The following is a 270,740-nucleotide window of genomic DNA, read 5'->3' on the forward strand; positions in this document are numbered from 1 at the left end:
AAAAAGTGCAAATATTTATTAATAACAAAATATTAGATAAAAACATGTGTGGAACAATAAAAGGAACATTGGCTGTAGGAGACAGAAGATCATATAGACCCGGCACTATGGAATACAGAGAGTAAATACTGCAAAGTCAGAGGCATATAGAAAAACATACTAAATAGAAAGCATTATAGCAATGACTATGCCTAGCAGGTTTAGCAGTAATAGAGTGTGTTTGGCATATACATCATCAAATAACTAAGCTAGTCGTTGGTACTTAGCAACTAGCATAGCTAGAAAATGCCTAAATCTGTATCCATAATTACCTGGGTATTTATGGATACCCTGGTATGGGTACCAGGGTATTTCCAGCGACCAGGTAATTATGGATACAGATTTAGGCATTTTCTAGCTATGCTAGTTGCTAAGTACCAACGACTAGCTTAGTTATTTGATGATGTATATGCCAAACACACTCTATTACTGCTAAACCTGCTAGGCATAGTCATTGCTATAATGCTTTCTATTTAGTATGTTTTTCTATATGCCTCTGACTTTGCAGTATTTACTCTCTGTATTCCATAGTGCCGGGTCTATATGATCTTCTGTCTCCTACAGCCAATGTTCCTTTTATTGTTCCACACATGTTTTTATCTAATATTTTGTTATTAATAAATATTTGCACTTTTTTCATGATTTCACTGTATCTGAGTCCTTATTCATTTCCCCTCTCCTTCTCTTGTTTTCTGATTTATAGTTATATTCTTGTACAGAGGGGCAGTATTATAGTAGTTCTATTCTTGTACATAGGGGAAATATTATGGTAGTTATATTCCAGTACATAGGGGGGAGTATTATAGTAGTTCTATTCATGTACATAGGGGGGATTTTTATTTGTAAAAAAAACCAAAAATACATAATACATTCTGATCAAAAGAAACAATTATTTAACAGAATTCATACATCAAAAATAAATTTATAACATGCAACATAAATATCCATTATTGGTTAAAGGAAAAAAGGAATAAATAAACATAATTACATGATCCATTAGTCCAGACATATGTTCCTCCACATTTTTTTATACTCTTCTTTTTTCCAACCTCTATGTATCTGACTATGTGCTGGAAGGACTCGCTGTGGGTGGAGACTCCATTTTAACGGCCACGTATGTGGTGTTAAACAGTATGGCGACCCCGGCATATGTCTTCACAGCCAGTGACCAGTGAGAAAGACCAGACCCCTACTCACGCTCAGCTTCACGGAAATGCCCTAAGGTGGTCAGACGTATCTCCTGCAGGAAGATGACATCCAGATATGTCAGGTGGTCATACGCAGCGTGTCTAGTCCTTCTTACCTTAACGCTGTTAACATTGCTAGAAGCAATTTTTAGAGAGAACCCAGCCATTACAACGAGAAAAAGCAGAGCAGCGACCCCCATCATTATCAGCCATCATCCTCCCCCTGTCTACCACCTGTCTCCATGTCTGATTCCACAGAGGCCTCTACAGAAGGGGGCTTCTTTTTAGTTGGGGTGGTCCCCTGTGTCTGCCTCATACTCATTTTCAATGCACTGTAACTCACACTCACTACTTTGTATGACTGACTCCTGTCAGACTGCTCTGATCTGGTGTACTTGTGCACTGTACTGGTCTGACTGACTCTTGTCAGACTGACTCCCTGAGAGACCAACTGATCTGACTCCTGTCAGACTGGTCTCTCTGACTGGATTGCCTCCAGTCTTCTTCTGATCTCTAGAACTTTCCTGACAGGGGTTTTATTACTCCCACTGGTCAGGTGGTGGTTACTCCTCCAATTACATCCCAGCTTACAAGACAATAAGATAACAGATGTGATTGGCTGATGGAATGACATCACATTAACCAATTAACTCCTGCCTTACCAGACAAGAGCTACCGCTGCAGTGTTTCCCGTGTTGTGTAGTGACCTGCAGTGGGGTTGATCAGACTCCACACAGCTTGCAAGCTACATATTGGGATGTATTCACAACAACCCCTCTGCCTTGTATCGGCAGGGGTGTTGCATAATTATACTGCCTAAGTTTCACCAACACCTTCCACCCCGCAGTTCAGATGCCATCAGCGTCTCTGTTCTTGGTGAGGTCAGACACCAGATCACAATGGCGCCAGAGCAACACCAGAATATTCTGAGGAGGTACTGATTAGTTCCAGAATATCACATTGACCAACATGGTATGTGGCTTGGATATGGGAACAAACATGTCTGGCCCTGTCTGTCTGGTAGGTTGATAACTGCCAGGATGTCATCTGGTGAGAACCCCATCTGGCGACACAGGAGATCCTTCACCACAAACCTCCTATCTGAGAGATCTTCCTTGGTTTTTAAAGCACACCACATTCTTCCACTTAAACGCCTGCTCCGGGTGTTTTGAGGAGGTTCCTGATGATGCTCACTCTTGTTATTGGGGGAGGGTCTGATCTAGAGGAGGAAGCAAAAAAGGGGGTAAGGATCGGCACTCCAGGCTTTCTAAAACATAGTTCTTCTTTATTCAAAATACATTAAAATCCATAAAGAGATCATAGTGCATAGTCCATAGACCTACGCGTTTCGAACATTAACATTAGTTCTTACTCATGGTCTGAAAAACATTAGCAAGGACCTGCATTTAAAAAAGGGATACAACAGGTGGAACTAACTACATTGATTGGCACATGCGCATGGTAGAATAGCTAAGCATGTTGTTATGTAAACATGGAAACAAAATGTTAACTGTTAGTAAATATGTTGCAATACGTTCGAAAACATATACAAGTTATAGTGCATATAGTTGTTGTCTATGTGTTTTGTTGCCTATTGTTTAAATTTGTCGGGTGAAGCAGTTTTGCACCTCACTTCGCACTTTAAATGCTGGTTGCTTTTTTCAAGTTGATGATTTTTTGAATAATAAGTTTTTTAGTGCGAATAGAACCTTGTGTATATGAGCCTTTCATATATTACATGCACAAACCATAGTGCAACCTTTTACATATGGAATCAGTACTATAACAGGATACTTATCCATACATCTGGAAACATCGTAAAACAATTGTTTTTTGTGAGTCTTGGCCTCCCTAAAAAAATTTTTTGGGCACATATATATATTCTACCATTTTTTCTTTGCAACAACATCATATTTGCGTAGGTGTTTTTAAATAAGATACAACAGGAACTATGGATACTAACAACATTGCTTTTGAGAATGTGGATAATAGCACGAGAAGAAATCGAGCAGCAGAGATTTTTTCAAAACAAGGAACAGAAAATTCAAGTGTACGTTTTTTGATGCAGGAATTGGAGATATAGATGTCGGACCAAGTGAAAATTTGGTGGGACTATACAACACTACAGTCCTATTTAGAAAGAGCAATGATACCGAGGGGTCTTAGGATCAAGAAACTTCCGACTGTAATATACAATGATGACTTTTCTAAACAATGGAACCAAATATTGTCGGAGTGTTCCTTAAACCTAATGAAACTCATTATCTCTATGGAAAAAGACAAGTTATCATCCATAGAAGAGGACATTGCCAAAATACGTGAATCCTTGAAACCGCATGTAGAAAAATCTGAATTTAAGGACTTAGATGCGAAACTTAAGGACAATATTGCAGATATGGAAAATGCCATAACACAAATTAAACAGAATAAATTTAATAGAGATTTACGAGATTATGAGAAAGATTGTGTTTATACGTGGCACGCTTATAGGAGACACAGCCGTGCCACATCATCTATCTTAAGAAGCACAAATAGACGCAAATACTCTCACAGTGCGAGCAAAGTGGGCTTTACTTCATCTGAACAAGAGTCAACAGATGTGGTCACAGATGACTCTGATAGTGAAGGTGCAACTGCAACCAATCAAACCCGACAAACACATAAGTCAGATCAGACAAAAAACAACAAAACACAACAACATCAAAAAAACTCCAAAAACCAAAATCAAAAAAACGCACAAGACGTGCAGGAAAAAGACATAGGCGCACAATACAACACCAGGGCGACGAACCCCAACAGCAACAGGAAGCGGAAGAACTAACGGTACTCAATCTATCTGCCTGTGTTCTCACTACGGAACAAAAACAGGTTCTTGCCAAAGGTCTCAACTTTGTACCTACCACTAATTTTGACTTATAACATACACTGCTGGACGTAAATAAATTTGTACGGTTACTGACCCTTAAGAGACATTTTTTCAATCAAGATTCTATGGATCCAAATCAAATAGTCAATGTTCCGGAGATACCTCACCTGGATACATACAATGAATTTAAAGATCATACTTTTCGGGACCAATGTGTAATTTATAACTTACAGCAACTGTCAGACGAAAACAGAATCAATAAGGATAAGGTGCCTCCAATCTCTATCAAAAATACCAAATTTTACCCTATAGGGTCCAGAACAAATGAAATGGACATGTTTCAAACAAGGGTCGAGAGGGATCTACAAGATCTTAACAAGAAACATCAACATTTACAACGCAATATGTCCAAGGCACAAGAGAGGGCATTGAAGGAGCTCCAGAATAATGGGAACATAACTGTTCGTATGGCAGATAAAGGCGGCTCTATTGTTGTTATGGACAGTGGCCTCTACGAAAAATGTATAATGTTAATGCTAAGTGATAATATGGTATATAAAACATTAACCAGTGACCCCACCAATGACATCAAACAAAGGGTAATATCCAACACACAGTGGGGATTATCCCTGGGTCTGCATACAGAAAAAGAGGCATCTTTTTTGGTCCCAGATTTCCCCTTATGTCCTATTTTTCATGCGTTTCCCAAAACACACAAAAATATTTTTCCCCCACCTTTACGCCCCATTATTTCTGGAGTTAACTCTCTTTTGGAATGAGTTAGTGGGTGGCTAGACTCCTATCTGCAGCCCATGGTGAAAGCATTACCGGGTTACATACAAGATACCAAACAAGTATTGCAAATTATGGAAAAATTGGAATGGAGAGACAGTTTCCTGTGGATTACATGTGACATAGTCTCATTATACACTAATATACCGCATGACAAAGCATTAACAGCTCTGGAACAACACATGAGTCTTTTTACTGACTATTCTTATGAGTTACAACAATACATTCTTGCAGTAACCCACATATTACTCACCAACAATTTTTTCTCGTTGAACAACACCTTTTATATGCAGATCCAGGGGTGCTCGATGGGGTCCTGTTTTTCGCCATCATTGGCTAACATTTATGTAGCCTGGTGGGAACGCAACTACTTGTATAACATTACTAACTCTTTCGTCAACAATATACACTGGTATGGAAGATATATAGATGACGCCCTGCTCATATGGGACGGATGTGAGCAGGACGTCATCGAGTTTATACGGTATATCAATGATAACGACTGTAACCTATCATTCACTTATGAGATCAATCGACACAAAATTCCATATTTAGATATCATGTTGATAGGTAATTTAAGAACACAATCTATACAGACAGAATTATACCGTAAAAGTACCAGTGGAAATTTGGTGTTACAAGCTTCTAGCTGTCATCCCCGTCATGTGGTAAGAAATTTGCCAGTAGGCGAATTCATTCGTGCTCGCAGGAGTTGCAGCACAGAGGAGTCCTTTTCTCGTGAATGTGATGTTATAGCCACGAGACTGATTGAAAGAGGATACCACAAACCTGTCATACAAAGAGCTATAAACATAGCTAAAACCAAAACTAGACGATCCCTATTATCTGACAGCCGACATAAACCTAATGCCCATGCTGAGGTGGTTTTTTCTACCACATATAGTAATGAATTTGAACAAATAGTGGCTATAATTAAGAAATACCTACCTATGTTAACAGCAGATAGAAAATTGAAACAAATCTTGAATAATGGATGTCAGTTTATATCACGTAGGGCTCGCACAATCGGCAACGTAGTTTCCCCCTCAACATACGTTTCACAGCATAACAGAGATCATGGCACATGGCTTTCTGTTAAAGGCTCTTACAGATGTGGGGGTAATAGATGCAGTTGCTGTAGTCATATGCGCAATACAACTACATTTTGTAATATTACTGCTAGCAGAGAATGGAGCATAAAATCATTCATTAACTGCAATACAAAATATGTAGTGTACTTAGCGGAATGTACACAATGCAATCTCTACTACGTGGGCAGTACAATCCGCCCTTTAACCCCTTCCCGACATTTGACGTAATAGTACTGCATCGCGGGAGGTGCGTTCCCGCAAAATGCAGTACTATTACGTCATGCTTCTGGCACCAGCCGACACCTGCCTCTAACACCCGCGATCGGAGATTTCTCCGATCGCGGGTGTTAACCCCTGACACGCCGCGGTCGCGCTGACCGCGGCGTGCAAGGGGCATTTCAGAGGAATCGGACCCCCCCGCGGCGCTTACCGGGGGGGGGTCCGCTGCTCCGATCGCAGCCCCGGGACTGCCGGTGCCCGGGGCTGCGCGATCCTCCTGCCGGGAGCCGGTCCTGCCTTCTGACAGGACCCGGCTGTAACACACTGAGCATGCGCAGCATGCTCAGTGTGTTACATTACACAGTGTAATACATCTGTATTACACTGTGTAATGTGAAGAAGAGCTTGAACAAGTGATCAGTGGATCACTTGTTCAAGCTAACCTGTAAAAGTTAATAAAAATGTTAAAAACACTACATAAAAACACTACATAATAAAAATAATTAATTAAATAAAGTTAGAGTCCCCTAAACACAAATATTACCTATACACATGCAATAAAGTGAAAAAAACACAAAATCGCCAAAAAACCCCACATATTTGGTATCGCCGCATCCGTAACAATCCGTACAATAACTCAGAAACATTATTGGACCCGCTCGGTGAACGCCGTAAAAACAAAACCCGAAAAACACGCCAAAAATGTACATTTTTCATAAAATCTCTACACAAAAATGTTCTAAAAAGTGATCAAAAAAAGTTATGTGCGCAAAAATGGTACCACTGAAAAGAACAACTCAACACGTAAAAAATAAGCCCTAAACTAGCTCTGTCAACCAAAAAATATTAAAGTTATGTCTCCGAAAAGATGGCGATGCAAAAACAAATGAGATTTCCTCTATATTAGTTTTTATCCAGTAAAATTGTAAAAATAAATGAAAAACTATATAAATGAGGTATCACCGTAATCGTAGTGACCTATAGAATGAAGATAATATAATATTTTTAGTGTACGGTGTACGACCCCCAAAAAATATGAAAAGAAAGTAAACCAAAATTGACAATTTTCTTTTCACCCATACATTAAAGAGTTAATAAAATCTCATCAAAAAGCTACAGACCCACTAAAATGAAGTATTTGTAAAGTGCATCTCATGTCACAGAAAATAAGCCCTTATATGTCCAAATTGCCAAAAAAATAAAGATTGTATAGCCAATAAAAATTGACAATGCATAATCTGCTCTGAATGGCGCAGCTTCCCTTCGACGCCCTGGCGTGTGCCCATAAAGCAGGTTACCACCACATATGGGGTATTATTATATACGGAAGAGATTGGGTATCAAATTTTGTGGAGCGTTTTGGTATTTTATCCACTGAGAATTTGTACATTTTTTGAAAAACATATTAATTTAGCCAAAAAAATTTTACTTTCAAAATTGCATCCGATTTTGTTTTAACCCCTGTAAAACAATTAAAGGGTTAACAAACTTCATAAAAGTTGTTTCACGTACGTTGAGGGGCGTAGTTTCTATAATGGGGTAATTTATGGGGTTTACTTTTATTTAGGTCTCTCAAAGTGATTTGAAACCTGAGCAGGTCCCTCAATAGCAGGATTTTGCATTTTTTATGAAAATGTGAAAAATCGCACCTAATGTTCAGAGCCCCATAACATCCTACAAAAATAAGAGTATGCATAAAAAACCATGTCCCCATAAATTAGACATTTAGTGAATGTTAGTTATTACGTTTTTTTGCGGTTATGACTATGTATGGAAAAAGTAGAACATTTTGAAGTTCAAAAATCAAAAATTTTTCCAAATTTTCACCAAATATCTGATTTTCTCATAAATAAATGCAAAACATACCACCAAAATTTTTCAAATAACCTGAAGTACGATGTGTCACGAGAAAACAATTTTAAAATCACTTGGATATGTTAAAGCGTTCCGAAGTTATAACCACTTATAGTGACACAGGGCAGATTTGAAAAAATGGGCCGTGTCAGGAAGGTGAAAAGTGGCTTCAGCGTTAAGGGGTTAAAGAAAAGGATTGCAGAACATATGACAGATGGCTCCAAAATACGTTTGACTGACAAAAATATATCTAGTCTATCCAAACATTTTTTGGAGAGACATGACGGGGACCTCTCGAACCTATTAGTTACCGGCATAGAAAGAGTTACCGCCCCTAGTAGAGGCGGAGACCGTACTCACAAACTCCGCAATCGAGAAATGTTGTGGATCCTCCAGTTAGACACACGTATGCCTAGTGGTCTTAATAACAAAACGGACACAATGTATCTCTATTAATGTATTGAATGACATCTCCAACTATATGCACTATAACTTGTATATGTTTTCGAACGTATTGCAACATATTTACTAACAGTTAACATTTTGTTTCCATGTTTACATAACAACATGCTTAGCTATTCTACCATGCGCATGTGCCAATCAATGTAGTTAGTTCCACCTGTTGTATCCCTTTTTTAAATGCAGGTCCTTGCTAATGTTTTTCAGACCATGAGTAAGAACTAATGTTAATGTTCGAAACGCGTAGGTCTATGGACTATGCACTATGATCTCTTTATGGATTTTAATGTATTTTGAATAAAGAAGAACTATGTTTTAGAAATCCTGGAGTGCCGATCCTTACCCCCTTTTTTGCTTCCTCTATTACGTTGGGACGCTCCGACAAGCCCATTGTGGATTCGTGCACCGGACTACACAAGTGTTTCCCGCGGCTCTTCAAGGTTCACGTGAGTGAGCAACACGCTCTATGTGTTTTCTGATCTAGAGGGCCCGGACTCATCTGGGGGGCTTAATGTTATAGGGGGGGAGTCGCATACGTTATTCTGCACAAGCCTCTGCCCCCCATCCTCCTCTATGTTATTCTCAGGTGGCTGCACATCCCATACAGATTGAGGGTCCTCTCCATACCCCGACCCCTCAGGAACATTATGACTCCAGTCTCTATTCCAGCAGTAGAGTGGTCCTGGGTCACCACATCAACCTGACGTATAGGTACATGTCCACTGTCCTGCTGTAGTGTAGTGCCTTCTGCAACTTGTGGTGCCTGTGCATGCTCCTGCTGAGGGACGGCTGCAGACTTTTGCAGCTCCTGTTTTCCCTTATTGCCCTCTTGAAACACAAAACTTGGAGCTTGTAGTATGGGGCTTGTTCCTCTCTCATAAAGGGATGTACTGGACACTGACACAGTGTCAGAGGGTTTGGACATAAATGAAACATTTTGTCTCTCTGCTTGTCTTGCAAAGCATTCCTTGTTCCTATAGGACAGTGGCCCCATCTTCTCCAGGATACAGTCCATCTCCCCCGCCACCACCGCCAGCTCTTTGCTTAGTGAGTGTTGTTGGATGAGTCCCTGGTTAATGGATGGGGGAGCCTGTGTTGGTAAGCAGCCGTATTCAGGGATCAGACAGAAGCAACGTTGTGCAAATCAACTTACAGTTCTTTATTGAACAGCAGGCATTGGCCCAAACATGATTAACATCAGCTTCTGGTACTGGAGTGGTCATGGAGGGTGGTCCACAGCAATAGTGCACCAGCCTGTTAGAAGATGCAGGCTGGGATAGTTGAGGTGGAGCTGTGTCCAAATTGTGGAAGCTGCAGCTCTGGGGTTAGAGTCTCCTGATTCAGTTCCCGGGATTGGTATCTGTAGCAGCACTGAGGGTGTGCGAATATTTCCGATTTGCGCCGATTGTACCTGAATTGCCCCGGGATTTTGGCGAACGCGATCGGATTGTGGCGCATCGGCGCTGACATGCACGCGACGGAAATCGGGGGACGTTGCCGAACGAAAATCTGATGGATTCGGAAAAACCGTCGCATTTAAGAAAAAAAATGTGTCGCGAAAATTACACTTGCCTTCACCAGGTATAGGCCGGTGAATTTCAGGGCATTCCAGCGCGCCTCCGGGGAACTTCAGCGCAGCACCTGGTGGACGGCGGAGGAACTGCCTTAGTGAATCCCGGCCGGACCCGAATCCACCGCAGAGAACGTGCCGCTGGATCGCGAACGGACCGGGTAAGTAAATCTGAACCACTGTCTCCTTGGGATTAGACCACAGAACAGACCACAGACCATGTGCTCCCACTGTACAGGGGTTTTATACTTCACTTAAATTTTTTCTCCCTCTATTGTGGCTTCTAGTCAAGTCTGTCTTCCACCCCGAGAACAGATCTTTGGTCTGTGGAGTGGAATCTGCGTTTCTAACAAAGACTTTTAAGGGAGGTTCACCAAAACCCCAACTTCCTTTGAAAGACAAGCGAACCACTAGGCTATCTCGACCTAGGTGAGGCTTTAGTCTTAGGTAGTGGAAGAATGAATTGGACTCCAGTCTTAAAGGGGCGGCGTCCCAATTTTTCTCAACTCATTGAAAGGTGACGGGGGAACGGTTTCTTTTCACTGGTGAGCGTGGCATGGTCCTGGAGAGTAGTGGAAGCATTCCAAACCCCGTATTAAATGGGTGCGGGTTTTAAAGGTGAGGTTCACTTACTTCCTCCCCAAGAACAGATCTTTGTTCTGTGGGGTGGAATCTCACCTCAGGCAGAAAAAAGGCTACGATCGGCCATGTTTAGCAGGTAATAAATATAAATACCTTGTTGGTTGCAGGCAGGGCACAGTGCTGGGATCTACCAGAGCCCCTGTGTGCAGCCAGTTACCTGCTGCATGGGTTCTGACAATTTCCACATCATTAATATGGTCTTGTTTATGCACTGTGGTCTATACACAGAAGAAGTCAGGACAGGTCTTGTTTATGCACTGAGGTCTATACACAGAAGAAGTCAGGACAGGTAGAGGTGTCACCATGCAGCGTGAGTGGCATTCTGATCCCCAACGCAGGACCTCCCCAGGAGAAGAGACGAGCTGGAGCGTGGTAGAACATAGAAGAACAGTCTTTCTTTGTGAAGAGCTCCAACTTTAAGAGAAACTGGTTCAGTGCAGTACCAGACCGTATCGGACAAGAATTGGAGGATATGGATAGGGGCTTCTCGAGAGCCACCACAATGCGATACTGGGAGACCAGAGCAGCATCCACAAAGTTCCCTGCAGAGCCAGAGTCCAAGAAAGCAGAAACTTGCATAGGAGTGTGTATACCGACAGTGAGGAGCACACTGAGGAGTGTGTATACCGACACTGAGGAGACGTTGAGAAGCGGTTTCACACTATCTCCCTTGAATCCTAGGTGCTGGCATTTCCTGGACACTGGGGATGGACCGGACAAGCCCCAATGAAGTGCTTAGTACTGGTGCAGTACAGGTACAGATTCTCCTTGCAATGTCTGGAACGTTCCTTGGCGGAGAGAAGGACCATCTCAACTTGCATAGGCTCCTCTGCAGACTGTGTGGCCAGAGGCTGGAACAGCCTTTGGAAAACCGGGCCAAGTGAGGTAGACGTGGAAGCCGGGCTGGGGATGCTCATGACGCAACTCTTCAGCACGCTCCATGAACCGCACATCTATCCGAGTGGCCAAGGTGATGAGCCCACTCAGAGTAGACGGCAGGTCACTGGCTGCCAATGCGTCTTTACCTGAGATTACAGTCCATTTTTAAATGTTGTGGACAGGGCCGCGTCATTCCAAGAAAGCTTGGAAGCCAGGTACAGAACTTGACAGCATACTCGTATACGGGCGAGTCTTCTTGGCGTAAGTTCAGCAGCGCAGGAGTGACCGGAGAAGTCACAGGAACTGACGCAGGAGTAGTTGCTGTAGCCGGACGCTGAGAGACAAGCAGCTGTTGCAGCTCGGCAGTAACTTGGCCAAGCAGTTCTCCTTGCGACGCAATCTGCTGGGTCTGCAGGGCGACAACACTGGAAAGATCATCCAGAAACAGAAGCGGCACCTTGGCAGGGTCAATGGACGGATCTTACTGTCAGGGTTCGGGGTCAGTGGACCCCCTGGACCACCACGGGAGATGGTACTTGCCGACACCTGGGACCGGAGTCTAAGTGGCACCCGGTCTTCAACATAGCCCGTCGCAAAGCAGGATGGACTTGCTGTGGCAGGGTCCCACCAGGTCGTTCCACAGGTGCGACCTAAGTCGAGGTACAGATTCAGCGGGCAGTCTTGTAGTCTCGTAGTAAGGTACATGCACGTAGTCAGGGCTGGCGGCAGAGATGTAAGGTCAAAGGTCAGGTCCAAGGTCACAACTGGAATTGAAGCGGAGCAGGAACGGGAACAAAGAGGTAAACAGGCACAACACAAGGAAGCTTTCTCTTATCACCATAAAGCTCAAAGATCCGTTGAGGAGTGAAGGGAGCTGCTGGTCTTGGTGGGAAACACGGAAGTGCCAGCGCCAATTTGGCCCTTTAAATCTTCGATTGCCGGGGGTCTTGAGCACCCTCAAGGGATTGGGGATGCATACGTGGCCTAACCGGGACGGGAGCAGGAGCGTGGTGAGGTGAGTGCGGGCCGGGAGACGGGGCTACGCTGCCACGGATAGGGGCGTGGGTGTGCCTGCAATTAAAGGCATGGATTGCAGGGACACCCATGACACATACATTGCGAGTGCGGTAAACATCCGCGGCTAACATCCATGATTGGTTCTGTGAGGTCATCAGGGGGCGATGATCCATCACCATGACAGCTGGGAACCTCAATGAGACTCACTGGCCTGTCTCGTAGCAAGACCTTTAAGGGTTGCCGTTAATGATACAGATCTGCCGTAGAATGTCCACTGCAATACACTGTTATTGCAGTATATGGTATGACCCATCAGACCCCCTTGAGCCCTAAAATATTACTAAAAGAAAACTTTAATAAATAAAAAAAAAATCAGATACTCCCCGTTCTTTTCCCCAGAACTTATAGAAAAATAAACAAATAAAATCATGAACATGTTAGGTATCCACGCATCCCAAAAAACCCAGTCTAGAAAATATAAATGTATTTTTCCAGTAGTAAACTGGTAATGGATGATAGCATCCAAATGTGCATTTTTTTGTAATTTTGCAACATATAAAATTTTGAAAAAAAGTGATCAAAAGATTATGCTTAAAGTTGTAGCAACATAAACCCTTGTCCCACAAAAAAAATAAAAATACTCCTAACACAGGTCTGTATGTATGAAACCCTTATCAGACTACAGGGAAATGAAGAAATATTTTTTTAATGTAAAAAAAGGTTTACATTTTTAAAAAAAAATATATTAAAACCCTGTGATTGTACTGACCGAACCTCTAAAGGGAAAATATCAATTGGAGTGCAGAGTAAAAGCCACAAACTAAGAGCCCACAAGAAAATGGTGCAAATGCGCTGTTTGTTTTTTCAACAATTTCACAGCATTTGGAATTCAATCCCGGCTGCTCAGTACAAAACATGGAATATTAAATACTGACTTTAGGAAATATAATTTTTTTACAGAAAACGCATGGACAAATAAAGTTTTGTACTTTCCTTTGCTACCATGGTACAACATTGACAAAAATCAAGCCATATGATCGAACCTACAAGTAAGTTCATTGATAGTTTGGCTAAGAAGAACATATTCTGGACAGAGGGATCCAGCAAAATGAACGATCTATAACAAAAATAAGTTTTATACATAAGGTACAGGCAGTCCCCGGGTTACGTACAGGATAGGTTCTGTAGGTTTGTTCTTAAGTTTAATTTGTATGTCATTCGGAACTGTATACTTTATAATTGTAACCCCAGACAGAATTTTTTTTTTGTCTCTGTGACAATTTGATTTTTAAAATGTTGGATTGTCATAAGAACCAAGATTATCAATAAAGCTCCATTGGAGACACCTTTAATAGCTGTTTATTGTAGCCTAGGGCTAAAGTACAGTAAATTACCAACATCCAGAGGTCCGTTTGTAACTAGGGATCGTATGTAAGTCGGGTGTTCTTAAGTAGGGGACCGCCTGTAATTGATATTTTTCAATAAAGTGGAAAGCTGACATATTCATGTTTCCATGTTGAAAATGATGTATAGTAATTGGTTAATACCGCCACTTTTTCACCAAAGGAAGGGTGGCATCCCATGACCACCCGAATCACCCACCAGAAGTATAGCTCCTATCTGCCGCTCTCCTTTCGCCTTCACACAGATAATGTACTATGCAATGAGACCCTTCTACTATCAGCCAATCTGCTGACTGAAGAAAAATAAGGTCCTTACTGTATAGTAAGAAATGTGCTTTGTTGGTTACCAGTCCTGTATGATATCAGGAAGGGTATTCTTTATTTATACTATAACCAGGGCCATATTTTCCACTAGGCACCCCGGGGAGAGTTCATTTATATGAAAAAAAAAATTGTGGCTGTGGGACCTGATTGACAACCCCCTGGTATGTCGAGTATGGGTGGAGCTGGTGCAGGGCACATCTACTCTTACCTGCTCCGCAACCTGGCCTGGGAGCAGCTCTATGGGACAGTCGAAGGGACGATGTGGTGGCAGAGTCTCCGCTTGCTTCTCCAAGAAGACATCAGTATAGCCCACATAAGCAGCTGGAAGACACACCAGAGGCTTAGAAGACAGTGAAGAAGACATGGAGGAGACACTGGCATTGGGGACCCCATCGAAAGAACCTCCCCAGTCTTCCAGTTGAGGACAGGAGCATTTTACTGCAACCAAGGAAGGCCCAATAATATGGAGCAGGTGGACCGAGGAAGCAGATAGAATGACAGTCTCTCAGAGTCTGCCCACTGACGGAGGAGATAACTAGTGGCTTCTCAAGGCAGACCACAGGAAGGTGATACTGGGAGACTAGGGCAACATCCACAAAGTTTCCTCTGGCGCCGGAATACAGGAAGGCAGAGGCTTGAAACTGAGTACCTGTCCTGGAGCTGAATAGAACAGGTATGTTTAGGTGTGGAGAAGCTTTGTTCTCACCTAGGGACGCTTCTCCCAAGAACCCAATGTGCGTGCGTTTCCTGGACGCTGAGGACACACTGGATAAGACAGAAGAAAATGCTCCAGGCACAATAGACGCAGAGGTTCTCCTGTCGTATCCTGGATCGTTCTTGGGAGGTTAGCCGAGCTCTATCCACCTGCATGGGCTTCTCAATAGTAGACACAGAGGTTGGTAGACAGATGTCAGACTCTGACTTGTGCTTGTTCAGCTTCCTGCTCCCCCGAGCGTTCAGAAGCTAAAGAACGGAATCAAACCGCGTAGGCACCAACTGAGGAGTCCCCTTGGTGTAGAAGACGCCCAGGCTGGTTCTTTAAAGACTGAGCAGAATTCAGCGAAGAAAGAGGAGATGTTAGGTGTGACCAGGGCGTTCCTGTCCCAGAGAGGGTGGCCCATGCTAGGGCTTTCCTGGAGAGTAGGCTGACCACAAATGCCACTTTAGACCTCTCTGTGGCGAACTGTGTAGGCATCAGCTTGATGTGCAGTGAGCACTGTGTGATGAAGCCCCTGCGCGACTTGGCGTCTCCGTCATATTTGGATGGCATAGACAAACACAGTCTGGGTTCGGCTGAAATCTCTGTAGCCACTATAGCAGGAGGTGCTGCAGGAACTGGAGACTGCTGCTGGGCGGCCAATAGCTGTTGCATAATGGCAGTGAGCTGAATGATCTGCTGGCCCTGCACGGTAATCTCTGAGACTTCTGAGCCACGATGGTAGTGAAACCTTGGCGGGATCCATGGCCGGATCTTAGGCCCCTTCCACACTAGCGAGTGTGATGCGATGAACTCGCATCACACTCGCAACGCAAGCTGCCGGGAACGCACGGGCCGAACGCTGCACCGCGGGAGTGAACTGACATGCTGAGTTCACTCCCGCGGTGCAGCGTTCGGGCCGTGCGTTCCCGGCAGCTTGCGTTGCGAGTGTGATGCGAGTTCATCGCATCACACTCGCTAGTGTGGAAGGGGCCTTACTGTCAGTAACCAGGGGTAGTGGATCTACTGGACCACAGCGGATGATGACCTAATCCGAGTGAAGTCAGGAATGGAGCCGAGGTCACAATGGGAAATCACCATAAATGAAAGGGATTTCAGGAGCAAGCATTCTCAAAGGCACAAGGCACGGAGATCTGGCGGGGCATAAGGGAAGAGGCGGGCTATTTATTAAGTTACCAGGTGGTCTGCTTCAATTAGCGGTGCAATGGCCCTTTAGATGTCTTAGATGTCCGTTGAGTGCGGGCCCCAGGAGGCGCCGGAAATGCATGTCAGAGTGAGGAGACCGTCGCTGGAGCATGGCAGGGTTAGAGGATCCGCTGAGCTTTGGGGGCACAGAGAGGCACATGGGTCGCAGGGTCACCCGTGACAGGGGTTAGGGGTTTTACCATAGGGTCTGCTGAGGGGAGAATCTTTTTGTATGTGAACTACTTGCTCCTATATCTGGAGGATGCGGCTGTGTCCATTGGCCTGGTTATGGATTTCATCCAGGTTTTTGGAGACAGGTCAGACCTTAGAATTACATGGGACAAATCTATTATTTTTTCACTCACTGCCCCTCCCACCCCTTGTGTAAATCCCGTGTTCACCTCCCCTCCTGAGGATAGTACAGAAATTTAAATATATTGGGACAGTGTCTGTCTGTCACCAAGATTATGTGGTGGCAATTTTGATATCGCTCTTAGATAGAATTAGTAAAGTCTGTGTGTGATGCCGGGACCAGCCACGACTCAGCCCTGCAGTCAGAGCCCTTATCCACATCAGATACACTGTTAAAAGAATGTTTAGGTAATGTGTCTGATGCTTATGTGTTTTGTGTAGTGTGCTAATTTGTGTATGCAGGTGTGATGAATGTAGTATGTGTCAGTGTTTGCCTGTACTCTATATGGTTTGTGTAAAAACACCCATCCCCCTCTGCACTGTACAACGACCACCCACCCCCACACTGTATAACAATGAAATATTGTAATTCCAGCCTTATAATGCACCACTAAAGTTGCTGAACCTCTTATGCTCCCAGTGCCTGCAGATTGAGTAGAAGGTACACAATCATTACTGCGATATTTATGCACAGTAATGATTGTCTTGCATACGTTGCAGTCTTTTAACATTATCTACACCTATATATAAATACACAATGGGGCAGATTTACTTACCCGGCCCATTCGTGATCCAGCGGCACGTTCTCTGTGCTGGATTCGGGTCCAGACGGGATTTATTAAGGTAGTTCCTCCACCGTCCACCAGGTGGCGCTGCTGCGCCGAAAAGCATCTGAACGCGCTGGAATTCACAGAGGCCGGCTGAGTGAAGGTAAGCGCAAGCTTCGTGACACATTTTCCGTTTTAAAATGCGGCGGTTTTTCCGAATACGTCGGGTTTTCGTTCGGCCACGCCACCCGATTTCCGTCGCGTGCATGCCGGCGCCGATGCGCCACAATCCGATCGCGTGCGCCAAAATCCTGGGGCAATACAGGTAAAATCAGCGCAAATCGGAAATATTCGGGTAACACGCCGGGAAAACGCGAATCGGGCCCTTAGTAAATGACCCCCAATATCTACTTGAAAATATAATACTCCTCATCGTCGAAAAATACTCCTGAAAAATGGTAAGAGCAGTATCATTACCCTTCTGGAAAAAGTTTAGTGTGACCACTGTCTGTGGGACATTGTGAGGGAAAAGATAGTATGAAAGCCAAGTCTATAGGATGCCCTCAGGGCAAGATATCAGCAAAGAAAGATTTTCAGTCATACAAGGGTTGTTTATACCCTTGTTTATACCCCCCACAAGCAGGGGGGCTGGTCAGCGAATGTTAGAATCTATTTTGATCAAAGTCTCTAAATCTAAAAATTGTCATTCTTTAGGGGTCCCAGGTGGATTGTTTGATCTCGCATTTCTGCTTTCCCAGATGCTAAACCTATAAAGTCTTGTAATGTATTAAGTTCTGTTTTCTTTCTCTTTTTATTTTACAATATTGTTTTTTTTGCATTGTATGTTTTGTCTTTTTAATTTGTCACCATTTTTGTATAATACCCCTTTTTATTTGTAAGCACTGTCCTTTTGATATTAAACTTCCATTTAATAGGACCTTCTTGGTATAACTATTCCATATGTGAGACACGGCAGGCTACTTTCCTGAACCTAAGTCAGCTCCAGTCAGCGAACACCAAGGTTCCTAACAAATAATAATAAACTTTATATAGTGCCATCAATTTTCGTAGCGCTTTACAGATTCTGGGGAATATATACAAATAAAATAAGACAAGACACAACGTAATAACAGTCATATGAAACAATAGGAATGAAGGCCCTGCTCATAAGAGTTTTGAGTCGATAGGGAAGAAGAGGGTGATGCAAGAGGTATACGAGCTTGTATAATGGTCCAGCCATTTTTTAAATAAGGGAATATAATAATAATAATTTAACAAATAAAACTGCTGCTACCTGAACCAGCCATCAGCCTCCATCTTATATACAAAATCCAAAGTCAGTGGGACTGTAGAGAAACTTGGGGCTTGGTACCTGGCATTTTCTGGATAACAGAAAAGTACCAAGAATTGGTTAATAAAGAGGGAGTTAAAGTTGCATGCAGTTAGCAAATATGTTAGACTTGCCTAAATAAATGGGTTTTAAAGTGGTTTGCCCATGAAAGAAAATACTCAAATTTCAATCCCCTAGTGATGTTTAGTGATCACAATAAAGATAAATTTTAACCCCCTTATTTTACAATTTTACAGTTATATTGCTGTTTTAGATCCTATCACTCATTGATGGTCAATGTAAAACAGTGTGGGCAGGGACTCTAAAAGCAGAGACATTAGGGCACATTCACTTACCCGTTCCTTGGAGTTCCCCGAAAGTGCATTGTCCGACGATAATGCACTGTACCGCATTTCCCTAAGATCGTGTGCCCCACATCCTGCATGTGTCACTTCAATGCTCAGGTCCGCCTGAGTTCACCTGCATCTTCGTGGTGCATCTAAGTGTATTGTCTTGCGACACAATTTGAATCTTAAATCCCGCGCTCAGTCCAAATTAGTCGGACCGTCCGACAGCCCCCCCTATATCTGTTGCATGAAAGCCAGCGCAGCTGCGCCATGCGCAATCCCAGTGCAAACATCTGTTAAATACCTCTCAGAACTGCACAAATCCTGAAAATGGCGAACATTCCAACGAAAGTGAGTGCGCGGACCCTTAGTAAATAAGCCCCATTATGATCCTTCTAGTGCTGTAAGAGATGCTGTGTGCTGACATTGTGGTTAGATTATCAGAGTCCAGGTTTATATAAACTTTCATTTAGCTTCTGAACATTCACTATTATCTGACACATAGAAAGAGAGATGAGTCAAACACTATCAGCTCTGTTTTATGCCTCCCCTAGATAAAGACCTTATCTGCCTGTAACTTGTATATTTACTCTCTTCTCAACACTGAAAGTGCATCGTCTGTCTATAATGCAGCATCTGGCTAATCACTAAGATTGAGCGCCTGAAATCATGAATGTGTCACTTCCCCGCTCAGTTCTGACAGAGTTCACCATCTTTTTTTGTGGTGCATTTTAAACATAGAGCTTGAGACACTATTTAAAAGTTAAATATGGCACTCAATCAGAATTAGATGATATATTCAGGCTGCACAGCCTAGTAATGTAGGTGCAACTGATCCAGGGATCCTACCCCAAGAAATACATATTTCTTACACATATATAATTATACAATCTTATACAAATTAGGATCAAGCACTCTGGAATGTTTCAACATGCATTTAAAATCTTCAAGTTACGAAAATACAGCAATGGCGAATGACGTTTCGACCCGTATGGCTGTCAGGACTTGAACCGGCAGACTCCGCTGTCCCAGGCTGCAGCACTACCAACTGAGCTAAGCAACAAGTTGGACAGCTCCAGTGCTGATCCTTGGCCTAGTTTGTGACTTTCCAGTTCCTAGTTCCCTGGCCTTGCTCCACCCCTTCCCAGATTGGACTTCCTATTTAAACCCAGCCTTGCCTATACATCCTTGCAAGATTATTGTGCTTCCAGCCTGTAGTCTAGCTTGTCTCCTTCTCTCCTGCGATTGACTCCTCTATTGTGCAACGACCACTGGCTTCCACCTGACTACGATACCTGCTTGCTCCCTCAATACTGACGCTGATCTCCTGTGCTACGACCTCCGGCTTCCTCCTGACTACGATACCTGCCTGCTCCTCTGTACTGCTAAGCCTCTCCTGTGTTCCGACCTCTGGCCTTACTGACTACGATTCCTGCCTGCAATAACTCAAGTAAGTCACAACACATAGACTCCCAAACCAGACCCAGATCGTTACAGAATAATCTTGCCTATCATGGAGTCTGTTGTGACCACTCTGAGACAACAGGTGGCTGAGCTACAAGATTTTGGTGCTACTTATCAGGAAAAATTCTCTAAGTTGCAAACTCTGGTAATGGATCAACAAAAAGAAATAATTGAATTACAAAGGCAAATTCTGGCTATGCACAACCAAGGCGCAGATTCATGCCGCATGCCCCTGCCATCAAAGTTCAATGGAGAACATCGCCATTACAGAGGTTTCTTAAATCAATGCCGCATATTTTTTCAAATGCAACCTGCGCCTTTCATCACAGATAAGAAAAAAGTATTGTTTATAATCAATCTCCTGACAGATGAAGCTCTTGCATGGGCCTCGCCTTATGTGGAAAAGAACAGTGACCTCCTCAATGACTTGGAAACTTTTACCAAAGCTATGGATCAAGTTTTTGATGACCCTAATCGTTGTGCCACTGCTGAAAACAAATTACATAATCTTTGTCAAGGACGACGCTCTGTTGCTGAATATATGGCAGAATTTCATCGCTGGGTAGCTGACACCAAATGGGATTTACCAGCCCAGAAGAGTCAATTTCGACGAGGTTTATCAGAACAAGTGAAAGATGAGCTTGCCAGAGTGGAGGCCCCTGATAGTTTTGAGGACTTTGTTAAACTGTGTATCCGAATTGATCAGAGACTTACAGAACGTAGGAATGAAAAGTTGAGAATCTTTGGAAACAATCCGACCTACTCTTTCAGCCAATCTACACAACAAAAGACTGAAACAACACCTGAACCTATGCAGATTGATGTAATCCGCAAACCTCTTACTGCGGTTGAGAAAGAAAGGCGCCGTACTGAAAATCTTTGTCTTTATTGTGGAGAATCGGGACATTATGCCATCCACTATCCAAATAAGTTCCAAAGGACTGTAGTCTGCATAAGTGGGAAGTCAGTAAACAATGTTGAACTTTCTACACTACCAGATCTCCTCTGTAACTCAGGACAAAGTTAATTCATCTCATTTTGTCATTCCTATACAAATCACCATTGGGAGCCGTACGTTACAATGTTCTGCTATGTTGGATTCTGGTGCAGGGGGTAATTTTATGGACTTACAGTTTGCACTTGACCATAACATTGCACGTAGGCCAAAATCCATTCCAATCGAAATGGAAACAGTTGATGGATCACCTTTATCATCTGGGCCTGTAACTGAGGAGACAATTGATCTTGGAATTTGTATTGAACCTGATCATCATGAAACTATGACTTTTCATCTGATTTCTTCTCCCAAGTTTCCAGTCATTCTAGGAATTCCATGGTTTGCTATCCATAATCCTTTTATCAACTGGGAATCAAGGTCGGTTACCTTTCCATCTAAATACTGCAAGGACAAATGTCATATGAATCTGTTTATCCAAAAGCAAATGCAAGTCTCTGAGATTTCTCTTCAAAAGGACTTGTTGCCACCTCAGTACCAACAATTCAATGATGTCTGCAGCAAGAAAAAAGCTGATCAGCTACCTCCTCATCGCCCATATGATTGTCCTATTGAGTTGCTTTCTGGAGCGGCTATTCCTTTTGGGCGAATTTACAGTCTCTCTGAACCAGAATTAAAAGTACTCAGAGAATACATTGATGAAAATTTAAAGAAAGGCTTTATTCATCCATCTCCCTCCCCAGCTGGTGCACCCTTGTTCTTTGTAGAAAAGAAAGACTCATCCTTGCGGCCATGTATCGACTACAGAGAACTAAATAAGATTACTATTAAAAATCGTTACCCTCTCCCCCTGATTCCTGAGTTACTGGAAAGACTGCGCTGTGCCAAGATATTTACCAAACTTGATTTAAGAGGGGCATACAATCTCATACGTGTTCGTCCAGGGGATGAGTGGAAGACAGCTTTCAGAACAAGATATGGACATTTTGAATACCTGGTTATGCCATTTGGCTTATGCAATGCCCCAGCCACCTTCCAGCATTTTATAAATGATGTGTTTGAGACTTCTTGGATCAATTTGTAGTGATATATCTTGATGACATTCTAATATTTTCAGACACCTTGCAGGAACACCGCAGACATGTTATGTTAGTCTTGGAACGTTTACGGGAGAATCATCTTTATATTAAATTAGAGAAGTGTGAATTTGAACAAACCAGAATCCAATTTCTGGGACATATCATATCTCCAGAAGGCCTATGTATGGATCCTGGTAAAATCAAAGCCGTTGTGGATTGGCCTACCCCCAAAAATGTTAAAGATATTCAGAGGTTTGTTGGATTTGCAAATTTTTACAGGAGATTCATTAAGGACTTTTCTAAGGTAATTTTTCCAATCACTTCACTCACAAAGAGAACCCAAGCATTTTTGTGGTCCCCAGAGGCACAGGAGGCTTTTGATAAATTAAAAACTCTTTTTACTTCTGCACCCATACTGGTACATCCAAATCCAATTGCCATTTGTTGTGGAGGTAGATGCCTCAGACGCTGCTGTGGGAGCTGTTCTGTCTCAACGAGTTGGTGACAAGATGCAACTTCATCCATGTTCCTTTCTTTCCCATACCATGTCATCTGCAGAAAGGAATTATGACATCGGAAATAAAGAACTGTTGGCCATTAAAATTGCCTTCTCTGAATGGAGACATCTTTTGGAAGGCGCAAATCATCCTGTAACTGTCCTAACAGATCACAGGAATTTAGAATTTATCCGTACTGCCAGGAGATTATCTGCAAGACAAGCACGGTGGGCCTTATTTTTCTCTAGATTTAATTTCATAATTTCTTATCGACCAGGCTCAAGGAATGGCAAGGCTGATGCCTTATCCAGGATTCTTGATGAACCTAAGGAGGGGTCTAAGACAGAGTCAACCATCTTACCTTCCAAAAATTTTGTAGGAATACTTGATTCCAAAGAACTTTTAACCATGATCAAAAATGGATATCAGAATGACTCATTTCTCAATCACCCTTCTCAGGATGTAAATCTTTCCTTAAAAGAGGGGTTCTGGAAGCAGGACAACAGACTATATATCCCTGAATCTGCTCGCCTTGAAGTCTTAAAGCTGATCCATGATTCAAAACTTGCAGGGCATCTAGGAGTTATGAAAACTTATGAACTGTTGCTTCGCTCATTTTGGTGGCCCAATTGTAAAAATGATGTTAAGAAGTATGTTTCATCCTGTTTAACATGTGCACGAAACAAGACTCCACGTTCTCCCCCTCTAGGTCTTCTTCAAACACTGCAAGTTCCATCCAGGCCTTGGGGATCAATTTCCATGGATTTTATTCTGGATCTTCCTCCTTCTAAAGAAATGACCACCATTCTTGTTGTTGTGGACCGACTCACAAAAATGGCCCATTTTATACCAACCAAACGAATCCCTACTGCTGAACAAACTGCAGAATTAATGATAAAAGAGATTTTTAGGCTGCACGGTGCACCAGACAATGTCATCTCAGATAGAGGTGTGCAACTCACATCCAGATTTTGGAAGAATTTTTGTACAGCCTTGGGAATCAAAGTTAATTTATCTTCTGCTTTTCATCCTCAGTCAAACGGCCAGACTGAAAGGACTAACCAAACTCTTGAACAATATCTCCGCTGCTTTATTTCTTATCTTCAAGATGATTGGGTGGACTATTTACCAAAAGCAGAATTTGCTTACAACAATTCCAAACATAGTTCTACATCTGAAAGCCCATTTTATGCAAACTTTGGCTTCCATCCTGTGTTTATTCCTAACCTTCCATCGTCTACATCTACTCCTGCAGTTACCGACAGACTAACAGCATTACATGAAACTCAAAAAAACTAATTGAAATGTTACAAGAAGCCCAAGAAAACTACAAAAAGGCGGCAGATAAACATCGCAAGACTCCTCCTACCCTAAATGTTGGTGATAAGGTTTGGTTATCTACTAAAAATCTGAAAACACATGTTCCTTCTCCCAAATTGGGCCAAAAATTCATTGGACCTTTCCAAATTTCTGCTCAAATTAACCAAGTTGCCTTCCGTTTGAAACTTCCCAACAGTTTGAAAATACATCCTGTGTTCCATGTATCATTGCTTAAACCATTCATTGAAAACCCCTTTCCAGGACGAAATCAACCACCTCCTGCACCAGTAAAGATCCAAGGGGAAGAGGAATATGTTGTGGATAAAATCCTGGACTCTAAAATTTCAAGAGGTCGTTTGCAGTATTTAGTGCAATGGAAGGGGTACGGACCAGAAGAAAATTCTTGGGAGCCAGAAAATAATGTTCATGCCCCTAGACTAACAAAAGCTTTTCATCAGAGACATCCAGAAAAACCAGCCCCTAGGATGTCCAGAGGCCATCCTGAAAGGAGGGGACTACTGTCAGGACTTGAATCGGCAGACTCCGCTGTCCCAGGCTGTAGCTCTACCAACTCAGCTAAGCAACAAGTTGGACAGCTCCAGTGCTGATCCTTGGCCTAGTTTGTGACTTTCCAGTTCCTAGTTCCTGTTTCCCTGTCCTTGCTCCACCCCTTCCCAGATTGGACTTCCTATTTAAACCCAGCCTTGCCTATACATCCTTGCAAGATTATTGTGCTTCCAGCCTGTAGTCTAGCTTGTCTCCTTCTCTCCTGCGATTGACTCCTCTATTGTGCAACGACCACTGGCTTCCACCTGACTACGATACCTGCTTGCTCCCTCAATACTGACGCTGATCTCCTGTGCTACGACCTCCGGCTTCCTCCTGACTACGATACCTGCCTGCTCCTCTGTACTGCTAAGCCTCTCCTGTGTTCCGACCTCTGGCCTTACTGACTACGATTCCTGCCTGCAATAACTCAAGTGAGTCACAACACTTAGACTCCAAAACCAGACCCAGATCGTTACAATGGCCTTTGTCAAATACTGTTAACAGAAATATACATAAACATATAATTAGTAACCATAATGGTAACATATAACAGTAGACTAGGTTACAACATGTATACAAAAGGATCAATTTACAAGTCTCCAAAAATGTAAATAGATAAATAACATGAGAACAACATCTATTGTAGTAGGAAGACAGAAACTGGTGCTTATAAAGAAAGTATGAGACCAAATCACAGGGGTCATCATATAGGTAATGCATAATAGACCTGTGTCAAAAGGTACAGAGCCATAAAGTATAGGATAGGACAATATAATAAGACAATATAAAGTAGCACAGGGTAATGTAAGATAGCACAAGCTCCTTGTTGCCGGTATAGGACTCTGGGATACATAGAAGATCGGTATAAAGCAATCTCTGTAAGGCAAAAGGTACAGGTAAGTGCTTACCAAGGCAAGATGAAAAAAACAGGTACTTGTAGAGGGCGCTGGGAATTGTGCTGCTGCACACCATGGAATGTGCTAGTGTTTGATGCTGTGTGCTGGGTATATAAGCAGGAAGTACCTCCCCTAGAGGGGGGCGGTAGAATGACGTGGTAATGAGGGCAAGGTGCGACAAATTGGGCGCACGGTATGTAGAGTGCGGCAAATTAGGCGCACAGCCAGATGCTGTGCGCATGCGCCTCCAGAAGTCCAGGTCTACAGGTTTAACATGTATAGTGTGCAGGCACACAATATAAGAGTGTTGCGAATGGACTAGGGTTGCTACTATAAGAATATTCTTTATACAGGGGATGTATAGTACAGAAACGGGGGCCACGGCAGTGGATATGGGTAGCCTAACAGAGATGTTAGGCTTCCAGTTCACCAGGGTATCGGATCCAGACATACGCCTACTACGCCTAAACGAAATTGCAGACCGGTTTCGGTCACAAGGTTATCTTGAAAGGATAATCCAAAAGAATTTACAGGACAATATTAACCCTAACACCAACACAACAATAAGAAACATATCCCATTTTTACATACATTCCACCCTACATCCAATAAAATTCTCCACATTTTAAGAGGTCACTGGCACATTCTCACAAAGGCATTTCCACACATTGAAGAGAAGTGCAGACGTCGTCCCCAGAACCTAAAGGACAAACTGATTAGGGCCAATATTGGCTCAAATATAAAACTATCTAGACAACAGTTCTTGAGGTCCTCACGGAAAGGCACATTCCCATGCCATAACTGCGTTCAATGCACGAACATTCAAAAAGGTGAGAACTTTTTCCATCCTCACACTGGGAGGAGATTCCCAATTAAGGACTATTTCACGTGTCATACAAACTTTGCCGTCTACATCATTAAATGCCCATGTGAACTTGTATACGTTGGGGAAACTACCCAAAGCATTATCTAATTTGTGCGGTCGCACATCGATGTTGGGTGCTGTTGAGGATTAGGGTTCCCACCCCAATAATATCCAAATAAAAGTAAATCCAAGCACTCCGTATGGGTTTTTGATGCCAGAAAGTGATATTTTATTTACACAGAAGTGATCAAAAGGTGTGACGTTTCGACCTACACTCAGGTCTTTGTCAAACACGATCAGGGTGGAGATCAGGGCTTGGCTGGCTGTGCTGGCGAGCATCAGGTATTGACAGTATGCTCTGAGCATACTGCCTACAGACACATAGTGTCAATACCTGATGCTCGCCAGCACAGCCAGCCAAGCCCTGATCTCCACCCTGATCGTGTTTGACAAAGACCTGAGTGTAGGTCGAAACGTCACACCTTTTGATCACTTCTGTGTAAATAAAATATCACTTTCTGGCATCAAAAACCCATACGGAGTGCTTGGATTTACTTTTATTTGGATACCCAAAGCATTAAGGAACGGATAGAACAACACAAGTCCACCACTCATAATAAGAACTTGCTACTACCCTTACCAGCTCATTTTGATGCGATGCATCACAACTTAGAACAGCTCAAATTTCAGGTTATTGAGCATGTACCCCCTTTGAGAAGTTGTGGTAACAGTATCCAGCTTCTGAAAAAGCGTGAGGCATACTGGATCCACACCCTGCAAACACTTGGACTTAATAGAGAATACGGTGTACACAGTTTCATCTAATTCCCTTAGTGTTACCATGTTCTGTGTGTAATGTGACTGTATATGTTATATATTCTAATTACTTCTATCCTTTTTCTACAGAGACAATAGAATACGTTCGACTTTAGTGATGGGTAAGACCCTACACATAGCACAAGCAGCACCACATCTCTGTTAGGCTACATGTATCCACTGCTGTGGCCCCTGTTTCTGTACTACACATCCCTTGTATAAAGAATATTCTTCTAGTAGGAACCCCAGTCCATTCGCAACACTCTTATATTGTGCGCCTGCACACTATACATGGACACTCCTGGAGGCGCGTGCGCACATAATCTGGCTGTCCAACTTGTCGCACCTTGTCCTCATAACACGTCATTCTACCGCACCCCTTAGGGGAGGTACTTCCTGCTTATATACCCAGCACACGGCATCAAACACTAGCGCATTCCATGGTGTGCAGCAGCACAATTCCCAGTGCCCTCTACAAGTACCTGTTTTTTTCATCTTGCCTTGCTAAGCACTTACCTGTACCTTTTGCCTTACAGAGATTGCTTTATACCGATCTTCTATGTATCCCAGAGTCCTATACCGGCAACAAGGAGCTTGTGCTATCTTACATTACCCTGTGCTACTTTATATTGTCTTATTATATTGTCCTATCCTATACTTTATGTCTCTGTACCTTTTGACACAGGTCTGATCCCTAATTTGTATCGCATGGAAGACAGCGCAGCTGTGGCACAAAAAGGGATGCGTGGGCCACAATCCCAGTGCTACAAGTCTTAAATACCAGTGCAAGCCATTTTAGCGCTGAAAAAAGTGCACAGTCCGACAAAAGTGCGCAGCATGACCATTAGTGAATGAGTCCCGATATGTCTTCCCAACCCTAAAGTCAGAAGATTAATGGTCAAATCTAGGGACAACTGAAATTGTGTACACCAGGACCGATAGAGAGAGGTTGGAATTATATCTGTGAAATGCTTTTTTTTAGTTAATAACATTAAATTAAAGAATGTGTTATTTTGTTATCCTGAGTATATTTAAGAATTTTGTCTTCATGGGAATATCCTTTTAAGAGCGCATTTGAAACTTTGGTGGTTGGGTAAGTCCCAGGTATGGCATTCCAGAGAATTGGTGCATCTCGGGAGAAGTCCTGGAGATGTGTTTGGTAGTTAGACGTAGGTAGGAAGAATATAACATCACTGGCGTGATGGGTGATAGAATGAGATAAGAGAGGAGAGGTCGGGAGAAGTAGCATTATGAAGAGTTTTGTGAATGATGCTGATTTAAACTGTATTCTGAAATAAATGGGCAACCAGGGCAACAGTGAATTAGAGCGACAATTACTGTTTTAGAGGTTTTAATTTTAAGAAGTGATTGGATTCTAGAAATGATTTTGAGGTGCATCTGGCAACAGCAAGCAATAGATTGAATATACGGTGCAAAGAAGAGGTAAGGGTCCAGCACGACCCCAAAACACCAGGCCTGCAGCCTCGGTGTGAGATCACATACAGAAATGGAGAGATCAGGGTTAGGTCGTTTAGTAGACGGTTATTACACACAGAGCAAGCATTCCAGAGGGCACATTCACAGGCTGAGCCCTCTCCACAGCTGGTAAGTCTTTGCTGCATATTGCCGGTAAGACCCGTGATCGGTGCCAGCACTGATCGCGGGTGTTTTCCCGCCATCGCAGCCAGCAGCTTTCCGAGGATCATTGCTCCCCATGACGTCCCACAAGACTTACTTCTTCTAGGTTCAGGCAGCTCTCTCTGTGCAGCCTGTGACCCGACAACTGGAGCTAGAAGGAGCTGTGGTTTATGTAGTTTCCATCTGCTAAAAACCTTCTCAAGCCAGCTCAAATCACTGGGAAGGCGTTGATAAGTGGTGCGGTGTCATCTTTAGTATTTAAATATTTAACCAGTAGATACCCTGGTACAAAAATCAGCAGACGTGGTAAGTACTCATTACGGCCATGCCTTTTAAATCTATCTATTTTATTCCCTGTAGTATATAGCCTGCCAGCCCCTGTAGTATATAGCCTTCCAGCCCCTGTAGTATATTGCCTGCCAGCCCCTTAGTATATAGCCAGCCTGTCCCCTGCAGTATTGTCACGTAAAGATTACATGATGTAGGCAGAAAGGCAGCTTAACAATACTTCAGTTTATATAAAACTTCTCAAAGACCCTACTGATAAAATAAAAACACAACTAAGTTCTTTCCTTCAATCTAATGTTGAGCGAGGTGTCATTTAAAAAAAACTGCTGAAAAATTATTACCAGCGTTCCCACAGAAACCTAAATGGTACAACCTTCCCAAGCTACATAAGTCCTTAATTAATCCTCCAGGATGCCCCATCATGGCTGGAGTCGGTTCTGTTACAGAACTGATCTCTAAATACACAGACTGGCTATACCTTCATATCTTAATATGAAATACCTTCATATCTTAAAGATACCAATGAATTTCTTAAGACTATTAGAATATTTACCTGGCAGGATGGTTACAAATTGGTTACAATGTGGAAAGTTTGTATACCAGGATTCCTCACTGTATAGGTGTTGAAGTTGTGAGACATCCAGTACAAAGCACTGGTAAAGATATACCGACCATAAATGTCACATGCAAAGCTCTTGATTTTGTCCTTTCACATAACACCTTTAAATTTGGAAATACCTGGTATAAACAAATTGACGGAATGGCTATGGGCACGCCGGTATGCACCTATGCCAACATTTTCCTTGCATATTTTGAGGATATATAATATACAGTGAATAACAAGTTTGTCATTCTATTTTACCATCATTTCATTTTTACCATCGTTTTGTGGACGAAATATTCATCGTTTGGTCTGGAACAGATTTTTCTCATTCATGGCATATCTAAATGCCAATACGAAGAATATGTTTTTCACATATAATATTGGCACTAGCCAAATGGAATTTCTGAATGTACTGATCCAAATTGACAATAGCACCTTAAAAATCTCTGTTTTCAATAAACCTACTGCAGTGAACACCTATCTACACTATACAAGCTATCACCCTGAATTGGTCTAAAATGTTTATGAACAGTATCTCTGTCTAAGACACATCAACAGCGATGTAGATGGTTATATTGAACAAGCTGGGGTACTCACACAAAAATTGGTTAGAAGAAGTTATCCGATACCCTTCTTAACAAGGTGTATGAGAAAGTGCTGTCCATTGAACCCATCGATCTCCTGAGAGGTAGATTTAAGAAAAGAAAAAAAGAAAAATGTATTTATTTTCTCTTTTGACTATACTCCCTTGGCTTCTAAAATTAGATCTGTAATTCTCAATAATTGGTATCTAGTAAAAACTGATCCGCAACTTAAAGACAAGGACGATCAAGGCGCTCTTATAACATTCAGATGTAGCAAGACTATCAACCCCTTAAGGTTGCAGCCATTTTGTAACTTAAGGCTCAGCCCGTTTTTCTGGATTCTGACCTGCGTCGCTTTATATGGTAATAACTTTTGAACACTGTTACTTATCAAAGCGATTCTGAGATAGTTTTTTTTCCCCACATGTTGTTCTTCATTTTAGTGGTAAATTTTGGCTGCTACGTTTTGCGTTTATTTACAAAAAAAACTAAAAAATTATGAATTTTTTGAAAAATTTGCCATTTTCGAAATTCGAAATCATTGCGTTTTCAAGCAGATAGATTTACCACCTAAATAAATTGCTGAATAACATTTCCCATATGTCTACTTTACATTTTCATCATTTTTGAAATGTCTGGATAATTTATTTTGATGTCACTCGGCTTACAAATCGGATATCGCTTTTCCGGATATTCAGAATTGACTATTTTGGGGATAAATACAGTTTTGAATGAAATTACATATTTAGCATATTACATATTTAGCATCAAAACCCCCTATATAACCAGCCCATTTTCAAATCTGCACCCCTCAAGCTATCAGACACAGTTTTTACGAAGATTGTTAACTCCTTGAGATATAGTAATTGAATCAAAAAGGAGGTGTAATTTAGAATGGTTAAATTGTGTCGGTTATACGTTTATCTAGCCCTAAAATTTACACATTTCCAAAAGATAACAATTTGTTCTGCTATTTCTCCCAAGTACAGAGACCCCCCACATGTGGCCGTGAATTGTTTTATGGGCGCACGGCGAGGCACAGGAGGGAAGGAGCGCCCTGCAGCTGCCAGGATTTTAGTTTCCTCATTGGCCCCTTTTGTAGGCTATAAAATTTTCGCCTTTTCGTTATTGGGGCCATGTGACAGCATTTTTTTTGCGGGATGAAATGCTTTTTCCAGTGTTACCATTTTGGGTTTGGTATTCCCTATTGTTGAAAATTTAGGAACTTTTTTTGAGGGCAGGAGTAGAAAAGCATCAATTGTACTGGATTCTTTACTTTTTTTTTTTTGTGTTCACCGTTTAGCCTAATAACCATGTTATCTTTATTTTACGGGTCGATACGATTACGCGGATACCATACATGAATATTTTTTCTTACGTTTTACTAAATTTGTCAAATAAAACCCTAATGTTGGGAAAAATCTATCATTTTTGTATTGCCCTCATTTTAATTTTTTTTGGCTACGGAGCTGGATGATGGCTTGTTTTTTGCGGGACATATTATACTTTGCAACAGTAACATTCTGGAGTACATATGTTTTTTTGATCACTTTTTATAGCATTTTTTTGTGGGATTGAATAGGTAAAAATCATAATTTTTGGAGGGTTTATAACAGTTTTTTTTACAACGTTTATCGTGCGGGTTCAATAATTATTTACTCTTATTCTACATGTTGTTATGGACGCGGTGATACTATATATGTGGGGTTTGTGTTATATGTCTCTTTATGTGTTTTGGGGCTTTTGGGCATTTTTATTGATTTCTTTCTTTATTTTTTATTGAATAATTATTTTTTTACTTTTTCACTTTTTCTAGCATGGGACATGAACAAGGAATCATCTGATTGCTTGTTAATGCTAATACTCTGCAAAACTCATGTATTGCAGGGTATTAGCAGTGTCAGCCTATTCACATGCATAGGCTGGCACTGTGCCAGTAAGATGATGTTATAGACGCCATCTTACCGGCAGTTCTTGCAGGTAGTGCTGGGGACCAGATCGGACCCCAGCACTGCCATGACAACGATCGGTGCCCCACGAAAACGGTTCGGAGGGAGGGCGATCGTGGGGGAGAGACCCCCTAGAGCAGTGATGGCAAACCTTTTGGAGACCGAGTGCCCAAACTACAAAAAAAATCCACTTATTTACCGTGAAGTGCCAACACGACATTTTAAGCAGTAACTTATTGCTACCTGTTCTTCCGCATCTTTCAATCATATCGGCCCCTGAGGCAACCAATACAGTTGAAAGAAGGCAAATTCAGACTCTCATTGTAGCCTCTCTCCATGGTCTCATTCTGGAGAGGAAGTATTGTGGGTCCAGCAAGATGGCCTCCAAAGATAATGCAGCCCAGTCCACACCTTCTCACTTTTCCCACAGCCAATGAAGTGCCGCTTTAATATAGCGCTGAGAGCAGCATCTCTCTAGTTGCCTGAGACTGCAGGAAGATTTGGTGTATTTGGTCCTATTTGGTGAACTCTGTCCTGGGGTAATGGTCTGAGTGCCCACAGAAATGGCTCTGAGTGCCACCTCTGGCACCCGTGCCATAGGTTCGCCACCACTGCCCTAGAGGCATGTTAGATGCCGCGGTCGGGCTGACCGCGGCATCTAACGGGCTAAGCACCCATTACACTGGGGTGCCGGCTATCAGTCACAGCCGGCACCCCATGTTTTCCGATGCTGGTTCGGCTCAGATCTTGAGCTGAACCGGCATCGTCTCTTCATCCAATATATCGGACGCTGAGCGCGAAGTCACTGCGCTCAGCGCACGATATATCGGACGCAGAGCGGGAAGGGGTTAAAGATCATTTAGTTTCTAGCCTCTTACCAAACATTAAAGAAAAACATTGGCTAGAAAGAGCTATAACTCAGGTTGCACGCATATAGTAAAGTAGTTCATCTCATGCGAAACTTGTTGTCTATGTTTTATTCTGCCCATGTAACAGATTTTACATAGGCAAAACTATAAGAAGACTTTTTGTAAGGTATTGTGAATGCTATTAGAACAGGAGAAGGAGCACCTCGCCTAATCCAACATAATAGAGATGAACCAGCAGGCAACCCCAATCTAATTTCATTTGCAGGTATAGAAGCTATTCCAATACTCCCCCAATGGAGGAGATAGACAAAAAATTCTCCTTAGGAGAGAAGCATCTTGGATAATTGAAATTACGAGTATAAGCCGATCCAAGTATAAGCCAAGTATACGGGCCTTAACTCCTAATTTTAACACAAAAAAAATGTAAAAACCTATTGACTAGAGTATAAGCTGAGGGTGGAAAATACACTGGTCAGCCCCCCCCCCAGTATATAGCCTGCCAACCCCCCCTCAGTATATAGCCTGCCAGCTCCCCCCCAGTATATAGCCATCAGCCCCTGTAGTATCTAGCCTGCCAGCCCCTGTAGTATATCGCCTGTCAGCCCCTGTAGAATATAGCCTGTCAGACCCTGTAGTATATAGCCTGCCAGCCCCCCCAGTATATAGCCTGCCAGCCCCCCAGTATATAGCCTGCTAGCCCCTGCATCTGGCATTGGCTCCGTGTCCACGCGGTCCGTCGCAGGCATTGTGACGTCGGCGGCGCACACATTAGGATTTCAACGCGCAGCTGACGTCACAATGCCTGCGACGGACCGCTGGGACACGGAGTCGATGCCGGAGCCGTGATGGATAGAAGAGGACCTGCCGGAGGGGGGTGGTTTGCGTTGATAAACTCGGCTTATACTTGAGTATATACAGTAATGCTCTGGGAGCATTAGGTCTCAATGATATGGGGGGGGGTTTCCTTTAATTTGCCTTTTTCCTATCAGCTTTTGGTCTTTACTGTTTGGTCTTTTTATTATTTTTTTGTTTACCACCTTTTTCTCTGTTAGTATTTTATTGCTGGGTCACTTAATGCTGGAGTAGTTGTTCCTAACTGTAGAGCATTGTTAGTGATGTTTCCTGTACTGATTTCAGTTGTCTCTGATGTTTACTGACGGTTCATTTTGGCCGAGTGATGCATCGGACACACCCCTTGTACTTACTGTAACTTTCAGCCAATGATGTAATCTGTTTACCTGTTGCCTAGTTACTAGGACCTGTGGTCTCAATTAAAAGTCAAGTAAGGATTCTGATTACAAGGCAGGATTAAGCGCTTGTATAACTTGAAACGGGCCGTCGCCTCCAGTGGGCTCCTGCTCTGCTCTTCTCTCCCGCAGCAATGTTTTAATGCGATTTTGGAATAAAGACTGAACGTTTTTACATTGGTGAGTGTCAGCTCTTGTTCTACTTAGTAGTGTATGCCATAATTTTTCTGTGGTCTGAGAAAGCTAGAGAATCTCAGTATGTTCTTATGATCTCTTGCCCAACACTTCATCTCCTAAAGAATTTGTCTGAGAACGTACCTGGGATACACTAAAAGGTGCAGTGCCCCTCTTTTATTTCTTCTATTATTTCTTCTATAAACTGAACTTTATCCCCTGTAGTATATAGTCAACCAGCCCCCCTGTAGTAAAAAAAAAAAAGAACACTGTACTCACCTTTCCGACGCTCCCGTAGGTCCTCTTCTTGCTTAGGATCCTCTTTGGGTCCTCTGGTCCTCTTCGTCTAGTTCCGCTCCTCTTCGTGACTTCACTCTCGGCTGGCACACAGAATCTTGTCAGCTGCTTGCGGACGTCATTGTTTGTGAGCTGCAGGCGTCGTGAGAGGAGCCGAAGAGGAGCAGAAGGACCCAAAGAGGCAATGGAGCATCGGAAGAAAGAAGAGGACCTACGGGGTCCGTCGGAAAGGTCAGTACAGTGTTAATTTTTTTATAGACTCAATTATAAGCCGAGTTAGGGGTTTCAGCATAAATTTTGGGCTAAAAAACTGGGCTTATACTTGATGAAATATAAACCCAGAACTATAAAGTGCTACATGCGAAAGTATAATTAAAGCAGAGTTTAACAGTGTATACCGTATTTTTCGTACTATAAGACGCTTCTTACTATAGGACGCACCCCAGATTTAAGCTTCCAAAAAAAAGAAAAATATATTTTACACCAATTAAAATATCCCTGTTGGTCGCACTAAAGCACAGCACACACAGACATACATTTACACACTCAGCACTGCATCATCCATCCACATACACACACAGCTCACCTATACACACTCACTCAGCTCACCTACACACACACACAGCTCACCTATACACACTCATTTCACTTACACACACACAGCTCACCTACATACCTCCCAACATTTGTGAAAGGGAAAGAGGGACAAAATGGCGGCCACGCCCCAAATTTTAGCCATATTATAATAATAAAAATCATCTCAATAAAAAAAAAAATTATCCTCATTGGGATTTGAACCCAGAACCTGCAGTGTCCATGTACAATAATGACACAGTCCCCCAACCCACTGAGCTATAATCTCAGCAATTAACAGGGTGTAGAATTTTGGTAACTAAGAACTATGACTACTGTTACACTGTGACACAGATTTAATGCTTTGGTATATAGAGAGGGATCTTCTCAGAGATTATTGTAATTATTGAGACTATTATTATTATTATTATGGAGATTATTATTATTATTATTATTATTGAGATGATTATTATTATTTTTACTATTATTAATAATCATCTCCATAATAATAAAAATAATAAAATTTATAATAATAATAATAATAGTCTCAATAATTACAATAATAATCTCTGAGAAGATCCCTCTCTATATATCAGTGCATTAGTCTGTGTCACAATGTAACAGTAGCAGATAACACTTCTTAGTTACCAGAAATCCTCAGCTCTGTATCACTGGGCTTATAGCTCAGTTAGTTAAGCTCCTGTCTACAGTGCAGAGGGTCCCAGGTTCGAATCTCAGCCTGGCCAAAACTTTATTTAATTTAATTATATAAATAGCTTGTGTCTGGGGAAGCCCTGGAGACCATATATGGACAGATACTGATCTGACCTGATGACGTGGTCCCTGCTCTGACGCTAAGCCCGACACTTCTCTGAAAAGGGTTCCCTGCCCGATGTCTGCTCTGGGGAACCCTAGGAGATGCAGTGACCATATATGGACAGATGCTGATGACGTGGTCCCTGCTCTCTCCGCTAAGCCTGACACTTCTCTGAAAAGGATTCCCTCCCGATGTCTGTAGAAGCCATTCTGTACTGTGAGTTCAGACTTTCAAAGTATTTACTATGCGGACACAGCGCTGGGACACAGCGGGACCTGGGGGGAGAATCCGTGACAATCTCATAGCTGCCCGTGACGCGGGGCAGAGGTACGAAAAACGGGAAAGTCCCGTCAAAATCGGGACGGTTGGGAGCTATGCCTATACACACACAGCTCACCTATACACACACAGCTCACCTATACACACACACAGCTCACCTATGCACACTCTGCTCAGCTATATATATATATATATATATACACACACACACACACACATACATAAACATACAAACATACATACTACCCCCATTCTCCTTCTTCTTCCCCTGTCCCAGCACTGCATGGCTGTATGAGACCTGTGGTGATGTAAGAATCATGTGATCAGTCACATGATTCTGACATCACCGCAGGTCCTGTACCAGTAGGACATCGGGAGAGCTGAGAGCAGTACGGAGGCTCTCCTCTCTGGGAGATCGGGTGCCGCTCTAATAAATAATATCAAAACATGAAATATAAACCCACAACTATAATGTGCTATGTGCAATAATAAATTAAAGCAAATATGCAAAATTATGGATTCAGCGCTGACAATTGTGGATAAATTTTGTTGTATCCTTTTATGTAACTCTTGAGATATCTGTATCACATAAACTTTAGGGCAGATAAGGGAATAGATGACATTACAAGTCTGACAATTTATAAAATACCTCAAGGTAAACAATGCATGATTCCATGGATCGGTAAATACCCTCCTGGAGCAGGCCCCACATGGAAAAGACTGGCCTTTAGCCTCTCACCTCTTCTTCTAGAACGCACAGGTCGTTCAAAATGGCCATGTGTGAGTTCATCTTTTAAGTTTTTAGGGCGCCGGGCTGTTAAAGGAGGGGTTGGGGGTACAAAGGCTAGTAAGCATTCGTCACTCCACAATATGGTCCAGTTAGTTGCAGGTAATCAAGGAATCATTACTTTCCGATGTGTTTCTGTGGGAAGGGGGAAGGCCTATATACAGGAGGGGCATTCATTTACCCCTGAAGAAGTCTCCATCGGGTGACGATACGCATGGGGTCTGCCCACCACCCCCTCTCTCTGCCCATGCCTCCATGCCATTTTCATGTGGCTACACGAACCTAGTCTGGGAATTTTGCTGCATATATCATATGTGAAACACCAGTCCAGCCATATCCAGAGCTGCTATCATCTATCTACCTTTATATCATCTCAGATGACTACCGTGCTGTCTGTGAGTGGAGTATCAATTTCATAAAGGCAATGGGGGTCATTTACTTACCCGGTCCAGTCGCAATCCCGCGGCGCGTTGTCCGACACTGATTCGGATTCTGACGGGATTCACTAAGGTTGTGCGCCCTATGTCCAGTAGGTGTCGCTGCTGCGCTGAATTCCGCTGGAATTCATCTCCTCTGTCTCGGTGTATGTGAGTGTTATTTTTGCGACACAATTTTTTAAAAAAATTCTGCAGTTTTTCCGAATCTGTCGGGTTTTCCGACGGCCACGCTCCCCGATTTCTGTCGCGTGAAAGCCGGCGCCAACGTGTCACAATCCGATCGCGTGCGCCAGAATCCCTGGGCAATTCGGCACAAAACGGAAAAATACGGGAAACCCTCCGGAAAAACGTGATTCGGACCCTTAGTAAATGTTCCCCAGTATGTTAGGTGATATGAGGTTATATGTGAAGTAATGTGAGGTAATGTTTGAGGTAATATGTTTTAAATTGTGATGCTTACATCATCTGTGATATTCTTAAAGGGGTTATCCGGGTTTAAAAAATTTTTTATGTCCGGGCTGGGGAGGGCTATTTAAACATAATAAACATGTACTTACCTCCTCCGGTGCTGCCGATGTCCCGCGCCGCGGCCCGTCTTCTCAGTGCGCCGGTTAGAGTACAAGAGCGCACAGGGAGCTTCCGGCCGGCCGGAAGCTCCCATGCGCACCATCTCCCAGCGCTTACAACGCTGAGAGATAGCGACGGATGGGAGGAGCCGTCCACAACGCGGACCGGAAGCTCCCTGTGCGCGGCTTCCGTGCCCCTGTTTGTTTACAGGGGCACGGATCGAAGTGACCACGGCGCGGGACATCGGCGGCACCGGAGGAGGTAAGTCCATGTTTATTATGTTTAACTAGCCCTCCCCAGCCCGGCCATAAAAAAATGTTTAAACCCGGATAACCCCTTTAAGATGTGGTCACACGTATCACCAACGCTGCATTTTCCGGTGTGTTGCATTGTTTTAATGAGTTTCTATAGAAATGCATATGCGATCAGGCCCAGTGTGACAAGATATTCCACCGTCCTGACCTTTTTGTTATACATACCGTATATAGGGAATTTATCATACGCTGGAGCTCGTGCCCCGGCATAAGATAAAGGGCACACCGCCAGGAGGCATAGGCCTCTTGATGTATCCACTCTGCCAGGTTCCGACCTTGTGGGGTTTGCATAAAAAACTGCAAACTAATCTGCCTGCAGGTTTATAAAAAGTATGGCAGGAATGCCCCGTGCCTGTCCATTCCACCAGCGGCCACACGTCTCCATAGGGTGGTGTTGGCGCAAAAATAATTGCAATATCTTGCAGCGCGTAACAGACTGCGATTATTTTGGCGCTTTTACTGGCGTAGAAGCACTGATAACAATGTCCCCCATGTATGGATAGTGAGCTGTAGTATTAGCTGCATGTGTGAGTTGACATAAACATACACCACATTAGATAACCTGTTTACTTTACAACATTATAATACATATTTAGGAGCAGCTCCGTTCTACAAACCGCAAGTGGTTGATTTCATGTCTCCAGGCGTCACTGACTGGATAGTGGACGGATCATCCATCTCTCTTATCCTACAGTGACAGCGAGCAGCCGAAGGAGGGCCTGTGCTCTGCAGTGATCTCTCAAGGCAGAATACAAGGAGGCGGGACTGGCAATGCATTCTGTTTTCTGCCGCCCTGTCCTGCTGTGTTGCTCTCAGGAGCAGTGACTGACGTGAATCTTGGCGCTGTCCTTTGTCCTGGACTGGGGTAAGATGATGGCTCTCGACGTCAGCGGGAGAGGCACGTCCCCAGCTCCCTTTTCATCCCCTGAGTTTAGATATTCGAATAGGTTCAAAGTAATACAGGTGTTTGTATGTGACGGTAACAAGCAGCGTCGTGGAGGGGCTGCAGGTGATGGCGCCTGGCATATTGTAGGCTGGATGCGATGGGCTATAGGGTGTTTCCCTTACGGAGTGACGTCTGGCCGCTGTATGGTGTTCTGTGTGCTGTGGATGAATGAGGGGCTGGGGGTGACCCGTATGTATGGGGTGTTACAGGTGTTTCCTGTTGGTTTCTCAGTCTCATGCTCTCATGATTTACCTCAGGTCTGGCTTGCAGAATCCATACAGTACAATGGGATATGCCTTATGTTTTCACTAGAATCTGGACAGCATCAGAGCTGAGAGTATGGGCAAGGATACTCATATACTGTGTTATTGAAGTGCCACATTATAAATGTGGTAAAGTAGCTTCATCTTTACAGTTGTTTCACAGCTGTAGCTTTAGCGAGAACTAGCTTGCAATGGTCAGCGTGCTAAAGTTAAAATGTACAAAGGTTATAACAATAAAATGTATTAGTATTATTAAACTTCAAGGGAGGACATTGCAACTTGTTGACATTATGGAGTAGTGTACACTCTTCTTCTGTGATAAACCAGATAAATATGCAGAAATAAATATTTCTAATTATATTTTAACCCCTTAAGCTCATTTTCACCTTAAAAGGATTTTCCCATTACAGCAAATTAATGTTATTGGTTGGTTATACAATTTTCCAATATACTTTCTGTATTGATTCTTGACAGTTTTCTAGATCTCGGCTTACTTCCCTTGTATTGAAAGCTTCTATCTTTATTTCCTGTGGACAGAAACCTGACCATGGTCACACAGGTGCACAGTTCGTTATAACACACAGCTTTGATTACTCTCCATGGTATAATGAGCTGCGCACCTGTGTGACCATGGTCAGATTTCTGTCCACAGGAAGTAAACATAGAAGCTTTCTATAGCAGGACAGCAAGCAGAGATCTAGAAAACCATGGAGAATTGATACAGAAAGTATATTGGCAAAATGTATAACTTTTCTCATCAAAACATTAAACATTAATTTGCTGAAATGGGAATGCTCCTTTAAGGATCCAGCCAGATTCTTCAAACCTGCCATGTTACATGTTTGAATATTTTTGCAGAATAAAAATGCATTTGGAGAGAAATCACTTGGTTTTGCATCACCATCTTCTGAGTGGCATAACATTTTTCTTTTTTTTGTTAATTAATCCCTTGATGACATAGCCTATTTTGACCTTATGGACACAGCCCCATTTTTCAAAACTGACTTGTCAATTTATATTGTAATAACTTTGGAACACTTTAGCCCCTTAACGCGAAGGCCTTTTTCGTTTTCATTTTTCACTCCCCACCTTCAAAGATCTATAACTTTTTTATTTTCCCATGTAAAGAGCTGTGTGAGCTCTTGTTTTCTGTGTAACAAATTGCAGCTCATAGTGACATTATTTTAAATTCCATGCCTTGTACTGGGAAGCGGGAAAAAAATTTCAAATGCAGTTAAATTGGTAAAAAAACTGCATTTGCGCAATTTTCTTGTGAGCATGGATTTTACAGCTTTTCACTGTGCACCCCAAATGACATGTCTACTTTATTCTTTAGGTCAGTGCGATCACAGGGATACCAAATTTGTACCTCCTGTACAAATTTTTATTTTGCCATCTTCTGGCACCACTAACTTTTTCATACTTCAGTGTATTGAGCTGTGGTTGGTGTCAACTTGTGATGATGTTTTCAGTGCTTCCATTTTTAGGTCTGTACAGCCTTTTGATCATTTTTAAATTTTTTTATATTTTTCAAAATGCCAAAAAATTTCCGACTGATTTTACAGTTTATATTTATATGACTTCTATGGAAAGGGGGGTGAATTAATTTTTTAGGTTTTTTTAATATATTTAACTTTTTTTTAGTTTTTTATTTTACTATTTTTCAGACCCCCTAGGGTACTTTAACCCTAGGTTGTCTGATTGATCCTACCATTTATTGCCATACTACTATATGGCAGTATATGGGGATTTTCCTCCTCATTCATTACAATGTGCGAATGGCACATTGTTATGAATAAGTTAAAACCAGACAGCCTCGGGTTTTCGGAAGACTCAATGCTGTCATGGCAACCGATTGCCGCCCCCCCAATAATGTCACAGGGAGCAGCAATCATTACCAAGCACCGATTGAGGGTGTTACCGTTAAGCGTTTACCGGCTCCGTCCGTTAACCTCCATTCACCCGCAGCCGACGCGTGACGTACTACTTCGTCACGTGTCAGTAAGGAGTTAATATACCAATTTGATTTTGTGACACATTGTACTTCATGTTAGTTGAAACATTTGAGTGATATATTTTCGAATTTAATTATAAAAAGAGGAAAAACTTAAAAGACTTTGAACTCTTATTATTTTTGAACAAATAGTCATACCACACAAAATACTTAGTAAATAACATTAACCATATGTCTGCTTTACGTTGGCAACATTTAATTTTTTTTTTTATATCTGTAGGGTGGTTTATGTTTAGTAGCAATTTTAACCCCTTAGCGCTCCGCGCCGTAGCTTTACTGCGCAGCTTCCCACTATTGGCGCTCAGCGTAGTACAGCTACTGCGCGAGCACATAGTATTTTAGAATTGTCACCACGTTGCGAGACGTGGTGACATTGGGATGAGATTTGGGTGACAGAGGCAGGAGGAGTTCCTGTCTCCGTCACCCGACCAATCAAATCGGCCCCGCCCGTCGATCGCCGTGATTGGCCAGTCAAGTCAAGCTTGACTGGCCAATTACAGTGATTTTGGGCTAAAAAACGTGTTTTTAGCTCCTTCCTCTTCCTCCAGCGGCACCATTTTGGTTTGGTATCGCTGGAGAGAGGAAAGAGCGTTACTGTGTGCACCAAAATACACTTTTACACTATAAATAGTGTTCTGATCCCTATTGTTCCCTACAAATCCCTATCCCTATCTGTTTTTTCCTGTGTCCTGTGTGTTCCCTGTGTGATCGCCTTGTGTGATCCCACGTGTCTTCCGTTTTTCCCTGTCTGTCCCTTCTGAACCCAAACGCACTTTTCAGTGCGCTGTGTTAGCGTTGTTCTGCACTGGACGCACTTTTCAGTGCGCCGTGTGAATAGCACTGCATAGTATCTTTAGCGGCAGTTAGTTTGTCTTAGGGCAAGCTAGGTGCATTTGTAGCGCCTTTTTGCGCGGTGCACATAGGGTTTTTTTCGGTGCCTGGTAATATCCAGAGTGCTGTAGGTGTACCCGTAGTTGGGTGCACGTAGCTATTTTTTGTGTGTGCCATCTGTGCGGCTTGTCCGTGTGGTTTTGTGTGCATTATCTTTTTTTTTGTGTGCTATCTGTGCGGCTTGTCCGTGTAGTTTAGTGCACATTATTTTTTGTGTGTGCCATCTGTGCGGCTTGTCCGTGTAGTTTGGTGTGCATTATTTTTTGTGTCTGCCATCTGTGCGGCTTGTCCGTGTAGTTTGGTGTGCATTATTTTTTGTGTGTGCCATCTGTGCGGCTTGTCCGTGTAGTTTGGTGTGCATTACTTTTTTTTTTTGTGTGCTATCTGTGTGGCTTGTCCGTGTAGTTTAGTGCGCATTATGTTTTTTGTGTGCTATCTGTGTGGCTTGTCCGTGTAGTTTAGTGCGCATTATGTTTTTTGTGTGCTATCTGTGTGGCTTGTCCGTGTAGTTTAGTGCGCATTATCTTTTTTTTGTGTGTGCCATCTGTGCGGCTTGTCCGTGTAGTTTATTGTGCATTATCTTTTTTTTTTTTTTTGTGTGCCTGCTAGACAGTTTATCCGTGTAGTTTGGTGCATATTATCTAATTTTTCTAGTTCTCTATTTTTTTTGTGTGCAATGTCTCAGAAGACGTACACCGTGTTGGAGGCATATAACATGCTTGCCTCTGACACCGAGTCAGCTAGTGGGGATGATGGTCCCTTTTACCTATCATCATCCTCCTGCTCATCTTCTAGTGACCTGGAAGGACCCCCAAGAAGGCGCCGTAGGGTTCCAAGGACTTCTGCGATTGAAGTGCCTGGGACTTCTGTAGGAGAAGTGTCTGGGACTTCTGCAGGAGAAGCGTCTGGGGCTTCCACTGACCCCACATGGGTAGCCCCAGATAATTATACCCCTCAGGTCCCTGACTTTTTGGGCCATCCTGGAATTAAATTTGACATGGCAGGGCTGTGTCACTGCAGCAGAGATGCACAAGTATTGGGGCATAATACTCCTTATGGGGATAGTAAAGAAGCCTTCAATCAGGGACTACTGGAGCACAGATATACTGTACCACACCCCCATGTTCCACATGGCAATGAGCAGGATGTGCTTTGAAGCCATCCATAAGTTTTTGCACTACACTGACAACACACAGTGCCCACCCAGACCCCAGTTATGACCACAGTTATGATCGGTTATTTAAGGTCAGGCCCATATTAGATCATTTTAGTGCCAAGTTTGCCCAGGCATATACTCCCGCCAAACATGTGAGCATAGACGAGTCCCTGTTACAATTCAAAGGGAGACTTCAATTCCGCCAGTACCTGCCCAATAAGAGGGCAAGGTATGGTGTGAAAATGTATAAGCTGTGCGAAAGTACATCAGGGTACACATACAAGTTCAGGGTATATGAAGGGAAGGACTCCACTATAGTGCCCCCAGAATGCCCCCCCTTCCTGGGTGTTACAGGGAAGATAGTGTGGGATTTAGTGCACCCACTGCTGGACCAGGGCTACCACCTCTACCTGGACAATTTCTACACCAGCACCACCCTGTTCAAGTGCCTCACTTCCAGAAATACTGCGGCATGCGGCACTGTACGCAGAAATCAGAGAGGTCTCCCTAAGTCGCTGCTTGGGCAAAAACTTAAAAGGCACGAAAGCAGGGCACTATGCAGCGACTCTGTATTGTGTGTTAAGTACAAGGACAAGAGAGAGGTCCTTGTATTAACCACAATACATGAGCACACCACCACCCCTGTCCCAGTACGAGGTGCCAGTACAGAAACCCCCAAGCCAGACTGTATTTTAGATTATAATAAATACATGGGAGGGGTGGACTTGTCTGACCAGGTGCTTCAGCCGTACAATGCCATGCGGAAGTCGAGGGTGTGGTACAAGAAGCTGGCCGTGCACATCATGCAGATGGCATTGTATAATGCTTATGTGCCGCATCGATATGCCGGCCAGAGGGGAACTTTCCTGGAATTTCAAGAGGTGGTAATAAAGTACTTTCTTTTTGGAGACCAGGAAGGGGGCACATCTGCTAGCACATCTGGAAGTGAGGCCACATCACGGATTGTACCAGGGCAGCACTTTCCAGGAGTAGTTCCCCAAACAGCCAGCAAGTGAAGGTCACAAAAGAGGTGCAGGGTGTGCTCCAAAAATGGCATTCGGAAGGACACCATTCATCACTGTGAGACATGCCCAGAAAAACCAGGGTTATGTATGAAAGATTGCTTCCGAATTTATCATACATCCCTGGATTTTTAGAGTACCCTGTTGTTACCCTGGCGCACAGCTTATACATCATGCCGCATGCCGCACCTTCCCTTCTAAGCCCTGCCATGTGCCCAGCCTGTAGATTACCCGTATGCTTTACCCGGGAAAACATGCATCATGATTTTTAGGGTGTTTGTCTCTCATGGCAGCAGCTGGGCACAAAATGACATAATGGATATTTTTTACTATGCACTATCCATTTTGCACTTTTTCAGGGGTCCACCTGTGGGGTTAAAATGCTAACTATACCCCTAGATTAATTCATGGAGGGGTGTAGTTTCCAAAATAGGGTCAGTTCTTAGGGGTTTCTACTGTACTGGCCCCAATTGGCATCTACAAATCTTTCATGATGCCAAAAAGAAAAAAAAAAAGTACAATGTCTGTGCTCCAACAAGTTATTCCCTTTTGAGCCCTGCCGTGTCTCCATCCTACAGATTATTGCCCCCTATGGGGTATTGCCCTAACCGGGGTAACCCGCAGAATGATTTTTGATGTGTTTTTCCCCAGTGGCATGAGTTGGGCAAAATACTTTTGTCACTACAATGGCATATTTGATAAATTGCAATACAATTGTTTCTCTGCAATACTCACTTTGTATTACATTTTAGCCAGCACCTTAGGGGTTAAAATGCTCATACAAGCCTACATACATTCTTTGAGGGGTGCCCTTTCCAAAATGGGTTCACTACTTGGGGGTTTCTATTGTACTGGTACCTCGGGGGTACCCCCCATTACCAATCTAGTGAAAACAGAGCTTGAAAACCTAAATTGTTCTTCTTTCTTCCTGACCCCTGCCGTGTGCCCAGCCTGTAAATTATTGGCACATGTGTGGTATTGCCGTACTCGGGACAACCCGCAGAATGATTTTTGGGGTGTTTGTCTAAAGTGGCATGGGTTGGGCACCGTATATGAGGCACTAAAATGACATTTTTGAGATAAAAACGCAATTTTTACTCTGCACCATTTACTTTGCATTCAATTTTGACCAGCGTCTTGGGGGTTAAAATGCTCACCAAACCACCGATAAATTCTTTGAGGGGTCTAGTTTCCGAAATGGTATCATTTATTGGGGGTTTCTATTGCACTGGCACCTCACAGGCCCTGCCAACATGACATGGCACTCCAAATCCAAACGTGTGAAAACGGATCTGGAAAATCAAAATTTCACTCCTTCCGTTCTCATCCCTGCTGTGTGCCCAGTCTGTAAATTATTGGCACATGTGGGGTATTGCCGTACTTGGGACAACCAGCAGAATGATTTTTGGGGTGTTTGTTTAAAGTGGCATGGGTTGGGCACAGTATATGAGGCACTAAATTGACATTTTTGAGATAAAAACGCAATTTTTACTCTGCACCATTTACTTTGCATTCAATTTTGACTAGTGTCTTGGGGGTTAAAATGCTCACCAAACCACCGATAAATTATTTGAGGGGTCTAGTTTCCGAAATGGTGACATTTTTGGGGGTTTTCTATTGTACTTTTACTTCAGGGGCTCTTCAATTACACTGTGGCACCACAAAATATTTGCAGCCAAATTGGCCATCCAAATTCCCAGTATCGCTAATTCTGTTCTGGACATCGCTGTGCGGGGAAACAGCAGCTGACATCCACATGTCTGGTATTACCATACTCGGAAGAAGCAGGGCAAGAAATTAGGAATTAGGAATTTACCTCAAATTCCTCCTGAATGTATCCATTTTAGGGCTAAATTAGAAAGATTGAAATCAAAAATAGAAATTTCCAAATTTCCAATCCATTTTCATATGCTTCCGGAAAAATAATTAAAGGGTTAACAGACTTCTTAAATGCTGATTTGAATAGGTTGAGATGTTAGGTTCAAGTGTTACTTGTGGGGGTATATAGTACATACGCCTTTATAGAGCACTTCCAAACTGAATTGATCACCAAAAAGTTCACATTTTTCAAATTTCAAGAAAATCTGAGAAGTTGCTACTAAAACTTCAAACCTTCTCACATCCATAAAAAAAATGGAAACTTAAAACAAATAATGGATATAAAAAGAAGACCAATGGCAAAAGGTTTCTATCAAAAAAAATTTGTGGTATCACTTTTTGTCTAAAAAGTATAACATTTGAAACTTTGAAAATAGTCATTTTTTTAAAATTTTTCCTAAATTTTTGAATTTTTACCCCCCAAAAAAGGAACGGATCACCGAAATGACACTACTAACATAAACTACAATGTCTCACGAGAAAACAATCTCAAAATCACAGAGATATCTTAAAGCGTTGAAAAGTTATTACGACAGGAAGAGACACTAGTCAAATGTAAAAAAAAAGTACCGAGCCTTAACGTGCAAACAGGCTGCGTCCTTAAGGGGTTAAGGACCAGGCCCTTTTTCGTTTTTTGCGTCATTATTTTTCACTCCCCACCATCAAAAATCTATAACTTTTTTATTTTTCCATGTAAAGAGCTGTGTATGGGTTTATTTTCTGCGTAACAAATTGCACTTCGTAGTGGTATTATTCAATATTTTATGCCGTGTACTGGGAAGCGGCAAAAAAATTCTAAATGCAGTTAAAATGATGAAACAACACATTTGCACCATTTCTTGTGGGCTTGGTTTTTACAGCTTTTACTGTGCGCCCAAAATGATAGGTCTACTTCATTCATTGGGTCAATACGATCAAGGGGATGCCACATTTGTATAGGTTTTATAATGTTTTCATACATTACAAAAATTAAAACCTGTACAAAAAAAATTCTTCATTTTGCTATCTTCTTGTGCTAATAACTTTTTCATACTTTAGTGTACAGAGCTTTGTGTGGTGGGATTTTTTGCAACTTTGATGACATTTTCAATGCTTCTATTTTTAGGACTGTACGACCTTTTGATCACTTTTTATAGAATTTTTTCTATTTTTCAAAATGGCAAAAAAATGCCATTTGCGACTTTGGGCACTATTTTCCGTTCGAGGTTAAACGCAGTGAAAAACCGTTATTATATTTTGATGGATCTGGCATTTTCGGACGCGGTGGTACCTAATGTGTTTATGATTATTACTGTTTATTTATATTTGTATCAGTTCTAGGGAAAGGGGGGGTGATTAGAATTATTATTTATTTATTTTTTTTACTATTTTCCAGAATCCTAGGGTACTTTAACCCTAGGATGTCTGTTTGATCCTAACATATACTGCCATACTTCAGTATGGCAGTATATGGGGTTTTGCACACCATCTATTACAATGTGCAAATCGCACATTGTAATAGATAGCCTAGATTGTGATAGCCTCGGATCTTTGTGTGACCCGAGGCTGTCATGGCAACAGTTCGCTGCTCCCTGATGATGTCACAGGGAGCGTCGATCGGAGCCAAGATGGTGCCCACACACCGCCAGCTCTTTAATGCCGCTGGCAAAGCCGATTAAAGGGTTAACACCCGCGTCGGGCGTTTGCTTCATTGTGAAGCAAACGCCCGATGAGTATGAAGAGGGCTCAGCCCGTGCACAACAAGATGTAAGGGTACGTCTTATTGCGCTATGGGGTTAAAGAAAATTTCCAAATTCATTTTATTAAGGGCAATTTCATTTCTCAAGTAATTTTAATGGACCTAAACAACAGAAAACATGCATAAATTACCCCATTTAAGAAACTACACCTCTTAGACTATTCAAAAGGGCTTTTAGGAGCTTTATTAACCATTTAGGTTTTCTTCAAAGTTAAATCAAAATGAAGAGGGGAACACAAAGGGGCGAGGTATGCAACTGGGCAGTGAAAGGGTTAATTTTATGTGGTGTGTAAGTGATTCATACAAGTGATTCAGTGGTCACTGTAGGCATCTGATTCTCCCAGGAGAATGAGGAGATTGGATACTGGTTCTGGAAGTTCAGCCAGGAAAATTCTGCTTTTTGCTGTGATTTGTCAGTCTGCACTAACTGACCAATCACAGCAATCGCCTTGGTAGGGACTTCTATATCTCCCCTGACATGTTGCTGAGAGCCTTGGCTCTCAGAAACCATTAGACCTTTGAACCTGTCACCATGCGTTTTGTCAGGGTGACAGACTGAAGCCATTACGTTCTATGTTAGGGAACGTCATGGTGGCTTAAAGGGGTTTTCCCACGAAAGAAAATTCTCAAATCTCAGCCCCAATTCTCAATTCTTAGCCTCTCTAAGCAGACACATTTGGGGCTTATTTACTAAGGGTCGGATTTTAGAAATTATCCGGATTTGCGCCGCTGTGACAGGTATTTAACTGGAGAGTGTTTCGCATTTGCTTAGGCTTTCATGCGATAGAAATCGGGGGGCTGAGCGTGGGATTTAATATCCAAATTGTGTCGCAACCAATGCACTTACATGCACCGGGAAGAAGAAGGTAAACTCCGGCAGACTTGAGCGGGCAAGCGACAGATGCAGGATATCGGGCGCACAATCTTTGTGAATTACGTCACAGTGCATTGGAGTCGCACAACGCACACAGGTAAGTAAATGTCCCCCATTATGATACACCTAGCTCTGTGGGGTGACAATGAGGTTAGATAATCCAAATTTTGTAATCTGTCAGTGTATTCTAATCCCCCATTCCCCTAATAATCCTGGTTGCTCTCCTCTGCAGCCGTTCCAGCTTTACTATATCCTTTTTATACACTGGTGCCCAAAACTGTACACAATATTCCATGTGTGGTCTGACCAGGGATTTGTATAAGGGCAAAACTATGTCCTTATCTTGATAATTTATTCCTCTCTTGATACATCCCATAATTTTACTTGCTTTAGCAGCAGCCGCCTGGCTCTGGTCACTAAAATTAAGTTTACCAGCCACCAATACCCCCAAGTCCTTTTCAGCTCCTGTTTTACCAAGTAATTGACTGTTTAGAACATAATTATACTTTTTGTTTCCACGGCCCAAGTGCATAACTTTACATTTATCTACATTAAACCTCATCAACCATTTCTCTGCCCACTCCTCAAGCTTCCACAAATCCCTCTGTAATGCTAAACCTCAGTATTTATTACTTTACACAGTTTAGTATCATCTGCAAATATTGAAACTTGACCGTGTAAACCCACTACAAGGTCACTAATAAAAATATTAAAGAGAAGTGGCCCCAATTCTGACCCCTGTGGCACTCCACTGGTAACGTCAACCCAATCTGAGAATGTGCCATTAATGACCACCCTCTGTTTTCTATCACTAAGCCAATAACTTACCCAAATACACAGATTTTACCCTAGTCCCAGCAGTCTCATTTTATATACCAATCTTTTATGCGGCACAGTGTCAAATGCCTTTGTAAAATCCAGATATACAACACCCACAGCGTCCCCCAGATCCAGTCTGGAGCTTACCTCCTTGTAGAAACCAATGAGATTAGTCTGACAGGACCGATCTCTCATAAACCCATGCTGACGCTGGGTTATAAGGTTGTGCACAGTGAGATACTCCAGGATAGCATCTTTAACAAACCCCTCAAATATTTTCCCCACCACAGAAGTTAAACTCACATGTCTAAAGTTTTCAGGATCGCTTTTTGATCCTTTTTTGTTTTGATCCTTTTTGTATATTGGTACCACATTTGCTATGCGCCAGTCCTGTGGAATATAACCAGTCCACAGTGTATCTTCAAATATTAAACATAATGGTCTGTCTATCACGGTACATAGTTCATGTAGAACCTGGGGGTGTGTGCTATCTGGCCCTCGTGATTTATCTATCTTAGTAGTTGTGAGGCGGCGCCGTACCTCTTCCTTGGTTAAACTGTTAACATGACCCCCATGTTTTTCCTAAGAGGGCCAACACTCTCCATTTTTAGTATCTTATCATTTATATACTTGAAAAATAATATGGTATTATTTTTGTTCTCCCTGGCAATATTTCTCTCACTCTCTATTTTTGCAGGCCTTTTCTGCTTTTTACAGGATTTATTTTTCTCTCTCTAATCCTGTAATGCCTCATAGCTACCTTTACATTGTAGCACCTTTAACGCCTTATCTTTCTCGCTTATTGCTTTCCTTACAAGACTGTTTCTCACAAGACTTTTATAGAATATATGAGAAAAAGTCCCATTTTTTTGGGGGGGAGGGGGCTTTTGTCTCCGAGAACATTGTCCTAGTCTATGCCTTTAAGGCAGTGATGGCGAACCTTTGAGAGACTGAGTGCCCAAACTGCAAACCAAAGCCAACGTTTCTATCGCGATGTGCCAACACAGAAATGTAACCGCATAGTGCCACAATACCACCTTACAGTAAGACAAATAATACTGCCATATCATGATGCCACCTTTACAACCCCATAAATAGCATCATTCTGGTAATAAAGACTATAGAAAGGCCAATGTTACCAATAATATACTATGCTATACAAATATAGCAATGAATATCATATTACTGCCATTCAGTGAGGAATGTTACAGCCATATACTGATTAACATTACCCCCATACAGTGACAGTAGTCCTGAGTAGATGCAGGGACTAGGGGACTGTGATAAGTTAGCTTGCTCATGGACCAAGTATTGCCATCTTTACCCCCTTTTTGTTTTTGCGTTTCCATTTTTTACTCCCCACTGTGAAAGAGCTCTGTGAGGGCTTGTTTTCTGCGTAACAAATTGCACTTCATAGTGACGTTATTTAATATCCAATGCCCTGTACTGGGAAGTGGTAAAAAATTTCAAATGCAGTAAAATCGGTGAAAAAATGCCTTTGTGACATTTTCTTGTAGACTTGGTTTTTACAGCTTCCACTTTGTATCCCAAACAACATGTCTACTTTTTTCTGTGGGTCAGTACAATCACAGGGATAATATATTTATATAGTTTTAATAATGTTTATATACATTTACAAAAAAAAACCCTGTACATTTTGCCATCTTGTGGTGCAAATTTTTTGGCGCAAACTTTTTTCATACTTTGGGGTACCAAGCTGTGTGTACGGTAATTTTTTGTGATATGAGATTATGTTTTCAGTGCTACCATTTTGAGGACAGTACAGCCTTTTGACCACTTTTCATGACACTTTATTATATGTTGCAAAATGGCAAAAAAGTGACATTTTCAACTTTGGATGCTATTTTCCATAATGGGGTTTAACTCATATGTGGTAAATACAAAGAAGGGGCAGGATTAGGGAAACTCATTTGGCAGGGGATTTTTAGGGCAAAATGGTTGCTGTGGGGTGGAGGCACAGGTGGATTAGGGATCACCCATATGACAGCTGTCCGTGGCCACATATACACTTGCCTCTGTCCACAGCACTCATCACCTGCACGACACTGCCAGTGATGCAGCATAGCACATTACATTGTGCGTTACATTGTGCATAGGGTTCTTACTGTGGGGTTGTCCTGGCTTCACTGGATGCCTTGTGCAGGTAATGAGCACGTCAGATACAGGCAAGTATATATGTGGCCACAGACATCTGTCATACTGGGTGATTTGGGACACTAAACCACTAGTATTTATAGTTGGTTTAGTGTCCAAAAGCCATCTGACAGGACCTCTTATCTTATCTTCTTATCTGCTGCTGTAGGCTCCATTCTGTGCCTCACTCCTCATTCTGTTATCCCTAGCTGAAGAGGAGGAGGGGCTGGCACTGTTCGGCTGCTACTGTCTCACTAAGGCAAAACTACTAAGAGCAGAGCCGATCAGCTTCAGGCTGCATTGGGCCAGGATCATTGGAGCTCTCGGCGTTCAACACTATAGAAATGATCGTATTGGTGACGCGAATGAAAATGTGGAGTCCCTATGGGTGGAGATAAGAGGAGGGAAAAAGAATAATAAAATATTACTAGGGGTTTGTTATAAGGCTCCAAATATATTGGAGGCAGCAGAGGAAATGCTGATAAGTGAAATGGATGCGGCTTCAAAGCATGGTGAAGTACTTATCATGGGGGACTTCAATTACGCAGATATTGACTGCAGGTCCTTCAAAGGTAGCAGGTTCTTGTCAACAACAAAAGACAATTACCTGTCGCAGCTAGTCCTGGAGCCAACAAGAAGGGGGGCACTGCTGGACCTTATCCTAACCAACAGACCTGATAGGGTATCAAAACTACAGGTTGGGGGGAACCTGGGAAATAGTGATCATAATATCATTGATTTTGTATTACGCTTTACTAAGAACGTTAGGGAAGGGGCAACCAACACTCTAAACTTCAGGAGGGCAAACTTTCAGCAACTAAGGGAAGACCTTAAAGGCATAGACTGGGATAATTTTCTCAAAGACAAAAGCCCCCCCCCAAAATGGGACTTTTTTCTCATATATTCTGAAAAAGTCCTGTGAGAAACGCATACCTTATGGGAAAAAGCATAAGAGGAACAAGAAAAAGCCTATGTGGCTAACTAGTCTTGTAAGGAAAGCAATAAGCAAGAAAGATAAGGCGTTTAAGGTGCTAAAACGTGAAGGTAGCGTTGAGGCATTACAGGATTATAGAGAGAAAAATAAATCCTGTAAAAAGCAGATAAAGGCCGCAAAAATAAAGACTGAGAGAAATATTGCCAGGGAGAGCAAAAATAATCCCAAATTATTTTTCAAGTATATAAATGATAAGAAACTAAAAACAGAGAGTGTGGGTCCCCTTAGAAATAACATGGGGGTCATGGTGGAAGGAGATGAGGAAAGGGCCAATCTACTGAATGTCGCCTTCTCAACTGTCTTTACTCAGGAAAATCCCCTGGTGGAAGACACAATGAGGAATAATGTAAATTCTTTTTGGATGTCAACAGTTTAACCCAGGAAGAGGTACGGTGCCGCCTCGCAACCACTTAGATAGATAAATCTCCGGGGCCAGATGGCATACACCCCCGGGTTCTGCATGAACTATGTACCATGATAGACAGACCGTTATTTTTAATATTTGAAGATTCACTGAGGACTGGTTATGTTCCACAGGACTGGCGCCTAGCAAAAGTGGTACCAATATACAAAAAAGGATCAAATAGTGATTGTGGAAACTACAGACCCGTGAGTCTAACTGCTGTGGTGGGGAAAATATTTGAGGGGTTTGTTAGAGATGCTATCCTGGAGTATCTCACTGTGCACAACCTTATAACCCAGCGTCAGCATGGGTTTATGAGAGATCGGTCCTGTGAGACTAATCTCATTGGTTTCTACGGGGAGGTAAGTTCAAGACTGGATCTGGGGGACGCTGTGGATGTTGTATATCTGGACTTTTCAAAGGCATTTGACACCGTGCCACATAAAAGGTTGGTATATAAAATGAGACTGCTGGGAATAGGAGAAAATCTGTGTATTTGTGTAATTAATTGGCTTAGTGATAGAAAACAGAGGGTGGTCATTAATGGCACATTCTCAGATTGGGTTGACGTTACCAGTGGAGTGCCACAGGGGTCAGTATTGGGGCCACTTCTTTTTAATATTTTTATTAATGACCTTGTAGTGGGTTTACACATTCAAGTTTCAATATTTGCAGATGATACTAAGGTGTAAAGTAATAAATACTGAGGTCGATAGTTTAGCATTACAGAGGGATTTGTGGAAGCTTGAGGAGTGGGCAAAGAAATGGTTGATGAAGTTTAATGTAGATAAATGTATAGTTATGCACTTGGGCCATGGAAACAAAAAGTATAATTATGTTCTAAACGGTCAATTACTGGAGCTGAAAGGACTTGGGGGTATTGGTGGATGGTAAACTTAATTTTAGTGACCAGAGCCAGGCGACTGCTGCTAAAGCAAATAAAATTATGGGATGTATCAAGAGAGGAATAGATTCTCATGATAAAGACATAGGGGGTCATTTACTAAGGGCCCAATTCACGTTTTCCCAAATATTCCCTGAATTCCCTGAATATACCCAGATTTTCCCTGAATTGCCTCAAGATTTTGGCGCACGCGATCGGTTTGTGGCGCATCGGCGCTGGCATGCACGCGACGGAAATCGGGGGGCGTGGCCGAACGGTAACCCGACGGATTTGGAAAAACCGCCGCATTTAAAAAAAAAATTTGGTTGCACGGGCCATACTCACATGCACCACGATGAAGACGATGAACTCCGGGGCACCTCGGCGGACTTCGGCGCAGCAGCGCCACCTGGTGGACATTGGGCACAGGACCTTCATGAATCACCGGAAGACGCGAATGGACCGGGTAAGTAAATGTGCCCCATAGTTTTGCCCTTATACAAATCCCTGGTCAGACCACACATGGAATACTGTGTACAGTTTTGGGCACCAGTGTATAAAAAGGATATAGTAGAGCTGGAACGGGTGCAGAGGAGAGCAACCAGGATTATTAGAGGAATGGGGGGATTAGAATACAATGACAGTGTCAGGATCAGTGGATCCTCTGGTCCTCCGCGGGAGATGGAACTAGCCGACACCTGGGACCGGAGCCCAAGCGGCACCTGGTTTTCACCAGAGCCCGCCGCAAAGCGGGTTGGACTTGCTGCGGCAGGATACCACCAGGTCGTTCCACAGGTGCGACCAGCCCGCGGTGGCAGCCGAGGTCGAGGTACCTTAGCGGATGACAGTCTCGTAGTCAGGTCCAGGCACAGGGTTAGGGCAGGCGGCAGAGATGCAACGTCAAGTCGGAGGTCAGCAACGGGAGGTCCAGGCAGGTGGGAGCGGGAACACAGGCACATGGAACACAGCAACAGGGAGGAACTCGGGTACCACGGCAACACAGGACTCAGGAGCGGGAACACACAGGAATACACAGGAACGCAGGAATACACAGGAACGCAGGAATACACAGGAACGCAGGAATAATCGCTTCAAAGCTTTCTCTTAGGCTGTGAGGCACAAACATCTGGCAAGGGTTACAGGAAGAGGCAGGGTTATGAAGAATTGGGCAATATGGCCAGCGCCAATTAATGGCGCGCTGGCCCTTTAAATTTGGAGAAGTTGTCGCGCGCACGCCTTAGCAGTCGGGGACACGCGCGCACAGCGGAGGGGAACGAGCCAGGAGCCGGGACGGGTGAGATGCGCTGGCAGGGGCAGGGCAGCACGGGTGAGCCCGCGACCTGCGATGCGGGACCACCCGTGACAGACAGATTACAAAATTTGGGATTATTCAGTTTAGAAAAAAGACTACTGAGGGGAGACCTCGTTACAATGTACAAATTCCTGAATGGACAGTACAAGGATCTCTCCAAAGATCTTTTTATACCTAGGCCTGTGACCAGGACAAGGGGGCATCCTCTGCGCCTAGAGGAGAGGCGATTTTACCATCAACATAGACAAAGGTTCTTTACTGTACGAGCAGTGAGACTGTGGAACTCTCTGCCGCAGGAGGTTGTTATGGCGGACTCTATGTACATGTTCAAGAGAGGCCTGGATGCCTTTCTGGAGAGAAAAAATATCACGGGCTATGGGGATAAAACATTTATTTAATTCTTAAAGGTTGGACTTGATGGACTTGCATCTTTTTCCAGCCTTATATACTATGATACTATGAATGAGGTTACCAAACCAATTTAGTGCTTCAGTAAGTCAGTAAAAAATAGTTAGGAGTATTCAAATCAAGCAAATGATAAGGGTACCCATACTTTTGCACCTGTCAAATTTTGTTTTAATGCATATTGCACATTTTCTTTAAGTACAATAAACCTCATTTCAAACCTGAAATATTACTGTGTCCATCAGTTATTAGCTATATCAAACCGAAATAGCTGTTGATATATAGAAATAGAGTGTATGGGGGATATTTATCATACGCTGGCGCTCGTGCAGGGCCTGGCGTAGAAAAAAACGCAGCCGGCGACTTTTCACCTATGAAAAGTCGCCGGCAGCAGCGAGTGCGCAGGCGCGGGGACAGTAACGCCCCGCGCCGGCCCACTCCTGCCCGGCCGCGCCGGCCCACTCCTGCCCGGCTGGCGTGAAGGTGGCGGATTGAGGAAAATAATCGCAAAATCTAGCAATAAGCTAGCATTTGCGATTATTTCAGGGCCTCTGCGCCACTGGCGGTGCACAGAGGTCCTGATAAATATGCCCCTATATGTGTATGTATGTATGTCCGCTACAGGAATCTGTACCGTCATGTTTGCTAAATTTTTTACTCTCTGTGACTCAGGAAACGTCATAGACTCCGTTTTTCAGTGGAAATTTTCAACCCGTGCTTTACAAAATCCACTTATTAACCCCTTACTGATAGTAGCCGGTAAGTCTTTGCTGCATATTGGTGTTATCCCCAGGATCATCGCAGGCAAAGCTGCCAGCGGCTTCAAAAAGCTGTGACGTCATCGGGGAGTGGTCGATCCGTCGCCATGACAGCCTCGGGTCTTCAGAAGCCTCATTTTAACCCATTGATTTCAATGTGTGCTTATTGCACATTGAAATGAATGAGGAGGAAAATCCCCATATACTGCCAAACTGTAGTATGGCAGTATATGGTAGGATTGATCAGACAACCTAGGGTTAAAGAACCCTAGGGAGTCTGAAAAATAGTAAAAATAAAAAAAGTAAAAAATAAAAAAAAATATAAAAACATAAAAATTCTAATCACCCCCTTTCCCTAGAACTGATATAAATATAAACAGTAAAAATCATAAACACATTAGGAATCGCTGCGTCCTAAAATGCCCGATCTATCAAAATATGATAAAGTTTTGTCACTGTGGACAATAGACCCAAAGTCGAAAGTGGCATTTTTTTACCATTTTGAAAAATATAAAAAATTCTATAAAAAGTGATCAGAAGGTCGTACAGTCCTAAAAATAGAAGCACTGAAAATTTCATCAAAAGTTGCACAAATTGACACCACCACCACCACCACAGCTCTGTACACTGAAGTATGAAAAAGTTATTAGTGCCAGAAGATGGCAAAATAAAAAAAAAAAATTGTACAGGTTTTAATTTTTGTAAATGTATGAAAACATTATAAAACCTATACAAATTTGGTATCCCTGTGATTGTTCTGACCCAAAGAATAAAAGACATGTCATTTGGGGTGCACAATGAAAGCCGTAAAATCCAAGCCCTCAAGAAAACTATGCGAATGTGTTTTTTCACCATTTTGTTCTTGCTTCCCAGTACACAGCATGGAATATTAAATACCGACACACTGAAGTGCAATTTGTTACACAGAAAACAAGCTGTCACAGAGTTCTTAATGTGTAAAATTAAAAAAGTTATAGATGTCTGAAGGTGGGGAGAGAAAATGGAAATGAAATAGCAAAAAAGGGCCAGGTCATTAAGGGGTTAACCTCCATATACTGAAGCCATTGTCTGCTGCTGCTGTGGCAGTTGGAAGCTGAGGTGTGATTGGTTGCTATTCTGCCACAGGTCATTAATATGAGCTTTGATTGGTTACTAATGGCAATTAGTATAAGACGCTTATGTCTTAAGTAGTATAAGACGCTTAGGCAAGATGGATAGAGATACAGAGATAGGGGGAGATTTATCAGAAATGTCTGCGGTAAACCTGTTCGAGTTGCCCATGGAAACCAGAGATCAGTTGTCATTTTATAAACAGCTGTGCAAAAATAAAACTTGAGCTTTAATTGATCAGACGGTCACTGAAGGAGACTGCCAGAGACGGACGGTCACTGAAAGAGACTGCCAAAGACAGACAGTCACTGAAAGAGACTGACAGAGAAGGTCAGAGACAGAGACTGCCAAAAAAGTTTATAAAAAAGGGACGGTCAGTGACAGAGACAGTGTGAGATAGTCTATAGTTTGTAGCCACAGCTAATATATATATATATATATATATATATATATATATATATATATATATATATATATATGTGTGTAAAAAATGAGTGGTGGCTCTATTTACCCAAGATCAGCCGGTTTTTATCAGCCTGGAACTTGGTGCGGGCAGAGGCGCCGAAGTAGAGACTGACAGATCGATTTGAGGTCCTGTATCAAATCATGTACCACAGGGACATCTGAGGGAATGGAGAGAGGAAGAGGAGGGCGTGGAAATCGTCCGTAGACAACAAATAAAGGAGCTGTCCCAGCAGACTCAGAGTCCAGGGAGTTATAGGAGAACTCCCCCCAAGGCAACAGATTGGACCAGTCGTCCTGACAGGCAGATACGAAATGGTGGGGATAACAGCCCAAAGTTTTGTTCACCCTTTATACTTGACCATTCGACTGTGGGTGATAAGTGGAGGAAAAGTCCAGATTCACTTGCAGCTGGTTACACAAGGATCGCCAGAATTTAGACACAAACTGGATCCCTCAATCAGAAACGATGTGTTGAGGAAGTCCATGTAACCGGAAGATGTGATGAAAGAACAAACTGGCAAGACGTGGAGCAGACGGAAGACCTGGATGGGGAACAAAATGGGACATCTTGGAAAACAGGTCGGTCACCAACCAGATTACGGAATTGCCAGAGGGAGGCGGGAGGTCCGTGACGAAGTCCACTGCCACGGCGACTGGGTATCGACAACAGCAGCAGCAGGCCAGCCGGTTTAAGGCAAGAAGGCTTATTACAGGCACAAAAAATGCAGGAACCCACGAATTCCTAAGCATCAGGCGCGAACAATGTCCCGAAGTCAATATCCTCTTTTGCAGTGGCGGCCGGACATACTTCTTGCTGGGGGGAAGTTGCCGAAGATCCACCGAAGCAGCAACAACCAGTTGTTCAGGAGGAATAATGTGCCGACTGGCTCTTCTCCAAAGACATCCAAGGCAAGGGAATGGGCATCAGCCATGATATTCTTCTCCGTAAAACAGAAGTGGATCAGAAGGTTGAAACATGAAAAGAAGAGTGACCAAAGGGCTTGCCTAGGGTTGAGACGTTGGGCTGTCTGGAGATACAGGAGATTTTTATGATCTGTATATACGCAGACCGGATGGTGATGGTGATATTGCCATTGTTCCAGGGAAAATTTGATGGGCAGAAGTTCTCTATCTCCTATGGAGTAATTCCTCTCTGAGGGAGAAAAAGTCTTAATGAAAAAGCATCAAGTGAGAGTTCGGGCTTTAGGTCCCTTCTGGGTGAGCACCGCCCCTGCACTTACGGAGGACGCATCAACTTCCAGATGAAAGGGCTTTTCTGAATCAGGTCTATTGAGAACTGGGGGTGAGGCAAGGCGGATTTCAACCCTGAGAAGGTTTCTTCAGCCGCCGAAGACCAGTGGCGGGGATTGGCGCCCTTCTTGGTGAGCGCCACGATGGGAGATACAAGAGTGGAACTTTATTAATCAATGCATGGACAGTGTGGCCCATTCTTCTTGGTCACGAAGAAGAAGCCCGCACCAGCCAGAGAAGAGGACTTATGTATAAACTCTCTCTGCAGATTCTATTGAATATATTCCGACTTTGCTACATCGGGGACTGAAAGAGGGTACACCCATCCCCGGGGAGAAGAAGAACCCGGCAACAGATCCACAGGGCAGTCGTAGGAATGGTATGGTGTCAAAGTCTCTGCGTGCTTCTTGGAGAACACATCAGCAAAGTCCTGATAACATGTTGGTAGAACCTTCAGAGACTTGGAAGTTACGGAGGAAACCAAGACAGGTACCGGTACGAAACTGAATTGCATAGTCACCTACGAACGAGTCCCCTTGGCACAGGTTCAGCAGTGCAGTCTCAACTGAGGAGGCTCAAGCAGGTTCCTCAAAAAAGGACCGGAATTTCGCCAGGGATGCAGGGAGAGTATCCGTGACCGGATCGTCTCTGTCCCTGAGTGGGGTAGCCCGATGAGGAGGCTGATGAAGAATGCCACCTTGGACCGTTCTGTGACAGAGACCGCATAAGTTCAATATGCAGGGAGCACTGTGTAATAAAGCCCCTGCACAACCTGGGGTCCCCATCATACTTGGTAGGCATAGAGAGTCTCAGCCTTGGTTCAGTGGCAGGCAGACAAGCTGGGGTAGCAGGAGAGGTAGCAGGGTCATAGATCTGTCGCTGTTGCCGACTGGCAATCAACTGCTGCAACATGGCGGTGACTTGTCCGAGCTATTCTCCTTGAGCAGCAATCTGCGGGAACTGCTGAACCACAACGGTGGTAAGATCAGCCAGTTTAGGTAGCGGAACCTTGACGGGGTCAATGGCCTGGACCACCGTGGACGATGACACAAGCCAACACCTGGAACCAGAATCTAAGTGGCACCCAGTTTTCACCAGAGCCCACCGCAAAGCGAGTTGCTCTTGCTGCGGCGTGGTACCACCAGGTCGTTCCACAGGTGTGACTTGTCCACGGTGGCAGCCAAGGTCGAGGTACAAAGTCAGCAGGCTATCTCGTGGTCGGGGACAGCAGAAGATCAAAATAGGCGGCAATGGTTCAGAGACAGAGCAGGAGGTCAGGGCTGGCAGCGGAGGAGCGAAATCGGGAACAGGTCCGGGGTCACAATGGTAGGTAAATACACGGGAACAAGTCACAGATAACAGCTTTCTCTGAGGCATAGAGCGCAAAGTTCCGGCGGGGGATATTGGGAGAAGCCGGCTTTTAAACAAACCCTGGAAGTCAAATTTGCGAGCGCCTGCACACGTGCTCCCTAGGGAATGGGGACGCGCCTGCTGGGAAGCCGGAACGGGAGCAGGAGCGTGGAGAGGAAAGTAAGGCCGGGGAGGGCCGCCGCCACGGAGAGGGGCACGGGTGCTCCTGCGACCCGAGATGTGGGTCGCAGGAGCACCTGTGACACATAGTTGGATAGATAGATTTAAATCCATTTTAAAAGACAACATAGGCAGAAAAAATCAACCAATGGTCACATAACTACAATTACATGATAAATAGATCATAGAAAGAGTATAGAGGTATAGATTGTATAGTCTTTAGAGCATGTCAAGGTATTTGCACATTACCTAGTGGAATAACAGAGGGCATGGGACAAATACAGATGAGTTATAAGAGTGTGTTCAACATTAAATTACTTTTATGAACAGTACAAGATTGAGGATATAGAGTAAGTCTGGGCAAATGTTGGTTTGGATGCTGGGTGTGGGGGTGGGTGCTAGTTATGTGAACAGCCCACGACCCATGGGAGACTTAAACCGCCACTTGTAAGAGCAGAAAAAATTGTTAAAACCCTTAATAATGTTGTTCAAGGCATTTTAGTTTTTTGGCCAAATTACATCAGATTATTTATCATTCTTGCTTTATTGAGAAAAGTAAACGGTTTAACAGTTATTTGAGATTTTGAAGTTTGTTTTCCACACTGGAAATTACAGCATGAAAATAACATTGTATGAATGATATTGTTTTGTTAATTTGTTAAACATTATAGTTTATTGAAACAAAGTGAACAAGAGAAAGGGGAGGGTTAAGGTAAGGGCAGTAGTTAGATTAGGATGGAGATGTAGGATAGGGGGAAACTGGTCTAAGCTGTTTGATCAACCTATTATTATAAGCTAGGAAGAAGTTTAAGGGTTATTCCTCTTAGGGTTATTCTGCCATGTTGAGGTATCTTGGAGATTCTTTGAATGAAATCCATGGGGCCCAAACTTTTGAGTATTTGTCTTGAGTTTTTTTATTCTCTGTTGTGAGTCAAAATTTTGTAAGTATAGGATCTCTTTGAACCAATCGGTGGTGGATGGGGCTCTGGTAGTTTTCCATAACCTGGGAATCAGCGAGCATGCCACTGTCAGCACGAAGTTTGTTAAAATATGTTTATTGTTCTTTGTTGGTGTGTTGGAAATAGAAAGCAATAATCTAGATGGTTCATTGGCGATAGTGTGGCCTGTCAGTTCTGTAGTTATTTTACAAACATTCTCCCAGAATGGTTGGATTATGGGGCATTCCCACCAAATGTGTTTCTTTGTACCCATTGCTCCTCTACATCTCCAGCACTCATTTGGTCATGAAGGGTTGATCAAACGTGGTTTTGTTGGAACACAATACCATCTTGACATGATTTTATAATTTGTTTCTTGGGATTTTACAGAGATGGATGTTTTGTGTGGTTGAATGCCTTGGACCATTCTTCAGTTGTGAAGTTTTGGTTTAATTCTTCTTCTCACTTTTTTATAAAATGCAGAGGTAAATCTGCCCGTTTGTTGAGCGTAAGATTGTAGACTTTAGAGATTGTGTGGGGGATTGGAGATGGTGATAGGCATAGTTTCTCGAATGGGGTTAGTTTCCTGTATAAATTTAATTTATTTTTGTATCTGTGGTAAAAGTTTGAAAGTTGTCTAAATTCCCATGGAGTTCTCTGGGTGCAAGAGTTGTTTTTGCTTAGGTCATTGTAAGTCCTTAGGGAGGATGTTTCTAAAAAAGTTTTGTACCTTAGAGGTTTACTGAGTTCTCTGAAAGGCTGAAGGAAGTCAGCCCTGGGGGGGAATCTAAATTTTCTGAGATTGGTGTGAGTGGCCCATTATTCTCGAATAATTTTGATGTATCAGAGGATTTGTTTATTGTTTTGGTAGTTTGGGCTGCTATGTAAGGGAGAGTATTCAGTCGATGTAGTAGGAATGTAGCGTTGGATGACCAGGGAAGGCCTGTTAAAGGCAATGGAGAAAGCTGCTCTTCTAATTGTATCCATGGTTTTGTATTGTGATGGAACCAGTCTATTATTCTGGCAAGGTTTGAGGCATAAAAGTTGTCTTTGAAATCCGGTAGGCCAAGGCCTCCTTGTGTTTTCCTACGCATCAATGTGTTTTTAGATATTCTGGGAGACCATATGAAGTGGATTATTAAGGATGATAATTCATTAAAAAAGATCTTGGGTAAGGAGAGGGGTGTGGTTTGGAATAATTTTGGGAGAATGGTCATTTTTATGCAGTTTACTTTGCCTAACCATGAGATTTTTTTAGGTCCCCATTTTGTTCTGATTGAAACAATTGGAGGAAGTTTTTGTAATTATGCAGAAATATTGTTTCTGTGCTTGCAGTTATTTGGACTCCTTGGTATGTGAATGCTTTTCTTTTCAAATGAAATTTATATTTGTTTTGTAAGGATTTGAGTGTTGGTTCGCTTAATCCAATACCCATTGCTGTGCATTTAGATAAATTAATTTTATGGTTACTTAAGTATCCAAATATTTGTAGTGTCTCCATAAGGTTTAGGAGGGATTTATCTGTATTGGTTAGATATATCAAGACATCATCTGCAAAAGCTGACATAGGAGTTTTCTCCAAGTTTGAGATTTTGGGGTGAGCTCTTATGGCAACTAGGAGATGTTCAATGACCAGTGCGTATAATATTGGAGAGAGGGGGCAGCCCTGTCTGGTGCCATTCTATTTTGTGAATGGTTTGGAATATGAGCCATTCATTTTTCTTGAGCTTTGGGTGAATTATATAGCGCTTGTTTTAGTGTCTCCGCCAGGAATGCCCAGTCCACCCAGTCAAAAGCCTTCTCTGCATCGAGAGACAACGCAATAAATGGCATGGATGTTTTGTTTGCATGATGGATGAGCGAAAAGGTTTTAAGAATATTATCTATTGCTTCTCTGTTTGGTATAAAGCACACTTGATCTGGATGGACTAGGGACCCCAGTAGAAGGGAGAGGCGCTTGGCTATGAGTTTGGCAAATATTTTAGCATCAGAGTTTATTAGTGAGATGGGTCTGTAGCTTTGACAAAGTAGAGGATCTTTTCCTTCTTTTGGAATTATGGTGATGTCGGCATGTAAAAAGGCTGGAGGGAAATGTACAGAATCTGAAACCGCGTTGAAGGTTTGTAGTAGGGGAGGTGTTAGTTCTTCCAATAAAATTTTGTAAAATATAGCTGTGTAGCCTTTGGGACCAGGGCTCTTTCCGTTTGGGAGAGAATTAATAACTTGTTGTAGTTCATCTGACCTGAAGGGTGCTTCTAATTGTTCTGTCTCTGTTTGGGTTATTGTGGGTAGTGAAGTTTCTTTGATGTATTGTGATAGTGTTTTGGGTGTTGATGGGGGAGTGAAAGTTGTGGAAGGTTCTGGTAAAGATTTGAGTAGTATTCAAAGAAGGATTTGGCTATCTCTTCTGTCTTGTGGACAATGGGGGTAATTTACTAAGGGCCCGAATCGTGTTTTTACGTTGGGCTACCCGAATTTTACCATTTTGCGGCGATTTTCCCTGAATTGCCCCGGGATTTGGCGCATGCGATCGGATTGTGGCGCATCGGCGCCAGCATGCACGCGACGGAAATTGGGTGGGGGCATGGCCATAAGAGTCGCTTGACAAGCTCTTACCTGCACTCGACGGAGCTTGGTGAACTTCAGTGAACTTCGACGGAATTCAGCGCAGCAGCGACACCTAGTGGACATCGGGGGAACTACCTTAGTGAATTGCCGGAAGTCCCGAATCCGCCACACAGAATGCGCCGCTGGATCGCAATTAGACCGGGTAAGTAAATCTGCCCCAATGTTTCCTGATTTTATTTTAATGGAGGGGATACAGGATGCAGCTTTTTTGTCTCTTTGAGCTTTGGCTAAATATTTTTCGGGCTTGTTGCTCCGTTCATAGTATGATCTAAAGCATATCTGTTGTAATCTTTTTTGTTTGGCTTGAAGTATGGAGTTTATCTCATGTCTAACTAGTGTAAGCTCTCTTAATGTTGTTAGTTGGAGAGATTGCTTCTAGAGTTTGCAGTTTAAGTAAGAGTGCTTGTAGTTTGGTTTCGGCCTGTCTTTTTAGGCATGCCCCGTGTTTAATTAATTAGTATCTACTTCTTGTTTGCGTTCTGAGAGACATTCTAGGTTCTTTAATAGTGTTTCATTTAATTTTAAATCTCCCTCAATTATTATTATTATTATTCCCAGTTCATTTTCTAACTTCCTCACTGATGTGAGAGCTGATTATCTAATAAATATTCTAAGTCTGAAGTCAATGGGGCACATGTATCAAACGTTTGGCTTACTTTTTATGGTGCTTGTACTCATTGTCTCCTTTCAAAGTTTGCCATTGTCTAGTTTTCTGAAGTTCTCCCAAGTTATCATCTGAATCCAGTTGTGAAAGGCGCAAAATAAGTCACAGTTTTTGGCGCAAATATTGGGCTGCCTCTGACCAGGGTAGAAATTAGCTTGGAACTTATTGGGGGTCATTTACTAAGGGCCCGATTCACGTTTTCTCGTCGTGTTACCCGAATATTTCCGATTTGGGCCGATTTTCCCTGTATTGCCCCGGGATTTTGGCGCACGCGATCGGATTGTGGCGCATCGGCGCTAGCATGCACGTGACGGAAATCGGAAAATTTTCCGGCACATCGGAAAATCGGAAAAATGACGGAAATCGGAAAAAGCGCCACATTTAAAAAAAAAAAGTCTTGCGGAGCTTGCACTTACCTTCACTAGAAATAGGCCAGTGAACTTGAGTGCGTTCCACTACTCTTCAGCGCAGCAGCGCCACCTGGTGGACGTCGGAGGAACTGCCTTAATGAATCCCGTCCGGTCCCGAATCCACCGCAGAGAACGAGCCGCTGGATCGCGAATGGACCGGGTAAGTAAATCTGCCACATTGTGTCTTTTGGAGACCAGCAGAAAAGCCAAGAAAAGTAATAAAAAAAAGAGACGAACAAAGCCGGACTAATGATACATATGCCCCAATGTTGTGTACTAATTGGACAGTTTTCTGTTTATATCAACTAAACTCCACCATTTTTTGTGCAGTCAGTAGCAACTCCATTTTCTCCCAACTTCCTACAATGATTTGCTCATAGTAGACCAAATTGGTTAACCTATAGACACCAAAGTGGGTGCCTTTCACAGTTGAATAGCTACTTATTTATTGTATTTATATTTATAGTATTTTAATTAACCTTCTTAACGCCCAGCGTCGCGAGTGTTTAACTTGTTAAATGCCGCGGTCAGCGCAACTGCGGCCTTTAAACTGCCTTCTGGGGGTCTTTCCCCGACCATCGCAGCCCCCCCTGGCCCGACTTCGGGGGGCGCCGATTGTTCCTCTGGCAGCCCCGAGGTCTGATCAGCTGTGCCTGTAAGATATGTCTATGACGTCAGCTAATACCCTGAAATACATCAGTATTGCAGAGTATTTTCATGAACAAGCAATTAGATGATTGCTTGTTTGTGTCCCTTGGTGGAACTAGTAAAAAATTTTTTTAAAAAGGTTATTCAATAAAAAATAAAGTAATTAATAAAAAAAAAATGCCCATAAGCCCCTTAACATATATAGAAACATATAACGCAAAAAAAAAGTCTAAATCATAACACATACCCCACATATATAGTATCACTGCGTCCGCAACAACCCATAGAATAAAAGTACCATATATACTCGAGTATAAGCCGACCCAAGTATAAGCCGAGACCCCTAATTTTACCACAAAAAATGGGAAAACCTATTGACTCGAGTATAAGCCGAGGATGTAGTATACAGCCAGCTAGCCCCCTGTAGTATACAACCAGCCAGCCCCTGTAGTATACAGCCTGTCCCAAGTAGTATACAATCAGCCTGCCCCCATGAAGTATACAGCCTGCCCCCATGTATTATACACATGCCCCCATGTATTATACAGCCTGCCCCAAGAAGTTTACAGCCTGCCCCAAAAAGTATACAGCCTGCCCCAAAAAGTATACAGCCTGCCCCAAAAAGTATACAGCCTGGCCTCAGTATGCCTAGTGAATAATAAAAAAATAAACTTAATATTCACCCTCCGACGATACTCACCTTTGATGCTTAGTGGCGGCTCCCGGTCCTCGACGGCGGCGGCTCCTGGTCCTCAGCGGCAGCTCCCGATCCTCTGCGGTGGCTTCTCTCTTCTATCTTCACGTGCCGGCAGTCGCGTCCATGCAACCTGCCGACGGGCGCACAGTGCGATGCGGCGGTGTCGCTGCTGATGGCGTCATCAGCGGCGACACCGCTACATCATATTGTGCGCCCGCCGGCAAGGCGCATAGACGCGACTGCCGGCATGTGAAGATAGAAGAGAGAAGCCGCCGCAGAGGATCGGGAGCTGCCGCCAAGGACTGGGAGCCGCCGCCGAGGACCGGGAGCCGCCGCCGCCGAGGTTCCGAGAGCCGGAGGGTGAGTATTAATTTTTTTTTTATTATTATTGACTCGTGTATAAGCCGAGATGAGGTTTTTAAGCACATTTTTTGTGCTGAAAAACTCGGCTTATACACAAGTATATACGGTAAATAATTATTGAACCCGCACAATGAACGCCGATAAAAAACCTGCCAAAAATTATGTTTTTACCTACTTAATCACACAAAAAATGTATTTAAAAAAAAACAGCAACCAGCAAGCCATCAACCAGCTCTGTAGCCAAAAATATTATGCCATATTTAGACAATATACCCTTTCCTACTCTAGACTCAACGCAGCGAGAGGCCCTAGACTCCCCAATAACATTGGACCAACTTACTGAGGCGATGAAGGATATACAAAGGAGAAAATCTCCGAGATGGTATTCCGGTAGAAGTCTATGATCAATATCAAGAGGCTTTACTGCCGGCTCTATTGCAATGTTTTACAGAGGCCTTTAGTCAAGGAGTACTTCCACCATCCTTTTATGACGCCAATATAGTCCTAATACTGAAGCCAGATAAGGACCCGACGGAGTGTGGGTCTTACCGCCCCATTTCATTAATGAACATTGATTATAAATTGTTAACAAAGGTATTGGCTAAACGTCTTAACTCAGTTATTTTATCTTTGATACATCCGGATCAGTGTGGTTTTATGCCCGGAAAGTCAACCACTGAAAATATCAGAAGGGTGCAGGTAATATCTCAAATTGGGTGTCAATTAAAAGCTGACTAGGCATTAGCGTGCTTAGATGCCACAAAGGCATTCGACTCAGTTGAATGGCCATTCCTCCAACAGGTACTAACTAAATTTGGGTTTGGCCCGGTATTTATCTCTTGGTTGAACATACAGGCGGTCCCCTACTTAAGGACACCCGACTTACAGACAACCCATAGTTACAGACAGACCCCTCTGACCTCTGGTGAAGCTTTCTGAATGCTTTACTATATTCCCAGACTGCAATAATCAGCTGTAAAGTATCTGTAATGAAGCTTTATTGATAATCCTTGGTCCCATTGGAGCAAAAAATGTTTAAACTCCAATTGTCCCTGGGCCCAAAAACTTTTTTGTCTGGATCTACAATTATAAAGTATACAGTTTCGACTTACATACAAATTCAACTTAAGAACAAACCTCCAGACCCTATCTTGTACGTAACCCGGGGACTGCCTGTACTATATAAACTTCCGAAGGCGGCCCTCTTAGTGAATGGGCTTCCATCTCTTTCCTTTTCTCTGCATAGGGGAACGCGTCAGGGATGTCCCCTATCGCCTTTATTGTTTGCATTGGCAGTGGAGCCGCTGGCTATATTAATTAGAAGAGATCCACAGTATAAGGGGGTGCAGATTGGCTCCAGAGTAGACAGAACTGCATTGTATGCAGACGACATGATGTTATATATGTCAAATCCATTATCAACCTTAGAAGTTGCCATGGCGCAGATTGATTCTTTTGGCAAATATTCGGGGCTTAGAATAAATTGGACTAAGTCCTCAATAACCTTTCTCTCCCCGGAGCCACCAGAAGGAAGTGCCAGTTCGGTACTTGGACTGAGGGTAACAGATACATATAAATATTTAGGGATTTATATATCAACTATTCCCTCTGCCCCTCTGGACCTGAATATACACCCATTGTTGGAGCACTTTAAAGCCAAATTTAGAACCTGGGGATCCCTGCCATTATCTGTCGCGGGCAGGATTAACCTTATAAAGATGATTGTATTACCCAAATGTCTATATGCCTTGCAACATATGGAGGTAGTAGTTCCTCAAAGTTTCTTTTCTCAGATGAATAGTTTAATGACTTTATTTGTGTGGGGTAACTCTAGAGCCAAATTAAAATTGACATCCCTCCAACGCCCAAAAAGTATGGCAGGAACGGCGCTCCCAGACCTTCATGTTTACTATTTAGCAGGACAACTTAGACATGTTAGACACTGGCTTCTTCCTGATTCGCTGCCAAACTCAGAATATCACTTTGCCCATTTTTTGAAGATAGACTGTCTTTGGCCTGTTTTAGAGACTCCCCACCTTATTTCGGGCCGACTGCTACCAATACACAAATTGGCTAGGTCAATTTGGCAGCAGGCTAAGTCTTTGTCAAAATTTACAACAGTAATTGCGGAGACTCCATTGTGGAATAATCCAAGCCTGCCTGAAATACTTAAACTTCCGGACCTGCGAATATGGGCTGATTTTGGCATTAGAGAATTGTGTGATCTCTATGATAACTCTATCCTACACTCATTTGAGCAACTGAAAAGCTCTAAAGATATCCCACAGGCACCATTTTTTAGATATTTACAACTTAGGAATGCCCTAGGGGTACAATTTCCAGATTCTCACCTACTCATATCAAGCTATCCTCTTATTGGGGTACTTAGATCTCAAGCTCCTAGGGGATTAGTGTCCATACTGTACTCCCATCTTATCACTGAAAAGGTCTCGGCCAATCCCTCTCCAGCATTGGAAAAATGGAAAACCCTCATACCTAGTTTGACGGATGTGACATATGCGGAAGCCTTGGAGTCAGCCATGCTAGTGTCTCCAGCAGCTAACAATAAGTTAATACAAGTTTTCTTCCTTCATCAATGCTATTTGACCCCAGCCAGAATATATAGAATGGGAAGGAAGCAGACTACTGGATGTCTGTGATGCTCTGCAGTATATGCTGATTTTTGGCATATGGTATGGACATGTCTGACCATTCAGGCATATTGGCAGGAGGTAATATCACTGCTAACTAATGTACTTAATACACCTGTCCAATCTACACCAGAGCTCTGTTTATTGGGGGTGGTTGATGAAGAAGCATGGCAACATCACAAACGTATATTTCTTAGAGAGGTATTATTTCTGGCTAGGAAGGTCATAGCTTTAAAGTGGATGGCAACACAACCACCATCCCTATCAATGTGGAGGAAATTAGTGAATTCGGTCCTCCCTTTTCATGACCTGATATATAGGGGAAGAGGTTGTCCAGATAAATTCAATAAGGTATGGGGACAATGGTGTGACTCCTCGGCTACACTTTATTCTGTAAACACATTCACATCACAGTTGAGGGCATTACAGGCTAATTAACAGCATAAATATAAGAACTGGAGGGATGGAGTAATAAAATACCTCCTGGAGAACTTGTCTTCTAAACAGATACCCCATTTATAATGGAAATTATGGATGTGGTCTTGCAGCAGCACTGCAGAGTTTTTTGGGGGGTTTTTTGTTTGTTTTTGTTGTTTCTCTTTTGTTCTATTTACCTGTGTACGCATGATATGTAAAACATAATATCATATACTGTGGTAAATTCTTTTATTGTCAGTGTTGTACACTTTCAATAAAACGAGTTTAAAAAAAAAGTATTATGCCACTTGGAAGACAGCAATGCAAAACTGATAGCTCTTTCTCCATATTAGGGTTTTATTTGGAAAATTTAGTAGAAAAGTAAGAAAAAAAATTCAAGCATGGTATCCCTGTAATCCTATTGACCCATAGAATAAAGATAACATGATTATTAGGCTAAACGGGGAACACCAAAAAAAAAGTAAAGAATCAAGTACAGAATAGATGCGTTTTCACTCCTGCCTTCAAAATAAAGTTCATAAATTTTCAACAATAGGTGATACCAACCCCAAAACGGTAACACTGGAAAAAGTATCTCATCCCGCACAAAAAAATGCCATCACATGGCGGAATAACGGAAAAGCTAAAATTTTATAGCATACAAAAGGAGCCAATGAAATCTTGGCAGCTGCAGGGCCCTCCTTTCCTTCTGCGTCTCTCTGTGCGCCCATAAAACAAGTAACAGCCACATGTGGGGGGTCTCTGAGAAATTGCACGAGAAATTGTAAGATGGGTTCTCTCTTTTTATCTTTTGAAAATGTGTACATTTTAGAGCTAAATGAACGTATAAATGAAAAAAATTGGCCATTCTAAATTGCAGCTCTATTTTGATTTAATTACTATAGAGATGAGTAATCTTAACAATCTTCCTAAAAGCTGTTACTGATAGTTTGAGAAGGGCAGATTTGAAAATGGGTTAATTATATAAGTTTTTTTTTATGTTAGATATGTAAAATTTCATTCAAAACAGTAACTATCCCCCAAATAGTCACTTCTGAAAATACGGAAAATCGATATTCGATTTGTAAGCCGCGTGACGTCAAAATAAATTACCAGAGATTTCAAAAGTTATGAAATGGGAAATGTTACTCAGCAACTTATTTAGATGCTAAATCTATCTGCCTGAAAACGCAATGATTTAGAATTTCGAATTTTTAAAAAAAAATCTTTTTTTTTTTGTAAATACAGGTGGTCCCCTACTTAAGAACACTCGACTTACATACGACCCCTAGTTACAAACGGACCTCTGGATATTGGTAATTTATTGTACTTTAGTCCTAGGCTACAATGATCAGCTGTAACAGTTATCACAGGTGTCTGTAATGAAGCTTTAGTGTTAATCCTGATTCTTATGACAACACAACATTTTTAAAATCCAATTGTCACAAAGACCAAAAAAGTTCTGGCTGGGGTTACAATGATAAAATATACAGTTCCGACTTACATACAAATTCAACTTAAGAACAAACCTACAGATCCTATCTTGTATGTAACCCGGGGACTGCCTGTAAATGCAAAATTTAGCCAACATTTCCCACTAAAATGAAGTACAACATGTGAGGAAAAAACTGTCTCAGAATCGTTTTGATAAGTTATAACCATATAAAGCGACGCAAGTCAGAATACAAAAAATGGGGCTGAGCCTTAAGTTATAAACTGGCTACGTCCTTAAGGGGCTAAGGTCTATTCTCTCAATTTTTACTGTTTACGTTTGTACCTTCTAACAAAATTTTGTTGTTAGGCTACCATAAATTGCCCAATTAAGATATAGACTTCTTTAAGAAAATATGACAGTTCCCAATTGCTATACACAACATAATTGTAATACTACAATCAAATACTACTAAGACTTTAATAATTAGAATTTTTCACATTCAATTTGTGAGTATAATAAATTTTTAAATCTGATTTTTTATGGTTTATAACCACCTGCAAGCATAAGTACTCTTCCTTACAATGGTAGTTGATAGAAAATAAAATGCTGGGTACATGCCCTTCCCAAAGCCTAAATTCTGTGTGGAATAAAGGATATGTCATTTCATTGTCATTAATTTCAATGGAAGAGCAACTTTGCCACATATTTTCTTCATGGGAACTCCTTCCCAAAACATATCATGTGGTTGAGGCCATAGGGTTTTGGAATGTAGTACCTCTTTTCGGTCACTCATTGTTTGTTCATTTAGTGTTTGAGCCAATATATTTAATTCTACATACTGTACTCGAGTATAAGCCGACCCGAGTATAAGCCGAGATACCTAGTTTTACCACCAAAAACTGGGAAAACCTATTGACTTGAGTATAACCCGAGGGTGGGAAATGCATTGGTCACAGCCTCCCAGTATATAACAAGCAAGCCCCCTGTAGTATATAGCCAGACCCCTGCAGTATATAGCCTGCCAGTCGATTATATAGCCTGCCAGTCGAGTATATAGCTTGCCAGCCCCTTAAAGCATATACCCTGCCAGCTCCTTAAAGTATATAGCCTGCCAGCCCATTAAAGTATGTAGGGTGCCAGTCCCTTAAAGTATGGAGCCTGCCATCCTTTTAAAGTGTATTGCCTGCCAGCCCCTTAAAGTATGTAGCCTGCCAGACCCTTAAAGTATGTAGCCTGCCAGACCCTTAAAGTATGTAGCCTGCCAGACCCTTAAAGTATGTAGCCTGCCAGACCCTTAATATATGTAGCCTGCCCACTCTATAGCTTGTCAGTAAAAAAAAAAAAGAACTTACTACTCACCATTGCGACGGCCCGGACAGCTCCTCTTCATCTTCATGCTCCGTGGCCGCGCCTCTTCTATCTTCACATGCGCCGGCACCAGCAGGTGACATCACAGTTGTGTGCCGGCCGGGCCATGTACACGAAGGTGTCGCGGACCTGCAGCTGTCATGAAGACAGAAGAGGTGCGGCCACGGAGCTATTGCGGACCTGTGGCGTGAAGAGAGAGGAGCTGTCCGGCCTATCGGAATGGTGAGTAGTATTTTTTTTTTTTTTTGTATACCCGAGTGTAAGCTGAGTGGGGAATTTTCAGCACAAAAATGATATACGGTATCTGTTTTGTATTATTTATCTTTGTCATTTTGTGTTACAGGCTGTGAAAAAGAATATGAAACCAGCTAAAGGGGATTGTTATAGAGAACTTAGTCCACACATTAATATTGAAGGAAATGTTGTTATGAGTTTTAGTTTTGATAGCTGCCAGCTTGAAGAAGAAGAACAACAGGCAAGGGGAAGTCAGCAAGCACAAGGAATTCTTACACTAATGGAACCAGGTAAAAGTATAATTGTGTAGAACATTCTGTTACACAATGTACTCATGTAAACTAACAATTTTATTTGGAGTCAACTTTTTCTTAACCTCTTTTACCTAATATAGTGGTTTTCACTAGACTCTTGTTCATTGCTACTCTGTAATGTGTTATATGTTGTATTATTTATATATTGCACAGGCCGGGCTGATTCTAGCCGTTTTTGCTGCCTGAAGAGAAAAATTAACCGGTTCACGACCGCCTGCCGTGTATTCACAGCGGGCATCGGGTCCCAGTGCATGGAGAGGGCTCACGGGCTGAGCCCTTTCCATTGCCGGTAAGTCTTTGCTGCATATTGCAGCAAAGACTTACCAGTAACATCCATGGAGGGCGCCGACATCTTGCCGAGGATTGTCGCTCCCCGTGGTGTCCGATGGTAGGCCATTTTTTGCCATTTTGAAAATATAAAAAAATCTATAAAAAGTGATCAAAAGGTTGCACAGTCCTAAAAATAATATTATTGAAAACATCATCAAAAGTCACAAAAAAATGACACCACCCACAGCTCCGTACAACGAAGTATGAAAAAGTTATTAGCGCCAGAAGATGGCAAAATTAAAAAAAAAAAAAATTTTGTACAGGAGGTTTTAATTTTTGTAAATGTAAGAAAGCATTGGTATTCTCGTAATCATATTGACCCAAAGAATAAAGTAGACATGTAATTTGGGGAGCACAGTGAAAGCCTTTAAACCCAAGCCCATAAGAAAATGGTGCAAATGCATTTTTCACCATTTTCACTGCATTTGGAATTTTTTTCCCGCTTCCCAGTACATGGCATGGAATATTCAATATCATAACTGTGAAGTGCAATTTGTTACGCAGAAAACAAGCCATAATTGAGCTCTTTACGTGTAAAAATAAAAAAGTTATAGATTTTGAAGGTGGGGAATGAAAATTGGAAATGAAAAAACAGGAAAGGGCCTGGACCTTAACCAGTTAAAATGTGCCCCCAACCCCCAGGCAGCTTACCCCTGATTCCCTGCTGTATGTACCCCTCAAATATGTAGAAACATTTTTAAAAAGTGCCTGCCACACCATCAGCAAATACTGAAAACTTTACTAACTTTTGATAACATCCCCAGAGCCTTAGAGGAACTCTGTGACTGACACTACACAGGCTGATGCTGTCTTACACACTAGTAGGTCAGTCAGGGACACAGACATTAGTGACAAATAGTACCTTTTAGATGAGGATCTGCTCAGAAAGAGAACTTCATCATCTACAAAATGTGTGTAGTATAGAAGAGGTTGCCAAGAGCTAATGGAATGGCTTTCTCAAAGCGATAGCGTTAGTTTGAAAGTCTTTTATAATTAGAATCACAACACGTATTGAAAACCAATGAGAGATCAGCTGTAATTTTATAAACAGCTGTGCAAAAATTAAACTTGAGCTCTGATTGGTTGCCATGGGCAACTTGAGTAGTTCTGCTCTCAGGTAAGGAAGTAAAAGAAGTTGATCGGCACTCACAAAATCTATTAAAATTGTTGTGCAGCTTTATTCTGTTTTTAAACGATTTTGTGAGTGCCAATCAACTTCTTTTACTTCCTTACCTATGCTTGTGGGAGCCAAGACCCTCTCTTGGATTGTTCACCTGGTGGTGAGCGAACCTGACTCTTTTGTCCGTTTATCAGCTAGTTCTGCTCTAAGACACTTCTGTAAAATCTCCCCATAGACAAAATCACAGTTGGAGATGGAGACAGTCACTGGAAAGAGAGTGTCAGAGACAGTCGCTGGAATGAGACTGCCAGAGACAGACAGTCCCTGGAATGAGAGTGTCAGGGACAGGCAGTCGCTGGAATGAGAGTGTCAGAGACAGGCAGTCGCTTGAATGAGACTGCCAGAGACAGGCAGTCGCTGGAATGAGACTGCCAGAGACAGGCAGTCGCTTGAATGAGAGTGTCAGGGACAGGCAGTCGCTGGAATGAGAGTGCCAGGGACAGGCAGTCGCTGGAATGAGAGTGTCAGAGACAGACAGTCGCTGCAATGAGACAGGCAATCGCTGGAATGAGACTGCCAGAGACAGGCAGTCGCTGGAATTAGAGTACCAGGGATAGGCAGTCGCTGGAATGAGAGTGTCAGAGACAGGCAGTTGCTGGAATGAGACAGCCAGAGACAGGAAGTCGCTGGAATGAGACTGCCAGAGACACAGTCGCTGGAATGAGAGTGTCAAAAAGTTTATAAGTAAGAAAGGGCCGAAGGGAAGAGCTAATAGAGTAATACCGTAATGAATTTTGATCCTTAGAAGAGGTGAAAATATGCTCACCATGAAGAGTTGTGCTAGGATAGGCCCAACACTATTAAGTACATTAAATAGATGTCTGTTGGTGCTGCCTTCCAATTAGTAGTCATCTATCTTCAGTAGCCACACTGTACAAGATGTGTGTAGTATAGAAGAGGTTGCCAAGAGCTAATGGAATGGCGCGTCTTTTATAATTAGAATCACAACGCATTTCGGGGTTAACCGTACCTTTATCAAGTGCTGTTGCTGTTGCTGAGGGTATTTTCGTTTTTACCCAGAAGCATACCAAAAACGTTTATAAAAAAGAGAAACGGTCACTGACAGTCTGACACGGTATATAGATACATATAAAATATTTTTTTCTATTCTATTTTGTTGTAGCTAAGAACAGCTGGGAGCCACAGTTAGCACACTATATAATAAATATCTGGCCAGTAAAATAAAACTATTACTTAACTGGATACACGTGGTGCTTCTTCTTTCTGCTCTTCCACTGGGTTGCAGCTTCTCTGCGGAGACCTGACCCTGTGGAGAGACGTAACCTGGCATAAGAGCCGGAAAAAGATGAGGGTGGCGCAGACAGCTGGGTAAGAGCTGTGCCGCTCTGTATATCAATCGCATTAGGGACACAGACACAGATGCAATTGATGTTTCTTGTGGGTGATTCGGACGGCCATTGGCTCCCGAATCACCCACATTAGATTACAATATTTTGTTCCTAAAAGGGATCTGCCATATGAAGATCATCTCGTTTCATGGCAGATTCGGCCCTGTGCACAGGGTACATTAAAAAATTCTGCAGGGTTACATGGTAATAAAAATCAATTGCAGCACAGCTGATTTATTTTTTGCCTCTCCTTTTTATGTGTATCATCTCCTCTATTTATTTGGAATTATTAAACCACATCCACAATCCCTGCTTTTCTTTGCCATATCCTCTCTTGATGCTTGACACCGTGAGGTTTTTGTACATTTACAGTATAAAAGAAAATCTTGTCTTTTTCTTACATGCTAACCTTAATTACTTTGGCAGATGCTAATTCGGAGCCTCAGGACAAATATCATGGAATATATTTTGCAATGCTGCTTGCTGGCGTTGGGTTCCTCCTTCCTTATAACAGCTTTATTACAGATGTGGATTATCTGCACCACAAATTTCCAGGTAAGTTGCAAGTTCTTTCACAATGGTCTTTACTGATACAGTTGCTAATGTATTGAAGTACATTATTGTATTAAAGTGTTTTTTTGCCTATTTACACTCAATTTTACATCCAGTTTCGACTACTGTATGTATTTTTAATTTTGTTTTCACCCCTATTCAACATTCTAAGCTGACACTCTGATATCTCTGCTAAATCCTGTGTGGTCTCCTGAGATATACAAAGAGCTATACTTATGATTTTTTTAAATTTAACACTTAATTTTATAAAAATAAATTTCTTTGTTCTAGGTACTAGAAAGGTTGTTATTATGTATTAGTTAGACTCTGGTGCAAATAGTATCTTTTATACACCCAGCAATGCAACCTTTTACCTTATCTGAGTACAGGCAGTCCCCGGGTTACATACAAGATAGGGTGTGTAGGTTTGTTCTTAAGTTGAATTTGTATTTAATTCGGAACTGTATATTTTATCATTGTAATCCCAGACAGAATTTTTTTGGTCTCTGTGACAATTGGATTTGAAAAATGTTGGGTTGTCATAAGAATCAAGATTAACAATAAAGCTTCATTACAGACACCTGTGATAACTGTTACAGCTGATTATTGTAGCCTAGGACTAAAGTAGAATAAATTACCTATATCCAGAGGTCCGTTTGTAACTAGGGGTCGTATGTAAGTCGAGTGTTCTTAAGTAGGGGACCGCCTGTAGATTCAAAAAGTTGCAATGCTGAGTTAAAAAAATATACCAGTTTCACCAGAACATGTGGAGTTCTGTGGCTTTCTTCATTTACACTGCTCAAAAAAATAAAGGGGTCAACCTAATAATTCTGCTATAATAATTGCAAACATAATAATAAATCTCCAATTCGGTCAGATAATACTCAGTTTTTTCCAAAAAATGATTGCAATCAGAAATTCTGTGGTATTATTATCTTCATTTAATTTGTCTTCAATGGAAAACCACAAAAAGAATTGTCAAAAACCCAAACTGAATATAATTCCTCACCAAACATAAAAGGTTGGGGGGGGGGGTATGGGCACTGTATTAAAAATCTTGTGATGCTTCTCTAATTTGTGTAATTTACAGCACCTGTAACTTAACTGTGGCACCTAACAGCTGGTGGCAATAACTAAATAAAGACAGTAAAATTAGTTCAGTTACTGATCTGAAGTTGATGATATAAAAAATGTACATTTTTTTAACATAAACTTTGGGTTGGACAGTCAGAAGTATCGCATTCTTTGACCGGTCTGGAATTCTGGCACAGATTGCTTAATAAATGTGAGCCACTGTGTGTGGTTTTGACACCTTGGGATGGATTTCTGTGTCAGCATCCACAAGTTCAAATGCATTAAGATCCGTTGTATCATGTTCTGAGCAGGATCCGAAAACCTTGTTATGTCTTTGAGGTGGTTTGTGGCCACAGATCTAGTTGCTTGGTTTGCGGGATTGTGATCAGTAACGAAGTGCCATTGTTTTGGTATAGTTGACTGCTTGATTCTTAGATACCTTGTTGTTGAGATACAACACGGCGGGAAGCTGGGCAGGCCATGGTGTGAGCGGGCCTCCGCTGGAAAAACAGGCGGAGACTATAGCAACAAACTGGCATGGAGAGTGATCATCGGCTGGTTAAATATCCAGAACTCCCCGATAGACACCGTGGTCACCATGACCGCAGAATCTATAGGGTTAAATAACAAGGATTGCAAGTATCTGCAAATGTCAGAGATTTCTAGGACATACATGTACATCAGGATTCAGCAACAGACAGCATTTCCCAAAGTACATGTATGTCTGAATGCGTTTATGGGGTTAATGTCCATTGTTTGAGATAGGCCTCAGCAGCAATGGCTTTGACAGAAGCATCAGAAAATACATATATCCACATTTATGAAAACTACTGCAAACTGGAGTGTGCAGAGTGCACCAGATTAATCAAAACTAACGCACTGTTTTGGAAGTGTGCACCATATTTTGGTGCACTTTGTTCACGCTTTGTTCATGTTGTGGCACACGTCAGTAATAAATGTGGCGCAAACCTTTAGGAGCACGGTGTTTTCAGGATCACAATTAATCAGTTCTGTTGCAGCAAGTATAATTCATTTGGTCAAAAATATTTCCCGACATGACATGTTTCGCCTAATCATAGGCGCCTCAGGGGTATAACATAGATGCACATAAAAGCACATACGGCTCTTAAGGTTCATATAACAGGGTAAACCATAGAAGCAATCCTCTGTTGATACAAAAATACCCGAAGGAGAAGTGTCTTAGTGTACACAATGGTGTCCGGATGGTCTGCATGGTAATTCATGCATGGTGGACAGCAGGAGACACCAGCTCACCACCTCCCTGCTCGTCTTGTGCAATATCACCATATAAGTCAGTGGCCATAAGTCAGTGGCCTTATTAGCTAAGACTAAGGGCCATCTAAAGGCTTGAAATGCATGACTCAAACATGCTTATATTATGTAACGATTCACATTGGAAGAATAAAGCTGGAAATACTACTTCACACAGTTCTGGATTTTCTTGTCCTTTTTTGGATTCATATAACTCTGATGAGCCTATGATTAGGTGAAACATGTAATGTTGGGAAACGTATGTGACTGAATGAATTATATTTGCTGCAAAAGAAATGTTTCATTGGGATCCTGCATACATTTGCACATATACAGCCATTGACAGGTCCCTATAGAGCTCTATTAACTGACTGACACCCTTCTTTTAGCAAAAATTGTTTTGCTTACAACCACATAAATCACCTTTTATCTTAAATTACCTGGCATCATCTCCGGTACTTTAGCATCTTTATATCAAACTGTACCTGTACTGTTTATTACTTTATGTGACCACATGAAGTCACAGCAGCCTCCATGGACTTCTACTCCTCTCCATACTCCATGGAGGCTGCTGTGATTTCATGTAATTACATACATGGTGTACAGTTTGTTATTCTTAGAAGGCTAAAGGTCCTGCGATGATGTCACTGGTCACATGTCATGAATGTAACACAAGAGACTTTGTAAAAAAATGTACACAATGGGGGTCATTAGCTAAGGGCCCGATTTGCGATTTTGTGGCTTGGGTCAACCGAATTTTTCAGTTTTGCGCCGATTTTTCCTGAATTGCCCCGGGATTTCGGCGCACGCGATTGGATTGTAGCGCATCGGTGCCGGCATGCACGCGACAGAAATCAGGGTGCGTGGCCGTCTGAAAACCCGACGGATTCGGAGAAACCTCCACATTTAAAAAAAAAAAAAAAGTGTCGCTGGACAAGCGCTTACCTTCACCTGGCAATGGATCGTGCACTCCGGCGGACTTCAGCGTAGCAGCGACACCTGGTGGAAGTCGGAGGAACTGCCTTAGTGAATCGCCGGAAAACCCGAATCCACCGCAGAGAACACGCCACTGGATCGTGAATGGACTGGGTTAGTAAATCTGCCCCAATATTTCCCATATGTGCATAAAGCTTTATGTGTCTGTAGTTGTAGTTGGTAAAAGGAGGAAGAGCAGTGATTTGAAGAGACACAGAGCTGTCAGAATAATAGGGCGTGGTTCACTGCCAGCTTGAGAGAGAGAAGAATCAAAAACACCAGACATGAGTCAGAAAAGCTGATTTTCATATCAGAAAAACGTCTGTGATTAAGGTACAGTGCTTCACTGGCAGTTAATTTTAGGTGATATGGGGAGGACTTATAACCCTTTATCAGCAGGAATTGTTACTCAGAGTGGTCAAAATCTTGTGACAGGTCCTGCTTAAGGTTTTTTTACCAATTGGACTTGCACTCTCCAAGTAAAGGGTTTCTCCTTCTCTCTGACTTGTAAGGTAAAGGTGTCAGACTAAAACCCAGAGCAGTCCAAGACTACATTGCATCGAAGAACGTCAGTTCCCAAGTCTAAGTCCTTTAAATCATGAAAAGGAAAGGCTTCCTTTAATTCTTTGCTGTTGGAGGACAAATTTAGGAAGCATCATGTTTGAATTGGCAAGTATTTTTTTAATATAACAGACATAATAAAGAATCAAATTTTCGGCCAATAGGCCACCATACATTTGTGGCAAAAAAGCCTTGATAAAGTTATAACGAGGGTTTACAATACACAAGTTTTCTGAATTGACAAGTATTTCTTGAGCTCTCTTAAGTCTGATTGCAGACTTATTTGTAGGAAATATTTTTTTTTAACTGGAAATTTTTTTATTTATTTTCATTTAACACAAAGTATATATGCATACAATTAACCTTGCCATTTCAGAACAGTGTAGCATTACATGATCAGTTTCATTTATATCAATATTGATAAGTATATCTTGAACATTTTGCTCTGAAAAACAATAGCTCCACGGGTAGATCCAATCGGTTCCCTGCTTCTTTAAATGTCCCGCCGTATGGCATACTTGTATGGCATAGATTGTATTGATATATTTTAGTTTACTACCACTATATAAAACAATTTGAAAACTGAAAACAAAATAAAGACATTCCTTTCCTTCCCACCCCTGTGCCTGTGTGTTGCCCCCAACCACTCCCCCAGAATCCCTGGTCACCCCTCTAGATCTTAAGTCCTCCCAATCTACCACTAAGATCCTCTTGACAGTACCATTGAGTATATTGGAAATGAGTCATGAATCCCACAATATCCTGCCTGCTGTAATGATTGATTAAAAATGTTTCCCATTTTTGGAAAAAGGCCTTTGCTCCTTTTTCCTTGTGCCGTAATGTATCTATCCTATCTATATTGAACAAATGTTTTAATTTCTCTATCAACTCTAGGACAGCGGGAGATGAACTCTTTAACCAACGGGACAGGACACAGTGTTTAGCTACTAGCAACACCACATGTGGAAACTGCAGCTTACTCTTCATGAAATAAAAACTCCCTTACTTTCCCTGTGATGTTCGTGTCCCAATTTCTATTTATATATTCAACAACTTGGGACCAATAACCTTGAACATTAGTACAGGTCCACATCCCAGCAAAGTTGCTCCACACTTAGGGCAGTCAGTAATATGATCAGGTCTGGAGGGGGAAGGAAGAATATTTAGGCCATATTTTGCCCCGTGCATCAGTTTAAAGTAGGTCTCCCTCGATCTTCCGTTAACTATATGTGTCTGACCATCGGGCATCTTTGTAAGATAAGCATGGTTGGGCCTGGCACTTGCAATCTTTCCCCCCATTTTTTAAATAAACCTGAGGTCGCTTTCCCCACAGAGCTGTTGTCTCATTACTGCATATAAAAAAGATATTGTGGCAGATTTACTTACCCGGTCCTGCCGTGATCCAGCGGCGCGTTCTCTGTTGAGGATTCGGGTCTTCCGGCGATTTACTAAGGTAGTGCGCCTGATGTCCACCAGGTGTCGCTGCTGCGCTGAAGTCCACTGGAGTTCGCAGGAGTTCATGATCCTATCCTGGGTGCAGGTAGGCGCGTGTCAAGCGACACTTTTTTTTTTTTTTTAAATCTGCGGTTTTTCCGAATCCGTCGGGTTTTCCGACGGCCACGCCCCCGATTTCCGTCACGTGAAAGCCGGCGCCGATGCGCCACAATCCGATCACGTCCGCCAAAATCCCGGGGCAATTAAGGGAAAAAACTGCGCAAATCGGAAAAATACGGGAAACCCGACGAAAATGCGCGAATCGGACCCTTAGTAAATGACCCCCACTGTGTAATGCCCTGGAGCGATACTTAAAAGACCTTCAAAGACCTTGTCAGAGAGTTCCTTTCTAATGTCCCTCACCCTTTCTTTACAAAAGGACAATATCTGAAAAATGTCAAATTGTTGTTGTAATGTCAGGTTATATTTGGCTATTATCTCAGAGGCCTTAAACCAGCTGTGTTTCCTCATTCATCAGTGCCTTTGCTTTTGCTGCGATCCCTTCCCCCCATTCCATTCGCTCTCCCCTACGTCCCTGCCAAGGTGATTCTGGATGCTTAATCAATCTCATATTTTTAGAGATCATAAATGGTAACTCATATAGGCATCTCACTCTTTTCCATGCGATTATGGTATCTCTTAGTAAAATAGAGGACTTCACCTCTTTTGGCATTTTTGACCATCTGGTATGCATTAATGCCATCAGATTCCAAGGTGCTGCTAGATCCCTTTCCAACTCCCAATTAGAGTGGGAAGAGGCCCTGTTGCGCCAATCCAGAACATGACAAAACAGGCAGACCAAATTATACCCCCTAACATTCGGAAAGTTCAAACCTTCCTCAACTTTTGGGATCAGAAGCTTCCGCAGGGCTATTCTTGCTCTACTCCCTCTCCAAATAAATTGTGTGATGGCCTTGTTCAGTCTATTGACGTCCTTGTGCTGCAACAATAGTGGCAGGGTTTGAAGTTGATATAATAGTTTAGAGAAGCTCATCATTTTGATTAAATGACATCTTCCTAGCAGCGATAGAGGTACATTTTTCCATCTTTCCAATTCCGGTATTATTTTAGATATTAAAGGGGGATCATTTAGCTTATATAAAGATCCTGGATTTCTACCTATTTTGATTCCCAAATACTTGATCTCGTGAGCAGATGGTTTTATTCCTATTGAGAGCTCTTCTCAGTCCCTAGTGTTAGCCAGCTGTTTCAGTTCTAAAACTTCGCTCTTCCCCACGTTAACCCTATATCATGAGAATTTCCCAAATTCCCTTATAGCTGAAAATACCCCAGGGAGGTGATTTATGGGATCTGATAAGAATAAAATTACGTTGTCTGCAAATAACTCTATCTTCACCACTTCCTTCCTAACACAAATACCCTCATATAAATCAGAATCTTCAAAATATCTAGCTAATGGCTCTAGTGCAATATCGAAGAGAAGGGGCGATAGGGGGCACCCCTGACGCGTTCCTTTTTGTAGCTGAAAGGGAGCTGATATAAACTCTGGTGTACGAATTTGCGCTGTAGGATTACTATATATCCCTTTAAGGTAAGTACGGAATTTTCCTGTTATTCCCATGCGGTCCAGTACCATCCCCAGCCAATCCCATCTGACATTATCAAAAGCCTTTTCAGCATCTAAGGCTACTAGTGTTGGTCTCTCTCTTGTCTGTGGATGGCACTGGACCCAATCTAATACCGCAAGAACCTTACGGATATTAGTCACCGCACCTCGCCCCTTCATAAAACCTACCTGAAACTTCCCTATTAGTCCCAGTAGCAGCCCTGCTAATCGCTGAGCTAATATTTTTGATAATAGCTTCATGTCAACATCGATTAAAGATATTGGTCTGTAGGACCCCGGATTTAATGGTCCTTTCTCATCAATTTGGCAATTCGGCAGCAATTTGATATATGCATTTTTGGAATCCCTCCTAATTTCTCCCGTTTCCAGCACTGAGTTGAAATAGTTACACAATGCCGAGACCACTTGCTTGCACATCCCCTTGTAGAACTTGCCAGGATAGCCATCAGGGCCTGGAGATTTCCCTCCCGCCAATGATCCTGTCACCTTCTGCACTTCCTCCTCATATATTGCTGCATTTAATTCCATTCGCTGTTCCTCACTTATAGAGGGTATCTTCACTCTATTAAGAAATTCTTTCCATTTTGTCATTTGACAGCTATTGTCCTGATACAATTGCTCATAATAGTCCCTGAAAAAAGAATTGATCTCCTGAGGTTGCTTTTTAATCAGACCTGATTGGTCCCGAAGTGCCCCTATATGAGGGACTGTATACTTCTCCTTCGCCAGTTTGGCCAAAAGCTTCCCCGCTTTATCCCCAAGTTTGTGAAGGTCAGTTTCCCATTCTGCACGATAAAAACCTTCCTTCCGTTCTGCCCATGCCTCAAATTCTCCTTTTGCCTGGACCCATTTGTCTTTCGCTGGCTCTTGTTGTGTCTGAGTGAAAATGGAATATGCCTCACGGAGCTTCTGACTTACTACAAGGAATTTTTGGTGAGCTTCCCTTTTTTTTGCTTTCACATATGACATGATTCGCCCCCTGACCATCATTTTAGCTGCCGCCCAATAAAGACCCGGATCATCAATGTGCTGTTCGTGAGTAGAACTGAATTCCAGCCACCATCCTTTCAACAGAGCCTGGAATCCCTCCTCCTTAGAAAGGAATTTGGGTATCTCCATGTCACATGGGAGCCCCTGGGATGCCTATCTGCATAATGCACTTCCATTGGGGCATGATCAGAGATAACCAAATCTCCTATGGTTGCTTCTGTCACTCGCCGGTTTAGCAAGGAGGAAGATAGTACATATTCGATCCTTGACCATGTGCCGTGCGCATGGGAGAAATGGGTATATTCTCTACCCTCAGAATGTTGGAGTCTTCATGTGTCCCCCAAACTTGTCTTCTCAAAAAATGAGGGCAGCACACAATCTTCCCCCTCCCAATGCCCCACTACTGCATGAATTGACTTGGATTTAAGGACTTCCTCCTCCAATTTTATGAAAGAGACCAGAGCTACCATTGGGACCATATACATTGTACAAATCATATGTTTCTCCTAAATATGAAAAGGTTAGGCAAGATACCATGCCCTGGGGTGTGTTTTAACACCTGAATAGGTAGGTATCTATTGATTAATGTCAGGACCCCTGCTTTCCTATTACTGGCTGCCGATCCAAATACGCTGCCCTCCCACATCTTGTGCATTCTTACAAAATCGGACTCTTCCAAATGAGTCTCTTCCATTATGAATATGTCAGGACGCATGAGTTTCAGGTGGCGTAATATTGCCATACGCTTATTTTGGAGAGCGTAGCCCTTTCACATTCCAAGTTATTAACTTAATTGTGTATGATTATGATGGTTACTATTGTAAAGCATAATATGGAGTAAAACCACCTCATGACCCCAAGATCCAGGGTATCCCAGGTATCTGGATCGGCAGCCGGAGACAACACACAGGTATATAAGGAAGAGTAAAATTTACTGAAGGATTCCAAAATATGCTTTTGATCATGAACCATTTTTCCCTCCTGATTTCTTATAAGGAAGATTCCCTCTTTTGACCTCCCCTTAGAAACCCTAGCTGCCTATAATTTACCCACTGTTTTGCTGCCAGAACTAAGTTATTAATGTCGACATCTTCACTGCGCTGTCCAGAACCACCAGCCGATGAGAATTCAGCCGGAAGGGACGAAGCCCACCCGCTTCAACCACTTCCACCATATTCACCAAAACACTCATTGACACATGGTCCGAAATCACTATTGATTCGTATTTCATCCTCTTGACGTAGGTCAAGAATTTATCATTTGCTAAGCATAGATCAATCCTGGACAGCGTAGAGTGTGTTCAGCTAACGCATGAGTATGCTTTTTTATCCTGATACTTAGTTAAGACATCCGTAAGATTCCAAATCTTTTAGCCCTGATTTTCTTCCTTTAGTTTGTGAGTCCTTCATATACAGCCTGTCTAATGAATTATCCAGGCATGCATTAAAATCTCCCATAACCAACATCGGACAATCCGATTTATCGGCACAAAATTGCATCAAAAGGTCCAGAACTTCATATGAGAATGGCGGGGGAATATAAACAAAGGAAAGATTATATACGGGGGGATTATATATGTCACAGAATATAAAAATGAACCTACCCAGTTTATCAATCTTAGTGGCAATAATCTTAATATCCACCTTATTATGTATCAAAATGCATGCAACCTGGTCGCAGCCCACCTTTTATTCAGCCACCCTAATGATTCATCTGTCAAATGAGTTTCCGTTAAACAGATTATTCCCGGTAGATGATGGGTGACTAAGTCTTCAACCATACATCTTTTCTTACGGTCATTTAGCCCGCTCACATTCCAAGTCATAAATCGTACCTCCATGCTATCTTATACAGAGGGGGGAGAGAATCCACAGGCCGGGTACCCCCCCCACTACCCCTCCCTTTCTACCTGACCTGTAGATACTAACAGATCTCCAAACTCCTGCGTATCCACTCCCCCTCTCCAAAGAGCAACACATACAGAGAAATAAATTCTGAAATATTTTGACAGCACCTTTAACCAGACAATAAACATTTATTTAGAACCCCTTCGACTCCAACCAACTTGAAGCTTCTTCTGCATTCTTAAAAAAATAACTTTGGTCCTGAAATAGAATTCTCAACCGGGCTGGATACATCAGAGAAAATTTCATACCTGCCTCTTTCAGGCGTTTCTTAACCTCTTTAAATCTAACCAGTTTCTGCTGTGTGCTATTTGAATAATCTTGGAAGAAAAAAACCTTATTTCCATTATACCTGATATCCTCATTAGACCGGGAAAAACAAATTATTGCATCTCTATCTTGAAATGGGGGTCATTTACGAAGGGCCCGACGTGTTACCCGAATATTTCCGATTTGCGCCGATTTTCCCTGAATTGCCCCAGGTTTTTGCCGCACACGATCGGATTTTGGCGCATCGGCGCTGGCATGCACGCGACGGAAATCGGGGGCATGGCTGAACGAAAACCCGACGGATTTGGAAAAACCGCCGCATTTAAAAAACCGAAAGTGTCGCGGAGCTTGCACTCACCTTCATCCAGGATAGGCCGGTGTATTTGAGTGCGTTCCGATGCTCTTCAGCGCAGCAGCGCCACCTGGTGGACGTCGGAGGAACTACCTTCATGAATCCCGGCCGGACCCGAATCCACCGCAGAGAACGCGCCGCTAGATCGTGAATGGACCGGGTAAGTAAATCTGCTTCAATATCTTAGCCAGAATAGCACCAGGGGTAGAACCAGGTGGGGGCTTTTTATTATGTATACGATGGGCTCTTTCCGCAATAAACACCTTCGAGAGCTTGTCTTGACCAATTAATCACAGCCACCATGTCTGTAAAAAAGTTTCCAGCCCCTCGATGCCCACACCCTCTGGTAACCCCAAAATTTGAATATTTGATCAACGGGACCGATCCTCCAGATCAGTAAATTTCTCCTTTAGGAATTTATTTTCCCTTAGGATACCTGCTACTTCTTTTTTAATACCTTTTGTTTATGTTTCCAACACCTTCACCTGGGCTACTGTATTTTTTTCTCGTATCTTGGTCATCTCTTCCTTAATTGAGCCTGTTTCTAACGTAAGAGTACTAACCTGGGCCCCTAATTCCTCACCCCAGTTTTTTGAACAGTAGATAAGATTTCTGAGAGGATTGGATTAACAATCAAACACCCAGCCCCCCCCCCCCCCCCGCAGAGACTTTAATGTCACCTGAACCCTGGGCTTCCAAACTATCCGACCCGGCCAGAGGGTCTGATTGCACTGCCTTCGCAGTCTGTCTTGTTTTAGTGACTGGGGAGTTCCAGATCTTATCAAATTTAACTGATGACCCATTCTTAGACCCCGTACAATCTTTAGTTTCCTTCGGGGAGCCCCCTCCTGCAGATTTTCGATTCTTGGGGGCAGGCATTTTCCCATCCTGCTGCTAATTCGTCAGAATACCCCCGAAAATACAGAATAGAGTATTACTACTGACTCTAGCAATTGTCCCAGACTTCAATATGAGAAAGCATCGATTGGCTACACAAATAAGCCCTGCTCAAAATACGTGCTGATAATGATTTTGATATTACCAGAGGTTAGTAAAGATTCGTTTCTAGGAAATAAAAACTAAGATTAAGATGGAGTTAGTTCAAATTAAATCCAGAGCAGAAAGTCCAAAAAAGTCTTGTCCAAACAAGGGTTAATAAGGGATGTTAGTCTCTGAAATAGACAGGGTTAAATACACAGCCCAACAGGATTAGTCACAGAAGTAGAGGAATTAACCCTTGATACTCCAAGCCAGTATCCAAACGAAGACAGAGCCTAAAGTTGATATTAGTTCATAATGAAATAGCATATCCAAAAAAGCCTCATAGTCATACAGCTCAACTAAAGAATTAGCAGAAAACTTAGTTATCTTGAAACACCATAATGCTGCGCATATCACCAAAAGCTCCTTTTTTTTTATTTTCAAACTATAAACAGGCTTAGCATCAGTTCTTTCAATCCGAAATTGAAGCCAAAACAGAATGGTATCTCATCTCTGGAGAATAGCATAACTTGGAGTGTTAGTTAACCTTATCGATGCGCTTCAGATCAGAAGGTCCACCGCTGGCTCTCCGATGTATCCTGGGTCCGTCCTGGAATTTTTCTTAAGCAAGGCGGCTGGTCCGCATAGCCACAAGCCACGGTGGCCAGCCGCCTGTCGCCACCTGTATATCCTCTGGACAGAGCATTAAGGGGTTAAAGAATGTATTCTAAAGTCTGTTCAACTGAATCTTGGGGTTCCTATTCCAGATCAGGCATACTACTCGGCTGCGCTGACAGTAAGGAAATGTGGCTGCTTTTAAGACTCCTGCTTCAGCTATGAATGCTGTTGTTTCCTTTTCAGTGCTAAACTTCTCAAGCATTGCTTCCAGTAGTGCCCTTTCAAGGTCTAGTGAGGCTTGTTGTTGTGCCCTCTCTGCTTTCAAGGAGGCTTGTTGTAGTTTCATAATCATCTCTTCCTTAGCAGGTAACTCACATCTCTACTTCTTCCACTTTTGCCCAGACCATGATGGCTGAATTGCTAGCCGTTGATCTCGTTTTGAAAGAAGATGCCTGACTTTGTGACATGCTTTGACCATTTAGAGATTGCCATGTTGCCTGGTGACAGCGTAGTAGACCTCTGTATAGTCTAAATCTTCCCAGACGTTTCACTGTCCTGCCCCCACTTCAAGTCTATGTGGAAACCCTAGGGCAGATAATAATACTACTGGAGACAACATAGCAGGCTTAAAATACTGGAGGCCCCCCGAGCATAAAACTAGTAATACTGGAGACACCCAGAACAGACAAAGAGAGCAGTACAGTAAAGCTGAGAAGTACTTACCACTCCTGGGTCCTCTCCTGCAGGTGCTCTGCTCTGGGTCCTGACTGTCAGGACACAGTGGACTGCCAGGTGATGAACATGGAGCAGGGAGAACTTCTCAGCTGCACTCACTGCTACACGGCCGTTCTGCACTAATGAAAGCTTCTATTAGTTACATTACATAAGTTATGTTACATCAATCATTGGACTCTGTATGTACAGACCCCAATTCATGGCTTAACAGGCTGATTGTGTGGGTTGTGGACGCTTATCCCCCTTTTAGATGAGATGAATGTACATGCTCAGGAGTGAAACTCCTCTGCTATAGTTCAGAGGAATAAAGCACTGTGTAGGAATGTTCACATTTATCTCAAGCACTGCTTGAAAACAGGGCTGTGGAGTCGGTGCCATGTTGGTGGAGTCAGAGTCTATGTTTGGGAAATTGAGGAGTCAGAGGTTTGGCTTACAGACTCCACAGCCAAGATAAAAATATGGCAGGCAACAAGCTTATACATGTCTATTACATGTCTATTACAGTTCATGTGACAAAGTTTATACATCCTTAAGAGTGGTCCAGTAACTGGTAATAGGTTGAAATTTACAGCATTGATCTGCTTACCAGATATACAAAAGACAGGTCTTCTTTCTGAATAGACGTGGAGGAAACTGCCCTCCTTCTTCCCCCAATCCTTTGCATCTACTAATGGGTAATTATCGAAAACATTTGCCAGTGGGTAGCACATAAACAATGAACATGTAAAATGCATAATGTTTTAAAGGAAATCTACCATTTTAAAATGGTCATTCTAACCTAAACATACCATTACACAGCTTTAGCCGATGCTGGAGGTGGTCGTGATAAGGCACGGAAATCCGCAGTTTCGATTAAAAATCAATTTATCAATAGGCATATGACCTTATTCGGTGCTCCTTGGCCCCTGCCACAGGGCACTTGGCGCTCGGGCACAATCATAACAATGCACACGCCTTGCGTGCTTGAAACTCCACCCTCACTGCCGAGAGATGGTGACGTCACCGAGCTCTCTGGAGCATTGGCACATGCGCACTGTATCTTCATTATGTGCGGCCATGGGAAATGAAGATGCAGTGCGCATGCGCCAGTGCTTCCGAGATCTCGGTGATGTCACCGGGATCGAGTGAGGGAGGGTAGGTGGGTGAAGTTTCAAGCACGCAAGGCGCTTTCATTGTTATGATCGGGACCAAGCGGCGATTGACCTGTGTCAAAGGCCCAGGAGCGCCGAATGGGGTCATATGCCTATTGATAAAATTATTTTTTATTGAAACTGTGGATTTCCGTGCCTTATCACGACCACCTCCAGCATCGGCTTAGCTATCGATGTGTAACGGTATGTTTTGGTCAGAATGACCATTTTAAAATGGTACATTTCCTAAGGTAATATTCTGTAAATATATGTATACATATATGTATATATATATTTAGAAAAGTTCTTTAGCGGCACTGCATCTAACAAAAATTGTTGGACCAGCTTGAGAAAGGAGGAAGCTGAAACATAGCAGCTTGGGAATAAACACCACTTGAGTTATTCCACTACTATTGGAATGCCGTTCATTTTTTTAATTTTATTTTATATACAACATGCAATCAAGGGTAAATGAGAAATTCAAATCTAAACAAAGTTAATGAAGACATGAATCTAATATAGGTTAGTATTATGACTATAATTTATCTTTTTTTTTTTCAATTTTTAGGCACATCTATTGTATTTGACATGAGTCTGACATACATTCTTGTGGCATTAGCTGCTGTTGTTCTTAATAACGCTACAGTGGAACTGCTTACAACACATATGAGAATTACTGCTGGTGAGTTACTGAAAGATCTATATGCGCTCATAAATGTTAAAAATGTTAAATGTTAAGGCTAAATTTTTACCAAAAATTGTATACATGCCTTTCACCAAATGTATGTATTTATTTATTCCTTATTTCTTTAACCTCTTAAGGACGTAGACAGTTTATAGCTTAAGGCTCAGACCCATTTTTTGGATTCTGACCTGCGTCGCTTTATATGGTTATCACTTATGAACACTGTTACTTATCAAAGCTATTCTGAGAGAGTTTTTTTCCTCCCATGCTGTACTTCACTGTACTTCATGCTCTACTTTAGTGGTAAATTTTGGCTGATAAGTTTTGAGTTTGTTTACAAAACAAATAAAAAATGTTGAATTTTTTTAAAATATTTGCGCTTTTAGATTTACCACCTACATAAGTTGATTGATAACATTTCCCATATGTCTACTTTACATTTAAATTGTGTGGGGTCACCTCTAATGTACTGTTTGCCATTTATCCCTATATAATACTTACCATTTATATACTTACAAGGTCTTTCCCCTCACACAATTTCAATTTTTATACCTGTTACCTTGCTTTTGTACATGGAGCACACATTTTATATTGGCTTTTTATATCATGTACACTCGTCCATGCGCAGTGGGTATTTTTACCACGATTTGTGTTTTTAATTGTTTTTAATATTCTATTTTTTGTTGCTCAATAAAATTACTTGATTACTTGTACGCATCCTCTTTTTCTTTGCTCTTTATGTACTTTACATTTTCATAATTTTTGAAATGTCTGGATAACTTATTTTGTTGTCACGCGGCTTACAAATCGAATATCGGTTTTCCGTATTTACAGAATTGACTATTTTGGGGATAATTACTGTTTTGAATGAAATTTTAAATATTTAACATTTAATAACCCCCTATATAATAACCCGATTTTTAAATCTGCACCCTTCAAACTATCATAACTAGTTCTTAGGAAGATTGTTAACCCCTTGAGAAGTTCATAGTAATGATATCAAAATGGAGGTGAAATTTAGAATGGTCAAATTTTGTTGGTTATATGTTTATTTAGCCCTAAAATTTACACATTTCCAAAAGATAAAAAGAGAAAGCCCATCTTACGATTTGTGGATATTACTTGTGGATGTTACTTGTTTTATGGGCCCACATCGAGGCGCAGAAGGGAAGGAGCCCCTGCAGCTGCCAGGATTTTAGTTTCCTCATTGGCCCCTTTTGTAGGCTATAAAATTTTAGCTTTTTCATTATTGGGGCCATGTGAAGGCATTTTGTTTGCGGCATGAGATGCTTTTTCCAGTGTTACCATTTTGGGATTGGTATCCCCTATTGTTGAAAATGTATGAACTTTTTATTGAGGTCAGGAGTAGAAAAGCATCAATTCTGCACTAAATTTTTAACTTTTTTTTGGTGTTCACTGTATAGCCTAATAATTATGTTATCTTTATTCTATGGGATACGATTACAGGAATCATTGAATCATTTTTGCATTGCCGTCTTCCAAGTGACATAACATTTTTACTTTTGTAGCTACAGAGCTGGTTGATTTTTTGCGGGACATGTTGTACTTGCAAGATTATAATTCTGGAGTACATATGTTTTTTTGATCACTTTTTATTGCATTTTTTTGTGGGATTAAATAGGTAAAAATCATTATTTTTGGCAGGTTTTTAACAGTTTTTTTACGGCATTCATCATATGGGTTCAATAATTATTTACTTTTATTTTTTGGATTGTTACATACGCGATGATACTATATATGTGGGGTTTGTGTTATGATTGAGACTTTTTTTGTGCATCATATGTCCCTTTATATGTTATGGGGCTTATGGGTATTTTTATTGATTTAATAATTTACTTTTTATTGAATAACTTTTTTTTTAATGTTTTTATTAGTTCCACCATGGAATTATCTGATTGCTTGTTCATGATAATACTCTGCAATACTGATGTATTGCAGGGTGTTAGCTGTGTCAGCCTATGAACATGCATAGGCTGATACTGTGCCTTAACCCCTTTCTGCACCTTGACGTGATACAACGTCATAGGATGCGGGTCGTGCGATCGCCACACAATCCTGGCGGTAAGCGGTAGCCAGGATCCTGCAGTAACAGCCGGGATGGCCACTATCGCGATCTCGGCTGTTTAACCCTATAGACGCCACGGTCATTGTGACCGCAGCGTCTATAGTGAATCGCCACGTGCCATGCACGGAGGGTGCCGATCTTTGCCAATGCAACCCTGAGGGCTGCCTTCACTAGAAGCCTGTTAGGATTGTGCTTACAGCACAATCTAACAGTGCTGATGTCAGCCTATGCAAAATGCATAGGCTGACTATGTGATATTCAAATTCAGAGAAGGAATGGAGGGCACTCACCAATCTTCAATAAAAAATCTTCTTGCTCTTTATTTCACATTACAGGAGCGAAGACATACTCACAACTGTGCATGCAAGGGAGGGGGGGTGAAGGCAGAATGCCTGTAGTCGGTGGCAATGGCCGTTTCGCGCAGACCCGCGCTTCTTCCGGCCTCCAATGTCAGTGATTTAAAACGTATAGGGGTATTTATGCACCATCAGACCTAATGGGATACGCCCTCCAGCTCTGTAAACAAAAAAAAAAAATGAGTTCTATATTCTGCAAAACGAGTTAACCATAAAAAAAGCCATATAAATGGGGTATCGCCGAAATCGTGATGACCCATAGAATAAAGATAACACATTATTTTTATGGTATGGTGAACATCCGGCAAAAAAAATGCTAAAAATCATAAACAAGGATTAATGATTTTTTTAACCACCTCCAAGAAAGAGTTAATAAAATCTGATTATTGGCTATTGAGCCCCCCCGTAAATGATGTACCGTATATTCCGGCGTATAAGACGACCTGGTGTATAAGACGACCCCCCTACTTTCCTGTTTAAAATATAGAGTTTAAGATATATTCGCCAAATAAGACTACCCCTTTTCCAACGCATACAAAACACCGGTAAAAATTTAAAAAAAAACAGATTTGAATTTAACATGGTCCTTTTTTAATTTAAATTCTTATGACATGCAGGTATATAGCAGGAAAACTGTCGCTCATAAACATAAGGCATACAACAACAACATTACCATTGTCCATTTTACTGTAAATGTTACCATACTGTAGCTTAAATTTTTATTTTATTAAATATTCCATGCCATGTACTCAGAAGCGGGAAAAAAATTCCAAATGCAATGAAAATGGTGAAAAAACACATTTGCGCCATTTTCTTGTGGGCTTGGATATTACGTCTTTCACTGAGCACCCCAAATGACATGTCTACTTTATTCTTTGGATCGGTACGATTACGTGGATACCAAATTTATAAAGGTTTTATAATGTTTTCATACATTTACAAAAATGAAAACCTCCTGTACAAAAATTATTTTTTTGATTTTGCCAACTTCTGGCGCTAATAACTTTTTTATACTTTGGTGTAGAGCTGTGGGTGGTGTCATTTTTTGCGAAATTTGATAATATTTTCAATGATATCATTTTTAGGACTGTACGACCTTTTGATCACTTTTTATAGATTTGTTTATATTTTTCAAAATGGCAAAAAGTGCCATTTTCGACTTTGGGCGCTATTTTCCGTTACGGGGTTAAACGCATTAAAAAACCGTAATCATATTTTGATAGATCGGGCATTTTCGGACGCGTCGATACCTAATGTGTTTATGATTTTTACTGTTTATTTATATTTATGTCAGTTCTAGGGAAAGGGGGGTGATTTGAAATTTTAGGTTTTTTTATTATTTTTTTTTTTTAACTTTTTTTTTATTTTTATTTATACTATTTTTTTTACTTTAACCCTAGTTTGTCTGATCGATCCTACCATATATTGCCATACTACAGTATGTGCTATCAGCACATTGTAATGAAGGGGTTAAAACGAAATAGCCTCGGGTCTTCGGAAGACCCGAGGCTACCATGGAGACGGATCGCCGCCCCCGATGACGTCACGGGGAGCGGCGATCCCAGGTAAGATGGCGCCGATCGCGGGTGTTACCGGTAAGCCTTTGCTGCAATATGCAGCAAAGACTTACCGGCTGTGGAGAGGGCTCAGCCCGTGAGCCCTCTCCATGCACCGGGACTGGACCGCCGCCGTGAATACACGGCGGGTGGTCGGGATTACCGGCGTATAAGAAGACCCCAGAGAAGTCAGAAGATTTTTCTGTCTTCAAAAGTCGTCTTATACGCCGGAATATACGGTACCTGAAAAGTGGATCTCATCCACAAAAAAATTAATCTCCCATATGTCCAAATTACAAAAAATAAACATTTTATAGCCTGTAAAATGTGACATTGCAGATCTGCTCTGAAGCATCTAAAGGGTTAACACACTTCTTAAAGTTGATTTTTTACACATTGAGGGGTGTAGTTTCTAAAATGGCATGATTTATGGGGTTTTACTGCTGTTTAGGCCTCTCAAAGTCAGTTAAAGCTGAGAAGGAGCCTCTAAATAAGGGTTTTGGCGATTTTCATAAAAATAAGAAAAATTGCACCCAAAATTCTGAACCTCCTAACAACCTAGAAAAGAGAGAGGATTCATAAAACCCTATGCCAATATAAAGCAGACATTCCGGAAATGTTAGTTATAACATTGGGTGCTATGACTATCTGCCTGAAAAGCAGAAAATTTTGAACTTTGAAAATGAATAATTTTAAGAAATTAAATTTTTTTCATAACTAAACACAAAAGATATCATCAAAATGTTTCTATTACTTTGAAGTACAATGTGTGATGGTAAAACAATCTCAAAATTCCCTGGTTAAGTTAAAGTGTCACTAAGTTATGACCTCCTCTAATGACACAGGGCAAATTTTAAAAATCAGGCCTGGTCCTAAAGGTCTAAAATGGCTTAGACACAAAGGGGTTAAAGAATACGTCATAGACGGCATCTTACAGGCACTGCTTGCAGGCAGCCCTGTGGTCCTGATCGGACCCCTGGGCTGCCATTTGAATGATCGACACCCCCGAAGACGGGGCAGAGACCCCTGGCAGGCAAGTTAAATGCTGCGGTTGTGCTGACCACTGCATTTAACGAGTTAAACACCCACGATCGGAGCCCACCCTGACCGCGGGTGTTACTCGGAGATGTCAGTGATAGATTACCTCTGAGATCCCGTGACTCCCGATACCGGCTCGGCTCCGGTGTAGAGCCGAACCGGCATCGCCTCAGTGCTGTACTAGTACGGCGCTGAGCACTAATAGGGGGAGCCCGAGCTGTACTAGTACATTTCTAAATGCTAAGTGGTTAATAACAGACAGGAAAATCCACAATAAGCATGAGGTCAAACAATAGGCCAATCAAACTGAGATCATAGAGAAAAGTATTCAGGAAATGACCAAACAACTAAAATAAGGCACGTATACACAATATTGCTATGGTCGGTGAAAGCTGAACTCTGAGTCATATTTGATAAATCTAACCCTGTGTGTCTAATTGATTAACAGGTCCAAACATAGAACTGCTCAACTGAAATGACGTGTTGAGTTCAGTTCAGCAGTTCTATTGATGGGGTGGTAAATCTAGACACACAGAGCAATTATTTAAATCTCTCATTTACAATTGAGATCAAATAACCTGGAGGTGGGGGGCTCAGAGAAACTCTGAGTCACCCCGTTGGAAGGAGATATGAAGGAAGAAACGGAGGAGCGCAACCTCGTGTGATATTGTAAACACAGTGGTAGGTGTGCACTAGTGATATAGTGGACTCTCACCTGATAGATGGTTCAAAAGGGCATATCACATACGTGGGTCCAAGCAGCCGGTCTCAGTAAGCCACGCTCCAAGTGCACAGGACCAGGATCCCGGGGGCGTGTAGATGAGATAGTCGAACGAGTCCCGAAGGGTAAAGGAAAGTTTGGACCGGCGCTATACTTGTGACATTAAAGTCGACTCAGACTGTCATTTAAAAGAATAAACGAATGACTTTATTTCTAAAACTATGCAACGCGTTTCTGCTCCGGACTGGAGCCTTCGTCAGGCATAACAAGACATGTGACAATTCGGCATTATATACATTCCCGTGATACCGGGATCCCGGAAGTGAAAGGATACCGGTCACATGATAGAGTTCAACCCGGTTACATGGATAAATAACGGGGATTCCTCTTACATAGAAACGCACAATCAATTCTGTGTACACTTATTAAAAAAATCCCTTCAGGATATACATATAATAAAACACAATTAATACAATTGATAACTAACTAAAAATTTGATTTACACTATTCTACATTTTGATATGCGGGGGGGATGATGCGATACAACCTGCAATGCCCATTACCAGCGTCACGATCTCCACTACGGAGCGCTGGAGGGAACATAATAGGAAGGAAGCGTTCGTGCATCGGGAACATTAGATATCGATGACTTCAATATGGATGACTTCTATATCATGGGGACAACTGTGAGTAATACAAAGATCGTTATAACGATATATATGCTACACTGACTCGATAACTTCATTAAGGCCATTGGGGGCCAGTGTATTCAACTTAAAAATCCAGAAAGATTCTCTCCGATTCAGAGTCTTCAGACGGTTGGTATTATTTTCGTGGATCTGTTCTATAGGGGTTATTTTAATACAGTTAAAGTCGCCATTGTGCTCCAAAAAAATATGTTTTGACAAACTTTGTTTTAAAAACCCTATTTTAGCTTTGTGCCGGTGGCCATTAAGTCTCACTCTGAGAGACTGGATGGTCCGACCAACATACTGCTTTCCACATGAACAGTCTACCAAATAAACAACAAAGTTTGAGGAGCATGACATTTTCGTTTTTATCTTAAATGTTTCTTTGGTAGTTTTGGATGTAAAAGTAGTTGTCCCCTCTTTAATTGAGTCGCAACATAAGCATAATTTATGTTTACATTTTTCAACTCCCGGTTTTATGTTCACAGTGTTGGTTGTCATCATTTTGTCAGTTTTGAGCCTACTAGGAGCCACTACGTTTTTAATGGTGGTGGCTTTTCTAAAGGTTATGTGTGGGTGGACGGGAAGGACATCTTTGAGAATAGGGTCTCTCTTAAGAATTTTCCAGTGTTTCTCTAGGGTTTCTCTAATCTTAGTGTTCCCTCTATCGTATGTAGTGATGAAATGAAATGCTGTTCTATTCGTTCCCCTTTTTTCTGAAATGTTCTTATTACTGGGTAGCAGGCATTCTTTTTGAGTTTTCATGGCATATTTGGAAAAAGCTCCATCTATGATCTTTTGGGGATATTTTTTCTCCTTAAATCTCCTTTTAAGAACTTGTGCTTGTATCCTATAATCTTCAGAGTTGGTACAATTTTTTCTAATTCGATGGAACTGGCTAAAGGGAATGTTCTTTAACCACTTTGAATAGTGTGCACTTCCAAATTCCAGGAAACTATTACTGTCAACACTCTTGAAGTGCGTAGTCGTAACAATCCTATTTCCAGTTGTTTTTAGTTCGAGATCAAGGAAGACTATTGTGTCCCGACTCAGACTTTTCGTAAATTTTAGACCCCAGTTATTTCTATTCAGAGTTTCCACAAATTCAATGGCCTCTTCCTCACTTCCTTGCCAGATACAGAACAGGTCATCAATATAACGTTTGTAATACACAATGTTTTTTGACCAATATTCTGTATTGTAAATAAACAGGGACTCGAACCGCCCCATAAATAAATTTGCATAGCTGGGAGCGGCCCGAGTCCCCATGGCCGTACCTCATACCTGATGGTAGACCTGCTTTTGGAAATCAAACACATTATGTTTAAGGACAAATTCAAGTCCTTTATAGATGAAATCTATCTGTTGTTCTGGTAAACTGGTGTTATGTGTGAGGGACCAATGGATTGACTGGAGTCCCAAATCATGTTGAATATTAGAATACAAGGACGATATGTCTAGTGTTAGAAACATATATGTGTCTTTCCATTCAATGTGGTCCAACTCCATAATCAGGCTACTGGAGTCGCGTAAAAATGAGGGTAATTGCACTACGAAGGGTTGCAAATACAGATCGATGTAGTGGGAAAGGTTACTCGTTAAAGAGCCGATCCCAGAAATTATTGGTCGGCCAGGGGGATGTTCTTGGTCCTTATGAATTTTTGGCAAGTGGTAAAAAACTGACAAGGGGGGATGTGAGACAGTGAGGAAGCCTTTCTCTTTTTTGTTCAGAATTTTCTTCTCGAATGCATCTTTGATAAATTCATTATATTCCTTGAGGAATACAGGGGTTGGATCTCTCTTAAGGGGTTTATAGTATTGTGTATCACCGAGGATGTTAAGGGCTTCTTTAATGTAGTCCCTCCTGTCTTGAATGACTACACCTCCCCCCTTGTCTGCCGACCGGATCACTATTTCTAGATTAGAACCTAGATTTTTTAGGGCTTCAAGTTCCCCTCCCGATAGATTACTAGCTGGATTCTGGGAGGTTTTTATGCTTCTGAGATCATCGGATACCAGTGCAAGGAAGGTCTCTATATAGTGGCCTCTTTGTGGTATGGGATTAAAATTAGATTTTTTACTGACTTCTTGATGTAAATATGGATCTGATTCTAATATTACCTTTTCAGTTGTCCCTCTTAATTGTTTGTTCTCTTTAATCAAGAAAAATCTCTGTTGGGTGAGTTTTTTGATAAACATATTGAGATCTACAAATAATTGAAAATCATCCGTGGTTTTTTCGGGACAGAAATTTAAACCTCTTGACAAGACTAATTTTTCGTTGTGTGTGAGGATATGACTCGACAAGTTAAAAATTTTTACAGTATCGGTGGTCCTATCTACCTTCATTGGGGATTTCTCTTCTACTTTCGAACTAATTGCTCCTGAGTTTTCTTTCCCTTTTTTCTTTTTTCTTCCTCCTCTACACCCTCTGATTCTCTTTTTCTTTTGATAGTTATGGGGCTCGGAGTGTCCAAAGGGATGAAGTATTTTATAATTCTGTTCTGAAATAGTGTGTGTTTGGTGTGCTTCATAGTTGGTGTAATCGGAGGAGCTGGAGTAAGGCAAATGCTGGGATCCAGAGGTGGTTGTAATGGGGTATTTGGTCGGGTAGGACCCAACTCTAAAAAAGAACTATTGCTGGCTGGAGTGGTGATGTCTGACATAGACGGTATTTCTTCTGTGTAGATGGAGCATCTGTTGTTACTGCTACCAACAGGTGATTGTTCTATGTCATGTGTAGTTAACCAAGAAACGTTGTTTAGTGTGACCGGGTCTATAAAAGCCTCAAAGGATGAGACTGTACCATTGTTGGGCTCTTGTCCTGATGTTATATTTTTTTGTGTAACCTCACTACCTGTATTGGCAATTTTCGTAGCTTCTTTAGTTTGTGTGGCATTAGGGTATTTTATTGAGGGTATCGCCCTATTGCTATTGTGGAAAATTCTTCCCCCTGTCTTTGTATATCTTGATTGGTTATCTTTATATCGAAGTTGTTCCTTAGGCATTGGCTGCTGTGTCATTGGTTGGGAATGATAGGCCTGATGATTCTGAGTCGTCATGTCGATTGGGGCCCTATTTTTATTTTTATTTCTATTATTACTGTAATTGTTCGAGACGACTATATTTTTATCAGGGATGCGATTCCTACTTGATCGGGAATTACGGGAGTTCGTCACATCTCTACTTGGGAGTCTGGTGAGGCGAGTTTTTAATTTTTTGATCTTTCTTTCTGAAGTGTCCTTCTCTAGAGACAGTAATCTCCCTTGTATTCCTACATTGATAGTATGGAAGTCAGGGTGTTTAGTAAATCGTTGTAATTTTTCGCCGATAGTCATGATTTTATTAGTTAACAAATCACACTCTTGGGATCTTTTAGCGATAATACGGGACACCAGGTTCATAGAACAATTATGCAGACATTTTTCCCAATCTTCAGTATACTTAATGTCATCGGGAAATGCTGAAGGAATGTTAATCATTAGACCTTTTGGGCTTAAGCCTTTCTGGAGATACAGTTCTAAGAACATAATGTCCAGACTATGCAGAAGTTCTTTTTTGCAGCAATCTTCAAAGTCTTTCAATAAAGATGACATTTGGTTGAAATCCCACCAACCTTTATCCTCTATACAATCGTGATTGCTTGCGTTGTTGGACATGATTTCCAACTCATTATCCTTTAGCAATTTAGAAAGTCTCTCCTTCCTCGATTGCATACGATTCCTGAAAAGTTCCATTTTCGTGTAACTGGTGCTGCTCCTTTCGTCCTTCCTTTCCACCTGTGGTTCGTCGGGTATCGAACCTAGGTGCTATTGAGATCAAATAACCTGGAGGTGGGGGGCTCAGAGAAACTCTGAGTCACCCCGTTGGAAGGAGATATGAAGGAAGAAACGGAGGAGCGCAACCTCGTGTGATATTGTAAACACAGTGGTAGGTGTGCACTAGTGATATAGTGGACTCTCACCTGATAGATGGTTCAAAAGGGCATATCACATACGTGGGTCCAAGCAGCCGGTCTCAGTAAGCCACGCTCCAAGTGCACAGGACCAGGATCCCGGGGGCGTGTAGATGAGATAGTCGAACGAGTCCCAAAGGGTAAAGGAAAGTTTGGACCGGCGCTATACTTGTGACATTAAAGTCGACTCAGACTGTCATTTAAAAGAATAAACGAATGACTTTATTTCTAAAACTATGCAACGCGTTTCTGTTCCGGACTGGAGCCTTCGTCAGGCATAACAAGACATGTGACAATTCGGCATTATATACATTCCCGTGATACCGGGAAGGATACCGGTCACATGATAGAGTTCAACCCGGTTACATGGATAAATAACGGGGATTCCTCTTACATAGAAACGCACAATCAATTCTGTGTACACTTATTAAAAAAATCCCTTCAGGATATACAGGCAGTCCCCGGGTTACATACAAGATAGGGTCTGTAGGTTTGTTCTTAAGTTGAATTTGTATGTAAGTCGGAACTGTATATTTTATCATTGTAATCCCAGCCAGAACTTTTTTGGTCTCTGTGACAATTGGATTTTAAAAATGTTGGGTTGTCATAAGAATCAAGATTAACAATAAAGCTTCATTACAGACACCTTTAATAACTGTTATAGTTGTTTATTGTAGCCTAGGACTAAAGTACAATAAATTACCAATATTCAGAGGTCCGTTTGTAACTAGGGGTCGTATGTAAGTCGAGTGTTCTTAAGTAGGGGACCACCTGTACATATAATAAAACACAATTAATACAATTGATAACTAACTAAAAATTTGATTTACACTATTCTACATTTTGATATGCGGGGGGGATGATGCGATACAACCTGCAATGCCCATTACCAGCGTCACGATCTCCACTACGGAGCGCTGGAGGGAACATAATAGGAAGGAAGCGTTCGTGCATCGGGAACATTAGATATCGATGACTTCAATATGGATGACTTCTATATCATGGGGACAACTGTGAGTAATACAAAGATCGTTATAACGATATATATGCTACACTGACTCGATAACTTCATTAAGGCCATTGGGGGCCAGTGTATTCAACTTAAAAATCCAGAAAGATTTTCTCCGATTCAGAGTCTTCAGACGGTTGGTATTATTTTCGTGGATCTGTTCTATAGGGGTTATTTTAATACAGTTAAAGTCGCCATTGTGCTCCAAAAAAATATGTTTTGACAAACTTTGTTTTAAAAACCCTATTTTAGTTTTGTGCCGGTGGCCATTAAGTCTCACTCTGAGAGACTGGATGGTCCGACCAACATACTGCTTTCCACATGAACAGTCTACCAAATAAACAACAAAGTTTGAGGAGCATGACATTTTCGTTTTTATCTTAAATGTTTCTTTGGTAGTTTTGGATGTAAAAGTAGTTGTCCCCTCTTTAATTGAGTCGCAACATAAGCATAATTTATGTTTACATTTTTCAACAGATAGATTTCATCTATAAAGGATTTGAATTTGTCCTTAAACATAATGTGTTTGATTTCCAAAAGCAGGTCTACCATCAGGTACGAGGTACGGCCATGGGGACTCGGGCCGCTCCCAGCTATGCAAATTTATTTATGGGGCGGTTCGAGTCCCTGTTTATTTACAATACAGAATATTGGTCAAAAAACATCGTGTATTACAAACGTTATATTGATGACCTGTTCTGTATCTGGCAAGGAAGTGAGGAAGAGGCCATTGAATTTGTGGAAACTCTGAATAGAAATAACTGGGGTCTGAAACTTACGAAAAGTCTGAGTCGGGACACAATAGTCTTCCTTGATCTCGAACTAAAAACAACTGGAAATAGGATTGTTACGACTACGCACTTCAAGAGTGTTGACAGTAATAGTTTCCTGGAATTTGGAAGTGCACACTATTCAAAGTGGTTAAAGAACATTCCCTTTAGCCAGTTCCATCGAATTAGAAAACATTGTACCAACTCTGAAGATTATAGGATACAAGCACAAGTTCTTAAAAGGAGATTTAAGGAGAAAAAATATCCCCAAAACATCATAGATGGAGCTTTTTCCAAATATGCCATGAAAACTCAAAAAGAATGCCTGCTACCCAGTAATAAGAACATTTCAGAAAAAAGGGGAACGAATAGAACAGCATTTAATTTCATCACTACATACGATAGAGGGAACACTAAGATTAGAGAAACCCTAGAGAAACACTGGAAAATTCTTAAGAGAGACCCTATTCTCAAAGATGTCCTTCCCGTCCACCCACACATAACCTTTAGAAAAGCCACCACCATTAAAAACGTAGTGGCTCCTAGTAGGCTCAAAACTGACAAAATGATGACAACCAACACTGTGAACATAAAACCGGGAGTTGAAAAATGTAAACATAAATTATGCTTATGTTGCGACTCAATTAAAGAGGGGACAACTACTTTTAGCAATAGGTAGAGAAAAGTCAGCTCACCTGGACACCGCGGGTTGAACTCAGACAACTGCAGCAGCACGGATCAAGCCTTCGCTCTAAGGCACCACAAGGGAATAGGAAAAAAAAACGAATATCCAGCTTCTTGTTGCAGTATCTTAAAATCTTCAAAATTTATTCAATGTAATTTAAAAGTAGGGAGAGATCCCACATTGGAAACATGGACAAAACAAAAACAGTCTGCAGGCAAAGCCAGAACAACTACTTTTACATCCAAAACTACCAAAGAAACATTTAAGATAAAAACGAAAATGTCATGCTCCTCAAACTTTGTTGTTTATTTGGTAGACTGTTCATGTGGAAAGCAGTATGTTGGTCGGACCATCCAGTCTCTCAGAGTGAGACTTAATGGCCACCGGCACAAAACTAAAATAGGGTTTTTAAAACAAAGTTTGTCAAAACATATTTTTTTGGAGCACAATGGCGACTTTAACTGTATTAAAATAACCCCTATAGAACAGATCCACGAAAATAATACCAACCGTCTGAAGACTCTGAATCGGAGAGAATCTTTCTGGATTTTTAAGTTGAATACACTGGCCCCCAATGGCCTTAATGAAGTTATCGAGTCAGTGTAGCATATATATCGTTATAACGATCTTTGTATTACTCACAGTTGTCCCCATGATATAGAAGTCATCCATATTGAAGTCATCGATATCTAATGTTCCCGATGCACGAACGCTTCCTTCCTATTATGTTCCCTCCAGCGCTCCGTAGTGGAGATCGTGACGCTGGTAATGGGCATTGCAGGTTGTATCGCATCATCCCCCCCGCATATCAAAATGTAGAATAGTGTAAATCAAATTTTTAGTTAGTTATCAATTGTATTAATTGTGTTTTATTATATGTATATCCTGAAGGGATTTTTTTAATAAGTGTACACAGAATTGATTGTGCGTTTCTATGTAAGAGGAATCCCCGTTATTTATCCATGTAACCGGGTTGAACTCTATCATGTGACCGGTATCCTTTCACTTCCGGGATCCCGGTATCACGGGAATGTATATAATGCCGAATTGTCACATGTCTTGTTATGCCTGACGAAAGCTCCAGTCCGGAGCAGAAACGCGTTGCATAGTTTTAGAAATAAAGTCATTCGTTTATTCTTTTAAATGACAGTCTGAGTCGACTTTAATGTCACAAGTATAGCGCCGGTCCAAACTTTCCTTTACCCTTCGGGACTCGTTCGACTATCTCATTTACAATTGGCATTTACACAACTCTGTGTATATTTTAAAGCCTAATGCACATGAAAAACAAAGCTGAAACAAGTTATGCAAATAATACAACCATGCAGGGTTAGGGCTCTTTCACATTGCAATGTTTTTCACATCCGTGGTTCAGGGATTTCCACTGATGCCTCACAAAGCCTTTGGGGCACATTTACTTACCCGTCCCGTTGACGCCGCTGATCCGGAATGTCCAACAAGGATTTGGGTCTGCCGCAATTCACTAAGATCGTGCGTCCAATTTCCTGCATGCGTCGCTTCCCCCGCTGAGGTCCGCCGGAGTTCACCTTCTTCTTCCCAGTGCATGTGAGTGCTGATCTTGCGACACAATTTGGTTTTTAAAGTCCGCGGTTTGTCCGAATCAGTCGGGTTGTCCGACGGCCACACCCCCCGATTTGTGTCGCATGCAAGCCAGCGCCGATGCGCCATAATCCAATCACGTGCGTCAAAAACCCGGGGCAATTCAGGGCAAATCTAAAAGAAAGCGTGAAACCCGACTAAAATGCGGCGTTCGGACCCTTAGTAAATGTGCCCCATTGTTTTCAATGAGCGTTTTATCATCGGCTTGTGATTTTACTGATTGTTTGTCTGTTTAATTGTTTTAACGGATGAGACTCATGGAAGCTCACTAGAATCACTAGAAGTTCATAAGTGCTCGAAAAAAAAAAAGAAGAAATGTCCTTTCTTTTTTCACTGATGAGGCTGAAACCAGGTTTGATGTTTTTAAAGCAATGTATGTTTTCATACATTGTTCATATCTTCAGGTTTTTTTTGCGGACGCAAAACGCATTCAAAACTGAGACACAGTGGAGACAAAATGCAACGGAAGCTGGGCATACACACCAATTTGAAAAGAAGCTCTTGTGGTGTTAAATCCAATCACACCGTAATCATTTAGTAGTCAAAATATGCCAGCAAAATAGTGAGATACTAAAAACATGCATTAAAATCTGCAGACAACTGAAAAAATCACAGTATCAATCCAGAAACCGTTGAAACAGTACAGTGATAGTAAAAGTGTAAAAATAATACTGGGCAAAGGAAATGATTACAGCTTACCAGTTATTGCATCTTGCATCTTACCAGCCTCGCTGTTAAGCCCATGAGGAGGTTCATTATACAGTAACAGGATGTCTATTCGGCCTGCGTGGCTGTTGTGGAGAGTCCAGCTTGATAGAGGCTGTATGGATCATCTGAAACATCATAGGTGAATAAAGCCATGTTGTTTCAGCACATCTATTTGAGTGCTGTCTGCTTTGTGCTACAATACAGAGAATTCCTGGATTACTCCTTGGGATAGCACCACCTGCTGGCTGTTGTTTTTTCAAATTTTTAGAGCCTACTGTGGAAAGTGTGCACAAATTAACTGGCCCTTACACCCGCAAAGGAGTTAGAAATACACCCTGCATTCCCACACCCCAACATGTTTCTTCCAAAACGTCAGACATCAGAGGGTCAAATGGTGAGGGCTAGAGTTGTTAAACAAAGAGGTTTGGCTATGGCAACCCCTAATAGGGAGTATGGGAGGACCATAAGTGTAAGTTTACTCCCTGGGAACACAATCCGACAATCCGATCATGTGCACAGGAAGAGGTAGAAGAGTAGCCAAAAACAAACAGGAGTTGATCCAAAACAGAGATGACCAGTAAATCGGATATTTGCATGTCCTCTGTGTTTTGTATCCACTCCTGCTTTTGGCTATCAATCCTGAAGCTTTTCATTCCTTCTGACAGATGAAAGTAAGGGTAAAACCAAATACAGTGGCAACGTCATAGACAGGTGGAGGGTGAAAACAGCAATCTGGAAATCACAGGGTGTGGAGGTGGCAGCAGCATCATGAGGTCAGAGAGTGGCACAATGCCAGATTCTGGAGGTGGCAGCAACATGGTAGGCCACAGTGTGGCACAATAACAGAATGTGGAGGTGGCTGCAGCAGCAAGAGGTCAGAGAGTGGCACATTGACAAATTCTGGAGGTGGAAGCAACATGATAGGCCACAGTGTAGCACAATGACAGAGTGTGGAGGTGGCGGCAGCAGCTGGAGGTCATGAGGCTAGAGAGTGGCACAATGTGGAGAGTGTGGAGGTGGGTCACAATTTCAGACCCTGGTAAAGATGGTGGGAGGCAGATGGAGCAACTGGCAGCAAATGTGTGGCAGCAGGCGGGTGGCAGCATCAGAATAGTGGCTGAGGCAGGTAGTTGAATCCAGACTCATTTTCAATGTTTGGGAGAGGCGTCAGGGCTGATCTAATCTGATGCATAAGGCATTGGTGTGTTGAAATCCTGGCCTATCCACGCCTGATTCATCTTGACTAAGGTCAGACACACATCAAGTTTGGCTGCCCAGTAGTCCAGGGGATCCTCTACCTGCAGTGGTAGAGTGCTGTCCAAGTAGGTCTGCTCCATGTCCTGGCACTGCTGCTGGTGGCGGTTACCCTCCTCACTAGGCGGTTGAAGGAAGCTGCTCATTAAGGACTCCAGACTTTAGTTGCTGCTGATGGAGCTGCTACTGGTCCTACCTCCCCATCTTCCCACAGCAGCCATGGCAGTAGTACATGTCAGACCTGACAGAGGATGGATAATGGCGCATATAGGCAGCGGCCAACTGTCTGCACAGTATTTCTTCTGGGTCATCTGACTCATCTTCTACCTCCTCAAGAAGCTCCTGCTCCTTCTCTCCTGTCACCTGAGCAGAAAAACCACTCATTTCACCAGACTCTGCTTGTGCTCCAATGTCCTCCTCCAGTTCAGCCCCCACTGTACTCATGTGACCATGAGATGTAGGCGCCACTTCTGCAGTGACCTGACCAGACAGATTTTGCAGCATCTGTTCCAGGACACGAAGCAGTGGAATGACGTTATTCATCTCGCAGTCCTGGCGACTGACAAATAACGTGGCCTCTTCAAAGGGCCTGAGCAAATGGCAGGTATCACGCATGAGCTGCCAGTGGCTGACATCAAAGTTACACTGGGGTGTACTCTTGTCCGCTTGCATCATCAAAAAATCATTCATGGCTTTTCGCTGTGTCTAAATAAGGAAGCTGGAATTCTAATGGAAACATCGCATATCAGCCTATGTTGGGGAGGCCGTTCTGGCGTTGCAACTAAAGGAGGGTGTGCTTGGCTTTGTAAGAATGGATGAAGTGCATGCACAGTTTCCTGGCCATTTTTACAATGTCTTGCATATGTGTGGATGACTTCAGGAACCTTTTGACATGTACCATCCCACCTCAGTGCAGAGTGGGCCCCATGTTTTTCCCATTGTCTGTCACCATGGTTCCAATTTGCAGTTGTTGCAGAGAAAGCCACAGATAGATTTCTTCTTGCATGACGGGGAGCGCAGTTCCTCCCCTTTGTGACTTTGTTTGCCCGGGCAAACCAGGTGTAAAACTGCGTGACATCGCTGTGTCCTGCACATTTGGTATTATAGAGCAGCAATTAGACTTGTGGAGGCTGAGAAGGTGGTGAAGAAGGGGGAGGTGGATATTTGCTCAGGAGAAGCAGTTTGACAACATGGAGGAGAAACCGGCGTCTCCTGTTAAAGTTGTTGGTGTGGCTGGGCGGGAAGCACATTCACCCAGTGGGCCGTAAAGGACATGTACTGGCCCTGACCGTAGTTACAGCTCCACACATCCGCGCTGCTGTGCACCTTGAAAGAAACTGATAAGCTCAAGGACTGCCTCACCTCCTACATATTTGTGAAGGGCTGGTACTGCCTTTTTGGAAAAGAAATTTAAGCTTGGAACTCTCCACCTCGGTTTGGTACAAGCCATTAGTTCTCTGAACGGTGCAGAGTCCATGACTTGGGAGGCACTGCAGTACCAACAACTTGGTTCTGCACCTTAGGATGGCTGGACACATACAGTTATCTCTTTGTAATCGCCTCGTTCAATGACTGCTGCCGCCATGCATGGCGAGGAGCAGGAGCATCTGGACCGGAAGATGACATAAAATACAAACAGCTCCCTTCGGCACAGGTGCTGGAGCCTTGACTGTCTGAAATGGCATGTGTGCCATTAGGAGCTGCTGCCGTTGCTGCGGCGGCAGGATTGAACACCACATCTGAGACATGTTTCTCCCAGGCCATTGGATGGTGACGCTGCATGTGTTGACTCAGGACCGTGGTGCCAACCTGGCCACACTTCACTTTCTGCCCGAAGATTCTACCTGTACACACCCTCGCCTGTCCTCATCGTGTCACCCCTGTCGCGAAGTCCTTTTACTGTGCTGCGAACTGTGCTTGCTCTACCTGCCGACTCTGTGTCTAACATATTGGTTAATCAACTATTTGGATTTGACACAGATTTCTTGATATCTACTTTAGCAACAAAAAAGAATTGAACCCCAAAAACTGACACCCTGGAATTTGAGCAAAAATCAAAGTAGCAAAGTAGCTAGATACTAGAGACAGCATGTGATGGGATTGCAAATGGCCGTCTGTTTTTATAGGGCCGTGACATCACATAAGCCTGCCGTCGCTGATTAGCTTACATGTCTGCTCATGTGATCGAGGGTGTTCCTTTCTTCTACCCAGAGTTCTCTGCCCCATGTAACACGTTGTGCTCGCGGCCATAAAGGGGGGGGGGGAAATCGTTCCCATGAATCACCATAAACTTCGGATTTGTGCTGAACCGAAGTTTTCCTAAAATTCTAAATGAATTCCACTTCGTTAGAATCGATTCGCCCATCTCCATAATCTGTCATGAAAGATATGGAGGAGAGAATTACATCACTGGAAATTCCAGTTCATATTCTGGGAGTATGAATTCATGGAAGATGTTGTTGCATATATTATGGTAGAATGGGACATTATAATGGAACCTATTCATTATGGGTGAAACCAAACCTAAAGGTTGACACTACAATAAATTTTCCCCTACTGATGTAGTGCATAGGAAGGAAAATCTGGGATGCAGGTCATGTTCTTTTGTTCAGTCTTTAAACTTAGACTTAATTAGAGATAAAATTGGAGACTAAAAATACAGGACAGAGAGCAGAATGGCATTAAAATACACATGGAGACAGAGGGATTAGTTCCCCCTTTTGTGCTGATTAGTTAACTCAAGCATGTTGCAATTGCTCGATGAGACCCTTCAATGCCACAGTGCCAAGTTTGTAGATTCATTTGATCTCAAATCCTTTTATTACAGTCAGGATTGCACAAGGACGAAATTTTTTTTGTCTTGAGCTACAATTTGAAAGTATACCAGTTCTGACTTGCATACAAATTCAACTTAAGAACAAACCTACAGAACCTATCTTGTATGTAACCCGGGGGCTCCCTCTACATGTATGGCTACTGTTGTATGCATTGATGTTGAGGCATTGTATTCCACAATACCATATGAAAAATGACTTGAGGTAGGTGCATATTTTTTTTTTCTAGAGGGAGACTCACTTATTCAAATCACCTCCTGGGCTGGTGGTAAGCGATGGTATTGTTTGGTGAAACACCATACCCTAGGATTGAAAGGGAAGAAACTTCTTCTAGGTCCGAGGCTTAAGCACTTGAGCGCTTGAGCTCTGCACACCTCTATCACGTGCTATACCTCATGCTCTGATCACAGGGGAGTGACAAAAGTATGCTACAAGTCAGCTCTGCTAGCTGCAGCACTTTCTACGCCTGTGACCCGACATGCCGCTTGCACCATCCAAGATGGCTCCATATTCTCCCACACTCAGAGCCTGAATGCTTCTTTCCTGGTCAGACTCCACAACCCTTCAGTCCCTGGCTCCCAGATCTCTGCATCCTTATTCACCTCAAATAGTGTGGTTGCCACATATACATGTATACTTCTGCATAAATTTACAGAAGCCTCCTTCAAATATGTTTCTATTAAATCTAAAAGCAAAAATTACATTTACTGCAGATCTTTTTTTACTTTTATAAAGAATGGGACAGGAGGATGTAGGGCTGTGATAAAAAAGTGAACTGGGCTTTACGTATATAAATACCATTCTATACATCTCAAATAATGTCCTATAGACAAATAAACATTCTGCTCTATACAATTGCATGATACATACAGACATTGAAATATACACACACATATAATCACACACACCCATTAACCCCTTACCAATGTGTGACCTATCTGCACCTCACACCTAGGTTTTGGGTGTATGGAGAGGGGTCATGACTGAGACTTCTCCATACAAGATGAGTGTTTGCTGTATATTGTTGCAAGCACCCACCGCTAACACCCGCTATCGGTGAATTAATGCCAGCAGCAATCAAAATCCAGCTGCATGTAGGTGCTGCAATCTTGGCTGAGAACCGTTGACACAGTTTGTCGTCATGACAACCTCAGGCCTTTATTAGACCTAATAAAGGCTCCGGTTCGGAGCTGAAACGCATTGCGTCCTTTGTAATCAATAAAGCAGATCCTTCCTTGACACCGGATCTCCGTGTGAGTTCTAAACTCAGCGCCGTCCTGACATCTCCTTTGAGTTGTGATATATCCTCTATATCATTCCGGCAACCTGGTCCATCGGTGAACGTGGTCGTCTAGTGGCGGCTGGATTTCTCCACATCAGTAGACACTTTTACTATCTAAGTTCAAGTGAGAGTCCTGACTTACATTAATGTTTCTATATTTGCATCTGACTATAGCACACGGTAGCTGCGCTTTGTCTCCTTTTCCTCTTGCACCCTTGCCTTGTGGTCTTTTTTGGTTATACTGTCATTTATTAGACCTAAGGTACTGGACTGGAACATTGTAAGAGATGATGTGTAAAATACAGAATGCCATACTGTAGTATTTAATGTAAAAGTTTAAAGCACCCTAGGGGATCTGGAAAATAGTAAAAAAAAGTTAAAAAAAAATACACTAAAAAAACCCTACAAATTCAAATCACCCTCCTCCTAAAAACTTATTTAAATATAAACAGTATAATTCATAAGCATGTTAGGTATAACTGCATCCCACTGAGGGGATGGAGGCACCAACTGATTCACCTGCTCCAGCCGAAGAAATCGACCACAGCCCAGATTGTGGAGAAAGTCGTTTTAGATCACTTTCTGAGGGCCTTGTCAGGTGAGATCCAGCAATAGGTCAGACACAGGGACCTATACAATGCCAATACACTGGTGGGTTTGGTGGAGAGATTCTGTGCTACCCAGTCCCTGAAAAGAGAGACGCTCATACAAGGACAGGCCCTAAGAAACGTAAGGCCATGACATCCACGAATCCTCGGGCCACCACAACTTCCAATATTAGGGAAATAGGGTGGATGCTCCCACATGCAGGTCATATTGTGGCCCATTGCCCCGATTCAACAGAGCCAAAAGACTGCAGTTCTGCCCGAAGAGCGTCTCTCTATTCCGCCATAGCCTACACGGCTACTAGCCCCGAATCTGCTGATGACCGGCACCTGTACCAAATGACTGTAGCAAGGTATCCAGTGTTGGCCCTGCTGGACTTGGGCAGTCGGATGACCTTGATTAATGGGTACTTCTTAGACCCCAAGATTGTCACATGGCGCACAATTGGAGTCTTCAGGATCCATGTGGACATAAAGGAATACTCCACCACAATTGTTAACTTACAGACCTCTTGTGGAGAGACATTACAGGAGGCAGGGGTTGTCATGAACTTGCCTCATGACCTTATCTTGGGACAGGACTTCCCTATGCTCTGCACATATCTAGGTCGCCTGGACAGGTCTCAGAACCTGAGCCCAATGACTCAGACTCTGGGGTTCCTGCTGTAGGGGTGACCGTCATAGAAGATTGACATTTCCCCTAGATGTTATGGCAGGTAGGAGGTAGTGACAGGGCTACAGTTACCGGATTTGGAGGTATCCAGTGACAAATTCGGTACCGCACAACTCCAGGACCCCTCTCTGGTCCAGGCAAGGGAACATGTTGTAGAAATTAATGGAGTACCTCATTACCCAGGTGCTGATAGGTTGTTTCCTCGCATGGTGGTAAATCAGGAATAATTGTGCCGACTTGATAAGGAGCACGATGAAGCCCGGGAGCAATCAATGGTACCCCAGCCTTATCACCAAATGGTACTGGACCTGGCACAAAGGATTTTATGGCGGAACACCTAGGCACAACAATGCTGGAAGGCATCTTGCAACATTTCTATTGGCCAGGAGTGTACCATAAGGTAAAAAAATATTGTGAAACCTGACCTGAATGTCAATTGCATGCTCCCATGGTACACTTTCGAAGTCCGATGGTACCTTTGCACATTATTATGGTACCCTTTGAAAGGGTGGCTATGAATTTGGTGGGTCCTCTGGTTAAATCTTCTCGGGGTATCAGCATTTTCTGGTAGTCATGTACTACACTACTTGATATCCTGATACCATCCCACTATGGCACACATTTGCAAAAATTGAATGGGGTACCCTGAGCTAAGAGTCACAAAGGAGCTATCTCGGCTCTTTAATATCAAGCAGTTATGCACCTCTGTGTACCATCCACAGACAGATTGATTAGTAGAGTGGTTTAACAAAACTCTAAAGAGTATGCTATTAAAGGCGGTAAACAAGGATAGGAGGGAAAGTGATGTTCTGTTGTCATATTCAATGTCCCACACCAGGTTTTCTCCATTTGAGTTAGTGTATGACTGACATCCCAGGGGCCTACTGGACATAGCTAAGGAGATGTGGGAACAAGAGCCTAACCCTACAAAAGCGTAACAGACCATATCGCTGATATGCAGGACAGGGTGGCGACCATCATACCCATAGCATATGGAGGAGGCACAAAGAACTCAAAGCGTGATTTGGTACTTGTGTTAGTCCCCACTGTAAAGAGGAAATTTTCTTGCCAAATGGCAAGGTCTGTATGAGGTTCTAGAGAAAATAGGTGAGTTTAACTACAGGATAAGTCAGCCCGGGCAGAGAAAACCCAAGAAGACGTATCATGTAAATCTGTTAAAAGCCTGGAAAGACAATACATTCATTTTGGGCAGAAATGTAAACATTTGCAATGGATTAAATGGAAAAAAAGCGCCACAAAGTTTGATACCCAATTTCTCCCGAGTAAACTGATACCCCATATGTGGTGGTAACCTGCTGTATGGGCACACGGCCGGGCATAGTATGGATGTAGGCGCAATCCAGAGCAGATTTGCATTGTCAAATTGTACAGGCTATAATTTTTTTCTTTTTTTAATGTGGACCTATAGAGGCTTATTTTTTTTTTGCCACATAAAAAGATGCACTTTTCTGCTACATAATTTTGGGGCATCTATAACTAATTGGTGAGATTTTATTAACTCTTTGTTGGTAGGTTGGTAGAGGAAATGAAAATCAATCATTTTTTGTGGGTTTTTTGGGCTGTTTACCATACCATAAAAATAGTAAATAGTTTTTATTCTATGGGTCAGGTTATGAAAATACCTCATTAATATAGATTTTTAAAATTTTTCCCCATTTTTACTGAATAAAAAGTACCGTATATACTTGAGTATAAGCCGAGTTTTTCAGCACAAAAAATGTGCTGAAAAACACAAACTCGGCTTATACTCGAGTCAAAAAGCTGACTGAAAAAAAAAAATCTAAACTCACCTTTCCGGCGGCCGCGCGAGTCTTCTATGCGATCCCTCTGCAGCCGGCACACACTGTGATTTCGGCGGCATAGAAGACTTGCGCGGCCGCCGAAAAGGTGAGATTAGATTTTTTTTTTTTTAATTAACTGTCCGGCTCCATAACGGGCCGGGATCCGCCTCCATAATGGGCCGGGATCCGGCTCCATAACGGGCCGGGGATCCGGCTCCATAACGGGCTGGGGATACTTGGGCAGGGGCTGACAGGCTACAAATTGGGGCAGGGGCTGACAGGCTACAAATTGGGCAGGGGCTGACAGGCTACAAATTAGGGCAAGGGCTGACAGGCTACATATTGGGGCAGGGGCTGACAGGCTACATATTGGGGCAGGGGCTGACAAGCTACATATTGGGGCAGGGGCTGACAGGCTACATATTGGGGTAGGGGTTGACAGGCTACATATTGGGGCATGGGCTGACAGGCTATATATTGGGGCTTGGGCTGACAGGCTATATATTGGGGGCAGGGGCTGACAGGCTATATATTGGGGGCAGGGGCTGACAGGCTATATATTGGGGGCAGGGGCTGACAGGCTATATATTGGGGCAGGGGCTGACAGGCTATATATTGGGGCAGGGGCTGACAGGCTATATATTGGGGCTGACAGACTATGTACTGGGGCAGCGGCTGGCAGACTATACTGGGGCAGCGGCTGGCAGGCTATGTACTACTGGGGGCTGGCTGGCAGCTATATACTACAGGGGGCTGCTGGCTATATACTACTGGGGGCTTGGTGGCTATATACTGGGGGGGGGCTGTGACCAATGCATTTCCCACCCTCGGCTTATACTCGTGTCAATAGGTTTTCCCAGTTGGTAAAATTAGGGGCCTTGGCTTATACTCGGGTCGGCTTATTCTCGAGTATATACGGTAATTAGGCAAAAATGTGGTCAATTTTAGCATCACTGTCTTTCATATGCATAACTTTTTTATTTTTTGGCTGATAAATCTGGTTAAGGGCTTATTTTTTGCGAGAAGCATTGTTCTTTTTAGTGGTCTTATTTCACAGTGCCTACAAGTAGTATTCAACCCCCTGCAGATTTAGCAGGTTTGATAAGAAGCAAATAAGTTAGAGCCTTCAAACTTCAAACAAGAGCAGGATTTATTAACAGATGCATAAATCTTACAAACCAAAAAGTTATGTTGCTTAGTTATATTTTAATAAATTTTAAACATAAAAGTGTGGGTCAATTATTATTCAACCCCTAGGTTTAATATTTTGTGGAATAACCCTTGTTTGCAATTACAGCTAATGATCATCATTTATAAGACCTGATCAGGCCGGCACAGGTCTCTGGAGTTATCTTGGCCCACTCCTCCATGCAGATCTTCTCCAAGTTATCTAGGTTCTTTGGGTGTCATATGCATGTGGACTTTAATCTTGAGCTCCTTCCACAAGTTTTCAATTGGGTTTTCAACACCTTGATTTTTTCCCTCTTGAACCAGGCCTTGGTTTTCTTGGCTGTGTGCTTTGGGTCGTTGTCTTGTTGGAAGATGAAATGACGACGCATCTTAAGATCCTTGATGGAGGAGCGGAGGTTCTTGGCCAAAATCTCCAAGTAGGCCGTGCTATCCATCTTCCCATGGATGCGGACCACATGGCCAGGCCCCTTGGCTGAGAAGCAGCCCCACAGCATGATGCTGCCACCACCATGATTGACTGTAGGGATGGTATTCTTGGGGTCGTATGCAGTGCCATCCAGTCTCCAAACGTCACGTGTGTGGTTGGCACCAAAGATCTTGATCTTGGTCTCATCAGACCAGAGAACCATGAACCAGTCTGTCTCAGAGTCCTCCAAGTGATCATGAGCAAACTGTAAACGAGCCTTGACATGATGCTTTGAAAGTAAAGGTACCTTAAGTGCTCGTCTGGAACGGAGACCATTGCGGTGGAGTACGTTACTTATGGTATTGACTGAAACCAATGTCCCCACTGCCATGAGATCTTCCTGGAGCTGGGTTAGCATTGACTCTTCGGACAAGCCTAACAGTAGTTCGGAAGGCTAACAGTAGTTCTATAAGCCTTCCACTTCCTGATGATGCTCCCAACAGTGGAGACAGGTAGGCCCAACTCCTTGGAAAGGGTTTTGTACCCCTTGCCAGCCTTGTGACCCTCCACGATCTTGTCTCTAATGGCCTTGGAATGCTCCTTTATCTTTCCCATGTTGACCATGTATGAGTGCTGTTCACAAGTTTGGGGAGGGTCTTAAATAGTCAGAAAAGGCTGGAAAAACAGATAATTAATCCAAACATGTGAAGCTCATTGTTCTTTGTGCCTGAACTACTTCTTAATACTTTCGGGGAACCAAACTGAATTCTGGTAGTTTAGGGGTTAAATAAACCCATAGACCCATACGTTTATGTTTAAAATTTATTAAAATTTAACTGAGCAACATAACTTTTTGGTTTGTAAGATTTATGCATCTGTTAATAAGTCCTGCTCTTGTTTGAAGTTTGAAGGCTCTAACTTATTTGCTTCTAATCAAACTTGCTAAATCTGCAGGGGGTTGAATACTACTTGTAGGCACTGTATGTGGTCTTTTTTGTGTGTTTGTATTTTTTTATACTTTGTTAAGTGTTTTTATGGGAAAGTGACATTTTAGGGGCTTATATTTTTATGTAATTTATTTTTTATTCTAATTTATAAACTTTAGTGTTTTTAACTTTTTTTTACTTCTATATACTTGAACTTGAACCAGAGATGCTCTGATCGCTGGTTCAAGTCCAGTACACTGCTCTACAATACTTATTCATTGTAGAGCAATGTAAACTGTCTGAGCATGCAGACGCATGCGCAGACAGTTTACAGTCAGACCAGAAGGGGTCTGAATGCCAAGAAGATCGGGCTGCCCCGGGGCACTTGGCAGACCTCGGGGCTCCCCAGAAGTGGATCAGATCTCCCGGTAAGAGGAATTGGGGATCCGATCCATAGGGGGAACACCCTTACATGCCACAGTCATATTCGGCTGTTAGTGCGCGTTGTCAGCTGTACTTTACAGCTGACAGCCGCTGCTTCTGGTGCCGGCTCTGTCTGTGAGCCGGTGCCAGAAGCGGGACGTTATAGAACATCCCTGTGCGGGAAGTATCTTCCCGCAGGGACTTACTATAACGTCCTGGTGCGCGTAAGGGCTAGTTGCTTCCAGAATGTAAATACAACACCATGAGGCGCATTTATTACGGGCCGGGTCCAGTTTTCTGCCAGGCTTTGCACATTCTTTTTAGTCAAACCAAACCAAAAAAAGAATTTTTGCTAGCAATATACACAATTTGATATTAGTAGTACCAGTGGAACTGTCAAGCCTTCATCTGGGGCTTGAAGGCTTGACAGCTGAAACTTGCGTCGGGGTCAGCGTGGAGTTCAGCTGCACTATGGGTGAGGACAATTTGACTCTTTTAACCTTATAAGAATCCCTCTTTTTATGTGCACTTGCATTGTTTTCTTGAGATATGTCTGATGGGGATTAGTTTCCACAATAGGTACTCGTTGTCCATCTCCCAGGTGTGCTTACACAATATTCCTATGTTGTTCTTACTGCCACTGTGCTAAATATTACACACAATGTTAACCCACGCTGTCTAGTGTCGGGGTATATCTCCCCTGGGCACAGGTTTCTATTATCTTGTCTTGTATGTATTTGTTGTCATGGTTTTAAAACTGTTTTGTTTACAATAAAACTATCTACATTCTTTTTAGTGCAAACTGCAGCTGCACTAGGCATTATGTGACACAAATTACAGGACGTTTTGGTGCTCAGTCTTACTATGCAGCAGATTTAACATGAAAAGTCTGACAGAAATGTGTTGCACGCCTCTTGTTAAATTTGCAGGAAAAAAAAGTGGTGCAGTGGAGGGGGTGCCAGATTCGTAAAGAACGTGCGCCAGAAATCCTGATCGGGCAGTTTGTATTGTGATAAGTAAACATGCCCCTGTAACTTGCTTGTGTCCCTTCTTCCTGCACTATTACCTGGCATCTACCAGAGTGATTTCCCCAAAATATATACACGCAATTACATGCAAAAATATGCAGACACGTACATACTCTAGGACAGTGATGGCAAACCTTTTAGAGGCCGAGTGCCCAAACTACAACAAAGACCCGCTTATTTATCGCAAAGTGCCAACAAAGAAATTTAATTTGTGATTTATACTCCCTTCTCTGTCACAGCTTTCATTGATACCAGCCCCTGAGGACACCAATAAAGCAGAAAATAGTCCCAGATAGAGCTGTCACTTTATAATACCTCTGTGCACAGCAAGTCCTGGGCTGTCTGGGACTGCAGGAAGATACCTGGAGTCATCTCTGGTGACGGCCTGAGTGCCCACAGAAAGGGCTCTGAGTGCCACCTCTGGCACCAGTGCCATAGGTTAGCCATCACTGCTCTAGGACATGCACACACATGTTATATACTGCATGTCCATTTATTTCACACAAACACAGAAACCTACAAACAGACACATGCATTCATCACACACTCCTATCTTGCACATACTTACTCACGGAAAGTCTGTCATCCATGCAGGATGGCAATGCATCTTGTGGAAAGCTATGCTGGGGCAGACAAGGGGTAAAACATCTCCCTCTGCTTCCTTTTCCTGTACCCTTAGCCTGGTATGATCTTCTGCTGTGCCTTGCACCCTTTGCTCTTCTCAGGCTGCGGAAATGCGAGGGAGCGTAGGCAGTGCAGGAGAAGCAATGCAGGCGCCCCACTACTCTCATTGGACTTGATGTTACAATTGAAATGAATGTACAATAAATTAAAAATGTAGGTTGTAGGCCAGGCATAGAACTAGTGGCTACTGCACACTGAAGGGACCCTAGTGTCCTGTATGCCACTAAAAAGTGCAAAAACCTTTGGTACTCAGCATATTAATATATATGTTCGAAATTCTGGACTTGTTAGCAGAATTAAAGGGGTATTCCCACAAAGACAAGATTCTTAAATATACTCACGATAACAAAATAACACATTCTATAATTCAATGCTATTAACAAAAAAAACTGCATTTCTCATATATAATCCCAGGATTTTCCATCAGTTCTGATGTTTACGATTTTGGTTGTCCCTGGATCTGACCATAAATCTTGTGACTATGGTTGGAGAATTCCCTCTAGTTAATCTTGTATTTCAGGAGAAGGGGTAGGAGGCAGACAGCACACTCTAGACAGAAGCACTGTGTAGAGGACACAGCAGCAGCTGCTCTACAAACGAGATAAGCTCTGTATCCTGGAGAGGGAAGGGGGGGTTGTGACATAGTAGTGAGATACTAGTGACTGTTCAGAAGCTAAATGAACGTGTAGTTAAACCCTGTACCCTGATTATCAAATCACATTGTCAGCACACAGCAGTGTCAGAGAAGCCCTTAGGTTTATAAGCCTGCATGCCAAAGGAGTTACTGTTATTATGAACAATTGTGCAGCCACGCAGAGCCTGTGACCCTTTCCCTACCAGTGGACCCTGTAAATTCAGCTATTCTAAAGCTCCTACTTTTCTGAACTACTGGACGTCACAAAATGAGGCGGAGGTCTCAATCTCCAGAAAAATGCATGCTGCTCTTGGAAGACCTTTGGCGTCTCCAAGTGCAAGTCGTGTTACTGCAAGAAGCACACTTTTGGCAGGATAGGATCCCCAAACTGGGCAGCAGACACTGCTGACATTGCTACCACACTTGTTCAAGTGACTTCAGCAGAAGCACATGGGGGGGGGGGGGGGGGGTGAACTGTGTAAATCTCCCAATCTCTGGACCCTGACAAATTCTCTAGCAGACCTCGAGAGGGACATTTCCTCTTGATTAATGGAAAATCTTATTACTTAAGACAGTGACTTGGGCTAACCTATACATGGCAGTTTGATGCCATAGTGTCCTCCTGCCTGGAAGATCTCCAGAGTTTTAATGAAGGTCTATTTCTAGTAGGGGATGACCTAAACATTTTCTTAGAACCCAAACTGGACACCTATAAGGGCATCCATCATGTAAGACATTCCCAACTCTGTTCTATTTGGCGGACCCTTCACCCTCGCCAACTGGTTGACTCCTGGAGAATCCTTTATCCCGGAGTTCAAAACCACTTGTATTAGTAGTCTACCCATGACGTTTATGCCAAGATTGACTATTTCATTTTAAGCAACTTCCACTTGGGGGTTGACATACACATCTCACCTCTCTAAGACCACTCCCCAATCTGTATACCGATCTTGCTATTCCTGTCATTGGAGACGTGAGGATTGAATAGTTCCTTGCTGGAGGACGTGTCGATAAGAGAGGAGATTCTCGAGAGACTAGAACACTACTTCTCTTCCAATAAGAGGTCTGTGTCTAACCCACTATTACCCTCATAAATAATACATCCATAATGTCTTTATCAAAATAGGAGCCAAAGTGAAAAAAGAATTGGCTTTGTCTAGTGCTTTTTATTAATAAATTCAGGATGTAGAATCATGCCCTAAACAAGCCCAGACTGCTGGGCTTGGCGCCTCACTTTACTGCAGCGTCTAACACTGTGGTCACAGGATCATCCTTTCCCATAGACCCGACTAGAGCCTTCTTTGTTTTGATCCCCAAAAAAGGAGAGATCTGGTCCAGTGGGCCATTTGGAGACCCATCTCAATTTTCAATGAGGACCTCAAATTATTTACCAAAATCTTAGTGAACCATCTAGCCCCCCTGTACTGTGAGGTTGTCCACTGAGACCAGACATGTTTTGTCCCTTTTTGAGAGGCTAGAGATAATGCCACCAAAACCCTCAACCTTATCCATCATGCTGTAGCGGCCCTAATCCCTAGCGTAGTGTTAGCAACAGATGTGGAGAAGGCACCCTCTCAGCTGAACTTTGACCCTTGTTTTTGCGTCTCCATTTTTCACTACCCACCATCAAAAAAATCTATAACTTATTTATTTTTCCATGTGTGAGGCCTTGTTTTTGCATAGCAAATTGCACTTCTTAGTGACAATATTTAATATTCCATGCCATATACTGGTAAGTGGGAAAAAAAATGCAAATGCAGTTAAATTGGTGAAAAAATGCATTTGCACCATTTTCTTGTGAGCTTGGATTTTATGGCATTTTCGCTGTGACCCCCAAATGACATATCTTCTTTATTCTCTAGGTCGGTACAATCATGGGAACCAAATTTATATAGGTTTTATAATGTTTTCATACATTTTAAAAAAATAAAACCACCTGTACAAAAAAATCTTCTGCCACTAATTTTTTCATACTTTAATGTATAGAGATGAGATAATGTTTTCGATGCTACCATTTTGAGGAATGTGCAACCTTTTGATCGCGTTTTATTAATTTTTTTTAAATATGTTACAAGATGACAAAAAGTGGCATTTTCAACTTTGGGTGCCATTTTCAGTTAGGGGGTTAAACCGCTATTATATTTTAATAGATCGGACATTTTTTGGGGACATAGCAATACCTAACATGTTTATGATCATAAGGATAATATAAGTTCTAAGGAAAGGGTCACTTTTTTCCTTTTTACATTTTTTTTCAGGGTACTTTAACCCTGAGTTATCTGATTGATCCTACCATATACTTATATGTGGATTTTACACATCTTCTATTACAAATTTGTATGTATAAATCACACATTGTAATAGGCTAAAATCTGGTCTCCTTCTTTGTATGATCGCTCCCTAATCAGGTCACAGGGAACAATGGTCCAAGCCAAATGACGGCACCCACGAGCCGCCGGCTTTTTAATGCCATTGGCAGCTTCCTGTGTTTATTCGCCTTTATGGTTTGATTTCATGCCCTATATTTGTTGCTTGTATCTTATTCTTATTTTTGAAAATAAAAAAAAATTTCAATATGCAAAGAAATCTTTGTTATATACATAGTTAACATATTTTTTAAAATGTTTTTTGATCAAATAACATGATTGAAAACCAGACTGTAGTTTTCCATTTTTTACATTTAAACAGTATAAACAAACCCCCCACCCCCTCCCTCCCCCTGCTTGGTGAGTTGAATGTCCAGGTATCAATGCAGAACAGGCGTTTGCATATAGCTCGTAGCCAGTGCTCATCTGTTTGGGTGTATAAGTTCCGAGAGAGAGTCCATCCAAGATACCCTTAAACTTTGTAGGCTACATACATTAGGTCAAACAATGATATACATAGGTATAGAGCAAACAGTAATGATATAGCATCAATTAACGATTGCGGAGATTCATAGATCTTTATCTTGGTTATCTGCCATGTTTTAGTAGAATGGTGATGACAATCATCTTACATTTCCACTATTTATTCTATCTCCAATGAGGGTTAGAGGAGCTAAGCCTGGGGCTTCAAGGCATCAAATGTTTTCATTGAACTTCGCTTTTGATAGACAAATTTATCCAGTCGTATTAAAAGATTGGCCCTAGAAATAAATTCGTAGGAAAGTGTCTTTCCAATGGAAAGGAAAAAGTTTCTTGGCTATATAAAGCAGTCGCAATACTGCAAATCTATGACTCTCAGACAGCTGCAATTCAGATACAAAACCTAAAATACATACAAGAGGATTACGTGTCATAACTGTGGAGTGTGTCTGTTCAATCAGATCAAGAACCTCTTGCCAATAGTGGCGTAGCCTGGGGCAGTTCCACATCAGGTGGATCATGTCTGCACCAGATCTGTTGCATCTGGGACAACAATCACCACCTCTATATCCCATTTTGAACTGCCTGACAGGGGTAAAATTCTATGTAGCAGATATGAGTTGGACAATCTCTATTGATAACATATTTGTACTGTTGAAAGGGTATAGTAAGATATTTGTACAGTTTGTGTAGAACCTAAATTAGTATCATATAGGTCTGAGATTTACATATGAATCAGACCATAAAATAATCTCTTTTTTAGATGTCTTCCAGACGTAGAGACTCTACCACAAACCTAAAGTAATTAATGCCTTGCTTAAGTCACAACCTGCTGCCATTTTTAGGGGTATCCATATGGGCCGATATCTACAAGCAAAGAAGAACTGCAGTACTGGACAGGAATTCCGAACTCAAGCTAATGAGCTGCAGTGACTGTTTTAACATTTAGCTAATCCTGATAAAGTCTGTAGGACAGATTTCCATCATATATCACTGTAGTCAAACTGAACATTTTGAGAATACGAACAAAGACAAAATGAATGTGGGCCAACTGTGTTGCATGATTACGACCTATGACAATGGAGATTTTTCAATATCATTGGCTCATGTTGCTAATGGACAATGAAATCAGAGACATGGTAGACCCCTGATCATTGATCAACTTCAAAAGGGAATGTTCAATCAAGGTCACTTTGTTCCTCCTTGACCGAAAGGCACATGGCTTGACCAAAAGCCATTGGGTTGTTTCAGTTGTAGGGGTGACTATTAAGTCAGGAAGTCTCCGGAAACAGCAAGAAATTAGTTATGCATGCACACATACTAATACATAAGAAAGTTGCAGATACAAGACTATTGCCTGAGATAGCTGGGACTTCTGGTACTGAGTTACGCACACATACATGAGGATGAGAGAAATGTGATGGTGAGATCATGGGAAATTGAGGATGACAATGAAGATAATGGATTGTGAGGTCATACTTCATAATTCTATTGTCAGGATCAGGGGTAGTGGACCCACTGCAGAATCATGGTTGGGGACAGGCAGGTGGTCAGGACAGACAGCACGGGATCAACGTCAAAGGGAAAGCAGAAGGTCAGGGCTGGCAGCAGAGGAGCAAAGTCAGGAACAAAATCAAGGTCTCAACGGGAAATCACAATACAAGCGCAGGACATAAGGAAACAAGCTTTCTCTATGGCGCAAGGCACAAAGATCCTGGCTGGCTATATACTGGGGGCAGGCTTGCTATTACATCTCAACATAGCACCACACCACATTTCAGTGCCAAGTATAGTAACCAATGTAAACAAATAACATCTATTATAAAAAAAAATACCTTCCTATTTTGCAACACATCAACATATTGCAAGATATCCTTGGTGATGGAGTTGCCTGTCAGGTTCGCTAGGGAGAATGCTGGGACTTCTGGTGGTGCCAGCAGCGTTCTCCGAACCCCGGCGCGTGTCCGCACAAACTCCACCTCTCGTCCTGGGCAGCGGCTGCTAAGATCTCGCGCTGTCTAGGAATGGCTGGGACCTTGAACCTCTGCTTGGTGCCTGTTGTTCTGCACCGTGAGGGGTTAATTCCCAGATGCTGTCCAGCTCCTATCAGGTTCTGGAGGTGGAGTTCTGGCTGCATAAATTGCAGCTTCACTAGTCACCTGTGCCAGTGTTTGAAATCTCTTTCTCCACTCGCTTGCTGCACTAGGTTGTATTGCTCTGTATCTGAATTGTTGTTACCTCGGCTAGTTTTTGACTTTGACTCTTTGCCTACTGATTTTGCTATTGACGTACCCTCCCGTTGTGACTCCGGCTAGTTTACGATTCTTTTGTGTTTTATGTTTGTCAGTCTGTTTGTATTTCCCTTCCCACACTTAAACCAGAGTATTCCGAGTCTTCAAGTAGTCGCCCCACGGTTTAGCGTGGGGGGGCTATAGGAAGGGACAGAGGCTGGGGCAAGCTCAGGGCACACTATCCCCTGTCTTTTGTGTACCCAATCCTAACAGAAACACTGGCCACTCACAGGTCTGCATCCTGTATCCGACCTGCTACATTCTCTCCTCCCATGGAGCCTTTGTCAGCTGTGGTCGCTCAGGTCCAGACCCTAACTCAGCTTGTTCAGGATCTAGCTTCCCGTCTCCAAATTCAGGAATCTATGCAGGTTCCACGGCAGACATCACCGCAGGATCCACTGCCACCCACGCCTGAACCTAAGGTTCCTCTCCCTGACGTGTTTTTTGGTGACCGTAAGAAATTTTTTTCATTTCGGGAGGGCTGTAAACTTTACTTTTCTTTACGCCCTCGTTCATCGGGCACAGAGATTCAAAGGGTGGGCGTGGTAATTTCCCTGTTGCGTGGGGATCCGCAAAATTGGGCTTTTTCTCTCCCACCTGACTCTCCATCCCGTTCTTCTCTAGACGCTTTTTTTTCTGCTTTAGGCCAGATTTATGACGAACCTGACCGCCGAGCACTGGCAGTTTCCCACCTTAGATCTCTGTGTCAGGGAAAACGGACAGCAGAAGATTATTGTGCCCAGTTCAGACAGTATGTGACTGACTCGCAATGGAATGACTGCGCCCTAAAAGACCAATTTATGTCCGGACTGTCAGACCAAGTACAGGATTTAGTCTTAGCTTATGCCGAGCCTCAGACATTAGATGATGCTATGACTCTGGTCATCCGAGTTGATCGTCGCCTAAGATCCAGGCGATCACCTCGGGTGTCCTCTGACTGTCAGCCAGCGGCCAATCTGTCTCCGGGTAGTCCAGAATTGGAATCCATGGAGCTGGATAGCATCTCTCCTGCACAGCGGAAGCAACATCGAATGAGACGTCATCTTTGTTTCTACTGTGGAAGTCCTGATCATCAGGTCAACACCTGTCCCAAGAGGCAGCAGCAGGAAAACTTCCGCTCCTAAGCAGTAGTCGGGGGGACTGCTTAGGAGCTCAGGTACTCCCAGTTGTGTCTAGAATGTATTTACCTTGTACGGTTAAGTTTCAGTCTGTTTCCTGCACTGGTCGCGCCTTTTTGGATTCAGGTGCTGCGTCTAATTTAATCGATTATAATTTTGTCTCTCAGTTTTGTATGTCATTGATTCCATTGTCCACTCCTATCCAGATGTCGGGTGCGGATTTGACCCCTCTACAGGCAGGGTTGATTAAATTCCGAACCCCGCAGATAAAACTTATGGTAGGAGCTATGCATGTAGAATGGTGTTCTTTCCTAGTTATGGAAAACCTGTCTGAAAATGTCATTCTTGGTCTACCCTGGCTCCGGATCCATAATCCGGTAATTAATTGGGAAACTCTGGAGCTGGTTCATTGGGGTCCTCACTGTAAGGATCACCTGTCCAGAGTTTCATTATGTACAGTAGTGGCGGAAGATCAGAGTCTTCCAGGTTTTCTCTCTGATTACTCAGATGTGTTTTCAAAACCCTTATCCCAAGTACTTCCTCCTCACAGGGAGTTTGATTGTAAAATTGACCTTCTTCCTGATGCTAGATTGCCAAAGGGTCGTATATATAACCTGTCGGTACCAGAACGGGAGGCACTGAAGAGTTATATTGATGAGAGTTTGGCAATCGGACATATCCGTCCTTCTGAGTCGCCCACTGGGGCCGGGTTCTTTTTTGTTGAGAAAAAAGATGGTGGTTTACGGCCGTGTATTGATTATCGAGAATTAAACAAGATAACGGTAAAAAACTCAGGTCCTCTCCCCTTGATCCCGGATCTCTTAAATCAGGTTTCTGGGGCCCAAGTTTTCTCTAAATTAGATCTCAGAGGGGCTTATAACCTGATTCGAATCCGGGAAGGGGATGAGTGGAAAACCGCATTTAATACACCTTTGGGGCACTTTGAATACCTGGTTATGCCCTTTGGTTTGAGTAATGCCCCAGCGGTTTTTCAAGGGTTTATGAACTCCATCTTTCATGATTACATTGGTGTGTTTATGGTGGTTTATCTAGACGATATTTTGATTTTCTCTCCTGATATGGTTTCTCACCAGCAACACCTCCGCCAAGTACTTACCAGGTTGCGCAAAAACCACCTCTTCGCTAAGCTGGAAAAGTGTGTTTTTTGCGTCCAGAAGGTTTCCTTCTTAGGTTATGTTGTGACTCCCTCTGATGTACGGATGGATCCGAGTAAGGTTCAGGCGCTCACGGACTGGGTTCGGCCTACCAATCTTAAGGCCCTACAACGTTTTTTAGGTTTCGCTAACTATTATCGGAACTTTATAAAGAACTTTTCCGTGATCGCTAAACCCCTCACGGATCTAACCCGTAAGGGTGCTGATCCGAACAATTGGTCCCCTGCCGCTTGCTCAGCGTTTGAAACTTTAAAAGCGGCATTCTCGTCAGCCCCAGTCTTGGTTCAACCTGACCTCTCTCTGCCGTTTGTTGTGGAGGTAGATGCCTCCGAGGTAGGAGTTGGTGCAGTGTTGTCTCAGGGGTCCTCCACTCTCACCAGACTTAGGCCCTGTGCATATTTCTCTAGAAAGTTTTCCTCTTGTGAGAGGAATTATGATATTGGTAATCGAGAGCTCCTTGCCATTAAGTGGGCATTTGAAGTCTGGCGACACTTTTTGGAGGGAGCTCTTCATCCGATCACTGTGCTCACGGATCATAAGAACTTAGTATATTTGGATACTGCTAAACGCTTGAACTCACGTCAGGCTAGGTGGGCCTTGTTTTTCTCTCGCTTCAATTTTGTGGTCACCTACCGACCTGGGTCAAAAAATGTGAAGGCTGATGCCTTGTCCCGTAGCTTCGGGACTCCTGAGCTTCCAGAGGCTACTGACAGTAATATTTTGTCTCCAGGGGTTGTGCTGGCAGCTGTCTCCTCCCACCTCTCCTCTCAAATTTTAGCAGGACAAAGATCTGCACCTAAAGACCTTCCGGAAGGCAAATTATTTGTTCCTCTTTCTTGTCGTTTGAGAGTGTTGGAGGAGACGCATTGCTCGGTGTTGGCAAGTCATCCGGGAATGCGGAGCACCTTGGATCTCTTAAAGAGAAGTTACTGGTGGCCTCACATGACTAAGGATGTGCACGCATTTGTCCAAGCCTGTCAGGTCTGTGCGCGAGGAAAGACTCCCAGGAGACGTCCTGAGGGGCCTCTTCTTCCGCTTCCAGTTCCCACCAGGCCGTGGTCTAAAGTGTCTATGGACTTTGTCACTGATCTGCCAGCGTCTCAAGGCTGTACAGTGGTTTGGGTAGTAGTGGACCGTTTCTCTAAAATGGGACACTTTGTTCCATTAAAAAAGTTACCTTCAGCTGAAGAATTAGCTGAATTGTTTATACAGAATATTGTGCGCCTCCATGGTATACCAGATGATATTGTGTCAGATAGGGGCGTACAATTTGTTTCCAAATTTTGGCGAGCATTTTGTTCTAGACTGGAAGTTAATTTGTCGTTCTCGTCGGCGTTTCACCCTGAGTCTAATGGTCAGTCCGAGAGGATGAATCAGGAGATGATTCAATATCTGCGACTCTTTGTCTCGGACAGTCAGGACCAGTGGGTGAAATTCCTTCCGTTGGCAGAATTTGCTATTAATAATCACTGTAGTTCGTCCACACAGGTATCTCCGTTTTTCTGCAATTATGGTTTTCATCCTCGTTTCTCTTTTTCATCTGTGCCTGTCTCTAATATTCCTCGAGCGGAAGCTGTTACATCCAAGTTGCGCTCACTCTGGTCACAGGTTCGGGGGAATATTCAGAGGGCACAAAATTCTATGGTCCAACAAACTGAAAGAAGGCGCACTAACTCCGATACGTTTGTGGTGGGGGATAAAGTGTGGTTATCCACGAAAAACCTTAAATTGAAGGTCCCCTCTTTGAAGTTTGCGCCCAGGTTTGTGGGTCCGTTTGTTGTTACGCATATTGTTAACCCGGTTTCCTTCAAGATTACACTTCCAGCAGGGTGGCGGGTCCATGACACCTTCCATAAGAGTCTTCTGAAGCGCTATGTTGAGCCTGTTTTGCCCCTTCCTGACCCTCCTTCTCCATCTATTGTGGAGGGGAATCTGGAATTTGAGGTAGAAAAAATTGTGAATTCCAGATGGGTAGGTAACTCCCTGCAGTACCTGGTTCATTGGAAAGGTTTTGGTCCTGAGGATAGGTCTTGGGTTCCAGCTAGAGATGTTCATGCTCCACGGTTACTCAGGTTGTTTCATCAGACCTACCCTCAGAAGCCATCTTTAAGATCTAGGGGTCCGAAGGCCCCCCGTCAGGGGGGGGGTACTGTCAGGTTCGCTAGGGAGAATGCTGGGACTTCTGGTGGTGCCAGCAGCGTTCTCCGAACCCCGGCGCGTGTCCGCACAAACTCCACCTCTCGTCCTGGGCAGCGGCTGCTAAGATCTCGCGCTGTCTAGGAATGGCTGGGACCTTGAACCTCTGCTTGGTGCCTGTTGTTCTGCACCGTGAGGGGTTAATTCCCAGATGCTGTCCAGCTCCTATCAGGTTCTGGAGGTGGAGTTCTGGCTGCATAAATTGCAGCTTCACTAGTCACCTGTGCCAGTGTTTGAAATCTCTTTCTCCACTTGCTTGCTGCACTAGGTTGTATTGCTCTGTATCTGAATTGTTGTTACCTCGGCTAGTTTTTGACTTTGACTCTTTGCCTACTGATTTTGCTATTGACGTACCCTCCCGTTGTGACTCCGGCTAGTTTACGATTCTTTTGTGTTTTATGTTTGTCAGTCTGTTTGTATTTCCCTTCCCACACTTAAACCAGAGTATTCCGAGTCTTCAAGTAGTCGCCCCACGGTTTAGCGTGGGGGGGCTATAGGAAGGGACAGAGGCTGGGGCAAGCTCAGGGCACACTATCCCCTGTCTTTTGTGTACCCAATCCTAACATTGCCTTTGTTTCCACTAAGGCTGCTACAGTTATCGCCTAATTATTTAACTTCCCATAAGTTACATACTCCGTGGCTCACTCACAAAGGCAGCTACAGCTGCGGAGGCAAACGGTGCAATGTTTGCAAATGTATGTTAAAAAATACTACCTTCAAATCCCAAGCAAACAAATAAACATTTTTCATTAATCGCTATATTAATTGTGAAACAACTTGGGTAATATACCTTATCAAATGTACACATAGCTGTCTCCAGTATGTTGGGTGCACATCATGAAATTAAAAGACCGTATTTCAGAACACATAACGGGGGCCAACCCCAAAACAATTGCCTCACCCAGAGGCGAGTCATAGGAATAGATCATGTCACCTCGAATAGAAGAGGAGGAGACCGCATTAAAAAATTGTACATGAAAGAAGCCAAGTGGATACTCACACTGGGGACACGTGACCCTTTAGGATTAAACTTCTGCAATGATTTTGCTTGCATATTTTAAATCTTTTATGTTACTCCACTCTTCAGCATAGTTCCACCCCACACTGATTGACATATCGTATAGTCCAATTACCTTTAGTTTACATGTCACATGACTCGGAGTTGTTGCCGTGTTCAGTAGATGTATGAATAAGGACCATGTAAAACAGGTCCGAAACGCGTCACCTCAGTTCGTTTGTACAAAAATGCGGACATTCACAAACTTCTTTAGTTCCCAGGAGACCTCTTAGGGATCAAAGCTGGGTGTCCTTTACAGGGTTTCCAGGGGCTGAACTTATGGTCTTCCCATACAATCCTGGACAACCTCTATTAGGCTTCCTGACCCTGTATACCGGGCATCATCATGGGCTTTCTTGACTGCTATACTGCTATATACTTCCTAAATGCACATACCCACGCATGTTTCACACTACAACGGCTATATCTTCTGAACTTTGGCACATAGGACCAATTTCTAGGACTTAATCTTTTCATTAACTGTTAGATTATGTAGATAGTTTGTGTTTACTATGGACAAGCGATTGAAACGTCTATTTATTTCATCTGCAGGGTATATTTTTGCTCTGGGACCCCTAATCTTTATTGGAATTTGTGACATCTGGCTTGAGCTATTTACATTTAAACAATCATATGCCATAAACCTTTTTGCTGTTGGTGTAGTGGCTTTCGGGTGCACAGGTAAGTAATTTAATAGCATAACTAAGTTTCGGAGGGTGTTGCTATTGTAAAAAGTTTTTTCCCCCTTGTATATTTCTGCTACTAATGGTATGTATTCTAGTGGTATTAGTATTGTCTGCCTTCAATAGTATACTTAAAATCCATAGTTTTTCATTTTTATTAAAATTCTAATGGGCCAACCACCCTCAAGTTCAACATCTATCTCACTACATGTCTTGGAGAATAGGGAACCCTGCCTTTCTCTGAAAATCACTGTAATGATGTGTGTGTGTGAGACGAATATAACAAGGATTATACATGTAGGTGTAATCAATGCACCAATAAAGCTCAGGACAGAGATAAAACAAGATAAAAATCACAATAGTTACAATAAAAGGAATATAAGATAAGGAGAGCAGTCTCTGAGCCTTCCAATCCAGAGGTTTCCACCACTGATATAAGAGTAGTCTGTAGGGATGCAGTTAGGTCCATAAATATTTAGACAGTAAGGTCGATAAATATTTAGACAATGCTCCTTCACAGAGCTCACAATGTGGTGAGCTGACATCAGTGGGGGAGGGAATAGCTGTACAGAAGCACAAAGGTGAGGGCCATGAGCTGAGCAGTCTGCAGCACAGACTTGTCACATGTTGTTTTTTTTAAATGCATCCCAAATATAGCCAAACCCCTGGGACTACACAGAGGATTCTGTCAGGATGTAAGGTTAGTTATAACACACAATTATCTTATAATGCAAATGTTCAGAGAAACCAGATAGGTATGTATGCAATGCAGCTGTAATGGGCTTTTGCAACCTGTCTATAATGAAAATGAGGTCCCTGGTGACAGGTTCCCTTTAATTGGTAAAGCTGGGAAATGGTATACAATACATGTGAGCGCAATCATTTTTACAATGTTATAAAATGCTGTAAACACAAAAAAGGCTTCTGGACCATCTATTTAGATTTGACTTCAACTGCAGGAGTAGAGGAGGGGGTTGAATTTGAAGGTATTTCTACCCTAGCACCCAGTTGTATTCCCAGATATTGGATCAACTCCATGGCCTAGCAGAAGAAAAATCCTTTCCTAGGTCGCTTCATCTGTAGCTGTGACATATTCACCACTAAGGCCTCAGATTTTTGAATTTTGGAAAGTGTCCCAGAAGTTCCAATTCCTGCATAAGATTAGGAATGGAAACCAAGGGCATATGAAGATGTCTTGGCCTCCAAAAATTAGACCCCTAGATGTTTTCATTTGACCGAAGGAGGAAGGGTTCGATCGATAGGGAGTATCACATAACATAAAAAAAATTTAAAATTGTATAATTAAATAAATCTATAAACAAACTATAGAAATTTTCATTTAATAAAAAAATTAATACATTTGTATATGTAAATTTTAAGCCTCTGCTTTCTTTTAGAGATGGGGTGAAGTGCTAACAACAAATTTCACCCACTCTTTAGGATAATGATCAGAAGGGTCTGGCAGTGATTAATCCTCCTGACCTTCAGACTATAAGACACAGATACTTTTTTTTCACAAAATTTTTCTTGCTAAAAAGCGCATCTTATGGCCCGCAAAATATAGTAAGTGTTAAGGATTCAGTTGTCATTTTATTTATTTGTTATAAAATACTTTATATGTACCCCAAAATGGTACCAACATGTCCAGAAAAAAAGCCTTCTTATGGCTATGTTTAAGAAAAAATCTAAAAGTTATGGCAATGAAAAAGTAAAATTAAAAAATTACTTTGGTATAAAAGTCCAGGATTCAAATAGTGGAAAGGGTTTAAAGATGCACGCATTAAGTTAACATATCTACTTATTTTGGAATTAAGGCACAACATACAATAGTCCAGTGATGGCGAACCTATGGCACGGGTGCCAGAGGCGGCACTCAGAGCCCTTTTTGTGGGCACCAGGTCCATCGCCCCAGAACACCAGACAGGACTCAAAGAATCTTCCTGCAGTTCCAAGCAACTTAAAAGATGCTGCTTTCATTCATGTTTTGATGCTTACTTCGTTACTTGGGACTGTAGGAAGAGGGAGAATGTGTAGACAGGGCCGAATTATCTTTGGAGGACCTCCTGCTGGCCCCATGATTCTCTGTGTACAGAGGGACACTGGAAAGAAGTGATGTAAATTGTCCATCTTTCTACTGTGTTGCGTCCTCAGGAGGCCAAAATGAAAGTTGTTGAACAGGGAGCAGTAAGTTACTGCTTTAATTTTTGGTTGGCACCTCGCGATAATTAAGGGGGGTTTGGGGTTCAGTTTGGGCACTCGGCCTCTAAAAGGTTTGCCATCACTGCAATAGTCTATATACTTTTTAGTGTAATTTATGGTTTCTTATGTACTTTATCTTATCTTTATTTTATTTCACAAGTGCAGCAATCTAGCTTCTATGGCTACACAGGGATGCTACCAAAACGTTACACTCAAGGAGTAATGACAGGTGAAAGTAAGTATCATATATGATATGTGTAATTCTACAAAAATGAAAATGATTGTGAATATATACTTGCATTTGTACTTTATTTTTTTTTATTCCATTAGACCTACACATTTTATAATGATAAAGATTATCCTGCACAAAGCATTTCTCTTTTAGAGCACCAATAAACTCACAGTGGTAAATCTTCTGTTGAAAAGCTTTAACATTTGACAGTTGGTGCAATAAAAGCTGATCTGATTAAGCATGATATAATTAAGGGCATAGATTCTTTATTCTGCCTGAAATGTGTAAGAAAAACGATGACGACATCACTGCCTTTTAAATGATGAAATAAAAGATCAAATTTTAATTTATGGTGCTCGGATCCTATCTTTTCACGTCATTGGATTTTCCCTCTGCATTCCTAGCAGCCAACATCCCCCTGCATATGTGCATTATCTGATGGACATCAGCAGAGATCAATAGAAGGCTTTCAAAGGAGAGCCACAATGGGGCTTTCTCTTTTCATGTTGACATACAAGCAGCAGCCTGCAGTTTGTCATAACCTAAAGGGAAACTAAACTTTCAATTTTTTTTCATTTTTATGAGTCCTAATAATAAATAATGTAATATACTTAAAGGATAACTCTAAAGATAGTTAACAAAAAATAGAGAGCCTTTGACAACTATTCCAACGATACCTATATCATGCTTTTGGCTTCTTCCTATTTTGAGATGTAAGGCTAATAGATATGAGATGATCAGTAAAATCTATTAAAGCTTTTCCTGAAGTGGGCGGGACTTCCTGGTTGTGACATCAGCTAAGGGCACTGATGCCAGAACACTAAGAGCACATTCAGCCACAGAATCAGTGTTACTGCTTGTGCAAAGATCTAGTGCAGGGCAAGGCAGAGTAGTCACAGAGCACTGGATCTCTGAATCATGGTAAGAAATAATCACAGAGTATTCTACTACACCACAATGTAAATGTTATAAGTATTGTAGCAAAGGGGAACAGATGCCACATGGAAACCCACCATACCTGGGGAAGTACAGAAGGAGAAAGAATATATGATTCAGAGGAATAAGTCTTGGAGTTACTAGGATACTTGAAATTGTCCAAAGGGATTGTTTTACTTGTGTCTGTTGAATTTCCGGCCACCATCTTTTAAGTGGAGCTCCTGTATCCATTTAACCATGTCTCAAAAAACTCCAGAAATATCCAGGGGATTGGTCAAAGGACCATGATACCACCGGGATCTCATTTTATGAGAAAAGAGAGATGCTTTTTCCCACACCCTTTCTAAAGTCACAGTAGATAATTCCCAAGTTTCAACAAATTCTTGTTTACCTCGAGCAGTGTACTCAGGGCCAGATTAAGGTTGGTGGGGGCCCCTCGGTGCAAATTGGTGGGGACTCCCTGACAATTTTTTGTAAAAAAAAAAAAAGCATGTGAATCCTATATATCATATATATATATATATATATATATATATATATACAGACCGTGCACACCCTACATGTATACTGTATAAACACACTGAGAGCATGTACACCCTACATATATACTGTGAATATACACATATACACACATAGACCATTTACACCCTACATATATACTATATATACACACAAAGCATGTTCACTCTATGTATACTGTATATACACACACAGACCATGCACACCATACATATATACTGTATACACACACACTCAGAGCATGTACTAATATATATATAGTGTACATATAGATAAACAGTACAATATATTCATATACTCACCAGGGAGAGCCCTGGAAGAGATGGGTTCACCCCCAGCACTCAGGGCATCCATGTGCATCCACTACAGAGTGATAGTAGGGGATGAAAGCACAGGCAGGAGCTCACCTCTTTCCTTACCATGTGCTCTTCTAGTTCTGTTATGTGCCCCTCCTTCGACAGTTCCCAGACAGGGGAGTGAACTTATATTGAAGAAGAGATCCCTGCTCCTCTTATTTTAAGTTGCCGCAAGAAAGTAAACAGTTACAGACTTCCACGCCTAATGAAACGTAAGTAAGGAGAGCTCTGTGTGTCCGGCTAGCATCATTTGGTCCCAAGTCTGCATATCAAGTGCTGTGATACCCACGGCCCCCAATGTACCTATGGAGAACCTCCCCGTTGTATCAAGAGGTTGCAGCAGGCGCAATCTGCTCAGCCACTGCATCTCTCCCCGAGTATATCCAAGATGGCGCCGTAGCCCAGCAAGAATAACAGGAAATGTGCTCCTCCTCCCAACCCCCTGTGACAGCAGCAAAAGAGACAGAACAGAGGAGGTAATAAAAGGTTTTAATATAGCTTGCCAAACCCTGGCAGTGGAGGTAGCAAAGTTTTTGGTGCCAGACATAACAGTGTCTATGGAATCCACATTCTCAGGTGCCCTACAGAAACTACAAGCAGACGTGGCGCTTCATGAATCCCATATTACAGAGCTGGAGCAGAGAGTGAGCATCATGGAGGATGAGATGGACCTGCATTGCTACAGCAGGTCCTGAAAACTAATGCACACTTGCTAGAGAAAGTCAACGACCTGGAAAACCGGTCAAGATGAAATAACCTGCGCATAATTGGAATATCAGAGGAGGTAGCCACAATGGGTCTGGCCAAAATATTTGCTGTGGATATCCTTAAGCTACTGGGCCTCAGAACTCCATTGCAGGTTGAACGGGCTCACAGAAAAGGCCCTCCAAGAGATCAACAGCAATATGGCGCATCATATACTTGGACAAGACTTGGACAATGTCGACAAAACTAAAGAGAAATGACCCCCTTATTCTCCAGAGGCAGAAGGATTTGACTCGCCTGCGGATGCATTTCTTTTTGTGGAAGCGCTGGTGACAAGTCTAGACGGACCTTCAAGCAACATGGATACCAGGAGCCGTGGAGGTGCTCCAACTCACAGTAGCAGATCTCGTTACTGCTCACCAGATTAAGAGAGAGGCTTCGTCCCTGGCAGTGAAGATGAAGAAATGGCTGCAAGGATGAAAGTTTATAAGACACCTGTTTGGTTGATAATAGGAGGAAGCAATGTTTTCAAAATGTGATTAGCGCTAAGATGAGTATAAAGAAGTATAGTCCACAAAATAAATATAGCCTGAGGGGGGGGGGGGGGGGGGTAACTCAGTTTGGGGCATTAAGAGAATTATGATTTTGAGGCATCTCCAAAACATAAAGATGGATGAGGTGCTACTGCAGGAGACCCATATGGGGGAAGACGATATGCAAAGGATGAATAAGCTTTGGGTGGGAAAAGTTATGGGCTTCCCGGCAGTGAATGGGAGGGCGGGGGGCTTAATATTCCTACACCGTAGCTTAAATTGCACAGTGATATCCCAAGAAGCTGATGATCAGGGGAGGCTAGTACATATAGTTTTAGAGTGCCCAGCAGGTAAGATTAGCTTATACTGTGTTTATGTCCCCAATTAAAAACAGTGTATTCTTTGCAGACATGGAGTCACGGCTGCTGCAGGATAGGGAGCCTCAGATTGTGGTAGGGGGAACCTGAACACAGTGGCACATGTAGTGGAAGACAGGAAACAAGATGACGGAAGGGTCTCACTAAGTAGATCGCACAATAAGATTTTGGATCCATTACTGGCAACCACAGGCTTACATGATCCATGCAGGGGATAGGGAATTTACTCGCTATTCCCATGCCAGACGAGCGTGGTCATGGATTGATTATATTTTGAGGTCTCATGCGATCCCTGGTCACTCCTGTGATATTGGACCTGAGGAATAGGTTTAGGGGGAAAAGACATTTTATGGCTATTTCCCTCCCTCCTGTATGCAGATGAGACATTTTTGAATCTCCTGAGAGGGTGGTGGGCTGAATTTTGCAGGGATCATCAAAAGCATGAGGATAAGATTTTTCTCTATTGGGATTCAGCCAAAATGACCATTAGAGGTGGATCAGGTCTTTACATAGCATCATTAAAAAAGGAAAACCACCATCGCCTTCCAGGTTGCAAGTGACCACTTACGGAAGGCCTATACCCAATTTTTGGCCAATCCTACAATGGCTTACAAATTGTGATGGGTGCAAGCGAAAAAGGAGTTTGACCTCTGGATTTATAGATGGGAGAGTTTTAAAAGAGATCAATAGACAGATGATTTCTTTAGATATGGGAACAAGGCAAGATCCATACTGGCAAAGATGACAAAGAGAAGGCAGACGGGGATGTTTATAAAAAGTCTAAGGAACCAGGAAAAGTATGTGAAGGTGCTACCCAAGGCTGGAAAAGACCTGGAACAGCCGGGAGCATATAGACCTATATTGCTCATAAACCAGGATATAAAAATTTGATCAAAGTTCCTTGTAAACAGGCTGATGGTGCTCTTACTGAAATTAATAGGATCCCATTAGGTGGGTTTTATTAAAGGCAGCTCAGCGGTAACCAATATCAGGACGGTCTTGGCGGTTCAGGAGGCAGTGGGAGAGACTGAGGAAGGTCCAGCGCTGCTGACACTTGATGCCGAAAAAGCGTTCGATAACATGAATTGGTGGTGGATGGAAGCAGTGGTGGACACTTTTGTAATAGAGGGAGCTTCTTGTAATTATGTGGCGGCAGCTTATAAGAAACCCCAGGCAAGAGTCTTCACATCAGGGTTCCTATCTCCTACAATAGCGATGCAGAAATGCACAAAACAGGGGTGCCCCCTGTCACCCCTTTTATTCTACCTAAAATTAGAACCTGAGTGAAGTTGGCCCCCTCACCTTGTTCAAATCAAACAAAATTGGTGTGGAATGTTTGTGCTAAAATTGTGCTGGTTTGTGCTGCAAAAAAATTTTGTTTGTGCTGCTATCGTTTTTAAGATATTAATAAAAGTTTCCAGAGGTTATCAGAGTTCATTCCTTCCAAAGTACAATGTGTTTGCTAGCTCCCCCTGGTGATCAAACCAGGGAAGTGTCACTAGATTTGTTTTTTACCAGTTCATCCTAAACACCTGAACCTATGTAAACCCCTTAATATAATTTAAAAATGATAGCTGCACAAACCAGCACAAACTTTTGACCTTTAAAATTTTGGTCATATATTTAAAACCAAAGCAGCACAAACACAAATTTGAGCAACACAAACCAGCACAAATGTAGCACAATTGATTGGCACCAGTTTTGTTTGATTTAGGCAACATGGGGGGGCTGGTTGACCTCTGATGACCTTGGAAAACTTTTATTAACCCCTTAAGGACGCAGCCTGTTTGCAGGTTAAGGCTCGCAACTTTTTTTGGAAATTTGACCAGTGTCTCTTCCTGTGGTAATAACTTTTCAACGCTTTAAGATATCTCTGTGATTTTGAGATTGTTTTCTCGTGAGACATTGTAGTTTATGTTAGTAGTGTCATTTCGGTGATCCGTTCCTTTTTTGGGGGGTAAAAATTCAAAAATTTAGGAAAAATTTGAAAAAAATGACTATTTTCAAAGTTTCAAATGTTATAATTTTTAGACAAAAAGTGATACCACAAATTTTTTTTGATAGAAACCTTTTGCCATTGGTCTTCTTTTTATATCCATAATTTGTTTTACGTTTCCATTATTTTTATGGATGTGAGAAGGTTTGAAGTTTTAGTAGCAACTTCTCAGATTTTCTTGAAATTTGAAAAATGCGAACTTTTTGGTGATCAATTCAGTTTGGAAGTGCCGTATAAAGGCTTATGTACTATATACCCCCACAAGTAACACCATTTTATGAACCTAACATCTCAACCTATTCAAATCAGCATTTAAGAAGTCTGTTAACCCTTTAATTATTTTTCCAGAAGCATATGAAAATGGAGTGGAAATTTTGAAATTTCAATTTTTGATTTCAATCTTTCCAATTTAGCCCTAAAACGGATACATTCAGAAGGAATTTGAGGTAAATATATATTCCTAATTTCTTGCCCTGCTTCTTCCGAGTACGGCAATACCAGACATGTGGATGTCAGCTGCTGTTTCCCCGCACATCGATGTCCAGAACAGAGTTAGCGATACCGGGAATTTGGAAGGCCAATTTGGCTGCAAATATTTTGTGGTGCCACAGTGTAATTGAAGAGCCCCTGAAGTAAAAGTACAATAGAAAACCTCAAAGAATTTATCGGTGGTTGTGGTGAGCATTTTAACCCCCGACACGCTGGTCAAAATTGAATGCAAAGTAAATGGTGCAGAGTAAAAATTGTGTTTTTATCTCAAAAATGTCATTTTAGTGCCTCATATACTGTGCCCAACTCATGCCACTTTAGACAAACACCCCAAAAATCATTCTGCGGGTTGTCCCGAGTACAGCAATACCACACATGTGCCAATAATTTACAGACTGGGCGCACAGAAGGGATGAGAACGGAAGGAGTGAAATTTTGATTTTCCAGCTCCGTTTTCACATGTTTGGATTTGGAGTGCCATGTCATGTTGGCAGGGCCCGTGAGGTGCCAGTGCAATAGAAACCCCCAATAAATGATACCATTACGGAAACTAGACCCCTCAAAGAATTTATCGGTGGTTGTGGTGAGCATTTTAACCCCCGACACGCTGGTCAAAATTAAATGCAAAGCAAATGGTGCAGAGTAAAAATTGCGTTTTTATCTCAAAAATGTCATTTTAGTGCCTCATATACTGTGCCCAACCCGTGCCACTTTAGACAAACACCCCAAAAATCATTCTGCAGGTTGTCCCGAGTACAGCAATACCACACATGTGCCAATAATTTACAGACTGGGCACACAGAAGGGATGAGAACGGAAGGAATGAAATTTTGATTTTCCAGCTCCGTTTTCACATGTTTGGATTTGGAGTGCCATGTCATGTTGGCAGGGCCCGTGAGGTGCCAGTGCAATAGAAACCCCCAATAAATGATACCATTACGGAAACTAGACCCCTCAAAGAATTTATCGGTGGTTGTGGTGAGCATTTTAACCCCCGACACGCTGGTCAAAATTAAATGCAAAGCAAATGGTGCAGAGTAAAAATTGCGTTTTTATCTCAAAAATGTCATTTTAGTGCCTCATATACTGTGCCCAACCCGTGCCACTTTAGACAAACACCCCAAAAATCATTCTGCAGGTTGTCCCGAGTACAGCAATACCACACATGTGCCAATAATTTACAGACTGGGCACACAGAAGGGATGAGAACGGAAGGAATGAAATTTTGATTTTCCAGCTCCGTTTTCACATGTTTGGATTTGGAGTGCCATGTCATGTTGGCAGGGCCCGTGAGGTGCCAGTGCAATAGAAACCCCCAATAAATGATACCATTACGGAAACTAGACCCCTCAAAGAATTTATCGGTGGTTGTGGTGAGCATTTTAACCCCCGACACGCTGGTCAAAATTAAATGCAAAGAAAATGGTGCAGAGTAAAAATTGCGTTTTTATCTCAAAAATGTCATTTTAGTGCCTCATATACTGTGCCCAACCCATGCCACTTTAGACAAACACCCCAAAAATCATTCTGCGGGTTGTCCTGAGTACAGCAATACCACACATGTGCCAATAATTTACAGACTGGGCACACAGAAGGGATGAAAACGGAAGGAGTGAAATTTTGATTTTCCAGCTCCGTTTTCACATGTTTGGATTTGGAGTGCCATGTCATGTTGGCAGGGCCCGTGAGGTGCCAGTGCAATAGAAACCCCCAATAAATGATACCATTACGGAAACTAGACCCCTCAAAGAATTTATCGGTGGTTGTGGTGAGCATTTTAACCCCCGACACGCTGGTCAAAATTGAATGCAAAGTAAATGGTGCAGAGTAAAAATTGCGTTTTTATCTCAAAAATGTCATTTTAGTGCCTCATATACTGTGCCCAACCCATGCCACTTCAGACAAACACCCCAAAAATCATTCTGCGGGTTGTCCCGAGTACGGCAATACCACACATGTGCCAATAATTTACAGGCTGGGCACACAGAAGGGATGAGAACGGAAGGAGTGAAATTTTGATTTTCCAGCTCCGTTTTCACACGTTTGGATTTGGAGTGCCATGTCATGTTGGCAGGGCCCGTGAGGTGCCAGTGCAATAGAAACCCCCAATAAATTATACCATTACGGAAACTAGACCCCTCAAAGAATTTATCGGTGGTTGTGGTGAGCATTTTAACCCCCGACACGCTGGTCAAAATTGAATGCAAAGTAAATGGTGCAGAGTAAAAATTGCGTTTTTATCTCAAAAATGTCATTTTAGTGCCTCATATACTGTGCCCAACCCATGCCACTTCAGACAAACACCCCAAAAATCATTCTGCGGGTTGTCCCGAGTACGGCAATACCACACATGTGCCAATAATTTACAGGCTGGGCACACAGAAGGGATGAGAACGGAAGGAGTGAAATTTTGATTTTCCAGCTCCGTTTTCACACGTTTGGATTTGGAGTGCCATGTCATGTTGGCAGGGCCCGTGAGGTGCCAGTGCAATAGAAACCCCCAATAAATGATACCATTACGGAAACTAGACCCCTCAAAGAATTTATCGGTGGTTGTGGTGAGCATTTTAACCCCCGACACGCTGGTCAAAATTGAATGCAAAGTAAATGGTGCAGAGTAAAAATTGTGTTTTTATCTCAAAAAAGTCATTTTTGTGCCTCATATACTGTGCCCAACCCATGCCACTTTAGACAAACACCCCAAAAATCATTCTGGGGGTTGTCCTGAGTACGGCAATACCACACATGTGCCAATAATTTACAGGCTGGGCACACGGCAGGGGTCAGGAAGAAAGAAGCACAATTTAGGTTTTCAAGCTTCGTTTTCACTAGATTGGTAATGGGGGGTACCCCCGAGGTACCAGTACAATAGAAACCCCCAAGTAGTGAACCCATTTTGGAAAGGGCACCCCTCAAAGAATGTATGTAGGCTTGTATGATCATTTTAACCCCCAACACGCTGGTCAAAATTGAATGCAAAGTAAATGGTGCAGAGTAAAAATTGTGTTTTTATCTCAAAAAAGTCATTTTTGTGCCTCATATACTGTGCCCAACCCATGCCACTTTAGACAAACACCCCAAAAATCATTCTGGGGGTTGTCCTGAGTACGGCAATACCACACATGTGCCAATAATTTACAGGCTGGGCACACGGCAGGGGTCAGGAAGAAAGAAGCACAATTTAGGTTTTCAAGCTTCGTTTTCACTAGATTGGTAATGGGGGGTACCCCCGAGGTACCAGTACAATAGAAACTCCCAAGTAGTGAACCCATTTTGGAAAGGGCACCCCTCAAAGAATGTATGTAGGCTTGTATGATCATTTTAACCCCCAACACGCTGGTCAAAATTGAATGCAAAGTAAATGGTGCAGAGTAAAAATTGTGTTTTTATCTCAAAAAAGTCATTTTTGTGCCTCATATACTGTGCCCAACCCATGCCACTTTAGACAAACACCCCAAAAATCATTCTGGGGGTTGTCCTGAGTACGGCAATACCACACATGTGCCAATAATTTACAGGCTGGGCACACGGCAGGGGTCAGGAAGAAAGAAGCACAATTTAGGTTTTCAAGCTTCGTTTTCACTAGATTGGTAATGGGGGGTACCCCCGAGGTACCAGTACAATAGAAACTCCCAAGTAGTGAACCCATTTTGGAAAGGGCACCCCTCAAAGAATGTATGTAGGCTTGTATGATCATTTTAACCCCCAACACGCTGGTCAAAATTGAATGCAAAGTAAATGGTGCAGAGTAAAAATTGTGTTTTTATCTCAAAAAAGTCATTTTTGTGCCTCATATACTGTGCCCAACCCATGCCACTTTAGACAAACACCCCAAAAATCATTCTGGGGGTTGTCCTGAGTACGGCAATACCACACATGTGCCAATAATTTACAGGCTGGGCACACGGCAGGGGTCAGGAAGAAAGAAGCACAATTTAGGTTTTCAAGCTTCGTTTTCACTAGATTGGTAATGGGGGGTACCCCCGAGGTACCAGTACAATAGAAAGCCCAAGTAGTGAACCCATTTTGGAAAGGGCACCCCTCAAAGAATGTATGTAGGCTTGTATGAGTATTTTAACCCCTAAGGTGCTGGCTCAAATGTAATACAAAGTGAGTAGTGCAGAGAAACAGTTGTATTGCAATTTATCAAATATGCCATTGAAGTGACAAAAGTATTTTGCCCAACTCATGCCACTGGGGAAAAACACATCAAAAATCATTCTGCGGGTTACCCCGGTTAGGGCAATACCCCATAGGAGGCAATAATCTGTAGGATGGTGACACGGCAGGGCTCAAAAGGGAATAACTTGTTGGAGCACAGACATTGTACTTTTTTTTTTCTTTTTGGCATCATGAAAGATTTGTAGATGCCAATAGGGGCCAGTACAGTAGAAACCCCTAAGAACTGACCCTATTTTGGAAACTACACCCCTCCATGAATTAATCTAGGGGTATAGTTAGCATTTTAACCCCACAGGTGGACCCCTGAAAAAGTGCAAAATGGATAGTGCATAGTAAAAAATATCTATTATGTCATTTTGTGCCCAGCTGCTGCCATGGGAGACAAACACCCTAAAAATCATGATGCATGTTTTCCCGGGTAAAGCATACGGGACAGTAATCTAGAGGCTGGGCACATGGCAGGGCTTAGAAGGGAAGGTGCGGCATGATGTATAAGCTGTGCGTCAGGGTAACAACAGGGTACTCTAAAAATCCAGGGATGTATGATAAATTCGGAAGCAATCTTTCATACATAACCCTGGTTTTTCTGGGCATGTCTCACAGTGATGAATGGTGTCCTTCCGAATGCCATTTTTGGAGCACACCCTGCACCTCTTTTGTGACCTTCCCTTGCTGGCTGTTTGGGGAACTACTCCTGGAAAGTGCTGCCCTGGTACAATACGTGATGTGGCCTCACTTCCAGATGTGCTAGCACTCCCCCCTTCCTGGTCTCCAAAAAGAAAGTACTTTATTACCATCTCTTGAAATTCCAGGAAAGTTCCCCTCTGGCCGGCATATCGATGCAGCACATAAGCATTATACAATGCCATCTGCATGATGTGCACGGCCAGCTTCTTGTACCACACCCTCGACTTCCGCATGGCATTGTACGGCTGAAGCACCTGGTCAGACAAGTCCACCCCTCCCATGTATTTGTTATAATCTAAAATACAGTCTGGCTTGGGGGCTTCTGCACTGGCACCTCGTACTGGGACAGGGGTGGTGGTGTGCTCATGTATTGTGGTTAATACAAGGACCTCTCTCTTGTCCTTGTACTTAACACACAATACAGAGTCGCTGCATAGTGCCCTGCTTTCGTGCCTTTTAAGTTTTTGCCCAAGCAGCGACTTAGGGAGACCTCTCTGATTTCTGCGTACAGTGCCGCATGCCGCAGTATTTCTGGAAGTGAGGCACTTGAACAGGGTGGTGCTGGTGTAGAAATTGTCCAGGTAGAGGTGGTAGCCCTGGTCCAGCAGTGGGTGCACTAAATCCCACACTATCTTCCCTGTAACACCCAGGAAGGGGGGGCATTCTGGGGGCACTATAGAGGAGTCCTTCCCTTCATATACCCTGAACTTGTATGTGTACCCTGATGAACTTTCGCACAGCTTATACATTTTCACACCATATCTTGCCCTCTTATTGGGCAGGTACTGGCGGAATTGAAGTCTCCCTTTGAATTGTACTAGGGACTCGTCTATGCTTACATGTTTGGCGGGAGTATATGCCTGGGCAAACTTGGCACTAAAATGATCTAATATGGGCCTGACCTTAAATAACCGATCATAACTGGGGTCACCTCTGGGTGGGCACTGTGTGTTGTCAGTGTAGTGCAAAAACTTATGGATGGCTTCAAAGCGCATCCTGCTCATTGCCATGCGGAACATGGGGGTGTGGTACAGTATATCTGTGCTCCAGTAGTCCCTGATTGAAGGCTTCTTTACTATCCCCATAAGGAGTATTATGCCCCAATACTTGTACATCTCTGCTGCAGTGACAGGGGTCCACCTGTAGGGTTGTGCATAAAAGGACGTGGGGTTTTGGGCAATATGTTGTGCAGCGTAGAGATTTGTCTGAAATATAATAATATTTAGCAGCTCCTCATCAAAAAAAAACTTAAAAAAGTCTACAGCTCTGAGCCCTGTCGTGTCAAAGTTAATGCCAGGATGGCCCAAAAAGTCAGGGACCTGAGGGGTATAATTATCTGGGGCTACCCATGTGGGGTCAGTGGAAGCCCCAGACGCTTCTCCTGCAGAAGTCCCAGAAACTTCTCCTGCAGAAGTCCCAGGCACTTCTCCTGCAGAAGTCCCAGGCACTTCTCCTGCAGAAGTCCCAGGCACTTCTCCTGCAGAAGTCCCAGGCACTTCTCCTGCAGAAGTCCCAGGCACTTCAATTGCAGAAGTCCCTGGAACCCTACGGCGCCTTCTTGGGGGTCCTTCCAGGTCACTGGAAGATGAGCAGGAGGATGATGATAGGTAAAAGGGACCATCATCCCCACTAGCTGACTCGGTGTCAGAGGCAAGCATGTTATATGCCTCCAACACGGTGTACGTCTTCTGAGACATTGCACACAAAAAAAAATAGAGAACAAGAAAAATTAGATAATGTGCACCAAACTACACGGATAAACCGTCTAGCAGGCACACAAAAAAAAAATATAATGCACACCAAACTACACGGACAAGCCGCACAGATGGCACACACAAAAAATAATGTGCACTAAACTACACGGACAAGCCGCACAGATAGCACACAAAAAAAAAAAGATAATGCGCACCAAACTACACGGACAAGCCGCACAGATGGCACACACAAAAAATAATGTGCACTAAACTACACGGACAAGCCGCACAGATAGCACACAAAAAAAAAAGATAATGCACACCAAACCACACGGACCAGCCGCACAGATGGCACACAAAAAATAATGCGCACTAAACTACACGGACAAGCCGCACAGATAGCACACAAAAAAAATAATGCGCACTAAACTACACGGACAAGCCGCACAGATAGCACACAAAAAAAATAATGCGCACTAAACTACACGGACAAGCCGCACAGATAGCACACAAAAAAAAAGGTAATGCACACCAAACTACACGGACAAGCCGCACAGATGGCACACACAAAAAATAATGCGCACTAAACTACACGGACAAGCCGCACAGATAGCACACAAAAAAAATAATGTGCACTAAACTACACGGACAAGCCGCACAGATAGCACACAAAAAAAAAGGTAATGCACACCAAACTACACGGACAAGCCGCACAGATGGCACACACAAAAAATAATGCGCACTAAACTACACGGACAAGCCGCACAGATAGCACACAAAAAAAATAATGCGCACTAAACTACACGGACAAGCCGCACAGATAGCACACAAAAAAAAAAAGATAATGCACACCAAGCCACACGGACCAGCCGCACAGATGGCACACACAAAAAGTAGCTATGTACGGGTACACCTACGGCGTTCTGGAAAAAAATATTACCAGGCACCGAAAAAAAACCTATGTGCACCGCGCAAAAAGGCGCTACAAATGCACCTAGCTTGCCCTAAGACAAACTAACTACCGCTAAGATTGCTAAAGATTCTGTGCAGCGCTATTCACACGGCGCACTGAAAAGTGCGTCCAGTGCAGAACAACGCTAACACAGCGCACTGAAAAGTGCGTTTGGGTTCAGAAGGGACAGACAGGGAAAAACGGAAGACACGTGGGATCACACAAGGCGATCACACAGGGAACACACAGGACACAGGAAAAAACAGATAGGATGGGAATTTGTAGGGAACAATAGGGATCAGATAAGGATCAGAACACTATTTATAGTGTAAAAGTGTATTTTGGTGCACACAGTAACGCTCTCTCCTCTCTCCAGCGATACCAAACCAAAATGGTGCCGCTGGAGGAAGAGGAAAGTGCTAAAAGCACGTTTTTTAGCCTAAAATCGCTGTAATTGGCCAGTCAGGTTTGACTGGCCAATCACGGCGATCGGCGGGCGGGACCAATTTGATTGGTCGGGTGACGGAGACAGGAACTCCTCCTGCCTCTGTCACCCAAATTTCAGCCCGATGTCACCACGTCTCGCGACGTGGTGACAATTCTAAAATAGTATGCGCTCGCGCAGTAGCTGTACTGCGCTGAGCGCCAATAGTGGGAAGCTGCGCAGTACAGCTACGGCGCGGAGCGCTAAGGGGTTAATATCTTAAAAACGATAGCAGCACAAACAAAAATTTCTGCTGCACAAACCTAGCACTATTGATTGGCACCAGTTTTGTTTGATTTGGGAAATGGGGGGGGGGGGGGGGGCTGGTTGAGCTCTGATGACCTCCGGAAACTTGAATTAATATCTTAAAATTGATAGCAGCACAAACGAAAATTTCTACTGCACAAACCAGCACAAACATAGAACAAACATTCCACATCAATTTTTGTTTGAACAAGGTGGGGGGGGGCAACTTACATTAGAAGCGTTGGCTAGATATGTGGATTCAGGGGTCTATCAAAGTATACCCCAATACACCAAAATCCGATATATATGGACAGGTCAAGAACAATAGGCTATTCAGAGAATGGCAGGAGAAAGGGATAACAAGGGTCGATCACCTTTTGCATGAGTCGGAACCCAGATGGCTCACATGGCAGGAAATTAAAGATAAATATAGGCTGGCTACTGCACAATACTTGCAGTTCTGCGAAATAGTGGAGACCAGTAAGGCTAGGGTGAGGGATCTGACGGGTAGAGGAGAGATCGTAGTAGGTATGCCCTGGCGCCTTGATTCATTGTCTGACATTCATGCGAGACTCAGGGAACAGATGGTAAGCCGATGGAGGAATACATGTTTTAAGGGTTGGTAGAGAGAGGTAGATGCCACAGAACAACATGAGGAAAAGGATTCTGAAAAAGTCTTCAAAAAATGGAAAGTTTATTGTTAAATATTATATAGAATCAGAAATACAATCACTCATGAAAACATTTAGGTACACTACGTGGTATAGCAACCAACAATTGAGAGGTAGACCTGGATACTTGTAGTATAGGGGACAGGAAGAGAGATCACCTGCAGGGGGATGTTATGAGTTTGGTTACAGACAGATTAAGGTAAAGACAGCCAGGTAATAAGATATACAGTTCTAAGAAAGGAAAAAAAATGGTTGCTTCTGCATATATGTTTTTCCTATCATTAGACAATTGACATCTGTAGGTAGCCTAAACACCGGGAAGAGTATGGTGCCCATGTTTCCGGGCATACCCTACCTCTATGTTTACTACAAGACAAAGTAGAAAAACAAATGCGACTAGACCTTCTCCCCAGATGAACCACCCGAATGATGAACATAGACTAGAGCGAAAGGAGCTTGGGGGCAAATTGGTAAGGTCTGATACAGAAAGCGAGGCAGTATATTGATTTTTAGCACAATTATGCGAAAGAGCCAGGATAGATGATGGTCCTAATAATGGGAGAGATCCCTAATAGTGCAATCTAAAAGGGGTTTGTAGTTCAAGGAGTACAGGATGAATAGAGCAGCCGGAATGTTTATACCAAAGTTACGGATATGAGAGCTGCACCATGGAAACTGAGATAAAGGTGACATACTTTAGCGCCAGGAAGGGAGATACTCAGCACTTCGGACTTGGGGAGATTAACTTTAAAATTAATTTAAAAAAAGCCAAATGTGTTGAATTAGGCTAAAATGGATTAGAAGGAAATCCGGGGTTAAGATACATATATGAGATTGTCTGCATAAAGCTATAACTGGTATTGCAGAGAGCCCATTTGAAATATATACACAGTATGCCAGAAGTTCTATAGCCAGGGCATACAAGAGAGGAGTTAAGGGACATGCCATTCCTTTAATGCATGCATTTTGTGAATGCAATATCAACAGCAGCTGTTGCATTGCATTTGAAAACATATGCGTTAGTGGCACATGTGAGTGCACCCTCATCTGCTGTTGCTGTGCTGAGCCTGTGCTGGTCACTGCACCCTGCTGAGCTGCTTGAAGGGGTAGGGAAGTGGCAGGGCAAGAAACGGCTCTCAGAGACTGCAAAGCTCCGATATCTACATTGAACCAGGTTCCTACTCCTGAGATACTTTGCCACAGGTGACTCAGCTCCAAACCAGGCAACAGGTAACAACAGCAGCTGCTGCTTTAACAGCAAAATTACATTGGGGTACAGGAGCTTCTCTTTCTGAGAAGTAGCACTGTGTGAAACGGCCAAACCAGCTATTACAACTGGGAATCTTCTTGTTGTAGTATATAGCATATTCCTAATTTGTTTGTATACATTAAAAAAGCTTTGATCCACAATCAAATTACATATAGCTCCCATAGTTTAATTAAAACCCAACTACTATATACAAATTTTATTTAAATTAAGCTCCTTCATAGAGCCCCCACCTGCTTCATACAACCTGCTTTATACAGTATACCATATAAACCCACTCCCATTTAAATACAGCCTCTCCTCTATTTATATTATATACAGCCCCCACCTTCAAATTATAGTATATAAAGCCCGTCCTGATTATATAATATGTAGTCCCCCCTGGTTAAATTATACAAAGCCACCCCAGACTCTATAATGTCCAGCTCATCATACCATAGTGGCATGCTGCCCACTGTCCTTATATAAAATGCAGCCCCCCTAGTTGTAGTAGAATGTGCCAATTTCTAAATATAATAAAACAGTTACTTACCTTGACTCAAGGGATACTCCCACCACGTTGCCGCTTGCATTCTCTTCATTTTCCCAGCTCTTCTCACGCATTCTATTTTTGCAGGGACACAGGCAGCATGATGTCAACCCAGGGCCGGCGCTATGGGTAGGCAAAGGTGGCAATTGCCCAGGGCCCCCAGGGAGAAAGGGGAGAATCTCTTCTTTCAAATGAATCTTGAATTGTGTTTCTAGGTGCTATGGATCCAGAGATGGGCGGCACGGTGGCTGAGTGAGTAGCACTTCTGCCTTGCAGCACTGGGGTCCTGGGTTCGAATCCCACCCAGGTCAACATCTGCAAAGAGTTTGTATGTTCTCTCTGTGTTTGCGTGGGTTTCCTCCGGGTACTCCGGTTTCCTCCCACACTTCAAAACATACTGTTAGGTTGTTTAGATTGTGAGCCCCATGGGGACAGGGACCAATTTGACATGCTTGTGCAGCGCTGCGTAATCTGTGTGCGCTATATAAATAAAGAATTATTATTATTATTATTATTATATTCAGGTTTAAAGTGAGAATATCAGGTGCCATTTTTATATATAAATATCACTTCCGACGGCAGTTTAACAGTTAATATCTCCATTTTTCTACATTTTAGAAACACTAATTTAGATTCATATAAAAGAGGAGACTCTCTTCTTTCATAGGAAAAAAGAAGTGAGGTTCTATGAGTCACAGAACCAGAGATACAGCCCCCTGAAGTGTCTCCCCCATCTCCAGATTCTTAGCCATCAGGCTGCAGGGAGAATACACTGCACACAGGAGCTGCTGCACCTCACAGATAATGGAAATATTCACTTTATATGTTACTAGTACTACATTTTGAGAAGGGATAATATCAACTAATATTTATGTTTTTAACCCTTCTCTATGCAAATCTAAGAACACACTATCAATCGTTTTTTTCTGTTGTTTTTGCGCCTTTTCATTCAGGCGCAAAAACGGGCGCAAAAACACTCCAGCCCGGAGCTGGCGTTAACTGAGAAGAAAGCACTGAGCCCCTTTGCAGAACAGCTAATTTCTAGCAGAAAAGCTCATCCAGACACTGCAGACACTAGAACAGATCATACAGACATGAGATACTCTGCAGACAGGAGCTGCAGACTCTATTTACACTTCATCACCTTCTATTTACAAAACATTCTGCAGAATCCTGAGCTCAAAGCAACATAGAAGAACTTTGCAGAATGTTGCACATAGTACTGACAAGTGTCCCCCATGTAATTCTGCACAGTATCACCAGTGTGTCTGAGGGGATACTATGCAGAATTACAGGGGTGCAGCAGGAGATCAGCACTGGGGGATCCCCTCCAGGAGAAGCCCCTGCTGAGGAGGTCACTGGGTGCAGGGTGTCACACACCTGGGTGCTGCTGTGAGTGTTATCTTCATTCTGGGCTGTGGGAGAAGCAGAGAGGAGCTTGTAGCAAGATCACATGTAAGTGCCTGAATCTAACATTGCGCCTTAACTGCGCCAAAATTGCGCCTAAACTGTGTTAAAGTAAAGTGATTAATAAGAGGCAGAAAATATACTTATCACAGATGGTTGTAGCTTGTGATAATTCTGGAAAACAGTGCGCCAGAATTTAGGCGCAACTACTACACTTAGGCGCACAAAAGTGATAAATGTGGCCCATTCTCTCTTATTCCCTTTTATTTTGTGATAGTTATTTTTTGTTGGGAAAATTGACTGATACGATGAACATTCAATCCTCTTCGCCTAATGTGACTACACCGCAACCAGAACGTGTCCATAAAGTTATATGTAACACCAAAAGCACACACATGTCCTGGTATAAAGTTTTTATTTCCCATCATCCTCCATTATTTACACCTATGTTATGACATTCTCACTCTGATTGTTAAAGGAAACCTACCACTTCATAAGGTAGGTATGAGATACAAACACCGGGCACCAGCTCAGGGTGAGCTGGTGCCGGTGCTTAGTCTCGTTAGTGTTAAAACCGCGGTATCGCGGTTTTAACACTTTTGAAACTTTCTAGCAGGCACTGCTTCGGCGCTGCGCGCGACCGTGCGCGCGCAACGCCTGCGGCGTTTCCAATGTAGGCGCGCGCACGATCGTGTGCACGAAGCGCCGAAGCAGTGCCTGCTAGAAAGTTTCAAAAGTGTTAAAACCGCGATACCGCGGTTTTAACACTAACGAGACTAAGCACCGGCACCAGCTCACCCTGAGCTGGTGCCCGGTGTTTGTATCTCATACCTACCTTATGAAGTGGTAGGTTTCCTTTAAGAAGAGCGGAGGGTTCTGTTATTGTGATAATACAATGGCGCATATCTAAACGTGACTTTTATTATCTCATTAGAGGGGTTTATGGATAAATAGTTATTATGGGTGACCATTGTGTAAGGAACAGACAATGATACATCTGTGGGAATTTTCTGCAGTTCCCTTTGCTGCATATTTTGGTGAATATAGACATGTGGGGTCTGTGTGATCTCCTCACATCTTACTGTTTTAGGAAAGTAGATTTTCTTTATATACCTTATATACTCGAGTATAAGCCTAGTTTTTCAGCACAAAAAAATGTGCTGAGAACCCAAACTCGGCTTATACTCAAGTAAAAAATATATAGGTTTTACCAGGTTTTTGTGGTAAAATTAGGGGCCTCGGCTTATACTTGGGTCGGCTTATACTCGGGTACATACGGTAAGTATTCTGGATTTTAAAATGTCTAGCTGAAAAGCAGATATCTAGTTATTACAGTTTTAGTGATATTATGTGGATTTATTCATGTGAACATATCAATAGGGCACATTTTAATAAAATGTTTCAATTTGAATCAAAATTGCATGAAGGCGCCTATGTCTATAAAATGCAATTTTGAAAATGGGGCAAGTGTCTGCTTTCAGAAAATATCGGTCCCCCTCCCCAATGGGCCTCACAGTCTAATCAACCTACCAGTAATTTTTTGGAGTGTGGGAGGAAACCGGAGGACCCGGAGTAAACCCACGCAGACACAGAGAGAACATACAAAATCTTTGCAGATGTTGACCAGCGCTGCAAGGCTGTAGTGCTAATCACGGAGCCACCATGCTGCCCATAAATCTCCCTATCATCTATCTATCTCCATTACAGTTTGTTTTAACATACTAAAGGAGCCTCTTGCTGACTGTGACTGGTCATAAAATTGTTTTATTTTGGGGCCCCACTTTTAGTTTTGCCCAGGGCCCCACTTTGTCTAGAACCGGCCCTGTGTCAACCCATGCTGTCTGGGTCCTCCAGAGCAACATAGTGATGCAGACAAAAGCATCTATGCCACTCTGCATATGAATCGTGTCTGCATCTTAAAGATACAGGCACAATTGATTTTCCATGTAGGTGATTCGAGCGGCAATGGGCACCCGAATCGCCACATTATGTTATTAAATTCAAGGTCATTTAGTAGAAAAAGTTATTGTATTACAGAGAGATGAGAGCCTTTAATGTGGGGGGTGGGGGGGGGGGGCATTGTAATAGTTCATTGCTACAATGTCAGTGTGGTAAATATTTCCAAATTATTATGCAAATGACATTTATATCTAAATTTTCCTAAATGGCCAATGCGAATGACAGCCATTTTATTCACAAAGATCTTAATTATTAACAAACCTCTCAATGATGACAGCATATTCTTCAAAATTTAAAAAAAAACCTCAAAATTCACAGTTCCAAATTATAATGCACAGCAGAGTTTCAAAACATTTTATAGGTTGTAAAAAACTGAAAATGGCCCTTTGTTGAATTTGCAGCATTAGGAAGTCACATTCACTGAAATCAAAAGCTATTTCATTCCAAAACATCCAAACTGGCCTAGTTACATGTTGACATAGAAACCCTTCTTTGATATCACCTTTACAATTCTTGCAATTCAACTGGTGAGTTTTTGGAGCGTTTCTGCTTACATTTATTTGCATGATGTCAAAATGGCCTCCCAGAGCTGCTGTTTTGATGTGAACTGCCTCCTACCCTCCTAGATCTTTTGCTTGATGTTACTACAAAGGTTCTCTATAGGGTTGAGGAGAGGGGAAGATGGTGGCCACACCATGAGATTCTCTCCTTTTATGTTTATAGCAGCAAATGACACAGAGGTTTTCTTTGCAGCAAGAGATGATGTATTGTAGTAGTGATGAATACATACCTTTCTTCAAACCGCCCACTTCCTGTAAAGTGAAAGTTACCACACCCCCTTTGATTCTGCCCTATTTCCCCTCCCTCCCTTTTTATGGGGTTGCAAGGTGACATGGATGTAATGTGTGGGTGTAGGGAGGGATGCAATGTGGGGGGGGGCAGGGTGACTTGGATGTAATTTAGGGGTGCAGGGAGGATGTAATGTGGGGCTGCAGAGTGATCCCTCCCTTTTATCTATCTTGCTTCTAGTGGTCGGAATTCAAGTATAAATTGAATGAAATTGTGTGTGATCTGTAGCAGATTTATGTTATCTTGATTGTAACACAGAGTTTAATATAGGTTTAATTGTGTGTGAAGAAAAAAACATTTATGTATAATGTTTAATCATAGATAAAATAGTGGCCGGCAAAAATAAAACAGAGATGCCTCAAAGTTTAAACGCTTTATTAAGCAAAAATGTATGCAGCAAAGAATAATAAAATGTTTAAAACTAGTACAGACAATTATTGCATAAATCTGATACAAAAACAATATCCCAGTCATTAACATTCAAGAATTTTAGAAACTAGCAGTATTTACAGAGTTAACCACTTTGTTTTCTTAACAAAGGGATAAAGACTAGAGTTTGATGGCGTTAGTCCTCCCACCATAAAGAGCATCACAGGGATCTAATGGGATTGGGAATTGCATTTTGAGTAGAAATGTTTGAAGTTTGCAATCGGTTTTAGCCATTTCTTTCCATTCATGTTCCCACATTACTCGCACAATGTAACCACAGCTCTGAAGATATCGCTTCTTACTCAAAAAAGCATGATATAGCTGATTGTAGCTGTTTTTGTGGCCTTGTTTGTGTCTGCTTCAATAAAACAAATGGGGCAACTGTGGTAAAAAACATCCCTGAAACTCAAAGGCTGTGGGCTGCCCATCAACACATGCATATCCATCTAAAAAATACTGACCCACTTTCTTTTCACCCCCTTTCAAATCATGTTGAATGTAGATGTTCTCTGTGTGGTGTGCATACCTGAGCCAGTGAATAGCGAGTATTGAAAAACGTTTTTGTGTTTTGTGGTAATTGTCTCAAGGCAAAATAACAATGGTGTTTTTTGGCATAAATTTAAATCAGTACATGGCCATGCACACAGAAGCCAGAGTGATGACCTGATAATGATCAACATACTACGCCAACACAAAAGTTTTCTTTTTGCGCTTACAGTATTTTGAAACGTTTTTCCTTGTCATCTCTATCACAGAATCTCTGTAGCACTCACATGCTTGACTCAAGACTTCAGCGTCTTGCTTACAGTATGTTTTCAATTAATATCTAAAATAAAAAGTTTTGTGTTACCACAAGGAATTCCTTTTTGTCACCAGGCATCATGTATTCAGGACCATAGTACTTAACATCTGGTAGAGGACCTACAAGCTTCATGGGAATGAAATTTAGAGAATCTATGAATCTTATTTTCATGTAGGGCAAGGACACGCATAAGAGGACGACTTCCTTGAGTAATCAATTTGACTTTTATCTTTTCGTTAATCAGTTCTTTAACAACAAAGTAACAATCGTATCTTCCTGCATTGTGGGCTATAAAAGTATGACCCTAAATTTACCACTGGTAAAGAATTGCACAAATTCACGTGTACAACTTTTACCCTCGAATTCCCAGGAAGATTGACAGTATAATGTTGTTGCATAAATGTAGTTTGGTAAATATGTAGCTGTCTCTTGCATGCTTTCAAAATTGTAGAAAACATACAGATCAGAGACTGTCTTTGCCTTGTATTTCTACCTCTAACAGAGATGTTCATCAGATTTATTCAAGACTACTTTACACACCGTACAACATAAACCCGCACACCTATGTTCTCTCTCAACATTCTAAGGTACAAAACGACAACACCTGTCACAAAAAACTTTAAGTAGACAGCACTCTGAGTTATCACCGGCTAAACGACAGTGCAGCTCTAAACACTCGGGGGAGCGACAAAACACGAGTCAGCACGGACAGCGCAGTTTCTCCCCTAAGTTCTGAGGACAATCCTCTCTTTAACATGCAGAACTAAAATACTGACAAGAGTGATTATTCTTGTGCTGAACTACACTTTTCACAAAAATAGCGGTCCCCGATAAAACCTTTCATGCTTTTGATATCGTAGTAATGTTCATCATGGTGTAAAATATAGAGTGTTCTGCCTTCAGGTTCTCTACCTGTGTGAAACAATGCCAATCCCCCTGACTGTGATACATAACTTTAATAGTGATTCAAATATTTCTCAAATTCTTCAACAGCGCTGAAGCTCACTAACTCATTGTCTGGGATACCCAAATCAGTGTGAATATCACCATCGGCCATGAGGGCACATAGGCTAGCTGCAAAACACAGGTTAGAATCCTAGTTGTTAAAGTTATACAACCAAGCCCTTTTCTGTTTAATGATACGACTGTACGCTATAGCTTTCAGCTTCCGTTTCCCATCACCTCTTCTATTTCAGATGAGAGTTACCACTAGTTTAAAACAATCTTATTCTAAACATTCAGCGTTACTTTCGAGCGTGGCAGCTTCAATTCCTAGACTCCTTTGTTGAGTATACAGGATCTAATGTCCGGCCACCTTCAAGCCATAACCGAACAAAATCACCAGGATGAACGCCCCCGAGCACTCTGTCAAGAAAAGTTTGAAAGGCTTCATGCACAGATGTAACAGCCTCAAATGACTGAATACAATCTAAATTCACAAGCCTAAAGTGATCTGTGTACTCAACACCATTAAAAGTCTGTAGGGATCTCTCTCTATGGAAAAAAAATGTTCCAACGTCAGAGAACTGACACCTAATTGAGCATTTGCTGCTGGTTTGTGTTTTGCCATGCTTTGTGTGATGTGCAATGGGTTGTCGCTACCTTCTTGGTCGTCGTAAGCATATGTTTCACCCTGTTGTGAAGAGTGTGGGGTATTTACAGGATTCATTGTGCTGGGGCCTTCAAGTGGCTCTTCATAATCATGTGTTTTACCCTGTTGTGTTGAGTGAGGAGTATTTTCAGGCTTCAATGGGGGTCATTTACTAAGGGCCCGAATTGCGTTTTTCAGGTGGGTTACCTGAATTTTTCCATTTTGCGCCGTTTCTCCCTGAATTGTCCCGGGGTTTTGGCGCACGCGACCGGATTGTGGCGCATCGGCGCTGGCGAACACGTGACGGAAATCGGGGGCGTGGCCATACGAAAACCCGACGGATTCGGGAAAAAATCTGCATTTAAAAAAAAAGTGTCGCTTGACACACGCTTACCCGCACCCAGGATAGGACGGTGAACTTCAGTGCACTCCGACGAACTTCAGCGCAGCAGCGAAACCTAGTGGACATCGGGGAACTACCTTAGTGAATCGCCGGAAGACCCGAATCCTCCACACAGAACGTGCCACTGGATCGCGAATGGACCGGGTAAGTAAATCTGCCCCAATGTGTTGGGCTCTTCTACACCATCAAGCTCAATTGAGGTTTGTAAGTGAGGAGTAGTTTGCAGCGATGTAAGTAGTCTGCTTAACCTCCGCATAACTCTATGTTTCCTAGCCGCTAGTAAACACCTAGTATTCATCAGTATTTTTATAGCACGCTTTAAAGGCAGCAAACTTTTATAAAGAAATGCTTTGCCCTTGTTAACTTTGTTCAGCCTCCTACCAGTCATATCTAGTCAAGTTCCCCATCTTTTTATACTAAACAAGTAGCTCTTGACAAGTCTTTCTGTAGGTCTGATATGTCCTGTATTTCATTGTTAGTGAATGTCATTCATATAAGAATTTATTTGACTGCATATTCTGTCAAACTTTAAAGTACAGTTTTTTTAGCTTTCAATTTCCTGAATCGCGCTGAAAACATAGTTATAGACACATTTAATGGTCATAGATACTATTACATTAGCTATACATTTTTGCACCCAAAAAGTTTTATGTATCTATTCAGGGCCGGATTAAGGTTGGTGGGGGCCCCTGGGCGCAAAATCTGGTGGAGGCCCCCACTGATTGTAGCGTGCATACACGTCCTCCTGCTCACTTTCCACTATCCCAGCTGTAACACAGCTACATACAGCCGCCTTCGCCCCCAGTAACACAACTACATACAACTGCCTCACCACCAGTAACATAGCTACATACAGCCGCCTCATCCCCAGTAACACAGCTACATACAGCCACCTCCCCCCCAGTAACATAGCTACATACAGCCGCCTCATCCCCAGTAACACAGCTACACACAGCCGCCTCATCCCCAGTAACACAGCCGCCTCTTCCACAGTAACACAGCTACATACAACTGCCTCACCGCCAGTAACATAGCTACATACAGCCGCCTCTCCCCCAGTAACACAGCTACATACAGCCACCTCGCCCCCAGTAACACAGCTCCATACAGCCACCTCGCCCCCAGTAATACAGCCGCCTCTTCCACAGTAACACAGCTACATACAACTGCCTCACCGCCAGTAACATAGCAACATACAGCCGCCTCTCCCCCAGTAACACAGCTACATACAGCCGCCTCATCCCCAGTAACACAGCTACATACAGCCGCCTCATCCCCAGTAATACAGCCGCCTCTCCCCCAGTAACACAGCTACATACAACTGCCTCACCGCCAGTAACATAGCTACATACAGCCGCCTCACCGCCAGATAAATAGCTACATACAGCCGCCTCGCCCCCAATAACACAGCTACATACAGCTGCCTCTCCCCCAGTAACACAACTACATACAGCCGCCTCACCGCCAGTAACACAGCTACATACAACTGCCTCAATGCCAGTAACATAGCTACATACAGCCGCCTCATCCCCAGTAACACAGCTACATACAACTGCCTCACCGCCAGTAACATAGCTACATACAGCCGCCTCACCGCCAGTAAAATAACTACATACAGCGACCTCGCCCCCAGTAAAATAGCTACATACAGCTGCCTCTCCCCCAGTAACACAACTACATACAGCCGCCTCACTGCCAGTAACACAGCTACATACAGCCGCCTCACCGCCAGTAACATAGCTACATACAGCCGCCTCTCCCCCAGTAACACAGCTACATACAGCCGCCTCACCGCCAGTAACACAGCTACATACAGCCGCCTCTCCCACAGTAACACAGCTACATACAACTGTCTCACCACCAGTAACATAGCTACATACAGCCGCCTCATCCCCAGTAACACAGCTACATACATATACACAACGGATGCATATATACACAGTATCTACACAGTAGATGCATATATACACATATATACACAGTATCTATACAGTAGATGCATATATACACATATATACACAGTATCTACACAGTAGATGCATATATACACATATATACACAGTATCTACACAGTAGATGCATATATACACATATATACACAGTATATACATATTAAGGGCTCATTTACACGGCCGTCTGGGAGGACGTACATGCGGCTGCATATATGTCCCCATAGAGGGCAATGGCTGGCCGGCAGCGGTACGGTGCCGAACCTCGCCGTACACCGCAAAAAGATAGAGCATGCTCTATCTTTTTGCGAGTGTGCGGCCGTGCGCCGCTGTTTTCTATGGAGGAAGGAGGCATCACCTCCTCCTCCTCTACAGCACACTGTATACATACACAGTATATATACTGTAGATGAACAAATACACTGTAGATGCGCATATATACACTGTAGATGCGCATATATACACAGTATATACACTGTAGATGCGCATATATACACAGTATATACACTGTAGATGCGCATATATACACAGTATATACACTGTAGATGCGCATATATACACAGTATATACACTGTAGATGCGCATATATACACAGTATATACACTGTAGATGCGCATATATACACAGTATATACACTGTAGATGCGCATATATACACAGTATATACACTGTAGATGCGCATATATACACAGTATATACACTGTAGATGCGCATATATACACAGTATATACACTGTAGATGCGCATATATACACAGTATATACACTGTAGATGCGCATATATACACAGTATATACACTGTAGATGCGCATATATACACAGTATATACACTGTATATACATATATATTATACAGTATATACACTGTATATACATATATACAGTATATACACTGTATATACATATATATTATACAGTATATACACTGTATATACATATATACAGTATATACACTGTATATACACATATATACACACCTAAATACATATTTACAAACAATAAAATTACATTTCCGGGTGACCGGCCGTGGCGTCAAGCGGGTGTTTGAGCGGATGGGGGGTCTTGCGGGTGCTTGTTCGGCCCGGGGGGGGGGGGGGGCACGGTCGGACTCTTGCTTGTACGGCCGGGGGGATGGGTCGCTTGTTTGGCGGGAGAGGAGGAGGATGGGGGGGACCGTGTTCGGGTGGGTGCATCTCATTTTTCGGGCAGGGGGCGGCAGGAGTACGAGCGAAGGGCGGGAGTACGAGTACGAGGGTTTGCTTGTTCGGGCGGGTGGAGTTGCGGAGGGCGGGTGCTTTTTCGGGCGGGGGGCGGAGGGAGTACGAGCGAAGGGCGGGAGTACGAGTACGAGGGTTTGCTTGTTCGGCCGGGGGGGGGGGGTTTGCGGATGGCGGGTGCTTTTTCGGGGCTGCTTGTTGGGGCAGGGGGTTGGAGACTCGGCCATACGGGGTGTGGGCGGGCATGGAGGCGGTCAACTTCGTCGGGGGTGGGCAAGATGGTGGGGGCCCCGGGGCTCGAGCCCCGGGAGCCCCGCCTATTGTCCGGCCCTGTATCTATTTTAACTTTTCAACCATTTCTGTTCGGCTTTTTCTTTTTGTCATTAGAAGTACGAGTGTCATCTATTACAACAACCTTTCTTTCTACATGAAAAAATGTATATTTAATACTAATGCTAAATTATATAAGCACTAACCGTTAATGAATTGGCTTCTGCGGCTGACTGGTCATTATTCACTGGCACAAAACACTCTTGAGCTGGTGGCTGATCACAATACAGCACTTACATAAATGCTTCATCAATTTCGGTATTCAGAAACTCCATTTAAACAAGGAGATAGAACAGCAATCAATTATAGAAAATATTAGAGGCGATTTGACAGTAAGAATTAAAAAAAAACAAATAAAGATTCTGTTTACCTATTTGAGAATCTGTTATACTACCGGATAGGGACAATGCAATAAAAGAATCCTGATTCTCCATCTAAAAATTACTTTACATTAAATCCAAGCTGTTTAAAATATACCCAGGCATAATTTACAATGTAATATAACAAGTAATAAAAAATGTAGCAACAACTTACGTTTTGATGTATTCTGTAGGAGGTCTTAACAAGTTCTGAGAGTCTAAATAAGCTTCGGACGCTTAGACACGAGAGGATCGCTTTCACTGGAAATATGTTAAACATGCGCTATGAAAATATATTGCGTGAACTTTATTTTAACCCTAAAGTGGCGTTTTATTTTTTGGGGGGGGGGGGGTTTGAAAACTTGTACAGAAAAATTAAGAAATATGGAATAAACAGAAAAGAATTGTGGGGGTCATTTACTAAGGGCCCGATTCGCGTTTTCCCGCCGTGTTACCAGAATATTTCCGAATTGCGCCGATTGTACCTGAATTGCCCCGGGATTTTGGTGCACGCGATCGGATTGTGGCACATCGGCGCCGACATGCACGTGACAGAAATCGGGGGCGTGGCCGAACGAAAACCCGACGGATTCGTAAAAACCGCCGCATTTAAAAAAAAATTGTGTCGCGAATATTTCACTCACCTTCATCCAGGATAGGCCGGTGTATTTCGCGGCATTCCAGCGGACTCAAGCGCAGCAGCGCCACCTGGTGGACGGCGGAGGAACTACCATCATAAATCCCGTCCGGACCCGAATCCAGCGCAGAGAACGCACCACTGGATCGCGAATGGGCCGGGTAGGTAAATCTGCCCCTGTGTGCGTGGCTAGCGCATCAAGATTCCTATATGCTGCATAAAGAAGAAAAAAATTTACAAGAAACAAGGTTATTGTTTCAGATATAGATTTTCAATGGCAAGATGATCCTGTTAGCATGATCGAATATTGAAAAGAAAATGATGACCTAAAATATATTTTAACTGTAATTGATGTCTACCCCAAAAATTACAAACGGTTCGTGACTGTGAATTTATGAATAATGCAATGAAGCGCCTTTGTAAGTTGCGCTATATACATAATTTCTTTACTACAAAAACTGTGAAGGCCTGCATAGTGGAGCATTTTAATCGAACATTAAAAACAAAAATGTGGCGCTACTTCACACAACGCCATACATTTAGGTATATAGATATTTTACCGGATCTGCTATACGGTTACGATCACACTTATTACAATACAATCCACTGTAAGCCTGTTGTAGTGACAAAAAGTAACTCCCTGAAAATGTGGAGAATTATTTGTAGCAAAAGTCTGAACTTTAATCTAATAAATAGTCTTTAAAAACAGTTGATCATGTAAGAATCTCCTAATGTAAAGGAACTTTCACTAAAGGATATGAACAAAGTTACACGGATGAAATTTTTATCATTAGCGCCATCAACACAAAATTCCAAAAAATGCTCTATAAAATCATTGATTTGCTTGGTGATCCGATAGAAGGGTCATTTTACGAGGAAGAATTACAAGTGTCTACAGGATTGAAAACATACTGAAAAAAAGACATGTCAGGGGTAAAATAGTTTATTTGGTAAAGTGGCGCGCCTATCCAGCAAAATTTAACAGTTGGATTGATGAGGTTGCGCTGACTGAAATCCAATATCCCTATATGTGGTACACCATTGATCAACAAGAAGGAAATTTCTTCACTGCTTAACGTGGTGAACCTTTAACCCCTTACCGACATGTGACGTAATAGTCGGGTCGGGCCGAGCCCTCTCCATAGCTGGTAAGTCTTTGCTGCATATTGCGGGTGTCTTACCGCTGATCGCCGCCGGCACCTTTAAAAAGACGGCGGCACCGTGACGTCATCGGGGAGCGGCGATCCGTCGCCATGGTAACTTCGGGTCTCACGAAGACCCGAAGCTACTTCGGGTTAACCCATTCATCACAATGTGTTGTCAGCAGTAGTAAAATCCCCATATACTGCCATACTGTAGTATGGCAGTATATGATAGGTTCGTACAGACACCCTAGGGCAGTGGTGGCGAACCTATGGCACGGGTGCCAGAGGTGGCACTCGGAGCCCTTTCTGTGGGCACCCAGCACAGAACTTACCAGATAGGACTCAAGGCTTCCTCCTTCCACCCAAGCTGCGCCACGCTCAGTGCGATTTTAAAGTGACACCTACAGGAGTAGCCAGAAGGTGTGGACAGAGATGGATTATCGTTGGAGCTCCTGCTTTGGGTACACTGATTCTTCCTTTTCAGGGGAACCTGGAGGGACGTTACAATCTAAATGTCTCCTGCTTTCTATTGTGTTGGTGTCCTCAGTAAACTTGTGATACAGACGAGATCAGAGGTTACTGCTCACATTGTCATGTTGGCACTTTGCAACATTAAAGTGGGTTTCGGTTATAGTTTGGGCACTCTGTATCTAAAAGGTTTGCCATCACTGCCCTAGGGTTAAAGTACCCTAGGGAGTCTGAAAAATAGTAAAAATAAAAATTAAAAAAAAGTTAAAAGAAAAAAATTATAATAAAAAAACCTAAAAATTCAAATCACCCCCCTTTCCCTAGAATTGATATAAATATAAATAAACGGTAAAAATCATAAACACATTAGGTATTGCCGCGTCCGAAAATGCCCGATCAAAATATGATAACGGTTTTTCACTGCATTTAACCCCGTAACGGAAAATCGCGCCCAAAGTCGAAAATGGCACTTTTTTGCCACAGTCCGAAAAATGATAACATTGTAAACATCATCAAAATCCGCAAAAAACGACACCACCCACAGCTCCGTACACCAAAGTATGAAAAAGTTATTAGCGCCAGAAGATGGCAAAATCCCCCCAAAAAATTTTGTACAGGAGGTTTTAATTTTTTTAAATGTATGAAAACATTATAAAACCTATACAAATTTAGTATCCCCGTAATCGTACCGACCCAAAGAATAAAGTAGACATGTCATTTGGGGTGCACAGTGAAATCCGTAAAATCCAAGCCCACAAGAATACGGCACAAATGCGTTTTTTTACCAATTTCACTGCATTTGGAATTTTTTTCCTGCTTCCCGGTACACGGCATGGAATATTAAATACCACCATTTTGAAGTGTAATTTGTTACGCAGAAAATAAGCCATCACACAGCTCTGTACATGGAAAAATAAAAAAGTTACAGATTTTTGAATGTGGGGAGTGAAAAATGAAAACGCAAAATCGAAAAAGGGCCTGCGGCGGGAAGGGGTTAAAAGAATTTTATTTGAAGAGTGGCTTTTATTCTAACATCAGTGACTTGGTAAAAGCCATCAATGATCGAATTGATAGCTTGAAAATATCGAACAAAGGTTTTAAACTGCACTTTGATAATATAAAACGAACTATAGCCATGCCTGATTTGCGAGCGACCCATTCTATCATCGGTCGAAAATTGGCTAATATTTTAGGTTTGTTGACCGGTTTGTCGACCAACCGGCAGAATCAAATCTTGTGGACAAGACTCTTGCCAGGAGCTATGTTGCTTCTGTGGAGACTAACTTATTAGAGATAAAAAGTTGTATGCTGATATTAAAGATGGGTTTTATACATTATTTGTGTACACAGATATAATTCAACACCAACTTGTGTGGGATAGCTTTGTACAGCTTTTGAGAACAGTTGAGATTGCTAGCGCTAACAAAAACATTGTTACCCTACATAACACAAGACCGGATTACATACCCTTGTGTAAACAACACTTTGATTCCATAACAATTTCAATTTTATCTGACCAGGTGCTCCCTGTTAAATTCAGATATGGAAAAAGGATTGTACAATTACATTTCAGACTGCACAGGAAGCAGTCACGTTACAATGTTGTCCCAAATAGTGTATGATGACCGCTCTGTTTATGCATGCTACTATGCTATTCAGGCTGCTCATGGTTTAGAAGGGTTCCATGGTGAAGACTACATGTAAGGAGCAGGTCTTGGGGGTTTATTTATGGAGCTCTTTAGAAGAATTGTTCTTCTGTTCAGGAAAGATATAGAAATAGTAAAACCACATGTAAAGACGGCCACCAAAAACATTGCTAAAGACGCTATCACAACCAATTCTACAGCTATGGTGGACAAAATAAATAAACCGCCAAAAGCTCAGGAAGGGAAGCATTATTCCTATGAAATGAAAGCCCTCCTGTATCTCCTGTGTATCCGTCATCCGTTCCTGTCCGTGTGCCAGTCCATTCCTGTTCCGCTTCTGTGTTCCTGCCGTGAGTTCCACTGTTCCTACCAGCTCTGTTCTCCTGCCATCACCCCAGGCTCGGGCTGTATGCCGCAGTACTACCTTGGCTGCCACCAGGGCCTAGTCGCACCTGTGGAACGACCTGGTGGCACCCTGCTGCAGCAAGACCATCCCGCTAGATTCCAGTCCCAGGTGTTGGCTAGTACTAACTCCCGCGGTGGTCCAGAGGGTCCACAGACCCAACACAACCCTGACAGGCCTGCAGCGTTTATAGTGAATACAGACGATTCCTGCAAACAAGGCAGTCACTGGAAAGCCAGAGGCTGGAGTGGCTTCTGGGTAAGCCGGAGGCTCTAAAGAGGCTTCTGGAAAAGCCAGAGACTCTGGAGAGGCTTCTGGGAAAGCCAGAGACTCTGGAGAGGCTTCTGGGAAAGCCAGAAACCCTGGAGAGGCTTCTGGGAAAGCTGGAGACTGGAGTGGCTTCTGGAAAGGCAGAGCCAAGCGAGGCAGACGTGGAAGTCGACCTCGAAGTTGCTGGGAGTCAAGCAGTTGATGAAGCATGGAAGCAACTCTGCTTAATTATTTTCCTGAAAAAAAGAGCTGCCGGGACAGCTGGGCAACTACTACGGAAAGATCCACCAGCAACTGATTAGAATCCTTGGCAAAGTCCCTGATCCTGGCGGAGTCCATGGTCGGATCTTGGTGTAATGCTCACACAGACAACAGAAGGTACCTGGGAGTACCCAGGAGGAAAGTCTTTATGGGAAGACTCCGGAGGGAGGAGTCTGTGGATCAGTGGACCCACTGGACCACCGTGGGAGATGATGAGAGTACTAGTCGTAACCTGGGACCTGAGTCTAAGTAGCACCCTGGTCTATGCCAGAGCCTGCCGCAAAGCGGGATGGTCTTGCTGCGGCGGGGTGCCACCAGGTCGTTCCACGGGTGCGACTACACCTGCAGTGGCAGTAGGAGATAGTTCGAACCTGGGATGACAGCAGGAAAGCGGCTTGTAAGGATGAGCTGGAACTCACGACAGGCAAGCAGGCAGTAGCTGGCACAGGACCCAGGCTGGCAGGAACAGAGAGGTCCTTGGAGGAGAGTTAGTGGCTTGGAGGCGTCTGGGAATGCTGGAACATGGGAGCCACCATGAGCGTATGGGAACGCTGGAGTCAGGGAACATGGAGCTGGCTGGAAACGATGGAGGAACACGGAGGCGTCTGGTAACACTGATGGGCAATCACTTCAACAGGAACTGCTGTGGGAAGCAAGGTGTGGAAACCTTGGAAGTTCCATTAGAATTCTCAGATCCAGCCAGGAAGGAAGGGAGGTGCCGGATTATAAAGGCTGGGCCAGATTAGCCAGCGCCAATCAGGAGGACGCTGGCTCTTTAAGGCTGAGAGAGACGGCGCACACCCGCCCTAGGAGCGGGAGCGTGCGTCCTAGTTGATCGGGAAGCAGGCTCGTGTTGAGGCAAGTCCGGGTCGGGGACCGCAGTGCCACACTGGGGGGCACGGGTGTGCCCACAATCCGCAACAACTATTTTTGCTGTACACATTTTTTTGCTCAATAGTTTTATCTGGGAAAATTGTTTTTGTATCAGATTTATGCAATTGTCTGTACTAGTTTTATGCATTTTATTATCCTTTGCTGTTTACATTTTTGCTCAATAAAGCATTTAACCCCTTAAGGACGCAGGGTTTTTTGGCTCATTTCTCGCTCTCCAACTTCAAAAATCCATAACTTTTTCATTTTTACGTGTACAGACCTGTGTGAGGGCTTATTTTGTGCGTAACAAATTTTACTTTCCCGTAATGTTATTTATTTTAACATGCCGTGTACTGCCATTTTCTGACGCTAATAACTTTTTCATACTTTGGCGCACGAAGATTTGTGAGGGGTCATTTTTTGCGAAATGAGGCGACGTTTTCATTGCTACCATTTTGAGGTCTGTGCGACATTTTTATCATTTTTTATTTAATTTTTTATGTTATGTAAAAAGGTGTAAAAGTCGCATTTTGGACGTTTGGGCGCCATTTCCCGCCTCGGAGGTCACCGCCGCCCGTAACCGTTTTTATATTTTGATAGATTGGGCATTTTGGGACGCGGAGATACCTAATATGTTTGTGATTTTTACTGTTTATTATGTTTTATATCCGTTCTAGGGAAAGGGGGGTGATTTGAACTTTTAATATTTTATTAATTTTTTTTATTTTTTAAACTTTTTTTTTCTTTTTTTTCACTATTTTTTAGACCATCTAGGGTACATTAACCCTAGATGGTCAGATCGCTCCTACCATATACTGCAATACTACAGTATTGCAATATATGGCATTTTTGCACACTATACATTACAATGAGCCACAGGCTCATTGTAATGGATATGCAGAAGCCATGTATCTTCGGGTCAAACGAAGACCCGAGGCTACCATGGCAACTGATCGCCGCCCCCCGATGACGTTCGGGGGCGCGGCGCTCGTAACAAAGATGGCGGCGCCCGCGCGCCGCCGTCTTTTAAATGCCGCCGGCGACTTTGCCGACGGCAACGGAGGGGTTAATAGCCGCGATCGGTGCAAGCACCGACCCCGGTTATTAGCGGTGGGGGTTTTCTGAAATATGCAAAAACCCCCACCTTTGTATGAAGAGGACTCAGCCCGTGAGCCCTCTTCATACATCCTTTATACCTCTGCGCCGTATAATGTTTATTATTAAACATTATATATAAATCTTTTTTTCTGCACACACAATTAAACTTCTATTAAACTCTGCAAATATGGAAATCTGGCTCCAGAGCAAACTCCACTCAAGATTAAGAAGAGCGATTAAGGGAGAAATATTCTTTATTGTTGTCTTCAAAGATACATACACTTAATAAAAGATGGACACAGGATGAAAGGCAGAGTCACGGTAGATGACTAAGCGTTTCGGATACTTACTATATCCTTATTCATGGTTGAAGAAAACCGCAATGAATCCAAGGATATAAAGCATTGAACTGGGTCATGTGGCTCTTCAGAGCCAATGGGCTTCCACTAGCCTACAGACCAATAAAATTTAAAACTTGACATATTGCATTGCAAACAAACATAAAATGAAAATGAGAACATGCATTACCATATATCATATAAGAACATATCCTAGCAACCTTGGTATAACAGAAAAAAGTACCTGTTATTAGAGTTGACATTTAAAATCAAGTTGTTTGTTTAACCCTTTCGGAACACGGGTTTCTAAACAAAAATTCCAATATGTTTTATTCGAATCCGTAGGCTAATGGAAGCCCATTGGCTCTGATTAGCCACATGACCCAGTTCAATGCTTTATATCCTTGGATTCAACCAAGATAATATGAATCTGCTACAGAAGCACAATTTCATTTTATATCAAATTTATACTTCAATTTAATTTATACGTGAATTAGGACCACAGATTACCTGATTACATCCATGTCACCCTGCAGCCCCACAATACATCCATGTCACCCAGAAACCCCACATTACATCCTTCCTGCACCCACACATTAGATCCATGTCACCCTACAACCCCATAAAAAGGGAGGGAGGGGAAATAGGGCAGAATCAAAGGGGGCGTGGTACCTGTCACTCTACAGGAAGTGGGCGAAAGGTATGTATTCATCGCTACTCATTGTCATGCATGAGATTATTTTGCTCCGGAAGGCACGATTCTTCTTTTTGTACCATGAAAGAAAGCGGTCAGTTAAACTCTATATAATTGGCTGAGGTAATTTACGCAGCTTCCTAAAGGGAACTACCAGCTCTCTTTCCATGATTCCGGCCCAAATTGATGGGAGTCGCAGCCTTGTTGGGACATGCTGGCCATCCACCAACCCTCCACTACTCCATTCTTCTGGACCATCAATGGTTGCTCATCAGTAAACAAGACTCACAAATTAGTCTCATGTATGTCTGGGCCCACTGCAATGTTTCTGTTTGTGAGCACTGGATAGGGGTGGACTTAGTAAATAAGTGAAACATGAAGAGAGAACTCTGGCTCCAGGAAAGGGTAAAAATACTAATCTCCCAGCTTTATTTTTTAGTCAAAAGCCTGCATCTTATTGGCAGAACAAACGAAATCGTAGAAAAACAGGTGCACAAGACCACTTCTAGCCTAAGCCTGTGAGTCCACAAACATTTATATGATTATATTGTGAAATATAATGCTATAGACATATTTCACAGAACAATGCACATGAAAAATACCTCCAGCCTCTTAATAAAAGCAAATGGCATCTTGTTTTTTGTTTAAGCCACGTGGGATGTTTTTAGTGGAAAAAATCACTTCTTGGTTGAGAAGTTTTCTTTTATGATTTCCTACTCAATGTAGTTTTAGTACTTTTTCAATTGCGCAAACTGAGAAAGAATTAGTGTCATTTTAATGTATATAACGAAAGTGTTTTGACACTGCAGAAATATTGACTGTGTTTTTATTGGTGATATCTGACAAGTGATGCCTAATTCTTACTTTTAGAGAATTGATCTTGATCTTGTTATGTGGTTTATTTAATTTCATGTAATGCATACAAGGTTCAATACGTTGGGTACACTATCAATGCTCTAAAAGTAAGAATTAGGCGTCACTTGTCAGATATCGCCAATAAAAACACAGTTAATATTTCTGCAGTGTCAAAACACTTTTGTGATATACATTAAAATGACACAAGTTCTTTCTCAGTTTGTGCAATTGAAAAATCACTAAAAACACATTGAGGAGGAGATCATAAAAGAACAATTCTCAACCAAGAAATCTTTTGGATTTTTACACTAAAAACGCATATCCCACATGGCTTAAACAAAAAAACAAGATGTCATTTGCTTTTATTAAGAGGCTGGAGGTATTTTTCATGTGCATTGTTCTGTGAGATATGTCTGAAACATTATATATGCAAATATAGGAACATTAACAATGGTACTAAAGAATCTTTCCATAAAGGGTTAATATATAAATGTACGTAGACTCACAGAAGTCGATCCACAGGAGACTGTGCAAATCAACGATCATTGGTCGTAGTTCTGTGAGATATGTCTGTAACTATATATGCAAATACAGGAACATTAACAATGGTACTAAAGAATCTTTCCATAAAGGGTTAATATATAAATGTACGTAGACTCACAGAAGTCGATCCACAGGAGACTGTGGGAATCAGCGATCATTGGTCTTAATTCTCGCGTGATTCTAGAGGCGGGTCATTTAAAGATCCGCTAGGTGTGAAACACACCAAGCCATGATTAAGATATTTTTATCGAAACTTGTAGGCTAGAAGTGCTCTTGCACACCTGTTTTCCTACTATTTCGTTTGTTCTGCCGATAAGATGCATGCTTTTAACTATAAAATAAAGCTGGAAGATTTGTATTTTTACCATTTGCTGGAGCAGGAGTTTTCTCTTCATGTTTTCCTGTTATATGCCTGAAGCCCAGGTTCTCCAAAGCAAACAGCAAGAGAGGTTTGACTGAGCCAAGGTTTTCAGGTGAGCTGACTCTCCATAGTTGTTATGTAGTAAATAAGTGAGTATAGTTGTAGTGAGTATATATTGAAGGCCTACCTGCACCAACAAGACCCTAATCGCCCAGGCCAAAACCGCAAAGCAGCCACTCTGCCTGCTGTTGGTGGATGCGGAGATGGAATTTGACCCTGTGCACTGGGTATTCCTTTGGGTGGCTCTAGACCAAATTGGGCTGTGACCCTGGTTCCTAGGAATGATTAAAGCTCTCAACTCAGGCCCTAAGGCCCAAGTTAGAACTAATGGGATCTCCTCCATGCATTTTCTACTCAGGATTGGAACTTGCCAGGGTTGCCCCTTTCTCCACTTATGTAAATTATTGTTACTCCTTCACTAGTCTCTGATTAGCCTTTCAGAGATTTGTATGGGGAGGTGGGACAAGTCGGATCAGCTATGCTACCTTGGCCCGACTCAAATCCACAGGGAGGATGGAGGGAGGAGGGTTCCAATTCCGACCGGACCCAAATTTTATCTGCTTTATGATGAAAAAGGTCTAGTATGCAGGCACCGACAGCTGCTCTATGGTAGGTAATGAAATCTGGTAGTCCCGCCCCGCCCGAGTGCTTAGGCCTTGTTTAAGCTCCTTCGTATACGTGGAGGAGAGTCTCGACATATGAATTGACGCGTTAGTTTTTGAAGGGTCACAAAGAAAACACATGGAATGTCCATGGGCACAGTTTGAAACAGGTACAATAGCCAGGGAACCATTTTCAGAACATTAATCCTTCCAAACCACGACAGGGTCAACCCCCTCCATTTAGCTAAATTAGCAGCAATGGATTTTAGCATTGGTTCGTGATTAAGGGAGTATAAGCTACCAGGATCTGAAGAAATTCGTACCCCTAAATATTTAATGGAGTTGCTGGCCCACCTAAAGGGGAAAATCGAGGCTAGATGTGCTATTTCTTCCTGTGGGAGTGACACATTCATTAACTCCGACTTTTGCAGATTAACTTTAAAGTTACTTAATTTACCGAATGTGTCAAATTCCTTCAATATTGAAGGAAGCGATATTTGTGGGTTGGCCACATATAGCAGTTACTCGTCTGCAAAGAGAGACATCTTATGATGTATGTGTCCAACCTGCAGTCCCTTGATATCTGGATTGTTCCTTTAGCCAAAGACTCCATCACCAGTATATACAGGAAGGGGGACAGGGGGCATCCCTGTCTGGTTCCATTTGAGATTGAAAACGGGAGAGATAATGTTCCGTTCACTTTAACCCTAGCAGAGGACCTATGATATAGAGCTAAGATTTTTTCCCTCATCTGGGGACCCAAAGCAATGGAGCGTAAGGTGGCTTCCAAAAACCCCCAATGGACGCGATCAAATGCTTTTTCAGCGTCTATGGAAAGCAAACACATGGGAGTGCCGGAAGTTTTTGCCCTTTCAATTAAAGAGATCGTCTTGAGGGCATCATCCCTGGCTTCCCGCCCCGGGACAAAACCGACTTGTTCCTGATGAATTAAAGACGGAATATACGGCTGAAGTCGCAAGGCCAACAGCTTAGAATATATTTTGGTGTCTACATTCAGTAGGGAGATCGGCCTAAAATCACCGCAGTGAGTTTGGTCCTTCCCCGGTTTAGGGATTAGGCTACATTCACACACATGTATGGGGGACGTATATACGGCCGACGTATGTACGGCCGATATACGTCCCCCATACATTTCTATGGGCTCACGGCCCTGTACAGGAGCGGTACGGTGCAGCACACGTGTGGCACCGCATTGCTCCGTAGCCCGGGAAAAGATAGGACATGTCCTATCTTTTCCCGTGATACGGCACCGTGCGCTGTATCTCCCTATGGAGAGGGGCGGGGGTGAGCAGCGCTCATCCCCTGCTCCTCTCCACAGCGCCGATGTTTGTCCGCCGTACTACAGTACGGCGGGCATACATCGTGTGAATGTAGCCTTACAGTGATGTATGCCTGTAATGCTTGAGAGTTAAAGGCCTTGGTGAGCAGGGGTAGTAATTCAGATTTACATGATTTATAGAACCTAGCCGTAAAGCCGTCTGGGCCTGGACTCTTACCCGGCTTTAGATTTTTAATAACTAGTGCCAGTTCCTCTTCCGAAAAGCTATTCTCTAATGCTTCGGCTTCCGAAGCCGGGATTTTTGGTAGTGAATTTGAGCCTCCCCTAGTAATTAAATTCCCCCATGCAGGCTCTCCCAGTAAAGAAATACCCTGCAGCAGCATCTCTCACAAAGTAAATGCCCCATGGTAATAACATTCCATGGGGAGCCCCTCATTGTGTTAAAAAAATTAACTTACATACCCACCTACCGCTGCTCCTCTTAATTCTCCTCTTCACATGTGTACCGTAGTCTCTACGTGTCCATGCTCTGGGTCTGTGTAGACACTTTGATGCAGCGGTGTTGCCACTGCTGATGTCATAGTGTGTGTGTGGACAGAGCACGTAGACGCGTCTCTGCCCACTTTATTCATGAAGAGAAGGAAGAGAAACTACGGGACTGTCAGAATGTAAGTTTATTTTTTTTTATACATGTGTATAAGCTGAGTTGGTTTTTTTCAGCACATTTTTTGTGGTGAAAAAACTTGACTTCTAGACAAGTACACAAGTATATAGAGTATTAAACTCCTAAAGAGTTTTTGGGCCACCTCTACTTTAGCTTATGATTCCTTTCTTCAGTAATCCAGCGAAGTATAAAATAAAAATAATAAAAAATAATTTAAGAAATGGGAGAAAAAAATCATCCTTTTGAAAACTCCCCTTCTCAACTGAATGCCTTAAACACAGACCCTTAAATGCCTAATAGCAAATACAGCAGTGCTGAGAAGTAGTGATGTTTTTTTTTTAGTTGGACCAAACCCTTTAGGGATTGAAGAATTCATTTCTAATTTTGACTTCACCTTGCTTGATAGCAAAAATTCCACACAAATTTTAAGACAATTTGAAAACAGATAATCTACAATGCATATGATACATCACTCCCGTTTAATTCACTTTCTCGGTACTCAGATCCTTTCACTGTGGATCGTCAGCTATATTAGTTCCAAAATACACAATATTTTCATCAAAGGTTGTAGTTTATAATTAGCAGTATGGTATTGACAATAATGCACTAAACCCCTTTCAATTTAACTTTTTTATAGGTACCGCTGGAGTAATAATCTCTCTTAGTCGTATATTTACCAAACTTTTACTACCAGATGAGAAAGAGAGCACAATTATCTTCTTCCTAATCTCCATCTCACTGGAACTGATGTGCTTTGTTTTGCACTTGCTTGTGAGGAGAACTAGATTTGTTCAGTATTATACAAAGCAAGCCCTATTAAAAGATTCCTGCAGGAACAATACAGAACCAAGTTTCCATTATAAAGTGCATCATGGCACCAATGAAGAAGATGTAAGTATTCCCTTTAAAAAATAAATTAATTGGTGTCTACTAGCAATATACTTTTTTAATGCAAAGAAGTGTAAAATGTCACTCATTCTATTTGTTCCATTCAATAGTAACATCAAAAAGTTTATTTATTAATTTATGACACATAAAAAATTAAACACTTTTTAATGTCAAAAATACAAAAATACAGAGTACCTTTTCTGACACAACGCTTTTCTGTGGTGCTGTATCAAAAAAGATACACAGGACAGAGTTGGTGCTGGGTTATGTTATGGCACTAACACCCGCAAATTGTAAAAGCTCAGGTTGCAGGTTGCCAATGACATCACATGGAAATGCACTTAAAGAGAACCCGTCTCACAAATTAACCCCCAAAACAAAATATATTTTCATTAGAAAGCATTTCAACTATACCTTCATTATCCCTCCCTATAAACTTAAGCAATCAGGTACTAAAGTTGTATGCAAATGACCTGAGAGATGTCCAATGAATCATTATCATTTTCAGCTGTCAAGCTTATTCATGAGTGGGAGGCACAGCCACACCCCCTAGTGCTGGACTGACATCCTGTATAATGATGTGATACTTCTGATGTTGTCTGCCTCTCTATACGTTTGGGGCCACGCCCCCTGCAGTCTGTGTGTATGAGACAACTGCTCCAGGATACATGTATAGCAGAACATGTCAGGTACTTGTGTAGCTGATGTCGGTGTCTCTCACACGTGTATAGCAGAACACGGCATGTCAGCAGATAAAACACAAGCACTAGCAATGCTCTACTATACATTACACATAGACATGATCAGGGAGGGGTAACAGGAGGGACATCACTTTCTCTCTCCATGTGCTCATGGAGATCTTACATAATAAAGCATGATCTTACAATGATTAATGTATGAATTGACTAGATAGGTTGACTAGATGGAAACCTTGTGAGCAGCTCCAACAGGTATATATATACAGATGGATGCCTAAGAACGGACCCAAATATGTGTAAAAACTCTATAACTTTATTTGTAATCACATATATGAACAACAGGGCATAAACAAAAGCCATAAACAGCCTGAAAACCGCACAGGATATCTGTGCAAAATTCTCAGGGAAAAGCCCATAAACCCCTCCTGTGGAATGCAAGCCAAAGTAGACAATCCCTAATATATACGAATATGAAACCTAAAATAGGGACATGTAGTGTGCAAAATGCAATAAAGTGCCTGAAAAGGAGCCCAAGTGGGCATTACCATCTGATGTCCCCGTAGGAGCGAGTATAAATTTAAAGAGAAAGGTCCAACAAAGAGTAGGGCAAAGCACAGGAGGGGGAGACACGGACTCCAAGCATATTGTCACGCCTAGGTGACTTTCTCAGGGGTAAGTTAAAAAAACATGATACCATGCCCCATAATTGTAAGCATGAACTCCTCTCAGATCTAAGCACCTCAGCCAATGAAAAGGATTCTCATACTAAAGATGGTAAAGACCGAGGCTGCCATAGAAAAATCATGTGATTGCAGTACTACTTTCAGTTCAATAGGTCATCGTCATGATTCATGTGATTGCAGTACTACATCCGGTTGAATAGGTCATCGTGATGAATCATGTGATTTGCAGTTTTACTTCCGGTTCATCATGGTCATAGTGACTGAATACATGTTTGAGTACTTCCTGTCAAAATAGTAATCAAAGTCCAGCCAAAACACTAAACGGCAGCTATGCGCATCAGTGATTTGGTCATAGATGAACAATACAGCAATCCAACAAAAGGCACATGTGCAAAAAAGGACAACGTAAAGTTTGCCGCAAATGAGAAAAGTGTTTAGTACAGCCAGCTGCCACTATAGCCGAATCATATGGATGCTGTGCTAGTTCCGAAATAAAGGTAAATCATCTTGGTACCCAAATAAAAACATGTTCTTCCTACACAAATAGATGGTAATCAAAATGCGACAGAGCGCAGAACGACGAATATGCGTGTGTGCATACATATTTAAAATTTGAGCGCCATACATCCAGAATTACTGTTGTACCAATCCCAGGCGCCACTCTGCAATTCCCCTACACTGCCTTCGGCCTATGTGTTTGATAAAGGCTGTTGTATCAGCCGAAAACATTCCACATGAAAATTTTGGTCATAATTTCTAATAAAACCAATTTCTGCATATTGGAGTGCTTGGATTACATTGTACAAACATACTTTAAATTTAAGTATAAAAGAGATGAATAGAACTAGCACATTAAGATTTGCCGCATATCACACTAGAACAGAAGCGCAGAACGACAGTTACACGCGTGAACTTATATACTTCAAACATAATGACACAGTAACATATACCGCAAGTATGGGATCACCGAAAAAGGTAAACAACACCCAAAAGTGTTGTGACAATCATATTGCACTTCCCTCAAAAATATGCTTATAGAATTAAAAAGGTGCAATTCATTATTCAAATAGTGCAAAAATTCATATTATAAAAAGGCAACACTATGACTCTTCCTATAATTATATAGCACACTGATACTCAATACATTACAATGATTTACAATGCAAAGTGAGACACTCAAAGGGAGAAAAAAATTAATAATTATCCCTTTTAGAGAAGCCCAATTCCTGAACCGGTCAGGATGGGGAATAACAAAATACATGTGCTAAATACAGAAAAGGATTTAAAGCTAGCATTGATATATAGATAATGAGGAAAAAAATATATAATTTAGAGGCCAAGGTACTTCGACTGGAGGAGTCCACTAACAAAAACATAAGAAAAAATATATACATGTTTGAACCTTAAGCAACGTCACAAAGGCAAAAAAGGTGCTGGAGGTCAAAGTAAAGTGCAGACGAAAAAGTGCATACCTGCGTATATGTACCAATTCAGGTGAGTATATCAATACCTAGATGGTCTATGGTAAAGATGAAATCACCCAAAGAATTACGTTATAACCGACATGTTGAATTGTTTCAATGAAACCAAAGATCTCAACAAGTTACATTTAGATGTCATATTAGTTTGATTGTATGTGGTGGATTTCCAACCGAAATACAGACAATCAGATAATATAGAATTCCAAAAGGTATTTTGTGGAGCCGGGAGGTGGACCAAGACCATGACCAAACTTCAGAGGATTGGACATAACACCAGAGTATTCTTTAAAGAGTTGTGCTTTCGTAGAGAATGCTTATGAAATGAACGTAGCACTGTAGAATCCTACAACCGCTTAAGATATGCTTGAAATGACAAAAATAGGATATCTAAAGGAAAAAATTAATTAGAGACAAAAAATAAGAGAAGCAAATAAAACGACTATTACTGTGATGTCGTGTAAAAATGGACTTAAAAACCCCAAAGTACGACACACGGAAGGGTAGAGAAGAGGACCAAGACAAACAATACTAATGTAAATTGAGAAATGGTCTGATCGTTAATGTGAAAAACAGGTGCAGAGATAAGTGGTGAAAGGGGTTGTCCAGTGACAAAGATTTGTTTTATTATACCTTATCTCCCCACACTTGTCACTTCACTAATTCGAAGTTATAAGCCCCTTAACGCTCCGTGACGTAAATGTGCGGCGCAGAGGTGCGGGTGGTGTATGAAGAGGGCTCACGGAGCCCTCTTTATACACAAATTGCAGCAAACCCCAACCGCTAATAACTGCAGTAGGTGCTAGCACCAATTGCGGGTATTAACCCTTCTATTCTACCATTTTACATCACATAAAAATGTAATAAACAGTGATGAAAATGTTGCACAGTCCTCAGAATGGTAGCAATGAAAACGTCATCTCATTTTGCAAAAAATGAAACCTTATACAGCTCCATCCACCATAGTATGAAAAAGTTATTAGCGTCAGCATAAATTTTTTTTCGTACACATTTAATTTTTGAAAATGTATTAAAATGCTATAAAACCTATATAAATTCAGAATTTGGTATCATCGTGATTGTACCACACCAAAGAATAAAGCAGAGGTGTTATTTGGAGCGCAAAGCGAAAGTCGTAAAAACTGAGCCCACAAGAAAATGAAACTAATGGTTTTTTTTTGCTAATTACACCACATTTGGATTTTTTTCCAGCTTCCCAGTACACGGCATGGATTAATAAATAATTAGAAAAAAAATTAAAATGTTAAGGATTTTTGAAGCTGGAGAGAAAATACCCCCGTCCATTAGGGGTTAAATCTTCCGACCTATTTTCATTAACTCAAAGCCATTTATGTTCATTGCCTGCTCTTCGTTCCATACAGTAACGACCTCTATGGTTTCTTTGGTCTCCAGTCGCACCTGTGTAATGACTGCTATGTTCCGTGCTTTGTGTGCAGCTGCTACGCTGACTATGGGGCACATTTACTAAGGTTCTTGCGCCAGTTTTCTGCCAGACTTTGCACATTCTTTCATGTGAAAACTGCTTGCACATGTTTTTAAGAAGTGTCTGCTCCCCATATGTGTATGCATTATTTTTCATGTGACACAAATTTTGTCATTGAAATAGGTGTTCTGGTCACACTAATGACCTTTTCACACTTTGGTGTATGAAAACCTTGTATGAGCTGTGTAAGGTATCATTTTTTGTAGTACCTGATGACGTTAACATTAACCATTTGTGAGACCGTACACAAGATACAAAAGTGCCTTTTCTGACATTTGGGTGTTATTTTTTGTTACAGGTTCACTGCTAGGAATAACCGTTTTATATATTGATAGATCTGAAATTTTGGTACGCAGCGCAATGTTTATGATTTTCACTATTTTTATATCAGTTCTAGGAAAAGGGGGTTATTTTAACTTTTAGGTTTTTCTTTTTTTTTTACCTTTTTTCATTTTTTTTAACTATTTTTTTTACTTTTACCCTAGGTTGTCTGATCGACCTTATAATATACTGCCATACTACAGTATTACATGTTCTGTTACAATGTGCACACTGGCTAAGCTTCTTCAACCTGCCTGCAAATTGTTCTTCATTTTCTAAATGGCGCTTTAATTAACTTGGTTGCTCTCTTCTACACTAACTCTAATTCTGCTGCCTTCTTATACACCGTTGGCCACAATTTTACACAATATTCCATGTGTGGTCTGATTAGTGGTTGTAGAAGAAGCTGATTGCTAACCCTTTCAGGACCAAGATCTTCAGAAGCCTGAATGACAACTGAAAAATGTTCCTTATTTGGTGTGACACATATACAAGCTTAATTTATTTTTTTGTTTGTTTTATACTTAAGAAATTTTTTTTTTAGGTTTTTATGAGAGGAAATGTAGCAAAAATAGTTTCCCATTTATTATTTAAAATTATTAATTTTATCAAAACACATGATCCCCATAAAAGGATATAATGTGTGCACTATGATTTATTTCTTGGATGCCACATCAATTTACAGTTCTGCCGTTAAAGCGAAAAATTGTAGATCTATGCCATGGCTGCATGGGGCTCAGTTAATTAGGACATAGGAAATACATAATTCATTTTTGAACATTAAATTTCAAACTCAACAATGTTAGGAACAACCAGGTCCGTACCAGGGGTGGTCAGCAGAGGGATGCGGCTGGGTCCAGCACTGCACTCTTCTAGTAATATGGTGGGGTTGTGGGCAGAGCCGTTAGGTTAGCTTGACAACACCAATGGGGAGCTTAATGGGGAGAGTGCCAAGGACAGAATCAACATTAAATATGGCCCTGGGAACAGCCCATAGCAGACTGTTAGATTTTACAGGAAATCTACCATTACAATTAAGCATGATAAAAACCAATCACGATGTCTTGAGGTATGTATTTTTGCGATCGAGTGTGAAGAGAGAGGTGGTTTAGCGTGGAAGCTTCAACACGCAATACTCCAGAATTGGCAGTGATGTCACTGTTGGTATGGATAGAGCAAAGGGACAATGAAGAACTTGCACTAACGTGTTTTCGAGAGCAACGGCTCTCTTCCTCAGGGTAGAATTCTACCTCCTCTGCTAATGCTGAGATTTATAATCTCTCCATGTATCTCAACTTCTGGTGTCTTTCCTAATCACTCACCTCTCTTTACACTTGATCGCAAAAATAAATACCTCAACACATCGTAAAGGGATTCAAGAACTAACGGACGTCTACCTCACTGCATATATACGATCTAGCAGCTTCACTCCTAAAGTCTGATCAACAACTATATCAGGTTAGTCATCCATTAACCCCTTCTTTGTACTACACACAGCGATCATGTATCCAATTTGTTAGTCAGCGCAGGTATTCCTTTTGGTGATTGTTTATCAGGACAGCTCATATAATAACAGCGACGACAATTAAGTACCACATTGGAACTCTTTTAAAAAACCCTAAAAATCTTAAATACAGATTGCGCCAGAGTTCACTTTCATATTATGATAAAAAACAACTTGTCAGCATTAACAGAGCCCCTCTATGCTGTAGCTTCACAGGCTGTTACACTGGGCAGGAACATGTCTCACCCTCCCCCCTGCTCCATTGGCATTTCCCCACTTGTCCTGCCTGCTGTAATCTCATTGGAGGGGAATGGAGACTTTACATATCATATCTAGTGCTTATGGACAATTTCTCTTCATTCATATGCAGAATTCTGACTAATTTCATTGCACACCTAGAATAGTTTGAATCCTGCCGAATCCCTTTATGGATAATTAAAAATAAAATAAAAATGTTAGGGAGACCTATACGCTCTGTGTAACACCAACAGGTGCAACTTTCCTTCAGCTTTTCTGAAGGACAATGTAGACACTAGTTCCTGACCCACTGACCATTTCTTCTATGTTATGGGGCAAATATACCACATCCACCTAGCTCGACATTTTAAGAGAATCATTAAGTAATGCCATATAAAGGAGGAATGTTAAACCCTGTTTAGAGCCCCACAACATCCCATTTCAATAGGAGTGGCTCTTGATGGGCCGGATTATACAAGGCCATGCCCCGGGGCCCCCACCACTTTGCCATTAAAGGGGCCCCCACAAAAAATGGGCGATTCGTCCACAGTGTATTTCCACGTGTTCCCTGGGCCATACCCAACAGACGTGCCCTGACTTAAGTCTATGGCAGAGCGAGGGAACAATAAGTTCCCTTCTCTGCCATAACAAGATGTTGGTGCCCTGCCCTGGGGCACCGCCGTCTTGGTACACCTCCGATATCCACTATCCCGACACTGCAAAGGGAAGGAGGTTGACACGCATTGGAGGAACAAGTGAAGGCAAGTACAATTTTATTATTTTATCTATGACTGTTTAACCTAGTTGTTGTGGGGGTGTATATAGTTATTACAGGGGGCTGTATATATAGTTATTATAGGGTATAAATAGTTATTATAGGGGGCTCTATATAGTTAATATATTGTGCTATATATAGTTATTGTAGGAGACTGTATATAGCTATAGTTGGGCTGTGTATAGTTATGATAGGGAGGCTGTATATAGTTGTAGGGGGACTGTATATAGTTATTATAGGGGCTGTACAGTATATAGTTAATTCTGTGGAATTGTATATATAGCTTACGGGGTGCTGTATATAGTGATTACTGGTGGCTGTATATATTTATTACTGGGAGCTGTATACATTGATTACTTGGGGCTGTATACAGTGATTGGAAGTGATTGGATATAACTGAGGAAGCTGTACATAGTGATTACTTGGAGCTATATACAGTGATTGCTGGGTGAGTTGTATATAGTAGTTGCTGGGGGAGCTGAATATAGTGGTTGCTGGGGCACCTGCATGTAGTGGTTGTTGGGGGAGCTGTATATAGTGGTTGCTGGTGGAACTGTATATAGTGGTTTCTGAGGGAGCGGTATATAGTGATGACTTGGGGCTGTATATAGTGAATACTGGTCGCTGTATATAGTGATTATTGGGGAGGCTGTATATAGTTATTGCTGGGGAGCAGTATATAGTGATTGATATTCCCTTTCTGGACTACATTCAATGGGGTCCCCATCAGATTATGCACCCAGGGGCCCCCACCTACTTTAATCCAGCCCTGCACCTGTGCATCAAATGCATGACAAAGCTGCAAGTATTGATAAAACAAGGCATGCAAAAGTTGATCATCTTCACATAATTGTTCAAATGACTTACAGACCCCACTTCACATAAGTGATTATAAGGAGGAAAACCTCTGCAATCTAAATATCTCTCTTGGAGGCCGTCTATGCCTTGCGCCTTCTCACTGTGGTAGGAAGCTAGTGAGGCCTCTAACAGGTCCCACTGTTCCGGACCAAGTCAGGGAGCAGTATAATTACTGTCTGGTACATTGTGATGTCTCCTCCAGCAGTCATGCCGACCTTGCTTCACCCAACATCTTTGCCAAGGTCCTAGGGCTAGCACGCCCCATTTGTGCTCTAGCATTACATTTGTCCAGACTAGGGGATAACCAGAAACTGGGGTAAGCTATTCACGTAATTTAGAATATTCACAATTAAATGGAGGCAGTATATACAGAGCTACACAAATCTGAGGATCTTGTGCATAAATCTGCCCTCTGCCTCCATCAGAGATTAATGGCACTCAAATTGAATTGACTTGGGAAGCAAAATGCTAACCTCTCTGGCATGTGTAGAAAATGTAGAGTGATAACTGTGTGAGAGCCATGCTTTCTGTATGAGATGTAGATTATCATCAGTAAAATGTGTTTTGCAAAATAGCCGGTTGGTTGTGTTGAAAAGTGTAGAATACAGCAAGATGTTTATTGGCCTCCTCAAACCCTCTCGTGTTCCACAGCACTATATTAAAATGACTATCCATGTTCTCCCTTTTCCAGTTCGCTCTTATATGCACTAGAGTAGGAGATGGATACAATACATTCTCTTCCCGTACCTAACGTGCATTAATGGGAATCCCTTTAGCCATGCATAACTCAACATGTAGAATATATTTTCATTAACAAAGAAGCAGGACTTCATCAAGCAGGAGTTCCTCATGAACAGCATCCCATACATGTCTGCTGTTGGTGTCAAGTCATTGTGCCATGCCTCTGGAGAGTCAAAAAATGGGTGGTGTCCAAGGCATCTACTCAGTTTCCGTGCCTGGTGCCCCTGGTTTATCATGCATGATTTTTTTGATGGATTTCCTTTAAAGGAGTTTTCCCCTGAAAGAATGTTCTCAAATTTTAATCCCCTAATTATGTTTACACAATAAAGAAATTTTTAACCCATCAAAAGGACTTTACAATATTACTAAATATTACTCAGTTTTACTGCTATTTTAGCTGCTATAACTAAGTGATGTTCATTGTAAAAAGTGTGGGTCGGGACTCTTTAAGCAGACACTTCATGATTCTTCTGTGCTGTGAAATGCTGACAATGTGCTTAGATTACCAGGGTACAGGGTACACTTTTATTTAGCTTCTAAACATTCTACTAGTATCTGAAACATACAAAAAGAGAGATGAGACAGATGAGAGATGATGAGATCCACGAGATGGATATAAAACACAATGACACAATGAGCTCTGCTATACAAACCTTATTTGTCTGTAACTTGTCTCTGCACACTGCTGCTTGCTGACAGGAAGTGCCTGTGTCTGAACTGGTCTTGTAATGCAGAGGGAGAGGGGTAGAAGGCAGAGAGCACTACAACCGTGTTGACATGATAAGCTGTTCATGAGAAGAATCCGACCATAGTCAGAAGATTTATGGTCAGATCCAGGGGCAACCAAAATTGTAAGCACCAGGACTGATAGAAACAGGTTGGAATTATATCTGTGAAACTAATGTATTTTTGTTAATAACAGTGAATTAGAGAATGTGTTATTTTGTTATCTTGAGTATATTTAAGAATTGTGTCTTTATGGGAATACCAATTTAACGTCATTTTTATAAATGTGAAATTAGTTAGAAGTTTAGTCTCTTTTTCTTGTAGAAAAACAGTAGCAAAAATTAGAATTAGAATTCCCTTAAAATTCTTTTTTTCCATGATTCAACTTCATTGGGTAGAAGAGTCTTTGAAACCCTTGATGATTCAATTCTAATTTGCATGGTTATTATTACCACCAATGTACTTTATATCCTTGTACCTTAATTGCTACTGAATTGCTGCTTACATATTTTACTTTCTGATATAAGGAGAATAGATGTCCTTCAGCTGAAAACAGCATGGAACTGCAGTCAGACTTAACAATAAGAGGAACTTATATCAGGTTTGATGTTCCTGAGCATAAAGGAAAAAGAAGCTGGCCAAACATCAAAGGTAAGAACCATAACAGTTTTAATTTTAAATATATACATTGTACCAAAGCGTTTCTCTGCTGGGGAGAATTAACTGCTGATAGAACTAACCTTTTTAAATTAATCAAAATGGGTGATTCATTAAAAGATTATCAGTTTTCATCTTCTGCTTTCTTACTAGAACTGTGATAGAAAAAAACAACCAAAACTAACTGTGTTTTTCTCTTTTTCCAGTCATTTTCCAATATCTGCACACAAGTAACTGTACTTTACAGGAATGGACACTATTCACACACTAGATATATTTGGTTGATCCCAGTAGTTTGCGTTCTGCCTTGATGGATAGTTGGAAAAATCAGGTGTTATCTATGAAAAAAGTTAATTTAATCCAACATATAAAGGTGTTTGCCATTTGGCACAAAGTAGGGAAATAATTTCTAATTTCTTCCAAATAAATGTCAGGATTGATATCTCATCACAAAAATGTATTGTACTTTTAAAAATTGAGCACAACATTTTTACCACATGTGTGAGGAAATCTTGCATTATTTGTTCATTTTCCCTGCAGCAAGGGCCATAACTAGGAGAGGTTGGGCCTCAAAGCAAACTTCTTAATGGGGCCCCCTTCCCTTAACACATGATATCCACCATTGTACCTAAATTTGTTAAAAGGGTTTCCTTTAATACCAATAATATGTATGCATATTGTAAATGCAGACTCATATGAACCCACACAAATGCCACATATACTTTATACTTTACAAATATTACACACATGCAATGCAGAACAATAGATGCAGACATACATTTTACATACAAATACTATTTGTACTGAACAAACCTGCATTGAAGACATATATGTCTATAAATCAAACAAACATGTATGCAAGCTTACTAAACTTTACAAATCTGCTTACTTTCCATAAGTCTTCATCTTGCATTGGCAGAGTATGGATGGGGGGTTGTCTAGCGGATGAAGAGAAGGCATAAACCATAAGGCTCTTTGTACTATGACTACACCCCTCCTATCTGTCCTGTCCTATATTCATGCTGCAGAGCTGAACATGTCACATATCAGTGCTAGAGCCTCAGGCCTTGCAGAGAAGAGGAGGGAATAGCAGCAGGACCTTACATCTGCCTCTACTTTGCCAAAATGGTATTGCTTAGGAGTGCAGAAGCCTCAAGCCGATGAGTGTGCAGTGCAGCTTCACCATCACATGCGCTTTCTGTGCTGTAGAAATCCTGGTGGCTGCTTTTCCTGCCACTTGACTAGAACAATGGGGCTCATTTACAAAGGGTCGTGGTGCGCACTTTAGTCTGACTGTGCACCTTTTTCCGGGACTAAAACAGCTTGCGCAGGTATTTATTTTGTAGCTCAGCTGCGACACATGCAACACAAATTAGGGGCCGTGCCGTCGGACAGTCAGACTGATTCCGACTGAGCACGGTATTTAACTTTTAAATTGTGATGCAAGCCCTATGTTTAACCCCTTAACGCCAAAGCCACTTTTCACCTTCCTGACACGGCCCATTTTTTCAAATCTGACATGTGTCACTATAAGTGGTTATAACTTTGGAACGCTTTAACATATCCAAGTGATTTTGAAATAGTTTTCTCGTGACACATTGTACTTCATGTTAGATAAAAAAAAATTTGGTGGTATGTTTTGCATTTATTTATGAGAAAATCAGATATTTGGTGAAAATTTGGAAAAATTCTAAATTTTTGAAATTCAAAATGTTCTACTTTTTCTACACGAGTCATAAGACCAAAAAACGTAATAACTAACATTCACCGAATGTCTACTTTATACCTCCGTGGTTTTTTATACTCTCATTTTTGTAAGATGTTATGGGGCTTTGAACGTCAGGTGCAATTTTTCAACATTTCACATTTAAAAAGCGCAAAATTTTGGCTACATTAATGTGTTTTTCATAAAATGTACAAATTCTCAGTCGATACAATACCAAAACGCTCCAGAAAGTTTGATACCCAATCTCTTCTGAGTATAACAATACCCCATATGTGGTGGTAACCTGCTGTATGGGCACACGCCAGGGCATTGAAGGGAAGCTGCGCCATTCAGAGCAGATTGTGCATTGTCACTTTATAATGGCTATACAATCTTTAATTTTTTGGCAATTTGGACATATAAGGGCTTATTTTTTGCCACATGAGATGCACTTGACAAATACTTCATTTTAGTGGGTCTGTATCTTTTTGATGAGATTTAACTGACTCTTTAATGTATGGAGGAAAAGAAAATTGTCAATTTTGGGTTTCTTTGTTTTGTATCTTTTTGGCGTCGTACACCGTACATTAAAAATACTATATTATCTTTATTCTATAGATCACTACGATTACGGTGATACCTCATTTATATAATTTTTTATATATTTTTACAATTTTACTGGAAAAAAAACGAAGAAACGAAAGAAAATCTCATTTGTTTTTGCATCACCATCTTTTCGGAGATATAACTTTAATATTTTTGGTTGACAGATCTGGTTTCGGGCTTATTTTTTATATGTTGTCCTTTTCAGTGGTACCATTTTGGTGCACATAACTTTTTTTGATCACTTTTTGGAACATTTTTGTGAAGGGATTTTATGAAAAATTCAAATTTTTGGCGAGTTTTTCAGGGGTTTTTTCACGGCGTTCACCGTACGGGTCCAATAATGTTTCTGACTTATTGTACATATTGTTACGGACGCAGCGATATCAAATAAATGGGCTGTTTTGGTGATTTTCAGGTTTTTTTTTACTTTATTAGATGTGTATAGGGAATGTTTATGTTTAGGGGACTTTAACTTTATTTAATTAATTATTTTTATTAAAAATTGTATTTATTTAGTGTTTTTACTTTTCTTCTTTACTTTTACAGGTTAGCTTGAACAAGCGATCCTCTGATCGCTTGTTCAAGCTATTCTTCACCTAATACAGTGTAATATAGATGTATTACACTGTATTATGTGACACACTGAGCAGACTGCACATGCTCAGTGTGTCACAGCCGGAAGAAGATCGCGCAGCCCCGGGACACTGGCAGATCCCGGGCTGCGATTGGAGCCACGGATGCCCCTGGTAAGCGCCGCGGGGGGTCCGATTCCTGTAAAATGCCCCTGACACGGTGCGGTCAGCGTGACCGCGGTGTGTTAGGGGTTAAGACCCACGATCGAGGCGGATGTCGGCTATCATATACTGCCAACACCTGCAGCTTCTGGGCCCGCCCCGTTAAGGGGCCGGCGCCAGAAGCATGACGTAGTATTTCTGCATGTTGCGGGAACACAATTTCCCGCCATGCAGTAATGCTACATCAAATGTCAGGAAGGGGTTAAAATGCATCACAAAAAAGATGGTAAATGTGCCCCAATATCCTCTGAAGGATCAAAATTAGCAGGGGCCAGATGTGCAGAAGATCTTTGGTCTGAAAGTGTGTCAGGTCTGGTGGCTGGGCCCCCGTAGCAGCTGATATTGCTGCGAACTCGGTAGATATGCCCCTGCCTGCAGCAAAATTATTGAAATAGCCAGGCATTATAAAGTGCCGGTTTTCTGAAAAAAGAAAATCTTCATAGTGACATTTTTGTAATTTATTTGTTATTGTACAATAGACTATAATAATTTGAAGTACTCTTATTGCAGATATGATGTTCCATCGTTACCTGGTGTTGCGAGTAATTTGGGCTTACATGCTCTCTATTTCTGTGACTTACTTCATCACTCTCTGCCTTTTTCCTGGACTGGAGTCTGAAATCAGGAACTGCACTATGGGAGAGTGGCTACCTATCCTCATTATGGCTATATTTAACTTGTCAGACTTTGTTGGCAAGGTGAGTTTTGGTAATATTAGTGTTGTTCCAATTTCAATGAGATTTTTTGTTTCTTATTTGATTTACATAATGTACGAATTATATAGTCTCCATTACAACAATTTTTTCCATGTTAAACCAGATTATAAATTAATAGGATCTATTGGATGTTGCTTTTATCCATGGGAGATGATGATAGTTGATGAAGGTAGTTTGCAAGTAAAAGCCCCCAACATTATCTCTAACTGTAGGGGCCAAATATATATTCTGAAGAGGCGATAGAAAAGTAAGTCCAAATCCATTGCTCAAAACAAGTACTCCCAGATGTGGTAAACCCCCACTCTCGAGTTCAATCACGGGGTGCACCTGCAATGGGAAGTCCTCACCATTTGGTCTATAATTCACAGTCCATCTACACAAGAGGGCATCTTTACTCTAGATTCTACTCCTCTAGCATTCAGCACCCTTATCTATTTCAGGAAAACTGAACGCATCACAATCCCTGACACTTCACACCAAGCACACACAGCCCAAGGGCGCACAACTACACTATGTACCCCCTACCACTTACGTTCCTATGGAACGTTATTGTACAGAGCAACTCTACTCCACGATGCAGTCACATTCTTATTCCATACACTTATCACAGCTGCCACCACTTGCTATCAGGGCTGACGAGATGCCTAGACCAGGACCACACACTTACATCCAGATACACACTCTTCTATGTGCCTTTACAGTTCACCTGAACACACACTGCTTATAGCTTAACTACTAGTACAACACACACACTCACACACTTTAATAAGGAAAACAAATAGGCACAATGCTTGTAGGTTACAAAAATGGTGAAATAAACATACATACATGAAAAAAAAAAAAGGAAAATAAAAAGGGATAAAATAAAGAAAAAAGCAGACCTCTTACAAATTAGATTGGCATGTAGGTCGTTGGAGGAGAACCAATGAAAATCCTGGATAGCTCTACAAAACTTGTTGCATCTCCTTGAAACTGACAATAAATTGATGCTGCAAAGTTGTTTTTTAACAAGCCCCTTTGTCATGTGGAGGGGGCATGACTACACTTAAATCAAGGTGTAGTGGGGACATATTTCCTAATTATTTCATATCTTCTTCCATGGGTCTCCAGAGATGAAGGTATGCCCAGCTCATTTCCCAGATTGAATTAACAAATCCAATAGGCCACTATTCAATCATACAACAATGTAACACTTGGATGCAAGCATGATTACAATGGTAGGCAATGTCAGATGGCCAAAAGAATATATATATATATACACAAGCATCTGGATGTCTGGGGCATGGACGAATAAGTAGGTATACAGAGCATGCAATGCATATCAAATAGTATCAGAGGCCAAGTATATGGAGCACTCAGAGGATCATAGAGTAAAAGGATATACATGCTATGGTATTAAATGAGTACAATATCACAGCTCACTCTACACAGATCACAGTACACCCCGCTCCGTGGGGAGTATGTAGATGGTTATAGTAAAGTGGTGCACGAACCAGTTGTGCGCAAGTGCTGTGGGGAAGTAGGTATGAGGATGATAAGTGGCGCTTAAGAGAGGCGCAAGGACCTTTTTGTGCGCATGCATAGTAAAAGTGAATAGTTAAGGTTGCAAGCGGGGTGCGGCCGATATCCGGCAGGTGTCGCTGCTGTGTCGAGGTCCGCCAGAGTTCAACTTCTTCTTCCCGGTGCGTGGAAAACCAGGCGGAATCGCCTGGCGGAATGCCCCTATATGTCATATGGAGTGGACATGATGCAGAATCAATAGCAGGTATCTTATAATGGATTGACTATAATATGTGTAGTTTTATTGAAATTTTTATTGAATCTGGAAGGGATAAATGTGAAATTAAAATGATGAATTGGACTAGACAACAAATAATAGATAATCAACAATTGTAACGATAATGATAATACAATACAAATCATAACAAATAACAGATAATAATATCATAACAAATCATAACAATGTAATCATGTAGCCTGGACAGTTGGGTCAGTGACTAGTCTTCTAACCTTCATGAATTGAAACTGAGGGATGGACTTCTTTGTGGCTGGGGGATGACAGTTATCGTAATGTAGTATGTTGTTGTGATCTGTCGGTTTACGATAAACTTCTGCCGTGAGTGATCCTGTGGTTGATTTGTGAATCGCAGTGTCCAAGAAGCTTATTGACTTGGTACTGTAGTGTAGAGTAAATTGTAATGTGGGTAGTATGGAGTTGATGAGGTCATGAACAGCCAGAATTGTGTCCAACCCACTCAAATAGGTTATTTTTATAAACAAAAAGAGTTTCAAAGTTATTCATAAATCAATTTGCAAAAGGACCCCATGGCTGTACCTTGTTTTTGTAGGTAGAATTGGTCCTCGAATAGAAATTAATTTTCTTGGAGGACGAGCTTTGAAATGTCAATGACTAAATCAATTTGCGTGTCAGGGACTTGATTATTTTGAAGTAGGGAGGCCACTGAATGCTATCTGTGTGTGGTATGGATGTGTAGACTGGTTATATCCAAAATAACAAGATAGCTTTTGACTGGTATCTGGGTTATTGGTTATTGTATTGATGAGTTGTAGAATTGAATTGGTGTCAAGTAAAAAGTACTTAGTGTTTTTGATGTGTGGTGTGAGAATTTTCTCAAGTAGAATAGACAGTGGGTATAGGATTGAGTCTGTGGATTCCACTATGGGTCTGCCAGGTGGATTAGTCATGGTGTGGTGTACTTTTGGGAGCATATAGAAAACCGGAGTGATTGGATGTGGATTGGTGAGAAATTTAGATTTGGCGCCATTGATGGTCCTTAATTCTAGATACATGTGAGTATATCCTGGATCTTTTTATTGATTTGATGGATAGGGTTATATAATATATAATGGGGTATATATTTCCTGTTCCCTTAGCTGATGATATGCTTCCTGTATATATTCCTGTTTGTCAATGACAACCAGGGCACCCCCATTGTCGGCTGGCTTAAGTATAAAAGCATTGTTGTCCAGGAGAGACCGTAGTCCAGGTTGCTCATGTTATTACGCGACTTAAAGTGACCTAGTTGTACTTTATGACGGAAACATTCAAGGTCTCCAGTGATTAGTTTAACATACACTTCTACCAAGGCGATGTTCCTGGGGGGCATATAAGAACTTTTAGTTCTCAGTCCCAGGTTCTTGATACGAATCACATTAGTGTTCAAGGGTTGAGACAGGGTAACAGGTGTAGTATTGTCATCAAAGTGTGCTTTGAGACAAATTGTCCTAAAAAACCTATGTTTTTTTTATTTTTTATGTCCATGTCTAGTTGGAAGAAATCCAACTGGTTAGAAGGAAAAAATGATAGACCCTTCTGTAGAAGGGCTATCTCCGCTGGCCTCAGTGTATATATTGATCACAAGTGAGTCATTTTTTGTGTCTTACCTGCGATCTGGTTTTCATCGGGTTAGTGCTGATGTATCTTAGACCTCCCCCCATGCCTCATCTGTGTGGTTCTACAAAAAAGACTGCTGGGAGAGTTGGCCCCCTTGGCCTGAATCTGTACATGTGGAATTGAAAAAAGCCCTCGTGCCATCTGTATAACCTTGAGGCCCTGTAGTCCTCTGTGTCCCGCCAAAATTTCTTTCTCTTTGTTGCTTCTATTAATGAGCAATGTTCGTTTAAGATTGTATGCAATCTATCTGTAGGAGAAAAACATTTCTTCAATATTTTCTCAAACTGAGATCTGTATTCAGTGTCCTCAATGAATAAATTTGGTCTTAATGGAACTCAGCGACCTCTCGGGATTCTTTCAACTTTAATTAACTCTGCCAGAGTGTCGCTGTGTAGCTCGTAGTTGATCAGTTTCTTTGAAGCCTTTTTCATATCTCTCAGTTTAAACTCAGAAGCCGGGGTTTGTAAGAATTCAGGTGAAATGGTTACATTTGACTGAATCACGTACCTCTTTATTATATGAAAATACTTTACTACATCTCCACTGGAAGAGTGTAAAAACCCATCAAGGTCAAATAGTATTGTAGGTAAATGGTTAGTACTTCTTGATGTATGTCACAGGTGCTCCTGCGACCGACATCTTGGGTCGCGGGCTCACCCGTGATCCTCGTTGTGCCTCAGCTCCCCTCTGCTCTGTCTTGCTCTTGGCCCTTCAGGAAATGGATAAAGCATGGCTTCTCCCAGCATTCCCTGCCGGATCTTCTTGTTATATGCCGTCGAGAAAGCTTTGTCCTGTGCCTAGTGCTTGTGATTGGCTTCCACATTGTGACCCTGGACCTACACTCCTCCGCTGCCAGCCCTGACCTCCTGCTCCATCCCAGACCCTGAACCGTTGCCGCCTGCCTTGACCATCTGCCTGTCCCCGACCACGAGATTGCCTGCTGATTTTGTACCACAACCTTGGCTGCCACCACGGACAAGTACCCCCTGTGGAACGACCTGGTGGTACCACGCTGCAGCAAGACCAACCTGCTTTGCGGCAGGCTCTGGTGAAAACTGGGTGTCACTAAGACTCCAGTCCCTGACAATGTAGAGTGTGCAACAGTCTCTGGATCCAACTCCTCAGACTTATGTGAAAACAACGGCTGTGCACAACGTAGTATCAAATGCAGTTTGAAATTTATCATAGGTACAATAGTGTACAGTGATGTTTCGGCTTCCTGGTCGTTTGTCACTATGAAGTGATAATAAGACAACATATGTACTGGTAGGAGAGCATATACATATGTACAATTATACACAAAAGAGATTATCGAAGATAAGTATTGAGTGGTATTAGGGAATTATTTTACTGCTGGGACTGGGCAGATAGAAGATGTGGGGACTTTAACAAAGGCACAGTGGGGTAAGTAAGCCAGTGGCTCATTGTAATGTTTGTTTTAAAACTGTTTTATTGGGTACAGATATATCAATCATTACAAGCACAGTTGTCAAAGTTGTACCATTTTTACAGTAAACATTATAATAGTGTAACTTATTGATAACATAAAAGTCTTAGGTTTTTGAAAAAGGGGGGAAGGGTTGGGGTAGGGAGGTGGGATAATAAGAGGGAAGGTAGGGGTGGTGATGGTAGGGAAGATAATCAAGATGGGTTCTGTTGTTTGTCTTCCACTGTTTGTCTATCCAGCCAGGGTGACCATATGCATAAGTATTTGGCTCAAGTACTATTTGCCCAGTGAGCGAGTTCTTCAAACCTACATAACTTGTTTACATTCATTTTCCATTGTACTACAGTAGGGGGTATTATGGATCTCCACTGTGTGGGAATCAGCATTTTGGCAGACGTCAATAAGTGTGTGTGTAGGGTGGTCCTACTTAAAGTAAAGTCTGAATCAGCAAGCCCTAGTAGTATTGCTTTAGGTGATTTAGGTATAGTTATAGAACATATTTTTCCAGTAGCCTCCAACACTGCGTCCCAGAAGTCAGTAAGCATTGGGCATGACCACCAAATATGGGTCATGTCCTCGGTGTCCAGCCCGCATCTCCAACGCGCTCCAACGCATCTCCATGCGCAGACGGCAGGATCGCCGGACGAGGGCGCGCAGCTACGCGGAGCTGTGCGCCGAAGATGGGTGAGTAGGAGGAGTAAAGTGGCTACCGGGGCGTGGAGTAGCCGCCTCGTGTAATCTCATATGCGGCTACTCCACACCCCGGTAGCCGCATAAGTAAATTTGAATAAATATCAAATTAAAGTTATCAAAAAAGTGCAGGGACGTGAGGATTAGCCCTTAAAAGGGCTATCCTCACGTCCCATTGATCCACCTACCACCCAATCTACCTTTATAGGTAGATTTGTGGTGGTAGGGTCCCTTTAAGCTGATTTACCACACGGAGGATTTGGCTACGCTTCTATGGAGTACCCAGACCTCGTACATTATATGATACGATGTTACAGGTATTCATATAGAGATAGGAAATACGATAATCAATCAGTGGCACAAGAACCCTGGTGTATTTTCTTTTGTGGATGAACTCATCTCGATCAGGATAATGAATAGGAGGGGGAGGACCAACATGTGGGGTGAAAGTAAAGAATTAAGTGACTGCTACCTCTTCATTCTCTTTGGTTTTGGCTTGTTATGCATAGAGTAGCACTTGTGTGCTTGCTATGCAAGCTGTAATAGTAGTTGAATATAACAAAAGTTGCCTTTAATCTCATAGGCAGGCTGACCCCTGAACCCTTCACCCTACAATCATAGGGGGGGCTTAATTGGGGAGGGAGAGTCAGCCCTATCCAAATTGTACCCATAACATGTACCTCCCTGTGTGAGACTTCACAGGGACATCAGAACTTAAAGTATATAGATAAGAGTAATAAAGTATGCATGCGCTTAACGTGCCCAACTTCCCATATAACTTTCTGTATAATCAGACAAATACAAGCGCAAACAATATTAGTCGGCAACTCCATATGTGGGGGCTGTGGTGACGAATTAAAATTTTCATATGATACCACGGAAAATTAGAGTGTCCGCCAACCGTGTTAGTGGTAAAGCAGGTTTCAGGAAAGGTCCATTATTCCTCATGGCATCTCCGGTTGTTCTCGCCCTTGTTTCTTGGTGAGCGGTGCTTGGTTACCACGTTCCAGGGCGTAATAGTGGGTAGAGGCGGCATCTTTAGATCCTGCTCTGCCGGGAGCCAAGATGGAATCTGAATCGGTTGCATCCCCAGCAGCGGCCATATGGTGTTTAAGTCCTCCGGGGTGCGTATGGTTAACTGCTTGCCATTTTTGTTGATGCTGAGGCCAAACGGGTATAGCTAACGGAACGGCGTGTTTGAGACCCACAAAGCGTCAAGTAGAGGCTTCAATGCTCGTCTTTTTGCAAGTGTCGAAGGGGCTAAATCTTGATAAAAAGTTATAATAGCGTCTTGGTATTTAGTCTCGCCCTTCTCTCTGCTAGCCCGTAAGATGACTGCTGCATCAGTATAGCTTAAAAAGCCACATACAATGTCCCTGGGCGTTTTATCTGGTCTAGGTTTTGCTCTGAGGGCCCTGTGGATCCTCTCAATCCTCACCACACTCGCTCTTTCTGAGCCTAATAAGTTCTCAAATAGCTCTTTTGCTACCGCTGGTAACGCTTCATGTGCATATGTCTCTGGGAGGCCTCTTATGCGTACATTCTGTCTCCTACTTCTGTTATTAAATTATAATGAACTTTAAGTGAGGCTGAGACTCAAATGACAGCATGGTGGATTGCACTTTCTCTACCAGTTCCAGGCGGTGGACAATCTGCTTCATGTCGGTTTTAATTTCTGCCAGATCCCTGGCTAGTGGGCTCAGAACCTGAAGCAGAGTGCGTCTCATAAAGCCTTGTATGGCCGGAGCAGCGTTCTTGGCGCCTCTATCACCTCCGTGGTCCGAGAACTCTCCTACGCTCTCGACTTCAGGCTCCTCAGTGCCCGTACACAATACTTCTGCATGCGTCATCTTGGATGATTGCGTTGGAGAGGCCCATACCTATTTCCGTAAGTATTTCTCTAGGTCCGGTTGTTTTTTGATCGTTTTAGCTGTACCGTGGGTCTCTTTGGTCTTTTCTTTCATTGACTTGCCCATTTTGCACGTGTTTGCTGGCTGCTAGCTGAGGTACAAGGCAGGTGGCTGTGAGGAGCGCAGAGCTATGCGTCCATCACCTTCAGCAGTCAAGCTCCGCCCCCGTGGCTCATTGTAATGAACACTGTGCAAAAATGCTGCATACTGCAATACAGTAGTATTGCAGTATATGATAGGAGCAATCAGACCATTTCGGGTTAATGTACCCAAGAGGGTCTAAGAAATAGCAAAGAAAAAACAAGTTTAAAAAAATTATATTAAAAAACCCAAGAAATTCTAATCACCCCATTTCCCTAGAACTAATCTAAATGTAAATGAACAGTATTGAAAACATCATCAAAAGTTGAAAGCAGAATGAAGAAATGTTTTTGTACAGGAGGTTTTAATTTTTGTAAATGTATGAAAACATTATTAAACCTATACAAATTTGATATCCCTGTGATCGCACCGACCCAAAGAATGAAATAGTCATTTGGGGCAAAGAGTGAAAGCCATAAAATCCAAGATCACAAGAATATCGCACATTTTTCACTTCCCAACTTCAAAAATCTATACATTTTAAATTTTTCCATGTAAAGAGCTGTGAAAGGGCTTTTTTTTCTGTGTAACAAATCGCCCTTCATAGTGACGGTATTTAATATTCCATGCTGTTTACTGGAAAGTGGGAAAAAAAATTCCAGATGCAGTGAAAATGGTGAAAAAAATGGTGAAAAATGCATTTGCAACATTTTTTTTGTGGCCTTGTATTTTTTGGGGATACCAAATAGGTTTTAAAATGTTTTCATACATTTAGAAAAATGAAAACCTCTTGTACGAATTTTTTTTTTGCCTTTTTCTGGCGCAAATAACTTTTTCATACTTTAGTGTATGGAGCTGTGTGCAAGATGCTAACATTTTGAGGACTGTATGGCCTTTTGATCACTTTTTATTTCTATATTTTGCAAAATGGCGAAAAAGTGTCATTTTTGACTTTGGGTACTATTTTCCATTACATGGTTAAGCGCGTATATTTTGATTGATCAGACATTTTGGGACGCAGTGATACCTAAAATGTATATCAAGTTTATTTATTTATTTGTTAATTTTTTTTACTATTTTTCAGACTCTGTTAGGTACTTTAACTCTAGGTTGTCTGATTGATACTACCATTAACTGCCATACTACAGGGAGCAACAATCAAAGCCATGAACCAGTGGCTTTTTAACGCCGCCAGCAGTTTTGGGTTTACACCTGCGATCGGTGCTAGCACAGATCATGAATGTTACCGGTCAGTGTTTGCCTCTCACCAGCTATGGAGAGGGCCCATGAGCCTTCTGCAAAACCATTGCAGTCAATGTGTGACCTACAACTATGTCACATGTCGGTAAGGGGTTAATGTAGAGCAAAAAATTGTTAATGTAGGAAAAAATCCCCATCTTCAGAACTAAATGTGTGAGAAGCAAGGGGACTTATATTAAACCAGCACCCCAAAGAGAACAGGAAACTATTACCTCCATTTTATTGTTCCTGGGTAATGCTGAATGTAGCTTCTACTTTAAAAATTACCATATTGTATATACGCAAGTACCGTATAAGCTAAGTGCTAAAAAGCTGCCATTCGTCTTTTACTCGAGGTGTGTTGCACAATGCACCTCTCTACTTGTCTGATACTGTTATGCTGATAACAGGTTACTGTAAGGGAATGCTCTCTGAGGAGATGTCCAGCATAGGAGCATAACAGGTGTGTCAGGCTGTCATCAGCGAAATACCATTACCTGTTCATATATGTATTTCTACATCTCTGAGGGATTCCCCTGACACAAGGTCTCTAAATTTTTTAATTTGTTCATCAGTAAATTTTCTTTTGAGTCCGATGAGATTTGAACCTGCAATCTCCATATTCTGTCATGCCATAGAAATACAGTGCTCTTATTCACTAGGATATGAACTTACTTGTTGTCTATGAAAGTATTTTATCTAACTAAGAACTTAATATATAGAGATAGATCTTCAGAGAGATCTCTTTGTATATCAATGACGTGGCGCAAAGGCCTTGATAAATATGCCCCAAAGTGAATTATATATTTGTACATGTATATTTTTAGTTTTGTTATGTGTATTCGCAAGATATTCCACTGTCCCAACCTTTTCACCAGTTTTTCACACACCACCTTCCGAAGACCATCATTTTTCCTTTTACAAAGCTGTATGAGGGCACGTTGATTGTGAGATAAATATAGACATCTGGAAAGACAGTTTAATATACTATGAACTGTACCAGGAAGCTGAAGAAAAACTCAAAATCCAGTACAATTTACAAGAAAACACAGTTGTACCATTTGCTTATGGGTTTCATATTTAGGGCTTACACTGTGCAGTCCAAATTACACCGCCCCTTTATTATTGGGTTTGTAACATTATCACAGAGGTACAGAATTAATATAATTTATATTGATACATTTAAAAAAAAAAAAAGCTAATCTTTTGTAAAAACAAAAAATCTGTTTAGCCATATTCTGTCTGTAATAACTTTGTTCAGACTTGTGTAATGGTGAAATGGTAAAAATTGGGGAAAAAAAGTATATACCGTATTTTCGGAAATATAAGATGCTCTTTTTTAGCAGGAAAAAAATCTTGCTAAAAAGTGCCTGCGTCTCATAGTTCAAAGGTCCGGAGGATCCATCACCCAGACTCTCCTGATGTAATGGAGATCGGGTTACTTGCTGACATAGGGCTTCACCCAATCTCCATGAGAGAAGTACTGAACGCTCTCTCCGCTGTCCCGACTTGTAAGGCATCATGACATGCAATTATTTCCTGTTGCCTTAAAAAAAATGAAAGTGTCACATGACCATGCAGCATAGCTGTGTTAAGAACAGCCTGTGCTACAGACTGTAAGTAGCTAGGGATATGGAAGAGAATGAGAGGGCATATCTGCAGAGACAATTAGGAGCAGATAGGGGTGAGGGAATGTATTAACTAAAGGGGTTAAAGCTGGTGCTTTATGTAGGTTTGGGGAGATGGGGGTAAACTAATGGGATGGGGAGCTGGGGTATGTGGGGGTTTAGTAATTCTGTGTAATTAAGTGGTAGAGAGTTATTGGTATTTCAAAATCAAATATGTCCCTTCTGCTATCACTTTCTGCTATCCACTTTCTAGATTCAAGTTCGTGTGCATGCACAAAAGGTACCTCCAGGAACCTAGATCAAATTGGAAAGGGACACTAATCGGATAGTCCCCACTATGGGAAATGAAGCATCAATAGTGTGACACCGACACAATAGATATCTCTATAAATAAAATGTATTATACTCACAAACAAGTGAAAAATAAGGCCTTCGAAAAACCATAAAAACAGCAAATATTTGTAGCAAGGACAGGATCATGGACAGCTGACCTCCTATCCTACGGGTAGGAGACTCTGGACTTGAATGTGTGGACGGACAGACATATTTTTTTCCCATAAAGCTCAGTTCTCTTCCTGTTAAGAGTCCATTTTTGTGTTGGCTGTTTTTTTCCTATGCATCTTTGAGAAGTGTGTCTCACAAGGTTTTATATAGCTGATGCGGGGGATGGAGGTGTAGCAGAGCTGTGTGCAACATCTGCTTGTTACAGCTCAGTTTGTGTGGGAACTATTTCAGAGATGTTCCATATATACTCGTGTATAAGCTGAGGTAAACTTACAAACTTACCTTCAAGCACTCCCGATCCTCGGTGCGGCTCTGTGATGCTCCGTGCGGCTCCCGTGGCTCCTCTTATGTCTTCTCTCTGCTGTAACAGCCGGCAGAGGCGCGGCCATGCACTTGCATGTTGCCGCTGATGACCTCATAGGCGCATGGGCACGAATCTGCCGGCTGTTACAGAAGAGAGAAGAAAGAAGAAGAGTCGCAATGATGGGAGCATCAGGGAGCCATGTGGAGCATCAGGGAACGCCCGAAGGTAAGTATGCACTTTGTTTTTCTATTATGTGCAGGCTGGCTGTATGCTACAGGGTGCTGGCTGTATGCTACAGGGGGCTGACTGGCTGTATACTACTGGGAGCTTGCTGGCTATATACTGGGAGGCTGTGACCAATACATATCCCACCCTCGGCTTAGGTCAATAGGTTTTCCCAGCTTTTGGTGATAAAATTAGGAGCCTCGACTTATACTCAAGTTTATACGCTATTGACATCCAAGGAATTTTAATTAGTGTGAAATATAATTTTTTCTTTTTTTATGTCCAAATCTGGGGTGCGTCTTATAGTAAAGATTGTCTTATAGTGCGAAAAATACGCCATAATCATTATTTCCCGCTGGTTTTTATATTTCTATAGATCAGCATTTTGTGATGCACTGATACCTAAAATCTTTTTGGTGGTATTTTTTATTAACCTTTATTTGTATTATAAGGAAAGATTTAAACTTTGGGGTTTTTTTTTTTTATTTCTTTTAAATTTCCCTTATCTGATTGCTGATTCAAAATACTGAAATACTACTTTATTGCAGTACACTGTAAATTTACTGGCTCTGTATAATACCCAGCCTCTGGCAATAAAAGAAGCAAAAAATGGCTGATTATTGTCATGTAACAAAACTAATCATTAGCAGCAACCATAAGACAGTTAAAACTAGAGTTTAAGTAAGTCCTTATGCCACACATAGACAGGAAACCACACAGCTATATAGGGGTTCAACAAACAGTAAATTATAAACGCACCCAGTACTGAGTGTGCAAACAAAAACAATGCTCTCAACGATAGTGCAGATAACAGCAACTAATATTCAGCCAGTATGCAGAGTACCAACCAATTTACAAACAAACATATGAAGGACTCCCAGACTATGATATATAAGATTCTCTGGTTTCATGAAACAAAGTTTGAACTTTTTATTTTAATTATAAACAGTATCTGTAGAGAAAACCAGGCACTGCTTATCACCTGTAAAATATAATTCCAACAGTGAAACATGGTGGTGGCAGGATCAGTCTATGGGGGTGTTTTTCACCTACAGGGATGGGACAACTGGTTGCAATTGAAGGAAATATGAATGTGGCCTAGTACAGAGATATCCTATATTAAATCCTCCTCCAGAGTGCTTTGAACCTCAGACTGGGCTAAAGGTTCACCTTCCAACAACACAATGACCCTAAACACACAGCTAAAATAACAAAGCAGTCGCTTCAGAACAACTCTGTGACCATTCTTGACTGAACCAGTCGGAGTACTGACCTAAACCCTGTTGAGCATCTCTGGAGAGAGTTGAAAATGGCTGTTCACCATCCAACCTGAGGTTACTGGAGAAGATCTGCAATGAAGAATGGCAGAATATCCCCAAATTCAGGTGTGAAAGACTTCATTCAAACTATCATTTCCAAGAAGATTCCTGGCTGTACTAGCTCAAAAGGGTGTCTCTACTTAATACTGAGCAAAGTGAATACCGTATATATACTCGAGTATAAGCCGACCCGAGTATAAGCCGAGACCCCCTAATTTTACCACCAAAAACTGAGAAAACCTATTGACTCGAGTATAAGCCGAGGGTGGGAAATGCATTGGTCACAGACCCCCCCAGTATATAGCCAGCCAGCCCCCTATAATATACATCCTGCCCCCAGTAGTATACAGCTTGCCCCCAGTAGTATACAGCCTGCCCCCAGTAGTATACAGCCTGCCCACAGTAGTATACAGCCTGCCGCCAGTAGTATACAGCCTGCCGCCAGTAGTATACAGCCTGCCGCCAGTAGTATACAGCTTGCCCCCAGTAGTATACAGCCAGTACCCAGTAGTATACAGCTTGCCCCTATAGTATACAGCTTGCCCCCAGTAGTATACAGCCTGCCCCCAGTAGTATACAGCCTGCCCCCAGTAGTATACAGCCAGTCCCCAGTAGTATACAGCCTGCCTGCAGTAGTATACAGCTTGCCCCCCAGTAGTATACAGCCTGCCCCCAGTAGTATACAGCTTGTCCACAATTTAAAAAAAGAATAAACTTATATACTCACCCTCCGGTGGCCCTGATGAGCCCCGATGAGCCGCGCGAACATCGGGGGAGCAGCGCTGCACATCGGGGCCACCGGAGGGTGAGTATATAAGTTTATTATTTTTTAAACCCAGTATTGACTTGTGTATAAGCCGAGGGGACGTTTTTCAGCACATTTTTTGTGCTGAAAAACTTGGCTTTTACACGAGTATATACGGTACTTATGACCATGTGATATTTCAGTTTTTCTTGTTTAATAAATTAGCAAAAATATCTACATTTCTATACCCAGTGTACATTAAAAAATACAAATATCCACTGGAGATCAAAATTAGAGAACACACAATTTCCTACATGTCAGGGTCATTGTGTAGTCCTTAAGAAGTCTACAGTGAAATGTGGTGGAGGAAGTGTCATGGTTTGGGTAATGTGTTCTGCAGCAGGAGTTGGACCTCCTACAGCTCATGGCAGTGAATACAAGTGTGCACCTAGTCAACACGTTTCCTGCCTTATGTTCTGCACTCAATCAACCAGGAGAGTACCCCCTGGCAAACAGCAAAACAGGTAAAAGAGTTCCTTGTAATAAACAAACATTGAAACTGTGGAAAAGACTAGTAGACAAAAGAATAGTAGACAAAAATCACACCAGAGCAGTGTGAGAGACCACCGTTGTTGTCATATGGCTGCAGGTACATAATAATAAAAGGCCTGTATACTTCCTACTGATTGGTGGCTGTTGTAACCTTTAGAAAATTTTATTATAATCTTTCTCTGTGCTTCAATCACTGCTGTTCTCTAATTATAATCATCATGTGTTTTGCAAAATAAAGGTTTTATGTAAAAGGGAACCTGTAATCAGAAATTAACTTGATAAACTTATTCCAGAATGTTGTCAAGACGATGTTTCTTTTACAGCCCAGCTTGGTGGCATCATCCATAAAATCAGCTTTAAAGTGAAAAGTTAATTGGTTGTATCAAGTCAGGGAGGCGGGGTCTCAGGACCATAATTACAGTGAAGGGGACATTCTAAGGCAGGGAAAGCTTGACTTCAACATTAAACTCCCTGCCTCCCTGACTTGATACAACCAATTAACATTTCACTTTAAAGCTGATTTTATGGATTATGCCACAACACCAGACCATGAAAGAAACCTCATCTAGAAGCTGCTCAGCTTTTTGACAACATTCTGGTAGTGGGTTATCACGCCAATTTCTGATTACAGGTTCCTTTTAATATACTTTATACAGAGCAACAGTCTTTAGTTTCTAATCTCTCACTGTGTGCTATATGTATGTATATGAATGTGATAGCTGCTGTCTCTCTCTCTACTTAATAGGAAAGCCCAATACTTGGACAGCTTTATGGAAAAAAGTGTGAGCAGCATAATGTGGGCATATTTCTGTTCATTTTGAAAGGTTTGACACTTCACTTAAAAACATAATGAAACCAGCGGTAAAACTTAAGTTGTAAATCATTGGTTAGTCTGGAACACAGTGTTGATGAGTTGTGTGAAGATGACATTATCATTATTATGCATTATTATATATGCAAACTTAATTTTCACTTTTTTTTTTACTAGATATTGGCAGCAGTTCCATATGAATGGCGTGGCATCAAGTTACTCATATGCTCTAGCATGCGGGTTGTATTTATTCCACTTTTTATAATGTGTGTGTATCCAAGTGGAAAACCTACCTTTGGTCATCCTGCTTGGCCATGCATCTTTTCTCTACTCATGGGCATCACAAATGGATATTTTGGCAGCGTTCCTATGATTCTTGCATCAGGGCTGGTTGTTCCAGAGCAAAGAGAACTAGCAGGTATGATCTTAATTTGTCATTTATTAATCATGTAATATAAATTGACTGTTATTCCTATTTTATTACTTTATTAACCCCTTAAGGACTAAACTCATGTTCACCCTCCTGATTTTTCAAATCTGCCTGTGTCACAATATGCAGTTATAACTTCAGACAGTTTTGACATGTTGTACTTAACATTAATTATATATTTTAGTTGAAATGCATTGCACATAAAAAAAAGGAAATTTGGTGAAAATTTTAAAAATGTTCCTTTTTTTAATTACAAAATAACATTAACCATATGTCTGCTTTATGTCGACATAATTTTTAATATGTTCATTTATTTTATTAGGAGCCTAACAGTTCGAACAGCGGTTTTCCAAATTTTAAAGTAAATGTCAGGTTCAATATTTGCAAGAATTAAAACAAAATGGAGGTTCTATTTGGAATTTTACATTTTGACAATAAAATGATTATTTAGTCCTAAAATTTACACTTTCATGCAGGATAAAATGAGAAAACACATATCAGATTTTGTTGTGCAGTTTCTTACGAGTACGGCAATACATCAATGTACATCAATATACTCAAGGGGCCCGCAACAGAGCGCAGAACGGAAGGAAGGAATCTAGCTTTTAGAGGGCAGATTTTCATGACATTATTTTCAGGTGGAAACTACACCATCCAGAGAATTTATCAAGGTTTATATTGAGCTTTTTACCACCACAGATGTTTTATAGAAAGTATATACTTTGGCTCGTGTAAGTGAAAATCTTTTTCCAAAAACCTTCCTTTAGCCCCTAAATTTTTATTTTTAAAGAGGTTTAAGAAGTAAGTGCATCCCATAGTATTTACCCAGTTTTTCCTGAATGCAGTAATATTCCACATGTGATTACAAACTGCTGTATGGGTGCACTTTATTGATAACACGCATACACAATGACATAGACAATGCCAACATCAGATGGCGCCGTCACAAAAGTATCAATTAGATACAATAAAATTATGCTAAAAACATGGGTGGTGTAGTACAGAACAAGAAGGGATGGACGGACCCGGACCAAGTTGAATGACAGGTGAATGAGAAAGTTTGTTAAATGTGACAAAAGACTGGGCTGGCATGGGAGTGAGTTCTGCTATGAAGTCATGTGTTTTTAGCAGAGCAGGTGTCAGCGATAGCATAAAGGTATGTATGTCTATTATAAATGGTGATGGTGCTATCCTGTAAGCTGCATAGCTTGATGGCTATAATACATAGAGGCAAAGTCTTACCCAGTCATCTATGGATCCACTGTCCGGGAGAGGCCGCGTCCCCGACGTACGTTTCGGCTTGGAGCGAGCCTTCATCTGGGGGTGGCGTCTTCCCAAACAAGGGTCTGTATATGACAGAAATATGGCCCAATGAGCATTCACGTAGAGGTACACGTGGTCGCGATCTCCCGGATATCGCGAGAGTTCGGTACTTACATCAGGGATTGGAAAACAACTGACTAAAGCGTTTCTACAAAGCCTATGCGTGAGAGGCGCCCCCGGGATGGGAACGTCAGCTAATGAAATTGCAACATGGCAATATATGTGTCACAATGTGTCTAAGTATTGCTGGCTGATGAGAGCATCACAGCAAGAGATATAAAGGTTTGCGACAATGCAAAATCGTGCAGTGAATGTGAAGGTTTAATACACAAGTCTAAAAGCCCATCTATGCATAGTATTTAATAAGGTTTGCATGGACATATATGAAACAAAGGTGATAGTAAATATGCCAAAGTAGTAACATCTGGCATGGGATGGCATTGTGCCTACAATATATAGATTTCATGCATACAAATATACAAAAATACAAAGATAATGGTGTTTAAATGTGAAGAGTATATAGAAAATATACACAATATAAAAATAGATTAAATATGTGGGATCGATCCTATTAGCACTTGTGAAAGACATACATGATGCATAACAAATAAATTACCGTATATACTCGTGTATAAGCCGAGTTTTTCAGCACAAAAAATGTGCTGAAAACCGTCCCCTCGGCTTATACACGAGTCTATGCATAACATGCATACTTAAAAAATATTTAAAAAATAATAAACGTATATACTCGCCCTCCGGTGGCCCCGACGTGCAGCGCTGCTCCCCCGATGTCCGCGCGGGTCCTCTTCAGGCTTCCGCGCCCGTCTTCTTTCTTCTGACGGGCGCCGCCATTGTTTTTTCTCCCAGGCGGCGCCTAGTATGACGTCAGCAGCGGCGCATCATACTAGGCACCGCCTGGGAGAAAAACAATGGCGGCACCCGGCAGAAGAAAGAAGATGAAATACTGAAATACAAAAATCAATAATCACAAAGCAGTTAAAAACAATTAAAAACTGGTGTATTGAGACGCCTGTGTGTAAATGTAATGCACAAACCCAGCGGAGGTGGTTAAATGTAAGGAGGGAAAAATAGATTATTGTGAGAGTGCCTACTGGAGAAATGGAGCAAAACTAAGGGTCTCATTGAGACCCCTAGGTTTGAAGGTATTGAGTGTCCAAATCCATTGAGTTTCTCATTGCGCTAACAATTTCTGGATCAGTCCGCCTCTGATGCCTAAATCCACTTTGTTGATAGCACGTACTCTCAAGAGACTTGGATCAGATTTGTGTTTCTCCTTAAAATGGAGTGCCACTGGTTTCCCCTCAAAGACCGCATCACTCACCAATGTGGCCTCTATGTCTCGCATATGTTCCCTGATATGCACTTTCATGGCACAAATCGTCATGGTAGGATTGGCCAGTACCGTGCCAATATTTGGCGCATTTCATGCCAGTGGGAATTGTAATTTGTGACAAATCTTACCAAATCCGGAGCCTTTTCCTTCGGTATTAGGAGAGTTTGGCGTGGTGTCCTCTTCGCACACCAGTATGCCTACTTCAAAGACCTCTTACTGTATCTCCGCTGTAGGAATCTATTTTTTAGGTCAGTAGCTTGTATTTCGAACTCTTTTTCTGTGGAGCATATTCTCCTTATCCAGAGGAATTGGCCCGTAGGTATCGCTCTGATGGTTTGAGACGGATGAGATGATGTGGCGTGTAGTAGTGAGTTGACGGAAGTTTCTTTTCTGAAAACATTTGTCTGTAAAAATCTATTGGCGTCCTTCCTGATGGATACATCCAAAAATGAAACACAAAATTTGTCAGCACTGTATGTTAATTTGATGTTATACGAATTGTTATTCAGTGTGGCAAAAAATTCTTGTAGCTCCCGCAGGTCCCCCTTCCAGATGATCAGGATGTCATCTATGTACCGGGCCCAAAAAAGGACCCGGTCCTTAGAGACAACCCGGTCACCATCCAGGAGGTCCCTCTCCCACAGCCCGAGGAACAGGTTAGCATATGAGGGCGCACAAGATGCCCCCATAGCTGTCCCCCGGAGCTGTAGGTAGAAGGACCCCCCAAACACGAAGAAATTATGGTAGAGGTTTAATTCCAATAGTTGTAGGACAAATACCGAGAATTCCGGTGTTTTCCATGGATAGGAAATATTTTACTGTGTAGAGTCCCTCTACACTTGTATCGAACACCAAGATGGTCTGAGGGTAGTTAAATATTTCCTATCCATGGAAAATTTAACACCGGAATTCTTGGCATTTGGCCTACAACTATTGGAATTTATCCTCTACCATAATTTCTTCGTGTTTGGGGGGTCCTTCTACCTACTGCTCCGGGGGACTGCTATGGGGGCGTCTTGTGCGCCCTCATATGCTAACCTGTTCCTCGGGCTGTGGGAGAGGGACCTCCTGGACGGTGACCGGGTTGTAGATGACATCCTGATCATCTGGAAGGGGGACCTGCGGGAGCTACAAGAATTTTTTGCCACACTGAATAACAATTCGTATAACATCAAATTAACATACAGTGCTGACAAATTTTGTGTTTCATTTTGGGATGTATCCATCTGGAAGGACGCCAATGGATTTTTACAGACAAATGTTTTCAGAAAAGAATCTTCTGTCAACTCACTACTACACGCCACATCATCTCATCCGTCTCAAACCATCAGAGTGATACCTACGGGCCAATTCCTCCGGTTAAGGAGAATATGCTCCACAGAAAAAGAGTTCGAAATACAAGCTACTGACCTAAAAAATAGATTCCTACAGCGGGAATACAGTAAGAGGTCTTTGAAGTAGGCATACTGGTGTGCGAAGAGGACACCACGCCAAACTCTCCTAATACCGAAGGAAAAGGAAAAGGCTCCGGATTTGGTAAGATTTGTCACAAATGACAATTCCCAATGGCATGAAATGCACCAAATATTGCCACGGTACTGGCCAATCCTACTTGGTGATCCAATAGTAGGTAAATACGTCACACCTTATCCCTCTGTAACAGCTCGAAGATCACAAAACTTGCGTGACATTCTTGTTCGCAGTCACTATACATCGGGCAAATCCGGTACTGTTTTTGGTGTTGATCGACCAGCGGGGGGATGTAAACCCTCTGGCAGTTGTGTTGCATGCCCCAATGTGGAACGTGCTAACACATTTACTGATTACCTGGGAAGTAAGAAATACAATATTACACGTAGTATTTCATGCAAGACCAAAGCTGTGATATATGTCCGTGCAATTTGATCTACATTGGCATGACGAGTCGTGCCATGAAAGTGCGTATCAGGGAACATATGCTAGACATAAAGGCCACATTGGAGAGTGATGCGGTCTTTGAGGGGAAACCAGTGGCACTCCACTCTAAGGAGAAACACAAATCTGATCCAAGTCTCCTGAGAGTACGTGGTATCGACAAAGTGGATTTAGGCATCAGAGGCGGACCGATCCAGAAATTGTTAGCGCAACGAGAAACTCGTTGGATCTGGACACTCAATACCCTCAAACCTAGGGGTCTCAATGAGACCCTTAGTTTTGCTCCATTTCTCCAGTAGGCACTCTCACAATAATCTATTTTTCCCTCCTTACATTTAACCACCTCCGCTGGGTTTGTGCATTACATTTACACACTGGCATCTCAATACACCAGTTTTTAATTGTTTTTAACTGCTTTGTGATTATTGATTTTTGTATTTCAGTACAACTCTTCATCGGTTTTGATCAAGCATATCCCATATATGAGCTTCAAATTGAGCATCAAATTCGAGATGACCCTCTGTTATTGACCACCCACGACTGACTTAATTACTATTTTTCTATTGTATTTCATAAACTGTTTTCTTATACATTAACTGTTATTCCCTTAAACATTCAGATTTTCAATATGGTTATTGCATGTATTTGGATGCATCATTGCATCATATATTCTATATTTTTGTTTCTCTCCGCTTATTTAGTGACTGCAGGGTATCTGCTCATGTAGAAATATCTGAGTATGGCTTTCTCTGTATTTGAAACGCATTGTAATACATTTTTAACTATATATATATATTTTTTGCAACCATGGTTTTTAAATTATTCTACCAGGTCACTTCCCCCCCCCCCCCTTCCCTCACTTTCACTTCCTCACTTTCACTTCCTCACTTTCTCACCTCTCACACCGCATCCTCACTTACCCTTTTCATATAGCCCTCATGGCAGCCTTACAGGATAAAATATGCGTCTCCAACAGGTTATGCAAACTTTGTTAGAGTTTACTAGGTTTATAATTTTTGTATTTATTTTCTAATAACGTTTTACTCATCCTTTACCTCTATATAAGGCTAGCAATGAAGGATTTACTCTATGTATTTGTCAATGTTTGGTATATAATTTATTTGTTATGAATCATGTGCTAATAGGATCGATCCCACATATTTAATCTATTTTTATATTGTGTATATTTTCTATATACTCTTCACATTTAAACACCATTATCTTTGTATTTTTGTATATTTGTATGCATGAAATCTATCTATTGTAGGCACAATGCCATCCCATGCCAGATGTTACTACTTTGGCATATTTACTATCACCTTTGTTTCATATATGTCCATGCAAACCTTATTACATATTATGCATAGATGGGCTTTTAGACTTGTGTATTAAACCTTCACATTCACTGCATGATTTTGCATTGTCGCAAACCTTTATATCTCTTGCTGTGATGCTCTCATCAGCCAGCAATACTTAGACACAATGGCAGGAGTGTGCAACTGCAGGGAAGAAGCATGCGGCCTACACGCCGGGAGCCAGAGTACAGACCGGAGCCAGGAGAGGGCAGGGGGAGTGGGGACCGCGGCAGCAGGCATGGGTGCGGAGCCACTTGAGCAGCTGCGGGAAGCTGCAGAGCCAATGGAGCAGCTGCCGGAAGCTGCGGAGCCACTGGAGCAGCTGCGGGAAGCTGCAGAGCCACTGGAGCAGCTGCCGAAAGCTGCGGAGCCACTGGAGCAGTTGCAGGCAGCTGCGAAGACACCGGAACAGCTCTGGGAAACTGCAGAGGCTTGGCCGCCGCTGGAGCAGCTCTGGGAAGCGGCAGAGGCTTGGGCGCCGCTGGAGCAGCTGCGGGAAGCTGCGAAGGTTTGGGCACCGCTGTAGCAGCTCTGGGAAGCTGCGGAGGCTGAAGCGCCGCTGTAGCAGCTCCAGGAGGCTGCGGAGGCTGAGGCGCCACTGGAGCAGCACTGGGAAGCTGCAGAGGTCGAGGCGCCGCTGGAGCAGCTCTGGGAAGCTGCGGAGTCACTGGAGCAGCTCTGGGAGGTAGTGGAGACACTGGGGACACCAGGGCCAAGCTGGAGAGGCGAGGTAGCCAAACTTGAGATGGTTCAAACCTGGACCGGATTTTTGCTAGGAACTTAGTATGGGAAACCATGTCTGGGTCACCACTATCCCATAGAGGGGTAGTCCAGGCCCTCTCCAGAGAGCAGACAGTAGATGAACGCCACCTTAGAGCGTTCGGTGGGGTACTGGGAGGACAACTTTACAAGGTGCTGCGAGCACTGGGAAATGAATCTCCTGCACAATTTGGGGTCACCATCAAATTTGTTCGGCAGAAAAATTTCAGGTCCAGTCTCTACTGCCGAAAAACATAACGGGGTGACTGAAGCAACGGGAGGAGTCGCCGGAGCCTGCTGCTGGGAGGCAATCATCCGTAAAGTGACAGCAAGTTTGGCCAGGAGTTCTTTTTGCACAGCAATCTCTTGGGACTGCTGGGCAATAGTGCTGGGAAGGTCTGCCAGTAGCTGTTAAGAATCCTCGACACAGTTCATGGCTTTTGCAGGATACAGGACCTTGGTGGAGTCCATGGCCGGATCTTACTGTCACAGTCTTGGGGAATAGTCCTTTAGGACTAAAGTCTTGTGGACTCCCTGGACCACCGCGGGAGATAAAGATGCCAGCCACAACCCGGGAGCGGAGTCTAAGTGGACTCCTGGTCTTCGCCAGAGCCCGCCGCAAAGCAAGATGGACTTGCTGCGGCGGGGAGCCACCAGGTCGCTCCACGGGTGCAACTAAGCACGCGGTGGCAGCCAAGGTAGGGACAAGGAACAGGCAGGACCACGGGAAGGCAGGACCACGGGAAAGCAGGACCTCGGGATGGCAGGACCTCGGGATGGCAGGACCTCGGGATGACAGGAGCTCGGAAATACGGCTGGCAGGACCTCGGAAGGACAGCTGGCAGGACCTCGGGATGGCAGCTAGTAGGACCTCAGAAGTACGGCTGGCAAGACCTCAGAAGGACGGCTGACAGGACCCCAGAAGGACGGCTGGCAGGACCTCGGAAAGATGGCTGGCAGGACCTCGGAAGGACATGCGGCCTACATGCCGGGAGCCAGAGTACACACCGGAGTCAGGAGAGGTAAGTGAGGGCAGGGGGTGCGGGGACCGCGGCAGCAGGCACGGGTGCACCCGCGATCCTCGGTACGGACCGTGACACAAATAGCATAAAAAACATGTTACATATGGGTCAGTAGGTTTTGGTATTTATATAGCTTTATTATATTTGACTTATTCTACAAAATAAAAACATGTTTGGAGACAAAAATACCTTGATTTTGCATTGCCGTCTACTAAGCGGCGTAATATTTTTATTATTTTGTTGATTGAGCTGTTTAAGGGCTTATTTTTTACTTGTACTTTTTAAAGGTATCAAGCAGGAGTATACACTCACCGGCCACTTTAATAGGTACACCATGCTAGTAACGGGTTGGACCCTCTTTTGCCTTCAGAACTGCCTCAATTCTTCGTGGCATAGATTCAACAAGGTGCTGGAAGCATTTCTCAAAGATTTTGGTCCATATTGACATGATGGCATCACATAGTTGCCGCAGATTTGTCGGCTGCACATCCATGATGCGAATCTCCCGTTCCACCGGATCCCAAAGATGCTCTATTGGATTGAGATCTGATGACTGTGGAGGCCATTTGAGTACAGTGAACTCATTGTCATGTTCAAGAAACCAGTCTGAGATGATTCCAGCTTTATGACATGGCGCATTATCCTGCTGAAAGTAGCCATCAGATGTTGGGTACATTGTGGTCATAAAGGGATGGACATGGTCAGCAACAATACTCAGGTAGGCTGTGGCGTTGCAACGATGCTCAATTGGTACCAAGGGGCCCAAAGAGTGCCAAGAAAATATTCCCCACACCATGACACCAGCACCACCAGCCTGAACCGTTGATACAAGGCAGGATGGATCCATGCTTTCATGTTGTTGACGCCAAATTCTGACCCTACCATCCGAATGTTGCAGCAGAAATCGAGACTCATCAGACCAGGCAACGTTTTTCCAATCTTCTACTGTCCAATTTCGATGAGCTTGTGCAAATTGTAGCCTCAGTTTCCTGTTCTTAGCTGAAAGGAGTGGCACCCGGTGTGGTCTTCTGCTGCTGTAGCCCATCTGCAGCAAAGTTCGACGTACTGTGCGTTCAGAGATGCTCTTCTGCCTACCTTGGTTGTAACGGGTGGCAATTTGAGTCACTGTTGCCTTTCTATCAGCTCGAACCAGTCTGCCCATTCTCCTCTGACCTCTGGCATCAACAAGGCATTTCCGCCCACAAAACTGCCGCTCACTGGATGTTTTTTCTTTTTTGGGCCATTCTCTGTAAACCCTATAGATGGTTGTGCGTGAAAATCCCAGTAGATCAGCAGTTTCTGAATTACTCAGACCAGCCCTTCTGGCACCAACAACCATGCCACGTTCAAAGGCACTCAAATCACCTTTCTTCCCCATACTGATGCTCGGTTTGAACTGCAGGAGATTGTCTTGACCATGTCTACATGCCTAAATGCACTGAGTTGCCGCCATGTGATTGGCTGATTAGAAATTAAGTGTTAACGAGCAGTTGGACAGGTGTACCTAATAAAGTGGCCGGTGAGTGTATTTGACTTTTTGATCACCTTTTATGGTTTTTTTTTTTGTTTGGATGGATGCACAAAAAGGAGTTCACCATACGGGTTCAGTAATGATTTTATTTTAATGTATGGGTTGTTGCGGATGTGGCGATATCCTATATTTGCTGTTTGTGTGGTGATTTTCACATTTATTGTGTTTGGGAGTTTTACACTATATGGAACCTTTGCGATCCACATGAATGTTATGGTAGCCCAAACAAAGGCTCATCACGACGTTCCTCAACATGATGGTGGCTTAATGGATTAAACAACTTAACAATGAAAGACCTAAAACTGAACCAGCCAAACTGTCACCTGCCTACTTACTAAGTCCACCTTAACCAGTGACAAGTAATTGGGGCGTTGTTCCCACCCTACACCAAAGTGGGGACACGTAACAGGACAAACGGGCAAATAATACAAAAAAATAATGAGCTGTTCGGGTCACACCAGAGATAGCATATATAGCACAAAATCGCAGATACAAAGGGATAGTCACAAAACAAGACCCAAAATCAAGAAACCAGAAGTACAGATCACAGAGGAGAATACACAAAGAACAGAAAAGCAGGTAAAGCAAACTTTTAACTGGCAGACAGAATTCTGCTCCAAGTGTTTGGGTCAGAGTCCGTAAGTCACAGTGTATTAACCGTTTCTGATGCAGAGCAAGGCTGCAGAGAGATGGGTGTTCAATTAGCAGCCAAGCAACTAAACCAGAGATCACACTACCAAAGAAATGATACTCATAAAAAAGAGATTCATAGAAAATTAATGTTTTCTCAGTCTCTCAGCACGAACCGAGGAAAACACCCACACAGATGAAACAATTGCACCCAAAAAATGAAAAATATCATTCTGATTAAAGAGGACCTGTCACCCCAAATTAGTGCCCCCATCTAAACATACCTACTGAATCTACTCCCCATTCTAATGTTGCCCGTTGCAAGCCCTGGCATTAATCAAACTTCAGTAATCGGCACTTAAGAATATGACACATAACATACATGAGTTCTGATATTTTCTACAGTACTCCTATTTATCGCTCAGTAATGAATCGCACACGCTTTGAGGCAATTCTAAAATTTTTACATTACAATGACAATTCGCAGTGCCCACCTCAAAGCGATCCATCATTTGACCGTCTATACAAAATTAGGCCAATCCTTGATCACTTTAACACAAAGTTTTTTGAGGCCTACACCCCTGAAAAATTCATTTGTGTAGACGAGTCACTTGTACATTTTAAAGGAAGACTCCGGATACGCCAGTACCTGCCCAGCAAAAGGGCAAGGTATGGAATTAAAATGTACAAGCTGTGCGAGAGTACCACAGGGTACACCCACAGATTTAGGGTTTATGAGGGAAAAGATAAACAAATTATCCCCCCAGAATGCCCCCCTGTCCTAGGAGTTACTGGGAAGCTTGTCTGGGATCTGATACACCCGCTGCTGGATAAGGGTTACCACCTGTATGTGGATAACTTTTATACCAGCATTCCACTCTTCAAGTCCCTAATTTCCAGGGGTACTGTAGCATGCGGCACTGTACGCAGAAACCAGAGAGGCCTCCCTAGGACCCTGATAACTCAACCATTAAGAAAGGGAGACATCAAGGCTCTCTGTTGCGAGAACTTGCTGTTGGTCAAATATAAGGACAAGAGGGATGTCCTTATTTTGACCACAATTCACAAAGACACCAGCACCCCCACTCATGTACGAGGTACCACTACCACTGCCCCCAAGCCAGACTGCATCCTGGCTTATAATAAGTACATGGGTGGGGTAGATCTTTCAGATCAGGTGCTGAAGCCGTACAGTGCTCTACGGAAAACAAAGATCTGGTACAAAAAGCTGGCCGTGCACATTGTACAGATGGCACTGTATAATTCCTATGTGCTATACGAATGTGCAGGTCATGTTGGATCATTTATTTGCTTTCAAGAGGCGGTGATCAAGGCCCTCTTATTTGGTCATCAAGAAGGACCCAGTACTTCTGATGTCCCCCGTATTGTACCAGGGCAACATTTCCCTGGCGAGGTACCCCAAACTGGAGGACGAGGAAGGACACAAAAAAGATGCAAAGTATGTTACAAAATGGGGAAAAGAAAGGACACAATTTATCAATGTGACACCTGTCCTGAAAAACCTGGCCTCTGCATGAAAGAATGCTTTAGAATCTATCATTCACCTGCATTTCAGTTATAATTTATTTGCCCTGGTTACCACCTCCTTATACCCATCTGCCCTTCCACCACCAAAAACCCATCCTCACACTATTTGTTCCATTCCACATCCTGCTGTGTGTCCCTACAGAAGTTTATATCCACATGCGGGGCATTTCCTTGTTCAGGAGAAATTGTTGAACAATATCTGTGGACCAATTTCTCTTTTTGCCCCTTGTGGATGTCAAAAATTTGGGGAAAAATGAATTTTTGATGGAAAAATATTAATTTTTTCATGTTTCAGCCCAAATTTCTGAACTCCTGTGGGGTCCAAATACTCATTATACACCTTGATAAAATCTCTGAAGGGTGTAGTTTCCAAATAGGGGTATTTTAGGAGGGGGTTTTCACTGTAATAGTACTTCAGGAGTAACTGAAAACTATTTTGGTCCAAATTGCCTTCTAACAGTCAAACGGCGCTTCTTCCCTTCCACGTCCTGCTGTGTGTCCCTACAGAAGTTTATATCCACATATGGGGTATTTCAGTGTTCAGGAGAGATTGTTGAACAATTTCTGTGAAGCAATGTCTCATTTTGCCCCTTGTGGATGCCAAAAAACTGGGATAAAAATGAATTTTTGATGGAAAAATATTCATTTTTTCATGTTTCAGCCCAAATTTCTGAACTCCTGTGGGGTCCAAATACTCATTATACACCTTGATAAAATCTCTGAAGGATGTAGTTTCCAAAATGGGGTCCTTTGGGGTGATTTTCACTGTTATGGTACTTCAGGGGCTCTCTAAATGCATCATTGCCACTGAAAACTATTTTGGTCCAAATTGCCTTCAAAAAGCTACAGGGTGCTTCTTCCTTTCCACGTCCTGCTGTGTGTTCCTACAGAAGTTTATATCCACATGTGGGGTATTTTTGTGTTCAGGAGAAATTGTTGAACAATTTCTGTGGAGCAATTTTTTCTTTTGCCCCTTGTGGATGCCAAAAATTTGGGGAAAAAGTGAATTTTTTATGGAAAAATATTCATTTTTTCATGTTTCAGCCCAAATTTTTGAACTCCTGTGGGGTCCAAATACTCATTATACACCTTAATAAAATCTCTGAAGGGTGTAGTTTCCAAAATGGGGTCCTTTGGGGTGATTTTCACTGTTATGGTACTTCAGGGGCTCTCTAAATGCATCATTGCCACTGAAAACTATTTTGGTCCAAATTGCCTTCAAAAAGCCACAGGGTGCTTCTTCCTTTCCACGTCCTGCTGTGTGTCCCTACAGAAGTTTATATCCACATGTGGGGTATTTTTGTGTTCAGGAGAAATTGTTGAACAATTTCTGTGGAGCAATTTTTTCTTTTGCCCCTTGTGGATGCCAAAAATTTGGGGAAAAAGTGAATTTTTGATGGAAAAATATTCATTTTTTCATGTTTCAGCCCAAATTTTTGAACTCCTGTGGGGTCCAAATACTCATTATACACCTTGATAAAATCTCTGAAGGGTGTAGTTTCCAAAATGGGGTCCTTTGGGGTGATTTTCACTGTTATGGTACTTCAGGGGCTCTCTAAATGCATCATTGCCACTGAAAACTATTTTGGTCCAAATTGCCTTCAAAAAGCCACAGGGTGCTTCTTCCTTTCCACGTCCTGCTGTGTGTCCCTACAGAAGTTTATATCCACATGTGGGGTATTTTTGTGTTCAGGAGAAATTGTTGAACAATTTCTGTGGAGCAATTTTTTCTTTTGCCCCTTGTGGATGCCAAAAATTTGGGGAAAAAGTGAATTTTTGATGGAAAAATATTCATTTTTTCATGTTTCAGCCCAAATTTTTGAACTCCTGTGGGGTCCAAATACTCATTATACACCTTAATAAAATCTCTGAAGGGTGTAGTTTCCAAAATGGGGTCCTTTGGGGTGATTTTCACTGTTATGGTACTTCAGGGGCTCTCTAAATGCATCATTGCCACTGAAAACTATTTTGGTCCAAATTGCCTTCCAAAAGCCACAGGGTGCTTCTTCCTTTCCACGTCCTGCTGTGTGTCCCTACAGAAGTTTATATCCACATGTGGGGTATTTTTGTGTTCAGGAGAAATTGTTGAACAATTTCTGTGGAGCAATTTTTTCTTTTGCCCCTTGTGGATGCCAAAAATTTGGGAAAAAGTGCATTTTTGATGGAAAAATATTCATTTTTTCATGTTTCAGCCCAAATTTTTGAACTCCTGTGGGTTCCAAATACTCATTATACACCTTGATAAAATCTCTGAAGGGTGTAGTTTCCAAAATGGGGTCCTTTGGGGTGATTTTCACTGTTATGGTACTTCAGGGGCTCTCTAAATATATCATTGCCACTGAAAACTATTTTGGTCCAAATTGCCTTCAAAAAGCCACAGGGTGCTTCTTCCTTTCCACGTCCTGCTGTGTGTCCCTACAGAAGTTTATATCCACATGTGGGGTATTTTTGTGTTCAGGAGAAATTGTTGAACAATTTCTGTGGAGCAATTTTTTCTTTTGCCCCTTGTGGATGCCAAAAATTTGGGGAAAAAGTGCATTTTTGATGGAAAAATATTCATTTTTTCATGTTTCAGCCCAAATTTTTGAACTCCTGTGGGGTCCAAATACTCATTATACACCTTGATAAAATCTCTGAAGGGTGTAGTTTCCAAAATGGGGTCCTTTGGGGTGATTTTCACTGTTATGGTACTTCAGGGGCTCTCCAAATGTATCATGGTAACATAAAAGTATTTCAGCTAAATCTACTATGCAAAAAACCTGGTTGTGCTTCTTCCTTTCTATGCCCTGCTGTGTGCCAGTACAACAGTATACCACCACATATTGGGTGTTGGCATATTCAGAAGAAATTGGGTATTAATTTCTGTGGAGCATTTTGGTATTTTAACCACTGAGGATGTGTAGATTTTTTGAAAAATACATTCATTTAGCTATAAAAAAATTAAATTTGAAAATTGTACCTGATTTTTTTTTAACTCCTGTGAAACCATTAAAGGGTTAACAACTTTCATAAAAGTTGTTTTACATTCTTTGAGGGGTAAAGTTTCTAAAATGGGGTCATTAAAGGGGGTTTTCTCTCATTTAGGCCTTTCATCGTCACATCAAACTTATCTAGCCCTGCAAAATATAGATTTTGTCGATTTTCACAAAAATCTGAAAAATCACATGTATAGTTATAAGCCTCCTATCTTCCAAAAAAAAGCATAATATGCTTAAAAAATCATGCTAACGTAAAGAAGACTTTAGGGTGATGTTAGTTAGTAAGTTATTTGGGGGATATGACAATCTGCTTGAAAAGTAGAAATTTCCAAAGTTTGAAAATAGCATTTTTTTCAAAATTTTCACCAAATTTCCATTTTTTTCATAACCAAACGCAAAAGTTAGCACCCAAATTTTTCAACTAACATAAAGTACAATGTGTCACGAAAAAACAATCTCAAAATCAGCGGGTTATGTTAAAGCGTTCTGAAGTTATAACCATTTATAGTGACACAGGGCAGATTTGAAAAAATGGGCCGTGTCAGGAAGGTGAAAAGTGGCTTCAGCGGCAAGGGGTTAAAAATGTTGGGTTGTCATAAGAATCAATATTAACACTAAAGCTTCATTACAGACACATTTGATAACTGTTTCAGCTGTTTATTGTAGCCTAGGACTAAAGTACAAGAAATTACCAATATCCAGAGGTCCGTTTGTAACTAGGGGTCGTATGTAAGTCGAGTGTTCTTAAGTAGGGGACAGCCTGTAATGACTCACTATAATGATGTCATCTCTTACATTCTCTTTTTTTTCTGCAGGAAACACAATGACCGTATCGTATATGTCCGGACTTACACTTGGTTCAGCTGTTGCTTATTTTGCATACAACTTGGCTAGTACATCTCAAATGATTTGCTTCCATCCGGAGATATACAACACTTCGTTGCCACCAGAAATTTAGGAATTGCAATATAGTTTATGGCCTAGCATTTTATGTTACTCTTACAAATGTATTCATAATGCTCTAATCACTTCTGTCAGTTCTCAGTTTAACCTTATTCTGCAACATATTTTTTTTTGCTTAAAAACATATTTTTAAGTTGATATTCAGTAGTCAACAGAATATTACTCCAAGACTGCTAATAAAAAGGTGCCCAATGGGGAAATGCTTACAAATAGCATGCTGCCAAATAAAAAATTTGCACCTATAATTAAGATTTTTGACATCATAGCATAATCTATATAGATATGCCTCCTCATACCAGTATTATATGCCTGTAACAAATAAGGCCAATTTAGGCTAAAAAAGATAGTAATTCACCTCACTATTTTGCTTTAAATTAAATTTTATCGTCATAATAGTGTTTGAGCTAAAAGAAGTTTGACCCAGTGTCAAAAGTGGGGAGGAAATATCACCTGTTATGTCAGAGAGTACCTTAACAGTGAAGATAATGAAAAACCCATGTAACCTTTCAAAAACTTAAGTGCATTATATGAGAAAAATGTGCCAGCTAACATTTGCAAACATGATTTACCACTGCAACTACAACCCCAGGATCAAGGCTTGTAAACCAAGCACACTGACATATTGGTACGTATCCCCTCTGGTAAGATCCACTATTCTTTAAGCTTTAAAATGATGCAAATGAGACTGAAGGGCACACCTCAGGCATGAGGAGCATGAGAAAGCTCCTTTTTTTTGTAAAAACCTTGGCATTAGAAGCAAAAAGAAGACCAGAGTGGGCACACACCAGTGTGTAAGTGTGCTTGGTTTACAATCCTTGATCCTGGTGGTAGATGTCCTTTAAAGTCTTGGAGAACAGGGATTACATTCATGAGGCAATTACTTTTGTACCTAACAATGTTTTCAACTCACTTTTATTAGTCCCCAGACAACTGGAGAAACATATAAAAGTTTTACAGCTTACAAGAACCTTCAATTTAGGCCCAACATATAACATTAGACAATATCACATCTACACTAAATAGTAAAGGAAAATGGGGAGGGGAGGAGGATGAAGACCAGGTTATACTGTTGGCGAAAAGATAACACAAGTCCAATAATTCACAACTCTCAGGGAGACTTCACATGTCCAGATGGAAAAGAATCTTACAGCCAAGCATTAATCAAACATTAATGATATATTGTAACTGTACGATATATCAAAACAGTGGATAGTCATGCATTTGATATGCAGGTCCAGTACACAAATTGACATAAAAGACAATACAGACAGAAGTGGAGGGGGATCCCCTCTCCTCTTACTCTTTTCTATGAAGTGAAATATGCTACTGCAACCCTATGTATCTCCGGGCAAGCAAACTCCCAAGGCTATTAGGTGTTGGAGAGAGGAGCACCACGGCCTCAAAGATTGCTAATAAGAGGGATTAGTTTAACTGCTATATTAACCCCACGTTATAGCCTCCCAATGCACTGTGTCATAAGACCACAGGATCATGATCCAACCATATCGCACATATGCTATCGTGAAGCACTCCCTGTAGCGCTCATGAAGATAACAAAATATGATTGATGTGGATTTGTATTCTGTGCGCTGCTGAAAAATAATATAATCCCTCATGGTCAGATTACAGTCCCTCCAAAGATACAGGTCCTGAGTATGTAAAAATTTAACTAATCATGTGCTGTCTGTGGAAGGGGTAATCATTGTCCCTATGAGAGCATTGGATATATTTATAGAGGCTTTGAGGGCAATATTTGGTCTTCCCCCATTATCACCAGTCCTTTCACCAAATGACCCACTTATCTCCACATCCCCTGAAAAAATGGCACCTGATCCTTGATTGGTGCATAAAAGTTGAACAGGTCTGCGCAGGTGGTCTGTACCAAAAACTGGACATGGCTGGAGAACCAAATACCCACTCCCCTATGTTTAGTGGCGCGCAAGCAAGATGGCCCTGTGGGAGAGCTCTGTGGAAGTATTTCCGCTGGGTAGGGAGAGAAAAGTGAGTTTCTTGGAGGAACAAAATGTTACCTTTCATTAACTTATATATATAATATATATTATATATAAAAAGGTTTTCCTACGCTTCATTGGGGAGTTGAGTCCCTGTACATTACGGGATACAATCACATAGGGGGTAGTGCGTTGGGATTTAGCCGCCGGGGCGTTTAACAATGTTAAACCAACTTTGTGTCTATTATCTAGTAGTTGACACTATTAGCTAGTAGGTTACACTAGAGGGCTCATTTACTAAGGGCCCCGAATCGCTCATTTTCGTCAGGTTTCCCGAAAATTACCGGTTCGCGCCGAATAGCCCCGGGGTTTTGGCGCACGTGATCAGATTGTGTCGCATTGGCGCCGGCATGCATGCAACGTTTAATCGGGGGCGCGGCCATCGGAAAACCCGTGTATTTTTTTAAAAAACGTGACGCTTGACACGTACTTACCGAATCCTCGGCGGAGAACGCGCTCCTGGATTGTGACAGGACCGGGTAAGTAAATGAGCCCCTAGGTGTTTCAAAGTGTATAAGATGAGCCAACACATATATAAATACATTGGGCCCAACCCCGATTTCTGTTGCATGAAATCCAATGATTGCGTACGACACTATCCCCTGCTAAATCTCTGTCACAGCGGCGCAAATCCCAAAAATGTTGGGGAGTCGGAAATGCGATCCACGGATACTTAGTAAATAAGCCTTGTGCCATATAATATTGTGTCATTTGGAAGTCTGGGCCTGGAAGCAACTGCTACCTCTGCATTCTCAATAACTACATACCTGTGAAAGTGGCACAGGAAAAATAAGTTCTGCCCCTACCATTACTGTAGGTAAAAATATTCCAGATTAAATTAAGCATTCATAATATAACTGTATGCACTGTGATATACTTTATATAAATATGTTTATGTCTGCAATAGACAACAGACCAAAAAGGGGCAAAATAGTTTATTTACATTGAGTATATGTTTATAGAGTGAGAGAGATAGTGTATAGTTAGTGATGCTAGTGACCATAACATTCACTAATAGGAAAAAATTAATACCATTTTACTAATAATATTGTTAGTATTGGAATGACTGATAGCTCTTACTCTGATCCAATGTTTATGTAGCTGCTGGAGATTGATTAGAGTACATATTAGAAAATCAGCATGTCCCTATTTTCAAAAAAATCAATGAGAGAAGGCCATGTGCACTATGCTGCCTATTACTTAAAAAAAATGTTTTATCTTTATTACACATAGTTTCAAAATCCAGTAAATATGATGTTTACTGTGCCAAATATGCTGGAAGTTATAATGATGTAAGCTAAGTACCGTATTAATGTTTTGTTTGTCAGATTTCAAGAGTATAAAAGGAAAACATAAAGATTGATTTTTACAGATTATTATGTCAAGAAGTGCCAAACAAATACCATAATATGAACTTTGATTATTATTATCTTATTATGTGGTTGTTAATAATAAATAAAGTTATTTCAGCATTATAGCATAATTGCAAACGTGTGAGCTTAAATTTATGAATATGGTAAAGAATGAAATATGCTTTGACCAGGAAGAGGAGATGCTTTGACCAGGAAGAAGAGACCCCGTCACACACAAAGAGTGATATGCTATGAGAATGAGATAAGGTCACACCTCACAAATAGTATGTATACATTATACACCCTACCCATGATGAAAGAGCTAGGCCAAGCAGTAGGTGGTGGAGCCTGTCCTTCCTTTGGGATTCCTGCCTAAATTGAGACTAGACAAAGACCTGAACAAAGAAAATAGTGGGAAAACTTATTTACCAAATAACTTGGACATAAATTGTTATGAAGCCCCACTAAGGTATAGGGCTAAGGGATTTTACCTTACAGGACTCATAGATTTCAGGACTCTAGCTATTGGAGAACGGGATCAGATGACATAACAACACTGATTTTAAGCATAGCCACCCCATATGGGGTGAGAAAGGATGAGGTACCCAGTCAATTGAATATGTTTGCATCATTGTAACCATTTTCTGGAAAGAATTATGAGGTTTTATAACAATTCGCTTACAAATGTGCCTCACTGAGATAGTGTTTAGTATATGAACAACCCTCTCAGTGACGTCACAAAGCTGGGGAGTGTTCTTTGGGATGATCCATGTCACCAGGACAGGTTACCCTAACTTCATCAGCTGGCTTCCACTGCCAGATAAGTCTTCTATTTCAGTAATAAGGGTCATTTATTTTTATTCCTTTTTATTTTATAACTGTTTATGTATGTACTCCTTGTAACTATTTTTATTTGACAATTGTATGTTTTTATGTATGTACTGTACAATAGTGTATTAAAATTTTAAACTTAATATGTCTCTGCTTGTAACCTTAAAGAACTTAAGTGTGTGAAGAGATAGCTCTACCTACATCAATTGTTAAGAAATCTTTTAGCTTATTGGGTATTCCGAAATCTGAGTTTCCAAATTGTTGAGGGATTTCTGTATTTGCTTATCATTATAATTTAATAATAGCAGTACATGTATTTGCAGTGAGGATTGAAGCGAGTGCCAGGCTGAGAGAGTACAATTTAGTATGAAGGCACCATCTTGTCTATGTGGGCAGGACTTTATGTGCTAAATTGTGTGGCTTTATGCGCACCCAGTGAAGCTACTCAAGAGTGTGGATTTGTCCCAATTTTGTGGCTTAGCGCTGAGATAGTGTATAATTTTTTTTTACACTGTTAAGTCTTTAATTGTTTGATTTAAGCGAGTAACCCTTTCACTTGAGGGCTGGAGTAATTCCTGAAACCACAGCCCACAAGCAGGAGTGTATTCATACATACGTGCAATGCAGTGAATATACTTACGTGCAAAGAAGTTTCCCTCCCTCTCTTCTATTTTTTTTTTTGTATCTTTTGTTTGCAAGTTAGACCACAGATGGCAGAGATGTACAGAAACAGATGCAAGGTGATATGCTGGTTCTCTGTGCGGAGAGAGGACTAGAAGCAGCGAACCAGATCAAGAAAGAGGCAATTCAAGCGCTGGTGGCATTTTATATGCAGTCGTAACCTTTTGCACAACCGCACCAGGGACCTCTAACCTCAGAGAAACATATAGGAGCTGTCAGCCTGAAGCGATATGGACTCTTCTCTTTCTGTACTCCTCCAGCAGATTGGTGACTGTGATCCTGAGATGAGGATAAAGCTACTGATGAAAGAGTGGGAGTATGCAGAGCTTGAACATGTGCTGCAGATGGCCAGATACAGCTCCAACAACAGCAACATGCTTCACATTCACACCAAGGACAGTGTTTGCTTTAGGTCCCTTCTGCATCTTTTTCCTGTCCTGGAGAATGATGCGGTCCAGATGTCATTCTACAAGGATTAGGAAGGGTCTGTAGGCAGTTTTAACTGCCGTCTGCAGAGTGGGCCACATAGCTCACACCTGGACTTAATGGCAAAGAACTGGAGGCACTTGTAGTGTTACCCTGCTCTGTGGAGCCTTAGAGCATGAAGCTATCAAAAGGACTCTGATGCAGCCTTTTAATCTCATCCCAGAGGTATACAGAGGATGTTTACTTACTGTCAGGCAGGCAGATATGGATAGTTTTGCAGAATTTGCCACAAAATTGCTATATCGGATAAAACCGTGATCCAGAGGATGGGGTGTAACTACCCTAGAGGAGTTGCTATGAACCAATTCATTCACATCTGTTCTGTGGAGGTGTAGTAATTTAAACAATAACGGGAGGCCAAGTCCCTGGAAAAGGCTTCCCTACCCTCCTGCAGCTGAAGGATGGAAGGGGGGAGGCCTCTTTCAATTCTACTATGGCAGTGGTGGCGAACCTCTGGCACGCGCGCCAGAGAGGGCACGCACAGCCCTCTCTGCAGGCACATGTACCTTCTCCCCAATCTTATCAAAGTCGCAGCTCTGGCTCTGTCCATTGCAGCCTGAAGCTGATCGGCTCTGCTCTCACTAGTGATGCCTTAGTGAGACAGTAGCAGCCGATCAGTGCCCGCCCCCGACCCCTCCTCTTCAGCCCAGGACAAGTACAGCAGAAGGAGGAGTGAGACTCCACAGAAGGAAGCATACAGCATCAGAAGATAAGAGGTCAGGAGCTGCTGACCTCACATCAGCAGTTCAGTGTTATTGCGGCAAATGCCTTCAGAGGTTCTGTCAGGTGGCTTTGGGACACTAAATCAACTAAGGATAACTGTGAATTAGTGTCCCAAATCACCTTGTATCACTGTCTGTTGCCAAATATATACTGGTCTGAAGGGCTCATCACTTGCATCAGGGGCCCATGAAGCCAGCATAGCTTCACAGCAGGCAGTGCATGCACAACGTGGCTGGGTGCTATGCTGCATCACTGGCTGCACGGTGCATGTGATGAGGCAATTATGTATGTGGCCACAGACAGCTGTCATATGTGTGATCCCAAATCCACCTCTGCCCACACCTTCCACCCCACAACAACCACAACTTTTCCCTACAGATCCCCTGCCAAATTGGATTCCCTAAACCTTAACCCCATAACTGAAAATAGCACCAAAAGATCAAAATATCACTTTTTAGCCATTTTGCAACATGTAATAAAAAAGTGATCAAAAGTCTGTTCGGTCCTCAAAATGGTAGCATTAAAAACATCCGCTCACCTCGGAAATAATTACACTAACATATATAAGTTTAGTATCCCCGTGATCACACTGACCTAAAGACATATCATTTGTGGTGCACAGTGAAAGCTGTAAAATCCAAGCCCACAAGAAAATGGCATAAAAGTGTTTTTTCACCAATTTCACTGCATTATGCAGAATACAAACCTTCACAAAACTTTTTACATGGAAAAATAAAGTTAGATTTTTGAAAGTGGGGAGTGAAAAATTAAAATGCAAAAACAAAAAAGGGGTTAAGATGGCAATATTTGGTCCATAAGCAGGCTAACTTATAGTCCCTCAGTCCCTTCCTCTACTCGGGACTGCTGTCACTATATGGGGGTAATATTAATCAGTATATGATGGTAATACAGAATTCATCACTATATTAGCTTCTAGTATAGTGTTATTATTGGTAATGTTGGCCATTCTATGGTCTTTATAACCAGATTTATGCTATTCATGTGGTTGTAATGGTGGCGTCATGAAGTCAAAGTGTTATTTGTCTCTTTTATAGTGGTATTGTGTCACTATTGGGCTAAATTGCTGTGTTGGCTCCTTGCACTAGAAACGTCGGCTTTGGTTTGCAATTTGGGCACTCGGTCTCTTAAAGGTTCGCCATCACTGTTCTAGGGTGTCCACAAAGCTTCTGGTGTGACACCTGCCCCCTCCTGCAAGCCTGTTGTTTGCAACTATCTGGGTTGTTGATATACGCCAGTTGGTTGCACAACAGATTTGCAGGCCTAGAAAAGAGGAAGGCTGCCTCTTTGCCCACACCAAGGGTTTCTTCACCTTCTGTTTTGTTTGAGGGTGAGAATAAGAGGTTGGCTAGTCTCAACCTACAGGAGGTCATAATGGGGATCATTTACTAAGGGCCCGAATCGTGTTTTTACGTCAAGTTACCCGATTTTCCCTGAATTGCCCCTGGATTTTGGGGCACACGATCGGATTGTGGCACATCGGCGCCGGCATGCACACGATGGAAATCGGGGGGCTTGGCCATTGGAAAACAAGTCGGATTCGGAGAAACCTGCTTGACATGCACTTACCTGCACTTGCCTGACTTGGTGAACTTCAGTGAACTCCGACGGAATTCAGCACAGCAGCGACACTTAGTGGACATTGGGGGAACTACCTTAGAGAATCGCCAGAAGACCCGAATCTTCCACAGAGAACGCGCCGCTGGATCGCGAATGGACTGGGTAAGTAAATCTGCCCCAATGAGTTTGAGGGACACTGGCGCAAAGACTATGATAAAGATGACCATTGTGCACCCATCAGTTGTCAAGCTGGAGGATCTCATCCTATCCGATGATATAATAGAATAATAAATAATAATCATAATTCCTTTTATTTATATAGCGCACAAAGATTCATAAAAACAAATGGTGTTGTGGTGGCCAACCAGTCACAATACATATACATCCATTATACGTAGCTAAGTAAGCATATCCAACAGTCTATACAACGTGTAAGTGATAGCTTTACCCACCAGGTAAAGTTACCCAACAGAACCCCGATGTACGTTTTGCCGTCACTTCCTCAAGGGGGTGTACTGTGGTGGGGCTATTATGCAGTATATATATATCTAGCATGGAGTGCCCAGGTGACACAAAAGGGTCTATCATAGCCGAACTTCACAAGAAGCGGTCAGGTGTGGTATGTGTGCACATTGCCGTGGCCAGCGTGCCCGCTTACGGGGGCGGAGCCAGAGTTCCGGAAGATGTAGAATGCGCATGATATGCACATCACCATGAATTGGAAGTCTGGGTCCGCCGCCAGAAAGCACGCATGCGCCAAAGCAATGCACTACACCTGACCATTTTTGGTATTGGAAAAAGTGTGGGCAAGTTATTTTGAATGGAGCAAATGCGGCAGTGTATATAAATAGACATTAGCATGGCATATTTATAAGTGAAATAAACATGAAACTACAATAATTCCTAAAGTGTAAATAATGCTTTTGGAATACCAGCATCAGTGTCAATAAATCGCAAACTAATACAAAAAAGAAAATTGTAACAATAAATATACAAGTATTATATGCACAGAACAAATTCATATCGAATTACAATTGTTGATATAATTCTTCATATATAACAAAAATTCGTTTTGACCCATAAGATACACCTGTCCAACTGCTCGTTAACACTTAATTTCTAATCAGCCAATCACATGGCGGCAAACATGCATTTGAGCATGTAGACATGCATGTAGACATGTTCAAACCGAGCATCAGTATGGGGAAGAAAGGTGATTTGAGTGCCTTTGAACGTGGCATGGTTGTTGGTGGAGGGCAGAAGGGCTGGTCTGAGTATTTCAGAAACTGCTGATCTACTGGGATTTTCACGCACAACCATCTCTAGGGTTTACAGAGAATGGTCCGAAAAAGAAAAAACATCCAGTGAGCGGCAGTTCTGTGGTCGAAATGCCTTGTTGATGCCAGAGGTCAGAGGAGAATGGGCAGACTGGTTCGGGCTGATAGAAAGGCAACAGTGACTCAAATTGCCACCCGTTACAACCAAGGTAGGCAGAAGAGCATCTCTGAACGCACAGTACGTCGAACTTTGAGGCAGATGGGCTACAGCAGCAGAAGACCACACCGGGTGCCACTCCTTTCAGCTAAGAACAGGAAACTGAGGCTACAATTTGCACAAGCTCATCGAAATTGGAGAGTAGAAGATTGAAAAAACGTTGCCTGGTCTGATGAGTCTCGATTTCTGCTGCGACATTCGGATGGTAGGGTCAGAATTTGGCGTCAACAACATGAAAGCATGGATCCATCCTGCCTTGTATCAAAGGTTCAGGCTGGTGGTGGTGGTGTCATGGTGTGGGGAATATTTTCTTGGCACTCTTTGGGCCCCTTGGTACCAATTGAGCACCATTGCAACGCCACAGCCTACCTGAGTATTGCTGCTGACCATGTCCATCCATTTATGACCACAATGTACCCAACATCTGATGGCTACTTTCAGCAGGATAATGCGCCATGTCATAAAGCTGGAATCATCTCAGACTGGTTTCTTGAACATGATAATGAGTTCACTGTACTCAAATGGCCTCCACAGTCACCAGATCTCAATCCAATAGAGCATCTTTGGGATGTGGTGGAACGGGAGATTCGCATCATGGATGTGCAGCCGACAAATCTGCAGCAACTGTGTGATGCCATCATGTCAATATGGACCAAAATCTCTGAGGAATGCTTCCAGCACCTTGTTGAATCTATGCCACGAAGAATTGAGGCAGTTCTGAAGGCAAAAGGGGGTCCAACCCGTTACTAGCATGGTGTACCTAATAAAGTGGCCGGTGAGTGTATATATTAGAGACTATGTAATAAAGTGCATAAATAAAGTGGCAGTACAGCAGCATGGCTAAAGAGAGATAAAAAATGAATAGAGAATAAGTTGATTTTGACCTTGCACAAAAGTTATTAAATACATGCATGATTTCATATAAACATATAAACAATATATATGTACTGCAATAAAGTACACATACACACACAAACCCAACACATGCACGCATGGGCCCATGCACAGACACACCAACCACACATGCAAAGCGGCACAGGAAATGATAAAATACAATATAATAGTACGAAAACAGACACCTAATCCTATTGGAGATAATAAATCAGGTAAATTTCTTCTTCTTGTGTGCCGAGGAGGACCGGATTAACAGGACAAAAGGCCGTAGAACAAAATGATTGCTGAGATTAGTATATTAGATCATATGGAAATGGGTAGAGGGTAATGTCCCAGAGCCCCATACAGGGTACCTGAAAGTAAAAGGAAGTGAAATGAGAATGAAGCAAAAAGGGGGAAAAAACCATGATCAAAAGAGCCTGGATAGCGTATGAAGGAAAAGAAACAAAGAAGGCGAGAAAGAAGGTGGCGTGAATATCCGCGGATAGTGTAAAATGAATATGTGTTGCTGGAAGTGCAAAACAAGAAGAGGGAGAAGAAGGAGAGGAGGACGAAAGAGAGAAGGAGAGAGGTTGTGATAGTGCCCAAGGTGGAATATGTGATAAAAGAGTAAAGAGTGGTGCCTGGAAACAAGCACAGAAGTGGATCTGTGACCTAAAGTGATGATCAGGGGGTAATGAGAAAAAAAGCTGCCCAGGGAACTGGGATTGAACCATAGTGCTGAAAAGTGAGACACTACGAGTAAGGGTAAAAAGGGAACACCAGAAGATGACCGTGAGTGAAAAAAGGGTAGTGAAAAAAGTGCAAAAAGGATATGGCTATACCGTACCTAGCGGGTGGATGATGAAAGTTGAAATTCATTCACTTCTTGTAGAAACTGGAAAATAACATATCCTCGTTCATCCCATATGGAGCCAAGGAAACCAGATCAAAAATCCATTTTGCCTCCAAACGCAAAAGAACTGGTGTGACATCACTGCCTCGTATATATTTTGTTGTACCCTGTCTAGGCCCACAATCCGTAGGCCTGTGGGATTTCCCCGATGGACATGGAAAAAATGTTTCGCCACGGTAGATAGATGTTTGCCATTGGAGATATCTTGTGCCGCATTGTTGATAGTGGAGATGTGTTTCTGAATTCTCTTACGTAACTCCTGACCAGTCTGCCCCACATAAAGTTTTGGACACGGGCAAAGTAAACCATAGATGACATTGCGGGTTCGACAATTGGTATAAGACCGCAGTTGTATATTTTTGGAGTTTGCTGGATTCACAAAGTTTGTCCCACGCATGACTAAGGGACATACTGTACAATCACCACACGGGTAGGAGCCCACCAGCCGCTGTCCATGTCCCAGTGGTGTGGACGATCTCTGAAAATGGCTTCTAGTCAGACTGTCCCGTAGATTTCTAGCCCGTCTGGCTATCATCCTAGGACTAGATGGAATATGTAGCTCCAATCTCGGGTCACTTTTGAGGATACCCCAATTCTTCTGTAACAATTTGTATATGTCCGACCACTGATTATGGTATGACGTGATGAGGCAGGCTTACCATCCGAAACTTTGGGCTTTGATACAAAAGTGTCTTTTCTAGGGGTTTGTTTGGCCTGCATAAAAGCCCTAGAAATTACTTTTTTAGGGTAAGCTCGTTCCCTGAATCTCTTAGTGAGCTCTTCTGAATGTTGTGAGAATTCTTTTTGTGTGGTGGAGTTTCTTTTAACTCGTAAGAATTGCCCAATCGGGATCCCATTCTTCAAGTGGCGGGGGTGAAAGCTCTGGTAGTGTAGCAAGCTGTTTGTTGCAGTCTCTTTTCTGTATAATGTAGTCTCCACATTCCTCTGATGAATAGAGATTCGCAAGTCCAGGAAGCTGACTTCTGTCTGAGAAAAAACTGGAGTTAAACGTATCTGCCAAGGATTGGAATTAAGTTGTTCCACAAAAGCTTGACAGGTCTCGAGCGTACCCCTCCAGAACACAAGCACGTCGTCGATATAGCAAAACCAACCGACGACGTGACGCTGGAAGGGCCCGGAGGGGTACACGCTGGTCTCCTCCCACCAACCTAAAAATAGGTTGGCATAGGAGGGGGCACAGCGTGCACCCATCGCAGTGCCCGAGACCTGTCTGTAATAAGTTCTGTCGAAAACACAATAGTTGTGTCTCAAGACAAAACTCAAAAGATCCAGCAAGAAAGTATTATGTCGTTCATCCCCCACCTGTCCCTGTCTCATAAAAAAAGCCACTGCATTTATACCAACCTCATGTAGAATGTTGGTATATAGTGACTCAACATCTGTGGAAATAATCCAGACTTCTTCTTCTTTGGTCACCAGTTCCAGTTGTTCCAAGTGGCTAAGTAAGTGTGAGAAGTCCCGAACATATGAAGTCAGTTTCGTAACTCGTTCCTGGAGAAAAAAAATCTATATAAATACAGGCTTTCTCAGAGAGACTGCCAATCCCCGCCACAATGGGTCTACCCAGGGGATTCTCTAATGTCTTATGTACCTTCGGTAACATATAAAAGGTGGGAGTTACTGGAGTTTTCACGGTGAGGAAGTCTTTTTCTCGTCGAGAGATGATGCCCTGTCCCCAAGCTGCTTCAACAAGTCGATCAAATTTGGCTTTAAAGACGGTGGTGGGGTCTGAGGGTAAAGAGGAGTAATAACGCTGATTGAGTAGCTGCCGCTTGGCCTCCAAGATGTATTGTTCAATAGGCCACAACACTACATCCCCCCTCTTATCCGCCTCTTTTATGATAAAATTGGTGTTATTACGTAAATTTGTGATGGCTTGGCGTTCAGCTCTGGTCAAATTTTCATATTTCCACGGGTCCTCCTTTAATTCTCTGATGTCCCGTACCATACAGTCGAAGAAAATCTGTATTGCTGGAAATAAACGAAGGTTAGGGGTGCCCTGGGAGGGGGTACGTAGTGTGAATTATGGCCTACCTGTTGTGCCTCCCTGGTCTTGTTCATTTTCTCTTAGTAAATCCAAAAGGTCCGTGAAGGTCCTCCGATCCACATCCGAGAGTACATCCATGAGTGATGGTTGGTGATAAAGTAGTTTGAAAGATAACTGTCTACAGCATAAATAGATGTCCTTTACCAGCGTGAATTTGTCCAATCTTTGCATGGGAGAAAAGTTTAAGCCTTTACTCAAAACAGACCGTTCAACATCAGACAATTGGTATGATGACAAGTTAATAATTTCCAAATTATGCCTACCTTCCTTCATTGATTGTTGTTCTTGTGCCGCTGAGTGTTCCGCTTGTAATTCGGTGACCACCAATTCCATAAGCCCCTTTTCTTGGTATTGGGCGCGTCTCTTCCTGGGTCGCCTTCTGGCTCGCTTACATCTGAAGATAAAATATCACTGGAGGACAATTCCCTATCAGCGGCCTGCGTAGCTGTGCGTCTAACGGATCTCCTCATATTCCCTTTATGTGTCCACTTGTATGCCTTTTTCCTTTCATAATCGTTTCTATCCCTGCCAAACTTATCACGTTTCTTTTGTATAACATCCTTTTCGTATTTATCAATGGTTTCCTTCAATTTCATTTGAAATGGCTGAACCAATGTTGTTTGATCAAAAATGTGTAGTTTGGTTTCCAAGGTACGTACTTCATTGTAGAACATTGATGTAAACCTGCTTCCCATACCGTCTTAAAATCACCATCAACTTCCCAGGAAGGGAAAATCTGAACCCGAAGTCCTCTAGGGACAATACGGAGCTTCTTATATTCCTCTAAGCTACGGATGTTCCACCAGGTTCTGGTTAAACTTTTATGTGCATCCATGAGTTGGTCTGTCATTGACCTAAATTCCACATTATGACCCGTGTTGCTTGGGGTGTCAAATACAGTGGACACCTGACTGTTCCAAACAGCCTCTCTAGCCTCCAAATCCATGTCAACCTATGGACACACACACAAGAAAAAAGTGGGTTACCAACCCAAAATAACAGCAATGTATAAAACAATATTTGGGCAACCCTGCCCTTAAGTGGAAGTCCACTAGAAGATTCTCGCAAAGGTTAGCACACCAGTGTGCTGACCATGAAGACACTTTGATACAGAAAAATGGAATCTAATCCCTAAAGGGGAATGAAGGAATATATTGATGCTACACACATGAAAATTACACATGAGAGAAACAAGAAAGACATGTGTCAAGTAGCCATAATAATCAACAATACTTTATTAAAGTTTATACAAAACAGGAAACTCAAATGGACAGAAATATAAAAACAATTAAAACATGAAAATGCAGGTCAACTGCCTTCGTGACCAAACAGTGACAGACAACCTGCTGCAGGCCCCCCCAGAACACACCATAGGAACAATAATAAAGTGAATACCACACAATACACTCTAGCTGCAACATAAATAAATAAACACAGTGTAGGAGTCTGAACAAAAAGGACAGAGTGTGTACCAACTCCATAAAGCGCTGCCTAACTAGTGACAGCCGAATAGTCAACATCCGCCATAGGGATGACTTTTGGCTCTCCACCCTCTTGGAGCCTCGCTACGGGTCAAAAATGAGTGACTTTTTCCAGCTGCCAAGAGGGAGAAACAACTGGCATACTATAGAGAAATATTGTGCACACAGTTGGCTGCTGCCTACGTGTGACATTAAGTATCAAAAAATACAAATTGGTACTATGTTCACAAGCAATTATAAATATTAAATACATTTTATTAGTTATGCAAAAAATTATTAATAACAACAAATTTACATAGCATGGTAGTTGTACAATGGTAATACATGATTAAAAACAGTGCATAGCCACATATAAAATAAGCAAATTGCCATAGGGAATAAAATGAATCTGTATGGAGTAGGAGACCTAGTAACTAGAGGTAGAAGACAGCTATATACAAGCCTCAGCTTGCTTACATGGACAGCTCTAAAACAATACTAGAAAGTCATTGCCATACCAGGATACCGGGTGTGCACTGTGTAGCCCCAACACGTGTTTCGCCCACTGGCTTTCTCAAGGGGAGTGTACCAACTCCATAAAGCGCTGCCTAACTAGTGACAGCCGAATAGTCAACATCCGCCATAGGGATGACTTTTGGCTCTCCACCCTCTTGGAGCCTCGCTACGGGTCAAAAATTAGTGACTTTTTCCAGCTGCCAAGAGGGAGAAACAACTGGCATACTATAGAGAAATATTGTGCACACAGTTGGCTGCTGCCTATGTGTGACATTGTCCATCCTCTGTCAGGTCTGACCGGGGGATTCCTGGCAGTCACTGCTTGCGTATTACTGCCACGGCTGCTGTGGGGAGCTGGGGGGGTAGGAGCAGTAGCAGCTCCATCAGCAGCAGCTTAAGTCTGGATTCTTTATTGAGAAAGTTCCTTCACCCGCCTAGTGAGAATGGTAGCAGCCACCAGCAGCAGCAGCAGGACATGGAGCAGGTATTGGACAGCACTTTACCACCTCAGGTAGAGGATCCCATGGACTACTGGGCAGCCAAACTTTATGTGTGGCTGCAACTTGCAGAGTTTGCAGTAGAGAAGCTGTACTGCCAGGCCAGTAGTGTGGCATCAGAGCGGTTGTTCATTGTGGTGGGGACAATCGTTACCCCAAGGAGACCCCACTTGTCCACCTGTAATGTGGAGAGACTGATCTTTGTCAAGATGAATCAGGCTTGGATCGGCCAGGATTTCAACTTGTCATTGCCTAATGCATCAGATTAGATCAGCCATGACGCCTCCTCCAAACGTTGAGAAAAGAGTCTTGGTTCTACCTACTTGCGCCACTATTCTGATGCTGCCACCTGCCCGATGCCACACATCTGCTGCCAGTTGCTCCATCTGCCTCCTACCATCTCTACCAGGGACTGGAATTGTCCGCTACCTCCACACTATATCATGGTGCCAATCTGCAGGCTCCTGCTGCTGCTGCTTCTGATGCCACCTTCAATCTATATCATTGTGCCACCCTGTGTGCTCCTGCTGCTGCCGCTACTGATGCCGCTTTCATACTATATCATTGTGCCACCCTGCATGCTCCTGCTGCTGCTGCTACTGATGCCACCTTCACGCTATATCATTGTGCCAACCTGCGTGCTCCTGCTGCTGCTGCTACTGATGCCACCAACACACAATATCATTGTGCCACCCTGTGTGCTCCTGCTGCTGCCGCTACTGATGCCTCCTTCATACTATATCATTGTGCCACCCTGCGTGCTCCTGCTGCTGCTGCTACTGATGCCACCTTCATGCTATATCATTGTGCCAACCTGCATGCTCCTGCTGCTGCGGCTACTGATGCCACCAACACACAATATCATTGTGCCACTCTGCGGGCTCCTGCTGCTGCTGATGCCACCTTCACACTATATCATTGTGCCACCCTGCGGGCTCCTGCTGCTACTGATGCCACCTCCAGACTCAATCATTGTGCCACCCTGCGGGCTCCTGCTGCTACTGATGCCATCTCCACACTATATCATTGTGCCACTCTGTGGCCTACCATGTTGCTGCCACCTCCACACCTCTGACCTCATGCTGCTGCTGCTGGTGCCCCCTTTGGAGTTCTTTTTTGTCAAAGGCCTGATATTTTCAGGAAAACTGTAATGTATAATGGATGTGGCGTCTCCAATCTACAAATTAAAATGGAAAATTTTAACTACTAATTCATTTCAAACTTCGTCATTGTGCCACAATGTGGCCTCCTCTGCTGTTGGCTATATGGGCTCCTGCTGCCGCCACCTCCAGACTCTATTATTGTGCCACCCTGCGGGCTCCTGCTGCTACTGGTGCCACTTCCACACTATATCATTGTGCCACTCTGTGGCCTACCATGTTGCCGCCACCTCCACACCTCTGACCTCATGCTGCTGGTGCCACCTTTGCAGTTCTTTTTTGTCAAAGACCAGATTTTTTCAGGAAAACTGTCATGTATAATGGATGCGGCGTCTCCAATCTACAAATTAAAATTTACATTGAATACTTTGAATTCAAATTAATTTCAAACTTCATCGTTGTGCCACAATGTGGCCTCCTCTGCTGTGAGTTTTGTGGGCTTCTGCTGCTGCTGATGCCACCTCCACATTATATCGTTGTGCCACCCTGTGGCTTTCCATGTTGCTGCCACCATGTTGCTGCCATCTGTGGGCTCCTGTTGATGCCACCTTCACACTATATTATTGTGCCACTTTGTGGCCTCCTGTTGCGGCTGCTGATGCTGCCGCTGCTGCCACCTCCACACTCTTATTATTGTGCCACTTTGTGGCCTCCTGTTGCTGCTGCTGCCACCTCCATGCTCTGTCATTGGACCACTTTGTGGCTTTCCATGTTGCTGCCACCTGTGGGCTCCTGTTGATGCCACCTCTACACTCTGTTATTGGACCACTCTGTGGCTTTCCATGTTGCTGCCACCATGTTGTTGCCGCCTGTGGGCTCCTGCTGCTGCCGCCACCTCCACACTCTTATCATTGTGCCACTTTGTGGCCTCCTGCTGCTGATGCTGCTGCTGCCACCTCCACACTCTGTCATTGGACCACTTTGTGGCTTTCCATGTTGCTGCCACCATGTTGCTGCCACCTGTTGGCTCCTGCTGCTGCCGCCACCTCCACACTCTTATCATTGTGCCACTTTGTGGCCTCCTGTTGCTGCTGCTGATGCTGCTGCCGCCACCTCCACACTCTGTCATTGGACCACTCTAAGGCTTTCCATAATGCTGCCCCCGTTGGGCTCCTGTTGATGCCAACCTTCACACTATATCATTGTGCCATTCTGTGGCTTTCAGTTGCTGCCACCATGTTGCTACCACCTTTGGGCTCCTGCTGCTGCTCCTGCACGCCGCCGCAACCTGCACGCTCTGTCATTGGACCGCCCAGTGGCTTTCCATGTTGCTGCCACCATGTTGCTGCCACCTGTTGCTGATGCTGCTGCTGCCACCTCCCCACTCTTATCATTATGCCACTTTGTGACCTACCATGTTTTCACCACCTCCATAATTTGTCATTGTGCCACTCAGCAGCCTACTCATGTTTCTGCCAACTGACCAATGTCTCCCTGGAACACCCTGTGATTTCTATAATGCTGTTTTCACCCTCCACCACTCTATGACGTTGCCACTGTTTGGTTTTCCTTTTCATTTCATCTGCCAAAAGGATGAAAAGCTTCATGATTGATAGTCAAAAACATGAGTGGATACAGAGCACAGAGGACATTCAAGTATCCCATTTGCTGCTCATCTCTGTATCATATTCTGGATCAACTCCTGTTTGTTTTTGGCTTTAGCAATACTGATGGATTATTGACCGATTGAAAGAGGACACTGACGCGTGAAAAGAAGGGAAAAATGATCAGTGATGTCAATGCAAAATTACTGCCGACACCCTCTCCACTCTTTAGGGGGGTTTCTACATGTATCCGCGTTTAACAGAACAGGTTCTGTCGTAATCTATGGAATCATCTGATGTCAGTGTAAAGACACTCTTTGATGTTATAATGGGATCTTGGCCCTCAGCTCGGTCCTTTCGAGCTGGCACAGACGTTACCTTGTCATGCTGCGTTCCTGCTTTGCTTATTTGGTGAAGTTGGCCTCTGTAAGTGCACATAGAGGACCGATTCTAAGAGTGGCAGCTGTCATGTGCAGGCAGGAAATACCTGTTTTTTAACGTGATTCATTATGTTTTGATTCGAACCGAATCAAATTTTTTCAAAAAATTCGGCGAATCGGGACAAACCGAATTCTAACAAATGCACCCATCTCTAGTATTAACCAATGGAAAAAAACAAACACACTTCAGGCTTATGCAACTTTGATGAAATGTCCTTAAAATAAGTGAATATAAGGGTCAGTATTGTCTGTGGTCTCCATGTCCCTACAATGCCTCGGCATGCTGCTGATGAGCTTGTGGATGGCTTCCTGAGGGATCTCCTCCCAGTAAAAATGTTATTTGGCCAACTTAGTAAAATGTAATAAAAATATTCATGTATGGTATCCCCGTATTATTATTAGGCAATCCATTTTCACACTTTGGTACACAATTTCAGTTGCCCCTAGACACAACCCTGTAAGTTCTGACTTTGGTTGGGCAGCCATATTGCTTGTCTGACACTGTTGAGCTGAGCTGCTGTCTGCCTCTGCCTTTTGCATTCCAAGACAAGCTCACAGACATGACTTCCTGACAGCAAACAAAATATCGTGGGCAGAGCTACAAGCTACGGACAGATAAGTTCTTTATCCGGGGAGGCGGAGAAAGGAACACCAGATCTAGCAGTGTGTTGTGGAAAAGCAGAGATATAGGAGAGCTAACTGTCTGATTGTGTGTAATATGTGTCTCATGGATCTCATCATCTCTGATCTGTCTCATCTCTCACTCTATGAGGGTCTTTTTCGTCGGGTTTCCTGAATATTTCCAATTTGTGCCGAGGATACTGGCACATCGGCGCCGGCATGCATGCGATGGAAATCGGGGGGCGTTGCCGTTGGAAAACCCGATGGATTCGGGTAGGGATGGGGGTAGGGAGTAGGGACAGAGACACAGGTGACACGTTGTTGCTTAGTGCTCCATCCACCTTCCCCCTCCAGAGCATTCAAATAAACTTTATTATATATAGTAAAATCCTGGGACTGCCCCTCACAATCTACATAGACATGTGACTTATGACATAAGAGAACGCATGATGCCATATATGTCCTTTACATAAAGCTGATGATAAAGCTAGAATGTGCAACTAAATATAAAAATAGTCTTTAGTGATGGGGGAAGTCTTGCAGAGTCCAGCTACAGCTGTCATTCACAGAGCTGTACAATGTCTATTCTTGTCAGAGGTCAATGACCTAAGACAGCCTTCACATGGCAATAATTGTGTTCACATAAACTTATTACATTATTATTTTATTTGCATTCACAACACGCACATACCTGCACCCAGGATAGGATAGTGAACTCCGGCGAGCTTCAGCACAGCAGCGACACCTGGTGGACATCGGGCGCACTACCTTAGTGAATCGCCAGAAGACCCGAATCCTCGACTGAGAAGTAAATGTGCCCCTATGTGTCAGATACTAGTACAGTGTTCAGTAGGTAAATAAAAGTGTATATAAACCTGGAACCCTGATAATCTAACCACATTGTCAGAAAACAGAACTATATGGATCATAATGCCTAGAGAGCATATTTATGTGTATTTTGTCAGCATTTTTAGACACAATTTTTGGTGCACAATAGACCAGGAAAAAAAATGGTCAGAGAGCAAAATTAAGGCGCAGTCTATGTAAGATTTTGGCGGAAATCTCATCGATGTCAGCATTTTTATGGCCCACGACTGATTATTACCGTCTACCCATTATTTACTTACAGCCGAGTGCCACTTTAAAACATCGGGTTGTGCTTTCCGGAGACTGATCTCCTATGCCGACAGTCGTGCTTGCGCCAAAATTGGTAAATGCCCCCCAATGTGAACAGATGGTAAATGGAGGGGGTGCACTTACCATCAGCTCTAGGTATCTGTTATTCTATTCTATAACAGAATGTAACAATTAACACTGTGAGCATTGGTGTGAACTTTGTTCTGCTCTCATAACAGATTAACAGTGGCTGTGAAGCCAGCACAATATGTGAAAAACAATGGTCCACATTTACTAAGGCCCTTGAGCCAGTTTTCTGTCTGAGTTTTTCTTTTCAGTTCAGAGACACATTTCTGGCGCATGCGACACATGTTACTTTGTGGCGAAAGCTGTACTGTACCCGATATGACACAAATATCATGCAAAGTCTGATAGAAATGTGTTGCACGCCCCATGTTAAAGGTGCATCAGAAAAAAAATGGCGCGCTCTGTTGGAGCAGTGCGCTGCGCGCCAAATTCATGAAGAGTGTGTGACACAAATCCTGAATCTGGCAAATCATGCACATTACACAGGTAAGCTGCACATAGTACAGTCTGCAGGGTTCTTAGTAAATGTGCCCCCATATCTTTTTATTATATTCAAATTGTGTAAATTTGAATATGTGTATTCAAATTGTGTATTGCAGTATAGCTTCATTCACTGTTTATGTAGCATGTATGTGTCACTCAAATTTACATAGCACATACTCTCTTATATTAGCATATGCAGGGGTGGACTGGCCATATGACCCATCGGGGGAAATCCAGGTGGGTTGGCTAGTCAGGTGTCGGTCCAGGGCCGGTCTGCGACTGGTGGGGTTGGTGTAAAAATTAAAACACATGTCCTCCCCCGGAGCTTCACTGGTATAGTCCGGACGGCATTGAAAGCTGCAAGTGTGCTGCTGTTGCACGGACTATGACATCAGGAAGCGTATTATGGTTGAAAATGCTTACCGAAATTTCGCTTTCTTTGAGTCTGTGAGGCAGCACATAGACATGGGACTTTGTTCCTCTAGGTACAAATCAGATGAGAACAGGTTAATAAGCAGAAGAATCAATTAATCAATTATAAGCCGGCGGCAGACCCAGAGCACCTTGTATTTGTAGTAAGCAGTAAGGTCTGTGCTGCCTCATGGACTCAAAGAAAGGGAAATTTCGGTAAGCAAATTTCTCCCTTCTTTCTCGGCTGTTCGGCAGCACATACACATGGGACTTACAAAGCAGTACTAATGGGAGGGTTTCTAGGTCGCCTTGAATGACACCTCTTTGCCAAAGGCTGAACCCTCTGAAGTTTGGATGTCCAACTTATAATGCTTCATGAATGTGGAGGGGGGATGCCAACGTAGTGGCTTTACATATCTGATGTAGAGAGATTTGGCCAAATTCAGCCCAAGATGCTGATGTAGAGCAAGTTGAATGAGCTTTGATCTGGATAGGAGGATCTTGGCCTGAGAAGGAATAGCATTCCTTGATTGTATCTTTCAACCATCTAGGGAGCGAGGCTTTACTTGCTCTTTTTCCCTTGTTCGGAAGAGAGAATCTGATCTTCTATAGGTAGATGTAATATCTAGGTAATTCATTACCTAACTCACCTAACATCTAGAGTGTGGAGAGACTCTTGGAGGTCATCCTGTGGATGAGGAAAGAATGTGGGAAGGACAACCTGTTTGATATTACTAGAAGAGTGTGAACTGCGGATTGGTCCGCTGGATAATACAGTCCGGTAGGATGCCAAGATACGAATCCTTGGATGAAAGAGCTTCTATCTCACTAATCCTCTTAGCGGATGTAATCGCTGTAAGAAATAAAGTTTTAAATTACACATATTTTAAGGAAGTTCGAGACATAGGTTTGAATGGAGGACCCCTTAAAGCCTGCAAGACTAGGGGTATATCGCAGGAAGGAATTACTTCCTTGATAATGGGTTTAAAATTTCAAATTGCTATGAAAAATCCTGAAATTAGAGAAAATTTAAGAAAATGTTGATTCTAATTGAGCATTGCTAGCTGTAAAATGCACTTTCAGAGTGCATTTTAAGCTTTCATTGAAGTGCACTTTGAGCCTTTATTGAATCCTTCTTGAAGGAACTGGAGGATGGAAGGGAGAGTATCACGTGGCATCTCTGTGGAGGCACAACAGCGTTTAAAGATATTCAATATTCTGTTGTACACTGAAATGGTAGAGACAGCATAAGTGAAAACCAAGGCCTGCATGGCCAAAATGGGGTGCATTATCGCTTCCGCTTTCCCTGAGATTATTTTATGAAGTACTAACGGAATTAGGGGTAGTGGAGAAAAGATGTAGATCATAACTTCTGACCAACTTATGAATATCGCCAGTGGATATTCCATCGTAGATAGGGAACAGAAGCGGTTACATTTTTTGCTGTCCGCAGATGCCATCACATCTATCACTGAATACAGAAAACGGGACCAGCACTGCACAAAATGAAATCAGGTAAAAAGTCTAAGGGTCAATGCATGTAAAATAGCTTAAACAACAAGAAAAAGAAAGGATACATGCCAAGTGACCAAGACAATACATGTACATTTGCCGAACAGGTAATACTTGTGCAACACCCTCGCCGATGCAAGGCGGAGGAGTGGTTGCGAATACGTCCCATCATGTAGCTTGCAGCCTGTGTAGGGTCTAGTCAGCCCCACAGCATGTCACTACATCACACTACATAGTCCTTATAGGACACAGGGGAACACTGCAGTAGTAGATCCTGTCTGGCAAGGGAGGAGTTAACTGTTTTATGTGATGTAAGATGTGTCATCCAATCACATGTATTACACTCTATTCTCTGTAAGCTGAGATGTAATTGGAGGAGTAGCCACCACCTGACCAGGGGAGTTACAAGACCCTGTCAGGAAACTTCCAGAAGAAGTGAGTCTCTCTCAGGAGAGAGAAGAGAGCAGTCAGACTAGGAGTCTGCAGAAGCAGACTGGAGCAACTCCAGTCTAAACTCTATACAGCTAGCATACCAGACCAGAGCAGGAAGAGCCTAGCCTCTGCCTGAAGAGTGGAGCTAATAGCTAAGAGTTAGTGAGGAAAGGGGTATCATCCTACCTTTAAGGGTGATACCTGAAGCACTCCAGGACAAGCTGAAGCATCCTATTAGGACACAGCTATCTCCCAGCCTGCCCTCTGCATCCAGGCTGGCGCTCTACATCCTGTGGCTCCCTCCATCTGCATCTCAGCACTCCACTACTCTGTTAAAGGCACGTTGCTGCGGTTCCTGTCGGTTCCAATAAAGAACTGTAAGTTATTTTTGTTCAACCTCTGCCTCCGTCTGGTCCCTGCTACTACAGCTGCCATCATCACAGGCACCCTGTCCACTACACAGAGACTCATACTCTAGACACCAAAGGGTTGCCCCAGGGAGATCCGCTATAGCAGCCTCTCCCTCATCATTTCTTGCCAACACCACCCTACTGGAGACCTGCCAGGCTGTAGGACAGCCCTCCGGTTCCCCATACCAAGCACCGTGACACTAGCGTGCCTAGGCCGCAACCGCCAGCCACTCAGGTACTGCGGGCCCCGGCTGACTCCAGGCCCCGAGAAAAGGCTAGGCCCCGGTGGGGGATGTTGCACTTGCTTATCTTTTGATTTAGGTTAGCAGTGTGGTACCACCTATTCATTTACTTTGGCTTGCATATACTCATACTGTATACAAATAAAACCCTTTTTTTTGTAACTTTTTTGCAATCCGCTTGCATTATATATTGGTACCGCATTCTCCCTAGCCCAATGTGTAATACCTTATGACAGTGGTGGCGTACCTATGGCACGGGTGCCAGAAGTGGCATTCAGAGCCCTCTCTGTGGGCACCCTTGCCATCACCCCAGGGGAGGGTTCGCCAGACAGGACTCAAGGCCTCCTTCCCTAGAAGGAAGCTACAATGATGATCCAAACAACTTCTCCTCCTTTCTACCGTATTAGTGTCCTCAGGTGCCTATACAATTTAACGTGTGACAGACCTGTGACTTACTGCTTAAATTGTGACTCTGGCACTTTGTGGGTTTTGGTTGTAGTTTGGGCACTCGGCGTCTAAAAGGTTTGCCATCGCTGCCTTATAGGATAATATTGTTGTATCTCTTTTTGTGTTACATAAGGCTTTAGTCTCCAGGGGGAGCTGGTGGTCCCAGGATCACTAACACTATCACATGTTTGGTTTTCCTGTGGTAGATTATTTTGTGACTTTCTCTTTTTTTAGTTTTGTGGTGTTTTTTTGATACATGAATAAAGAATGTATTGTCTTGGTCACTTGGCATGTATCCTTTCTTTTTCTTGTGATCACATCTATCACTGGCAGGCCCCACCTTTGTGTGATTGAATGGAACACTTCAGAATTCAGGCCCCATTCCCCTGGATGTAGCAAAACTCTTCTCAGAGTATCTGCTCTGTAATTGAGAGCACCACGAATATGGACCTCAGCGCCAATCTTATGACTTTTAGCTCTTTGCGGTTTGAGAACAAGGTCTTGTCCTGAGGGGACCAACGATTTTGGACCCATTTGTCTTGTACACGGGCACCCCAGCCCCAAGATGAGGCATCTGTGGTGAGAATGACCGGATGATGATGTGTCAGACTCCTTCCCTGGCGAAGCTTGTGGAGATGAGTTCACCAAATTAAATCCACCCTGGTGCCATGAGAGAGTGACATAAGAGCATCTAGACTCGTGGGGTAGCGATTCCAGGATCTCAGATGTCCTTCTGGAGAAGCCTTATGTGGGCTCTTGCCCAAGGGAGCGTATCCAGCGCTGAGTTCAATAGTCCCAATGTTTTCATCGCTGAGTGGATTGTAAATCTGTGTGACAGAATAAGGGAAGACACTGCTGAAGTCAATTTGTTGACTCTTCTGTAAGGCATATGCTCATCTGCTCAGAATTGATAATAAAACCTAGAAATGTTAGGCCCCTTCCACACTAGCGGTGCAGAGTTTGCTCAGGGTGCGATCAGGGTTTGGTCAGTGAAAAACTGACATTTTTCATCAGAGTTCAATCAGTTTTCAGTCAGAGTTTGTTCAGTGTCTCACGTGCATTTTCAATGCAATTTCAATGCGTTTTTCACGCGCAGGTAATGCGCGTCTATAGGACTCGGGTCTGAGCTCTATCTTTTCTATGGCAATTGATGCGTGAAAAACGCATTGCACTTGCATTGGACTTGCATGTGTCTCAGAGTGCAATGCGTTTTTGATGCATCTCCAAGTTCTGCACATGAAAAGCATGAGATGCCATTTGTATCCCGGTTTTGGTACTAGAAAGATGTTTGAATAAACCCCTTGACTCTACTGGGATGAGTGGACTTCCTTTAAAGCATTTTTGCTTAGCAGCTCCTGTATCTGGAGAAAAAGAACAGGGGGAGCTATGAACTCCAGAGATAAGCCTTTTGGATGTTGGAACGCACCCAGGCATCGCAGGAAGTTTCTGACCATTTTGCAAAAAAATACTTTAACCTCCCCCACAGGGATCTGCATCCAGATGGCGTCATGCGTCTCCAGTTTTGGAGATCGGAGGCCTTTTCTTAGGGAAGTTAAGGGACCTTCTGGAAGGGACCTTCTGGAACTTCCGCAGTTTATAGGGACTCCTTGAGGATGTCGCCAAGCGACTGAAAGAGTCAGAACTGACTCGGCTGCTTAATGGACTGAGGAAAAAATGCTTCTTTACAGATCGAGCCTCCAAAATTTTCGCCAATTGAGGGCCAAACAGGCTTTCTGTCTGGAACAGGAGGCTGCAAAAATTCACTTTGGCTGGGGAATCACCTTTCCATAATTTTATCCATAGAGCCCTTCTTGCTGCGTTAGAAGCAACAATGGCCCTAGATGAATACTTTATAACTTCAAGGGGAGCATCACATAAAAACTCAGCTGCGGATTTAAATAGTGCGAGAAATTGCATTATATCCTCTCTATGCACATCGTCCTACAAGTCCTGAGAAAGCTGGCTAAGCCAAATTCTCAATGCCCTGGCTTCAGGGACTGTGACAAATGCTGCCTTACAGGCAGAAGAGGAGGCTTGATATGTTTTTTTCAAAGAACTTTCAGCCTTTCTGTCAACCGGATCAGGAAGAATGGCAGCTTCCTCAGATGGAAATATAGATTTCTTTGACAGTTAAATAATTGGCATGTCCACTCTTGGTCTTGCCTCCCAGTCTTCACATGCTTTGGGATCCGGCCTATAGAACGCTTGGTTGGGGTATCCCACTTCTGTTTTATCATGTTAGTGAGAACAGGGTTACCAGACAGACCTTTGTCTCTAGATATAAAACTATTTTTCTCTACCAGATTTCTCTTCAGCATATTTTGAAGATTCAACAACTTTAAATAAATCTTTAACCTTTTTTTTTTTTTTTAGAAAGAACACTTCATCAGATTCACCAGACTCCTCATGTAAGGATGTAATCTCCATATTTGAGGAATTCTCTGAAGCAGAGGATTACTGGGAAAAAGTGGGATTTAGGTTTAAGGGAAGGAGTACTTTTTGGATCCAGCAACAAATAGATAAGTGCATCTACATTTTTATTTCCTGATATTCATTGTGTGAGTTTTATTGCAACCAAGTAGATCTGAAGGTATTTTACTTGCATAATCTGTATATTGTGTGTGTGTGTGTGTGTGTGGGGGGGGGGGGGGGGTTAGGAAGGCATTCACCTTGCTTATCTAGAAAGTATATGCACAGGTGCTGCCTAATTAATAGTGGGGCTATCTAATTAGCAGCCTTTATATACTTCTGTGGTCAGTTTGTTTGGTGGTTTGCAGCCAGATCTTGTTGCAGTGAGCTCAGCAGATTTTTGTGGCAGATAACCTTTAAAAAAGGCATCAGAAAAGCGAGTGTGGGAGCTTGGTGGGGACTGTGCATTGATTCGAAGTGTGTGCAGTGTCCTAAGTGGGACTTAGGTTTAAGGGACTTAAGTTTGAAGGACTTTAGCAGGTAACTGCTGTATTACTTTGACTGTAAATTCTTCTTTTCGTGCATATTTCTATTATAATCCCCATTAGAACAATGGACTCTATAAGTGGCATTGCTACACAGTGTACATCCTGTGCCATGTATGCTTTCCATGAACAGCATTTCGAGGGGGAATACTGCTGTGTGGGATGTGTGAAAATTTCTCATCTGGAAGCCCAGATTCTGGATCTAAATGAGCAAGTTTCAAGGCTGCGGGCAATTGACAATATGGAGCGAAGTTTGCTGCTACTGGAGCACAAACTCTCTGGGGAAGATGGGTTTGGGGAGGGAAGTATGGAGATGCAGAGTGAGGGGGCAGCTAGTTGGGTAACATGTAAAAGGCGGGGTAGAGGGAAGAGTTGTAGGGAATCTAGTCCTGATCTGGTGCACCCCAATAAGTTTGCCAGGCTGGCGGATGAGGGGGATATCAGCTCTGGGGTAGCAATGCTGGAGCAAGACATGGCCTCTATCAACCAGGGGACTGTCTGCTCCAGTAAGAAGGGTAATGGGAGCACAGGCAAGGTCAGACAGGTGCTGGTAGTGGGAGATTCGATTATTAGGGGAACAGACAGGGCAATCTGTCACAAAGATGTTGCTGCGGATCGGGTTGACAGATTACTGGGAGGGGCTGGTGAGGAACCAGCAGTCATGGTCCACATTGGCACTAATGACAAAGTAAGAGGTATCATAGTATCATAGTATATAAGGCTGGAAGGAGACGCAAGTCCATCAAGTCCAACCTTCAAGAATTAAATAAATGTTTTATCCCCATAACCCGTGATATTTTTTCTCTCCAGAAAGTCATCCAGGCCTCTCTTGAACATGTACATAGAGTCGGCCATAACAACCTCCTGCGGCAGAGAGTTCCATAGTCTCGCTGCTCTTACAGTAAAGAACCTTTGTCTATGGTGATGGTAAAATCGCCTCTCCTCTAGGCGTAGAGGATGCCCCCTTGTCCTGGTCACAGGCCGAGGTATAAAAAGATCTTTGGAGAGATCCTTGTACTGTCCGTTCAGGTATTTGTACATTGTAATGAGGTCTCCCCTCAGTCGTCTTTTTTCTAAACTGAATAATCCTAAATTTTGTAATCTGTCAGTGTATTCTAATCCCCCCATTCCCCTAATAATCCTGGTTGCTCTCCTTTGCACCCGTTCCAGCTCTACTATATCCTTTTTATACACTGGTGCCCAAAACTGTACACAATATTCCATGTGTGGTCTGACCAGCGATTTGTATAAGGGCAAAACTATGTCTTTATCATGAGAATCTATTCCTCTCTTGATACATCCCATTATTTTATTTGCTTTAGCAGCAGCCGCCTGGCTCTGGTCACTAAAATTAAGTTTACCATCCACCAATACGCCCAAGTCCTTTTCAGCTTCAGTTTTACTAAGTAATTGACCGTTTAGAACATAATTATACTTTTTGTTTCCATGGCCCAAGTGCATAACTTTACATTTATCTACATTAAACCTCATCAACCATTTCTCTGCCCATCCCTCAAGCTTCCACAAATCCCTCTGTAATGCTAAACTATCGACCTCAGTATTTATTACTTTACACAGCTTAGTATCATCTGCAAATATTGAAACTTGACTGTGTAAACCCACTACAAGGTCATTAATAAAAATATTAAAAAGAAGTGGCCCCAATACTGACCCCTGTGGCACTCCACTGGTAACATCAACCCAATCTGAGAATGTGCCATTAATGACCACCCTCTGTTTTCTATCACTAAGCCAATTACTTACCCACATACACAGATTTTCTCCTATTCCCAGCAGTCTCATTTTATATACCAACCTTTTATGTGGCACGGTGTCAAATGCCTTTGAGAAGTCCAGATATACAACATCCACAGCGTCCCCCAGATCCAGTCTTGAACTTACCTCCTCGTAGAAACCAATCAGATTAGTCTGACAGGACCGATCTCTCATAAACCCATGCTGACGCTGGGTTATAAGGTTGTGCACAGTGAGATACTCCAGGATAGCATCTCTAATAAACCCCTCAAATATTTTCCCCACCACAGGTAGGTGGAAGGTCCTTAAAAATGATTTCAGGGATTTATGCCATAAGCTCAGGGCAAGGACCTGAAAGGTAGTTTTCTCCGAAATACTACCTGTGCCACACCAGAAATGCAGCGGGCTACAGGCTCTACAGTAGGGATGGTCTGCACCTCAATGGGGGAGGGTGCAGCTGTTTTGGGGGAAAAAATGGGCAGAAGGTTGGAGGAGTGTTTAAACTAGAGACGTGGGGGGAGGGCAACTACACTTGTGCAGGGCAAAACAGACAGTGTAGAGAGTGTAGAGAGCTGGAAAGAGTCATAGTCCATGGGGGAGGAAGGGAGGCTGGAATGAGATTGGAGAATAAGAACAAAAGTAATAGGGATATTGAAAACCCTATGCATGTACACAAATGCCAGAAGCCTCACAAACAAAATGGAGGAACTGGAACTCTTGATGTAGGAGTGGAAATATGATATAATGGGTATCAGCGAGACATGGCTGGACAGTAGCTATGACTAAGATGTTACTGTAGATGGTTATAGTCATTTTAGAAAGGATCGTATAAATAAAAAAGGCCTTAAGCCTGTCCTGCGAGATGACATCGGTGACGCAAATGCAAATGTGGAGTACCTATGGGTGGAGAGAAGGGGAGGGAAAAAGAATAATAAAATATTACTAGGGGTTTGTTTTAAGGCTCCAAATATAATGGATGCAGCAGAGGAAATGCTGATAAGTGAAATGGATGCGGCTTCAAAGCATGGTGAAGTACTTATCATGGGGGACTTCAATTACCCAGATATTGACTGGGGGGCAGAAACCTGTAGGTCCTTTAAAGGTAGCAGGTTCTTGTCAACAACAAAAGACAATTACCTTTCACAACTAGTCCCGGAGCCAACAAGAGAGGGGGCACTGCTGGACTTTATCCTTACCAACAGACCTGAAAGGGTATTAAAACTACAGGTTGGGGGGAACCTGTGAAATAGTGGTCATAATATCATTGATTTTGTATTACGCTTTACTAAGAGCATCAGGGAAGGGACAACAAACACTCTAAACTTCAGGAGAGCAAATTTTCAGCAACTAAGGGAAGACCTTAAAGGCATAGACTGGGACAATGTTCTCAAAGACACACATACCTTATGGGAAAAAGCATAAGAGGAACAAGAAAAAATGAATGTGGCTAACTATTCTTGTAAGGAAAGCAATAAGCAAGAAAAATAAGGCGTTTCAGGTGCTAAAACATGAAGGTAGCGATGAGGCATTACAGGATTATAAAGAGAAAAATAAATCCTGTAAAAAGCAGATAAAGGCTGCAAAAATAGAGACTGAGAGAAAAATTGCCAGGGAGAGCAAATTATTTTTCAAGTATATAAATGATAATAAACTAAAAACTGAAGAGTGTGGGCCCCCTTAGGAATAGTATGGGGGTCATGGTGGAAGGAGATGAGGAAAGGGTCAATCTACTGAATGTCGCCTTCTCAACTGTCTTTACCCAGGAAAATCCCCTGGTGGAAGACACAATGAGAAATAATGTAAATTCTCTTTGGAATGTCAACAGTTTAACCCAGGAAGAGGTACGGTGCCGCCTCGCAACCACTAAGATAGATAAATCACTGGGGCCAGATCCATGAACTATGTACCGTGATAGACAGACCGTAATTTTTAATATTTGAAGATTCACTGAAGACTGGTTATGTTCCTCAGGACTGGCGCATAGCAAATGTGGTACCAATATACAAAAAAGGATCAAAAAGCAATCCTGGAAACTACAGACCTGTGAATCTAACTTCTGTGGTGGGGAAAATATTTGAGGGGTTTGCTAGAGATGCTGTCCTCGAGTATCTCACTGTGCATAACCTTATAACTCGGCGTCAGCATGGGTTTATGAGAGATCGGTCCTGTCAGACTAATCTTATTGGTTTCTACGAGGAGGTAAGTTCAAGACGGGACCTGGGGCATTTGACACCGTGCCGCATAAAAGGTTGGTATATAAAATAAGACTGCTAGGAATAGGGAAAATCTGTGTATTTGGGTAAGTAATTGGCTTAGTGATCGAAAACAGAAGGTCGTCATTAATGGCACATTCTCAGATTGGGCTGACGTTACCAGTGGAGTCCCACAGGGCTCAGTATTGGGGCCACTTCTTTTTAATATTTTTATTAATGACCTTGTAGTGGGTTTACACAGTCAAGTTTCAATATTTGCAGATGATACTAAGCTGGGTAAAGTAATAAATACCGAGGCCGATAGTTTAGCATTACAGAGGGATTTGTGGAAGCTTGAGGAGTGGGCCGAGAAATGGTTGATGAGGTTTAATGTAGATAAATGTAAAGTTATGCACTTGGGCCATGGAAACAAAAAGTATAATTATGTTCTAAACAGTCAATTACTTGGTAAAACTGGAGCTGAAAAGGACTTGGGGGCATTGGTGGATGGTAAATGTAATTTTAGTGACCAGAGCCAGGCGGCTGCTGCCAAAGCAATTAAAATTATGGGATGTATCAAGAGAGGAATAGATTCTCATGATAAACACATAGGGGGTCATTTACTAAGGGCCGTTTCGCGTTTTCCCGACGTGTTACCTGAATATTTCCGATTTGCGCCGATTTTTCCATGTATTGCCCTGGTTTTTTGGCGCACGCGATCGGATTGTGGCGCATCGGTGCCGGCATGCACGCAACGGAAATCGTGGCTGAAAGATAACCCGACGGATTCGGAAAAACCGCCGCATTTAAAAAAAAAGTGTTGCGGGACACGCGCTTTCCTTCACCAGGTATAGGATGGTGCATTCCGGCGGACCTCGGGGAACTTCAGCGCAGCAGCGACATCTGGTGAACGTCAGAAGAACTGCCTTAGTGAATCGCCGGAAGACCCGAATCCACCACACAGAACGCACCGCTGGATCGCGAATGGGCCGGGTAAATAAATCTGCCCCATAGTTTTACCCTTATACAATTCCCTGGTCAGACCACACATGGAATATTATGTACAGTTTTGGGCACCAGTGTATAAAAAGGACATAGTAGAGCTGGAACAGGCGCAGAGGAGAGCAACCAAGATTATTAGGGGAATGGGGGCACTAGAATACAATGACAGATTACAAAATGTGGGATTATTCAGTTTAGAAAAAAGACGACTGATGGGGAGACCTCATTACAATGTACAAATACCTGAACGGACAGTACAAGGATCTCTCCAAAGATCTTTTTATACCTTGGCCTGTGACCAGGACAAGGGGGCATCCTCTGCGCCTAGAGGAGAGGCGATTCTACCATCAACATAGACAAAGGTTCTTTACTGTAAGAGCAGTGAGACTATGAAACTCTCTGCCGCAGGAGGTTGTTATGGCGGACTCTATGTACATGTTCAAGAGAGGCCTGGATGCCTTTCTGGAGAGAAAAAATATCACGGGTTATGGGGATAAAACATTTATTTAATTCTTAAAGGTTGGACTTGATGGACTTCCGTCTTTTTCCAGCCTTATATACTATTATACTATGATACTATGATTAGAATGAACGCTTTACCTTTAAGGGAGGATCGGGCCTCCTTAAAGGCACCGCCATCTGCTCCTTGAACCCTGGTACATGAATTCATCTGCTTGAGACTTCTGACAGTCTACCTGGGTTAATGCTGTGCAGAAGGAACACTCCTCAGCTGTTCTGTCATCAGGAAGGGGTTGATCACACACCATGCAGAGTCTGTGTCTAGTTTTTCTTTTCCTCTTACCACTTCTATGGAAGGAATCAGAGAAATCATTATAGGAAGACATCTGAAAACTACAAACACAGTGAGACACAGCCAAGCACACAGCAGCTGGCATACCTGGGAGCCGGTCCCAACGCTCTAACCTCAAATTCAGAGGAGTTCGGCTGCCTGGCAAGCGGGACGAGCCTGAACTAGCGCCAAACATTTAAACGTGCAAGATCTTGCAAGAGCCGAGATTTCAGTCGCACATGTGCAGAAAGGCCTGGATTCTCACGGGAGTGAGTACTATGCAAAGCCAAAAGTTGAACCCAGGGATTGTGCACGAGAGACTTACTGGTGTCACATGGGAGTGAGTAAACTCCAAAACTCAGGCTCTGTCACCCACGTGGACTCCGGGACTTGCGCCGAATTGGGAGGAGGTTGTCACACAAGTATGCTCAGAGAGCAAGCGGTGAAGCAAATGGCCAAGATCTGCATGTCTGGTAACAATGTTTTGCAAAGCAGGTCCTCTGCTTTGGGAGGAAGTAGGTACAGGCTCATCTGCCATCTCCCAGTGAGGACCTCCCTGGGACCAGAAAGTATGACAGAGCTGGAGGCCTCCCCTAACACGAGTTCTTGACTTCCATGGCATCATAGGGGGAAAGCACCAGAGCCCACACAGCCTCTCCATGGCTATGCAGATGAAAACCCTTTGTTGGCAAATGGCCTCACAGGGAGGTATGACAGTATGGGGTGGGGGAAGGGTGGCTTGACCCCTGACCAGGCTAGTTTTGGGAAATTATGCCTCCGAGTCATCGTTCCCTGCCAACCCACTGGAGGACTTGTCCCAGAAGTTCTTTAAAGATAAATGTTCTACCATTCTCTTCAATTGTCAAGAGAAAAAAGAATTGGGTCATCTGCCTACTTATAGGATGGGCTACCAGATGGATAATTAATTGATAGTACTGCTTATTAACCTGTTCTCTGATTTATACCTAGGGGAACAAAGTCCTATGTGTATTTGCTGCCAAACGGACATTAAAGAAAGCAGCTATATTCTTGTACATAGGGGCAGTATTATAGTAGTTATATTCTTGTACATAGGGGACAGTATTGTAGTAGTTGTATTCTCCCACATTGGGGGCAGTATTATAGTAGTTATTATCTTATACATAGGGGCAGAATTATAGTAGTTATTAGAGATGAACGAATCGGTTAGAATATGAGGAAAACTTTCTGCTCTAATCCCAGTGATTTCTGCTCTAATCCCAGGGTGTCCGTTTTGGGGATCTGTATACCCCAAATAGCAGTTCTAGTTTGTTGCTGAAGTGAATAGGAAGAAATCAATGTAAAATCCACATACTTTTTGTAGTGATTTCTGCTCCAATCCCAGGGTGTCCGTTTTGGGGGATCTGTATACCCCAAATAGCAGATCTATTTTGTTGCTGAAGTGAATAGGAAGAACTTTATGTAAAATCCACATACTTTCTGTAGTGATATCTGCTTCAATCCCAGGGTGTCCTTTTTGCAGGATCTGTATAGCCCAAATAGCAAGTTGCTGATTGAATATGAAGAAATCTGTGTAAAATCCACAAACTTTCCGTAGTGATTTCTGCTTCAATCCCATGGTGTCCATTTTAGGAGATCTGCATGCCCCAAATAGCAGTTCTATTTTGTTGCTGAAGTGAATAGGAAGAAATCAGTGTAAAATCAACATACTTTTTGTAAAGATTTCTGCTTGTATCCCAGGGTGTCCATTTTGGGGGATCTGTATACTCCAAATAGCAGTTCTTTTTGTTGCTGAAGTGAATAGGAAGACATCTGTGTTAAATCCACATACTTTCTGTAGTGATTTCTGCTCGTATCCCAGGGTGTCAGTTCTTGTGCTTCTGTATACCCCAAATTTCAAGTTTTTCTGGTAGATAAAGTAGATCAGTGTTAAATCAACATAGTTGATTATCCAATATGTCACACAGAGAGGTGGCAGGTGGAGCAGGCACACGTCGCAGCACAGTAAGGGGACGTCACGGGAGGGGTGACTCTGTAAGCCCAGAACTGCCGTTGTCATCTAGCGACAGTGTATTGGAGCATCCGGCCGTGGGGTACAAACCCTGCTCCGCAGGTCCAATTAAGCAGTGGCAAAGTTATTTGTTAAGACACCAGAGGAGCCGAGCGTGTGTATAGTAGAATCTGCGGGCAGAAAGTGAAGCATGGCCAGGGAGCTAACAATGGCACCACAGCCCTGCGTCAACATATGCAGCGTCACCATCCAATGGCCTGGGAGAAATGTGGTACAGATGTGGAGGTGCATCCTGCTGCCGCAGCAACACCAGCAGCTTCTAGTGGCACACAGGCCATTATAGCTAGTCAAAGCTCCAGCACCTCTGCAGAAGGGAGCTGTTTGTCTTTGACATCATCTACCGGTCCAGATGCTCCTGCTCCTCGCTACATATGGCGGCCGCAGTCGTTGCACGAGGTGATTACAAAGAGACAACTGTATGCCATAGCAGAAGCTGACCGTGCTCCTGTCCAAGTTTATGGTACTGCAGTCCCGCTCTTTCCAAGTCATGGACTAATGTGTCACGGGTGCTCCCGCGATCACTGTCTCGGATCACGGGCACACCCGTGTTCCTGCTGCTGCCCCCGGTCCCGTGCCCCGCTCACCTTCTCTGGCTCCCGCGATGCCTTCTCTGGCTCCCGCAGCTTGGCGCGCGCGTCCCCGTCTCCTAGGGTGCGCGCGCGCCGTCACTCTAAGATTTAAAGGGCCAGCGCGCCAATAATTGGCGCTGGCCTGCTATAAGTTTCTGCCCCTTCCTGTGACCCTTGCCGGATCTTTGAGCCTCACAGCCTAAGAGAAAGCTTCTTTGCTAGTATTCCTGCGTTCCTGTGTCATCCAGCGTTCCTCCCTGCCTTCCTGTGTGTTCCTGCTCCCGAGTCCTGTGTTGCCGTGTTACCTGTGTTCCTCCGTGTTGCTGTGTTCCTGTGCCTGTGACCCTGGATTGGACTTTACCCTGCATCTCTGCCGCCTGCCTTGACCCTGTGCCTGGACCCGACTACGAGACTGTCTCCTGTTAAGGTACCTAGACCTCGGCTGCCACTGCGGGCCAGTCGCACCTGTGGAACGGCCAGGTGGTATCCTGCCGCAGCAAGTCCAACCCGCTTTGCGGCGGTGGTCCAGGGGATTCACACACCCCGAATCCTGACAGTAAGATCCAGCCATGGATCCTGCCGTGGTTCCGCTTCCTACTCGTCCCAACTTTGCCGGCATTGTGGTCCAGCAATCCCAGGAGATTGCCGCTCAGCGTGAACAGCTGGATCAAGTCACCACCATGCTGCAACAGCTGCTAGCCGCCCAGCAACCGCAACATGCTCCTGTCCCCGCTCCCGCGACCCCTGCCGGTCCGGTCTGTCCTCCTGCCGCTGAACCCCGACTTCGGCTGTCTATGCCCCGCAAGTTTGATGGAGACCCCAAGGATTGCTGGGGCTTTATAACTCAGTGCTCTCTGCAAATAGAGCTCATGCCTTCGCAATTTGTCTCGGAGCGGTCTAAGGTGGCATTCTTCGTCAGCCTCCTCTCCGGGAAAGCCCTGGCCTGGGCTACCCCTCTTTGGGATAGAGGCGACCCGGTCACGGCTACTCTCACGGCTTTTCTGGCAGAGTTCCGGGCTGTATTTGAGAAACCAGCACAGGCCTCTTCTGCCGAGACTGCTTTACTGAACCTGCGCCATGGCAGCTCGTCTGTGGGAAAGTATGCGGTTCAGTTCCGCACCCTGGCCTCTGAACTTGCCTGGAACGATGCAGCCCTAAAAGCTACCTTTAAGAAGGGACTCTCTGTGTAGGTCAAGGATGCTCTGGCTGCTCGGGACCTGCCGTCAACTCTGAGTGGTCTTATCACACTGGCCACTCGGATTGATGTTCGCTTCAAGGAACGCGCCGAGGAACTGCGCACCGAGCACCCTCAAGCCCGCGTAAGACGTTTTCCTCGCCTGGCTCCTGCCTTTCAAAGACCTCTCCAGCCTCCGCCTGAATTGTCTGCTGAGGAACCTATGCAGGTGGACAGAATTCGTCTCTCCCTACAGGAGCGTTCAAGACGATGACAGGAGAACCTCTGTCTGTACTGTGCCAGCCCAGAGCACTTCATCGGTTCCTGTCCAGTCCGTCCTCAACGTCCGGGAAACGCCAGCACCTAGGCTTCTTGGGAGAGGCGTCCCTAGGTGTAAATACAGCTTCTCCACGTCTGACTCTTTCCGTGCTCCGCAGTGCTGGCACTGGTACCCAGATCCAGGTTTCTGCCTTCCTGGATTCGGGCTCTACAGCGAACTTAGTGGATGCTGCCCTGGTCTCTCAGCATCACTTCCCGGTGGTTCGTCTCGAGAAGCCATTGTCCATAGCCTCGGTCAATGGTCAGATTCTCTCCGTTCCCATCTGGTTTCGCATGGAACCCCTGTTTCTGCAAGTTGGTGCCCTACATCAAGACTTTCTTTTTTTGTGAAAAAACAGAGGTATCCAGCACTCGTTGTAAGGTAAAATAAAATACTAAGTTACTTTATTTCATCATGGGTTAAAAACTGCATATGGAACAATGGCATGGAAAAAAGTAGAAAGAGCTGTGGAGCTCTATTTCTTTTGGCACAAATAAATTCACCTACAGGCAAATTTTGTATGATATGACCTGGGTGACTACTGGTAGCATGCAGTAAAGTGTTTCCACTAGTAGGTTTTCTATATAGAGTAGTAAGAATGGAGTTGTCATTGGATGATCCTTCCAAAAGTAGATCTAAAAATGGTATGACATGTTTTGCAGAGGTATGTGTACAAAATTTGCCTGTAGGTGAATTTATTCGTGCCAAAAGAAGCTGCAGCACAACAGAAGCATACAACAAAGAGGTATGCACCATGAATGCGAGACTCATAATACTCCCCCCACACCCTAAATATAGCCAAACAAAAGGTAGACACTATAGACAGGCAATCTCTACTATTAGATAACAAAAATGTGAGTGAAAATAAAAATCAAGATTCAAAAAAACTTACCTTTTCCACCCAATACAGTAAAGATTATCATGAAATAGTGAAAATTGTGAAAACATATCTCCCAGTATTATCAGGAGATGAAAGAATTTACCATACACTAAAAGATGGATGCCAATTTGTGGCCAGAAAACCTATCTTTATAGGGGGTATAGTTTCACCATCTGTATTTATTTCTAAAAGCAAACAACAATCAGAAACATGGTTATCATGTAAAGGTTCTTACCCTTGTGGAGGAAACAGGTGCAACATGTGCCAATATATGACACCTACAAAAACATTTCCCTCTTATAACAATGATAACACATACAGTATATCCTCCATCATGAATTGTAACAGCACATACATTGTGTACCAAATGCCAAATGAAATACATTGGCAGTACCATCAGATCTCTAAAAACCAGACTTTCTGAACATATCCGAGATGCCAAGAAAAAAATAATATTACTACTAGAAATATGTCCATGTTGTCTAGACATTTTCTAGAGACTCACCAAGGCGACACCTCGGGTCTACAAGCTGTGGCAATAGAAAAAATTACCGCCCCTGCCAGAGGCGGAGACAAATTGCATAAATTACGTAACAGGGAAATATTTTGGATTCTGAAACTAAACACTAGAACACCAAAAGGTTTAAACAAGAGAACCGATACTATGTATTTCTACTAATGTTTATAGTGTATAGTATTTTTCAAAGTAATTCTTGTAATATATATCCGTGATTCCCGGCGTCCTTTATCGCCCACCCCTGTAGTATGACGCAATATGTCTAGTCTTTTAAATAGTGTCCAATAGCGGTTGTGGGTAGACCATGACTAAGGACCACAATGCAAAGCGTCCGAAGCGCGTAGGTCTGATTACCGCTTTTTAGACATAGAGCTCCACAGCTCTTTCTACTTTTTTCCATGCCATTGTTCCATGTGCAGTTTTTAACCCATGATGAAATAAAGTAACTTAGTATTTTATTTTACCTTACAGCGAGTGCTGGATACCTCTGTTTTTTCGTTTTGATTCCCACCTGCATCGACACAGGATTCCTTTGCTGCTTCGGGCACCGTTCACACTGACAAGCCATCCAAGTCACAACATCCAAGTTTACGGTGAGCTGTGATTCCTTTTTTTCCTCTGACTATATGAGAATGCTCATTCCCGTATAAACACTGGAGATATATATTTTTTTGCTTTCTTTTTTTGTGCTGCCCCAAAGCACATCTTCTCTTCTGCTGGGTCTCCCCTGGTTGCAGCTTCATGCCCCTGTTCTGGACTGGTCTTCTGGGGAGATTCTCCGTTGGGGTCCGGATTGTTCCTCACATTGCATACGGGTCCTTCATCCACTACCTGTCAGGACTTCTACGTTGTCTCACAAATCTCTGCAGAGACTTCCTGCTCCGTATATGGACTTCGCAGATGTGTTTTCCAAGAGACAAGCTGAGACTCTAACTCCACATCGTTCGTATGATTGCCCTGTGGATCTTCTTCCGGGTGCCACTCTCCCCAGAGGTAGGGTCTATCCGCTTTCTGTTCCTGAAAAGGCTGCCATGTCTGAATACATCAAGGAAAATCTGCAGAGGGGTTTCATACGCAAGTCCTCCTCTCCGGCTGGTGCAGGATTCTTCTTTGTCACCAAGAAAGACGGCTCCTTATGTCCCTGTATAGACTATCGTGGGCTGAACAAGATCACGGTTAAAAACCGATACTTCTTACCGTTGATCACGGAACTCTTTGATCGCCTGCGCGGTGCCAAGGTATTCTCCAAACTGGATCTTCAGGGTGCTTACAATCTCATCCGGATCCGCAAGAGTGACGAGTAGAAGACGGTGTTTAATACCCGTGATAGGTATTTTGAATATTTAGTAATGCCCTTTGGACTGTGTAATGCCCCTGCAGTCTTTCAGGAATTTGTTAATGACATCTTCCGGGACCTCATCTATACGTGTGTCATGGTCTATCTGGTTGACATCCTGGTGTACTCTCCGGACCTTGAATACCACCAGAGACACGTACGTCAAGTTCTTGTTTGACTTCGTGCCAACCATCTCTACGCCAAACTGGAGAAATGCCAGTTTCACCAGCACAGCCTTCCATTTCTCGGTTATATAATTTCGGACAGAGGCCTCCAGATGGATCCCGCGAAACTGTCAGCAGTTCTTCAGTGGCCACGCCCAGAGGGCCTCCTAGCCATACAGAGGTTCCTGGGGTTTGCAAATTAATATCGACATTTTAATCCCCATTTCTCCACTGTGGTGTCTCCCATCGTGGTGCTCACCAAGAAGGGTGCCAATCGATGTGCCTGGTCTCCTACAGCTGAAGAGGCCTTCTCCAAGTTAAAGTCTGCTTTTGCCTCGGCCCCAGTACTCTCTAGGCCTGATACAGACAAACCTTTTCTTCTTGAGGTGGATGCGTCCTCCGTGGGAGCTGGAGCGGTCCTCACCCAAAAAGGGCCCAGGGGCCGAACTTCCACATGCGGCTTCTTTTCCAAAACCTTTTCCCCAGCTGAAAGAAATTATTCGATTGGAGACCGAGAGCTCTTGGCCATTAGACTTGCTCTGTAAGAATGGCAGTATCTTCTGGAGGGTGCTCTTCATCCCGTATGTGTGTACACTGACCACAAGAACTTGTTATACCTCCAGTCAGCCCAGCGCCTGAATCCCAGGCAAGCCCGGTGGTCATTGTTCTTTTCCCGTTTCAATCTGCTAATCCATTTTCGTCCGGCAGACCAGAATGTCAAGGCTGATGCTCTATCTCGTGCTTCTGATGTGATTGGAGAGGAACCAGCTCCTCGGCATATAATTTCTCCGGACCAGCTTGTTGTTGCAGCTCCAGTAGTTCTTCGGCAGCTACCTCCTGGCAAGACATTTGTTAGACCTGCTCTTCGGTAGAGGATTTTGTCTTGGGGACATTCTTCCCGTGTGGCTGGGCACCCTGGGGTGCAACGCACCGTGGCCCTCATCTCCCGCTACTACTGGTGGCCTGACCTGGTCAAAGATGTTCAGGAGTTTGTGGGATCCTGCTCCTCCTGTGCCCGCAACAAAGTCTTTCGTCTCAAGCCGGCTGGACTGCTACTACCGTTGCCGATACCCAGTCGCCCGTGGTCCCACGTGGCAATGGATTTTGTCACTGATCTGCCTGTCTCCTCGGGCAGTACTGTCATCTAGGTGGTGACGGACCGGTTTTCGAAGATTTTTTTTTGTTCCCCTTCCAGGTCTTCCGTCTTTTCCACAGCTTGCCAGCCTTTTCTTCAGACATATCTTCCGGCTGCATGGTCTTTCACTGCACATCGTGTACGATCGTGGAGTCCAGTTTATGTCAAAATTCTGGCGTTCCTTGTTTAACCAACTGCAGGTCAACCTTGACTTTTCTTCTGCCTACCACCCTCAGTCTAATGGTCAAGTGGAGAGGGTGAACCAGACTTTGGGCTGCTATCTCCGTCACTTCGTCTCAGCCCGTCAGGACAACTGGGATTCCTCGCCCTCCTCTTCCGCTGTCTACTCCCTCTGATGTCCCTGCGGTTTAGGATCTGCTGCAGGACCTCAACTCTATTTGGGACCAGACGCGCCAGTCTCTTCTGCGAGCTACAGACCGTATCAAGACCCAGGCTGATAAGAGGCGTCGGGCTCCTCCCATCTCCCGTCGGGCTCCTCCTGAAACCAGTCATCCTGAACCGCTTCTCCCAACAATCCCCTCCTCCTGCTCCTGAGGCGGATTCCCCGGACGTCTATGAGGTTAAGGAAGTTCTGGACATGAAGTTCGTGAGGGGTAAGCGGTTCTTTCTTGTAGACTGGAAGGGGTTCGGGTCTAAGGAGAGATCCTGGGAGCCCGAAGAGAACATTTTGGATCGGACTCTCCTCTAGAGGTTTATTGGCCGCAAGAAAAAGAGGGGGAGGCCGAAGGAAGGGGGGGGGGGTTACTGTCACGGGTGCTTCCGCGATCGTTGTCTCGGATCACGGGCGCACCCGTGTTCCTGCTGCTGCCCCCGATCCCATGCCCCGCTCACCTTCCCTGGCTCCCGCGATGCCTTCTCTGGCTCCCGCAGCTCGGCGCACGTCCCCGTCACTCTAAGATTTAAAGGTCCAGCGCGCCAATAATTGGCGCTGGCCTGCTATAAGTTTCTGACCCTTCCTTTGACCCTTGCCGAATCTTTGAGCCTCACAGCCTAAGAGAAAGCTTCCTTGCTAGTATTCCTGCGTTCCTGTGTCCTCCAGCGTTCCTCCCTGCCTTCCTGTGTGTTCCTGCTCCCGAGTCCTGTGTTGCCGTGTTACCTGTGTTCCTCCGTGTTGCTGTGTTCCTGTGCCTGTGACCCTGGATTGGACTTTACCCTGCATCTCTGCCGCCTGCCTTGACCCTGTGCCTGGACCCGACGACGAGACTGTCTCCTGTTAAGGTACCTAGACCTCGGCTGCCACCGCGGGCCAGTCGCACCTGTGGAATGGCCAGGTGGTATCCTGCCGCAGCAAGTCCAACCCGCTTTGTGGCGGGCTCTGGTGAAGACCAGGTGCCACTTCGACTCTGGTCCCATGTGTCGGCTGGTACCACCTCCCGCGGTGGTTCAGGGGTTTCACACACCCCGAATCCTGACATAATGGCTTGTGCCAAACCAAGGTGGAGAGTTCCAAGCTGAATTTTTTTTCCAAAAAAGAAGTACCAGCCTTTCACAAATAAGTAGAACAGAAGGTGGGCCAGTCCTTGAGCTTATCGATTTCTTCCAAGGTGCACGGCATCGCGTATATGTGGAGTACACAACCTTTATGACCAACTGGGTGAATGTACTTCCCGCCCAGCCACACCAAAAACTTGAACAAGAGACGCCGCTTTCTCCTCCACGTTGTCGAACTGCTGCTCATGTGCCAGTGTCCGCCTCTTCCTCCTTCTCCACCACCACCTCAGCCTCCACAAGTATAAGTGCTGCTCCATCATACCACATGTGTAGGGCACAGCGGTGTCATGCAATTCAACACCTGGTTTGCTTGGCCGAATGAAGTGACACAGGGGAGAAACTGCTCCGCGTCATGCAAGAAGAAATCAATCTGTGGCTTTCTCCGTGAGAACTGAAAATCGGAACCATGGTGACAGACAATGGGAGGAACATGATATCTGTGCTGCACCGAGGAGGGATGGCCCATGCGCCCTGCATGGTGCACATGTTCAATCTGGTTGTCACTGGCTCCTGAAGTCTTCCACCCATCTGCAAGACATTACAAAAATGGCCAGGAAACTGTGCATGCACTTTAACTATTCTTACGAAGCCAAGCACACCCTCCTCGAGTTGCAGTTGCAGAACGGCCTCCCCTAACATAGTCTGATATGCGATGTTTCCACCCGTTGGAATTCCATATGTTAGACCCCCTGTATGAACAGAGAAAAGCCATTAATTATTGTTTGATGATGCAAGTGGACCATAGTACTCCCTTGTGTAACTTTGATGTCGGACACTGGCAGCTCATGCATGACACCTGCTGTTTGCACAGGCCCTTTGAAGAGGCCACGTTATTTGTCAGTCGCCAGGAATGGGGGATGAATAACGTCATTCCACTGCTTCATGTCTTGGAATTCATGCTGCAAAATCTGTCTGGTCAGGGCACTGGAGAAGTAGAGACTACATCTCATGGCCACATGAATCTGGTGGGGGCTGAACTGGAGGAGGAGGACGACATTGGAGCACAAGCTGATGAAATTAGTGTTTTTTTCACTGATCCAGAGGAGGTAGAAGACAAGGCAGATGACCCAGAAGCACTGTGGCAGTATACAGTGGAGATGGAGGCCGGGAGTCCCTCAGAGTCATTTGCGCAGATCACCCGCAGCATGTTGCTTTGCTTAACTAGTGACAGTCAAATAGTCTGGCCAGTAGTGTAGCACCAGAGCGAGTGTTCAGTGCGGGTGTTTGTTACCCCAAGGAGAACCCGCTTGTCCACCCATAATGTAGAGAGACTGACCTTTGTCAAGAGGAATCAGACGTGGATCGGCCAGGATTTCAACACACCAATGCCTTATGCATCAGATTACATCAGCCATGACGCCTCCCCCAAATGTTGAGAAAAGAGTCTGGATTCATACTACCTGCCTCAGCCACTATTCTGATGCTGCCACCTGCCTGATGCCACAAATCTGCTGCCAGTTGCTTCATCTGCCTCTCACCATCTTTACCAGGGACTGGAATTGTCCGCCACCTCCACAATCTGTCACTGTGCCACTCTGTGGTCTACCATGTTGCCGCCACTTCCACACTATATCATTGTGCCACTCTGTGGCCTACCAGGTTGCTGCCACCTCCACACACTATCATTGTGACACTCTGTGGGCTCCTGCTGCTGCTGACGCCACCTCCACACTCTATCATTGTGCCACTCTATGACATTCCATGTTGCTGCCACCTCCACACTCTGTGATTGTGACACTCTGTGGGCTCCTGCTGCTGCTGACGCCACCTCCACAATCTGTCATTGTGCCACTCTTTGACTTTCCATGTTGCTGCCACCTCCACACTCTGTCATTGTGACACTCTGTGGGCTCCTCCTGCTACTGATGCCACCTCCACACTCTATCATTGTGCAACTCTATGGCTTTCCATGTTGCTGCCACCTCCACACTCTGTCACCTCCACACTCTGTGGGCTCCTTTTGCTGCTGGTGACGCCACCTCCACACTGTATCATTCCATGTTGCTGCCACCTCCACACTCTGTCATTGTGACACTCTGTGGGCTCCTGCTGCTGCTAACGCCACCTCCACACTCTATCATTGTGTCACTCTGTGACTTTCCATGTTGCTGCCACCTCGACACTCTGTGATTGTAACACCCTTTGGGCTCCTCCTGTGCTGATTATCCTTCACACTCTATCATTGTGCCACTCTATGGCTTTCCATGTTGCTGCCACCTCCACACTCTGTCATTGTGACACTCTGTGGGCTCCTTTTGCTGCTGGTGACGCCACCTCCACACTTTACCATTGTGGCACTCAGTGTCTTTCCATGTTGTTGCCACCTCCACACTCTGTCATTGTGCCACTCTGTGGCCTACCATGTTACTGCCACCTCCACACTGTGGTTGTGACACTCTGTGGGCTCCTGCTGCTAACGCCACCTCCACACTCTATCATTGTGCCACTCTGTGACTTTCCATGTTGCTGCCACCTCCACACTCTGTCATTGTGACACTCTGTGTGCTCCTGCTGCTGCTGACGCCACTTCCACACTGTCATTGTGTCACTCTGTGGCCTAACATGTTGCTGCCACCTCCACACTCTGTCATTGAGCCACTCTGTGGGCTCCTGCTGCTGCTGACGCCACCGGCACACTCAATCATTTTGCCACTCTGTGAGTTTCCATGTTGCTGCCACCTCCACACTCTGTCATAGTGACACCGTGTGGGCTACTGCTGCTGCTGACGCCACCTCCACAATCTGTCATTGGGCCCTTCTGTGGCCTCCCATGTTGCTGCCACCTCGACACTCTGTCATTGTGCCACTCTGTGGGCTCCTGCAGCTGCTGACGCCATCTACACACTCTGTCATTTTGACACTAGGTGTCTTTCCATGTTGCTGCCACCTCCACACTGTGGTTGTGACACTCTGTGGGCTCCTGCTGCTAACGCCACCTCCACACTCTATCATTGTGCCACTCTGTGACTTTCCATGTTGCTGCCACCTCCACACTCTGTCATTGTGACACTCTGTGTGCTCCTGCTGCTGCTGACGCCACTTCCACACTGTCATTGTGTCACTCTGTGGCCTAACATGTTGCTGCCACCTCCACACTCTGTCATTGAGCCACTCTGTGGGCTCCTGCTGCTGCTGACGCCACCGGCACACTCAATTATTTTGCCACTCTTTGAGTTTCCATGTTGCTGCCACCTCCACACTCTGTCATAGTGACACCGTGTGGGCTACTGCTGCTGCTGACACCACCTCCCCAATCTGTCATTGGGCCCTTCTGTGGCCTCCCATGTTGCTGCCACCTCGACACTCTGTCATTGTGCCACTCTGTGGGCTCCTGCAGCTGCTGACGCCATCTACACACTCTGTCATTGTGACACTAGGTGTCTTTCCATGTTGCTGCCACCTCCACACTCTGTCATTGTGCCACTCTGTGTGCTCCAGCCGCTGCTTTCGCCACCTCCACACTCTATCATTGTGCCATTTTGTGACTTTCCATGTTGACGCCACCTCCACACTCTGTCATTGTGAAACTCTATGAGCTCCTGGGACTGCTGCTGATGCCACTTCCACACTCTATCATTGTACCACTCTATGGCTTTCCATGTTGCTGCCACCTCCACACTCTGTCATTGTGCCACTCTGTGGGCTCCAGCTGCTGCTTTCGCCACCTCCACACTCTATCATTGTGCCATTTTGTGACTTTCCATGTTGACGCCACCTCCACACTCTGTCATTGTGAAACTCTATGAGCTCCTGGGACTGCTGCTGATACCACTTCCACACTCTATCATTGTACCACTCTATGGCTTTCCATGTTGCTGCCACCTCCACACTCTGTCATTGTGCCACTCTGTGGGCTCCAGCTGCTGCTTTCGCCACCTCCACACTCTATCATTGTGCCATTTTGTGACTTTCCATGTTGCCGCCACCTCCACACTCTGTCAGGTGAAACTCTATGAGCTCCTGGGACTGCTGCTGATGCCACCTCCACACTCTATCATTGTGCTACTCTGTGGGCTCCTGTTGCTGCTGACGCCACCTGCACACTCAATCATTGTGCCACCCTTTGACTTTCCATGTTGCTGCCACCTCCACACTCTGTTATCGTGAAACTCTGTGGGCTCCTTTTGCTGCTGGTGAAGCCAGCTCCACATGCTATCATGGTGGCATTCTGTGGCTTTCCATGTTTCTGCCACCTCCACACTCTGTTATCGTGAAACTCTGTGGGCTCCTTTTGCTGCTGGTGAAGCCAGCTCCACATGCTATCATGGTGGCATTCTGTGGCTTTCCATGTTGCTGCCACTTCCACACTCTATCATTGTGCCACTCAGTGGCTTTCCATGTTGCTGCCACCTCCACACTCTATCATTGTGAAACTCTGTGGGCTCCTTTTGCTGTTGCTGACGCCACCTCCACACTGTCATTGTGCCACTCTGTGGCCTACCATGTTGCTGCCACCTCCACACTCTGTCATTGTGACACTCAGTGGCTTTCCATGTTGCTGCCACCTCCACACTCTGTCATTATGACACTCTGTGGGCTCCTTTTGCTGCTGGTGACGCCACCTCCATACTCTATCATTGTGCCACTCTGTGACTTTCCATGTTGCTGCCACCTCCACACTCTGTGATTGTGACACTCTGTGGGCTCCTTTTGCTGCTGCTGACGCCACCTTCACAAGCTATCATTGTGCCAGTCTGTGACTTTCCACGTTGCTGCCACCTCCACACTCTGTCATTGTGAAACTCTGTGGGCTCCTGTGGCTGCTGCTGATGCCACCTACATACTTTATCATTGTGCCACTCTGTGGCTTTCCATGTTGCTGCCACCACCACACTCTGTCATTGTGACACTCTGTGGGCTCCTGCTGCTGCTGACACCACCTCCACACTCTGTAATTGTGCCCCTCTGTGTCCTGTCATGTTATTGTGACACTCTGTGGGCTACTGCTGCTGCTGACGCCACCTCCACACTCTATCATTGTGCCACTCTGTGACTTTCCATGTTGCTGCCACCTCCACATTCTGTCATTGTGAAACTCTGTGGGCTCCTGTGGCTGCTGCTGATGCCACCTACATACTCTATCATTGTGCCACTCAGTGGCTTTCCATGTTGCTGCCACCACCACACTCTGTCATTGTGACACTCTGTGGGCTCCTGCTGCTGCTGACACCACCTCCACACTCTGTAATTGTGCCCCTCTGTGTCCTGTCATGTTATTGTGACACTCTGTGGGCTACTGCTGCTGCTGACGCCACCTCCACACTCTATCATTGTGCCACTCTGTGACTTTCCATGTTGCTGCCACCTCCACACTTTGTCATTGTGAAACTCTGTGGGCTCCTGTGACGGCTGCTGATGCCACCTCCCCACTCTATCATTGTGTCACTCTGTGGCTTTCCATGTTGCTGCCACCTCCACACTCTGTCATTGTGAAACTCTGTGGGCTCCTTTTGCTGCTGCTGACGCCACCTCCACACGGTTATTGTGCCACTCTGTGGCCTACTATGTTGCTTCCACCTCCACACTCTGTCATTGTGACACTCAGTGGCTTTCCATGTTGCTGCCACCTCCACACTCTGTCATTATGACACTCTGTGGGCTCCTTTTGCTGCTGGTGACGCCACCTCCATACTCTATCATTGTGCCACTCTGTGACTTTCCATGTTGCTGCCACCTCCACACTCTGTCATTGTGACACTCTGTGGGCTCCTTTTGCTGCTGGTTACGCCACCTCCATACTCTATCATTGTTCCACTCTGTGACATTCCATGTTGCTGCCACCTCCACAGTCTGTCATTGTAACACTCTGTGGGCTCCTGCTGCTGCTGACACCACCTACACACTCTGCCACTCGGTGGCCTACCATGTTGCTACCACCTAAAGAATTTGTCATTGTGCCACTCTCTGACCTCACGCTGCTGCTGCCATCTCCACACTTTGTCATTGTGCCACTCTTTGGCCCACCAGGTTGCTGCCACCTCCACACACTGTCATTGTGACACTCTGTGGCGTCCTGCTTCTGCCGCCAGCTCCAAACTCTGTCATTGTGCCACTCTGTGGCCTACCATGTTTCTGCCACCTCCATAATTTGTCATTGTGCCACTCTGCGGCCTACTCATGCTGCTGCCAACTGACCTCTGTCTCTCTGGAATACCCTGTGATTTCCATAATGCTGTTTTCACCCTCCACCACTCATGACGTTGCCACTATGTTTGGTTTTCTCCTTCATTTCATCTGTCAGAAGGAATGAAATGCATCAGGATTGATAGCTAAAAGCAGGAGGGGATACAGAACACAGAGGACATACAAATAACCCATTTACTGGGGTTCCTGGCTGCATAATGTACACCTGTGTCTAACACTTGAGACAAAATGTTATCTTGGTACAGGATGGGCAGATTTTTTTTATGGGCGAATCACATCTTGATATCGGGGACTATATGTAGTACTGAAAGATATCGGACAAGCAGTTACAGTTGGACTTGGTTTCTTATTTGATTTAGAGTATAGCATATTTTGTCTAGTCTCTTTATTGAGTGAAGAGGCAATATGTGTGAGAGATTTTGTGTTGTAACCCCTGAATTTAAGACGTTCAGTCATCTGTACGTTTGTACAAGATGTCATTAGAACAGATACGTTTGGCCCGTATGTATTTCCCTTTAGGTAAATTATGAATTATGTGGGGGGAATCAGTTTCTCACACAGACATTGCTACTTCTTGGTTGAGATATCAGGGCAGTACCACATGTGGCCAAACCCGGTGTAATACCACATGTCTCATTTACTGGTGCCCCAGCCCAGGTGTCCGTGCACTCAAGAGTCTACTAAGGAGGTGAGCTGAACCGCTAAAACTACTTTTTTCTTACAACATTTTTCAGTCAGGGGCCCCAAAATTCGTAGTGAAAGGTCTGCTTGTAACTATATTAGCTACTGCGGGGGCATTATAACTATATTGATTACTGTATGGCCATTGTTACTATTCTTACTACTGTGGGGGAATTATGACTATATTTGCTACTTCGGGGACACTATGGAGACACTTTTACTGCACTAGTTACTACGATAGCACTGTTACTATATTGATCACTGCAGGGGCACTGTCACTGTTAAATACTGTGGTGGCACTATTACTATTTAACATTGTCACT

General features: G+C 42.8%; 1 protein-coding gene and 1 long non-coding RNA gene across 4 annotated transcripts; one reads left to right on the plus strand and one right to left on the minus strand.

Annotated features, from left to right (window-relative positions):
- Nucleotides 1-976: 976 nt before the first annotated feature.
- LOC140075273 (uncharacterized) lies at nucleotides 977-39,842 on the minus strand. The gene is made up of 3 exons (XR_011849380.1): nucleotides 39,364-39,842; nucleotides 30,450-30,533; nucleotides 977-2,445 (listed from the first exon to the last, which is right to left on the minus strand). It is a non-coding gene; the product is annotated as an uncharacterized lncRNA (long non-coding RNA).
- SLC29A4 (solute carrier family 29 member 4) lies at nucleotides 34,554-223,629 on the plus strand. 3 transcript variants are annotated; one of them, XM_072120913.1, is made up of 12 exons: nucleotides 39,407-39,611; nucleotides 72,277-72,344; nucleotides 74,175-74,355; nucleotides 77,665-77,793; nucleotides 92,303-92,416; nucleotides 132,590-132,718; nucleotides 135,080-135,154; nucleotides 175,921-176,174; nucleotides 186,224-186,347; nucleotides 189,969-190,156; nucleotides 205,222-205,462; nucleotides 220,704-223,629. In XM_072120913.1, the coding sequence occupies exons 3-12, from the start codon at nucleotides 74,190-74,192 to the stop codon at nucleotides 220,844-220,846; spliced, it is 1,563 nt and encodes a 520-aa protein (XP_071977014.1). In that variant the 5' UTR covers nucleotides 39,407-39,611; nucleotides 72,277-72,344; nucleotides 74,175-74,189; the 3' UTR covers nucleotides 220,847-223,629. The 3 variants fall into 3 exon arrangements, with proteins under 3 accessions (XP_071977015.1, XP_071977014.1, XP_071977013.1); XM_072120914.1 differs by lacking the exons at nucleotides 39,407-39,611; nucleotides 72,277-72,344 and adding an exon at nucleotides 34,554-34,681; XM_072120912.1 differs by lacking the exon at nucleotides 72,277-72,344 and having other exon boundaries at nucleotides 39,408-39,611.
- The last annotated feature ends 47,111 nt before the right edge of the window (nucleotides 223,630-270,740 follow it).

The sequence above is a fragment of the Engystomops pustulosus genome, chromosome 8 (assembly GCF_040894005.1).
Source record: "Engystomops pustulosus chromosome 8, aEngPut4.maternal, whole genome shotgun sequence".
NCBI lineage: Eukaryota > Metazoa > Chordata > Amphibia > Anura > Leptodactylidae > Engystomops > Engystomops pustulosus.

Coding starts and splice junctions, on each gene's coding strand:
- SLC29A4 (XM_072120914.1), top strand. CDS start 74,190: ATGAAACCAGCTAAAGGGGATTGTTATAGAGAACTTAGTCCACACATT. Junction 77,794..92,302: donor TCTGCACCACAAATTTCCAG/GTAAGTTGCAAG, acceptor TTCAATTTTTAG/GCACATCTATTGTATTTGAC. Junction 190,157..205,221: donor TGTCAGACTTTGTTGGCAAG/GTGAGTTTTGGT, acceptor TTTTTTTACTAG/ATATTGGCAGCAGTTCCATA.